General features: G+C 37.5%; 28 protein-coding genes and 5 long non-coding RNA genes across 58 annotated transcripts; 22 read left to right on the top strand and 11 right to left on the bottom strand.

Annotated features, from left to right (window-relative positions):
* Positions 1-10,675: 10,675 nt before the first annotated feature.
* LOC103428886 (transcriptional regulator STERILE APETALA-like) lies at positions 10,676-17,295 on the top strand. Its single transcript, XM_029097520.2, has 2 exons — positions 10,676-10,954; positions 16,177-17,295. Exons 1-2 carry the CDS (start codon positions 10,676-10,678, stop codon positions 17,293-17,295), a joined length of 1,398 nt encoding a protein of 465 aa, XP_028953353.1.
* Positions 17,296-19,505: 2,210 nt separating this feature from the next.
* LOC114822529 (uncharacterized) lies at positions 19,506-20,420 on the top strand. Its single transcript, XR_003770542.2, has 2 exons — positions 19,506-19,930; positions 20,021-20,420. It is a non-coding gene; the product is annotated as an uncharacterized lncRNA (long non-coding RNA).
* A 1,081-nt stretch (positions 20,421-21,501) lies between these two features.
* LOC103428873 (transcriptional adapter ADA2a) lies at positions 21,502-25,871 on the bottom strand. 2 transcript variants are annotated; one of them, XM_008367004.4, is made up of 12 exons: positions 25,652-25,871; positions 25,285-25,537; positions 24,606-24,671; positions 24,354-24,479; positions 24,172-24,247; positions 23,826-23,886; positions 23,677-23,732; positions 23,480-23,569; positions 22,979-23,198; positions 22,471-22,681; positions 21,870-22,142; positions 21,502-21,774 (listed from the first exon to the last, which is right to left on the bottom strand). In XM_008367004.4, exons 1-12 carry the CDS (start codon positions 25,702-25,704, stop codon positions 21,583-21,585), a joined length of 1,677 nt encoding a protein of 558 aa, XP_008365226.3. In that variant the 5' UTR covers positions 25,705-25,871; the 3' UTR covers positions 21,502-21,582. The 2 variants fall into 2 exon arrangements, with proteins under 2 accessions (XP_008365226.3, XP_070672737.1); XM_070816636.1 differs by lacking the exon at positions 24,354-24,479 and having other exon boundaries at positions 25,652-25,863.
* A 369-nt stretch (positions 25,872-26,240) lies between these two features.
* LOC103428874 (uncharacterized) lies at positions 26,241-29,306 on the top strand. 13 transcript variants are annotated; one of them, XM_029096993.2, is made up of 10 exons: positions 26,248-26,453; positions 26,680-26,750; positions 26,932-27,063; positions 27,282-27,422; positions 27,529-27,585; positions 27,674-27,766; positions 28,071-28,149; positions 28,240-28,364; positions 28,662-28,805; positions 28,893-29,306. In XM_029096993.2, the coding sequence occupies exons 4-10, from the start codon at positions 27,297-27,299 to the stop codon at positions 29,130-29,132; spliced, it is 864 nt and encodes a 287-aa protein (XP_028952826.1). In that variant the 5' UTR covers positions 26,248-26,453; positions 26,680-26,750; positions 26,932-27,063; positions 27,282-27,296; the 3' UTR covers positions 29,133-29,306. The 13 variants fall into 13 exon arrangements, with proteins under 13 accessions (XP_008365232.2, XP_070672739.1, XP_028952826.1 ...); XM_070816640.1 differs by having other exon boundaries at positions 26,268-26,453; positions 26,673-26,750; positions 27,295-27,422; XM_070816639.1 differs by having other exon boundaries at positions 26,279-26,453; positions 27,295-27,422.
* A 749-nt stretch (positions 29,307-30,055) lies between these two features.
* LOC103428876 (pentatricopeptide repeat-containing protein At4g26680, mitochondrial) lies at positions 30,056-32,058 on the bottom strand. The gene has a single exon (XM_008367013.4). The coding sequence runs from the start codon at positions 31,789-31,791 to the stop codon at positions 30,175-30,177; it is 1,617 nt and encodes a 538-aa protein (XP_008365235.2). The 5' UTR covers positions 31,792-32,058; the 3' UTR covers positions 30,056-30,174.
* A 30,895-nt stretch (positions 32,059-62,953) lies between these two features.
* LOC103405037 (receptor-like protein 7) lies at positions 62,954-67,265 on the top strand. Its single transcript, XM_017323915.3, has 2 exons — positions 62,954-66,014; positions 67,052-67,265. Exon 1 carries the CDS (start codon positions 63,029-63,031, stop codon positions 65,984-65,986), a length of 2,958 nt encoding a protein of 985 aa, XP_017179404.3. The 5' UTR covers positions 62,954-63,028; the 3' UTR covers positions 65,987-66,014; positions 67,052-67,265.
* A 330-nt stretch (positions 67,266-67,595) lies between these two features.
* Positions 67,596-69,682, bottom strand: LOC103425986 (uncharacterized). Its single transcript, XR_011577713.1, has 4 exons — positions 69,371-69,682; positions 68,974-69,295; positions 68,382-68,550; positions 67,596-68,159 (listed from the first exon to the last, which is right to left on the bottom strand). It is a non-coding gene; the product is annotated as an uncharacterized lncRNA (long non-coding RNA).
* A 6,849-nt stretch (positions 69,683-76,531) lies between these two features.
* On the top strand, positions 76,532-79,616 carry LOC103405036 (receptor-like protein 7). The gene has a single exon (XM_070817131.1). It carries the CDS (start codon positions 76,646-76,648, stop codon positions 79,541-79,543), a length of 2,898 nt encoding a protein of 965 aa, XP_070673232.1. The 5' UTR covers positions 76,532-76,645; the 3' UTR covers positions 79,544-79,616.
* A 9,739-nt stretch (positions 79,617-89,355) lies between these two features.
* LOC103405012 (F-box protein SNE-like) lies at positions 89,356-90,221 on the top strand. Its single transcript, XM_008343983.4, has one exon. It carries the CDS (start codon positions 89,472-89,474, stop codon positions 89,940-89,942), a length of 471 nt encoding a protein of 156 aa, XP_008342205.1. The 5' UTR covers positions 89,356-89,471; the 3' UTR covers positions 89,943-90,221.
* Positions 90,222-95,181: 4,960 nt separating this feature from the next.
* On the top strand, positions 95,182-98,736 carry LOC103405010 (uncharacterized). The gene is made up of 2 exons (XM_008343982.4): positions 95,182-95,561; positions 96,198-98,736. Exon 2 carries the CDS (start codon positions 96,311-96,313, stop codon positions 98,411-98,413), a length of 2,103 nt encoding a protein of 700 aa, XP_008342204.3. The 5' UTR covers positions 95,182-95,561; positions 96,198-96,310; the 3' UTR covers positions 98,414-98,736.
* Positions 98,737-100,735: 1,999 nt separating this feature from the next.
* On the top strand, positions 100,736-102,670 carry LOC103405008 (uncharacterized). The gene is made up of 5 exons (XM_008343979.4): positions 100,736-101,096; positions 101,257-101,327; positions 101,446-101,526; positions 101,719-101,762; positions 102,366-102,670. Exons 1-5 carry the CDS (start codon positions 101,057-101,059, stop codon positions 102,463-102,465), a joined length of 336 nt encoding a protein of 111 aa, XP_008342201.3. The 5' UTR covers positions 100,736-101,056; the 3' UTR covers positions 102,466-102,670.
* A 1,709-nt stretch (positions 102,671-104,379) lies between these two features.
* LOC103405009 (zinc finger CCCH domain-containing protein 18) lies at positions 104,380-109,228 on the bottom strand. 5 transcript variants are annotated; one of them, XM_008343981.4, is made up of 9 exons: positions 108,633-109,228; positions 108,322-108,376; positions 106,533-107,439; positions 106,284-106,451; positions 105,981-106,160; positions 105,567-105,643; positions 105,307-105,477; positions 105,085-105,211; positions 104,380-104,961 (listed from the first exon to the last, which is right to left on the bottom strand). In XM_008343981.4, the coding sequence occupies exons 3-9, from the start codon at positions 107,423-107,425 to the stop codon at positions 104,892-104,894; spliced, it is 1,686 nt and encodes a 561-aa protein (XP_008342203.3). In that variant the 5' UTR covers positions 107,426-107,439; positions 108,322-108,376; positions 108,633-109,228; the 3' UTR covers positions 104,380-104,891. The 5 variants fall into 5 exon arrangements, with proteins under 5 accessions (XP_008342203.3, XP_008342202.3, XP_070673849.1 ...); XM_008343980.4 differs by having other exon boundaries at positions 104,380-104,964; positions 108,633-109,177; XM_017324326.3 differs by having other exon boundaries at positions 104,617-104,853; positions 105,163-105,211; positions 108,633-109,171.
* Positions 109,229-117,049: 7,821 nt separating this feature from the next.
* LOC108169803 (uncharacterized) lies at positions 117,050-118,118 on the bottom strand. The gene is made up of 2 exons (XR_001786170.3): positions 117,942-118,118; positions 117,050-117,757 (listed from the first exon to the last, which is right to left on the bottom strand). It is a non-coding gene; the product is annotated as an uncharacterized lncRNA (long non-coding RNA).
* Positions 118,119-123,600: 5,482 nt separating this feature from the next.
* LOC139193340 (LRR receptor-like serine/threonine-protein kinase ERL2) lies at positions 123,601-124,359 on the top strand. The gene is made up of 3 exons (XM_070816333.1): positions 123,601-123,932; positions 124,026-124,168; positions 124,274-124,359. The coding sequence occupies exons 1-3, from the start codon at positions 123,601-123,603 to the stop codon at positions 124,357-124,359; spliced, it is 561 nt and encodes a 186-aa protein (XP_070672434.1).
* Positions 124,360-138,534: 14,175 nt separating this feature from the next.
* Positions 138,535-142,924, top strand: LOC103425982 (vacuolar protein-sorting-associated protein 11 homolog). Its single transcript, XM_008364077.4, has 5 exons — positions 138,535-139,042; positions 139,238-139,417; positions 139,508-139,837; positions 139,919-141,691; positions 142,324-142,924. The coding sequence occupies exons 1-5, from the start codon at positions 138,821-138,823 to the stop codon at positions 142,678-142,680; spliced, it is 2,862 nt and encodes a 953-aa protein (XP_008362299.3). The 5' UTR covers positions 138,535-138,820; the 3' UTR covers positions 142,681-142,924.
* A 6,769-nt stretch (positions 142,925-149,693) lies between these two features.
* Positions 149,694-152,196, bottom strand: LOC103405007 (uncharacterized). The gene is made up of 4 exons (XM_008343978.4): positions 152,058-152,196; positions 151,748-151,830; positions 150,411-150,603; positions 149,694-149,981 (listed from the first exon to the last, which is right to left on the bottom strand). Exons 2-4 carry the CDS (start codon positions 151,811-151,813, stop codon positions 149,851-149,853), a joined length of 390 nt encoding a protein of 129 aa, XP_008342200.1. The 5' UTR covers positions 151,814-151,830; positions 152,058-152,196; the 3' UTR covers positions 149,694-149,850.
* A 5,892-nt stretch (positions 152,197-158,088) lies between these two features.
* Positions 158,089-164,965, top strand: LOC103405006 (nuclear pore complex protein NUP133). Its single transcript, XM_008343977.4, has 8 exons — positions 158,089-158,359; positions 158,516-158,631; positions 158,734-160,539; positions 160,973-161,694; positions 161,787-161,939; positions 162,324-162,660; positions 163,124-163,191; positions 164,200-164,965. The coding sequence occupies exons 1-8, from the start codon at positions 158,190-158,192 to the stop codon at positions 164,740-164,742; spliced, it is 3,915 nt and encodes a 1,304-aa protein (XP_008342199.3). The 5' UTR covers positions 158,089-158,189; the 3' UTR covers positions 164,743-164,965.
* A 6,431-nt stretch (positions 164,966-171,396) lies between these two features.
* On the top strand, positions 171,397-174,985 carry LOC103405034 (calcium-transporting ATPase 12, plasma membrane-type-like). The gene is made up of 2 exons (XM_029097622.2): positions 171,397-172,033; positions 172,133-174,985. Exons 1-2 carry the CDS (start codon positions 171,512-171,514, stop codon positions 174,866-174,868), a joined length of 3,258 nt encoding a protein of 1,085 aa, XP_028953455.2. The 5' UTR covers positions 171,397-171,511; the 3' UTR covers positions 174,869-174,985.
* A 398-nt stretch (positions 174,986-175,383) lies between these two features.
* LOC103405001 (chlorophyll a-b binding protein 151, chloroplastic) lies at positions 175,384-176,764 on the top strand. The gene is made up of 2 exons (XM_008343971.4): positions 175,384-175,772; positions 176,014-176,764. Exons 1-2 carry the CDS (start codon positions 175,627-175,629, stop codon positions 176,663-176,665), a joined length of 798 nt encoding a protein of 265 aa, XP_008342193.1. The 5' UTR covers positions 175,384-175,626; the 3' UTR covers positions 176,666-176,764.
* Positions 176,765-177,451: 687 nt separating this feature from the next.
* Positions 177,452-180,187, bottom strand: LOC103405003 (pentatricopeptide repeat-containing protein At2g29760, chloroplastic-like). The gene has a single exon (XM_070817746.1). It carries the CDS (start codon positions 180,012-180,014, stop codon positions 177,954-177,956), a length of 2,061 nt encoding a protein of 686 aa, XP_070673847.1. The 5' UTR covers positions 180,015-180,187; the 3' UTR covers positions 177,452-177,953.
* A 22,252-nt stretch (positions 180,188-202,439) lies between these two features.
* On the top strand, positions 202,440-202,829 carry LOC139193339 (uncharacterized). The gene has a single exon (XM_070816332.1). The coding sequence runs from the start codon at positions 202,440-202,442 to the stop codon at positions 202,827-202,829; it is 390 nt and encodes a 129-aa protein (XP_070672433.1).
* A 2,601-nt stretch (positions 202,830-205,430) lies between these two features.
* Positions 205,431-211,644, top strand: LOC103405004 (heat shock protein 90-6, mitochondrial-like). The gene is made up of 20 exons (XM_008343973.4): positions 205,431-205,684; positions 206,048-206,233; positions 206,319-206,392; positions 206,715-206,840; positions 206,929-207,022; positions 207,097-207,180; positions 207,376-207,519; positions 207,617-207,730; positions 207,814-207,873; positions 207,989-208,063; positions 208,161-208,265; positions 208,926-209,066; positions 209,163-209,255; positions 209,342-209,419; positions 209,672-209,926; positions 210,030-210,132; positions 210,278-210,452; positions 210,547-210,652; positions 210,744-210,833; positions 211,183-211,644. Exons 1-20 carry the CDS (start codon positions 205,577-205,579, stop codon positions 211,390-211,392), a joined length of 2,421 nt encoding a protein of 806 aa, XP_008342195.1. The 5' UTR covers positions 205,431-205,576; the 3' UTR covers positions 211,393-211,644.
* An 884-nt stretch (positions 211,645-212,528) lies between these two features.
* Positions 212,529-215,876, top strand: LOC103405005 (OBERON-like protein). 4 transcript variants are annotated; one of them, XM_070816694.1, is made up of 3 exons: positions 212,529-212,662; positions 213,713-214,870; positions 215,118-215,876. In XM_070816694.1, the coding sequence occupies exons 2-3, from the start codon at positions 213,736-213,738 to the stop codon at positions 215,708-215,710; spliced, it is 1,728 nt and encodes a 575-aa protein (XP_070672795.1). In that variant the 5' UTR covers positions 212,529-212,662; positions 213,713-213,735; the 3' UTR covers positions 215,711-215,876. The 4 variants fall into 4 exon arrangements, with proteins under 4 accessions (XP_070672795.1, XP_070672797.1, XP_008342198.3 ...); XM_070816696.1 differs by having other exon boundaries at positions 212,651-212,826; XM_008343976.4 differs by lacking the exon at positions 212,529-212,662 and adding an exon at positions 212,667-213,023.
* A 15,616-nt stretch (positions 215,877-231,492) lies between these two features.
* Positions 231,493-239,922, top strand: LOC103405000 (histidine kinase 2). Of its 2 annotated transcripts, XM_029097007.2 has the most exons (15): positions 231,542-232,448; positions 233,221-233,457; positions 233,953-234,441; positions 234,649-234,924; positions 235,302-235,471; positions 235,592-235,804; positions 235,908-236,094; positions 236,257-236,308; positions 236,398-236,627; positions 236,726-236,824; positions 237,091-237,755; positions 238,177-238,677; positions 238,761-239,143; positions 239,261-239,389; positions 239,485-239,922. In XM_029097007.2, the coding sequence occupies exons 1-13, from the start codon at positions 232,137-232,139 to the stop codon at positions 239,008-239,010; spliced, it is 3,681 nt and encodes a 1,226-aa protein (XP_028952840.2). In that variant the 5' UTR covers positions 231,542-232,136; the 3' UTR covers positions 239,011-239,143; positions 239,261-239,389; positions 239,485-239,922. The 2 variants fall into 2 exon arrangements, with proteins under 2 accessions (XP_028952841.2, XP_028952840.2); XM_029097008.2 differs by having other exon boundaries at positions 231,493-232,448; positions 233,977-234,441; positions 239,261-239,922.
* A 1,831-nt stretch (positions 239,923-241,753) lies between these two features.
* LOC139193901 (uncharacterized) lies at positions 241,754-242,712 on the top strand. The gene is made up of 3 exons (XR_011578437.1): positions 241,754-241,879; positions 242,051-242,230; positions 242,321-242,712. It is a non-coding gene; the product is annotated as an uncharacterized lncRNA (long non-coding RNA).
* Positions 242,713-246,162: 3,450 nt separating this feature from the next.
* LOC108169902 (uncharacterized) lies at positions 246,163-247,210 on the bottom strand. Its single transcript, XR_001786218.3, has 2 exons — positions 247,070-247,210; positions 246,163-246,422 (listed from the first exon to the last, which is right to left on the bottom strand). It is a non-coding gene; the product is annotated as an uncharacterized lncRNA (long non-coding RNA).
* A 3,820-nt stretch (positions 247,211-251,030) lies between these two features.
* On the top strand, positions 251,031-255,060 carry SCL5 (scarecrow-like transcription factor PAT1). Of its 3 annotated transcripts, XM_008343958.4 has the most exons (3): positions 251,258-251,375; positions 251,495-251,586; positions 253,003-255,060. In XM_008343958.4, exon 3 carries the CDS (start codon positions 253,117-253,119, stop codon positions 254,770-254,772), a length of 1,656 nt encoding a protein of 551 aa, XP_008342180.1. In that variant the 5' UTR covers positions 251,258-251,375; positions 251,495-251,586; positions 253,003-253,116; the 3' UTR covers positions 254,773-255,060.
* Positions 255,061-255,187: 127 nt separating this feature from the next.
* On the bottom strand, positions 255,188-259,017 carry LOC103404995 (WRKY transcription factor 1-like). Its single transcript, XM_029097659.2, has 5 exons — positions 258,690-259,017; positions 257,280-257,943; positions 257,043-257,193; positions 256,819-256,950; positions 255,188-256,042 (listed from the first exon to the last, which is right to left on the bottom strand). Exons 2-5 carry the CDS (start codon positions 257,875-257,877, stop codon positions 255,508-255,510), a joined length of 1,416 nt encoding a protein of 471 aa, XP_028953492.1. The 5' UTR covers positions 257,878-257,943; positions 258,690-259,017; the 3' UTR covers positions 255,188-255,507.
* Positions 259,018-259,806: 789 nt separating this feature from the next.
* LOC114822563 (uncharacterized) lies at positions 259,807-261,645 on the top strand. Its single transcript, XM_029097129.2, has one exon. It carries the CDS (start codon positions 260,007-260,009, stop codon positions 261,510-261,512), a length of 1,506 nt encoding a protein of 501 aa, XP_028952962.2. The 5' UTR covers positions 259,807-260,006; the 3' UTR covers positions 261,513-261,645.
* Positions 261,646-264,527: 2,882 nt separating this feature from the next.
* On the top strand, positions 264,528-267,182 carry LOC103404998 (probable serine/threonine-protein kinase WNK11). 3 transcript variants are annotated; one of them, XM_029097639.2, is made up of 3 exons: positions 264,528-264,670; positions 265,387-266,026; positions 266,596-267,182. In XM_029097639.2, the coding sequence occupies exons 2-3, from the start codon at positions 265,523-265,525 to the stop codon at positions 266,959-266,961; spliced, it is 870 nt and encodes a 289-aa protein (XP_028953472.2). In that variant the 5' UTR covers positions 264,528-264,670; positions 265,387-265,522; the 3' UTR covers positions 266,962-267,182. The 3 variants fall into 3 exon arrangements, with proteins under 3 accessions (XP_028953472.2, XP_008342188.3, XP_028953473.2); XM_008343966.4 differs by having other exon boundaries at positions 264,534-264,670; positions 265,504-266,026; XM_029097640.2 differs by having other exon boundaries at positions 264,604-264,670; positions 265,390-266,026.
* Positions 267,183-269,529: 2,347 nt separating this feature from the next.
* LOC103404997 (BTB/POZ domain-containing protein At5g48130) lies at positions 269,530-272,352 on the top strand. Its single transcript, XM_029097761.2, has 4 exons — positions 269,530-269,769; positions 269,861-269,930; positions 270,160-271,302; positions 271,506-272,352. Exons 1-4 carry the CDS (start codon positions 269,672-269,674, stop codon positions 272,244-272,246), a joined length of 2,052 nt encoding a protein of 683 aa, XP_028953594.2. The 5' UTR covers positions 269,530-269,671; the 3' UTR covers positions 272,247-272,352.
* Positions 272,353-272,469: 117 nt separating this feature from the next.
* Positions 272,470-274,085, bottom strand: LOC103404996 (thymidine kinase a-like). Its single transcript, XM_008343962.4, has 4 exons — positions 273,809-274,085; positions 273,538-273,682; positions 273,050-273,171; positions 272,470-272,954 (listed from the first exon to the last, which is right to left on the bottom strand). Exons 1-4 carry the CDS (start codon positions 274,024-274,026, stop codon positions 272,675-272,677), a joined length of 765 nt encoding a protein of 254 aa, XP_008342184.3. The 5' UTR covers positions 274,027-274,085; the 3' UTR covers positions 272,470-272,674.
* Positions 274,086-278,089: 4,004 nt separating this feature from the next.
* Positions 278,090-279,301, bottom strand: LOC139193338 (uncharacterized mitochondrial protein AtMg00810-like). The gene has a single exon (XM_070816331.1). The coding sequence runs from the start codon at positions 279,299-279,301 to the stop codon at positions 278,090-278,092; it is 1,212 nt and encodes a 403-aa protein (XP_070672432.1).
* Positions 279,302-284,455: the final 5,154 nt, after the last annotated feature.

The raw sequence follows: 284,455 nt of genomic DNA, 5'->3' as shown, positions 1-284,455 counted from the left end.
GGACCCGCCACCTTTATCCCGAATGCCATTGCAGTAGCACATGTCACGATCAAGAACAACATAACAACTTGAGTTTGAAATTGCATCAAACAGTTTCCATGCATAAAAATCCTCAAGTTCAATTGTTGTAGTATCGAAGAACGAGTGCGTATGGAGTAGATGCGGAACATAGGTCATCGTCTTCGATTCCGGAAGCAAGACTGTAGATGCAGTGGAGTTGTTCGAGTGTGGCTTGACGGCTGAATTTTCCAGTGCTCGCAACATCGGTGAATATGAGAGTAATGGCGGAATGAAATTGGTGTGGATTGTTAGCAAAATTTGCAATGGGTTGCCGTCTCTATTGTGAGGTTTTTGGTGACTGACCTCGATTGATTCAGCTTCCTCGGAACACATCAAGGCTGGATCAGAATCTCCCCCGACGCCGAGAGCCAAGTCACGGTGTAACGGAGCAAGTTCACTGTGGATTTCAGCGAGTACAGGATTCACATCCTTGTGAATGGCGGTGAGTGCAGAATCCATAGCTTCGCGGATTGCATCACGGAGCGCAACACGCAGCGAAGCGTCAAATGAGTCGATTGCAGCGGAGATGCGTGCATCCATGGCAGGAAGACGGGTCGGGTGGGTGTGCATATGAGGGAAACCAGGAGTCGAGAAGGATGATACCATTGATACGACCTAATTCTCAATTCCCTTAATCAACCTGCAAGTAGCACAAGAAAGCTATGGAAGAAGAGGGAATGAGAGATGAAGGAGCAAAGCTCTAAATATTTTTGTATTTAATTTCTTTGTTGTAAATTCTGATCTCTTTACAATACTGAGAGTTAGTTCTCTTATACAAGTTACAACTCATCATGTCAGCTGGCCAATTATAACAAACCACGCAATAACAGGAATAAGTCTAATAATCCTAAGAATTAGAACCTTAATAGTGATTAAGCTAATCACTATTTACAGATCATATCAGTGATGGGAATTGGGGTGTCCAAGGACTGGATGGAAATTTCAGTGGTGGCGAGAAGGGCAGGTTGGTCGGGGGGTTGCGGGTAAGGTGGGGGTGGGGTGGGATGGGGTGGTTTTTTAGATGGGAGGGGAGGGGAGGGGCAGGAGATGGAGGTGATCGGGGGAATGGGTTTTCTGGGTTTTCAAGTGTTTTTTTTTTAAGGGTAAATTATTATAATATTTTTAAAGAGCTGTTATTTCCACCTCAATGTCTTAGGGCTTGTTTAGTATTATACTTGAGTTCCAACTTTTTTAACTTAAAAACACTTTTTAAGTTTTAGATTTTGAATGCTTGTTTGGTAGAACTGTTTTTAAAAATTGGATTCAAAACTAACTTAAAAACACTAAAAGTGAGTTTTTTAGAATTTTTCTACTCTCTCCTCGACATCTTCTTTTGCTCCTTCATAACCCTCTTTTTTTTCTCTCTCAACCCTCTCTTCCTTCTCTCCCCACATCACACCTTGTTTTTTCTCTCTCCTCAGCCTTTGTCTTGTCTCTCTCTCATTACACTCTCTTTCTTCTCACTCCTCATTTCCTCACCGTAATTTTTTGTTCTCCCTATCCTCCTCGTCCTCTCTCTGTCTTTCTCTCCCCTCACCAACAATTTCCTCTCTCTTTTCTCTTTCCCAATTCTTTGTCTCCTCCAATTTTTGTTCAAGGAAGTTTGAATTCAAACTAAAAACATTATTTTTAAAAATTCAACCAAACAGATTTTTGAAATTTTGAGACTTAAAAAGAATAATGTTTTTAAGTGATGTTATTTGAAAATTATTTTTAGGAACAACCAAAGTTTTTTGGTATGATACCAAACAGACCCTTATCTTCCCACCCATTTTTATGAATTTTTTAATTACAAATTTATCCATTTATAAAATGACTAATAAAGACCTTAGTTACCTCCTTTTGCATTACTTATATATAAATATATATATATATATATATATAATAAAAAAGAAAAGTTTGGGTGTGAAATCATTACTAAAGAGAGTTGTATCCCTAGGATTTTGGTTGCCAAATCAAAACCCACCTCTCTGCAACTCCTATCTGCCTTCCCTTGATGAAATTTCAGAAAGCATTCTCCATCATCATCTAGCATAACTTCACATACATGCGTTCCTTGCAACAAAAAAAATCCCCCAGGGGTTAGGGCTTGAGAGATGGTTTAACTTCCTGATTTTTTAGTTAAAGTATTAATTTGAATTCACCGAGGTCATTTCTTTTGTGATTCATTTGACTAGAGAGTTTCGTACTTTTTTTCGTTGTCGAAAAGGAAAGAATGTGGCAGTAGAGAGTGGTTAAAGGGTTAGAGAAGAGAGTTGTCGGGAGAATGGCTAATCTTGTTAATTGGAAGTTTACAGTTGAGATTTGAGATCATTTGGCTTTATAGTTTATTGGATTCCTTGCAGAAGAATAAAACAAAAAAACAAAAAAAAAACCCCAAGGGTTCCGGCTTGAGAGATGGTTTACTTGAGTAAGCTTCTCCATTTTCAATCCCGACCAAACTACATTAGACTGAAGACTAGAAGACCTTGGTTTTTTTTTCCTGCCTTGTAGAAGAGAGTAATATTATTTGTTTATATTCTTTTTTTAAGAGAAAAGTTGATCTCTAATTATATATAAGGGTTATTTTAGGAATAATAGTGGGTGAGAAAATAACATTTTAATTTTTTAACTTTTTATAGTGGGTGTAAATATAATGTGGGCGGGAAATAAGACAACAGGGTGGGTCTAGCAGCTCTCTATTTTTAATGTAAATTTTTTTTATTTGCCACGTGGCATAAATTTGGCAGCCACGTCAGCTCTTAACAAATCAATGGATGGAAAATGTAACGGATGTATTATATTGAAATAAAATAGCACTTGATGTATGAAAATGAAATGTTTTAAAGATGCTGTAAGGAATTGAAATCGACCACAAACCTGAGGTGGTAAAATATAATTTACCCAAAAAAAACAAAGAAAGTTGAGATTCCATACTAACTGGCAATACGAGAATAACTCAAATATTTTTAAGAGCATAAGAGGTATTTTTTTTTTCTTATTCGGAATTCATACTCTCAAATTTTCAAGTGTGAACAATATCAGTAGTCAAGTGATAGAAATATTGAATGTTGTTACATGTTAACGAAATGGAATCGTAGTCACACAAGGTCCTGCAAAATTGTTGGCCCAAATAGTCAAAACCTGAGCCCAAACCTATCTGTTCTTATTCTCAAATCACAACCTAAATAAGATTTGGGGCACAAATAGTGAGAATCTGACTGACTAGGGATTGTCTACCCAACCTCCAGTTTTTTGGTCTGTATCTTCCACTTTTGTTCCTAAAATTCCAAGGACAGGAGTGGAGCTAGCTAGGATTCGTGTTTAAAATAACCATACAAGTAGAAATATTGATATGTTAATTTATAAAAATATACATGGATATCAGTATATATATTATTATCGATGCCCTTGATAGAAATTATGAAAATTTGTGATGGGGTAAAATATCAATTCATTAAGATTTAGTCGAAATAAGAGAAAAAATTTACCAAAAATAATTCAGCAGTTCAAAATTTACAATGGATTTCAACAAAATTTCTATAGTGAACAAGTAGGTATCATCGATATTCATTAATTTTTCTATATTCACCGATATAGGGTAAAATTTGCATTCCACCTCTTCCTATATCGAACATTGATTTTTCGAATATTTCGACAAAAATATCAATAATTTCGTAAATATTTTAAATATTGCCTAGGATTATTTTGTCGGGGCCCAAATTTTAGCCATTGGTTGTAAATGGTTTTGTCATCTTATATACAAGAGAGCCAAACCTAAAGATTATTTGTAAAAATCTCTGGTTATTAACTTATTATTACGTATTTTTTCATATGATAGATGGCGCTGGAGAAGGGGGAGGGGTCAAAGGCCATTTCAGTCCTAACCTCGGCTTTGCCGCCTTTAAGGGCTTGCTCAACTGTATTATCTATTTAAGACCTAGTTTGGGAGTGAGGTGCTTAAAAAAAAAACATCCATGAAAAAATGCTGTGAGGGTTTTAGGTGTTTGGTAAACTGAAAAAAAAAAAGGCTTATTTTGAAAGCTGCTGTGAGAATAAGCTGAAATCAAAGGAAAAAGCTGAAGCTGCTATTTGCAGCTTTGGAAAACTGGCTTTTTTTCAAAGCACACGGAGCTATAGTGCTTCTTTAATGAAAAGACCCACTATTAGACTGCTTTTTTTTTCCAAAAGCACTTTTACAAAAAAGTTTACCAAACATTCTGCTGATTTATTTCACAGCCGCTTATTCTCACAACACAGCCGTTTATTCTCACAACAGTTTTTTTTCAAAGCACAGCAATACCAAACCAGCCCTAAGAATCATGGAAATCCTTTTCGGATCCCTTCCGTAAAATCCTACAAATTAACAAATTCGAATCATTGAAATTTGATCCAACGATTAAAAACATAACGGCCATTTAAAAATTATAATAACTTTAACCGTTAAATCAAATTTCAGGGACCCAAATTTGTTAATTTATAGAATTTGATGGAAGTGATTCGGAGAGAATCCTTTCCAAGAATCATATCTCACGAAGTTCTAGGGTAAAAACTCAAAACAGTTTTAAATAGAAACAACTTACAACAATTCTTCAAGTTTAATCGATTGATTTATGCTGAATTTATACGTGAAGCATTTCATTGAACAACATATGCACAACAATGATGTCGATGCTTGTCAACATATGCACAACAATGATGTTGAGGCCTATCGAGCATCACCTGCTAAAATTTGCCCAGAAAAGATTTTATCTTATATTTGATAAGCACTGAGCTTGGTACCAGACTGCCATTTGATTATTTGAAGAACCTTCATAGTTAGTTGAAAAAGAAAATGATTTCCATCCACTTATTTTTTCATGCACTCTTGTTTACTTCTAAGTTCTCACTTGTTTCTTTATTCTTTTTTGTGTTTTATTTTTATCTTTTAGACTAAACAAGGAATTAACTTAGATGCTCATTGAATGAGGAGGCGGTCCTCTTAATGTTTTATCATCGATTTATAAAATTTTGTGTTTATGTTTATTATCGCTCATATTATAAATCATCATGTAAGAATGGTTTATGTAATAAGTCATTAAAAATAAGATTGTTTAGTCATCGACTTGTATTAAAGAAACTGGTAAGATACAGTAAAATTATTACAAGTCGTCTATCTATTTGCTATAATTAATTGACTAAACAATGTTAATTTTAATTAATTTTTCATATAAATGATATTTACAAAATAATTGATAATACAAACGGTATTGTTTAACAGTAAATATTAAAGAAAAACTCCTACTCAATTTTAAATAGCCAAGCATTCCTCTAAATAAATCTAAACAGAAATGTAAGCATGCATAATTTAAAAGAAGAGTAGAAAAATCATTTTCCATATGAGAATGACTTTGATAGCATTGATAATGAATGAATGATAGGGAGTCTGTTTAACCAAAGAGAAATGATAGCGGTTTCTTCCGAAATAGGATTTTTATAGATTCTTTACTATCTTACAGTTTAACGTCAATTTTTATTTTAATATTATAAAATATTATATAAAAAATATAAAATAGCAAAATTTATAAAATGTTCCGATTTTGCGAGAATCTCTTTAACATTTCTATTAATCAAAATAAAGAATGAAAACAAAAGAAGGCAAGTTGGGCCCCTAACCAAGGAAGGTCCATATTTATGATAGGGTTGACAGAAGGATGAATAAATTTTTCTGAAATTTGAAAGCAGCAGGGCATGCAGAAGGAAGCAGAAGCCAGGCCAGCCAGTGATGGGCTTTATCTCTCTCTCTCTCTACCTGTGGCTGTGTGAGGAGAGAGAGAGAGAGAGAGGGGTGAGGATATATGGTTATGATAGTTACAGACTGACTGTGGCAGGAACCCTACGAACACTAGTATATCTATTACCTGACAATTAATAACAGTAGCTGCCTACTCTCCTACTCTAGCTATTTTCATCCGTATTTTTTATCCAAACCTTTTAGAGAGAGAGAGAGAGAGACACGGACAGAGGAGAGAGAGGTAGGGGAGTTGTACTTTGCTAAAAAAGATCTTTCAGTTATATTCCATCGAGACAGGGCTAGCCGATTAGACATGAGCATGCCATTCTAGTCAAAAAGCACTCTCCTGTCTTTCCTCTGGCCCCATACCCTTTCCTCTTCTTCTTCCCCACGCGCTTATCCTCTGCCTCTTTGCACGCCCGCCCTTTTTGTTCTCTTCTTTTCGATTTCAGATAGATATATGATTTAGGTTTGAGAAAAACTTGTTTTCTCGTTATATTTTTAGGAGTTTTAATGAAACATTTTCGGTACTGTTAATTTTTAATGAAAATTCATATTTTTACATTTTTTTGGTACTATTTTATTGCATCTTAATTTGTCATTTTTAACTAAAACTAAGGTTTTTTTTTTGAATTTTCGTTAGTTTTTCTTATATTTTTTTGTGACTAATTTATAGTATTTCTTTATGCTAATCGTTCATATAATAAATTATTACGTAAAAATTTATTTTATAAAAAAAAATTAAAAATAAAGTTGTTTATCCATTAAACTATGTAAAATCAAATGAACAAATTTATATACGTATTATAATGCGTCTATTTATTTGCTGGAATTGATTGACTAAATAATCGTAGTTTTAATTAATTTTTTGCAGAGATGAATTTAACCGAGTGATTTATAATATGAACTTTCGGTTATAAAGACAAAGTTCTGTAGATAAGCCACAAAATATTTTGAGGATGAACTTTTCCTCAAACTTAAGGAGCCAAACTCTTGTTTTTAGGTTAGGAAACATATGTTTGTTCTTTCTTTTTCACAATACGATATGAATCTAAACATAGTTGTTTGTGAAATTTCGGGAGTCCTGTGCAAAAGTTATAAATAGAACACTTTTGCCCTATCACAATAAATAAGTCCTGATTACATAATCTCACAAAAATATATACTAAAACAGTGGAAAAATTATCATATACTAGTATCATAAATAAACGAAATTATATAACTAAAATATGTGATCGAATCTACAAAATTATGTGGACATGTAAAAGAGTCAGAAAACAAAACAAAATGATGAATAATAAAGTAGAAACTAGAAATACTAATCCAAAGTGGATAAACACAAGACCTAAAGACAGCCTTTAATCTTTAGCAAAAAAATAATGATTTTAAAGCCTTAATATCTTTATCTCTTTCCATTCTCTCTGCCCAAACAAGAAACTAAATAATCAAGAAAATTATAAGGGACTGTATTGGCAAGGTCCAACATTGTACAACTATCCAAAAGAAAAACCATGTGGAAGTCCGAGGACTTTTCAAGCCCTATTCGAGAGTTAACTAATGTAATCATATATTATGACACATAATGTATGTATTTGGAAAATAACCCAGTACACCACATACATTTGTTAAAGATATTCTCTTAAAATATGACTCTTTGTTATCTCATAATTTAATGTTAATTGTTGTAATAACATTATCAAATATTGTTTCAAAAACATAAAATGACAAAGAATCTACAATAAGATCCACTTTTAAGAGAGTTTCTTTAACATCTCTTGAAATATAGGTGAAGAGACTGTCTTTCTACTTTTATTATACAAGTAATGTACTAAAACAGCATGCAATTTGTGCATGGCACATGTATCGTCAATCATCTCCTAATATATAGCTGCGGTGGTCATTGTACAAAGAATGGCGGACACAGTTCCACGCTTCCCTTAATAATGTTTTCGGCACCTACAAAACTTTGTATCAAGTTCCTTGAATCTCTGAAATTTTCAACTCCAACTCGAGTACAGCAGCACATATTGCAAGCAAGCTACTCAATAGATATTAGGAAAACCGCTCAACAATTGGATACAAAGTTTTCTTTGATCTAGAAGAGATGGAATTCGATTACAAAATTGGATATGGATGGGGATCATCCAGAATTAAACGGTTTCACTTTTTTGACTAATCGGATTGTCAAAATATTCATGAACACATAGGATACAATTAAATATGTTTGAGAAGAACATTCAAACTTGAAACATCTTTTAATATTAATAAGAAGAAATATACCACTGCACTACAACGATAGTTTGTTTATCACAAAACTAACCTTCACTCTCACAACTCACAAGTTCATCACATCACATTTTGAGTCCATCGTTAATATTCATAATTTTTTCCCTCTTTCACGTATCTATAAATTCATAACCTCTATTGATTCAAGGGCACTAATTTTTCAACTCCCACAGTTCAGATGTTTAATCATTGTCACCTAATTTTTCTTTTGCTGAGATTTCTTATGTTTCTCTGCTTTTGCCCCTCAAGTTTATTGATGATTTAATTTTGCTTACTAAGTACAATAATGCAAGAGAAGAAATATGTTAGCACAAATAGAACACCATTAAGGATAGAATAGTAATTAAAGTTCAATTTGATGAATCACGAATAATTTATTTATGTATTTTACGCTACGAACTACAAAATAATTTTAATGCATCGGATGAATACAGTGGTTGACGTTTCTGTCCTATTACATGACTTCATACGAATACGAAGTAACAAATTTGAATAATAAAATTCATCGATCATCAAGGACTTGGAACTAACTAGACCTATTAGTTACTAATATGACCAGGGGTCTCCAGTACAGCAACACCAATTGCTACTTACTAGTACTACCGCTGTTCTAAAATCTTCGCCTAGCGCCGTTTAGGCCCCGTCTAGACGTTAGGCTGCTGGTCACTATTCTCATTAACAGTATGCGTTTGAAAATTAAGAAATGACGCATAGACCCTTGCCTAGGCTTAGCCTAGCCACCTGGCCACCCGTCTAGGTTGCGACTCTCATTTAGACAGAAAATCGATAACTTTCATTTTGTATTTTATGTTTTAAATAAAATGTAAGAGACTTGTTGAATATTTGGATGAACACTCATTATATATTCTTATACTTTACAATCTATATGTAATTTTATTTTGCAATTTATGTATCATAATATAATTATGTATTTTTTTTAAATAAACAAACATTTATTTATACGATATATAATTAATTTACTTAAATTTGTCTTATCCACCTAAACGCTAGACTCCGGCCGTCACCCGACTAGCATCTACTTCTTTTAGAACCTTTCTTATTAGTACTCACAACTCCCTAATAAGAATGCTATTTTTTTTTTGTCAATAATAAGAAGGGAACTTTAATAAAAAACTCTCGATAGGGTTCACTTTAACGAAAAATCATATTTTTACACTAAAAAGTCAATTCCGATACTAATCACTTTACATTTTATTTTATCTTTATCGTTAAAACTCAAAATTTTCAAATTATTTTAATTAGTTTTTCTTAATTAGAACCCTATTTAACAGCACTCCTCTCAAAAACATAAACATCCTCGTGAGAGAAAAAAAAAAAAAAAATTTCTTGGTTTCTTTCCGAAAGAGTGAGGTATTTTGTTGCTTTTGTTTTTGAAAAACTGACAATGTCCATTTTCTTGACAAACATCTGCAACTGATACAGATGCAGGGAGACCAAAAGGGACCAAAGAGAGCTAGGGCTACAAATCCCCTGTAAAATCCAGGGTTAACCCATAAACCCAGCGGTTTCAGAAACCCCACCCCTCCCAGCGGCCGTCTTTGCAGGTTGGGAAACTAAATCTGTATTATCTCATAAATTGATTGTCTTGAAATATATTATGTCATAAATTGATTATCTTTACTATCAATTTAGAACTCTGAAGTGAATTTTACGTTTCTATATTATCCCATGCACTTACCCTGGATTGAATATATAAGAAGAATCAATGGATAAAAATAAGAAGATAAGGGCTGAAGATAAAATTATTATTGGTTAGTCTAGCATTAGTTTTTTGTTGTTAAAGAAAATTCACACTCTCAATCAATTAATTTGAACTATAAAATAAATACTTTATGATTTCTATAGCGAATTCACTTTCTCTCTCTTTTTTTTTTATTAAACAATCTTCAACTTGTTTTAATTTTTGGAAAATGATCTTTAAACGTTGATTAAAAAAAATTTTAATTATACCATTTTTAAGATAAAAATATGTTAATCACAAGTTTGTAGACAAAGTTTTGAAAATTAAAGGGTATGGAAGTTGATAATTAATTTGCAAATTTAGTCTTTAGCATTACTCTAATCACAATTAATTGGGAGTAGTATTAAGTAAACTAAATTTATAAATTAAATGGTTTGTCATCAATAAGACGTAAATGAGTTAATAAATACTTAAGTAATAATTAATTTTTATATCATTTAATCTACAAATTTAATTTTCAAATTTTATTCTCCTAACATTACTCATTGATTGAACAAAAAATTAAGTACATCTAAAATGACTTGTATTGCAGCGAGTACATTGACATAATAACGTCTTGTCATAAAAATTGTTCCTCCTCTCAGTAGAGCTTTGTTTATACTTCAAAAAAAAAAAAAAAAACAGAGCATTGTTTATATTTTAGATTATTTGATACAGTGAGAGAGGGGATGCGAGTGTGATATTGCGTATATATATCCAAGAATCACAAAGACCCTCTCTTGGGTCCCTCACTTAAATTGTGTCTTTGTCCAAGATCTTTTTGTCCTTGTGTTCCTTTCTCAAGTGTTCTTCTCCCACCTTTTTCCCCTTCCTTCATGTCTACCTCTTACTCTTCTGCTCCATCATCAACTTCATCATCTTCTTCTTCCCCCACATCCCACGATGGAAATGGAGACGACGGTGCCAATGGAGCTGGCCCTAGCCATGTACAAAGAGGTGGTGATTTCCAAGGGCCATCCTCTTCCAGACGACGTGCCGTAAACGAGGTCTGGCCTGAGCCTTTTGTGGAAGCTCTCGCTTCTCAAGTTGCCACTGAAGCCTCCCGCGCCGTCGGACGACTTGCCGCTGCTCCTGCCCTTGCTAATGTGTTTCAGGTGCGTTTTCTGATAAAATTTAACAGTTATTAACACTCCACCCCTTCTTTTTAGTACATTAACTAATTGCACATGAAGGTTTTTGATTTAGAAATTGTGTAGCAATGCGAAATATGAAAATTTATGCTTTAATTTGATTATTTGGGAAGTTTGGCATGGTAAGCTGCGTTAGAATCCGACTAGGTATACTGAGAGACTGATGGTTTTTATTCCAAAAATGGACAAAATATTAGTCTAGTCAAAGGGCATCATATATGTATTATTACACTAGAAGACCCTGCTGCCAGACCAAATTTAATTCAATTGAGATTCCCCAAAAAACTAAAAATATTAAAAAAACTAAAAATAATTTGGTTTATGGGTATTGTTTTGTTTTGTTTTTTGTTGGTGAAAACACGAGAAAATTTCTGTAATCACCTATAAACGAGTACAACGAGTTCTGGGTTTTGTTCTAGTCCGCCTTACCAAATTCGGATCGGGTTTATTTAAACTACGGAGAGGAAGATTCGAGTTTAGTCGGAGAGATGGACACACTGTTGCATACTTTAGTTTGTTACTTGGTTTAGCTATGAGCATCCGAGAGAAGAAACTGTTTTGCTTCAGAAAGTAACTGCTTTTTTGAAGGGTCATTTTCTCAATCTCTTCTATGCAACAATAATTTAATGTCCCTTTCACAAGCAGGGGGGATTGTGTAAGCTTCTTTGGATTTTCCCACTTCACAAAAATGGGACTAATTTTGCACTACTCTTTTTTTTTCTCCTTTCCCTTTCCAAATCCAACGGAAAAGGGTTCTTTTGGCTTTAATTTTCCTTTCCCTTTATTGGCATGTAACCCTTTTGAGCTCTAGCAATCTCTCTCTCTCTCTCCCTCTGCTTTTTTGACTGAGCTTTTCTACAAATTTTTATTGGGATGCCTTTCTTCTTCTTCTTCTTCTTCTTCTTGTCTCGGATAGGGACCTTTAAAGCTTGGTTTTATCACTTACCATTTGGAATCATATAGCAAAATTTAGGAAGCTGAGTGGCCGAGGCTTGATTGTACAAAAACTGTACGTTTCTATATCTAACTAACGTTTCTCTTTGCAGTTATATTTTCGCTGCGATAGCCATTAATGTCCTCTTTTGTTTTTTTTTTGAGTTTTTCAGTACTATATGCAAGAATATTATAGTGCACTTTATTTCAGACTAAATTGGAATTTAAAGTACAAAATTATTCATGCGAGTAACGTACAAAAATTCATTATCTTGTTTTTTTTTTCTCTAATTTATTGTAAATCTGTTATGCAAGTCGTCAAGAACAAGATTCCAGGAATATATCACCGTTGGATCTGTTTTAGGTTATGTTATGTTTTTGACACTTAAAATATTATGTTTTCAGCATTTAAAAAGTAACAAAACAAAATGCTACTGGATTTAAATAGTATTACAATCGAATATTACTACTAAAGGCTAAACCACCGGTGGAAACTAGACTAAGTGAAAGATGAAAATTTTGAAAATTTGAACTCGGAAGAGATTAAAAAAAAAAAAAAAATCATGTAATCACATAAATTGTATGGATGAAAATAATCTAAAATCGTAGAAAGGAATTTCAAGTCGAAGTTAATGCCCTAGAAAACGTAAACAATTCAAATAAATCGTAAAAAGAAAAAGTCCTTGAGCTTGATGTGAATCCAAACGGCTTCTATATGAGGGAGGTAGATATGCATAGATTGAGGAGAGGGTTGAGATGTAGAGATCTCTGACAGTTGATGGGTGCCATGTCAAAAAACCTTGCATGCAACTGATGCAAGTGGCGTATGCCATACAGCACATGGAACCCGATGCTTTTTTTTTTTTTTTATTGGGTAAACGGAACCCAATGCTTGTTTGGTTTACAAGCTGATGTCTACTTGTCAACTCCAGAAGTGTGCTTGTCTCTTACTAACATGCTATGCAATACCATCCGGTGACTTGTTATTTCTCTGTGTTTGCTTCTTTGTTTTTTTTCCTTTTGTTCGTCTTTTAAGACTTGCTTTGCCCTTTTTTGAATGTTTGAAAACTGTTTGGGAGCCTAGCTAAATTTTGAAAAATTGATAAATTTTTAAAATAATTTCACCCTTCTTTCTAAAAATATTTTTGAAGTATATACTCTTCTAAGATTAAAAAGAAAGTTACAATCATCGTAACAAAGTGTATTCTTTTGTCACACCGCTTAACATGTATGCAGACAATACTTAAATTTGCATAACCATATGAAACCGTGTTCTCTTTTGATCGAATAGATGATATACAAGCCTATTTAGGAGCCTGATCCCGTTTTGTGGTGTCACATAGCGATCGCCAACCTACCTATTTTCTGTTTCTGCAAAACGGAATTTCCCTCGTGAAAATCTTCATATAGATCAGTATGTTTGTGAACATAAAATAATATCATACGTTACACAGTAAGCATGAAACCATTACCCGAGAACACGTACATGATCAAGTCTCCAAAAGCAAGAAAAAAACCAAAAAAGATAAGAAAGGGGAAAGAAGATCCAATTAGAGCAGGAAAACGTGCATGAGTAGTGCACGCACGGGTGGGATTTAGAGGAGTCAAAGAAAGTAGGGGTGGGGAAGAAAAGATTCTCTGCTTTTAACGAGACAGGCTTTGGCTACACCTTTCTTGGAAATGAAAGCCAAATATACGTGGGGAAGTACGCAAAATTTGCAATCCTATGTTTTTATTATGTCAAGATGTATGTGTATGTTTGTTCATAGCTTTATTATCCTTGCTAGCTAGGTACATCTTTCCTCCATGGACCACATGATTAGTTATCTAGATGTTCGATCTTTGTCCCTTTCATGGTCCCTAGCTATGTTTTTTCATGAATATATAATGATATTACAAAGTGTTAAAATCGAAGTCCGATGAACAATTTTTTATGTATTGATATATCTGTATAGAAAGTTCCAGGATAAGTATAATTCGTTAGATTTTGTTCATTGAATTTCTGAACAATAATTTGAGAGGCAAAAACCAATGTATCGATTTTAGTTACTGTTACAAACAATAGTGTGCTCACCTGAAGTTCCAATTTCTTTAATATATCGATTTTAGTTACTGTTACAAACAAACTGTAGAAAATCTCTTATTATCTTGTTGAATGCAAACGAATATAGTCCTGTACTTTGCTTCTTGTAAGGTATACGTTGGATTGAGTAATAATTAATAAAAGCAGAGAGGAAGAGAGAGCAAGAGAGAGAGAGGTGTCAGTCTCCAGTGTCCATGATAGTCGGCTGGATCGATATATCAGTCGATATCAAATAAGGGGTAAGGTCATCTCTTTTTTTTCTCTCACATTTTATTTTTTATTTTATTATCTTTATAAAAAATTTAATATAAAATATTGATGTGATTTAATTGTATCTATTCAAATAAGAATTCAAATAGAAATAAAGAGAAGGGAATAGAGATTAGAATTCTCCTATTTGAATAAATACAGTTAAATTATATTAATATTTTATATTAAATTTTTTATAGAGACAATAAAATATAAAATAAAGTGAGGGAGAAAAAAAGGAGATGAAAATAAGAAGAAAAAAAACCTTACTCCTTATTTGATATCAACTGATATCAAATAGAGATTAGAATTAAAGAGAATCCTTCTCTAACAAATAATGCTCATACAGCACTCAGGCAGCAACATTATGTACAGAAATACGTACAGATACAGAAGGATTTTGGGGTTTGGGGTTTTTGGGGGGGGGGGGGGGGTGGGGGGTTGGTAGGGAAGATGAGAGATTTGCAGAAGTGATGAAATGATAATTATTCATCAGTAACTGTACACTACACAGCTGACACTTTTTCTAGACATCTCTCTGGCTGATGTCTTTTCTTCCTCACTCTTTTTACTGGTTGATTTTTCTTCCTCACTCTTCTCTTACTCTCCCACAGCCCCTATTCTCCTACTACGTACCCTGCTACTCTCCTCCCTATAGTGTTTACTCTTTCTCTGGCTCTGCTGATTGCCAGCTGAGCTGCCTGCCCTCGGGGTCCACCTTCAAGGTCCTCTCTGTCTCTCTAGGGTTTACGCGCATGGCGTCAACTGTCTGCTCCGTGTGTGTCTAGGGTTTTGCATTTGATTCTCTTCCCTGTCCACCCTGTGTTATTTGCCCTAGCTAATATTTGCTAACATCCCAAAAACCATTCAACCCACATAATTAATTAGTAATTAGAAAGGGATCTAGGTCTTTGATAATATTGTTTTATTTTTATATTAGAAGAATTATTTAAGTTGGGGTTCTGCTTGCCTCTTATCTATAATTGGTTAAACAAATTGAATAATATTGCACGTACCAAGTTGATTAATGATTTGAAAGAGATTTTGTCCTTGATGGTGATTGTAATATTGTACTTGTTTCTTTTTGCTTGTATACAATTTGCGGTCAATTTATGGTGGTTAATTAATTACATTGTGCCATTCCATTAACTGCCTTTTAACTGGTTAAAACACATACCCTATCTGACACCGCTATTCGTACCCGTAGATTCTGACCCTCTATTAAATACGGACTTGAATTGTCTGCCCTCCCATTTCGGTGCTCTTCCCGTGCCCTCCTGTTTTGTGTAGTTACGGTTAAGCCACGTTAACATTTTATATTGTTTTCTTATAAAAATAATAAAACAAAAAGAAATAGTAATATAAAACGTTGACGTGGTTTAACCGTGATCACACAAACAGAAGGGCACTGAAATGAGAGGGTAGACAATCCAAGTCCATTAAATACACATATTATCCTTACCTACTCGTGCATGCGTGCCGATCTTTCCACATGTAATTAATTAGATTACAATATATGTTTATATTAAAATTTTTTACGTAGACGGACTGTATGAAATAAAGAAATTAATAAACAAAAAATTAATAAGAATGAAAAATAAAAATAGTTAATCAATAATTAATAAAAAGATTGTTAATTAAATGATGATTAGGATATTCGAGAAGTCTTCTTTTGTCAATTAAAATGATTTAAGTGTTTTAATTAATAAAAAAATTGAAATTAAATGATGTAGCTTGTCCAACTCATTTATCATTTAAGATAGTAAAAAAATGTGATAAAAATAGCATATGAGTAACACTTCCTTATGCTGTGCGTTTTAATTCTCATATTTTCCGTACAATATAACATGCATGCAGTGCATGAACGAGTAACCTACATACTGAAACTCATCTAGTACGTGACATTTTTTCCGATGTGCAGGTTTGTTCCACGTGGCGCGCCGTCTCGCGCTCTAACCTTCTCTGGCATCGCCTTACCCGCCGTATCTGGGGCCGGACAATTCTCATCCGCGACACGTGGCGCGACGAGTACATCTACTGGCATCGGACGGCCACAAACTTCCGGACCCCGAGGTCAGCCCACACGACCCTCCACTTCGACCTATCCGACGTGGAAGACCCTGACGGCCTCACCTGCCGGTGCCTCACTCTCTCCGACGCCCACCTTGCTTGCGGCTTCGCCGACGGCGCCGTCCGCCTCTTCGACCTCGCCACCCGCCTCCACGTCAGCACATTCCGGCCCCACCTCCGCGACCGCCTCGGCCGATTCTCCCGAGCCGTTACCGGCATCGTGATGACAGACTTTACTCTCACCTTTGCCACGCTGGACGGAGACATCCATGTGGCGGTCATAAACGGTCCGCAGGTCACTCGTAGGGCCCACTTGGGTGACGTAGTAAACGACGGTGTTTTGGTTGACTTCACCGGATCCGAAAGATGGTGGGTCGGGCTGTACGCAGGAGTTCCGGGTCGGACGTTTCACATTTGGGATGGTTTGACTGAACAATTGACTTTTGTCGGCGGGACGTTGTCGGATCCGGAGGCCGTGATGGGGTGGCACATGCTGACGGAGATGACCGAGGCCGTGGGGCGAGTCCGAGTCACGAGTCGGGAAACGGCCGTGGCGTGCACGAGCGCGCGTGTGATTGTCTTCGATCTGAGGAATCAGGGAATTGTGTTGAGTGAGGAGTATAGGAGAGGGATAATTGTGGGAGCGGCTGACGTGAGCAGGTCGGCGTACATTATTGTGGGGAGGAGGGGTTTGGCTAGCGTGCGCTGGAGTGACACGCTGGAGGAGGTGTGCAGGTTTAACGTGAGGGGGGCGGCGCAGATGGCGGTGATGGGGTGCATGAACGAAGGGTGCGCGCTAATGTGCGTCGGTGGGGTGGTGAGGGTGTGGGAGGTGGAGAGGGGGGCCTATCTGTACAGTTTCAGGGAGAGGATTGGGGAAGTGAACGCTTTGGTATGCGATGAACGACATGTCGCAGCGTGTTCGGGGGGTACGAGACTGCACCTTTGGGACTTCGGTGCAGCAGATTGAGTAGTGATTTAGTGTAGGAGGTTAAATTTAACTTTGATATAGAGTTATGTTGGATTTATCAGACATTATTGGAGTATCACATGATGTGAAATGTGATAAATGTATTTGATTAAAATTCAATGAAGATATAATCATTGATTGATATGCAGTGTTAACGGATCAATTATCACACTATGCGGTATTCAAATGTATAAGTTGACGCATCGTGAACAAGCTATCAAGCCTATTTTCTTACCAAGTATGTAAGTAAATGTGTATTAATTTCTGCTTCAATGGTTGGAGTTGAAGCTTAAATTTTTAATTAAAAAATTTTAGGTTTTAATATACTTTTTTTGCATTAATGATTCTAGGCTAAAATTTTAACCCCGGATTTATGAAGGAATAAATTTATACAAAATTATATTTTGTTAACATTTTTAAAAATAAGATTTATGTAGCTTATCATAATATATTTTGATTAACATTTTAACTTAAAAATATTTAGATTTCGACAACAATTAGAAATTTACTATACTGGCCTCATGAAAAGTGTATTTTATAGACCTTTTGGGTGAATTTTGATTTAAATAATTTTTGTACTTGTTTGAGTTGTTGGATTCAATTTTGGGCCTTCAAATCTTTATTTATATTATTTAATTTGATGATCATATTCGATTTTAATCTGTTAAATTTTTTTTTTCACCATTGGATTTATTCATATTTTGGGTTAAATTTGCCTAAATTTTAAGTTTTAACCCAAAACTTATTTTAGTTCCAACAATTGGAAAAATGATTGGGTTAGTTTAAAACCTAGATTTCGGTGTGCCAGCCTTTTAACACTGACCTAAATTTTGGGTTAAATTTGTCCAAACATTAAGTTTTAACTCAAAACTTATTTTAGTCTCAACTGTTGGAGAAAGATTAGGTTAAGACTAAAACCTAAATATTAGGTTTTAACTCAAAAGTTGGAGATGGTCTTAGTTAGGTTAATATAAACAAGGGGTGTACTATCCACACATCCCATTTTACTTCTCACACACCCCTTGATAATTTTTATCCGTTGATATTCTTCAATTCATCCGATCCGACAGTCGAAAATTAAAAAAGTGTGTGAGAAGTAAAATGGGATGTGTGGATATCACACACCTATAAACAATCCATCATGTCTCTTTTCCAACCAAATGTGTCATTAAGTAGACGCGTATTAGATCAGGCTGAACGGAACAATCTATCAGCTCCTATTCCGTTACATATGAGCTAGTTCAAATATTTCGATGCACATATACAGAAGTAGTTTATAATAGATCGTCGTTTTTAAAAAGGGAACTTTAACGAAAAGCACCCGGTACTGTTCACTTTAACGAAAAACCACATTTTTACACTAAAAAGTCAATCCTGATACTATTCACTTTACCCTTTATTTTGTCCTTATCATTAAAACTCAAAGTTTTCAAGCCCTTTTCATTAATTTTCCTTTTTAAAAAAGAAACAAAACTTGGTTAAGGGGATTAATGAAAACAAAATAATTAAAATGGGTAAATAGGGTATTGGGAGATGGTGAGAGTGACAAAACAAGGCAGGCAGAGGAGCGAGGGAGGAAAGCAAAATGGAGACTCTGTGGCCTGTGGGTTTATGTACTGTAATGTGATGGAGCAAGGAAACTGACATAAGAAGTGTACTTTTGACTTGGGTGGTGATATCATCAGATATGCTGCAGAATGATTTATGAGAGAGACAGAGATAGAGAGAGAGAGAGAGAGAGAGGCGTTTGACCTGGCACCAGACACAAAAGATGAACTCTTTTTTTACAATTTTTATACAATTTGTTTCTTCTTTCTTTTTTCGTCTAGTTTTGTTCAGGTTCTGGAGCTATAGCCTATGTCTGAGAAGTTGCTTTCTGATTTTTATTGACTTGTATTCCGTAGAGTGAACAGTGAATATATGAGGGCTTCTGTTTTTGTTTCTCTGTCTTTATTGTTGTGGATTCTTCTTCCACATGCATGGGTGAAAGCTAGTACAAGCTGTAAATTCAAAATTCATAAAGTTCCAAAGTCAAGTACAATGACTGAATAATTGTTTGCTGCATGAATCTTTTACCGATGGGAAATGACAAACACATCTTTTTGTGGTGCACTAAAAGGGTAGGCAAACGGATCTTGAACTCGCGGGTCGGGACGGATCCAATATAGTATATACAGAAAACAGGGCGGGAAGGGTCCAATATCTGAGGACACGGACCCTCGACCTGAACCGTATCCATCATCACACTTAATCTCCACCGTGCACCTTTCATTCCCACAAACACACACAACACAACACACAAACCTCACGACTTTATTCGAGCTGAGAGTTTCTCGATCACTCTCCCAATCTAGGTATCACGACTCTCGATGTCAGACCTCACGACTTCATCCATTTTCTATCTGTCGGTTCATCGTTGCTTCTTCCTCGTCTCTATTTGTTCTTCATCGATCGAGGTCCCTCCCACCCACCATTTGACCATTGATTGAGGTCCCTTTCATCTCCATCGATTGCGATCCCTCCCATCATCCAAAAGTTGCAGAGAATCAGAGACGCATGAGCAGCACAAACGGTGACAGGGAAGACGATGCAGTGGTACAAGGGATTTTAGTACGACGGGACCCGATTTAACCTGGTCAGTTTATGTTTTCGGGTTTTGGGATTTTGTGGGTGTTGGGTTTTGTGGTTCTGATTTTGTGTTGGTTGGGTGGGTTTATGGTTCTAGATCGATGAAGATGACGAATAAGGAAGACGACGTTAACGGTCTGAGCTGCATCTGGGTTTTCTAGCGCTATTTGGCCATTGTTGCATCTGGGTTTTCCGGCGCCATCCGATTTGAGCATCTAGGTTGTCACGGAGGAGGCGGTTGCTCGACCACTGAGGTAGACGACTTGAATGACATTGTTATTTTTGTGCTAAAGAAAAAATAAATGTAATAGGAACTATGGATCCGCCCGAACCGGTCCGTTTGAAACGGGCCAGGTTAGGGTCGATTCTAAAACTCAAAATCTCTTCACCCCGGCTCGGCTTGCCCCGTTACAGATTAAAACGGGTAGGGTCTGATATCTCTAAATTTGAGCCCAGCTCGGTCCGTGCCCATCCTTATACATTACTTATTTGATACTGTTCATTGTTTACTGATTTATTTAATCTCATGACTTGAAATACAAAGACGTATGAAAGGTCAAAAATAGTGATAATAAGCCCCCTTTGCTAATTTATTATGCGTTCCCAACTGATGTACCGATTACACCCAAATTAACATAAAAGACAAGCTAAGAAGATTATTAAATTGTCGACTCTTTATTACTTTACAGTTTAACATTAATTTTCGTGTTAACATTATACAATATTGTGCAAAAACCATAAGATGACAGAGAATCCATGGAAAGTCTTACTTTTGAGTCCTTTTGTTGGGTTTTGCGTCTCGAAATTAGGTACATGTTAGCTATTTCGTTTTAGTGTCCTATTTGGGTTTGAATTTTGACTTCTTAGTTGGTTACCTTTTCTTGGTGGAGAGAATTTGTTTATTGCCTATTTGATTAGGATTTGGATTTTCTTCCTATTAGGATTCTTATGTAAACCTCAGTCTTATGCTCTATAAATAGGAGATTAGGGTTAGTTTATTTAGTGTGGCTTATTCATGTGGTAATTTGGTGAGAGTCAATTTGTAAGTTTGTGAGTTAGAGAGTAGTTTGAGGGAATCTTCTCCGTTTGTTTTGGGTTCTCTACTCGTTTGGTTTAGTGGGATTTGGATTGCGAGTATTTAAACTCTTTTGTAATTTCCGTTTGCTTAGTGAAATTCCTCGCCGTGCTTTGCATGTGGACGTAGGCTTTAAGCCTAACCACGTTAAATCTCTTGTGTTCTTATTTTTGAGATTGTTTTCATTTTCGTCTACGACGTTGATATTTGATACTTTTGTAGAATTTCCTTCCATTTGCACATAAATTTACAACTTTTTTAACATTTCTCATTAACATAAACAAGTGCAAAAGTTTGATAACCCGTCCCTATTATCGCTTGTATTAAAGATAAATATGTAAATGAGGGAGGCATTCTTATCTGTTTTATGACTCTCTAAGTTCCTGTATTTGGTTAATCCCTAGTTGCATACGACAGTAGGCACGGAATCATTTTGTTGTGCCACATTCTCAGGAGATGTACTCAAATTAAGATTTTGAAGAATTTTAAAGGACATGCGATGATAAGTGAACGAAATGGGATCTTCCCTTTCAATCAACAAACAGAACTGTACAGGATTACAAGAACCAGGATTGGAGACCTAACTATGCTTGAGCCATTCCCTTTTGCACCAGCATGTCGTAAACCCTATCGACTTTGCTCGGTTCAACCTTAAACAGGCTACGGGCATCCGCTTGCTTTTTAACATTGCCGTTTACAATCTCTATGGAGATGGTCTGCAGCATGTTGAGATAATGTGAAGGTAGAATTCTGATCTCACTGCAAAGTCTTCGTTCCTGCATGTATTATGCCCCACATCGACTATCATAAAACATAATTTCGCGCATAAAAGGAAAAAAAAAAAAAAGCACGTTGAGATTGGCGTTCTTACGGCTTCGGAGAGTAAATCAGCCCCGGCTAGCCCAGTGACATCCCAATAATCCAAGGAGCTTGAAATAGCTTGCGTAGTTAAATATGAGTCCTTGCTGAAGGGATGCAGAACTGTGGATCCCTTGAAAGATCCCCGAGGGCTGATCTGCAAGCCTTTACCAGCCTGTGAGCTTTCCTTAATCCTTAGGGCACTTTCTTCAGCTTCCTTCTTCCTCTTCTCTTCAAGGTATCTACTGGCGTCAGAAGCTGTCCTACAGCCAGCAGTTCGAGCTTCCTGCATAGTTAATGCAAAAAAAATTTGAGAAGACGCTATGCAACATGGTCGTTTTTTATTATACGGTCCGAGAGAACTAACAAAATGAGTTCACGTGGTGATGGGAAGTTAAAAGGTAACTGAGTTTGAGTGGTTTATTATGGGGTAATTTGAACTAGTCACATTAACCGTGGGAAGCCACGGTACCTTTGACTTCGAATCATGTAAAAGAATGTGACAAACATAATGTAGTCATGTTCCCATTGTTTACTCAACGAGAGCAACCCACAGTATAGAGGGGGAAATAAGGTAATAGAAATACAAGTCAAGTGTGAGGCATGCATCAGACCTGAAGATCCTGTATTCTTTTGACAATCTGTTGTTCCTCAATGATATTCTTAAGCAATTCCTTGTGGTCTTCACTTGAGTGGAACCGCATGAAAACTTTGAAGCGCTTGTATATTTCTCTTTCTTCAGGTGCGAGGCCCTTCTCAAAAGGGTCGGGGTAAAGCAGATTTCTTTCAAGTATGAACTTCTTCCTACGTTTCCTCTCATCAAGCCTGCCAAATTCCCACATATAATTGAGTATAACAAGGGGAAAAAAGGGGAAAATCAGACAGCAAGGCTAACTTGTTACGTGGTGAGATACAGTATCACTTGTATGAGATAATGTGTGACATGCTGCCTAGCATTTGCAATAATTATGACAGAAATAGAATTCTGTATAAATTTTCTGAACGTAACGAAAATAATCACTTCATCTTGTTAAAACTTTAGATTGTTCCCTTCCTTAAAATTGCTTTGAACTTGAAAATAGACCTATCAGCCTTAATCTATCAAAGTTGCCATATAAATACCTTTTTGCGTAGACATGCAGAACTCGTAGTTTCAATTCACGGTCAGCATTAGTGTCAGTATCCTTGAATTCCATATCGGCCAGAATCTGCTCAGCATCGTTATCATATTCAGTTTCAAACTCTTCCCTCTTGAAATTATAGCCACTGAATTCTGTAATAGGTCCCTCTTCCCCTAAACTCCTCAGTTTTTTTTCTCCAACGCTCCGGTCAACTTGAGTTTCTGTTAATAATACATAAAACTGAGCTTTAAACCAAATACATGACAAATCCATAATATATAAATATGTATCAAGTATAACATGAATATTTAAGTGACAACAACTATTCTGTGGGGGAAATAACTTCTGGGCAATAAAGTTTTGTGGATATACATAACTAATGCTTCTTACAATTAAGAAAAAAGTCAGTTAGTGAAATTCTAAAGACATGTAAAAGTAGATATGTGTATGATGCAGTACATGTACAATAATTGTGATACAGGAAGTAACCATAAAACCATACCTTCCACTTTACTGACTTTAGTCTCGTCCTTAATCTGCTTTTTGTTGGATGCCTTCTTTACAGCACCTGGGACCAACCCTTTGGCAACATCTGATGCAAAACAGAAAATCAGACATTTCCAGGCATGCTTAACTGGTAACCACACATGACAAAAATGAGATTGCTAAAAACTGCCTCAAATATGTTGGCTGGTGTACCAGCAGTTGAGTTGGACGACGATTGGGAAGCTGGATTGTTTTTTGATTCTTCACATCTGATCAATAAAATTAAGAAACAAATTAAAAAGAAGATATGGAACAAGTGCTTGAACCTAAAGTAGGAACTAAATATAATAAAAATACCATACTTGACTTCTGCAGAAAAGGGAGACACTTCTTTCAGTGTAATCTCCACAAGCATGGGAACTTCTGCAGAGAAAAACGAAACAGACGAGCCAGACATTCTAATTAATCCAAAGGATTGTCAGTATCTATGACAAACAAATAACACATAGCATTGGAAAACAATTCGCGGATCCTTTGAATACAAATTGCAGAATAGAAGATCACCATTCACCACATTCAACAAGCATGCATCACTTAAGCCACTGAACGGTTCCATATTAACCAATTGAAGCATCTTAAATCATGAATCACACACCAAAACACAGCTGCTTTCAGGCATCAGCTAATAAGAAATCATCGCAAACTAACCTTTCTTGATTTCATCAGACCCCTTAGCCAAAGCAAGAAGCTCCTCTCTGCTCTTTCCCATAACATGAGACATGTCCTAAGGGATATCATGAAGACTATTAGTAATAATTTCTGCGTTTTATAAATTTATGTGTGTATATCATGTGTGTGGGGACATGCATTAATTAGAACACTGGTCTTACTGGGAGAGGAAAGAACGGAGAGTTCATATAAATAGCTTTATAATGGTCAATACAGTGTTGTCTGGTTTTTGTTCCAACATGTTCAGAAACTTCGGTCCAATTCCCAAATCCATACATTTCAATACCCTAAGCAGCATGATCAAAGAACAAGTGATACACGACACAAATTTATTAGTTTCACCGGAAAAATAAAAGATACAGGTTTATCATAAGAATTGAAAAAAAAAAAAAAAAAATCAGTATATTCAATACCTCGAGCAGTAGCATCTCTTCATCCACATTCCAGTCTGGACAGATAAGTGGAAAAGCCAAATTGTCCTGTTTAAAAACCAAAAAGTTTGCATATATTATAGGGAACTTTAATGAAAAGCACCCGGTACTGTTCACTTTAACGAAAAACCACATTTTTACACTAAAAAGTCAATCCTGGTACTATTCACTTTACCCTTTATTTTGTCCTTATCATTAAAACTCAAAGTTTTCAAGCCCTTTTCATTAGTTTTCCTATATATGCATGCTTGATTAATAGTCCATGTCATATTGAAAGCATCTCCTATTTTTGACAAGAAAGTACAAGCTCGAAAAATACTCTATATACAAATAAAAATAATTACTCATAGATGCTTACACAGATTTGAGGTGAATCTAAATGGGGCTGTTGCTTGCATTCTATGATTCTAAGGAAAACATTCTTATTTGTAGGCAGTATAAGTATATAGAGCTTCAATTCGGGTCAGAAAACCGATTCAATCTTTTCCCAATTAATGCATTTTACACCAAGGTCATCCCAGTCTCGCTTTTTTCCATTTCCAAATTCTAAAATTGGCTCTAGCCATACTCAAAGCTTAAAAATTCAAAATTTCTTCAAGCAATTTCAACTAGTCTAATGTACCAGAAAGAAATCAACTTTGAAAATGTAAAGGGGACTGACCATAACCCTGTAAGGGTGGTTGCATCTGTGAGGTGTAAGCTCAGCTCCAACAGAGAAGCACTCAATGCAAAGGTCAAAATCTGGACAAACCACGCACTTTATCCGAATTTTCCCAGAAATATCCTTGTTGCAGTAATTGCAATGGTAGAAAGCTCCTTTCGGTTCGCTGATTTCTTGGGCCACAGATTTCTGAGCTGTGCCGCTGTTTTCCGCCGCCTCCGCCCCCGAAGCCGTTCTCTTTCTTTTGCCCCTACTGAAAATTACACAAAAAGTAAACAATTTCTGTTAGACGAAATTGGGAAATTAAATTGCTTATCGTCTGATAAAGCTTGAAAATTTGCAGCGAATTGGTAAAAATTGCACTGACCTCTGATTGTGGTTGTCGACAGCCGCCTGCGAAACCGCGCGGGAACGACCCATCGGATCAGTTAAATTTTCCGGGAGACGAACCGAATACAAAACCCTAGAAAATGAAAAACCCTAATTTTTCACAGGTGGAAGATTTGGGAATTTTCGGTTAGGTTCGAGTTTCATGGCCTCACCGGCGATGTGCACGCGCCGTGTCATCGTATACTAATCTGACGGTTGAAAAAGATATAAGCAACACGTGTCGATTATATAGAGCGTCTCCCGAGGGGGAAATTTACCAGCAAAACGTTGTCGTTTTTAGAAGAAGCTGTTCCTGCTAAAAGAAAAAAAACAGAAAAATAAAAAGCGGATACCCTAATGGCAATCGATGAGGAATTGGATTGAGGAGGAATTGAAATGAAATGGAATCAGAATCAGATTCTTGTTGAAGTTGTTTACTAAAACTTTCTGAAATCGGAGTAGGAATGATGTTGAGTCCATATAAGTTGTTTACTTATTCAGTTGAATCGGAATGAAAACTAAATTGATTACTATATTACCCTTACATAAATAAATTATGTTCATATAAAGTTATTGGATGTGCCTATGTTGTATACTTGCCTCAACACGACGCAAATTTAAAAGTGTGCTACATAGTATTGAAAAATAGGAAAACAGAAAAAGAAAAAGGAGAGTAAGAGAGAGACAGAAGAAAGGGCGACTTGGAGACTGAGAGGAAGAAGAGGTCTTTGTTTCTTGCGTCCTCGATTCCATTCGATCTTCCTCAATCCGACTGCTACCCTCGATTTTTTTTGATTGAGGTACGTGCTTCTCTCATCTGATCATCCATCATTGGAATTATCCAAGTACATGGGTTTCCTCGAATTTTGATGCCAGCTTCCGAATCAATTTCCCATTTTTTTCGTTTAGAATACTTTCATGTTGAGTGAGTTCCTCTCAATCCTTTTCATTTGTATGAGCTGTCGATTCTGTTCAGATTTTTCTTTAAATTGGTTTTGGGTTTGCTGTTGTTTGGTGAGGGAGAAGGAGAGGGATAACACTGGGGACGAGAGCTTGGGTTTATTTGGAATTTCAACTTTTATGCGAGGGCACAATGGGTAAGAAAAATGGATTCCTCACCCCCTCAATCCTCCGGAATCCAAATACCATCTAATTGTTAGGAGTCTAATTCCTCCAAATTTCGGAATTGGATTCTAAAATTTGCGTGGGACCCACTAAACTTTGATTCCCTTAAATTTGGTAACACCGGATTCCGTAATCGGAATTCCCTAATTTCAGATGTTGAAATCCCTAAACCCTAAGCCCTACAGCCTTTCCTCTGCATCTTCTCTCAGCCGCAGCAACGCCGCCACAGCCACGGCCACCGCCTTCTGTCACTGATTAGGGCTTCGTCAGCATTGTCTCTGCTCGGTAATTATTCCTCTTTGCTTGTTAATATTCGTTGAAAAGTTGACAATTTTTCATTCCAAGTTGCTGCCTTTACTTAGACCTAGTTGTTGACGTTGATTGAGAAAACTGTAGATTTTCTCTTTGACATACGAGCACTCAGGATTGGTGCCCTTTTTTAGTTATTTATAGACGTAATATATTGCTGCAGTAATTCATTTTTTTTCTTGATATTTATGAAGTTAATTATATCAGAAATGGTGGGACTATCCATAGGAGAAAAGCATTTTATACAGGGCGGTATTGCACAGGACATTCGTTCTGATGGTCGAAAAAGATTGACGCCTCGGCCCATCAATGTCAAAACTGGAGTAATTTCCCAGGTTAATATCTGTCATATTTTCACTAAAAGTAGTGCATTTTTTCTTTGTGCAACATGAAATTTTACTTATTTAGTTATAATTGCCGTTCTTTGTGGCCGTTGCGCAGGCAAATGGTTCGGCAAGGGTCAGGATGGGGGCTACGGATGTCATTGCTAGTGTGAAGGTATCGTTACGGTGTTGATCTTAAGCTCATACTTTTACATGCTGTTGTTTGTAATATCATATTTGCTGGTAATTTTGACCGAGTGCAGGCTGAACTTGGAAGGCCAACTGCACTGCAACCCGACAAAGGAAAGGTCTTTATAAACGTCGATTGCAGTCCAACCGCAGCACCAATGTTTGAGGTTAACGCTTTGATCATCTTTTTTCTTCTAATGTTTTACTCTGTGAATTAAGGTTTTCTAGACATCTTGGTTTCTTCATGAGCCTGTAGACAGTCTACTATGTTTTTATTTTGAATTCACGCACTGATAAAATATGAAGGAACTATCTCTCAGTTTATGTTCATTGTTCATTAGGCAATCTGAAGTTCTCCGTTTGGTGTATGAATTACTGGTCCATTGCAGAGGATGAATATCTATTTTGCCTTTGTATGACCAATGCATTTATACTTATTGCCAAGCTGTTGTTTTTTTAACATGTCTGCAGGGTAGAGGGGGTGAGGAGCTGTCAGCAGAACTCTCAGTGGCTCTTCGACATTGCCTCTTGGGTGGTAAAAGTGGATCTGGTCTGTCTTCACTTTTGGCAATAGTTTCTCAGTGGAACGTATTTGAATCCAACTGCAGAGTTAAAATATGGGTGCCTTTGTTTGTCTCAGGTGCTGGAATTGAACTCTCCTCTCTAGTAGTTGTGGAAGGAAAGATCTGTTGGGATCTTTACATTGACGGCCTTGTTGTCAGTTCAGATGGGAATCTTCTAGATGCCCTAGGTGCTGCTATAAAGGTACTTGATAATTGTTTACACATTACTTATATAATCATTGAGCATAAATAAATTAGTAAATATAATTCTATCCCGATATTTCCTAGTTCGAGCTTAGTGCTCTTGCAAGCCGGTCTTTACAACAATTCGTATCTTGTAATGGCAGCAGGTATATTTGACACTGAGTCTCTAAAGTGTTTGCACATCAAAATTTAGTGGCTAGCAAAAGAATTAAGAGTTACACTTGATGTTGTTTCTGTTTCCAAATAAAGTGAAAAAAAAAAAAAACGAAAGATAACGAAACTTATGTTCCCAAAGGCTGCTTTGAGCAATACAGGCATCCCAAGAGTAAATGTTGCAGCTGGTGCATCTGGGGATGAGCAACCGGAGGTTGATGTAAGCGACGAGGAGTTTCTGCAATTTGACACATCTAAGGTCCCTGTCATAGTTACATTAACAAAGGTGACAAAATTTAACCGTCTCCTCTGTCCTTTAGCAAATTGCAAATGCTTTATGCCCTGTACTGAATCATCTGCATATATTTTTCAGGTAGGTAAGCACTATATTGTGGATGCCACTTCAGAAGAGGAATCACAAATGAGCTCGGCTGTTTCAATTTCCGTCAATAGGCAAGGGCACATCTGCGGGTTGACCAAACGGGGTGGTGCAGGCCTTGATCCAAGCATCATTCTCGACATGGTATCCGTGGCAAAAACAGTTAGTGAGCAGCTGATAAACACGTTGGATTCTCAGATAGCTGCCGCTGAAGCTGGTGAAGATGAATCGTAACGTAGTTAGAATCTCTGATATATCTAAGTAGGTGGTTCGAGCAGGTCCTCGCTATATGAAATTTGTAATTCCGATACTTACACAGAGCTGATGAAAACATTTGATTTGTTGTACGCACATTTGGCACCTTACGCTGTTAGAGAGTTAAGAGTTGTTGCTTTGAGAGCTTTTGCATTCTGGGTCTCGATTGGATGATATTATATATTTTCATAGATACAGCATACTGGGTATATGCAAGTGTTCGACTTGCAGTTACACAAACGTTGTGCCACCTGAAGCACAAACTCGAGAATCGGGTCCAATCGGAAGAGTTTGGCCCAGATTTTCGAGGCAGCAACACAAGAATGAATGGTTTCGGAACACCACAAGAAGGAATTATCTGAACTTAATTGCCCTTCCTTATTTCCTTTTGCAGCAGGACGTAACGAATGAGATTGGAAGTGATGGAACTCAAGTAACTCTCCAACATTAGTATTGTATCTCAATTCTCAAGGGTGTGTTTGGTACGCAGACGGGACGGAACGGGACGGGACGGAACGAAGGTGTAATTTTTGAAAAAGACATGGGGTATATTTGTCTTAAAATGGTAAAACATTGTGTTCCACAGACGTGGAACAAACCCGTTCCAGGGGGTGGAGGTGGGACGCAAAAACATCCAAAATCTGTCCCGTGGAACAGCCCGTTCCACCCATTTTTGGCGCACCAAACGCGGGACGGAACGCCTCGTCCCGTTCCGTCCCGTCCCGTCCCACGTACCAAACGCACCCCAAGTGTGGTTTGAAAACCCGAATGATATTTGGCGACTCGAAAAAACTCCAGGGGAAAAACTATTGCTGGGACACAGTCATGTACGGTTGCTCATCAATCGCACTTTTGACAAGAGTTTCGGACGGATGGAAGGAAAAAGAGCGAAGAACAGAGAGTAGTTTAAAAACTTACATGTTTAATCGAAAACACTGCTGAACCTTTTCTTTCAAAGTTACAAACAGAACACGAATCTACATGTTATCGAAAAACTTAAATGTTCAGTTCTAGCCGACATTCACCTCTCCCAGACCCTGCGTAAAGCGGGAACCTTGTGCACTGGGTACGACCTTTTATCAAAACCTTGAGGCATGAGTCGTCTAGCTTCCAACTTACCGCATAATGACTTTACCAATTCTTCTTTCCCACATCGGTGAAGTCCTAGACATAAATCAGATAAGATACCTGAATCAAGAGCAATAGATCTCTCTACCATTTCTTCCAAGACTTGGACTGCTCCATCAAAATCTCTGTTATCGCAGAAGCTTGATAAAAGCGTCTTCAAAGTTTGCTCATCAGGATGATGACCACTTCTTATCATGCTTTGGCATAACTGAAAGGCACGATCAGCATTCTTTCGGACACACTGTCCTACAATAAGGGCAGAAAAGGTTGAGGCATTCGGGACAAAGTGCTTTGCATCAAGTTCTTTAACCAGATACGCAGCTTTCTTTGTTTTACCCTCCTTGCAGAGTCCCAATATCAGTGCATTATAAGTCAGTATATCAGCATTTACTCGGTTCTTTGACATCTCCTCGAAAAGCCTAGTGCCCATCTCACTATTACCTGCCTGGCTGTACACGTTTATCAAACTATTGTAAGTTACTGTATTAGTAGCCACATTTGCGGCCTTCATCTCGCTAAAAACTCTATTTGCTTCTTGTAGTTTTCCTGCCTTGCAAAAGCCGTCAATAAGCGTGTTAAAAGTTACCACAGTAGGGTGCAATCCATTCTTCGCCATCAAGTTTTTGAACTTCAAAGCCGAACTCATAAGACCCTTATCACAGTGTCCCGCAATCAGTGTATTATACGACACCACACTAGGACTACAACCCATGCTCTCCATCTCCTCGAGCACCTCAACAGCGCTCTCTAATTTTCCCGATTTGCAGTAAGCAGCCATAACCATATTAAGAGTATAGACATTGGGCGAAATCCTACAACGCCGCATTTCTCTATAGAACGCCAAAGCAACGTCCGCTCTATGCAAATCAAGCAATGAGCTCAAATACGCATTGCAAGACTCAACCGTTGGGAAGAAACCGTACTCCTTCATCTGACAAAACATGTTTGTGGCATTCCTAAACTTCTTCAAATGCGCGAAAGTCTTGAACAGCGAATCAAAGACACGAGGAGATGAGTCACACAACCGGTACGAATACAGAATCGCCTCAAACAACTTGGAAGGCAAATCAATTGAGCCCGAAACAAGAATCTTCTTCGAAATAGACTCCGCGGATTTGAACTTCCGGTACTTGGTGAGAATGTGGAGAATCATGGAATGTGTTTCGAGGGTATGTGCATTCGGGTTTCGAGCAGCAACCCAATTGAAAAACTCAAGGGAAAGAACATAATCCTTCTGAATTTTCAGCAATATATGTTTAACTCTAAAAGCAGTTAGACCGGTCGATAAGGGATTAAGCTTAGCCCAATCCGAGTGAATCAGATGGCTGTTTACAACATTGACAAAATCAAGGTCCTGCCCTTTGGGTTCAGGAATCGTTCTGTGGGGTATAGGAATCGGATTCCGATTCATTTTCCCAAAACTCCCAGAAATTGTGGGGTTTGTAAAGGTGGGTTCTTTTGGAATCGAATTGGGCAAACCCGAAAACTGACGAATTGGGAATTTGTTCATCGAATGAGTTTAAGTTGTTGGATCGATTCGAGAGTTCAAATCAACTTCTGACCTACTAACCTTGATGCAGGGGCAGAGGATGAAGAAGGTGGCGGGCAATGAGCTCTAGCTCTCTGATTCACTGAAGAACTGCGGCAATTACAATCGTCGAGCAACAAGCGAGCACGGTCGTGCATTGATTCCCATGTCGAGCAGAAGCTACAGGAAGAAAGAACAGAAAACTGGTGTTTTGAGATTTTATTAATTTTGCTGGAGTAATGAATAATTTTGGGTTGCTTTGAAGTTTTTTTCCTTTCTTTTAACAACGCGACTACTGCTGTCAAGTCACAGTTATCCATTTCTTTTGGGGTTGAAAAGACTCACAGAGATATTTCAGTATCTCCTGACCAAGGTCTTAAATGCCGATATTATCGGTTTTTCGTGGTAACGATATTTTAATAGGTATCCAATTGGTTTTCGTCAAAATATCGCGATAATATCGCCAAATTTTAGATATGTGCAAATCGGAGAAGAACGCCGGAGTTTATAGGGCTCCGGCCGACTATAAAAGAGCACCCTAGACTCCGATCTAGGTATCAAAATGAAATAGAAGACGAGATAAATGTTTTTATAACTTCCATTTGTTGTGAAACGGTCGGAGGTGTTCGGAAAGTTCGTCGACACCCACGGCCTCGCCGGAGATGGGTGTGCCTATTCCCGAGCCGATTTCGTCCCAAAAACCTTGCAAAAACACGAGATAGAACTTAAATTTCACATCTGAGCTTCAATCTAGAACAGAAAGAGGTAAACCCGAAGCTTACCTAACCAGAGAAATTCAAGAAACTCACCGGAGGGTTCCTTCGTTCGCCGAGTTGCAGAGACGAGAAGGAGAGGGAGAAAGACGAGGTGGGTGTCTTCCTGAAGCAGGTGCGATGGTGTGCGTGTGTGTATGTGGGTCTCGGTGCAGAGAGAAAGGAGAGAGATGAGAGTTTCGACTCGAGACGGTGCTGACGAGGCGGAAGATGCGGACAAGGAGGAAGGCGAGGGAGGAGTAGAAGGCCATGTGGGAGAATGATCGAGAGATTAAGGTCTCTGTGCGTGTGTGTGGGAGAAGGGAGAAGAGAGATCGAGAGATCTCTGTGTGTGTGTGTGGGAGAATAGAGAAGGGAGAGAAGAGAGAAGGATCGAGAGAGAGAGACTGAGGTCTCTGTGTGTCTGCGTGTGTGGTGGCATGTCTGTGTGTGTGTGTGTGTGTGGTTCCTGTCAGGACTCAAGACTCAGGACTCAGGAACTTACTGACAACTTTTAGAATTACTTGTACAATTTTACAATTATAACTTGTACAATTTCAGACCATGGATGGTGGTTTCATTTAAAACCGTGTGCCACTGTGATATTCTTTCACATTATCAGAGCCTCTGTATCAGATCATCACTTATTTTTTGACCCTTTGAAAATTAAAACCCCTATTACACCTTTTCGTTTCTTCTTCTTCCCTTACCTCTTTCAGAGTCATTCCAGATCCATTCCAAAGGTTCAACACAAAGGGTTCCATATTTAAGGTAAGTTTACAAACTTATATTTATATTATTGTAATTTATACAACAAAAAAATTTGTGTGGACTCGTATGTTAATTTTTTTAAGTAATTAAGTAATGTTAACAATTACATGTTAATTTTTTTAAGTAATTAAGTAATGTTGTGTAATTATTCCCTAGGATAATTTTAATATGTTTAATGTTATTTATTATTTTATTAATATTAAGTTTTATTATCAAATTGGATTATTATTCATTAATATTAGGTTTTTTTTATTATCAAATTGGATTATTATTCATTAAATTGGATTATTATCAAATTGGATTATTCATTAAATTGGATTATTATTAAATTGGATTATTATTCATTAGAATCATTACTATGTTTAATATTAGGATTATTTTTTTATCAAATTGGATTATTATTCATTACTATTAGGTTTTTTTTTATTATCAAATTGGATTATTCATTAAATTGGATTATTATTCATTAGAATCAATACTATGTTTAATATTAGGATTTTTTTTTTATCATATTGGATTATTATTCATTAATATTAGGTTTTATTATTCCATATTATTTTTATAATTACTTAAATTTTTACAATCATTTTCTTTACTTCGTATTTAATTCTTCTGTATAATAATTTTATTATTTAGGTTCTCTTATATAACCGTCATCACTAGTACTATATTTTTTGCAAAAAAAAATTGTCTAATTTTCATGAAAAATAAATATAGATATGTTTAAGATGTCCAGTGGAGTTACTAAACGTGATCCAGCTTGGGAACATGGAGACCCAATAGACGGAAACAAACATGGCACAATTTGCAAATATTGTGGTCGGGTAATGAAGAGTGGTGGAGTGACACGACTTAAATACCATCTTAGTGGATTAGATCCAGCAAAAAATGTCCAACGATGCGATAATGTCCCCCCATAAGTGAAGGCATTCATCACCACATTATTAAAAAAATAAAAAACAGCAGAAGGAAAAGATAACACATGGAATGGAAAATATTCGAGCTCGGCTACGAGGAGAAGTCATTGGCGAAGCGGTTGACAGTGATGATGATGACGATGAGGACAAATGTGGTGATGACATGAGACCTGAAGAACGACGCAGTTTGAAACAAGCATTACGTGCCTCCAAACAGTCAGCATGGGAAAGAGAACACCTTCATAAAATTCCTAATAGAGCACAAGGTTCCGGGACAAGTGGTGGTGCACAAATGAGACGGGGAGGCAGTGTTAGAGAATAACAACCAACACCACCAATAGCCCTAAGTTTATATAAGTCATCTAAAGCACATCAAAAGAATGTTTGGAGTTATTTCACTGGAGGTAATGTGAAGGAGGGAATGAGGCGTCTAATTAGCAAGTTCTTTATCTATGAAAATGTCCCTGCTGAGAAGGCATCATCACATCATTTCAAAAATATGGTAGTGGGATGTCAACAGGCCGGTGTTAGAGTACAACCTCCCACTCCCTATAAGGTAAGAAACAAATATTTGGATATGGAATATAAAGACATTTGCGAGTATGTTAAAAGTTGAGGTCAAAGTGGGAAACTAATGGTTGCACAATCATGTGTGACGGATGGACTGGCCCGACTAGATTGTCTATCATAAGCTTCATGGTATACTCCAAGGTAAAGACAATTTTTTTGAAGTTTGTTGATGCTTCAGACCATATAAAGAACTACAAGTATATTTACAAATTATTGAGGGATGTAATCATGGAGGTGGAAGAGCATAATGTTGTCCAAGTTGTGATCGACAACGGTTCTGCATTTGTCAAAGCTAGAAAAAAGTTAATGAAACATCATAATGTGTTTTGGACATCATGTGCAGCACATTGTATTGATCTCATGTTTGAGGCAATGGGGAAGAGAGAGAATGTTGCTACTGTGGTAAAAAGAGCTAGAACGATCACAAATTATATTTACAATCACGGTTGGTTGTTGACAAAGATGCGTGAATTTTGCAAAGGAAAAATTATTCGTCCAGCAACCACTCGATTCGCCACCAACTATATTGCATTAGATAGCCTACTTAAGAAGAAAGCAGGGTTGAAGCAACTATTCACTAGTGACGATTGGGCCAACCACAATTTGAGCCGCTCAAATGCAGGTCGTATGGTGGAAAGTATAGTGCTTGATCATGCTTTTTGGACTTAATCAGAACATGTGTGCCAAGTGTTTGAACCTCTTTACAAAGTTTTACGGATCGTTGACACAAAAGTGTATCCTACTATGGAGGCAATATATGAGTTGATGCGTGTAGTGAAAGATGAATTGGAAAGCAAACATGGTGCAAGGTGGGTCATAAAGATAATTGAAGACCGAAGGTATAAAACATTATACCACGATTTGCATGTAGCAGGTATAAATTATGTCATAATTTTCAATTCATTTCTTTAGTTGCATAAGTATTATTTCTCTTATTAGAGTATATGTTTCTTTGAACAGCATATTATTTGAATCCTTGATACCAATACAGACTCGGTATTGGAGATGATGGTACCCTTACACGTGCTGTACATAATGTATACTCTAAATTAGACCCTGCATCACCAACAGTTGTCCAATTTGGAAATGAGGTACACAATTACTTAAATTATAATAATTACTTTGTTGGATTAAGCTAACACGATTTATTGAATTCAGCTAACATGGTTTAAAGATGCAAGAAGAACTTTTGGATAACCAACATCAGTTGCTGCTCGAACAAAAATGTCTCCTAGTGAGTGTAAACATATTTCACTATCAGTTTAGAAGAGAATTTGTTGGAGTTATTAGGCTTATCAACATTGTTTTTCATTGTAGCTGAATGGTGGATCATGTATGGGACTGATGCACCAACTGCGAGAAAGTTAGCAATCAAAGTATTATCACAAACAACTTCCTCATCTGCTTGTGAAAGAAATTGGAGCACATTTGCACTCATACACACAAAGCAAAGAAATAGGTTGGCTCATAGTAGGTTGGAAAAATTAGTTTATTGCTACTACAACATGAAGCTTCAAATTCGAGATAAGGAAGCAGAAATAAATCAAGTCGACCGTGGTGACCCACTAGATGTGTTTGATATTGTTGTTGAAGATGATGATACAGAGGGTAACCAATTTTATCAATGGATTAGACCTCTTCATTTAGATGATGATGAAGGCAACCCAGCTCCCAGAGTTGCTGAAGAAGCACGTAATGAAGGCATAAATGTAGAAAGAGTATTAGAGGAGGATGTGGGATCTAGCAGCGCTGACTCTTTGGAAGAACTTTTGCGCCCAAGACCAAGAAACACTGGAATTTCACCTTCTTCCAATCCTACATAACCACAACATCGTGCTGATACTGATGATAACTCTAGTACATGATCAGGAGACTCACCTACCACCGGAGGTAAGAATGATGCAGGATATAGTGGAGCTGGATGTAGTGGTGGTGGATATGGAAACTATGTTGGACCACCTCCCGGATTTATGAGCCCCTTCACTGGTGAGGCAAACTTCACGCATGCAACATAAGATGAGGACCATGGCAGTAGGCGGGCAGGACCAGGAATTGGTGCCATAGGGAAGGACTATACTCGTAGAGAAAGAGGCAAGGGGATTTTGTCAAGTCAAGAAGATGACTTGTTATCTATAACTTCGGACTCTGTTAGAGTGAGAAGTAGTAACTGTGGTTATACTCATAACTAACCATTTCCCTACCCTTCATATCCCATTCCTGTTGGGATGGAATCGAGCGACTCATGGAAACAATCCGAGACTCAATCTTCAAATGATTTTACTTATGGACAACGTCAACCAATCTCAGATCCATATGGGTGACATGTTAACAATTACATGCAAAACTATTTTGGGGATTTATCATTTAATGACTACTCTTCACAATACACTCACTCTACACATAGAGATGATGAAGATAGTGAAAAATTTAAACCTCATAGGAACTCTATGTGGTACTAAGTCACTCATGTATCTTACATGCAATGTATAAAGTGTAAAATATTATACTAATTCATTATATATAAATGATTATGGTATGTTTAAACTTCTTTCATTAATTACTACATATTTTCTACACTCACAATGTTTGCCAGCTCACTATATAATCAACTTAAATCAATTAAATCCATCATGCAATGCATTTCCTTCCAATTTTTTGTGATAAACTAATAGATAATTGACTAAATAAACATCTTGCAAAGTTTCAATAAAAATTTCCAAGTTTTTCTTACAATTTCCGTGGTTTCCATATTATTTTTATCGATATCGATAATATCTCGATATTTCCATCGATATTTCCGTATTTTTAGACTACCGATATTTCCGATATCATCGATATTTAATACCTTGCTCCTGACCACAAGTTTGGCTTCGACACCAGTAACAGGTTTCGAACTTGAGACCTTCAGTTTTTAGTTTTAAGAAAGCCTCGTAATCAGTCATTTACCATTCGATCACCAGCTCATTGTTAGTTTCTTTGAAGTTTGGGGTAGAGTTGGATTTTTTGCTGGAGTAAATGAATAATGTTGTTTGACCAAAAAAAAGAAGGAATGATGCTGATTAATTTTTGCTGGAGATATTTTTTTAATGTTCTTATTCTAAATAAGAACTTTGTTTAAGCCACATAATTCACAACAAATTACATAAATCAGGTTCATCACTACTCGACATCATAATTTAATAATATAATATCATGTGTTGAAAACCTTACACGTAACACATGCTATTGTTTTATTGTTTGGATAATATAGCTCTTTGTTTTCTCTTTTTAAAAATTATTCTATCACAATATCATATCTCATAACCTCAGCTTAGATCCCAATTGCTGAGGGATAAGACAGAAGATGATCTAGGTATGAGTAAATGATCATCTCCGACAAGTTGGACACAAATTTTTTTCCTTTGTTCACTGCTTGTAGCAGTTGGCGCATGCATGGTTTGGGCGATTTAGTTTCGGAAGATGTACGGGTCAAGTAGAGCAACTCAAATTGTACTTTATGCTTGAAGCACCGTAAAGGCGGAGTGATTTTAATTAATTATTTATGTTAATGATATGATTGCTACTTGCAATGATGATGAAGAAATATAAAAATTGAAGGAATACCAGAAAAATGAGTTTGATACGAAAGACTTTGGGGGGACTCAAGTATTTTTTTTAGTTTTGGAATAGCTCGATCTAAGCCAGGGTTTATTTCAATTCCAAGGGAAATATCTGTTAGACTCATGGAAGAAACAAAAATGCTCGACTTTGGGGGGTTAATTTACTATAGTTTGGAAGGTTAATTTACTTTGTTACACATATGACAATCAATATCAGCAATGCAGTCATCCAATGATAAACCTAATCTGAGTCATAGAGGTAAACTATATATTTTAAAACAATTATGAAAATATGAATTAATGAATTTTCAATCTAAATTAAGACGCTTTTTTTTTACCAATCAATCAATAGTTGGTATTTGTAGTTAGGGAAATTTTATTTAAACCCATGCAACATTTTTCTACACCCAACTTAAGGTAGCCTCACAATAGACTAGCAATAATGTGGTTCAAATTCGTCTTAAGTAAGAATCGAACATAAGACTCAATATCTTTTTAAACCCAAATTACCCTTACAAACCCAATTCAATATATAAATTTATCTTTACATCCATTTTAAAAAGATAAAAATTAAAATCAAAGCATACATTTTCTTCTTTGACGTTCTCTCCTTTCATCAAGTGATCTGACGGCTATGGTGTGTATGGTTTGCATGGTTTTTGCGGTTGACTCTCCCATACCAGATCACCATTGTATGTGTGGATGGCTCCGAAGAGAGAGAGCTGGGAGTTTTCTGGAAAAGCCCAAGGAGGGATGTTCTGGGTTCTTCAGATTCACGGTGGAGGTGAAAAAATGAAAAAGAACTGACATAACTTTTCGTATCGTTTCCCACAGATGGCGCAAAATGTTGATGCATAAAACTGGAGGTCTTGAAACAACGTAAATCCGACAGTGAATCTGCAAGAAAGTAAAGAACACAATATGTATCGTGGTTCATCCCAATGTTTGGGCTACGTCCACACTGATGTTGATTGTATTTCTCTCTAACTGTATGTATGGATTACAAGGGTGAGGGGGAGTCCCCCAGAGAAAGAGAGAGTTTGAGAGTGTGAGGGGGTTGCTGGATATGAGCCTCTCTTTGGGGATCTGAGGCTTGAGGATTGTGAGGGTGAGGAGTCCCTTTTATAGACTAAGGGCTCCTCATTTATTACATATTTGCCCCTTCATTTATTACATAATTACATTTGAGTCCCCTGAGTATTTATACAAAATCTAAATATGGAGGCCCTAAGTATGGTACAAACAGAAATTAATTTAATTGATATAATATTAAAAATAAACCAACATTCCCCCCACTCATTTTGAATATTAATTATGAAGAAAAGAAAGAAAATAATACTGGCCAAAGATGGATCATTATGCATCATGAAGGTGTAACTCTGCATTGAACCTCCATTAGTGAAAATTCCAAAGTTAATAGTTGTCTCATACTTGAACTACAACTGTTTAAGGGAAAATAAGAATTACTGCTCACACATAATAATCCAAGTGTTAATTTGAGTTTTAATAGATAGCACGTTACGGCCTTGTGCTAATCCCGGTTTATAGATAGCACGTTATGAACTTGTGCTAATCCCGGTTTTATTGAGTGTGTTTGAGAACAAGCCCAATTCTCATAGAAAGCGGCCCCACTTTTACACTCATATAGATAAAACCTATCAAGGATGCTCCTGTAATTATAACATCCCACTCAAAACGAGTTACAGATTTTATTAAGAGTTTAAATAAACTTAACCTCTAAAAACATTACAAGAAAAATGCACTTACACTATAGGGATGAGTACAAATAATAGTGCATCTCTTACGACCATCATATGATTCAATTTTCCCATTGAACCCAATTATTAGGATCTCTAATTACAGGATTGGGTGTCCTTATATATGGCTCATGATTTTACGAGCTTTAATCTCATCCCCTTTGATGTTCTCCATACTTTTTCTCTTGCCAATGCCTTGGTTAATGGATCTGCAAGATTATCATCAGATTTAATATAATTCTTAGTGATGGTACCACTGCTCAAATGAGATCTCATAACACTATGTTTTCTTCTTATCGGTTTAGATTTACCGTTATAATAATGGTTTTTCATCATGCCGATTGCAGTAGTGTTTTCACAATGAGTTACAATAGATGGTATTGGTTTTTCCCAAAGTGGAATGTCATATAAAAAATCTCTCAACCATTCTTCTTCTTGAGTGGTTGATGTCAAAGTAATAAGCTCAGCCTCCATGGTTGAATTGGCAATAATAGTTTGTTTCTTTGATTTCCAACAAAAAGCTGTAAAAATATAACCAGTAGTAGAAAGAGAATCACATGACATAATGTTCTAGTCAGCATCACTAAAACCTTCAAGTACTGCAGGATATTTTTTTTTATAAAATAAACCATAATTCTTATTGCCAAGTAAATATTTCGTTACTCTTTCCATGGCATGTCAATGCTCTTTACCTGGCTTACTGGTGAACCTGTTAAGCACTCCAACTGCATATGCAATGTCAGGCTCAAACTAACAATTATGCTAGCATATTTCTTTTGATTAATCACATCATTTTCCTTTTCAACTGGAATTTAGTGAACATTTGAGGAGTGGAAACATGCTTGCAATCAATAAAATTATATTTTCTCAAAAGTTTCTCAATACAATGCGACTGATCAAGAATAATACCATCACATGTTTTTGTAATTTTCATGCCTAAAGAAAAATTAGCCTAACCAAGATCTTTCATGTCAAAATCGCTCTTAAGCATATTTTTTGTTTCATTAATCACAATTCATTTGAGCAAAAAATTAACAAATCATCAACATAGAGGTTAATAATAACATGTGAGTCATTCCATGATTTATAATATGCGCACTTATCACTCTCATTAGTTTTATAACCATTCTTAACCATGCAGGAATCAAAATTTTCATGTCACTGTTTAGGTGCTTGCTTTAAAACATGAAGAGATTTAGTCAACTTATGTAACACTCTTGTCCAGGTTCAACAAAACCTTTGGGTTGGTCCGTATAGATTTCTTCATCTAAATCTCCATTCAGAAAAGTTGTTTTCACATCCATTTGATGAATAATCAAATCATGAATAAAAGCAATAGTAGTCAACAATCTAATGGATGTTACTCTAGTAACAAGAGAAAAAGTATCTAGATTGTATGCGTATACTTATAAAAAGAAATGACACACTCACATTTACTTGTGATACCACATTCATTCGAGCTAGGAAGTCGGAGCCTTCAATAATAATTACAAATGTACAATTAATAAAACTCCACTCAAACGATTGAATTTAGGAAAATGGACGTCAAAATCAGGTTCAGGACATCGAAATTAGCCTAGGAAGGTCCAAGATAAAAACCCGAAAAAATCAACAAAAGTCAACGTTGACCTGTCAAGGGTCAAAGTCAACGGTCAGCATTGACCAGATCAACATTCGGGTCAAACTGGGCCTAAAGGGTTTGGGGTTTAATGGGTATTGGGCTTGAAAGCCCGACGCAATGCCTTTGGGTTTTTTAAAAGGAAAGAAAGAAATAAATAAAAATAATTGGGTTGGGTTTGGGTAATCTGGCCCAAGGCCTAGACTTAAAAGGATTTGGGTTTGGGGTAATTGGGCTGGGTCTCAGCCTAAATGGGTTTGGATTTCAGGACAAACGGGTCGGGTTGATCCATTTTCAGGCCAAGTTTTTGATCGGTTTCTTGGTTGATTTTCCAAGGCTCATAACTTTTTCGTTACTCAACCAAATCAAGTGATCTAAACATGAAAGTTGTAGTACTCGATGGCAGGAATAGGTTAGTACCTTGCATAACAGCTAACTCGCCATGGTTTGGCCGAAAAATGCCTCGAAAGAGATGGTGCTCGCTAGAAAGTTTGGAAAAGCTACTCCGAGCTATTTTTTGCGATTCACACTATACACAACTTAAAACAAGCTTCGATCTAACCCTAATACACAACCTAAGGGTTTTTATAAGCTTACCAATGTCGGAAAAACAAGAAACTCGTTGGGGAAGACGATGAATAGTGTCGACCGAGGGTAAGGGAAAGGTTTGGGGTGTTTTTTGGGGTTCACCTAATGGGGAGAGGATGGTGGTGGAGGGTTGTTGTAGTTGTTTGTTGTGGAAGGCCCTTGGAAGGGCTGTTTCAAAGAGAGCCGAGAGGAAGAAACTGTCGTTCTTTAGTACAATACTATAATATAATAGTTTTCGCAAAAACAAAACGTTGAAAATATTTATATGTACTAACGTCCCGTCGAAAATACATATATATAACAACATAAGGTTTAGAGTAGTTGTACTAATAGTAAAACTAAACATAGGATTTTTCTACTAAGATCCCGAGTGTCGCGCACTCTAAAAGTAAGTACATAATATCCTTGGGTCGAGCCCAAGTAATAAATAGGTAAAATACAGCAAACACATAAGTAAGTACTAACGTAAAAGAATTTACCTATGTATTTGCTTAACGAATCCAACGAATAAGTCATTGATATTATGGTCTGCAACTCACGATATCGACAACTCACTGTTGTCATGATAAGCAAGTAAATAACTCCCAAGGGTGCAATATTACCATCATGCCCCATTGGGAATTACACAAACAACATCTAGTCAAGTCTCTACTGTGCTCACACACTACCCCCCCTTGGGCAACAACAACCATAAAATAAAATCTCTACATTGTGAACTCTCACAATTGAACACTTGTTTGTAAAACTCCTTTATCAAACAAGTGTTAAGCAAAGAATCTCCAAACTACGTCTTCAACTTGTCAACCAAGACCAAAAATAGTAACCGTAGTTACAAGCAGTTCTAACAGAAATAAGCTTCTAATAAGATAATGCTACCACTAAAGAGCAGATAAACACAACATGCCACAAAGATCCATGTAGTTCACTCAGACTGGCCGTTAGTTTGAAGAAGAAATGTAGTCGATGACAAAACTTACTACATGTGGCCTTCAAGAAGGCTTCCCAAAAACTTAGAAATAAAACACACATCCCAATGAGATACCACAGTGACATACCTGCCACGTAATCTAACCATGTAGTCCGCAACTCCTTAGCGAGCAACTTCATAGTGAAATTTCTCCCGAATTTAGTGAAAAAGTATGTCGAGAAAGCTATAAGAATACTTGAGAACTTGAGGATCAAAGCAAGTCCCTTAAATCTAAAGTATGAGATAACTGGATCGAAAACGTAGCATCAAACTACAACAGTAGCTTCCGAAGTATTCAAATCACCACGGTAAGATTCGTTCAACTGAGTATTTCCTGGGTGATTGAGAAATTAATAGTCATGACTTCACTTTTAACGTCAATGGTTCTTCTAGACAGTGTTTTCGCTTCAAGGTAATACGAAGTGCACATGTACCCAAGGTTAACTGGAATACCTTCCAGCACCAAGAGGTGAAAAATGTTGTCCTTTTGAACCTTCGGAAAATGAATTGACTTGTCAAGTCAATTGATAATCACCGTATCTCACCAAAATATCTACATGTACAAGAAACTTGCACTAGGAGTGTATGGCGATATTTTCCTATCCCTACTCAGACATACGAGGTGATTATAAAGACTTGAACAATTCTTGATCACTTGTGAGTATTGTCAAATTGTAGCTTATGAATCCCGAATAGGATAGGATAAGACAAGCTAAAGAAGTTCAAGGGTAGATGCATCTTTTGTTGCTATAGCAGTAAATATGTTTGCACAACCAGGATAATACATGATAGTGCAATAGTAGATGTTGATTTAGTTCTTCCATCGTCCCTGTCAGAAATTTGGCTCTTTCCTAGTAAAAATGTGCTCCACAAATTTGTGAGGTTGGTGTAGACTTTGAACACATTTATCCACAAAGAAGTGTCATCTAGCTTTTGAATAAAGATGACGACTGTTGACTTAAGGTCATAGATAAGATGGTTTGTTTTGAATGGTTTTAACCATTGGAAAATAAAGGCCATACTCCGTTATGCTGTCTCTGCACAGCCGAAACATTCGAAGAACACGTCAAACTGGATTTTGAAATGATCGGAGTAAAAAAAAAGGTGTAAAACAGAGGTAAGACGAGACAACACTTTAGTTGTCAGAAACTTTACTCATGTTTAACAACCCTAAACTAAACTAACTTTCCTTGGTCGATAAGTGAGGAAAACACCATAGCCGAAAGATCGCTAACAAATTGTCGAATAAAATCGACAAAACCAAAGGTATCTTGAAATTCACAATACTTTGTGAGAATTTCCACTTGCTTCCACTACAATCTTTATGGAAAAAGAAAATAATATCGTCTGCGGAGATCACGTCTCCCAAGAAAGTACCAATTTAATCAAAGTTAACAGTTGAGGAATTTGATATAAAGCTGACTGTTGATGTTTAAAGATTAGATTCGTCACTAGAGTAAGTAAGTCGTCGACGAAGCTACTAAAATTCATCAGGTTATGGAAGAAAACTCGAGTTACAAAGGTTGGTCGGCTAGACCATCAACTTAAAGTAGGGGATAATGATTTTTAATCGCCACCCGAGGAAGTTGCTAAAATCTAGGTATGACCCTAAGGTTTGACCTTTCCCATTCGCGGATAGGTTTGAGGTTCCCTAGATAAGGGGTTTGGTTGAATAATTTCCTAATCAGTAAGCTTAAGTAACTAAGTTCTCTGAATGAAGTAGGACTTGTTCGAAAAGTCATAAGGAAAACTGATATAGGAGTTGTTCTATAAGAAATAAGGGGAATAAATGTGGTGTTAACAAGGTGGATCAATGGTGCATTCTAATTCTCGCATTTGATGTCATCCCAAGTAGAATTTTGAGAAATGACGTCAAAGGTATACATCTTCGAAATGTACTATACCACAATTTTCTCGACACTCAAAACAGTCTAACAGTGAGATATCATTTCGTATTTCGATCCTACTGTCTACCTATGGAAGTGATCGAGAGGTGGCTAGTCGAAGAAGTTTTGAATACCTAAATAGGTAATATGGTTAACATAACCGTGAGTTTACTGTCTTAATACAAGGTCAGCTCTTAAGTGTCCATGATTTAGTTTCTTCGGCTCAAGTAGTCACTGTTAATCAGTCTAACAGTCGCACCGCTAATTAATGCATATACGATATTTTGATATTGTTCGCTACCCTGAAACTGTAAATCGGCGTCCTAGCATAAGGGTATCACTCCTTGATACTAGTATGTCTCTGGTATCAGAAATCATACCGCCTAAATACTGGTTGACACTTCTTGGATATCGAACAGTATCGTCAATTAATAGTGCCACCATAGGTTGATTACAGGTTAGAGCCTGCTTGGATAGTTGGTTTTGGATGATTGGTAAGGAACTGGTCCGGTAAGGTTGTTTCATTAATTCTAGAGAAAATACTTATTACTTCAGGGATTTCTACTAATTGTAGGTATAAAAACTCATACACCGGTGTCTATGCTCATCGAAATAACGAGTACATCACCAAAAGAAAACTCGGGAACTAGCATTGGCTGGAACGTCCTAAAGCCGGAAAAAGAATTTTCTAATAATCTACTTTAGGATGGACTTAAACGGAAGTCGATCTTCCTCCTGAAGATCTGGAAAGATCATTAGTGCATTTGGAAAGATTAGTGCTATCAGGGACCAAAAGTGATTGTCCCCCCTGATGTTCTTAAGTTGATCTACCCTTTTAGCACCACATTGTCACTAAAGACATTTCTGGAAATTTTGACGAAAGTACAACTTCGTGGGAATTCTGATAGAAGGTATACTAACGGATACTACCAAGGAATCAAAACTATTCTTAGCTTCCATTCTCAAAAGGGTTGGTAGAAATGACTAGATGGTAGTGCAATTGGTAGGTAATTCTCAAGTGATGCACAACTGTTGATATAGTAGCCTTGCTTCAGGGCCAACAACTTATCTCAAATCTACATTTTCCTTAGCAGGGAAATTCTTCACTTATAATTTAGAGGAGTTCGCCAAAATGATTTTCTAAAAGGTCAATAAGTGGACTAAGTCACTCAAGACTTAGAAAAAACTAATACATTTTTCGTGTTGGACGAGGTGGCAAGATTAAAAAATTAGGCTCAACAACCTAGAATGCTTACATCACACGTGTGATGCATGTAATACTGCCCAACTTATACTCAGATACCAAATTGACATGCCCTGACCGGAATGTCCACTTGAACTCCGAATTGAGTTGTGTTGGCTGACACCTGGAAGGTGACGAAGCCATAAAGTGTGGTGTAGTGGAAAATGTGAATAAATTTAAACCCTAAAAATGCCTAATTAAGGGAGTATGCAGGTGAGCGGGATTGAACCTATTTCACATGTGATGGCAGAGCATAAGAACAATACAATAATTAGGATGAGGGTTATACCATTGAAGATAACTATCTACAAAGATTTGCCAGAGTCCTCGTTTACACGCAAGCACAGCTACTAAACTTGGAGGGGTGAAAAACAAAGTTGAGTGGGTCAGAAAATAATGTTTTGTAAAAACCTTTTCAAAAATGTTATAACCCCTCGCCGTAAAATCAAGTATAGTTTCCGAAAATGTACGTACTACGTATAATAAGAAAATACTTACCGTAGCCTGCAAAGTCTCAAGAAATCAATAAAGTACAGTTATCAAGGTAAGCACAAGGTGACCATAATCACATAATCTCGAAATAGTAAACATATCATAACGAATTCTCATTAACCTATGCTGACACATGAGTTTTTACATATAATTTCTGACACGAATAAGACTGGGTGTAATCAATGCGCTCTAGTACTACGATCATGTGAAGGTTGGCGTCGAAGCGCGGTCACATATGAGTCGGAATTGCCTAGTGCAATCTGTACGACAGGACCGACACCTACTTGGATCCAAGGTGAGTGAATGATACGGATGTGAACATACACGTAAAGGAATGGCCCTAGCCCTGGGGCGAGTATTAACACCGGGTTGCAACAATGATGAGCAGATAACATAAATATAATCATGCCATAACAAATCAATAATTCTAATCAACAAGTTACTTACTTGCGCATCCCGTAGGATTATTTAGCATTTCACAATAGCACAACAGTTCTAGTAACATTAATTAATTATAGCTGTAAGTCTAATCATGGTATGCATATCTGTGAACCTATAGGGTTCAAAATAATTCCCTAGGTTCAATCATTTCACTACTTCAGGTAATTTTAGTCTAAGCAAGGCATACATAGTAAATTCTTTTCAAAGTATAACTGGAAACTAGCAAGTATGCGTATACTTATAAAAAGAAATGACCTACTCACATTTACTTGTGATGCCACATTCATTCGAGCTAGGAAGTTTGAGCCTCCAATAATATTTGCACCTAAGCACATAAAAGGTACAATTAATCAAACTCACTTAAACGATTGAATTTGGGAAAACGGACGTCAAAATCAGGTTCAGGACATCGAAATTAGCCTAGGAAGGTCCCGGACAAAGACCCAAAAAAGTCAGCTTTGACCAGGTCAACGTTCGGGTCAAACCGTTCCGAGTCAAACCGGGCCTAAAGGGTTTTAGGGTTTAATGGGTATTAGGCTTGAAAGCCCGGCCTAATGCATTTGGGTTTTTTAAAAGGAAAGAAAGAAATAAATAAAAATAATTAGGTTGGGCTTGGGTAATCCGGCCCAAGGCCTAGACTTAAAAGGATTTGGGTTTGGGGTAATTGGGTTGGGTCTCAGCCTAAATGGGTTTGTTTTTTTAGGCCAAACGGGTCGGGTTGACCTGTTTTCAGGCCAAGTTTTTAACCTGTTTCTAGGTTGATTTTCCAAGGCTCATAACTTCTTCGTTACTTTACCAAATCAAGTGATCCAAACATGAAAGTTGTAGTACACGATGAGAAGAAGAGATTGGTACTTTGCACGACGGCTAACTCGTAGAGGTTTGGCTGAAAAACGCCTTGAAAGAGGAGGTGCTCGTTGGAAAGTTTGGAAAAGCTACTCCGAGCTATTTTATGCAATTCACACGTATACACAACTTAAAACAAGCTTTGATCTAACCCTAAAACACAACACAAGGGTTTTTATAAGCTTACTAACGTCGGAAGAATAAGAAACTCGTCGGGGAAGACGATGAATAATGTCGGCCAAGGGTGAGGGAAAAGTTTGGGGTGTTTTTTGGGTTCACCTATAGGGGACAGGATGGTGATGGAGGGTTGTTGTTGTTTGTTGTGGAAGTGCTATTTTCAGAGAAAGCCGATAGGAAGAGAATGTTGTGAGAGGGAGAGTGAGAAAGATCACGAAAACGAGAAGAGAAAGAGAAGAGAGTGGGATGGGGGACCAAATCAGGGGTGGGCCCCACCTTGGGCACACCATTTCAGGCATAAAACAAAGTTTAAAACAAATAAAACCCAACCAAAGTGAAAATACGAAAATACCCCTTTCGTTTCACAAAATTTAGGACGGATCGTTACACAAAGTTTATAAAGTCTCTAGAAAATATATAACATAAACTCATATTTTAGTTAGCCAAAAATATCGGAATGTCATATCAACGATCCGAACCGTTCTTTATGCATCCTTTAAGAGATCATGTTTTCAAAAAAGAAAATCCGAAAAAACAAAATTTAGTGAGAAGAATGGAGCGTAAATATAAACGGCAATCAACGGTTAAATTTAGATCTATAATTTATGGATTATGGAAAATCTTAGTGAAAACATCGTCAATCTAACTCTTGAAAATAATATATCAAGCCAAAGTTGAATACCATTTCCCTTGGTGATTGATGAAAATTAAAGGGTTTTATTGTAAAAAACGTGCAAGGTTCCTCAACCTTGAAATGCAACTCTCTTCATTTTGCATATCTTTGAACATTTGTATTTTGAAGTATGCACTAATGTTTTTTATATTAAGCTCTTATTTTGGGGTATGTAAACTTGAAAGACAAATGTTTTTTTAAAAAAATATTTTTGAAGTAATATTTATGTGACAATGGAGTATGAATATACTAATTTAGTATTACGTTTTACATTTTATTGAGTCAGATTACGTTTTTCATTTTCATTATTTATTGATTTAAGTATATTTTTCTTAAAGGGTAATGGTTCAGGTCATATTATCTGATAATATTAACGAGTCGATTTCGAGTTGGGTCATATTACCCGTTTATTTTAACGGGTGTTTCACGACACGACTTATTAAGCTATCGGATATGACACAAAAACGACACGAATACGAGAAACACGACATGAATGCTAAGTCTACCAAAGACCCATTTGCACCCTAAAGTTTTACAACTTGGTGGTCAATCTACCAATTTTCGTATTATTAGAAATTAGTGTTTCTATTTCGTCATTTACAACTTCTTTCCAAAAAAATAGCATCAGGTGAGGAAATATAAAGCACCTTTCGAAATAAGTGAATTTTCCTCAACACTATAAACAAAATAATCTAGGTCAAAATCTTTTTAAATTCTAGCTCTTTTACCACTTTTTGGTTCAATCTCAATATTTTCTGCATCTTGAAAGTTAGGAATAAAAGAAGAAGGTTCATATGAATTATTTTGTTGACCCCCATTATTTTTAGGTTTAAAAAGGAATTTTTTCTTCATGATAGGCCTGGCAAACGGGTCGTGTCAATCGTGTTCGTGTCGTTTTCGTGTAACACCTGTTATCTTAACGGATCGTGTCGTGTCACACCTGTTATCTTAACAGGTCGGGTCACTTTACCCAACGGGTAAAGTGACCCGACCCGTTATGACCCGTTAAGAAAAATATTTTTTTTTTTCTTAAATTTGCACATACCACACATTGTCACATAAATATTACTTCAAAACATTAAAACACATTTGTCATTTAAGTACTACATCTACACTCGAAAATAAGAGCCTCATAAAAAATACATCTATACACTACTAATCTATTACAAATATTAAATGTGCAAGGATATGCAAAATGAAAGAGTTTTTGTTTTCAAGGTTGTGAAATCTTTCTCAAAAGTTTAAACCTTGCCAATGGAACTCAAAGCTTAATGAAAGTGACCCACTAGAGTGTTTATTCGTACTTTCATTAAATATAACATAAGATTTTGTGGTATCCACTAGTGTAAATATTTTAAATTGAAGATCGAATTCATTCATTGTATTCATATAGGGTCAAGGAGTGTAGTTGTAAAAAATCATCAAAATCGGAGTTAAAATAACCGTTAAATTGTGATTTTTCGTCTTTAACCGTCGAAAAGTTTTATCCCATTACTTAATCTTTAAATGTTTGTTTTTTGCAATTTTTGGCGTATGCGATCTCGAAGCATATACAAACAAGTATGACGGTTAGACCGTTGAAACTAGTTTCGTAGAATGCGTATCTCATCAAAACTAGGGGTGGGCACAGTTTGGTTTGGTGCGGTTTTGAGTGAAACCAAAACTGAAACCAAATTTTTTTGCGGTTTGGTTCGGTGCGGGTTTGAAGCCAAAACCGAAATAAAACCAAACCGTTTGGTTCGGTTCGGTACGGTGTGGTGCGGTTTCAAACGGTTTCGATTTGGTTTTTAAGAAAAAAATGTACAATTTGCAATTTAACATATTAATAAGCATTTCCCAGTAGCAATAGAAAAAAGACATTTGTTATGTAAACAATTAGCATGTTGCATGCAATTGTGATGTTAAAACATGTTTGTGCAACAAAAAGGTGTCTCGTACAAGGTATAACATAAAACAAGTTGAATAACTTTGAATTCATTAAACATGAGGGAAACTTTCATACTAGAATATGTGATATTATGCTTCAAATGAGTGGACTTCTTAGATTATTGTTCGACTCTTGATAACAAGATTAGTCCACCCTTGTACATATATGTGTGTGTGGTGTGATGGTATAAAATAACAAAGGTCCTTCAAGTTAATGAACGAAAGAAAGTGATGAATGATGATATTCTAGTATGGTTGAGTCCATACTAATTGTATGGATTCTAACAAACAACCAATTAAAACATAAAATCTAATATGGACATTTAATTAAATGTTTATTAATATTTACGGTGCGGTTCGGTTTCGGTGCGGTTTTCAAAAGCCAAAACCGAAACCAAATCGTTTTCTATGTTGCGGTTCGGTTTCAAAACCACAAAACCAAACCGTTCGGTGCGGTTCAATTTGGTTTGTATTTCGGTTTCGGTTTTCGATTCTAAGTGCCCACCCCTAATCAAAACAATAGATTCACTAACACTTAAGAATATATTCTTACTTTCATTAAGTATAACATAAGATTTTGTGGTATCCACTAGTGTAAATATTTTAAATTGAAGATCGAATTCATTCATTATATTCATATAGGGTCAAGGAGTGTAGCTGTAAAAAATCATCAAAATCAGAGTTAAAATAACCATTAAATCGTGATTTTTTGTTTATAACCGTCGAAAGGTTTTGTCTCGTTACTTGATCTTTGAATGTTTGTTTTTTGCAATTTTTGGCATATGCAATATCGAAGTATATACAAACATGTTTGACGGTTGAATCGTTGAAACTAGTTTCGTAGAATGCGTATCTCATCAAAACAATAGATTCACTAACACTTAAAGATTTTATTCATACTTTCATCAAGTATAACATAAGATTTTGTGGTATCCACTAGTGTAAATATTTTAAATTGAAGATCGAATTCATTCATTGTATTCATATAGGGTCAAGGAGTGTAACTGTAAAAAATCATCAAAATTGGAGTTAAAATAACCGTTAAATCGTGATTTTTCATTTATAACCGTTGAAAAGTTTTGTCCCGTTACTTGATATCTGAATGTTTGTTTTTTGCAATTTTTGGCATATGCGATCTCGAAACATATACAAACAAGTTTGACGGTTGGATCGTTGAAACTAGTTTCGCAAAATGCGCATCTCATCAAAACAATATATTCACTAACACTTAAAGAGTTTATTCATATTTTCATTAAGTATAACATAAGATTTTGTGGTATCCACTAGTGTAAATATTTTAAATTGATGATCGAATTCATTCATTATATTCATATAGGGTCAAGGAGTGTAGCTGTAAAAAATTATCAAAATTGGAGTTAAAATAACCGTTAAATCGTGATTTTTCGTTTATAACCGTCGAAAGGTTTTGTCTCGTTACTTGATCTCTGAATGTTTGTTTTTTTCAATTTTTGGTGTATGCGATCCCAAAATATATACAAACATGTTTGACGGTTGGATCGTTGAAATTAGTTTCGTAGAATGCGTATCCCATCAAAACAATAGATTCACTAACACTTAAGAGTTTATTCATACTTTCATCAAGCATAACATAAGATTTTGTGGTATCCCCTAGTGTAAATATTTTAATTTGAAGATCGAATTCATTCATTGTATTCATATAGGGTCAAGGAGTGTAGCTGTAAAAAATCATCAAAATCGGAGTTAAAATAACCGTTAAATCGTGATTTTTCGTTTATAACCGTCGAAAAGTTTTGTCCCGTTACTTGATCTGTAAATGTTTGTTTTTTGTAATTTTTTGATGATGTGATCTCGAGGCATATACAAACAAGTTTGACGGTTGGATCGTTGAAATTAGTTTCGTATAATTCGTATCTCATGAAGTTCAATGGTGTGTGTGAGTATATATATATATATATATATATATATATATATATATTTATTTATTTATTAAGTAGATTTAAATCTATTTATTTTGTATGTATAATTATTATAATTTTTAGGGGTATAAAATTTAATTTAAAATTTAATATATATATATATATATATATAACTATTATTGTTAATATTTTGGGGGTATAATTATTATAGTATATATAATTATTATAATTATTATAGTTAATTTAATATATATATATATATATATATATATATATATAATTATTATAGTTTTTAGGGGTATAAAATTGTTAAATTAATATATATAATTATTATAGTATTTTTTTAGGGTTATAAAATTATTAAATTAATATTCTGCTTATCGTGTATCGTGTTACCCACGTGTATACCCGAACCAACCCGTTATCTTAACAGGTGCTTATCGGGTTACCCGATAACGACCCGTTTCGTTATCGTGTGGACCTAAACACCTGTTAATTTCGTGTCGTGTCGTGTCAGGAATTGCCAGGCCAAATGACAGATAACATCATCTAATTCTATAATAACATTATTTTCAATATCAAGAAATCTATAAGCTGTACTATTTAGGGCATATCCAAGAAAAACACAAGTAGTAGCTTTGACACCCAATTTAGGCATTTTTGACCTTTCCATACCTTACATAGGCTAAATAACCCCACACTTTTAAATATCCCAAATTTGGTTTATGACCTTTCCATACCTCAAAAGGTATAATTTTTGGTTTCTTGTGTGATACCCTATTCAATATGTAACAAGCGGTTAAAATAGCTTCACCCCAAAGATTAGAAGGAGCATTTGAATCAATTAGCATAACATTTGTCAAATAAATCAAAGTTCTATTTTTTTAATTTCCGCTACGCCATAAAGCAGGAGATTATGGTAGTGTAATTTCATGTATTATTCCTAAAGGTTATACATAGGAATTAAACTCAGAAGACTCATATTCTCTCCCTCTACCACTTCGAAGTTTTTTTAATTTTTCTTCTTAGTTGATTTTCAACTTCAAGGAGGAACTCTTTAAATTTATTAAAAGCATCACTGTTATTTTTCATCAAATAAACATAAATATATTTGGAATAATCATCAATAAAAGCAATAAAATATCTATTTCCCACATGAGTTAAAATTCCTTCAAATTCACAAATGTCACTATAAATTAATTCCAAAAATTCAGAATTTCTTTCAACATTTTTATGAGGCTTTTTAATGATTTTAGCTTTACTGCAACTTTCACATATTTCAAAGTCTTTTTTTCACTATTGGAATTAAATTCAAACTGCTCATGATTCTTACATATTTGCTATTTATATGACATAAACGTGCGTACCAAAAATTTAAAGAAGATAGCATATAAATTGAATAGAAGCTTTATTACCATTCTCAAAATTCATCTTAAACATGCCATCACAAGCATAACCCTTGCCATCAAATACACAATTTTTTGTGATTACATATTGATCAGATTCCATGGTTTGTTTAAAACCAGCCTTTTTATGAAGATCACTCGACATAAGATTTTTCCTCATAGAAGGAGCATGAAGTACATCTTTCAAAATTAAAGTCTTTCCCCAGAGGTATATTTGAGATCAACCTCACTACTTCCAAGCACTTGAGTTGTATGTGAGTCACCAAGCATAATTGTCTTCGGCTCGTTATAAGGAGTATATTTTCTTAACCAACCTTTGTTAAAGCAAATATGCCTATTGGCTCCAGAATCTGCCCACCATCCTTCATCACTTGTAACCATGTTCACATCAGTAATCATTGCAACAAATGGTTCTTGATAACATGAGCTTGATGATTAGGCTCACGTTTTCAGTATCTGCAAAATTGAGGAATATGGCTACTTTTGCCACAAACATAACAAGATGAAGGAGATTTGGTTCTTACTTACATTGACAGACCCCAATCCGGAATGTCCACTAGGACTCCGAATCGAATTGTGCTGGCCGTCACCTAGAAGGTGACGAAGCCATAAAGTGTAATGATGTGTAAAATGTGAATAATTTTAAACCTAAAAGTGTCTAAAGGCAAGAGTGCGCGGTGAGCGGGTATGGACCAATTTCACGCGTGATTATAGAGCATAAGTAAAGTACAGTAAGGTAAGATAAGGATTATACCAACATAGGAAGCCACCTGTACTGGAATATGCCAAGAATCCTCGTTGATACAGAAACTTTGCTACTAGAACCTAGAGGGGCGCAAAACAAGAAAACGTGAGTGGGCAAAAACAAAGCTTTTCAAAAACCATTTCTCTTTTCAAAAATAATAACTCATCACCGTAAAACCTGTATAAGTTCCCAGAAAATAATACTACAGTATGTATATAAGAACCATGCTCGAGAATAATAAAACCAAATGTATGCCATGTCAGTTATCTCAACAATGAAATAAGTAAGCCATGTGAAATAAATCAATATAAAATGATATGTCAGCCGGAGTCACCTAACGTGACCTGTATGGCAGAATATATAACTCATAAATCTATTCCTGCATATTAGTCGGAACCACCTAATGTGGTATGTACGACAGGCTAGGTGTAGATAGATACGCTCAAGTGCTACGATCACGTAAAGGCTGTGCGAAGTATCGCAAGTCACCTACGAGTTGAAACCACCTAATGTGGTCTGTATGACAGGTCGGCACCTGCCTTGGATCCAACGTGAGCGTACGGTGCGGGAGGTGAACGATCACGTGAAGGCTAGGCCTTGGCCTCGAGCAGAGCACTAACACCGGGGTGCATGATAATGAGCGCTAAATGCATCTACACATAACCATACACAATGCAACCACTATCATCATAATGTACTCACTTGAAGCTTACATTGGCCTCCGCAACATCATTCCATATTATGCAAAACTATACTAATGCAAATACTAAGATATAATGCATCCTTGACATGGCATTTAATTCGTAAATTCATTTAAAAACAGTTTCTTGAAATCGTAAAGCATATATACGTATATATATGGAAAACAAAAGGCCACTCACCTGACGTCCGTGCTACAACTCCCTAGCACAAACATCAAGGCGTCACGGATGATCGACGCCTAGAACAATTTTCAACACATATCTTAGAATTCTTGTCAATAAAACACTTAATTTACATATCCTATTCGGGAAGATCTGTATTTCGGATTCTCGATCCGTAAGTTTCTAAAATCCTTAAATATTATGTACTACAATGTATCAAAGTTTAGTGATGATCCAATGGTCGGATCGTTAACTACTATAATAATTGGGTGGCGGACCTTAATGAAACTAGGTTCAAATGACGGAATTCGTTAATCGAACCTCACAAATGGTATCAAGGTATTTAAACTTAACCTAGGAAGGTCATGAGACACCTCGGCCCACGCGCCGCCGCAAGTGGCGGTCAGCCACCCCGACTTGCCGGAAAATCAACTATTTTTAAAAATTCTCAAAAATTAAGATCCCAGTGAGTGGAGCAAATTTTATACATGTGACTAAGGCCAATTTGGCCTGCAAAAGCCCCAATTTCACGAAAATCTATTGACAACCCTATAAAGGGTGAACATCGATTCATCCATTCCGTCGCTCCGCCGCCCCAAATGTTGATTGGGCCTTGTTCCTGACCTCAAAGGGAGTCTAATAATGATGGTGATCGAGGGAATTCGTTGTAGGAATGGTGGATTCGCCACCGTTCACCCTTGGAACCATCGGTTCTGTTCTTCGCGATACGGGGCCAAAAAAACAATCTTGGATGTAAGATGAAGAGGGGATGATGGTGATTGATTTCTAGGTGGTGGTGAACCTTAGATCGTCGGGAAAATGCCAAAAAAACAACGGGAAAGTCGTCGGGTCTCACGGGTCTAGTGGTGTGTACAGGTCAGCCAGTGTCCTACTCTTTCATTTTCTTCTCCTTTCCCCTCCTTTCTCTCCTCTCCCATTAGTCACTCTCTCTTCCCTTTTCCTTGATTGGGCAACGCCCACCTCCTTTCTCTCCTTTATCTTCTCTCTCAACCGTCCGATTCTTCCTTTATTCAATCTGGGCCACACACGTGGCTTTCCAGATTTGGCTCCAGAAATCTAGAGTTTTCTAGAAAATATTAATTTACAATTTTACCCTCGACTTTAAACGTTAATATCTCCTTTGTTATAACCCCAAGTCGTGTTCCGTTTGCGCCCACGCGTTCATAGCGACGAGTACTACGAGGATACGCCAAGAAAATGAACCTTACGTGACACTACACGACAATTAACAAAAGTCAACACTTTGCCTCAAAGGGCATTTTTGTAAACTCACTTATTAAAATTATAAAAATCATAATTTTTAAGGACGGGTAGTTACACACATAGCTTGGGTTTCCTTTATATTGTTGGTAAGGTTTTCCAAGTTTCTTCATATTTTTCTTCTTAGGCTGAAACTGATCATTTTTAGGAAAATTATTTTGGACATGCTATTGTTTGATGAGATTAGATTTACCTTGGTAGAATTACCATTATCCTCTTGCATAAGAAAATCTTGTCCTCTTACCTCTTCCTCTACACGGATGCATGTAATCAAGGTCTCCAAGTAAATCTCCCTTTGCTTGTGACACATTGTTTTTTGGAACTCTCTCCAGGAGGGTGGTAATTTTTCTATGATACTAGCTACAATGAGATTGTCACCAATCTTGACACCTTTGGATGTGACTTTTGCTACAATCATTTGAAAATCTTGGACTTGCTCCGCAACTGATTTCCCATCCACCATTTGGTAACGAAAATAACGGCTTGCTGCATATTTCTTTGCAGCTGCCTTCTTGGTGTCATATTTACTCTACAAAGCTTTCCATATCTTCTTTACAGAAGAATAAGTGGTATCATAATAATAAAGATGATCAACAGGGCAATTCAAGAGATAAAAATGACACTTGTACTGATCTTTTTCATATGGAAAAATTAGTATCCGGTCCTTAGTTGCTAATGTTCTTTGATTGAAATCTTATTAGTTTTAAGATTTTGATCAAGGTCCCAAGCAATAATACAATAATGAATTTACATATCAGTTACATAAGATTTAAAATAAAAATTAATAATTGATTTAGGATTTTAATACTCACACCTTTATTAAACTCCTAAATAATTTTCAATTCAAAACATTTCCAAAGTAAAAATAAAAATAAAAATTGGAAAAAGTTTGTACCCCTTAATTTTTTTATAAAAAGATTTCTAATTTTTTAATCTTATATGTATTTATTCATGTAATTTTTCAATTTTTTAATCTTAAAATGTACCCATTCTTAAATATACCAATTTGTCGTGTAAAATGTACCCTTTTTTTTATATATAAAATCTATTCAATTTTTTTTCTAATCCATTTTTAAACTTATATGGGTACATTCTTTTTCTTGATTTGAGAATGTATTCGTGAGTTTTAACGAAACATTCCTGGTACTGTTCACTTTTAACGAAAATGACATTTTTACTATAAACATGTATTCGTGAGTTTTAACGAAACACTCCTAGTACTATTCTCTTACAACACATTTTTGTCATTTTGATTAAAACTCAAAGTTTTTAAGTTTTCCTTTTGAAGAATGTACCTATATCTTGGTGCAACAATTTTTTTGTTAACTTTGATGAATGTACCCATGTTTAATACATACATACATCTATATATATATACATACATACATCTATATATATATATATATATATATATATCTACACACACAATATATTGGAGAGTATAATTTATATTTTAATAATTTTAATCCACAAATTATAGGTTTTTTTATTTAAAATCTCATTAATACAAACAACTATAAATTTCAATTTTAATTTAAAAAAATATAGTAACCTACATATAAATACATTATCACATTAATTTCAAGGACTTTGATCAAAAATTGAAAACCAACAAGATTTTAATCAAATAATATTGATAGTTAGGGACCACATCCAAAATGTCTCTTTTCATATTTTGGACTTTATCTTCATGGCCATAGAGCTCATCTCATTCATGTTCTTCGTACTTTCTTTGTTTGGATTTTTATCGGTCATAATGTAGGCAACTTTGAGAAGATTGAGATAGAAAAGGACTTTCCTCTTCCACCTTTTGAAGTGAGCTCTCTTGAAACAGAATGGCTTGTTAAGATCCCAACATTGTCGAACGACTTCTCAGGTACATGTTCTATGATTGAATTTTGTCAAAATTGTAGGGAAAATTACAAGAAAATTGTAATATCCTTCTAAGAAGCATGTAGACAATTAGGCTGAGGCACGGATATCTCACTATCTTTAAGGAGATTTAAGTCCACTGCGGTTTGACAAAAGTTCATAAACCTGCAACAGTATATCTCTTGATTTGTCCCCTCCATAATACAACAACCCAACTAAATTGTGTTTGGCTCAAACTTTTTTGCACAAAAGAGAGAATAGTCCAAAGCTCTATCACAAGAACACATTTCTTTGGCCAATAAATAAAAGATAGAAAGTATGGAGGAATAAAGATTGTAGTTGTGAGGAAATTGGTAGTAGGATCATAGATAAAAAGATAATGGTAAAAATGCAAATAATTATATGTTTATTATCACCCTTAATGAATAAGGTAATAAACACAAATTAACAAAGAACAAAGGTTACAAGAGATACAAAAGATGAAAAGTTAAAGACTCCATCTTAATTTCCCACTAACCACAAATAATGACAAATATACTTACTTTCCCACTAACAACCGAATAATAACAAATATAATTAATTAATTTCATTTAATTTAAAAATAAACCAACATATATATTTCATCCTAGTGAGAAGAATGTACACAGAACAATTAAATCTTAATTTTTTTGCAACAATTTTATCTTACAGAACCGACTGCGAGTCAGGAGGGAGGAGGGGTCAAGTTTGAACTGTGGAGAAAGAATGGAGGAATAAAGATTGTAGTTCCTAAGGAAATTGGTAGTGGGATCATAAATGAAAATATAATGGGAAAATGCTAATAATTATATGTTTATTATCACCCTTAGTGAATAGGGTAATAAATACAAATTAATAAAGAAAAAAAAAAGTTACAAGATGTACAAAAGATGAAAGGCTAAAGACTCCATCTTTTTCCCACAAACCACAAATAATGACAAATAAACTCACTTTCCCACTAACAACCAAATTATGACAATTATAATTAATTTAATTTAAAAATAAACCAACATATATATTTCGTCCTAGCGAGAAGAATGTACACAGAACAATTAAATCCTAATTTTTTTGCAACAATTTTATCTTACAGAACCGACTGCGAGTAGGAGGTTGGAGGTCTGTGGAGATATGGCAACCATGACTAGGACTCTTGGAAGAAGGTTTGTGATTACAAGACGTGAGGAGGATGAGGGAGTAACCAAAACTGAAGCGAAAATAAAATAATCATTAAAGTTGGGGAAAGATATGGTAGTCTTATCTGACATCCATATGTTCGTTGGATAGTTGAATCCGTTAGATCAAATAAATGGTTATGATTTTGTTAAATGCGGATAAATGCATTGATGTTAAATGTAGAGACTCGGAATCCAACTCGAACTATGTGTGATTGACTTGTGGTTTTAATGTGTAACTAGCTTAGAACATCGGCGAAATTTCCCTTGTAGAGAAATACGTTGTAAGAGCACTTCCAGTGTTGGAAGGCCCCCCAAAGCAACTGCCTAGTAAATCCCCTACAATGAATAGTAACTGTCTTTAATAAACAATAATTGCATTTTTCATCTCTACCCCTAAACTGAATAGCCATGACAATAGAAAATAAAATATTAATATTTTTTGCTTTATAAAATAATAAAAAATATTTTTATTTGTAATTTCAAATATGATTTTTAATCGGTCTCGTTGCCCCATGTGTCATTAAATAAAAAATTACAACCCAAAGTGTTTGAGAAAATTTAAAATTGTGGTGTAAGGTGAAGTTAATAATAAGATATTTATAGAAAAATTAAATCATTTTTTTTTAATTTTTAATTTTTTTTTTCTGATTTTTTATCAATTTTATAAGCTGGTTGAAGTCATCCTAACGTCAATTTTATATCAGCGCGCTCTCAGGCGCTCGGGCTTTGGATTCGTGCCTCTCCTCTCACACGGCCCCTCCTTAGCCTAATTGCCCGCATGGGCTGAAGCACGAAGGGAAGGGGATTGGGTTGAATTGGTCCCCTATCCACAGGGCTATCAGCTCCGCTGGAGCTGCTCTAAAGCCAACAACAGCTTAACTTTCTTGGCTAAAGCAAAGTCTTATCTAAACAGCGCTAATTAAACCCCGACAACTACTAACTTTGCTTTTCAAAGTCATAAAAAAGGCTGGATGCTAATTATGAAGTACCAACAACGACTCAAAGCAATATTTTGGTCCTATTTTCTATGCTCTTACACTTTATTTATACAACTCACCCCCTCAGCTTATTGAAAGAAGGAATGATGAGTTGTGTAGTATCCATTTCTATTTCTATAAGAACTCAGAGGTTGGCTTCCTCGTGGGAAGATCCTAACTTTTTTTTCTTTTCAACATGTTTGTGGGATAACTCTCTCTTGCTCTTGGCTAAGAAAATGGAAAAGCTATTCTCTCTCTCGGTGTTAATTAATCAAGGCACAATCCCTATTTTCTGCTTGCCCTCACTCTCGGTGACAAGCTCTTGGCTTGCACACCTTTCCTTTTCAGCTCAGTCTCATGTATCTAGAGAGCATATGGTCGAAAATATCTCTAACCACCCAAGCTTGACTATCTCACACAATTATCTCTAACCATTCAACTTCTTTGTGTGGTGTGGAAGCTTGACCGTCTCACACAATTATTGTCTTCTCCCATCAACTTTATTAAAGGTGAGACTTTTCCAACTCATACACACGATAAAGGAAACCAGAGTGTTATGTCACTTCTGTAAAAGCTTCTTTTTATTGAATATGATTAATTTAGTACAACTAATTAGATTATCTTCAAATAAGACATCAAATTTTAAATTTAAAAGTTTATGTGATAATTTGGCATCTTTTAAAATTTTAATCTTCATCTCATATGTTAAATTGAACTATTATTTTATCACATTATTTTCTTTTTATAATTTTTATTTTATATTTATATTTTACAAATCCCACCCCACCTCTTCGAAGGTAAGAATTTTTCCAAAAAAACAAAGGAAACAACCCAGATAAGAATTATCGGTTTTCCTCTTCAAAGGTTCAATTTTTCATTTGCTGCAGAAGCACTAACCAATATGGAATTCAGAAACCCAGTATTTAAAAATAAAAACCCAAAAAGCTAAGCAAAAGATTAATATAAAATTAAAATACAAAATCAAATCCCCAATCGGATGAACAGATATGAAACCCTAGAAAAACCAGAGGAGGATTAGGGGATTGGTAAAATAAAAGATGGGATTTTGGTAAGCCTAGAGGTACTGAGGAAACCAACTATTGGGTAGTATCGGCGAATCAGAAAATAGGGGAAGAAGTAGGAGCTCGGCGAAGAAGAATATTGTATCGGCAAATCAGAAAATGGGAGAAGAAGTAGGAGCTATGCGAAAAAGAATATTTGACGTTGCTGACAAATTTGACAGTAAGGATGTGGGCCGCTATTCCATATCATGCCACATCAGATTTAGCTTCTCGGTTGGAAAATTTTATTGCTGCTTTTTATGACTGTAGAAGCTAATTTGGACATTTTGACAGTTTTTGAAAAATGCTCTTACATACAGTACCACTCCTAACTACATACAGTTAAAAAAAAAAAAAAAAAAACTATTTGCAGTTACGATTTGGCATCCTCCTTAATACACGATTAGTTTTCTAGGCTGTCACACGCATGTTTTCTTTGAAGGTAATGTTGGGAAGACTAAATTTATATACTAAATTTTAAAAATTAAAGGATAGAGAAATTGATAACTGATTTATTACTTAAACGTTGATAAACGTGCTTATTTCTATTAATGATACATTATTTAGTCTAAAAATTTAATTTCCTTAACATTAGTCTTTCTTTAAACATCTTTGGCTTCATCATTCACGCATACAACTTGAACATTATATTTCAACATTCAGTTCCTCCATCAATTGTGTGAGTTGTGTCTAAACAGACATGGGAACGGGATTGGGGTCTTCATGGTTTAGCTTGATTTTTATAGGTTGTATTATTTTGCTTTTGCTCAATGCTACTCACTGTGTTTCGTTTGTGCAAACAATTTCGCATTTCGCTGAGTGCTCTGCCTTGTTTCAATTCAAGGAAAGCCTTACGATTAATATGTCTGCTTCTGATGATCCATCTGCTTATCCGAAGGTTGCATCTTGGTCGCAGGAAGATCAAGTTGATCGGAATCGGAGTAACTGTTGTTCGTGGGATGGTGTTGAGTGCTATGAGGAGTCTGGCCATGTCATTGGCCTTGACCTCGCCAGCAGCTGTCTATATGGTTCTATCACTTCCAACAGCAGCCTCTTCCGACTTGTTCACTTGCAGAGGCTCGACCTCTCAGATAATCACTTCAACTTCTCTCCAATACCGTCAAGATTAAGCCATGATCTTACGAGCCTAACATATCTCAACCTTTCCCAGTCGTGTTTTTTTGGCCAAATTCCATCTGAAATTTCCAAGTTGTCCAAACTGTCTACCCTGGATCTGTCTTACAATGAAAAACATGGTCGTGGTCGTGCAAATCATTTCCATTTAAAACTGACAAAGGCCAACCTGAGAAGCCTAGTCCAAAACTTGACCAACATAAAACAGCTTCACCTTAGCTGGGTAGAAATATACTCCACTGTGCCTGATATCTTGGTCAATGCATCTTCTCTCACATCTCTCAAACTTGAAGACTGTGGTTTGTATGGGGAATTCCCTGTTGGCCTTTTTCACCTACCTAACTTAGAGGTTCTTTATGCGTACAGGAACTTGGACCTAACAGGTTATTTTCCAAACTTTAACAGGACCAATTCCTTGAAGAAGTTGGACGTTGGGTATTCAAGCTTCTCCGGTCAACTGCCTGCCTCTCTCGGAAACCTTCATTCCTTAAATCTATTGGGCATCTGTTTCTGTAACTTTTATCCCCATGTTCCATCTTCACTCAGGAACCTTACCAAGCTCAGGTATCTTGACATTTCTTCATTTTATGATTCCATGTATTTTCCTGGCAAAAGTTCTTTCGCAACAACAAACCAATCTCTGGTTTCCGAATCCTTGTCTTGGCTTGGAAAGCTAACCAAACTTTATCACTTGGGCCTTTCGCATACCAACCTAAGGGGAAAATTCCCATGTTTTGTGTCCAACCTGACCAACATTCAATATCTAGATTTGGGCGGTAATGAAATAACTGGTCAAATCCCATCTTGGGTTACAATGAATTTGACCCAGTTAACTGTTCTAGATCTTTCCTTTAATAACTTGAGGGGATCAGTTGAGTTTGATCAATTTTCCAACCTCAAGAAGTTAGAGGATCTTCGGTTATCAGACAACGAGTTATCTCTACGGATCAAATCCAATTTGAGTGCTACTCTTCCTATGTTCCAAATTCTGTGGCTGTCTCGGTGCAACTTAACAGTGTTTCCTGAATTTTTAAGTAATCAAAAGGAATTGTACGACCTACACCTTTCTGATAACAACATGCATGGCCAAATACCAAAATGGTTCTGGAATGCAACTACAGATACGTTGTTGAATGTTGACTTCTCTAGAAACTTGTTAACCGGTTTTGACCAAAATCCACTCATTCTTCCATGGAAAAATATGTTGTATTTTGGTATATCGTCCAACAGGTTACAAGGATCACTGCCAGTTCCGCCACAATCAATCACAGCTTATGATGTCGCAAACAATGATTATAGTGGAGAAATTTCACCTTTGTTTTGCTACTTGGATAATCTACAACTTCTTGACTTGTCCAACAACAACTTGAGTGGCATGCTTCCGCAATGTTTGGGGAACTCCTCTACATTGGAAATACTGTACCTAAGGAACAATTCTTTCCATGGCAATATTCCTCAAATGTGTGCAAACAAAAATAGTTTGAAAATGGTTGATTTAAGTTTCAATCAGTTGCAAGGAAAGCTGCCAAGAACAGTGGCCCATTGCACTCAGTTAGAGTTTCTCAATCTTGGAAACAATCGCATTAGCGACAGCTTCCCATCTTGTTTAGGGGCACTTCCAGTATTAAGGGCTCTCGTTTTGCGGCATAATGGATTTCATGGCATAATTGGGAAGCCTGCAACCAACCACGAGTTCCCCAACTTGTGCATCATTGATCTATCTAACAATGATTTTTCCGGTATGTTGCCCTCAAATTACCTACAGAACTGGAATTTCATGAAATTTGTTGGTGAAACCAATCAAACTTATTTTAAAGTCTCTGCAACCGGCAACCCAGATAAAATCTGGTATGAGTATCCATACACCATCACGATTGTTGCAAAAGGTGTTGAGTTGAAATATTTGGAGACACCTTATCTTTTGAGACTCATTGATCTCTCAAGTAATAGATTTGAAGGTGAGATTCCGGCAGGTATAATTGGGAATCTAAGAGGCCTTCATTTTCTAAGCCTTTCCAACAACTCTCTCACGGGTCCCATCCCCTTATCTCTAGGGAACTTGACAGCTCTTGAATCATTGGATCTCTCTGAAAACCAGCTCTCAGGAAGGATCCCTAGCAATTTGGTACAACTCAATTTTCTTGCATATTTCAACGTATCCCACAACCGTCTTTGGGGGCCTATACCACTTGGTCAACAGTTTGATACATTCCTAGAAGATTCATACCAAGAAAACCCGGGTTTGTGTGGAAAGCCTTTGTCAAAGAAATGCAAGGATTCTGGGAGCACAAAGCTACCACCACCATCAATCTTTGAAGAAGGTGAAGATTCGGGATTTCGATTTGAGTTTGATTGGTACGTGGTTCTGCCCGGAGTCATTAGTGGACTAATAGTTGGAGTGATTTCTGGGAACACTTTGGCAAACAACAAGCATGAATGGTTTGTGGATACATTTAGCAGGAAGAGGCAGCCAAGAGGCACAAAGGGAAAGGGACGCCGGACTTGGTCATTATTTTATCCATGAAATGTTTGGCTCTTCAAGGCCAATTCAGGTACTTGCTTTTTATTCAATAAGATTTCTCTCGCATTGTCATCGAGGGTTTCCTTAAAAATATTAATTCTAACTTGTGATGCATGCTAGGTTTTAATAAGTGTAACATTTATAACATTTATTTGTGAGAGTTGTATTATATTTCTAAGTGGTGAGTATCTAAAATTATATTTCTAACTGAGTAGTGAGTACCCAAAATTTTACTGCATGCACCTTCTTGCATTGCTGGCTTAGGGGTGGTTTGGGAGTGAGGTGCTTAAAAAAAAGCACCTATGAAAAAAAGCTATGAGGGTTTTAGGTGTTTGGTAAACTGAAAAAAAAGGGCTTATTTTGGAAGCTGCTGTGAGAATAAGCTGAAATCAAATGAAAAAGCTGAAGCTGCTATTTGCAGCTTTGGAAAACTGGCTTTTTTTTCAAAGCACACGGAGCTATAGTGCTCCTTTAATGAAAAGACCCACTATCAAACTACTTTTTTTTTCAAAAGCACTTTTACAAAAAAATTTACCAAACACTCTGCTGATTTATTTCACAGCCGCATATTCTCATAGCACAACCGCTTATTCTCACAGCAGTTTTTTTTCAAAGCACAGCAATACCAAACCAGCCCTTAGTTTGCCACCAAAAAGGTTTTTGGCAACCTTAATCAGGAAGTTGCCTGTCCGAAAGTAACTTAGAATAAATTAAAACATGACAACTGAATCTAAACTAACATGCTTGCATATACAGTCACTAGGAATGCCTTTATGTTTTTCTTTTCTTTTGAGAAAAATGGGATTCATTTTAAATGAATTATTGGTCACATGATTATGGAGTACGTACTTACACAAACTACAGCATAGCTGGCAGCTTGCTTTTTTTATCAATTGCTAGAAGAATAGTTGAAGCTGATGAATTTATGAGGGCTAGCTTATATGATGGATGGCTTCCTAATTTGTATCACTACCATATTCGATTCTTCGTTAATCCATTCATGATATATAAATTATAAATTTCATTCATCTCTTATAATCTATTGATTTGTCCATTTTATTATTGCAGGTTTGTCGAAAACTTGCTTAAAGAGTAGACTGTCGATGTGATTGAAGTTGGTCGTATTAGTTTTGCATAATGTTATTTTCCTGGTTACATTTGTTCAATCTTAAGCTTGGTTCATTTGATTATGGTTGCATCATGATGTATAAAACATGTAATATATGTAAATAGCATTGTAAAAATTATCATCTCTCTATAAATAACACTATAAATAGTATCATCTCTCTGTCTGTAATCATATTATATATGTACAATAGTATCACCTTAAATGGTTTTAAACCCCGCAGCACCGCCTAAAATTTTCATCTATAAATTAGTATATAGAATAAAATCATAAAAAATTTATAACATATTTTCATTTGGCTAAAGTTGTTGAAACCATGTGTTCGGTGTGTGTTATGGTTTGATTATGCCATGCGATTCCAAAACCCAATTTCAAGGTTTGGGGCAATTTTGATTGAATTTTTTAGGGTTTTAGAGTGGTAGACAAAGGCATGTGATTCCAAACCCCTTTTCCCAATACCCGCATAAATTAATCACAACCAACCTGTTCGATCCAAGGCAAGAACATTCCCTTAAACTAGCTAGTGAAGCAGAATAGCAATTTACAAGCCAAAACTTTCTTTCTTGTGACATGAACTAGGGGTGGGCACGGGCCGGGTCGGGCCCAATTTTGAAGGGACCAGACCGGACCTGGGTTTAAAGTAGACGGGCCGGGGATAACATTTTTTAAGATAGGAACCAGACCTTACCCGGCCCGGTTGAAACGGGCTGGGTCCACGGGTCTTTTTTTTTTATTTTTTTTGGATACAATTCAATCAATTTAATCCAAATACAATGTCCACATAAACAAAATAATGGACTTCATGAGTAACCTAAAAGCCCAAACAGACACCTAACCCTAAAGCTAAAGGTTTTCTTCCAGCATATTCTTCGATATCACCGCAGGTCTTTCGACGATCTTGAAACACCACCACCGTTGCTCGACATCTCTGCCTCCCTCTGCCAAGGCCATGCCGTCGCCGTCCTCTCCTTCGACCCTGAATCCCTCAAGCCCCTGGAGTCCCAATCTTAGGAATCCTGACCCCTAAACTCCTCCAGCCTGTGCCCAGCCCTATTTCAAACGTAGACTAGTGAATAACATAAATCCATGATAAACAAAGCAGAAAACTTATGAACCTAAATTCAAGAACAAAACATGAGCGCTAATACCACCAGAAAACTCATGACCTTACCCACCAATTAAAGCCAAAGAGAAGAGTATATAAACTTAACCTTCAGTCAATCATAACACTAGGTAATCAATAAAATCAGAGAAGAAGATTAAGAAACTTACGACATCCAAAGGGGAAAGATTTTAACGAAGCTACTCCAAAAGGGTTGCAAGACATATTTGGCAGTGTAAGAGTGATCCACGCCACTGTACTTGTATTTATGCAAAATCCAAATCAAGCTTCGATTTTGCGTTTCGAAACAAAATGCAAATAAGCCTCAGTATAACCAACCTGCTACCAAAACGAACTGAAATAACTCAATCCACGCATCTGAACAAACCCATCACTGAATACAATCATACATGCTTGTACACTTGCCCCCCCTAGATAATTGGATCAACATAAAAATCCAAATTCAAATTTTTGTGATTCAACACATTAATCATCTCATCTGGGTAATGCCCAGAATGCAGAAACAATGAAAGAATACAACCCAGTAGATATTTTCTCCAAAACAGAAAGAAAACATCCAAAGATCTAAACTTTGTGAATAAAATTAAGTACCCAAAGAAAATGGGTGGATGGGATCGTAGATATATATGATGCATGGATCTAAATTCACAAAATAAATTGCAAATCAGACAGATGAAGCAGATCAGAGAAATGCGAGAAGAACAAACAAAATCTAAATTTAAATTAAAAAAAAACGTTTACCTGTTTGAGACTTGAGATTATTGGTTCAACAGAGAAAGGGGGTTCTTCTGCAAATGAGCGGCTGGCCGAAAACAATAAAGAAAACATCAACCCACTCACACTCTACTTTTACCTAGTCTTCTCTCTGACTGCCTCCCTCCCACACACAGACGCTGAGTTGAAAATTCAGTTGCCGAAAATCAAAAACCAGCCGCGGAGCAACGAAACCCGATCTCTCCGCTCACCCGGACCAGATCGCAGGGAGGTGAGAAACGGAAACCCGACCCAGATCCTCCGCTCATTCCACCGTGTCCAAAACCTCTTGATCGAGCTCCCGTCGGAGCTGCACAGATCAGAGACAAAGGCGTTTGGAGAGAGTGAGAGTTAATCGATAAACCCTAAAAATTTAAATAGTTACCTGAAATTATTGACAGCTCAAGCGCGGGATTGTAGGAAAGAGAGAAGGGCGTGGACGGCGGCTTTTGGCGCAGCTAGTGATGCTTTGTGGACGGCGGCTTGTGGCGCAGATGGTTTACTGCGGGTGAGCTGGGTATATGCCTGGTTATTCTTTGTGAAGGTTTAGGGTAGGTGAGATAGGAGAGAGAGAGAAAAAGAGAGACTGTGGGAGAGAGAGATCGAGAATAAGGAGATCGAGAGGGATGAGATCGAGAGAGATCGATGGAGGAGACAATAGAGGGTGAGGATCGAATTAGGTCTGAGAATAAAAGAGACGGTAATAGATAATAGAGGGTAATCACAGTAGGCTATGAACGGTCCGGGCCAGGGGCCCGTTTCCTCCAATCTTTAGAACCAGCCCGCCCCGTTATTTATCTAGAACCGGCCCGCCTCGCCCCGCCCCGTTTTGTATTTGTAATTCTTGGACCTAACCTGTAGGTCCAGGACCCGTTTGCCCACCCCTAACATGAACCTCAAGACTGCCGGACATTTATAGGCCATAGTCAAAACACAGATATCTTAAGATATTAGTATAATTTGATGTCCTATCTTGGTAATGATACACACTAGATCTCCTTGTCGCAGATAAGTTGAAAAGTGATTGTTATACCTGTGGTTGGATTTTTTATTCTGAGCAGACTGAATCAAGCCAGACATCAGATCATCGACATAGATTAAAAAATCATCCCCTAGGAGCCTACAGAGTTTCGCCAACGCCTTGTAAATGGGATTTGAGAAATTGGGTTGCTTGTTGAATATTGTTGTACCCTGCCATCGCCTCTTTCGCAAAATCCCATTTGGGGGTTAGGGTTCTTTGAGCTGAGGGTTGGGCGAGAGAGATTTTCAAAGAAATATGCTAGAGGCATTTTTGCATCACGGTCCAGAGGCATTTTTGCATCATGGTCCAAAGACATTTTTGCATCATGGTCCAGAGACATTTTTGCATCACGGCCGCTACGCACCCTAAAAATGGTCCAAAGACATTTCTTAAGTGATTACTAAAAATAAATCCAATCCCATTGCCAAAGGAGTTGGCCTCGTCCAACTATTTAGGCAAAAACTTAAAATGTAATTGAAATAGAGAGACTCTCTCAAAATGGGGATTAGATGCCCCCTAAATCGCAATTGAAAATTTACATGTCCTATCCTAGAATGCCATAAATTAGACGAATCAACAATATATACAAAATCATTATTTATTTCATTCATAGCATTAGCAAGTACATTTAGTTTGAATAATCCATCAGCAAGGTAACCCTTCCCTACAAACATTCCCCCTTTAGTTAATACAAACTTATTGGACTAAAAAACTAGTTAGAATCCCATGTTACTAAGGATAGGACCATAAACAAGATTCTTCCTTATATCAGGGACATGCAGCACATCAAGGAGGGTTAATTCCTTTCCAGAAGTGAATTTAAGAACACATTTCCCTATTCCAGCCACAGATGCAGATGCATTTCCCATAAACAACTGCTCGTTCCCCTCGACTTTCTAGTACGAAGAGAACATATTTCTGTCACCACATACATGGTGAGTCGCGCCAGTATCTATCTACCAATCATGTTTGGGCGGTTGTTGTTGCTTTGATTTCCAGGACCTTGATCCCTTCGATAGCGACATTCTTGAGCCCTATGTCATTGCTTTCCTCAAACCCAGCAACTTCCCTTAATTTTCTTGAACTCCTTGCCTTTCACCCCAGGGGCATAGTTCTTTTCCTTCTTCTTAGTTTTCTGGAATTTCGGTATTTACTTTGATGAACTTCCTTCAACAACATTCGTCTTGGCTTCCATACTCGAAACCAAACCTTTCTCATTCTTTATGTTATCTTCCTCAATTCTCAGCCTTATGATGAGATCCTCAAGAGTCATCTCTTTATGTTTGTGCTTGAGATAATTCTTGAACTCTTTTCAAGAAGGTGGCAGTTTTTTTATAAAAGACGCCACTTGAAAGGACTCATTGATCACCATCCCTTCTACATGAATGTTGTTGGTACCATATATTGGGCATCGTCTTTAGACCTCATCCATAAGCCCATGATTTATGTAAAAGGGGAGGGAACCCTTATTCTATAAAAAAAACTCTCCCTCACCCTCATAAATGGAACCTGACCTTCACAGAATGACAGATAGTCTCACACTCAACCCTCACAACAATAGAGGGCAATACCTTATCAGCCAAACAGAAAGCAAAATGGCAAGGGCTGCATCCACATAGAGCTCCCTTGCTGATCTATTGTAATCCATACATTCATATAGTGAATCAGAATCAACATCAGTGTAGACGTAGCCCAAACATTGGGGTGAACCACGATACATCTTTGTGTTCTTGTGCGTTTGTGTGATTAGATCTGCCAGATTTTGTGCATCAACATTTGGCGCCGTCTATGGGAAACGACACAAAAAACTATGTCGGTTCTCTTTCATTTTTTTTCATCTCACCATAATATCCACTATGAATCTACAGAAACCCAATAACCAAACACCTGCAGTCACCACAAAACCCATCTTTCAAAAATGCAAAAACGAAAACTCCTAAACTCAACCACAGTTTCTTCTCTCTCATCTCTCTGTCTTGTAGTCCCTCTCTAGTTTCTTTTTCCCCCTAAATCCTCCCAGATGAGCCTCTTATGGCTGTAGCTCAAGGTTTTATTGTTAGGTGAAATCTCTCCAGCAGAAGAAGCAAAGATGATGAACAGGTGCGGTTTCGAGCATAGTTTTATGGTAAGCTGTGAGATGATGGATTCAGTTGGTGCCCAAAACCACGTCGTTTGAGCCTTCTAACTTCTTCCTTGGACGACAACATCAGACCCTTCAGATACTTCAATCACAACCAATCGGAGATTGGAAATTCTGAAGCTGGGTCTGAGATCAGAGTTTTTGACCCCTACCTGTTCTTCTGTCACAATCCCATCGTCGCATGCGTTGAGCTCTACGACGCCATCACCGTCATCGACCAGCTGATCCAATGCTACATCTCTGGTGCTCTTTTCGGATCTCAGCTCGCCAACCTTAACCATCATGCTGGCTTTTTGAACTTCGCTCCTGGCTCTGATCTTTCCCGCACTGTCCTCATCTTCCCTTGTTTTCCGAACGCCAGCGACGGCGAGATAAATGTGGCGAATATCATGATTCATCTTCCTTACATGATCTCTGAATTGGAGACTCTACTTCCAATTCCACTCAAGCTCATCTGGGGATGCAAGGGAAATAGATATGTATTCGCCCTGAAGAACGACGGATGCACTTCCACTTTGCGTCGTCTGATTGGACCTGATTTTTTGTGTTCACTGCAACTCTGGGCTTTTCTGGCTCACCGGCCTTCGACGGCTAAGGCTCCGCCGCCGCCCCTGGTCCCTAATGCAGTCAAGAAGGAAACTTCTAGCCCTGATACGCCGCTGTGCTTCGAGCCCAGTGAATCTGATGAGAAGCAGCCTGACCACTTGAGTAGTTAAACTCTTTAGTAAAAAAAAGTAAGAGAAATGACTGGATTACTATTGTTTGTACCATACTTGACCAATCCTGAAACTACCAAGCACCAGTCAACTTTATACCGTCAAGGACCCAGAAGAGTTTCCCTCTAACCAGGAGGCCAATCATAGCGCAACACGTGTCAACACTAAGAGGCCAATCACAGGGTGACACGTGTCAACATCAAAGGCCAATCACAGTATGACACGTGTCAAGGCCAGAATAAAGTTAGAAACTCTCTTCTATAAAATGAGATCATTCTCTTCTATAAAAGGAGATCATTCTCCCACAATAATCTCTAATGTCATTTGTACTAAATCATTCACTAATACTCACTAAATCAGAGCTTGAACCTATGTACTTGTGTAAACCCTTCACAATTAATGAGAACTTCTCTACTCCGTGGACGTAACCAATATGGGTGAACCACGTACATCTTGTGTTTGCTTCCATGTCCCTATCCATTTACATTCTTATCCACACTAGTGATCGGAGCAATCTAGCGAATGTCACAAACTTAACACTTTCTGTTGTACCAAAGTCCTCACTGATTTTGTGCATCAACAACTATCGTGGACAAAAGTAACGATTTCAAAGATGTTGGCCACAGTTCCACTGCTAGAGCAATGATGGACGAACAGAGAAGATAAGAACTTTATTATCATAACCTGCAACTGTCGACCACCAACATGGAAAAAGATAAGCACTTTATCTTTAGGCTGATTTGTTTAAAATTATCATTTTATTATTTAATAGTTTATTATTATCTTGTGTTGATGGATGCTTTACAATGTGCATATGCTTTACAAAATGCTTGTCTGCAATCTTTCTTACAATTATTTTATTAATTAATATTTTATTATTGCATCTTTAATCATTTATGACTTCATTATTTAAAGTGGTAAGGTAAAACTTTATTATACAATATTATTGGCCTAGAGTATTGTGACTGCCATTAAACTATGTCACTTATACACCATGTAATTTACCACACGACTGAATAAATTATTTATTTATAGAAGGCACATAGTACAATATTTTGCCTTGACAAACTTTGTCAATTTGACTTATTCATTATACGGTCATACTTATATTGTCATTTATTGTCAGGAATTATTGAGCAACTAGATCCACTGATCGACATTGTTGCTGATTAAATAAGCCTACCGACACTATTGATCAGCCTATGGATCACTGAGCCATATACTTATAGCGACAAATATTTAGTCCGAACAATGATCTCTTGTCTAACCCGACAAGCGGACCCGAGTCATGTCGAGAATCAACTCATACTGAGTGCATGTCAACATAAAGTAGATACTTGCAATGAGGAATACCACGAGCCGAGCCGCCTCGCATTGAGCATAGCCTCTAGCCGAGCAGCCTCACAACGAGCATCGCTTCCATCCGAGCAACCGCCTCATCGCGAGCATAGCCTCTAGCATAGTAGCCTCGCAACGAGCATCGCCTTCAGCCGAGCAGTCTCGTAACTTGTGATACCTCTAGCTGAGTATTGCTTTATATTGAGCATTGCCTTGTATTGAGTACTAGTTCTAGACGACATCTAGTCACTTCGGCCCCGTACATGGATTGGATTTGAAGTCTCCAGCCAAAAGACTCTCTTGACTGAAGACTTGGGGGACTCCTGTTGGTATCATATATTGGGTCTCGTCTTTGGGCCTTATCCCTAAGCCCATGATTTATGTAAAAGGGGAAGGAGCTCTTATTCTATAAAAGGGACTCTCCCTCACCCTCATAAACGGAACCTGACCTTCACAGAAGGACAGAGAGTCTCACACTCAACCTTCACAACAATAGAGGGAAATACCCTCTCAGCCAAACAAAGAGCAAAATGGCAAGGGCTGCATCCACAAAGAGCTCCCTTGCCAATCTATTGTAATTTATACATTCATTGAGTGAATCAAAATTAACATCATTGTGGATGTAGCCCAAACATTGGGGTGAACCACGATACATCTTTGTGTTCTTGTGTGTTTGTGTGATTCATGGCCGGATTTACGTTGGTCCAAGATTCTCCAGATTTTGTGCATCAACGAATGTCATGGATGATTTTCTGGATATCTTCAGTTTGAGAGACAACGGACTTGGAATCCACCATTTTGTAGTCCAAAAATGTGCCCACGACAAATTTCTTTGAACCAGCATACTCTATTTTTTTTCTCAAGTGATTCCCAAAGTTCCTTAGCTGTTTTGCATACCATATAGACATCATACAACGAATCATCTAATGCATTGAGAATATAGTTTCCGTAGAGGAAATCATTATGATTCCAGGCATCTATGGCCGTCAAAGTTTCTGCAGAAAAAATATTTTCTCCATCTGCAGTAGGCACAGTCTTGAACAGAACATTAGTCAAACTCAGTGTTGTCAAATAAAACAACATCTTCTGCTGCCATCTTTTGAAATCTCCGCCCTTAAATTTCTCAGGCTTCTCAGAATGAGGTTTAGTTCTTGATTGTTCCATACTGTTCGAAGATTGTTGGAGAACAATTCAGAAATAAATAAAAATAATAGAAATAACAGAACTTGAAATTCTTATACTTTATTAACTAAAAATACTTGCTATACAGAATGAAATTACAGGAAAAAAATACAAGAATTAAAATGGTACTAACTTGATTACAACAGGTAGAGGCTAGCGCAAAAGCTATATCCTTTGAACAGTATCAGGATACAGCTACCTAATTCTACAACCCACACTAGATTATAGAATTCTAGCAAATTGCTTTGTGTGTTTACTCTCTTAAATGTTTGTACGGAAGGGAAGGAAGAAGGAAAGATAATTTATGATGGAACTGAGGATTCCAGTTATATAGGTTCTTTCATACCTCTTCAAATACCTTTTGGATGTATCTGAAGCTATACAACTCTTTCCAAAGAGTTGTGTCTATTAATCAAAACATTTTTAATTAATTTTAATTCTTAGGCCCCAAGTGCCCCAATGCCTTGTCTTGATTAATTAATATTAATTAATATTAATATTATGGTATAATCATCAAGCCTAATCTACACAATTAGTGGCCCAAATCTCAATCTCTATTCCAAATGGTCCAACACATAATCACTAATAAACGAGACTAAAGTAATATAAGGACCTCAAGTTCCCTTGAGTTCCCCAATGTGGAACTTGAAGAAGCTCAAAACTCCAACACACTTTGGCAAGCAACAAGCATGAATGGTTTGTGGAGACATTTTTCAGTACAGCTGATTTAAAATTCATCTCGTAATGAAGTAATTGCTTGACAAAAACCAACACTAATTATATAATATTTCGATAGCATCACCCACTAATTAAACTACAACGCACTACCGGCATTACCCCATGATGGAATCGTGTTCAATATAACGAATTCTGCCAAGTTAATGATGATTTTGTTAAAAAAGAAAAAAAGAAAAAAGAAATTAAAGAGACTTTAGACTTTTCGTTTAGCGTGAATAGCATGACAGACGAGACAAAACTTAATCAGGAAAAGCGCTCACTTGACTTCAAGTCTTCTACGTTGATGTTTTACCGCTGCTCTGGACGACAATTCTAAATGTGTTTCCGCAGTGTCATTATCAGATACACTAATCCTGGCCGTTTTTGTTCTTTCTTTTTCTATTCGTTCACATTAGTTATTAATTATATCGTTGAAAAAAATAAGCAAAAAGACACGACATTGTAATTTGTGTATTTAAGTTTGCTATGGGAGACGCATATTTGACATACAATAAACCCAGAAAATAACAATTACATAGTCAGGATATGGGACTGCGATCGTCTTGGCGGTTTAATGTTTTCTCATTTCAATGTTTTATTTTTATGTTGCTCAATATTACCCAGTACTGTTTCTGTTTCTTACTTGTGCAGACACAAACCATAGCCCATGATGATGAGTGCTCTGCCTTGCTGCAATTCAAGGGTAGCTTTACGATCAGAAAATCTGCTTCTGATGAGCTTTTTGCATATCCAAAGACTGGATCTTGGATGCGAGAAGGAGATCAAAATCGGAGCAACTGTTGTTTGTGGGATGGTGTTGAGTGCCATGAGGAGTCTCGCCATGTCATTGGCCTTGACCTCAGGAGCAGCTTTCTTTATGGTTCTATCAATTCCAACAGCAGCCTCTTTCAACTCGTTCACTTACAGAGGCTTGACCTCGCAGATAATGACTTCAATTTCTCTCCAATACCATCACGTTTAGGTCATCATCTTACATGTTTGACGTACCTAAACCTCTCATATTCCGTATTTTCTGGCCAAATTCCAATCGAAATTTCAAAGCTATCAAAGTTGTCAACCCTTGATCTGTCTTCTAATAATGATTTGGAGCTTAAGAGAACCAACCTGAGAAGCCTAATCCAAAACTTCACCAGCATAAAAGAACTTGATCTCAGCGACGTGGGCATACATTCCACCGTTCCTGATATCCTGAGGAATGCAACTTCTCTCACAGTTCTCTCACTTAGGACATGTCAGTTGTATGGGGAATTCCCAATAGGTATTTTCCAGCCACCAAACTTAGAGGTACTTGATTTGTATGAAAACTTCAACCTAGCCGGTTATATTCCTACCTTTAACAAGACCAATTCCTTCAAGGTATTGGATGTTGCCGAGACGAGTTTCTATGGTCAGTTGCCTAATTCTATCGGAAACCTTCATTCCTTAAACACTTTGAGCATCTCATTTTGCAATTTTTATCCCCGTGTTCCATCTTCCCTCAGAAACCTTACACAGCTCACTTACCTTGACATTTCTTCATTCTACGACATTGACCATACTTATTCCAACAAAACAAGCCAATTAGTTCCGGATTCCTGGTCTTGGATCGGAAAGCTAATGAAACTTCATGTCTTGGGGCTTGCATATTCCAACTTATGGGGAAATTTTCCATACTTCGTGGCTAACCTAACGCAACTTGCATATCTAGACTTGAGCTTTAATGATATAAGTGGTGAAATCCCATCTTGTATTATGAATTTAACCCAATTGACTTATCTTGCCCTTTCCTCCAATAAGTTGAATGGAATAGTTGAGTTTGATCAGTTTTCTAAGCTCCGAAGCTTAGCTTCACTTCGATTATCAGGCAACCAGTTATCTCTGCTGATAAAACCCGATTTGAATGCTACTCTTCCAATGTTTAAACTTCTGTGGTTGGATTCCTGCAACTTAACAGAGTTTCCTGAGTTTTTAAAGAATCAGCACGAATTGTTTGATCTACACCTTTCTGCTAACAAAATTCATGGCCAAATACCAAAATGGTTCTGGAATGCAACTAGAGAAAATTTGGTGAATCTCGACCTCTCCTATAACTTCCTAACAGGATTTGACCAAAACTCGCTCAATATTCTTCCATGGAAAAATATGAAGTACTTTAATATTGAATATAACAGGTTACAAGGATCACTGCCAGTTCTACCACAATCAATCGTAAGTTTTGAAGCTGGAAACAATAATTATACTGGAGAAATTTCACCGTTGTTCTGCAACTTGAATTATCTCCAGCTTCTTGGTTTGTCCAACAACAACCTGAAAGGCATACTTCCACAATGTTTGGGGAACTCCAGTGCTATGGAAATATTGCACCTGCCCAACAACTCTTTTCACGGCAATATTCCTCAAATATGTGCAAACAGAAATAGTTTGAGAAAGGTTGATTTGAGTTACAACAAGTTGCAAGGGAAGCTGCCAAGATCAATGGCCAATTGCATTCAGTTAGAGTTTCTCAACCTTGGAAATAATCACATTAACGACATCTTCCCATCCTGGTTAGGGTCACTTCCAGTATTAAGGGCTCTTCTTTTGCGGTCTAATAGATTTCATGGAGAGATTGGGAAGCCTCCGACAAACCATGAGTTCCCAAACTTGTGCATCATTGATCTATCAAACAATGGTTTTTTCGGTATGTTGCCCTCTATTTACTTACAGAACTGGAATTTCATGAAGCTTGTTAACGAGACCAATCAAACTTATTTTGAAGTCTCTTCAACCCGAGGCTCAAGTGATATCTATTATATATTACCGTACTCGATGACGATTAATGCAAAAGGTGTTGAGTTAAAATATTTGGAGACACCTTATCTTTTGAGACTCATAGATCTTTCAAGTAATAGATTTGAAGGTGAGATTCCTGGTGTCATTGGGAATCTAACAGGGCTTCATTTGCTGAACCTCTCCAACAACATTCTCACTGGTCTCATTCCCTCATCTCTAGGGAACTTGACATCTCTTGAATCATTGGATCTCTCTGAAAACCAGCTCTCAGGAAGGATCCCCAGCAATTTGGTACGACTCAATTTTCTTGCATATTTCAACGTATCCCACAACCGGCTATGGGGGCCTATACCACTCGACCAACAATTTGGTACATTCCTAGAAGATTCATACCAAGAAAACTTGGGCTTGTGTGGAAAGCCCTTGTCAAATAAATGCAAGGATTCGAAGAGCACAAAGCTACCACCATCATCAATCTTTGAAGGAGAAGATTCGGGATTTCGATTTGAGTTTGATTGGTACGTGGTTCTGCCCGGAGTCATTAGTGGACTAATAGTTGGAGTGATTTCTGGGAACACTTTGGCAAACAAGAAGCATGAATGGTTTGTGCAGACATTTAGCAGGAAGAGACAGCTAAGAGGCAGAAAGGGAAGGAATGGACGTCAGGCTTAAGTCATTATTTTATCCATGAAATGTTTGGTTCTTCAAAACCCATTCAGCTTTCAGTGTAACTTTTTTTGTTCAATAAAATTTCCCTCATACTATGAAGTTTCCTTAAAAATGTCATTCTAACTTGTGATGCATGCTTGCTGTTTATTAGTGTAAAACATATATTTCTGAGAGTTGTATTATCTTTCTAACTGAGTAGTGAATGCCCTAAATTTTATTGCTTGCATCCTCTTGCATTGCTGCCTTAGTTTACCACCATAAGGTTTTTAGCAACCTTAATGAGGAAGTTTCCTTTCTAAAAGTGCCTTTAATCCCACCCTAGACCTGAAATATAAAAAATTAAAATAATTTTCATAAATTAAATTTCAATTGTTGAAATGATCAAACATTAAATTTTAACGACATTCCCATTAAGTATTGATGATACAACGATTGAAGATTCATGACATAACAATCAGGTGACAAGTATATTGAAAACTAATCATAATTGAGATTTGAGAAATGATTATTATGGTAATTTGCCAAAACAAAAATTGAATGGCAAGGAAAACCTTAATCCCATGGCAAGAACAAGACCAGAGAAAACCTACAATCAGACCACAGATTCCATAATGGTTCACTTCTAGCTAAGAGAGCAGTTGGCCAAGTATTGATAACAATATTGAGTGAGGGGAATCAATGAACACCATTGATGAACACAGAGAAAGGATTGATGAAGAATTCAGAGAAAGAGATAGAAAACGCTAGAGAGAAGTTAGAGAGAGAACAACAAAATTGAATGGTTTTTACATTAATTGCACATAGTGCTAAAACAACGGTACATATAGAACAATCCTAACTAACTTGCCTATGTGGCTTATCCAATACAACCATTTCTACTGTAATAACTTATCTCTCCATATACACCAATAGACTGTTGACACCTGTTATTACTCCCTCTCAATCTCAGCCGGGATTCCCTAATCTAAGATTGTGACAGTGCTTAATGAATAGAGGACTATGCAATCCCTTAGTAAGTATATCAGCAACTTGAGACTCTGTTGGAACATAATCCACTGTTATATATCTCTTTTGAACCCTTTCCCTGACAAAGTGATAGTCAGTGCCAAGGTGTTTAATGCAAGAGTGAAAAACTGGATTGGAGGATAGTGCCAAGGTAGACAAATTATCACAATGCAAGGCTGGAGGACAAGTCAGTACATGGTGCAAGTCTTTTAGAATTGATATGATCCAACAAACATCAGCAGTGCAATGAGCCAAAACCTTATACTCAGCTTCAGTTGAGCCTCTCGAAGCTGAAGCTTGTTTCTTCAATTACCATGAAATGGGATTGCTGCCAACATGTACTACATACCCTGAAATAGATCTCCTTGTATTAATATCTGCAGCCTAATCTGTCACATCCCGGCCCAGGTCCCTACCACATCCCAGGCTCAATTCCACTATAGCACAATATTGTCTGCTTTGGGCCCCGACCACGCCCTCACGGTTTTGTTTCAGGGAACTCACACGAGAACTTCCCAATGGGTCATCCATTATGGGATTGCTCTCGCGTGAACTTGCTTAACTTCGGAGTTCCGATGGAACCTGAAGCCAGTGAGCTCCCAAAAGGCCTCGTGCTAGGTAGAGATAGGAATATACATATAAAGCTTACAGGATCCACTCCCCTAGGCAATATGGGATGTTACATTCCACCCCCCCTTAAGGGCCCGACGTCTTCATCGGCACACTTCCGGCCAGGGATTGGTTCTAATACCAAATTGTCACATCTCGGCCCAAGCCCCTACCACCTCCCAAGCTCAACTCCACTGTAGCACGATATTATCTGCTTTTGGCCTCAACCACGCCCTCACGATTTTGTTTTTAGGAACTCACACGAGAACTTCTCAGTGGGTCACCCATCATGGGATTGCTCTCATGCGAACTCGCTTAACTTTGGAGTTCCGATGGAACCCAAAGTTAGTGAGCTCCCAAAAGGCCTCGTGCTGGGTAGAGATGGAAATATACATATAAGGCTTACAGGATCCACTCCCCTGGGCAATGTGGGATGTTACACAATCAGTATCAGAGAATGCTGAAATATTGATGTCTTGAGATGGTATGTAGGTGATTCCACAATCTAGTGTACCCTGCAAATATCGAAGGATTCTTTTTACCAAAAAGAAATGTGCATTAGTTGGCTCAGTCATATACTGACATACAACATTCACATCATATGATATATCGAGCCTGGTAAATGTCAAATATTGTAGTGTTCCTACTATACTTCTGTATAAAGTTAGATCCTCGATATGTGTTTCTTCTATGACAAGTAATTGGGTATGAGGCCTTGATGGTGTTGGGGTGGTTTACATTAGCTCAATCCTGCCTTATCAATCAATTCCCTGGCATACTTTGACTGATTTATAAACAAACTACCATCTAATTTATATTGAATGTGGAGTCCTAGAAAATATGTCAATATCCCTATGTCTTTTAGATCAAACAGTTCTTCAAGCTGAGTAATGATTGACTGCACATTTGCTTTATTTGAACCAGTTAGAATTATATCATCTACATGCAGTAGTAAGATGATAATATCCTCACCATCATGCTTAATGAACAAGCTTGTATCAAATTGGGACATGGTAAAACCAACAGATGGCAAAACTCTAGTAAATTTTGCATTTCAGGCCCTTGGAGCTTGTTTAAGCCCATAAAACGACTTAACCAACTTGCAAACATGATTAGGATACTTTGAATCGATAAAACCATGTGGTTGCTTCATATAAATCTTTTCTTGAAGTTCTCCGTGTAGAAAAAGCATTCTTTATATCCAGTTGTCTTAGATCCCATTTGTGATAGGTTGTCAAAGCCAATATCAATCTAATTGTGGTATGGAGAACTACTGGACTAAATGTTTCTGAGTAATCAATACCATGCTCTTGAGTGAATCCCTGAGCTACCAATCTTGCCTTATATCGTGCTACACTTCCATCAGGACTCCTCTTTATCTTATACACCCACTTGTTGCCAATTATGGATCGATTGGATGGTGGAGGGACAAGGTTTCAAGTCCCTTGATTTTTTAATGCATCAAACTCTTCTTGCATTGCCTATTGCCATTTAGAATTGGATGTCATAGCTCGAAATGTTTTTGGTTCATCACAATCATGAATATCAGCAATGAATGAAAATCCAACAAAATCATTATCACAAGTATCCTCAATGTGTAATCATTGAAGTTCTGAAATGGAAGCAAGATAAGCAGCATAATTTTTTCTTTCAATAAACCCTGTCTTTAACCTTGTTTGCATAAGGTGTGAATTAATTCATTTTGGTTCTTGAATAAAATCAGAGACTAAAGAAGCACTAGAAGTGAATGGAATGATTGCCTGTAGCTGGTCAGGATTGAAGACATGCAACAAAGGTTGAATTTGATCTTGACCTTGAGAAGGAGCCTGAGAATTCGAGGTTTCAGATCCCTGTGAATGTTCTGTCACTTGTTGATTTGGTGTAGCACCATTACCATTCTCAGAAGAATTATACATTGGAGCTTGTGTAAACCGTCTACATGAAGAACTGGAAGTTGAGCCTGAACCACTCTGAGATTCATGTACTGAAATAGGAATGTGACTTATAGACTGTGTTTCAGTTGGCAAGGTTTGATGTGTTCTGGAAACATAAGTAACATTGACTACAATTAGAGAGTTGGGCACTGTTGATACTTTACTTATCCCTTATGTGATCTTATAGCTACCAATTTTGGCTGGAAAAATAGATGCATCATGTAAAACATGTTTGGAAATTACCAACCTTTTTTATTCCAAATTGTAACAAATAACATCCTTATAACCAGAGGCATAACCAAGAAATAAACTCACAGATGTTCTAGGTTGAAGTTTGGAATCATTGTAATGCCTCAAATATAGATAGACTGCTGACCTAAAGATCTTGAGATCATGCAACTGTGGTGGTTTATTAAACAATGCATAATAAGGGGAAAATATTTGCAAAGTTCTAGTTGGCATTCTATTGATCAAATACATTGCATGAGCACAAGCATAGTACCAAAATTCTTGAGGTAACCCAACAGCATTCATTAAGGTTATAGCAGTTTCAATTATATGGCTATACTTCCTCTCAACTAAACCATTTTGTTGAGGTGTGTAGGGATAAGAAATTCTGTGAACCATTCCTTTTGAAGCAACAAATTCCTTAAACACTTTACTGATAAACTCACCACCCCCATCAAATTGCATACTTTTGATCTTAATACCAAATTGTATCTCAACAAAATTATAAAAGTTGGAAAAACTTCAGATTTATTAAATAGTGAAAAAATCTATACATGTTGAGTACAATCATCCACAAAGGTAACATAAACCTATATCCCTTAATTGATCTAATAGATGTTGGCCCTTAAACATCCATATGAACTCTATCAAAAGGAACAATACATCTCATAGAGTCATTAGAAAAAGGTTTCTTAGCTATTTTCCCACGAATACAAGCAATACACATCCTATGCACATCATTTATAACATGAGATATTTGTGACTTAGCTAACATAACAGATAATACTTCATTTGTTGGATGCCCTAATTTGTGATGTCACACTGAATATTTCACCAACTGTCCAATAAAAGTTGTTGAAGATGAAAAAGTTGATGCATGGATCTGAAATAATTCTCCAGGCTTAATTCTTCCTTGGTACAAGATTTGCTTTGTTGCCCTGTCCTGGACAAAGAACATTGTGTCATCACAAATAAACCAACATTTATTATCTTTACATAGTTGAGTAACTGATAAAAGATTAATTGCTATTGAATGAACATGTAACACTTGTTTCAGTATTAAAGAACTGAATGGGGTTTTTATCATAGTATTGCCAATGTTATTAATCAACAATCCTTGACCATTCCCAATTTTATTGTTTCTGCACCTTCAAAGGGAATAACATTGTTCAAATGTGCAATGTCAGAGGTCATATGATGGGATGCTCCAGTATCAAGAATCCATGTTTGAGAATTCTGTGAAGAGACATTAGTGGGATTGTTTTGAGTAGTCATATAAGAACCTTGATGAGAAGCTTGACCATGATCATATGTACTTGAATATGTTGTAAACATTGCAGAGCCTGGAACTTGATAAGAATAATGTTCCATGAAAGGAGCAGATGCAAAAGAACTACCTTGTTGCTGAGGAATTGGACCAAAAGAAATTGAAGGCATAGATGAGGATGTAGTGAATGTTAGTCCTTGGGAAATAAGTGGTCCAGTAGGTTGATATGCATAATTTCCCCTATGATAACACTCAAGGGCAGTGTGCCCACGTTTTCCACATATCTGACACTCAGTGAAGAATCCAGTATTAGGTGTTTGAGAAGCTCAGAAGAAACAATTTGAAGCTGCATGACCTCTTCTTTGACATATTTGACACTCAGGATGCAAAGTTATCATTGACTTGGTATTTCCAGACCATTTGTTGTTTTGCCTGTATCCATTAGATCCTCAACCTCTGTAATTTGATCTATATCCTCCATTATTCCTCTATTGACCTCCATTGTATGGCCTTTGTTGTTGTTGTTGTCCACCAGATAATTGATTATATGCTAGTTCAGTGTTATTACTTCTAACAAAACCAGTTCCACAGCCAAAATTAGAAACAGGGAAATAAGGAACAATTCCAGGTGGCTGAGAAGTAAAACCAAGTGGCTGAGAAGGAAAATTAGGTGGCTGAGAAGCAAAACCAGGTGGCTGAAAACCATATGGAACCTGAGGCACAACTATAATCCTACCTCCAGTACTAGATTCCACATCAGATAAGTTAGAACTTGAAGCACCATTACTAAACTGAGAACTACCAGAAGAACTAGATGATGCACCATTCATATACAATGCTGACATGCCATGAGATAAGGTATTAATACTGACTTCATTTTCTCTTTTAGCACCGAGTAGTAAAGCCCAAAACTCTTTCATCAAAATAGCAGTATCCCTTGCTGATATCACAATCCTTATAGTCGCATATTCATTTGGCAAACCAGCTATAATGGCATCATTATCTGTAAGAAACTCTCATGCTGCAATCAATTGATCTCTAATACACTTCAACCTTAAAAGATACTTATCCATTAAATCTCCACCCTTCTGAATTGTATGTAACTCAGTTTTTTAGATGATTAACACCAGTTTTGGACATAGAAGCAAATCTTTCCTCAAGATTAGACCAAGCATCTATAGTAGTTCTACAACCAATAACACGTTTAATTGCATCATCACAGAGAGTAGCAATCAATAGACTTAACAAAGCCAAATCCAAAGATTCCCACTCTTGATAATCTTTAGAAACATCTTTAGTCACTCCATTTTCAGCACTGACAGTAAATTTAGGTGGACAATCCACAGATCCATCAAAATGGCCAAACAATTTGTAGCCTTTCAAGACAGACTTAAACTGAAAATCCCACTTAATATAATTGCTATCACTCAGCTTTATAGTGAGCATGCCCAACAAACCTTCAATTTTCACAATAGACGAAACCATGATATCAATCTTAGCAAGAAAACTAAATGTTCAAATGTTTCACAAGAAACATAGGCTAATCTTCAAATTTCAACTAATCACAACATAAATGGCAACATAAATGGGTAGCATCGGCTTTCCACACCCTTAGAAATCAGAATCTTGACTAAGCACAAAAAGCAATTTGCATCGGCCTTGTTGAAATTCAGAGAAAGAGAAAGAGAGAAAACGCTAGAGAGAATAACAAAACTGAATGGTTTTTTCATTAATTGCACATAGTGCTAAACCAACGGTACATATAGAACAATCCTAACTAACTTGCCTATGTGGCTTATCCAATACAACCATTTCTACTGTAACAACCTTATCTCTTCATATATACCAATAGACTGTTGACACCTGTTATTAAGTATGTCATCTAATGCACTGATTTTAGAACCATGGCATCATTGGCTGTAAATTCATTGTTTGTTTTCCAAGACTTTTTCTGTTTACCTTTTCTCTGTTGGTTGTTGTTTGGATCGATTGTTTCCAAGTTTTTATCACTATGTGTTTGGGCAAAGAAACGTTTAGTTTATTCTTCTTGACTTTATTCTTAACCCCAAGCAATTATATCACATAAAAAGAGAGATTGTTGTTATATTAAAAACAAATGGATACTCCTACGAATTTGATCCTAAAATTCATATATTAATGACGTACAAATGTAAAGCCATTTCCAATATAGAACTCATACTCCACACAGTATATTTTTACATATGGAACAAAAAGTTATTGGGTTTTCATCTTTTCTCTCCCAAATATGCACATACTCAAGTTAAAACTCAAATTTGGATTTGAAGTTTAAATATTATATTTAGAGAAGGAAAAATTTATAATTTGTATCACATTGGCGCAGCAACCAGGGCGACTGCCCAGAGTCCCAAAACGTCGAGGGTACAAAGATAAATTGGGAAAACTTGGAGGAGCTTACCGATGGATGGTTTGGATAAGTGTTTTTGTATAAAACTTAGTCATGCGGATATTTTTTTTCTCTTTTACTGTCCTTTTACAAATATGTGGCTTCATAAGAAATGTCATATTTTTGTATCTCTAACAATGAATGGACTTTAAAATATTCAGAAAGAACTGGATACCACATATATTTTTTTCACCACATATATGTTAATGTAGTTACTCATTTTTTTCTTGTGTAAGAAAGAAACTTACCCTAAATCCTTAACATTGAAACATAACATCTTAGTGGAGTTATACTATGACACTTCCTTTAGCGTTGCCATGGGCTTCAAAGAGCTGGTTTATAATCTCAATAGAATCATCACGTGACATGCATGCATTTGTTATTTTTAATAACACCCAAAAAAATGGAAGATGAGAGGGAAGGACATATTCTAGTTGAGAAGGATTTTCACAACCTTAATTTTTTACATACACACCTACATCTATTTTTAGTCTTTGAATTGAATAAATTAAAGAGAATTAAAGAACAAAAACTAACATAAACGTGAAAAGAAAAAAAATTGGGGTGTAGATTTCATTTTCATTCCAATTAAGTTTCCAACTACGATATGATCAACTTGTTCATAGAGCTGAGTGCCAATGCATGATTTGATCAAATGGTAGGATGAAACCTATCTTCTAATAATAGTATACATGTTGACCTATTTATGTGGCACATACTTTACAAACAACATAGTACAAATGACAGTGTTCAGGGGAGTGAGTGAAAACTGTGAAAATTTTCATGTGCTTTACAGGTTTGATCTGCTTGTAGTTTTGCAATTATGTATCAAATTCTTTCTTCACTGCAAAAGAATAGAAAACAGTGCTCTCTCTTTCAAGTGAGTCCAGCAAACAAGTCCAACACAATACAAAACAACTCCCCATGACACACACTCACTCACACTCAGCTCTCTAAATTGCAGGAAATTGTGTGGGGTTATAAAATCTAATGTCAAATCTCAAAGCCTTTTATTTTATAGATTTTTTTTCTGTAATTTGTTATATGCTTTTTGTCTACGAGGACTTGGGTGTTTCCTTTCTGAGCCAAATTCCAAGCTCATGAGGACAAGCAGATAGTTGCTACCTCGTCATCATCTAAAAAGTCTTCTATTGCTGTGGTTGGTATCCAACGCCCTCGTCTCAATTATTTTCTTGCAGAGGAAATTAACTTGTAAACACATCCTCCTATGTGATATAATATCACTTTCTGTGTTCCTTGGAACAAGAAGAAGAAGAAACCCATCATCTGAATCTGATGCAGCATGCCGTTCCTATTTACCTTTCCAATTGGCCTCCACCACTTAATAAGTAAATCACAATTTAGTGAGAGTAGATTATTATTATTATTTTTTTATTTTACAACTACGAAACATATACATCTTGTTAAGATAATGTTACCATCAGTCGTATGTCGTTGCGTTTATTTTGACGAATACTACAAAGTATATATCGTTTCAGATAATGACATAGGCAATCGTATGTGAGTGGGCTAGGAAATTAAAATTAGGGTTCTCACACCATCTACAAAACCCTAGCCACTACCCTACTTACTCTATGGTCCGCAAGCTAGGTTAAAGTAGACGAACACACACAGCGAAGCAATAACCATAGACTTACACTGCTGCACACACAATAACAAATATAAAATCAACAAAAACAACAAACAACAAATCTAGGTACTTAACCCCAAAAAACAATATTCAGCATTGTTTCCAGTTATTTGTGCCTTGGAACTTTTCCTTTGGCCTTTTCGCTCTTCCCTCGATACCCACACTAGACATTTACACTACGTACCCCAACCTTCCCACTCCAGCCCAAAGCTTCAACTCCTTTTCTTAATTAATTAAACTTAATTTTTTTTATTTAATTAATTAAAGTTTCTCGTCAACCAAAAAATATAGCCAAGAGTACTATTAGGGAGGGACGGACACCAAACACATTCACCCAATTTATATGTGCATTGTGATTAGTAAGTAAACTATCAACATGTATACTGATAGATTATTTAGTTAACATATTTGATGACTCAAAATATTATTGCTTAGCTAAATTTTTTTTTTTTTACATGCTATCGATAGTATTAATTTACAATATCTCATGCATGGATATTGACCAGTATTGACGATAAGTTGATCAAACAACCTCAACCCTAAAAACCAAAAGAAAACTATCTCTCTCTCTCTCTCTCTCTCTCTCTCTCTCTCTCTCTCTCTCTCTCTCTCTCATGCGCAATGCAAAACCCCTTAACGGCTACAAACTACACCCATTTCATGCACAGGCCTATATAAATATATAAACCCTTTAGTCTCTCATCACTTATTCTCCTCTCTCTCTCATCACTCTCTCTATCTCTCTCTGGTGCAAGTGTAGTTTGCATCACCTAGCTAGTTAGCGCCACTATATAACACCACCAAAAACCACCATGGATCAAAACCAAAACACATCATCACGAGAAAGTAAAGAGAAAAGATCCAAGTTCTTCATCAACGACCACATTGACATCCTCGTCGAAATCCTCAAACGCCTCGATGGCCCCTCCCTTGGCGTCGCCGCCTGCGTCTGCCGCCTCTGGTCCACCGTCGCCCGCAACGACTCCCTCTGGGAGCATCTATGCTTCCGCCACGTCTCATCTCCCCCTTCTTCCTCCGTGAAACCCGTCGTCGTTGCCCTCGGCGGCTACAAGAGGCTCTACAGGGTCTGCGTCCGCCCTGTTCTGAGTCGACTCAGCGACTCGGACATGGTCAGAAGAGTCTGGACTCGGGACGAGGTTCAGCTCTCTCTGTCTCTGTTCTGCGTTGATTACTACGAGAGAAGCGGGAGGCTCAGCGGCGGAGGTGGCGGGGATGCGTCCGCATCTTCTCTCATGTTCCTCTGCAACACCGTGAATGTGTGATTCGTTGACTTTAGAGCACTTTTGACTGTAGTGGGTCCCGGTGAGAGTAACAATAGTATACATATCGATTTTATTTATAAAAAAAATGATGATTTTTTATATTTTTACTACTAGGGTTACTAAATAATTGTGACGATTTATTATTTTGGAAGGGAAAAAGGTAAGAAGGTAGAACCAACTTATTTAGTTTATTTTATTTTTTAATTCTTAATTTTTGGCATCGGTAGTACCTAATTCCTATGTTTAATAATAAGTTTCTTGTAATTTTATTATAACAAATTGGTATATTTGCTTCTGATTTATTTTTAAATAAATTGGGACTCAGAATCTTTGGGAGGCTAAGCACGTCTAGACAAAAAAAAGTGGGTAGTGCCAAAATTTAGTGGATCCTCTTTTCCTTTTGTTTCTACTGGCAAGGAGATTCCCAATCAAATGCACTCCAAATGAAAACGATTGTTCTTTATTTTATTTTAGTTAAGGAAAACTAATGAAAATAATTTGAAAATTTTGAGTTTTAACGATAATGATAAAATAAAGGGTAAAATAAATAGTATCATTATTAACCTTTTAGTATAAAAATATGTTTTTTTTTGTTAAAATAAATATTACCATAAACTTTTTGTTAAAATTTCTTTTTATTTATGATACTTTATCAAATATTAAGTCACTGGAGTCAGCACAATAGTAAGAGTAAGTAGAGCGATAAGTAAGAATAGATATTTATAGTTCGAAACCGTCCAATACAATCGCAAAAACCCTAGTTGTGCAACGGCATGCTAGAAAGTGCTGAAGCCCCTTTGACTTGAAAAGACAAGCTTGTGAGAAAACGTTATGTTTGGCATGGTAGGCCACAAAGAACCAATTCTTCTCCCAATAGCAAATTAGCAATTTAGCGATCAATTGTTTTAGAGTCTGTGTCCGTTGTAAAGTGAGATATGGGCCACAAAACCGGTGATTGAGACTGAACAAACCTAATCTACTGGGTGGTCCAACAAATATGTGATCATTGACTCATGATGTTTCATTTTCCTTACTTTAACACCCTTCTCACTCCAATTTCCGACCAGCCCTCCTTTACCTCATTTCCAAATCCCTAGATGGCTTAATGCATTTAAATCTGCTAGTCATGGGCGAGTCATGTGGGGTTTGTAGTAGTGTGATCGTAACACTGTCATGTTTGTAGAGAAAGACGTAGGTTATAAATCGAATGACCAGCAAGTTAATCAGTAAAATGATATTAGATTTTTTATTGTGTAAACTTCTAGTAATTAATAAACATATAATCACATGATAATCTCAAAGTAGTTTGGAATTCTCAACTCGAGTTTGAATTCCACGAACGCATTTTTCGGAGATATTGGTTTTGCTTTGGTGTACTATTTGACCTGAATGGCCAAAAGTATGCTACCTCTGCATGTGCGATTGGAGCTACATAAGAAAATAGATTAATCTACTATCAGTATATCATAGAACACCTCTTATAGGAACGGCACATCGTTAAACTGTTGATATGCTTCTCAATATTATATATATTTTTTGATATTAAATAGTCGAACTGGCCAGCTACTTGGTCTAAACCAAATTTGTCTCAATGTTGTGTTACTAATGTTGTACCCATCTAATGAAAGAATAGGGCCTTTGGTATGGTTAATGAGCTATATAATGATCATCCATGGAAAGTAAAAATCCAAAAAAATTAAACCTCTTTTTTTTGGTGGGGTGGGGGGTAGGCTTCGGATCTCTTCCTCCAAAGCTTACAGATCAATTTATTCGGGCCCTTGAAATTTGATCCAAAGGCCAAACACAGAGAAGTTAGTAAAAACTTTTAAAAGTTATAATAATTTTTTGTCGTTAGATCAAATTTTAAGGACCCGGATCATTTGATGGGAAAGAGATCTTCTCCGGATCCCTTCCACAAAGTCCACCAAAGCAACAAATCTGAGCATTTGAAATTTGATCTAATGGCTAAAGTTATTATCACTTTTAAAGTGGGCTCCTGTTTGTAGCCGTTTGATCAAATTTCAAAAGTCCAGATTTGTGGTCTTGGTGGATTTAATAAAAAGGGATCTGTTACGGTGTTTTTTTTTTTTTGGGGGGGGGGGGGGGTGGTGGTGGTGGTAAGAAGATAGTATATCATTTTACAAGGTTGGGTATCTGTTCAATTTAATACCAGACAAAATTTATGGGGCAAAAGAAGAAGAATAAATATCAATTGAAAAAAAAAAAGAAAAAAGAAAAAAGCACCAGACAAACTGTGGTGTGGTGTGGTCCCATCCGTAGTATAAATAAATTTTGCTTTAGGATATTTTTTTTTTCAAATGTTAAGATTTTATTAGATTAGGTATTAGATTATTAGCCATTAACGGTGTTAGAAATTATGTCATTATGTAAGAGCTCAATACTTTTTTATCACTGTGATAAAAAGTCACTTGTAATTTTGATCTAGAATATTGATAACTACTATTGTGGAATTACAGTCAAGACCTCTACTCAATTCATGCATATTAACTCATTTTCAATAATTCACTATTGAATTTTTACATTTTTACTATCTTAAGATAACTCCAGAGAGAGAGAGAGAGAGTCAAAATTACTGTTATTTGTAGTAGAATTCCAATTTTGACCCAACATGTAAGGTAAAGGTGGTGATGTTGAAGTAGTATATGTCACATCCACAAAAGGGTTCAGCACATATGAATTAGTTACATTATTCTTGAAAACAATCTTGCTCAAATAGGAGATCAAATTTTCCGCACTCAAAATGAGTGTAGTTTTTATGTTGTTCCAATTAATAACTGATACGTGTTTATAAATTTAATTTTTCTTAACTTTATTATCATAAATTTAATATGTACCAAATATCAATTGGTGCTACAACTATGTCACACCAATTTTGGATGCAAAAATTTTGATCTCACCAAAGAGCCAAGTAAAAAAAGAATCATATATGAATTGTTACGTCAACGTTACAAAGAGTTACTTGATATGCTAACTAACATGATATGTGTTAGCTAGTCTAAAAAAAAAAAAAAAAAACATGATATGTGATAGGTGTGGATGCTATCAATAACTAATGAAACTCCAACAATGGAAGGTGGTTAGGCATTTCTCCTTTTCAATACACCAAAAGTAATTACAATAAACTAAGGGGTGTGCTATCCACACACCCATTTTTACTTCTCCTACACCCCTTGTTAATTTTTGTCCTTTGATATTCTTTAATTCATCCGATCCGACAGTCGAAAATTAAAAGGGTGTGAGAGAAGTAAAAAAGGGTGTGTGGATATCACACCCCTAAACTAAATGTCGTTAGGGTCCAAAAAATATTTCGCTTAGAAGCCCAATTAGCTCAATCATTATATATTCATAGCAAACGAAGCTAAATTCATGCGTAGAGTGAAAAATAAATAAATCAACCAAAATTGTCCTTGGGATTATTATAACTCTTTTTTGGTCCCTGAGATTTGAAATCAATAGAAGTGGTCTTTGAGTTTGTTCACCATCAATTATTTTGGTTCTCAATGAAAAATCTCAATTAAAGAAGGATAAAATAACAAAAATTTCCGAAATTTTTTATCAAATTATTTTGGCCCATTGTTTACTAAATTTGGGGTATTTTTACCATTTTAGTCCTTACTTAACACAATTTTTCACAAATGACCAAAATGATTGATGGTGAACAAACTCATAGACTACTTCTAGGGGGAGGGGAGTTCGGCTATGCCACACAATGGGCTTGGTATTGAGTTTGCTATCTACAAGATTCGAACATAAGACATCTCACTCACAAGTGAAAGAATAATATCACTATACCGTAGTACTGAGTAGCAAGAGAAGGGAAGACTTTAACAAAACAAGAAGAAGAGAGAAAACCAAGGTATTGTCCAATTAGGATTTTGAGGAATTCCCCCGTTGATAAATTGAAGCCTTCTACACGCTTAAATGGGAGATGAACCAAGTAGAGCAAGCAATCTTAAAGTGCTGGAAAACCCTAAATCATGAGATTTAGCATTTCTTTCGTTCTGACCTTTGTCATAAGCCTCCCTTACCCTTTAACATTACCCTTCATTAGAAACCCTAATTAGCCACTTCAAAACCAGCAACCATCAACAATATCTCTCTCACATCAATTTAGTGGGCTTTCAGCTCTCACACCACGCATCATTCAAGTAAATTATAATTTGTTGTTATAATTATTCAATTATTGTTAATAAGAGTTGTTGAATTATCTGGAATATCTCCTGAGACACACTTTTCTTTCAAGGTATCTCAAGGCCTGATGCCGGAAACGAACTAGGGGAGTTAAGCGTCTTAAAGCCCAAGTTCTACTTGATCAAAAGGTCCCCAACAAATACTCATGGCTTTTTTATTTTTGTGGAATTAGGGAAGTCATGAATCAGGAAGAGAGAAAACGAATGGTTAAGAATTGTTAAGTATTTGATAACAGATTTTACTGTGTAACACACATTTGTTTAAAATGCAAGGAAATCAAGAACCAGAATAATCCAAATATCTCATTCCATGTAAGTAAACAATGTTGTTAGCGTCATAAACAATAATTGGTATTCTATGATTAAGGTTAAGGTAATTTTGACAAAAACCACCAAGGCGAAGCTAAACAACATACGCCAACCGAATATTTGATCTACATCACCACCGACTATGGATTGAAGCATCAATTAGAGAATGGGGTTAAATTGTTAGTTGTTAGGAGGCAGATAGATAGAAGTCGAACCTGCCCCAAGGTGCATAGGCATTATTATTTTTTGTCATTGCGGTGAAGTATATATACGTTCTAATAGTTGATTAACATAGTAATTAGAATTCAAATTTTGAGATTTTTTTTGTTATTTAGTACTACGCATATAATGACGAATATCAACAACTTTACACAATTTTCATAGGAATAATGTTATTTACACATTTATTTTTACTTCCTACACATCCTTATTAATTTTTAACCGTTGACTTTCTTCAATCATAATCCAACGACCGAAAATTGAGATGGGTTTGCGGAAAATAAAACTGCGTGTGTGGAAAAATTATTCTTGTCATTCAAAGGGATTTTAATCAAATGAAGCCATTACCAAATCTCAGCCAAATAAGTTGATTAAACAATTAGCTTAATCCAAAGTCCACTTCTTCTGCCCACTACCAAACACTCCTCAAATCCAAACGGAAAAAAGTAACGCCCATAACGCACGGCAGCGGAAAATAGCAAACCCCACCATTAAATACTATTAACACACTGTTTATTCTCACTCGAAATAAAAAAAATTCAAACCATTTTATTACCAAAAATAAATCCTGTCCAAATCTCCGACACCTATATCGACGGAATCGCCAATCCCCCGCCGTCGATCGCCGCATTCAGCCATCCCAGCCCCAAATCCGCCGACCCAAACACCCGATTTCGCATCACAAACCCTAAAAAATAGAAACTTTACTGTTTGGTAAACTTTCTTTGCACTTTGGGGTTATTAAAAATGAGTTTCTCTAGTGATTTGTGCTTTCGATACGGTGAGATTTGCAATTAGCTGAGCTTTCTTGATTTTGCTCGAGCTCCCAAGTACACGTGGCGATCTGGGTTTTCTTCACCTTCATTCAGCTCAAATTTCAGTGAGTCAAATTTTTTTTACCGTTTACTTTGATTTTGTGCTGAATTTTTAATCTGGGTTAATAATATACTGGATTTTGGATTTCGATAGCTGTGCATGTTTGAAAAGCTATGTAATTTATGGAATTTGTGGAATTTGGGGCTGGATTTGGAAAATTGAGCTTATGTGCATGCTTGTTAGTGGGTTTGAAGTGCTAGATTCTTCTGTTTTGGTACCTGGTTTAAGGGTGTTTGGCTTCCGAGAAAAAACTGAGGCAAATGAAGGAAAATTTAATCTTGATTTTATTGCATTTATGTTACATGGATCGTCATTTTTTTGTTTGTGAAAAAAGGTCAAATCTTGACAATTATAAGCCGTTTTGGTAATTGGGTTAGTATTGAATTGATTGGCATTGCTTCTTGGTTGATATTTTATATTTGAGACCAAAACAGTAGCTTTATTTTGGTTGAGATTTGAACTTGAATTTTGTTTTAGTTTGGTAAATGATTTCTGCATTTATTTTTTCCTAAATGATTCTGCATTTATGGTTATTAATAAGTCTTAATTAGAGAAATTTGAATGGCTTAGCCAGTCACAGTGCTGATAGAAAAAATATTGACGTTTGATACTCATAAACATTCTTACTTTATCTTTGCAGGAATGAAAATGTGGTTACATATGAGAATTCAGCTATTTCTACAGTTAAGCATATTGTGTTGGTCGTAGATTCTGTTTCGAGATTTTTGGTTTTTAAGTGATCTCTATTCCTCCATGGAAGTTAACATAGAGGAGGCTCTCAAAGCGAAAGAGACCGCTGAGAAGCGATTTTTTGAGAAAGATTTTACAGGTGCTCTCACTTATGCAGTAAAAGCTAAGTCACTGTACCCTGAACTTGAGGGCATATCTCATATGCTAGCCACGTTTGACGTTTATGTTGCTTCTGAGGCAAAATATTATGGTGAAATGGATCATTATAAAATTCTTGGACTGAAGCCTTCTGCAAGTAAAGATGCAGTGAAGAAGCAGTACAAAAAGATGGCTGTGTTGCTCCACCCTGATAAGAACAAATGCGTGGGAGCTGATGGGGCTTTCAAACTTGTTTCTGAAGCAGTTACTGTGTTGTCCGACACTGCCAAGAGAAGGTTGTATGATCTTCAGAGAAACAAACAATTAGCAGCTACAGGTAATCAGCCCAATTTGTCTTCAGTTCACGCTGGTGGGGTTCAAGGTTTCAACAATTGTTCCAGTTCATCAGTATCTCATGGTAGACTTGACACTTTCTGGACCGTTTGCACTTCTTGCAAGGTTCAGTATGAGTATCTCCGCAAGTATGTGAACAAAAGACTTTCATGTAAAAACTGCCGAGGCATTTTCATTGCTGTGGAATCTGGGGCAGCCCCAGCAAATGGTTCTTTTCCTTATACTCCTTGTCCTTGGCCGTATGTGCCTAGTAATGGGTATGGGAATCATGGATTTGATGGGGTTACATATGTTCCAAGCAATGGTACCTTTTTCCCAGGAAATGGGATCTCAGGTTTTCATTCTGGACATGGGTATGAATATACTTCAAATATGTCGTTTCAGTGGAACTCATATTCTGGAACCTCAGCTGGTGTTGCAGCTCTTCATGGGTCATCGGCTATATCCCCTGATGCTGTTTATCAGTCAAATGGAAATGTTAAGAAAGCTAGAGAGAAGGTGAAATCAAGAGTGAATGGAAAACGTTCTGTTACAAATGTTGTGGCTAAAGTGGATCTGACCGTGCCTGCTAGCTGTAATCAGCCACCTGAATCTAAGAGCAATGGACGGGATAAGAGAAGGAAACTTACTGTGGGAGCGAGTTTTAGAAATGGGCTTGATGAAAAAGTATCAAAATCTGCTTTAGAAGCAAAACTAGCCAATGGAAATGGGAGTATTGGAAGTGATCAGAAAATTCTTAGTTCAAGGGAACTTCCAACTAGACGTTGCTCCATGGCACCGGCTTTTGATACGAAGAAGTTGTTGCTTGAAAAGGCAAGAACTGAAATTTTGAAGAAATTGGCTGAGTTTAAGTTGGCATCAGAAGCAGCAGCTGCTGTAAAGAACACAGAAAGAGAGGCTGAAGTGCGTCAACCAGAAGTTGCACAAGCACAGAAATTAGAGATAAAGAATACTGAGCCCCTCTGCATAACTGTCCCTGACCCCGACTTCCATGATTTTGATAAAGATAGGTCAGAGGAATCTTTCAAGCCAAAGCAAATTTGGGCTTTGTATGATGAAGAAGATGGTATGCCTCGCCTGTACTGTCTGATTCGTGAAGTGGTTTCGCTAAAACCATTCAAGTTAGTCATCACTTACTTGGGCTCTAAAACTGATAGTGAATTCGGGTCCGTGAACTGGCTAGATTGTGGGTTTACCAAATCCTGTGGAAATTTTAGGGCACGGAATCTTGATGTCATTGAGCATGTTAACATTTTCTCTCATGCTTTGAGCCGGGAGAAAGCAGGCAGAGGAGGCTGTGTTCGGATATACCCCAGAAGCGGGGACATTTGGGCTATGTATCGAAACTGGTCAAATAATTGGGACAGATCGACTCCAGCTGAAGTGAGGCACCAGTACATAATGGTGGAAGTTCTTGATGATTACTCCGAAGATCTTGGTGTCTGCGTATCCCCCCTTGTGAAACTGGCTGGATTCAAGACAGTATACCAAAGCAATACGGACAAAGCGGCCATCCAATGGATTCCAAAAAGAGAGATGCTACGCTTCTCGCACCAGGTGCCATCGTGGTTACTCAAGGGAGAAGAGAGTAACCTGCCCGGTAAGTGCTGGGATCTTGATCCAGCTGCAACTCCCGACGAGCTTCTTCACGCCGCGGTGGAAACCGAAGCTTAAGCAAAACATGCTAAAACCGGGAAAGCAAGAGTTACTCGGGAGTTGTTCGGTGTAGCATTCTTCAGACAAAATGTAGGTTTTAACTGTACAAATATGTCACCCTTTGGCAAGAGGCCAGAGCAACATAAACCTCAAATGATTTTAGGGGGTGCTATGTTTACCCGGTAAAAACTTGTGACAACAGTTTCAGAGTCTAATGACTGATTTGTTTTACATGATTACGCTCATAGTTGTCCTGTGACTTGTCCAGGAGAGTTGTAACACCTTATTCAGGACAGATTGGGAAATCAACAGTTATTTAATTGGGCAATTTTTACTTTTAATCTGAATTCTTGCTAACTGAGATCACCTCTTCCTCTTCTCTCGCCTTCATTATATTTGCATCTCCACCATTTTCAGCTTTTTAGCCTTGGACTCTTAAGTTTGAGTGAATTATATACAAGTTCAAGTTGGCTCTGCTTCTTCTGGAGTTCCAATGCTTACAACCCACATCGTGTTCATGGCAGAGACGCACTAAGGTTTTGGTGATCAATTAGGTAAGTTTGCTTTCCATTTGCTCACTCCAAACAGTGAATAAAGCAATCCTAACCCTCCCACACCCTCCCCAGATGAGATCTCACCTTCTTTCTCTATTTCACCATCACTTAATGATTTATAACCACTGAATCATCCACCACGAATTTTGCACACCACCGACTCCTCTTCCCATGGCAATCTTGCAAAAATTCAAGCTCTTGCAACTCAATGCTCAATCGCAGAATCCCTACACAGAGCCCGTCGGCCAGCCTAGTCATTCACCTCCTCCGCCGCAAGACCCCCTCACCCGCCGAACGGTGGATGATTCAGTGGTTAGATGCCCGAGATCAAATAATCTCAATCGTTCACATAAAATCATGGGGCTGATATCACTCTTCTTCTTATCTCTCATTTTCACGTCTTTCATCTCCACCATTTTCTCATAGTCCACCCTACTCTACCATTTTCACAGCCACGATTGTCGTCGTCGATGGGGGAGACTATGAGAAATTGGTCTAGCGAGATAAACGACGACGATCCATGCAGGTGAAAATAAGGTAGCTTGAATTTTTGTAGGATCGCCATGGGATGAGTCGGTGGTTTGCAAAATTTGTAGTGGTGATTCAATGGTTAGGAATCATTAAGTGGGGGTGGAGTGGATAGAGAATGTGAGATCTGATCTGGGAACGTGGAAGGATTATGATTGTTTTATTCGTTAGCAAATAGAAAACAAACTTACCAAATTGTTTACCAAGGCCGTAACACTTCATCTCCGCCATGAACTCGATCTGGGTTATAAGCATTGTAACCCCATAAGATTTGGGTTATAAGCATTGTCAGTCGGTCTCAGACTTAGACGCCATAGCCAAAAAGCTAAAACTGGTAGAGATGCATATGTAATGAAGGAGGGACAAGAGGAACAGTGATCTTAGCCGCATTTATTTTACGTGAACGACTGAGATTATTTGATCTAAATGGTCTGCATGAAGAGAATTTGGACAAGATCTTGATCCCAATTTCACAACTATCAAAAGAAAAAAGAAAAGAGAAAAAAAAAATTTGAAAACAACTATGTTTTGGGACATAGATTCTAGGGTTGGTTCGGGTTAGGATCCTGAACCGAAACCCAAACCAATCATCCTCACCACTAGAATCAATGCTCAATTCAAAATCAATGGCAAGGAAGATGTGGGACTTGATGAGGGACAACACCGAAGCTTCAAATTGCGTCATATCGCGCAAAGCGCTACCCTGATGTTCTTGATTTTGCACGCCGCCAACCGCGCGACACCCAACCCATCCTTGTCCCTCAAGAGCTTGTTGCGGAAGTTTAGGGTCTGAACCGAATCTAGAATCAGGAACCTCCAAGGGACGATTTGGTGAGAAGTAAGCAACTTGGCCACAGCGCAACATCTCTCGACGACGATTGGGCACTAGAAGGAGACGAGGAGGGTTGGGGGTTTAGGGTTTTGGGGGTTTTGGAGGGAGTAGAGATTGTTGGACTTGTCTTCAAAGGTTGAGAGAGAGCTGAGAGTATGAGGGGGTCTGTGAGGAAGTGAGGTACGAACGATTGAGATTTTTTTTTAATTGAAAAAAATGGACAATTAGTGGCAAGCCACGATTATCCACCCTTTCAAAGTACAAAGATGCTATATGGAATTTCATCCTACCTGTGGCCACAATCAAGTAAACTCACCAACTCGAAGCATCGAACCTGAGACCTCCCGTATTTTTTTATTTATTGGAGAGTCGCAATCTGCTTCTTTACTACTAGGCCACTTGTTGTGATTACGAACGTTGAGATTCAATCTCAACCTAGTCTAATAGCTATTGTTAATTCAGCTATATATAAAATCATATTAAAATATTTATCAGTTCGGTTCGGGATTACCAAACAAAAGGATATGGGATCCCAAATCCTGTACCGAACCTTTTGAAATCAGGCATCGAATGGTTCGGGTCATTTTTGGTTCGGCTTCAGGATATTTTCGGTTCGGGTCGGAAACTTCCGTATTCTATTCCATTCCTTTAGACTAACAAGTCCGCCTCTTTCCACAACCACCGCCTGAAAGTGAGTGAGAGGCACTGAAAGAGAAGCCAGCAACAGAAGAAGAATCGAACCCAACAATGGATCCACAACTGTGGCACAAAGTAGCCGCCCTCTCTGGTATCTACCCTTAAATTTTTTTTCTGGAATTACGGTCACTGTGAAATCACGTATGTAACTGCATGTATATATGTATGTATAAATTTGTATCAGATCAATCTCCTTTTATCAAATTATTCAAACCTGATAAAACCCAATTCGTGAATTTGATTGAAAACAGGAATGGCAGCTCTTGGGTTGGGTACATATGGCGCCCATGGTTTCAAACCCAAAAACCCAACTTACAAAGAGGTTCATCATCTGTTTTAATTTTTAATCTTTGCCCATTTGATTTTATCTCATGTTTTTCATGTTTTATCTGAAAGTTTTAAGTTTTCTGGGATTTAATTATGTTGCAAATTATGGGTAGGTTTGGCACACAGCTTCTCTCTACCATTTGGTTCACACAGCAGCTCTTCTTGCTGCCCCTATCACCAAGAACCCCACCATTGTGAGTTAAAATGTTTAGACCTTTATGAATTTACTTTGAGTTGAATTCAAACCGTGATCTGAAGGTCTGAATCGTGACATTTGAGCATGTGTGATGCTTGCTCAACTTCGTGTTATGTGATGTTTGTTAATCAGTTACTCGTCCGCAAATTCGTATGTGAGTACATACGCTAATTTCATCTTTTTTTTGCAGTTTGGAGGCCTTTTGACTGCTGGAATACTCGCATTCTCCGGGACGTAAGTGTCATTCTTCTGCACCTTTTTTTTTTTTTTTTTTATCAATTACCTGGTTTAATTTGTTTTCGTGTTAAAAGATCCATTCACGATTTGAGTTTCTTTGCAAAATGAAGCTAGTTGAATCTGAATTTTTTAGTAAGAGCACTTACATTGTTATTTGTTAGGATGCAATTGAGATCACAGAACTTAATATCACTTCCAATGAAGTTGCCCTTTTTGTATGATTTATGCAAGAGTTCGAATCATTTTAGTTTGTCGGTATGGCATAATCCTATACCCTATGAGTTACAGGGGTTCTAGACGGATAAATGTATTAAACTGTTAATTGGCACAGTTACAGTACATGCATATTGCAATTCTAACAATCTGTAGGGTGTCGATATCTCGCTTCTGGACTCCACAAATCCTTGTTTGCTAGGTTCTCAAGGCTTTGCATTTGGAAAACTGCACATTGAGGCTATTGCCTTGAGTACGGAGTCTATGCATCATTCTGGGGGACATTTTCCGGCTGTTTTCTCTGAGGAAACAATATTCATGGAAGTTCTTACACTGTATTCACATTCTTAGAGGTTAATGCTGATTGAAATAATGTGATTTTTGCAGGTGTTATACTGTGGCATTACTCGAGGATAGAAAGTACTCTACGTTGGCTCCTTTCGGTGGCTTTGCTTTCATCGCTGCTTGGGGCAGCTTGCTATTTTAAGAACTCCAACTTCTATGGATCCCTGTACAACTTATGTTGTTGGATTCACAATCTATGATGGTCCTGCACATAGATCCGAATGCACCTTCCTTGAATTTCAAAGTTGCCCTAGAAGGCTAGGACTAAGTAATTGCCTAATGATGTATCATGTATATCAATGTACTGATTGTGCTACTCGGTGGTATTTTATGTTCCTTTGCATGTACGTGTATAATTCTTTCCATTTATTGGTCTATACAAATTAGATAATACGTAGGTATTAAGCTTAAAAATCCACGCAAAATGGTATCGTGACAGCATCTCAGGTCAATCACGCTCTGTCATGCATTATAATTTTCAAACAGTGGCACTTCTGTTGCATGAAAGTACCTAAAAGAAAACCCCTTGCTAGTTTCTTTCGTGTGGTTTCTACTCTACAGTAATTTTCTAGCTTTCATCATGCAGATTAACAAATTTTATATCCATGGATATGTTCAAACATGCAAAAAAAAAAAAATCGATATTAAAAGATATCTTAAATTCGAATCATTCATCCTGTTGAGGAAAAAAAAATGATAAAGCACCTTATGTTTTGTAACGTCGGGCCATTGGTGTGCACAATTATCTGTTCCATTTTCCCAATTTACAGAAAGCTGTGGAAGAACAAAGTAGAAGATGAGAAGAAGAGCAGAAAGTTGAGGGTAGACGAAGTGCCGTGACTGCTTTCTTGTTCACTAACAAATTCTCTGATTTCCCCAATCTGGTAGTTTCATTCAATGTCATTGTTTCCCCATAAGCAGGCACAATCATGTGACAAAATAATCAGTGCCACCCAAAATACTTAATTTGTCTTGGCTTACCTTATGGACCACCTTTGGAATTTAATGTGCCAAGTCACGAACATCCTTGTTGTCGTGAGAAGGGAGATTCGAGCACATAACATCAAGTGTAACGGTGAACACTCAATTTGAGTTACAGGCAACTTTTTGAGGAAAAGTCAATTTTGGAAGTTACCCGTTCTAGGGTGCTCCGGTGTATGAAATACACCAAGTTATGAACTGTTAGATATTGATTTTTGTGTTTTGACCAAATTTCTAACGATTAAAAAGTCCGATATATCTCATACTCTAGAGCACCATATATAAAAAATCCCCTCATTTTCATTGTGAAGAGGAGGTGATATGCTGTCACTTGCAAGTTGCTGCTACACATCTTTTAACATGCTTGAAATTTTGTTTCACTAGGGATTTATAAGCACTTTTGGAGTTTAGAGATTTATGAATATTAGCTGTATATTACATGAAAATATCAAATTTACAGCTCAATATCTTTTGGTGCCCTAGCTCAACAATGAAGGGTCATATAACTATAGGGTCCTACAAATCTCAAACAAATCAAAACCAGGTCCCATTTCTGTCTTCAAGCCAGAAAGAAAGAGAAAGGCCACATTCCTTCACTTTTAGGACATGCAATTTTAAAACCCTAATCTCTCATTAAAAAGCTTAATGATCATTAACAAAAGCTTAATTTCCCAATAAACTCCATTGCTTTACAACAACTGCACAAAGACAGAGATGTTTCTTCTGAAGAAAATGGTTATACTAATTGCAGGAAAAACAAAATGATGCAAGAACCATTAAGCTCAAAAATACCATAATATATAATTAATTATGCCACCTTTTGATTCCCCTAATTATGGGTATAAACATGGCCTACCCTTCACCCCAAACAAAATTAAAATTATGAACAATTTTTTTAATATATATCGTACTTCTACAGTGCGGTTAACCTTCCTATAAGGTCAAAGTATTAACAATATCAACATCGACTACATATCTGCATTTTAAAAATGTGTGATTAAACCGCACTGTAGAAACATTCTACATGTATAAATCTTATCATCCATATAGTGCATGGAATTTTGAAACATATGCAGCGAGGTAAATAGAAACTTTGTATAAATTATTAGAATTTGTTTATGCTGCAGAGATCTCCACACCTTTCCTTCTTTACTCTGCATACATGCATATCTTTACTACTACTTTCTTCTTCTTCAAGTAAACCAACCTATATCTCAGTCACTTCTAAAAACCCACCTCTTCCTTGCTGCATCCTCTGTGATTATACTAAAACAAAAAAGGAAAAAGCTTAAAAAACCTGTCACAAATTAGCTTTTCTGTCTTTTCTTCTTTGCAATCTCCTTCGCCCAGTGTAACATTGGGGAAGAACATAACTTGTCTACTGTGTCTCTCCCTTCTTCTTCAGTTGGTATGAACTCACTCTCTCTCTCTCTCTCTCTACTTAGCTGACAGACCAATGAAGTTGAGGTAAAAATGAAATGAAAATAGAAGAAGGTGAAGGTCTCTCCTGCTGTATCGAAACCAATTAGACTTAGTCTATGAATCCAGTCCTCTACCTCTCTATAATTTACTGTTTGTTTGAATCCCCTATGAAACTGTTGATATGCCACTCGCCATTTGAGTCGCGAATGGGCTCTCTGGAAGGTTAATTCCTTGACTGCTGCATGGTATATGAAACCAAGTATAAACGGGAAAGAGAATGTTCAGAAAATAATCGAGATGAAAAAGAAATTGGTAAAAGTACAATGAGTTCAATGTGAACGAGCAACGGTGTGTGTACCTATCTTGATCATTGTAATTAGTGTTAATGTGACTGATTTTGTCATCACTGGTGGAACCATTATTCAAAACATCCAGAAAATAGTCAAATTCCTCGGTGGATGGGAACTCAGCTTGCTCTACATGGGCTATAGTGCCGAATGGAAGAAAGAAAAAAAATATTAGCTCGAAAATGTGCAAAAGGAAACAAGAAATAAGCTCTGCGAAGTTGCATTTGACATACCTTCTGGATGCTTGAAGTCATCTATCGAGTAGCCATGATAGAAATGATGGGACAACGGCTTAACTGCTAAATTCATCTCCGAGAGACGCCTTCTCTCAAGTTCGAGTGCTTGCTCATTTTCCTCTATGAACTGCTTCCTTAGAAATCTTGCGCTATCGCAAACTCTGGGCACTGTTGTAAACGCCAACTCGATTATATTAGTTAATGGGTTATTTCATTAAAATAGATAGTTCTTGCATTTATTTGAAGAATTTGCTTACTTGCTTGAAGCTCCGAATCTCCATCCATTAAATGTGAATGGTAGCACATGGAATGCTGCATCGTATCCGAATGCTTCCTGTGCGATGACATAAATTTCAAAAGTTTAAATACTAGCAGAAAACCATAGAGGAGACGACATGGAACACATAAGCGGATAATTTAGATATTAACATAACCACTTCCAAAATATTTGCGAGCAGGAAGCTAGGCTGCATATGAAGAAGAGTCTTATACAATACAATGCATCAGTCACACTATAACGCAAAAAAAGAATAAAATCAGAGGCTAAGTTCAATGGAGACCACGACAACGTCAAGACTTACGTAACTGTAACCACGAGTAGATATAAAGATCAGAGATGTTCATTGGTTTGGAAGTACAGACGATAATTTGAACAAATAAAAATGTTTTACCAGTCAACAAGCCTAGACTTTTCCCTGTAAGGTTTCACTAGCACACGAGCCCCGCATACAAAATGAGGATTCCCTTTTGACAAAATCTGCCTCACCGTCTCTGCATAAACAAAGGTGACAAAACCAAACATCCTCTTTTGTTGACATGGGATGCGTACATCTTGAACTAGCCCATATTTGCTACAAAATACAGATAAAATTAAAAATCAATCAAATGTTTGTACACCAATATCCAAACTATAAGTGAATTCAAATGAACAGTTCCTTAAGAAAGTGAAAGGGAGAATTTCTTGGTCGCCTTACTTGAAGTAGTTGGAAACATCTTGCTCCGTGAAATTACTCTCGGCTGGAAAGGTAAGATATATCTGTCGAGAACCAGCAATACTGCCACCAGGTTCAGTTTTCTCACCAGTATACTCTAAATATTTTGGGATATCTTCTGCCAATATAACTGAGTGCTGTCCGTGAGGCCTGCAGAACCACTCGAGTCAAGCACTTCTAGCAAGCAAAAAATGATGTAAAAAAAAACTTTAGCAATTAACAAATAGTTACCTGTCAATAAGGCGAATGCTGTTCTTCAATCGAGCAAGAAGCTTGGTCAGGCTGTAGCCAGCTTTACCATGTCTCTGGCTCTCTGTGAGGTATCCCTCAGCTTGAAGAGTCCTCCCATATTTCTCATAGTACGTCATCGGCAAAGAGGCAATTGATATCGGGAACCCTCTCCTAGATTTCAAAAGCTCAATTATTTCCATCTTTAGCTTTTCAAGGGAGCCAGGGGAGACAACGTGATCATCATTTGAAAGCTCATTCGAGTTTTGGCTGAAAAACTGAGAAAAGCTTTCTGGCATGGGATGCCCATGGAAGTACCGGCAGTTGCTTCCATGCTTACAGAACCCCTTATTGAAGTAATGGCAAACCTTAACAGGAAATACAGGCAAGCTTGGAGACCTTCGAGTGGTACTCATACTCAATGCAGGTTCATGATAACAGTAATTGCTTGAAAACTCAGGCAGAAACTGCATTCGATTTTGGAGTCGATAATTTTCAATCACTGAATCTGAGTACCCTGATGAAGCAAACTCTACGGCTTGCAGTGGTTGCTGATCATCAGACAGTTCCCTATATGGATTTGCTGCCCCAATGGTCACGGGAGATGAAACAGGTCGTGGACTGTATGGGGTGAATTGTAAAGGCAGGTCGGAAACAGGACCCTGGTTCATCTGAGGTGAGATTGAAGGAGACACTGCCAGTTTGCATAACCCGAGCTCAGCTTTCGCTTTGTTAATCAGAGACTGGATCAAATTATCAGGGCTGAAAGCTAGTCGGATCATGTCACGCTCGCCATGGTCTTGCAACAGAAGATAACCGATAATCTTGGACACATTTTCAGGCTCTATCTTCTGGATCCTATTGTACACAACTTTTGTGGACTCAGAAAAATCCATCTCAGATTGCAACACTGCACAAGACAAGTAAAATACAAGTCCACATTGTTAAAAAGGCCGAAAATGCGCAAACAGATAGGAATAACAGCTCAGATTAACGCATATAGAAAATTAGTCATTAATCCAAATATGCCCCAAAAATAATTCATGCATGGATGAAAGAAGATATCTGATTCTTCGTCACCATACACCATAAAATGATGCAAATCTAGTGAAACAAAGAACCGAGTCCATGAGTAGATTCATGTAATCTCCAAGCAGCATTCCAAAACGCTATTTCAGGTAAGAAACCTCTTATTAAGTGAGACCAATACAAAGGTAATCTAGCTGGTTCAAGTCAGCCATAAGCAACTTCTATATCTGTTAGTCACCGTATTCAGTCACCAAAAATTGCCCCCGCCATCCATTTATACCAACAAAACACAAAAATATCAACCTCAAATTTGAAAAGAGGACATGTTGCAGGAAACATTTCAACAGAAAATGAGGATGGTGAATTGAACCCAAGAAAATCAGTACCAAACAGAAACGTTTATTTCTCCAATTAGCAGCAGACGTAATATTATTATTGTTATTATTAACCACGAAGTCTGGATTTAAAAAAGGTAGTAAATTCTTTTCCTGACCAATTCTAATATTTTCCTTCAATTTTTTCTCTTAAAAAACATAAAGGAGAAGAAAGTGAAGGTTTTAACTTTTGGAAGAACAAAGCTGCAGTGCTCGTGACTTTTGTTCAGATATGCTTTCCAGCCAGAAGAGAACCCAACCATTTCAATTTTATTCTAAAAATAAATAATAATACAAAAATAGGTTTTTCATTTCCAAGCAAAAATTATAAAACTCAAGTAAAACCCAAAATATTTAAAATAAAATAAAAAACACAACCATTTACTCACATCATTTCCTGAACAAAGAAATGTCCCCAGACTAATATTTTACCACACCCCTTGCCTGCATCAAAATTTTCAGAAACCATAAAAGAAGTTGAAGCAACACAGAAATAAATAATAATAAAAATTACAGGATTTAAGTTGATAGCAATTTTTTTTTCATTTTTTTTTTTTTTTGATAGGCAGTTATAGAAAAACCCAAGTCAAAAGGCCAAAACTTTGGCAATGATTAAGCATAAAAATGGAGCAAAAACAGCAAGAAATGGTAAGTATGCAGCCATTAATGAGCAAAAAAAAATCTAAACAAACAAACCTACCAAATCTTTAGAGAAGAAGATGAAACCACCAAAGTCAAAGGAACCACCACCAATAATCCACCTCCTCCTCCATAGCAGCCGTAGATTAATTGATTCTTCTGCACACTCCCTCCTCCTACTCCTCCTCCTCCTCCTCTCTTTCTTTCTCTAGGTGGAGTTTTTTTTTTTGCTATTTTATCTTCTTCTTCTTCTTCTGCTATTATATTCCAATTCTTCTCTGAAACAGAAAGGACACATTCTGAAGAAAAGCAAAATGACAGAAAGGATAGAAGAGAGAGCTTTTAGAGAGAGAGAGAGAGAGAGAGAGAGAGAGAGAGAGAGAGTGAGAGAGAGCGCCTTGTCCTTAGTTCAAAATCAACACACTATGTAAATAGATGCACAAAACAGCAAAACAAATAAACAATCTTCAAAAAAACACATGAAAAACTACAATTTCATTTTTTGAAATCCGTATAAAAAAAAAAAAACTAAAAACTGGGTTTAATTCAATCGAGTTGAATAATAATATTTTCAAATGTTTAAATTATTTAAGCACCACCCAGTCCACTCTACTCTCTCTCTCTCTTACTGCTTCTCACTCTTATCTAAATTCTCAGTGGTGTCTTCTTCTCTGTTCTGCTGAATTATTTTATAAAAAATATATATTTAATTTTAAAAAAATTACAGGGTGTAGTGTAACTTGTCGTTACAGAAATTTGCGGAAATTTATAGAAAATGAGCCTGGATTTTCGAAACAGCATCCACCTGAAATCCCAAAATTCTCCTCCATTACATATTGAAATGGTCCATTCAGTTTTTTTTTTTTAAATTTTGCTTCCTCAACAAATTTTTAAGAAAATATAAATACTAATTTTCGGAAAACCGATGTGGATGTGCCAGTAGACCCACGTACGACCCCCTACGTTTCTGTTTTGTCTTCTTGTCCTGTCTCCAGAGTGGCAGGTGGCAGCGAGTTACAGTTTGTCTTTTTCCAGGCCTTTGTGTTTGTGTGAAATCGTATCCGCAGGACAGGACCGAGTGCAGTGCACTTTAGATAATTCATTTTCCGTGGGACCTACGCATCAAGGGTGCACAAATCCTATGTGGCGAAACGTGGGTCCCGCTTTGAAGACTCAGTTCACTTCTTCGTGATTGGTGGTTGAGTTTTTGCTCTTTTTTAAGATTTTTTTTTTTTAAATAATGAATTTGTAATGTACTTTGTATTGTATTTTTTTTTTTGATCTGAATAGTAAATTTCATTCCCAAAAAAGGTTACAGGCCAACATAGAGGAAGGTAAAATAATCCAAATACATTGGGGGAAACTAAAAACATAAAAGCCCAGCCCAATTAAATAAGCAAAGACAAAAACATAAATCTCTAATCTCTGATCGCAGAAAGCAGTGTCTGTCGTCGTTACCATCACAAAGGTCATGCTAGCAGCTGCCAAAGTTGCAATACTAAAGGAAACGACTAAGTGGTAAAACCGACCAAGATATCACCGCACAAAAGAACCAAACCCACAACCAAAAGCACACCACATTCAGATTTCTTCACCAAAGACGCAGAATCAAGAGATAGTCATAGGATCTAAAACCCATTCACCATGCCCTACAAATATATACAAACAAAGTAACGCATGGATAAAAGGTGAGGCTAAGAGGGTATGTAAAATACCCTTACTTTGGTCGTAGCCACATAACACTTGGACTTGAGGGAAATCCGGCGTGCCGGTTATGGGAGGGAAAGGGAGGAAAATAAATTTGGCAACCATATCTGGCTTGATGTCCGCATATCAGAGCAAGGGACGAGGTGGGGATGGATTATGAGGAAAGAAGGTAGAGGGAAAAGGTGAGGGGAGGTAGAGTTTTGGGTTTGGAAAGTAACAACTAGAGGAGAGAGAAGGGAGGAGAAGAGGGATATGAAGCCCAAAGGTGAGACAAACTCACAGGAAAATTGGAGACAAATGTCACGGAAGCTGAGAAAAATCTCAAGGGAAAATTGGAAAAGAGAAAAGGGAAACAAGAGAATGAGGGAAAGAGGAAGGAGATTGGACAAGGTAGCCACGGGTACCCAAGCCAAAGGCTAGGGCCGATGACATTTATCGAGCACAAAACTCAATTTCTATTAATCCTTATCACTTAGTACTACAGTCTAGTGGTATTCCTTTCACTTGTAAGGTTTTATTATGTTCGATTCTCGCTAAATGAGAATTTGAACTACATTATTGCTAGTCCATTGTGAGGCTAAGCCAACCCCCTTCCCTTAATGTAGATAATTTAGTTTGTTCAAAAAAAAAAAAAAAGAACAATACTTGGCTACTTTCAAATATGAGTATGAACTCCTACTCATAATTCTTAGTGTTTGAATCACAAAGCTTTGTGATTATGAACAAAATCGGCCATACTATGAATCACATTGTAAAGTTCATCTTTACAAAAAAATGAATTAAAACTAAGGTCGTTTAGTCAATCTATTCTAGCAAATACATAGACGGTTTGTAATGCTTTTACTAATTTCGTTCACTTGTTTTTATACAATTTGATGACTAAACGATCTTAGTTTTAATTGATTTTTTGCAGAGACAATCTTTATAAGGTGATTTATAATATGAACTGTTTTGATTATAAACATGAAGTTCTATAAATTGCAATGAACAATTTTGAGTAATCCTATGAGTAGCCAAGTATTGTTCTTAACCCAATTTATGATGTTTTGACTTCAATAATAAAATTTTAATAGCCTAATATGTAACAAAGAAGAATATGTGAACGACAGAGAGCAACCAACATAATACAACTATACAATTATAATAGAGTTGTTAATGATACAATGTTAAGTGAAGGAAAAATTATTCACAAGACGTTAAGTCCATTTTTTTTTCTTTTTTAAAAGGGGGACAACTGGTGGTAAGCCATAATTATCCACTTCTTCCAAGGGTCGGGAAGACTCACAGAAGCATTTCAGCCTCCCCCTGACTACAAGTCTGGCTTCCACACCAGCAGCGGATTTTGAACCCGATACCTACAATTTTTTAGTTTGAAGGAAGCCTCACAATCCACCATTTACCACTGGGTCACCAACTCGTGGTTGTTAAGTCTAAAAAACGATTTTCTTGGGGTTAAGTATAAGGGAATTGTTATTAGCACTCCATAAATCTTATTTAGCACTCCAAACTTTCTATAATTGGAAAGAAAAATATACTTGTGAAGAGTGTAGAATGAAATTTTTGGAGTGTTCATAAAAATTCCCAAGTATAATACTAAAAAACCACTTCCAATTTGAAATTAAAATGATATAAGAAAAGGGTTTTGTGACAGAAAGTAATTTCACCTATTCAAAGGGAGGATACACAAAATATTGTTAGCATGAAAAATAAAACAAAATATGATACTATGAATCTAATCTAGATTCACAAATAGAGAAATTTTTGGAAGGTTACTTTTCTCCGTTGGAATTGATACTTTCTGTTAACTAGGTCGCCTAATAAGTTTTTAGTTATTACAATTATCGTTCTTTTATTTCAAAATACTAATTACAATTATTGAACAAAAGTACTATTTATATATATGTTGTAGTACATTCCAAGTATGATGTCGTGACTACGAAGGGCAAGTGTTAAGCACAATATACAAGTGTGCATGAGGTGATTTTCATCGTAGATGCCAGTGCTGAAGCCACATAGGAGCAAGCAAGGAGGTGCGGTCGCAACTCCGATCGTTGGAAACTTGATCCTAAAAGCAAGAATATGACCTTCTAATTCCTTTCAATTTGTACGCAATGGATTTGTAATCATGTCATTAAAATGATTAGCTTGATGTTTTAGGATTTGGTGGTCTACATTTTGTGGGACTTTGACCCTTTTAAATTCCCGGACCACCCCCCCCCCCCCCCCAACCCCCTATCCCCCTGCGGCACAATTTCTGGCTTTGTTACTAGTAGATGCCTTGTGAAATTTTTAGAGTTATTATATACATGTATAATATGGGAAAGTTATATTACTAGAGTAGTGTTGAGGTCGGTCGCATACTAGCGCATGTTGATGTTAATACATAGAAATTAACTCATAAAAGTAAGTGGTTGATCGTAACATTTCTTTTTGCCATTAAGTTGATGATATGTTTTTACACCAATCTTTTAAGTTTTGAGAATTTCAAATATACACATAGAAAACCTCTTCACTTAGTATATATTTTGGTGAAGCTTATAGCCTACATATTTGACTTATCAATAACACAGATTAGTACTAGCTAATATGTTAACTTATCAAAGGGAATATGATAAGTACATGGTTACCCCTAATATGATTGAGGAATGTGATATCATCGACGCCCTAGTCATTATCAATATCAGCCAACATAATTAAATTGAACGAAACCAATGTCCTTCTGGCTTTTATTTCTGCACTTGCTTGTTCTAATATAATAATCCCATTAAAATAATTTTAAAATCATGGTTATCGTTAGTTCAATAGCTAACTTGGTTCGAGGAATCCCCGATTAATCACAGATCTTATTCTTGAGATACATCTTGTAATTTTTTGTTGGGGGATGCTCATTCTCTTTCAACTAGGTTGAAATTTCAAATAAAGTTTATAAATGCACTATATCCTCTTATATATATACTTTTTTTTTATATCAATATTAATCACATAGGTTTGTTCATTCAAGATTTAAATCTCAGTTGGTACACAAACTTCATTTGATCATTTATGCTTGTGTTATTATCACTAACAATATAATTTGAGGGAACCACAAGGTATCATTTGTATATTAACCACAGTTTACCACCCCTTTGTTAACATCGAGTGCCCCTTTTCAGTGTGAGGATGTGAAGAATTATCTACGTCGGAAAGTTCGAAAACTTTGCAAGCTCTTATAAAGAGTTGAGCCACATTTCTATTACTGATTAGTTTTTAGGTCGAAATTTAACTTTTTTCTCAACATCAAAGTATGTTCACTCATATGTCAGGCTTGAAATATTATCACACATAAAACAGTGTGTGGAAATGTGAAGAATAATCCCATTTTCAAAAGTTATGAAATCTTGCAAAAGTTTTGATTTTGGAGTCCAACCTCAAATTTCTTCGCAAAACCATTTTCCACCGCCAAAACAGCCTATAGAGTATAGATATAGAGAGATGCATCGTCGTCTTAGATACAGCTTACAATTACATGCATGCTGTCCAAAAACATAAGACTTGTCAAAGTCGTCAGGTGTCCAAAAATTCATCATTGTCTTATTTCTTTCCCCACTAATTTTGGTAGGTAATTTTCCAACTTGTAAACAAGTCTTAGTTTATAGGCAACTCAACTCAAAGGCACGTTCCATCTTTTTCTAGTACGAAAAAATGGCTTTATTCATAATTCATAACATCACTAAGTAATGCATGCCGTGCTTAAATTGTGCAGTGAATTAATTGAAATAATGCATGGGATACATTTGCAGATGTTGCGATAGAAAGATACAAATGCATATGAACAACAATATCCAGTCTTCACCACCAATAATTTGCAGGTATATCATATGGTTATCTTCCCAATGCAATCATAGGCCCAACTCAACCAGCAAAATACTCGGCATATCATTGTTAAGGTAACCAAGTCAATCACACATTATCATGTGTTTTATTTTTCTATATATATAATAGTATTTTAAGGATTTGGAATTTCACTACAATGGCATCTCAAGTGTAAGTAAACTTTAGGCACTACAATAGAGTTGGTCTTTTACGACGCACAAAGGCATCGTAAACAATTATTTACAGTGTGGGAGCCCTGAAGCAGTAAAAGCCTCTGTCGTAAAAAAATGTTTTGTCAAATACGACGTACACTATTAGTCGTGAACAATTTTAGTAAAACACGATGTAAATGCTCTTCAAGGTGTGCCTTGCATGCCTTAATTAGTATTAGATACGGCGTTAATGGAGTGTCGTAATACTGCAAAAACAATTATGGCTGCCATAATACATATTTGATATTGCATTTGTTGAGTAGTGTCGTAATAAAGTGAACAAAAAGTAAATTAAAATTGGACGCAATGCAATTAGCGAATTTTTTCAATGGGATTACCAGCAACTTTCTCACTTTTACTCATACCACATGTATTTTCACTTGCACAAAAAATTATAAATGCAATTACTTTTTTGTTTGGAAACTATTCTTGGCAATCCAAAATTTTAATTATGCCTTTCTCATAAAAGTATTTTTTTTTCCTTCTAAATATAAAAAATTTTGAGTGCACAATTAGATTTTTGGAGACAATAACAATTCTATTTAGGTTGACAAACTAAAATTTTAATTACACTAACAAAGAAGAAGAATATTGGAATTTTAATATAACTAAAACTTTAATTTTTTTTTCTTTTTTGAGTACAACAATATATTTTGAGGTGTGATATCCACACACCCCATTTTACTTCTCACACACATTTTTAATTTTCGATCGTCGGATAAGATGAATTGAAGAAGATCAACGGACATAAATTATCAAGGAGTGTGTGAGAAGTAACATGGGGTGTGTAGATAGCACACCCCTATATTTTACACTAATGGGGAGAGGGAGGTTGGCTAAGCCATACAATAGGCAACCTAATTTGGTATCGAATTCGATATCTACGAGATTCGAACCTAAGGCATCTCACTTTAATTTTGAGTGCTAGTGGAGTAAACATGACAAGAAGAGAAGAGAGAAGGAAAGTGAGGAAAGTTCTTAGCATTTCTCTTTCTTTATATGACTAATATGTGAAAATTTTGCGATGCAATTACCTCTATAAATGATCACCGCTTGATAGAAATAATTGGCTTGCTATTTACTATACTAAAGGGATTTTAAAGGAAAAAATGAATAACAAATTCCTTATTTTGTCAAAGTTGAAGGTTACATATAAAGAATAGTTGTCTCTTTTAATCCAACCATTTGTATAAGGATTAGTAGGGATATCTTTTATTTATGAGTAACTTTTAACATGAACAAAATAAGAAATTTGTCACTCATTTCTTCCTTAAAATGACTTCAATATAATGAATAGTCATTCACAAGCTAATCCTCTCTATCAAATGAGGCCTTTGGGTTTTAGGAGGTGTGGAAAAGGGTGCACTTTTTTTTTTACTGACATTAAAAGCTAGGGTGCATTTTTTATTTAGAGTTTATGTGGTTGTGAACATTACACTGTAGTTGAATAAGTGCGACTTAATTTATATATGTTTGTTTGAGTCTGAATAGAGAATTAAATAGTAATAATAGTTAATGTGTTGGTAATGTTCACTAATACAACTTAAAAATGGTGAGCAAAAATGCTCTCGAAAAGATACAGTAAACCTTTTTTATTAGTTCGGACAAAGGTTCTCTTCTAGAATACAACCAACAACTAGCAATCCATGCATAAAATGAAAGTAGTACTTCAGGTGGGGTTTTTTAATGCATGTCTGAAAACTAAAGAATCTGATCAAGCAAGAGAGCCGCCCTATAGCTTGTTCGTTTGCAAGTCCAGTACGTTCCCTTTACTCTTCTTTATAAACGAACTAATTAAGGCCCCACCTTCCATTGATCTCTAAACAGATCCGGAAGAAAAGCCAATCTTCAGCCGCCGGCCCTAGGCCTTTGGCTTTGGGGTCCGGTGGCAGCCCCTTGTTTTCGCTTGCTTTAGTATATCATTTCTTCTCTATTTCCTTCTCTATGTTCTCTTCTGAGCTTTGCCTCAGATTTCTTCCTACTTCTCACTCAGAAGCTGCTCACTGCCTGCCCCTTTTCCCCTCACCTTCACACCCATTTTTCTGTCCTTCCTCTTGCTCCCACTCTTATTTTCCAACTCAGAATCATGATTTAGATCTTGGAGTATTGGACTCTATTTTGACAGAATACCCAATCCTCCCAGCCCACTGCCGAACCGGCTTGCTGGAAAATTTGGACAATGTGTGGAACGATTCACATAAGAACAAGGGTGTTTTACACACCCCCTTTGCCCCTCCCCCTCCTCCTGTTACGTTATGTGACCTTCCTTGCAGGTGTGGATGTGGAGACTTTGTTAATGTGTGGATGGATTTTGCGCAATACTTTCATATCTAATTTATGGTTCAGAGGTACTCTTTTTCTTTTGGGGCGACTGCTTTTTTCGCGGTGGAAGCGGCAGTGGCAACGGCAGTCATTTGGATGCTGAAGATTAGGGTTTTTGTTGTTTTTTTGTTATTGCTGCCTATGGGTCTACAAATGTACGGGCCTCCCTGTGTGTTTTGGGTTATAGCTCTACTTTGCTTGGGTCTGTTTTATCTTTTATGTCTTACTTTGTTTTATGTAAGGCTTTGTGTTTTGTTTAGACCTAGGCTCATCTTTTACAAATTGTCCCTTACATTAATGGAGTGCTATTTCGACCAAAAAAAAAAAACTTACCTTCCATTCGTATTTAGACTTGATCGTTTGCTCACCAAGTAAAGATAGAAAATAAGACATAATTAATAATTTGATTGTCGGTAGTTTTTACATATAAGCAACTTTGCTGTCCAATTATCCTACATCAGGCATCACATAAAGATTGGCTGCAAGACGGAAGCCTACAAGACAATGGTGAATCTATGACTTTAAGGGCATCGACTCCTGTATAAATACCATGTGCAATATCACTAAGTTGTGCAACTTCCTAAAACTTTACTTGCTCGGAATTAAGCTTAGCAGCTGAGAGAGACTGCACAATTTTTGGTGCCGTCTTTGTCTCCCCCTTCAAACTTAATACAGAAACATGGATACAAAAGTCCTCTCCCTCCGGAGTCACATACTCCCACTTGCCGGAAAGCTATGTCAGACCAGAATCCTACCGGCATCGCTTGTCCAAAGTCTCCGAGTACGAGAACATTCCCGTTATTGACCTGGCTTCTCCCAACAGAGCCCAAACTGTGCAGCAAATTGGTGATGCCGGCAAAAATTATGGGTTTTTTTAATGTAAAGAAAGAGAAGGTTCATAAGGCGGAGGTAAACTCTCCAGTTATGAGCCTTCTCTTTCTACACATTAAAACTTGTAGAAAGTCTCATAGTTTTTTAGGGGTCATCTGAGTACACAGCTTCAGCTTTTCCTCCACAGGAAGGTTGAAAAACTCATTGGCCACCCCTATCATTTTTTTTACACTCCTTCCGTTGACACCCCATGGTTAATAACCTAGCACCGAAATCACCCGAATATCAACAAATATGTACACACACATGTGTACATGTACGTGTAATGATGAGTTTGTGAAAAATGCAATTATTGAGTTTTGCAATATCTTATATCTTAACTAGAGTGAGATAGGGATCGATCCATATATATAAGTTGCTAATTAATGATATAGGGAGGAGGGTACCTTAAAAAAAAACCCTTATTTTTGCAGGCATCACCAATTTGCTGCACAGTTTGAGCTCTGTTGGGAGAAGCCAGTTCAACAACGGGAATGTTTTTGCATTCGGAGTCTTTGGACAAGCGAGGCCGGTCGAATTCTGGTCTGACATAGCTTTCCGGCAAGTGGGAGTATATGACTCCGTACTCCCGGAGGGAGATGATTTTTGTACCCATGTTTCTGTATTAAGTTTGAAGGGGAGAAAGACAGCAATAAAAATGTGCAGTCTCTCTCAAGCTGCTAAGCTTAATTTAGAGCAAGTGAAGTTTTAGGAAGTTGCACAACTTCGTGATATTGCACATGGTATTTATACAGGAGTTGATGCCCTTAAAGTCAAGAGATTTTTTAGTGTGACAGAAACACGGGATAGTACATTACGTGTTATTATACAAATGATAGGATATATCTGTTAAAAAGATAATAAGTTAACAAATAAACTTGCAGGCTTGGTCTCGCAGCCAATCTTTACGTGACACGATGTGGGGTGATTGGACAGCAAAGTTGCTTATATGTGAAAACTACAGACCATCAAATTATTAAGGAGGCAGATTGTCTGCCCTCTTGTTATGGTGCCCTTCTCATCTTCTTCTATTTGTACGGTCACAGTTAAGCCATATCAATATTTTATATTCATATTGTTTTTTATCTTATTATTTCTATAAAAAAAAAAAATCAATATAAAATGTTGACGTTGCTTAACTGTAATCGTACAAATAGGAGGGGATGGGAATGGCACCATAACAGGAGGGTAGACAATCTACCTCCAATTATTAATTGTCTTATTTTCTATCTTTATTTGGCGAGCAAACGATCAAAGTCTTATTAGAAGAATCCGGATCCTCGCTGGATCTTCTTGGTGAGGATCTCGAGAATCCGTCAATTTTGTTTGTTCATCATATATCGTACGGTCATAAATTATTTTAAATATTTTTATTTAAAATTAAACACAAACAGTACTTAACAAAAACTGATCACACAATATACAATGAACGGATACGATTCACAGATCCTTAGAATGTTTACCAAAAGAATCGGGAGAGGATACTGTTGGTTATTAGAAAATACAAATGGAAGGTGGGGCCTTACTTAGGTCGTTTATAAAGAAGAGTAAAGGGAAAGTACTCGAACTGCAAATGAACGCCTCTCTTCCCTTATCGGATTCTTTTGTTTCTAGACATGCGTTAAAGGGCCTATGAGCCTATGAGCCTATGAGTTAGGCCTAATGATTTTTTTGTAATTTCAATTATTGTTCTTTTACTTCCATATACTAATTACAATTATTGAACAAAAGTGCTATTTACATATGTTGTTGAACATTCCAAATATGCACTTAGAAAACCACTTCACGTAGTATATATTTTGGTGATGCTTAAAGCCTATATATTTGACTTATCAATAGTACAAATTAGGACTAGTTAATATGTTAACTCATCGAAGGGATTTTTTTTTTCTTTTAGAAAACCTTGACAGTACGAGGAAATTTTATTGATATCGAAAAAAAGATACACCTAATCAGGAGGACAGAAACCTAATCTCTCATAATACAAGAAAAAAGAATAAAAAAATACATGAAAAGAAAGGGGACATAAACCTTTACCCTTTTAAAAATAAAAACAACAAAGATAAGGTCATCTCTAACCGAAGGGTCTAGAAGGCCAGATGGTCGAAAATAGCCCAAAAACCGTCTCCAACCGAGGACCGGGCCAAAGGGTTGGTAGGCCTCACGGGACAAAAAAAAGACCAAAGGATCAACTGGCTAGCCCAACCCAGCCAACTAGCCAGTCCCGGGCTGGGCCACGGATTCAAATGCAATGGCTAGTTGCTGACGTCAGCTAGTCGTTATGTTTTTTTTTTCTTTAACAAAATTTTTTAAATTTTTTTTTAAATTCTATTTTTTTTCCTATAACTTCCTAAGCCATTAAACAACATTAAATTAGATTAAGTAACATAAAACAACATTTGTAACAACTTGGCTCGAAATTGCTGGAACGAAAGGGCATTTTCATCTTTCCGCTTTGGGTTGTAAGATATTTTTGAAAGGGTTACTATTTGAGTCTTAAATGGTGTGCCAAGTGGGGCCCATTTCCCCCTTTCCCCCTCACACAACTTATGGACCTCTTTCTTCCTTGTCCCTCTCTCTCTCTCTCTCTCTCTCTCTCTCTCTCTCTCTCTCTCTCTCTCTCTCATAGTGGTATTATGTGTGTGTGTGAAGAATAGATAGGGCTTAGCTCATCCACCCTTTTCTGGTTTTAGCATTTTACTCTCGTTCTCTCTTTCTTCTCACTACTAGAAATTTCGACTTTTTTGACAAATTAGTTTGTTGGCAAAAATCAAATTTTGTCTGCGAAGAGTCTTTCTCAACGAAGGTCATTTCAAATTTTCCCGATGATTTTTGATATTTCCTCAACTCAGTTTTAAGACAACAAATCTCAACCGTCTAACTATCCCATCGTCACGATAACTTTGCGACAAAATAATTTGTTGGCAAAGTATTTGTCGGTTGCGACAAAAAATTTCATTAGCAAAGGGTGTTTCAAGCCTACAAAATGCATCTTTTAGCCAACAAGAGATGTCGTCGGCAAATATATTTCGTCGGCACAGTCTTGCACCAACGACAAAATTAATTTCATCGGCTGAGACTTTTAATCTATTAAAAAAAAAAAATTGAAAAATACAAAAATTGTTCAAAGATAATGCTTCATTGATAGGTAATACAAAATGTATAAGTACAGTGGTTATACAAAAGTATTCTATTATACAATAAAACTATCCTATCCTACTCTCATTCCTCCCTCACCATCAACTTAGCGATATCCTACAAAAATAATACAAGTGGCAATTATTATATATGACAACATAAGAAAAAGCATCCTCAGCAAGCATGAAGAAAACACATTCAATAGAAGTCACTTTGAAAGCTTAACCAATTTGTCAACAATACACCATGAACGTTGCAATAGTAAACTGAACCGCTCTTGAGAACAGGATTACTTGTGCAACACAAAACACATAGTTACAGCTCTCCCAACATTGTACATGTTACCACATCTACATATGAGTTGAGTAACAACTACATATGCTGGATTATTCAAAAGATTTGCAAACAACATGGAGTTTAGAATGGTTTAGAGAGATCCTGGCAAATAGCTAACATTGTACACGTTACCTATCAATTTGAAGAAGGCATCACTTGCATAAACTATAGGCATGTCTGGTAAGTGCGGATCAGCTGGATCTCTTCCCACAAACTAATATGGCCGTTCACTCCAGACAAGATGTTATTAATCGCAGTTACAACTCTCGTTTTCTCTACATCACTTGCCTCGCACGATTCTTCGATGTCGGATCCTGCGTGTTACATAGTAAACTAAGACTCAACCACAACACAAATTTGGTCACAATAAAAAACCAGAAACCGCGATCAACATAGATAGAACACCAAAAGGAATGTAATTTAACATTAACATCACAACCAATCATAGATACCAGGAAACCACAATTGAAAAAGTAATATATTACAACATTACTTGGAACAAAAAATTAAGATGTGGCATTACACGAACCTCTACTATCAGCATCATCTAGTGCAGATTCCAAAACCTTCGCCCTGTTCCTCAATCCCTTCCACAAAACATTCGCCGCTCTGTGTTCGATTTAGTCCCAAATAACATGTGGGGATTAGGAAATGGATCAGCAATCAAAATTAACGACCCTAATTGTCGTATACACCAAGTCCTGCAACTTAAAAAGTTAAATTAAATTTTCCAACTTAAAACCCTAAATTAAATCCTACAAATTGAACTGGCAGACGTAGTAGAATTAGAGAGGAGAAGGAAGATAATCACTTAAAGATATCACTGACCTTCGAGTTCTTGGCAGCTTTGATGGGTTTTTTTTTTCATCCACCCTTATAAACATAACACACAATAGGCTTGCAACCTAATACAAATTCAAGCCCACAAATTCCATTTCAATTTTGACAAAACAAATCGAAAAACAAAATTGAAAACCCCAAATGAATTACAGAGACAACTGATGGGTTTATGCATCAGAACTTGAATTGAAGAGGACAATTAGAAGGGAAAAAAAAAAACCCTTTTTGAGTGCTTTGAATTTGACAACAGTTTTGATCTCCAGCGGAATGAGGCAGTCGGTCTACCTGTGTATTTGTAGCGACGAGGGAAAGGGAGAGGGACTAGGTTTGGCATTGAAGTGCTTTTGAAAAAAGTGGGTGTCAAGAAAAGCCGTGAGCTTTTTTATGTTTCGTAAACATTCAACTTCAGCTTTTTTCGCAGTTTTGAGTGAAAAAAAAGTCAAAAACACAAAGCCGCAAAACCCAGCTTTGAAAAACCAACTTTTTTTGCTTGCCCAGCTTTTGTGCAAACCGATTTCGCAAGAGATGCTAAGGCCTTTAATGAAATTTTCCAATACACAAAATGGCCTTTAGCAACTAAATACATTATACATTATACCCGTCAACTTCGTTGCCAACCCCGCCACATCTCTCTTTGGTCCTCTCTTACTCTGAACTTCTTCGGATTTCTGGGATAGGAGCGGCGAGAGGTTGAGAGAGACAAAGAGAGAAAGATGAGAGACGGAGTGGGCGGCGGAAGAGGAAAGAAAATACAAGTTTTGCAAAATAGGAGAACCGAACCTTGGAGAAGAAAATAGAATAAAAACTTATGATTCCATAATAAAAGAAAAGATAAAGAGTAATAGTTGTATAGTAAATAGATATTATAAATGTTGGATTATATGTTGAACGTTGGATTATGATTTCTTGCTAAACCTTGGATTATGATTTTATGTTAAACGTTGAATTATATGTTTAAGATAAAGTTTATAAATATTTTTCTTTTAAAAATAAAGTATATTTAGTAATTCATCTTTATTTCTTAAGAAAATTAATTTAATGGCACATCTAGTATTAAACCCTTTTTTGTCATTTCACACAGTCATAGCTGTTTTACATAAAAGTTTACCAAACACTACAATACTGCCTTTTTTTTCCAAAAACACTTTTACAAAAAAGTTTACCAAACACTCAGCTGCTTTATTTCACAACTGCTTATTCTCACAGCACAGCAGAAGCAGTTTTTTTTCAAAACACATCAGTACCAAACCCGCCCGGAGAGGGAGAGGGAGTGGGACGGAGAGAAACAATCGCTTCATGTTTGACTAAAGTGCTTAATTCTTTTCCTTTTTTATTCTAACTTTGAGCTTCTAATTTGAAACCGCGTTTTTATTTCGTGCCTCATTGTTGGTTAATAGTTTTTTCCCTCAGCCGAAGAAATACTTTTTGTTGCCCTGAAATCGTCATCTAGCATTCTAAGACAGCAGAAAAGGACAGTTTACCCATCATAATTAAATTCGTTGGGACATTGCATTTATGCCGACAAAATGATTGTCTGTTAACATTCAAATTTTCTAGCTAAAATTGATGCTATAAATTGATTTTGGCTTGCATATTTAGCCGATAAATTAAAATTTTAGTCTGTAAAGGACTCTTGTGCGAACAAAATTTTGCTTTGTCGACTTAGAATTTGTCGGCAAAATAATATTTTCTAGTAGTGTCTTCTCCAACGTCTCTTTCTGCAACTTGGGTTCTACGAAATTGCGAAGCTTTATGCAGATTAATGGAGAGAAGGGTTTTGTGGAGGAAGAAGACGGAGCTCGTCTTCTGCTTTGGATTAGCTTTAATGGTGGTTCTCTTTCCTCCCAGCTCCCTACTCAACAGCGAAGGAAAGGCTTGATGTCAATTAAGGCGTCCTTCAGCAACATCGCTAACGTGTTGCTCAACTGGAATGATGTCTATGACAACGATTTCTGCTCTTGGGGTGGGGTTTTCTGCAACAATGTCAGCCTCTTTGTGGCCTCCTTGAATCTGTCTAATCTGAACCTCGACGGAGAGATTTTACCAACCATCGGAGACTTGGGGAACTTGGAATACATAGACTTGTAAAGGAAAAAGCTGATCGGTCAAATCCCCGACGAGATTAGCAACTATGCTTCTCTCATACATCTGGATTTGTCTGACAATCTTTTGTATAGAGACATACCATTCTCCGTGTCGAAGCCTAAGAAGCTGGAACTTTTAAATTTGAAGAACAATCAGCTAACTGGTCTTATCCCTACGACTCTCACGCAAATTCTGAACCTTAAAGCTCTTGATCTTGCTCAGAATAAGCTTACTGGTGAGATTCCAAGGCTAATATATTAGAATGAAGTATTGCAGTACCTTGGATTGCGCGGAAACTCATTAACTGGATCACTGTCACCTGATATGTGTCAATTAACAGGCTTGTGGTACTTGGACGTTAGAGGCAATAATCTGACTGGCACAATCTCATACAACATTGGAAATTGCACAGCTTTGAGATCCTAGATATATCGTATAATCAGATTACATGGGAAATTCCATACAATATTGGGTTTTTGCAAGTGTCTACTCTGTGCAATTGTTTATGGCATTTCCATCTTCGCTAGTTTGCAAGGCTATTCGACAACGGAGTAAGGTGAGTGGACCCCTTCCAAAATGTATGTTTTTATTATTAGAAATGCATATATGAAAAGCATGATTTTGTGAATACGTTTTATGAAACGTTTATGAGTAAATTAGTTTCACGCTTTATGAATTATCATGCTTTATCGACTTTACGTTCTTTGTGGTATATATGATTAATGACTATATACCTACTTGTGAACATGGTTTTACGATATGACGTTTTAGTTACTGAGCTACGTTTAAGATAGATAGATATATATATATTAGAAATATTATGTTTATGTTTATGTACTTATTTAGTAATTATTCGAACGATACTACATACGAACGAATGATACTGCCTACGGGCGAATGATATCTCTATATGGCTTTGGTCGGGGGATGTAGGGGCCTACAAGTCGAATGATATCTATATATGGCTTCAGTCGGGTGATGTAGGGGCCTACAGGTCGAATGATACTTATATTAGCTTCGGTCGGGCGTAGGTTAGTGGCTTCGGCCGGGAGATATATGATATAGCTTCAGCCGGGCGTAGGTTGGTGGCTTCGGCCGAGAGATATATGATATGGCTTCGGCTGGGCGTTTGGTTGGTGCTTACAGGTGGGAGATATATGTTCTGCCTACGAGTGTATAATCTGCCTACGGGTGAATAACCTGCCTACAAGCGCATGATGTAAAACCTTCGGATGAATGAAGAAGTGTTCTATATGCCTTCGGGTGAATGAAATATTATATATACATATATGCCTTATATATATATATATATATATATACCACTATGTAGCACATTATATACGAGATATGTTTTATGAAAGGTTTTATGGCATGTTAGGGTTTTCGGAAAACCTATTACATATTATACTACTGAGTTTTCATAAACTTTGGGGGTTTGTACGTTGATGAATAATTGTTTTAGTATTACTTATATATAACTTGGTCCACTCATGTTTTGTTTTGCGCCCCCTCAGGAATTAGAATCGAGGCGTACAATCCAGACATCAAGGCACTCCTGCATCGGCATTTTCAAGTCCTCTCAATATAGGACCCATTTATTTGCTTATTTAATTTTATATTATTCCTTTTTAGTGTCTAAGATTAGTTGTATGCTCTGAACACATTCCACAATTGCATATTCATTATAATTAAATTTACAAGTTTTTTTATGTTGGTTAATTGTTTCTAGTTCTCATGCATCCTAATATGGTTTCATCATCTTTGGGTGTCGGTCAGCATGTGCATACCTTGGTGTTTGGTGAATATCAGGGTCGGGCGTGTCAATTTGGTATCAGAGCGTGGTTTTTTCAAAGCATACTTAGGATCTTCTGTTACGGTAGTAGTGTGTTGGCCATGACATCATTTGGTGGATGTCACGATTTCCAGATTTGTTGTCTTTCAGCACGGTCATGCAACCCTCATTCTACGTGAATAATCACATCCTATTGAAGAATAAGAAATTTTGTGTCGGGATTGTGCCTCAACAGTGACCAAATGGATCGTTAGACGACTTTTAACATCGGACCAATACTCTGCAACATGAGTTCCTTAGGAATTGTGGGCAGAGTCAAATCTACATATAAGTGTTTGGAAACAGAAAGTTTTTATTGGTATGAGTTGGTTATGACCAACTGGAGAACCGAAACGGTGATGCTACTCTGCAACATGCGTTCCTTAGGAATTGCAAGCAGAGTTGTATCTACCCAAGAGTGTGGTGAAACGAATGGTTTGAATTTGGAAGACCTGAATTGGTGATGTCAATCTGCAACATGCGTTCCTTATGAATGGCGAGCAGAGTCATGTCTATATGAAAAATATTCGAAGCATTCGAAGTGTGTGTTGGAGAAGGCGAGTAAGCACTAGGTATTTCGAAGTTTAGTAAGTGTTAGTTGGTGGGATCAAATCAGTGTCCTCAGACTCGTTCTCGCTGAAGAAATGGTGTGGATCCTTAGAACAATTCTTGGCGATTGTTCTATCGATAACCTTCTTGCTTACTCCAACCACGAAGTTAGATTCGTTAAATATCGATTGTTAGTTGTACGTCAAATTCTTCGAACGTTGTTTTTGTCTAGAGTAGATACTTTTCTTGGGAGTTTCTTTGGTAGCAGAAGTTATTTTTACCAAAACCAAGGTTATGACAGTTGGAAATCGAGAATCTTCTCGAGTGTCGTGAATTATGAAATATCATTGGTCTTGTTGATTTCTATCAACAATTACCAACGATTCTTTGACCAAAACCCAAACCCTCATCTTTGACTAGGGAATAAATTAGTTTCGTTCGAGATGTTGTCTCACCCTACCATTGTTTAAATACTCTTCGATGACACCAATAAATTTCAAATTTATCGATGATATTTTATTGAAGGTGTCGTTGTACACTGAGGCAGCATATTGGGTGATGCTTTTACTTTTCGACGGTTGGGACCACCTGATGCGAACCGTCTTATTTCCAACCTAGGGTTTACAGTTATTGTCCTGACTTGAAAATTTAATAACATCCTCACTGTGGTAAAACGCGTAAGATCTTTATCAACCTCGCAAAACTTCGTACTTAGACTCTCAATCAAAATGAGCTAAGTGTCTGGCAACGGTGATTGATAAAGCATATAAATATCTACGACTGCACCATCATGTACCACCCCGATTAAGCAAGCGTAATTGTTGAACACCTCAATAGAAAGACACATCGATACCCGAATATTCTTCAATCAGTTATATTTCCCCTTGTAAAAAACTCTTGGATACTTTGCGACATGACTATGGATCATCAAGAAATCAAGTTAGCTAATTTCCAAGTTCAACCATTTTGAGTTGTTACTACCCAATCAAGCTAGGTACTTGTATGAACTCAAGCATCAGAGTTGTATATTTAAATCCAGATACCTTGTACTCTAGATTTAATGGACTTGTTTTGACCCTCAAATCCTAGAGTGTTCTTTTAGCCTTCTCGACGTGGTTTCTTGCTTAATTAGTGAGGAATTCACGATAGATCGACTCGGCGGATGCGTGCGCCAAGTTTCATATCGATGCTAGTAGGAATATTTGGAGCATAACCTTCTAGCCAACCTACCAGACTTATCAAGAAGAGTTTCATGTGGCCTTGAGGTTTGAGCCATCTTTTAGTAAGGGATTAGGGAAGGTAGTAATATAGGTGGTCAACAAATTGCATCATCAATCACTATCTTCACGTAGGAATGAATAGCCACCTCATATTATCTTGCTACAATTCATAGGCATCATATTGTACTCTAGTAGTTCTTTTCCAACGAAGTAGTCCGAGTGATGCGATGACCACGGTCAGCCACGAAAGACATGTTTACGATATGTGTTCGCCTCTATGCATCTTTCGACTACTTCACTCCAGGACCTTATTGTTCGTGATGCGTGTTTCACCTCTAAGTTTTGTGAAGTTTGCATAAAGATCTTGAGTACTAAGTTATTGATTTGTTCGCATTTTTATTTGCAGGCTGTTGGACAATCTTGAACGAACTATCTAGATCTTGAAAGACGTGTTGCGTTCTTTTGATTTGTGGTTTCTGAATGATTATAGTTTGCACCAATCTCTTTTGGAGTAATTATGACGATAGTTTTATTTTCAATTTGTGTATGGCACTATTTAAGACTTGGTTTGATAGATTTTATTAGCAACACTGGTTGGACAGTGGAATTCTGCGAATTGGTTTTCGGATATTTGATTTTATGATTTGAGAAACTGTGTGCTTGTGTTGTTGTTGACTTCGGGTTGGAAAAATTGGTATGTTTGCACCCTTAGGAAATTACTACTTGCTTATCGAGACAACCATGTGTTGTCGATATTGTGGGCGGCCGATTGTAATATCGATGGCATATTCATTGGGTTTGTTAAGCAAGTGGGTAGGTAGACCCGTTTACGATAGTTGTTACTATTTAGTTATTGTTGGGGCTCAACCCAAAGACACACACCTGTTTTCGGAGTACATGACGTTATGAATGCTTAGGCGAGACCCACTTTCATTTTTGGTTTTGGTTTTCAATACAAGTATTTTAACTTGCCTTATTTTAGTTAGATATTTGTATTTTGACGTTATCCTACTATACGTACATATTTTTGACCTTATGTCATTATAAATTTTTTACTTTATATCGTTATAAAGTATGTTTTCTATTTTTATACTGATGGGAAAAGAAAGTAGGAGCTTGGAGGCATGAAAGAGGATTTTGCAACCCACTCGCGACGGTGTGGCATTTTCCCTTTTATGCAACCGCTATGACTTGATTTCTTCCTTATATATATTTTTTTCTTCCTACCTTCGAGTTTTTACCTTTGTAAGTAATTTCAAATTTCGGGATGAAATTTTCTTTAACGGGAGTAGATTGTAAAAACCCGTCCCGAAATTAAAGGAATGGAAGGGCATTTTCATCTTTCCACTTTGGGTTGTAAGATATTTTTGAAAAGGTTACTATTTGAGTCTTAAATGGTGTGCCAAGTGGGGCCCACTTTCCTCTTTTATCCCCCTTCCAATGCCTTTCCTTTCCACCTTAAACAACTCACGGACCTCTCTTTTCCTTGTCTCTCACCTCTATTCTCTACAACTCTATCTTTGTCTTTGTCTCTCTTTCTGATAGTGGTATTATGTGTGAGTGTGAAGAACATAGAGGGCTTAGCTCATCCACCCTCTTTTGGTTTTAGCATTTTATTTTCGTTCTCCTCTTCTTTCTTCTTCAACGTCTCTTTCTGCGACTTGGGTTCTGTGAAATTGCAAAGCTTTGTGGAGATTAATGGAGATAAGGGTTTTATGGAAGAAGAAGACGGAGCTCGTCTCCTACTTTGGGTTAGCTTTAATGGCGGTTCTCTTTCCTCTCGGTTCCCTACTCAACGACGAAGGAAATGCATTGATGTCAATTAAGGCGTCGTTCAGCAACATCGCTAACATGTTGCTCGACTGGAACGATGCCCATGACGATAATTTCTATTCTTGGCATGGGGTTTTCTGCGACAATGTCAGCCTCTCTGTGCCCTCCTTGAATCTGTCTAATCTAAACCTCGGTGGAGAGATTTTGCCAGCCATCAGAGACTTGGGGAACTTGGAATACATAGACTTGTAAGGGAATAAGCTGACCGGTCAAATCCCCGATGAGATTTGCAACTATGCTTCTCTCATACATTTGAAGTTGTCTAACAATCTTTTGTATAAAGACATACCATTCTCTATGTCGAAGCTTAAGAAGCTGGAGCTTTTAAATTTAAAGAACAATCAGTTGACTGGTCATATCCCTACAACTCTCACGCAAATTCTGAACCTTAAAACTCTTGATCTTGCTCAGATTAAGCTTACTAGTGAGATTCCAAGGCTAATATATTGGAATGAAGTATTGCAGTACCTTGGATTGCGCATAAACTCATTAACCGGATCACTGTCATCTGATATGTGTCAATTAACAAGCTTGTGGTACTTTGACGTTAGAGGCAATAATCTGACTGGCACGATCCCAGACAACATTGGAAATTGCACAAGCTATGAGATCCTGGATATATTGTCAGTGTTCTAAAAAACGGCCTAAGCGCTAAGCGAAGGGTGGCCGAGGTGTTTTCTTGCAAAACGGTGGGAAAAAACGGATGGGCTCTAGGCGAAGCTAGGAGGTTTTTCTTTTTTTTTTTTTTTTTTTTTTTTGAAATTGAAAGAAAATAAAAATCCTATCTTTATTCTAACTTTCTAAGTTCTTGTTCCCTACATGCACCTATGTTTATACCTTGAAATTTTGTTGATTTATAGAATAGGTGTGTATCAACTTAAATTCCGGGATGTTAAGGACAATTACTATATTTCCTTATTTTCCTCCTATTTTGCATTTTATGTGGTTTTAAATTGTGAACTTGTTGTGCATGTGTTATCCTACAATACTCTTCACTATGGTTATATGATATGTATGCTTAATATGTTTTTAAATTTTGGACTTGTTGGATACTCTTTTTGCATTTATTGTTCTTTTATTATTTTATCCTTAGATTTCATAAGTATAATTTTTTGTAACTGTCAATATACACTTATTTACAAGAAATTTACCTAAATCCGCCTACGCGCTAACCCGCCGCCCGACTAGCGCCTAACGTTTTTTAGAACCTTGTATATCGTATAATCATATCACATGGGAAATTCCATACAATATTGGGTTTTTGCAAGTGGCTACGGCATTTCCGTCTTCGCTAGTTTGCACGGCTTTTCGACGATGGAGTAATGTGAGTAGACCCCTTCCAAAATGCATGTTTTTATTATTAGAAATGCATACATGAAAAACATGATTTTGTGACTACGTTTTATGAAACGTTTATGAGTAAATTAGTTTCACGCTTTATGAGTTATCATGCTTTATCGACTTTATGTTCTTTGTGGTATATATGATTGATGACTATATACGTACTTGTGAACGTGGTTTTACGATATAACGTTTTAGTTATTGAGCTACGTTTGAGATATATATATATATATATATATATATATATATTATGTTTATGTTTATGTACTTATTTAGTAATTATTCGAACGATACTGTGTATGGGCGAATGATACTACCTACGGGCAAATGATATCTCTATATGGCTTCGGTCAAGTGATGTAGAGGCCTACGGGTCGAATGATATATATATATATATATGGCTTCGATTGGGTGATGTAGGGGCCTACGGGTCAAATGATACTTATATTGGCTTCGGCCGAGTGTTTGGTTGGTGCTTACGGGCAGGAGATATATGTTCTACCTACGAGCGTATGTTCTGCCTACGGGCGTATGATCTGCCTACAAACACGTGATGTAGAACCTTCGGATGAATGAATAGGTGTTCTATATGCCTTCAGGCGAATGAAATATTATATATACGTATATGCCTTATATATATACCATTATTTAGCACATTATATACGATGTATGTTTAATGAAAGGTTTTATGGCATGTTTGGGGTTTCGGAAAACCTATCACATATTATACTATTGAGTTTTCATAAACTTTGGGGGTTAGTACGTTGATGAATAACTGTTTCAGTATTACTTATATATAATTTAGTCTACTCATGTTTTATTTTGTGCCCCCTCAAGACTTAGAATCCAGGCGTACAATCCCAGCATCAAGGCACTCCCGCATCGACATCTTCGAGTCCTCTTAGTGTAGGACCCATCTCTTTGCTTATTCAATTTTATATTATTCCTTTTTAGTGTCTATGATTAGTTGTATGCTCTGAACACGTTCCACAATTGCATATTCATTAGGGTTCTTTAGATATAAGTCCATGCAATACTTATTTTCTTGACAAAAACCCATCTCATTTTAAACATCCAAATAAAACCCAAATTTGAAATAAACTGCCATGTAAACAAATAAATACCTATTATTTTCAAAATATTTACAATTGTGCCACAACACCCTAATTATGTTGATGAATTTAATTATCCACCATAATTATGGCAAATAAGTGCTTTATTATTACAAAAGTATCTATTTTATACTTATTTTGCATGTATACATTAGGCACATTTTGTTATTATTATATCTGTGTGAAATAAATTACTTATATTTTTAAGTAGAATATAGGTAATTAATTAACTTTGAATCAATTGGCTGAAAACATCCTTTTATTTTGTAGGTAAATAATTTTGCATGTATTATTACATATATTAGGCACATTTGTTATTATTATGTGTTGTTTGCAATCAATCAACATTCATTTATTATGTAGGTAAATTACAAAAGTATCTACTTTATACTTGTCTTACCATCATGTGTTCCATTTCATATATATTTGTTTGACAATCATTGTAGGTAAATTATTTTGCATGTATACATTATGCACTTTTTGTTATATATTATTATGTGTTGTTTGCAATCAATCAACATTTTTATTTATCTTGTAGGTAAATTATTTTGCATGTATTATTACATATGTTAATTATTATTATTATTATTATATGTGTGTGTGTATGCAAATAACTTAAACTTTTGAATGAAACAATATTTATTTATTTTGTAGGTAAATTATTTTGTATGTATTATTTTACCTGGAACTTATATTGTTATTTTATATATGTAAAATATCGGTAATTTTGAATAAAAAAACATTTGTATATTTATGAAAAATACTAATTTACCTGTTACAATTATTTGAAAAGGATAAAAAAAATGCTCATTTTTACATAAATGTGAAAACAACTATATAAGGAATCAAAACTCTAATATCATGTAATTTTTGTTATTGATATGCATTGAAATCATAACACTAAAATTTTTCTTTTCCAAATCTGCATAAACATTTCAAAAAGTTTAATTGAATGAAATAATATAAAATAAATGTAGATAACAAGTAATAGACCCAAAGTCAATGATATTAGAGGTAATTTAGACATCCAAAAATACCAATTTTGCCAAGTCATACTTAATTATGGATATTGCTTAGTTGGAGCCTAGTCATTGGGTTTTTATTAGAAAATTTTACAATTGTGGGTTTTAGTTAATGAAAATTGAATTCCAATGGGTATTCTCATATTTTCAGTATTCATTATAATTAAATTTGCAAGTTTTTTTTATGTCGGTTAATTATTTCTAGTTCTCTTGCATCCTAATATGGCTTCCTCACCTTCGGGTGTCAGTCAACACGTGTCTACCATGGTGTTTAGTGAATATCAAGGTTGGGTGTGTCAACATTAAACAATATTAAACAACATTAAATAACATTAAACAACATGAAAATTATACAACATAAAAAAATACATTTAACAACATGAAACTTAAACAACATTTTTAAAAACATTGAACAACATAAAACTTAAATGCCTACTCCATGTTGACGTCAGCTAGTTGTTGGATTTGAATCTAAATTTTTTTTTTGGCCAAATTTTTTTAAAAAATATTAAAAAATTCTCATTTTTTTCCTATAAATTTAAGTTGTAGTTTTTAAAAGTTTTTAAATATAAGTTGTAGTTTTTAAATTTAAGTTGTTGTTTTTAAATTTAAATAATAAATTATGTTTGGCCCTATGTGTTACATCCTGGCCCGGGCCCCACCACATCCCGGGCTCAACTCCACTGTAGCACAATATTGTCCACTTTGGGCCCCGACCACGCCCTTACAGTTTTGTTTCTGGGAACTCACACGAGAACTTCCCAGTGGGTCACCCATCTTGGGATTGTTCTCGCATGAACTCACTTAACTTCAGAGTTCCGATAGAACCCGAAGCCAGTGAGCTCCCAGAATGCCTCATGCTAGGTAAAGATGAGAATATACATATAAGGCTTACATGATCCACTCCCCTGGGTTATGTGGGATGTTACACTATGGCCCTTTGACCCTCGGTTGGAGATGGTTTTTTGTGACAAGGCTAAAACAAGCCTTATAACCATTTGGCCCTCGGTTGGAGATTGGAAGAAATATGGTCATGCACTGTTCATTAAAATATTAATTTCTTGGAGGGCCAGAGGGGCTAAAACGAGCCCTCTGACCCTCCTTCGGTTGGAGATGGCCTAAGAAAAAGAAGAGGATATGAAACCTAATTCCTCTAAAGTCGAACCTAAAAGTCTTAGCTTGAAAAACAGAACAAGCAAACATAAGGAGAATATGATAAGTACATGGTACCCCTAATATGATTGAGGAATGTGATATTGACATCCTAGTCATTATCAATATCAGCAAACATAATTAAATTGAACAAACCGATGGAAGAAGATTCTCTTCGGATCCACTTTGTGGGGATCTTAAGGATCTCCACATTCTAACCGTTCATTGTACATCGTGCGGCCAATTTTTTTCATATACTATTTTAAATAAAAAAGCAAATGATTTCTAATTGTATAATGCACGATGAATGACTAAGATATGAGGATTCCTATGATCCCCACAATTTGGATCCGGATGGGATCCAAATCCCAAACGGATGTCCAACTTTATTTGGCACTTGCTTGTTCTAATACAATAATCTCATTAAAATAATTATAAAATCATGGCTATCATTAGATCAACAGCTAATTTGGTTCGATAAATCTCTGGATATAATCACAAATCTTATTCTTACGGATAGTACAATCTTGTAAATTTTTAGAGGATTGTGGGACGCTCTTTCCTCTTTAACAGGGTTGAAATTCCTGATAATGTTTTACTAGGGCCCAAAATAAATCCACCATATCCTCCCATATATATTTATTCTTTTTTTTATATCAATAAATATCGTATCTTTCTAAAAATAAAGCATGGCTATCATGATTATTTAAAGTAAACAACATGCTTATTAGTCTTAATGTCACACTTACATCAATAATTATACCAACACAACACCATTACCAACTTACACAACACTTAAATAGTTTCATCGTGATATAAACTTGTTTTCTTTTGATTGAGAAATTAGAAAATAAAGATTTGAGCATCATAGACATGAGGTGTATTCTCAATCACTCAAGTTATAATAGACATGAGGTGTGCTCTCAATCACTCAAGTTATAAAGTCAACGACCAGGTTTAAAACTATAAAACAAGTCTACGATTATTTTTCCGCCTGCGATCTTCTAGAATTGTTTGGGATACCATAATATTTAAACAAAAAGAAGATGAAAACTCAGAAAAATAATAATCTTTTCACATGCGTTCAACTAATCGTCTCGAGCTTTCTTTTTTCTTGTTTTTCTTTTCCAGGCAACATGTGGTGCATGACCACAGAAGAACAGCACAGAGGCAAAAGGGATGTGAAACTATGAAGAAAGCAGAAATATTTTGGCCCACTTTTGATCAGATCACAACAACTGTCATATCTATCTATATCTTCCATTCAACTTGATCGATCAGCCCTTGAATTATTTACTGTACATATTATATATGTATGTATCGTACTTTACATATTATAAATGTATATATTGTAGACATTGATATTTCGGCGATCAACTAATTAAAATTTGAACGTTTGATTAGTGAAAGCTCATTGGTCCAATTCAAGATCAAACATCAACGGTCTTAGAATAAATCTTAAGTCTGATTCAAGATTGTTCATTACCCTTAGGTCAAATTCTACTTTGGAGATCGAATTAGAGGAATATTCTTATAAAATAATAAGCCACAGAGATTGTAACCTTAACCACTGCACTAACATAAAAAATTATTTTATACACGCGTTCTCATTTTATTATTTTCGCCTTTAGATATATATGTGTTTGTATATATGAGCTTGACTTTGAAGCTTTTTGTAACATCGAGTAATTGAGTGGCAGTCTAACTGTCTAAGGCAACCTTATCAGGATGGTACTGGCTGAAACATGACTGCAGGTTTCCAGGTTACAATCTGAGCTAGCTGCAAAAACCTACAGATCGATAGAATCCACTTGTAATGCATGTTGCAATCCGATCTGGATATGGTTTCTGTGATTTTGTTGTAAGGTATTTGGTTGCGGTGGTATCTATAGTGTGGCACTTTTTGACGTGATACGAGATCAGGTTTTGGTGTTAACCCTAGACCTTTTTTTCTTTTTTTTTTTTTTTGCAAAACCCTAGACCATATATAACTTGTATTGTTATAGTAGCGGAGGCATGAAAATGTGGTAACGAGGGAATGATAAAGAGGTTCCTATGCAACGATGAACTTTTCATCAAACATTTTGCCTTTTACTTAAGAGTAATGTTATAGAGACCAATTTTTTTAAACCAAATGATATTTCACCAATAAAAAATAAACACGTTATATCACATCCCAGTCTCGACTCCGCTATAGCACGATATTGTCCGCTTTGGGTTTATTATTCCTTCACAGATTTGTTTTTGAGAAATCAGACGAAAAATTCCCAGTGGGTCACCCATCCTATGATTGCTCTCAACCGAACTCGCTTAACTTCGGAGTTCCGATGGAATATAAAGCCAGTGAGTTCCAAAAGGTCTCTTGCTATAGGGAGGGGAGCATGTACATATAAGGCACATCACCCCCTCTCCGTTGGTCAATGTGAGATGTTACATGTTAATCGACACTTAATTAATAATCCAAATCATCTACAACCACATCATTTGATTTGTAAATTTAGTTTAAAAAATTTGATTTCCCTAGCATTACTCTTTACTTAAAGAAAAACCCAAAAGTTAGAGTTAACTAACTCCAATAATCTCATTATAACTCCACCACACTATTGGTTTTTGTGATTTTGTTGTAATGTAATTGGCTGCGGTGATGCACGTTACAACTTTTTATATGATTTGAGATCAGGGTTTGCTGTACCTAGACCATATGTAAGATCTGGTTGGAAAGTAAGAAGTCCCTTTTGACATTTCTTCATTTGCAAAGAATTTTTTGTAGTAGTGGAGGTGTAAATTTATGATAACGAGGCCATTTAAAGAGGCTTTTATACAACAATGAATTTTATAAGGCATTTCATCAAACATTTTTCCTTTTACTTTAAAGAAGAACTTTAGAATTAACTAGCTCCGATAATCACACTAAAACTCTGCCGCTGTCGGGTTGTCAAGTTTGTTAGTACGAAACGAGTACGCGAGTCGTAATTTGAAAGCTCTAACAACAGCTTGGAGTGTTTTCAATGGCTCTTCATCCGTTGCAAAGCAACGAATCGATGTGGTAGGACAATCACTAGAAGGCCACCCGTCATGTTTATGTGATGCTGGGGTCACAGACACAATCATTTCCCATGCGAGGCCTCATTAATTGGATTTGGATCCCATTCAGATTCAAATTGTAGGATCTTAGGAATCCTCACATCTTAGTTATTCATCGTGCATCGTACGGTTAAAAATTATTTGATTTTTTTTTATCTCAAATTAAACACAAATAGTACCTGACGAAAACTGACCGCACGATATATGATGAACAATTAAGATGTGAGAATCCTTAGAATCCCCACAAAGTGAATCCAGAGACGATCCTCTTCCTCATTAATTTTCTTAAGTTTCCATTGGCCAATTATCCTACATTTTATTTATTTTTTATGGAAAATTATAATTTTTTTGTCAAATAAAAAAAGTTATTATTAACACTCTAAAATTATATACCAAATACTTTATAAAATTTGGTATTAGGGTTATTCAGTGCGCTCACTTTTGGGCCTCTTCGGGTGGGCTTTGGCTTTTGGGCCGAGCCGCATCATTTGTAAACTTTGTATATTTAGGTATAAATGGGAACCTTTACTCATGTGCTGAATGCATAAGTAGCGTCTTATTTTTACCTACCCCATTTATGGGGCTGCTATCTTTGTATTGTGTATGTTTGGACTTTGTTATAAAATTCCTCCTTGACCGAAAAAAAAAAAAAAAACTTTGTAAAATGATTATTTAGTAAAATAATATTAAGATAGTAATAACAGCTTTTCTTTAATAATTAGAATTTCGTATATAAGCTCTTAAGTTTTGCTTGGTGCAAAAGAGAGGAAATGTAAATTAGGACTAAATATCATTTGTTTAGTGACACTGAGTTTCTATTTAGTAACAGAAAATACTAAATTTAAATCTCATAACTGACAAGTATTAGTGGGAAAAAATTCAAAATTAATTTATATAAATTATACGTCACCTAATTTTTCTCGTTTTTCATAATTCTATTTTAGGAAATTGTTTTGAAATGTCACATGAACTTGTTTATATTTTTCAATTTGTCATATAAACTAACATTTAAAGCACTTTGTCATACCAACTTTACAAAATCATTAATTTGTCATCTCACCCTAACTTCGTTAAGTTTTTCATCTAATATAAGTCATGTGCCTTGTACATGACTTATCTTTAGGGTTATTTAGGTCATTTTAACATCTTTTTGCAAGTTTTTCACTTTTCTTTGGTACAAAAAATGCGTACAAGTTCATATGACATTTCAAAAAGAATCCCTTCTATTCATTTTTGTTCTTTAATTTTTAATTAATTATTTTACTTCAAAAAAATCGATTATTTTAAAATTATAAATCAAGTCAATTATATACCGTGAGAGAAAACTGAAGTGCGAAAATCACTTTAAACTCGGTTTTATTATGGGCCTCACTTCTCAGCCGACTGAAGAAAACTGGGCTTCAATTGCCCAATAAGAAAGCTGATCAATAGATGCCGAAATAGAAAGTTTACTGAACGCCTTAACGCATACGGCGTCGTTTCGAGGCTTTCTTGCTGATCCAAACTACCGTTTTGGCAGGTAATCATTCTTCTGGAACGGCCATGGAACCCGACCCGATTTCCAGAGAGAACGAGGAAGACGAATTTCAGAGTTAGAGAGAGAGAGAGAAAGGTATTGTCTTTCTGAGTTTTTGGCACCAAGTATTCGGCTTTTTGGCCGCCGATCTCAGCTCGTGAAAGCAGAGCCGTCCGATCCGGCGAACTCGTCAAATTTGCTGAAAAAACCGAAAATAGCTTCTCGCAATGTACCAGTGGAGGAAATTCGAGTTCTTCGAGGAGAAATTGGCGGGAAAGTGCGCGATTCCCGAGGAAGTGGAAGGGAAGATCGAGTGTTGCTCGAGCGGCAGAGGGAAGGTGGTGATCGGCTGCGATGACGGCACAGTCAGCTTCCTCGACCGCGGCCTCAACTACAGCTACGGATTCCAAGCTCACTCCTCCTCCGCGCTGTTCCTTCAGCAGCTCAAGGTCAGCCTCCTCTCGCAACATTTTGTCTTGACTTGGTCATTTTCTTTTTGTTTCTCGGGAAAATGTGAGAAACGGAAAAAGGAAAAAGAAATTTGAGCTTTGATGTTTTGATATTGGGATTAGTTTTTAATTTGTTTAGTGAGTGATTAGGAGGTGAAAAATGTGTTAATTTTGCTCCTGTTATTGTCAAATCAGCAACGCAACTATTTGGTGACAATTGGAGAAGATGAACAAATTACTCCGCAGCAATCGGCAATATGCCTCAAGGTTTTCGACCTGGATAGGATGCAGTCCGAGGGCTCGAGCTCAAGCACAACGAGCCCTGATTGCATTGGAATCTTGAGGATATTCACTAACCAATTTCCTGAAGCAAAGGTAGTGTCTTTGCCAAATGATTGAATTTGTGAACCCCATTTTCGAGAGAAACGATAGGGTTTTGAATCAAGTCGTTGTTTATTACTGCAGATTACATCGTTTTTAGTACTAGAGGAAGCACCTCCGATATTGCTTATAGCTATTGGATTAGATAATGGCTCAATTTACTGCATTAAAGGGGATATTGCACGAGAGCGAATCACCCGGTTCAAGCTTCAGGTGGAAAACCTTTCTGACAAGAGCCAGTCCTCAGTTACAGGACTGGGGTTCAGAGTGGACGGTCAAGCGCTTCAGTTGTTTGCTGTGACTCCGTCTTCTGTGAGCTTGTTCATCTTGCAGAATCAACCCTCAAACACAAGGAGGCAGACCCTAGATCAGATTGGAAGTAATGTGAACAGTGTTGCGATGAGTGATCGCTTGGTATACAATTCTACCTCCTTTTTTCCATTGGTGTATGTTTATGTATGCCTTAGCATCTTATTTCTTTACTTACTTTGACAGGAGTTGATAATTGGTCGACCTGAGGCGGTTTACTTTTATGAAGTTGATGGGCGTGGACCATGTTGGGCTTTTGAAGGAGAAAAGAAATTTTTAGGGTGGTTTCGTGGATACCTTCTTTGTGTTATTGCAGATCAAAGAAATAGCAGCAACACTTTCAACATTTATGACCTGAAGAACCGTTTAATTGCTCACAGCCTAGTGGTTAAAGAGGTTTCTCACATGCTTTGTGAATGGGGTAACATAATACTTATCATGGCTGACAAGTCAGCTTTGTGCATTGGGGAGAAGGATATGGAGAGCAAGTTAGATATGCTTTTTAAGAAGAATCTTTACACTGTTGCCATCAACCTTGTTCAAAGTCAGCAAGCAGATGCTGCCGCAACTGCAGAAGTGCTGAGGAAGTATGGGGATCATCTATATAGCAAGCAAGATTATGATGAGGCAATGGCCCAGTATATCCATACCATTGGTCACCTTGAGCCTTCTTATGTGATACAGAAGTTTCTAGATGCACAACGAATCTACAACCTGACAAATTACTTGGAAAAATTGCATGAGAAGGGGCTTGCTTCCAAAGATCATACCACTCTTCTACTGAATTGCTACACCAAATTGAAAGATGTTGACAAGCTAAATGTGTTCATTAAAAGTGAGGATGGTATTGGGGAACACAAATTTGATGTGGAGACTGCAATAAGAGTCTGCCGTGCTACCAATTACCATGAACATGCAATGTATGTTGCTAAAAAGGCTGGGAAGCACGAATGGTATTTAAAGATCTTACTTGAAGATCTTGGCCGATATGAGGAAGCCTTGCAATATATTTCAAGCCTTGAACCAAGCCAAGCTGGAGCGACAGTGGAAGAGTATGGTAAGATTCTTATAGAGCACAAGCCTGTGGAAACAATTGAGATACTCATGAGGCTGTGCACTGAGGATGGCGAATCATCCAAGAGAGGAGCTGCTAATGGTGCGTACTTGACAATGCTGCCATCTCCAGTTGATTTTCTCAACATCTTCATCCATCATCTTCCCTGGCTTATGGATTTTCTTGAAAAATATACCAACAAGGTCAAGGACTCTCCTGCTCAAGTAGAAATCCATAACACACTCTTGGAGTTGTACTTGTCCAATGACTTGAGCTTCACATCATTATCACAAGCTAGCAATGGCGAAGATCTGAATCTCAGGGCTAGATCAGGTGCAGCTGCAACATCAAGAAGCCAGTCCAATGGGAAATTGTTTGCTGATACCAAAGATTCAAACAAGGATAAGGACCGTTTGGAAAAGCAAGAGAAAGGGGTACAACTTCTTAAGAGCGCATGGCCATCTGACCAGGAACATCCGCTTTATGATGTTGACCTTGCCATAATTCTTTGTGAAATGAATGCATTTAAGGAAGGTCTTCTATATCTCTATGAAAAATTGAAACTCTATAAAGAGGTGATTGCTTGCTACATGCAAGCTCATGACCATGAGGGTTTGATTGCATGCTGCAAACGACTAGGGGATTCAGGTAAGGGCGGGGACCCAACTCTTTGGGCAGATCTGCTAAAATATTTTGGTGAACTTGGAGAAGATTGCTCCAAAGAAGTGAAGGAAGTTTTGACATATATAGAAAGGGATGACATATTGCCTCCTATCATTGTTCTTCAAACACTATCCAGAAATCCATGTCTCACACTCTCTGTCATTAAGGATTACATTGCTAGAAAGCTTGAACAAGAATCAAAATTGATAGAAGAGGACCGTCGAGCAATTGAGAAGTATCAGGTTAGTCCTTACTGCAGCTGTCATTGTGAATTTATTTATTGTACCTCTTTGTTCATTTCACCTGCCTCCAGTATAAGTTGGTTAACATTTTATGTTTCTTATTTATGCATTCCTTGGAAACTTTTGTAATGAGATGAATGTAATCTTGTCAAAGCAATGTATCAAATATGGTTGCATGGGATTCTAGTTAGGTCTGAAACTGCACAGAAAGAACGAAAAAAATGCTGTAGTATTTTAAATAGATATGACAGTTGCATCACATATATAGCAATAATTTGTTCTTCAGGGCCCTTGGACAGGGTTACATTGAACTGAAATATGCTGATTTGATATAAGACGTTCAACGGAATATCTAAACTGGTAGGAATTGATATGTATGATACCCCAGTAGGTTAAGCTGAATCGTTGTCATGAAAGAAACATTCAGATAAAGTAAACGATATAGGCCAGGCATGATGGTGCTCTCCATGATCTCTAGTAAGAATATAACTTTGTGTGTGGGTTTGTGTATTGTCGACAAATAAAATTTGCAGAACCAAAATACACTTCACGCCCTTTTAGGTTTCAATTCAAATTGTTGTGTTGTTGTGTGTGTCTGATAGAGGTTACTAATGAAGCCTTTAATTGTTCAGGAAACCACATCGGCAATGAGAAACGAAATTCAGGATCTTAGGACAAATGCCAGAATCTTTCAGCTCAGCAAGTGCACTGCATGCACTTTCACCCTCGATCTCCCAGCTGTACATTTTATGTGTATCCACTCGTTCCATCAGCGTTGCCTCGGCGATAATGAGAAGGAATGTCCTGTGTGTGCTCCTGAATACAAATCTGTTCTCGAAACAAAAAGAAGTCTAGAGCAGAACTCAAAAGATCAGGATCGGTTCTTCCAGCAAGTTAAAAGTTCAAAGGACGGTTTTTCTGTGATCGCCGAGTATTTTGGGAAGGGGGTGATCAGCAAAACCACTAATGGAACCACAGGTGCTCCTTGATCTCCAGCAGTTCTTCCAGCTGTGACTTATGACGACTTGTAACTATAGAAACATGCGATGGAGCTGAGCAACTTTGGATTTCCTTCCTTCACTTGGCTTTTTTTTTTCTTTTTTTTTTCGTTTCCCAAGTTTGGAGGTAAGTGATATGTTTTGCAGATCAAAATGGTACATCCTGAAACAATTTTGTAATCAACTGCTGGCATTGTTCTTTGAATTTTTTTTTTCTTTTAAAAGTTGAGCTCAATATTGTGTTTGGTAACTCAGCAACAAAGCACTTATTTTCAAAATTGCTGCGAGAAACAGCTGAAAAGTGAAAGCAGCTATTTACTGCTTTCAAAAACCAGCTTTTTATCTTACAAACACGGGTGAACAGTAATGTTTAATGAAAGTTTCCAAATGCAGATCCTACCCTCACCTCTCGCGTCGTCCTCTTCCTTGCTCTGCCATCTCACTGGTTCTCTCCCTCCCGTCTCACTCGTTCGCTCCCAACTTGTCGCCCCAAACCCAATCCCCAACCTGAAACTTCATTCCCAGCTCAAGCATCCACCTCCTGCCACATCAAAACTCCTATATAATTTTATTCCAACCCCTTTTTGAACCCCCACCACAGCTTCCAATCCCAATCGACGTTCTGAACTTTCGAGATTTGAATTGGCTTCATCTGGGTAGCCAAGCTTCGATTCCACTACAGCAAAGATTCAATATTTTGTCAATTTCGACAGAAGCAAGCTGGTGTCTTTTTTTACCGGAGGCAGCAGCTTGAGCTGGAGGATTTGATGTGGGCGTTGGCGGAGATATCGGGGAAAGAGAGCCTGGGGGCGGTGTACGAGGCGGTGCTGAATGACGGGAGCAACATGGCGGTGAAGCGGCTCAAGGATGCTGTAGTGGTGGTGATGGCTGTGTGATGGCCGATGATGGCGACGAAGATGACGCCTGGGCAATGATCTCTCTCGTAATGGAGTCGAATGGAGATAGAAATGCAGAATTGCAGATGCACATCGAAGGGGTGGGCCCATTTAACATAAAAAAATAACATTTTTTTTCATATTGATTTGTTTTATAATTTTTTTTTTATCTATGTGAAAGGTTTAATTGACACGTCATCAATTAATTGTAAATTTCACATAATTTTTAATGGAAGTATGAAATTGTAATGAAAATGTATGAGATTGCAATATTTTAAAGATGTTGTATGAGGTTGCAATTGCACTCAAACTTAAGGGTGGAAAATGTAATTTACCCATAAAAAAGTGCAAATTGTAATTTACCAATAAAAAATTGTGATATTGTTGTAGGTATAATTTAATGAACAATTATGGATGCCTTTTAAAGAGAGGGACGAGGCAATAGTAGAGAGAAAGAGATATGTATAATTGTAAGGTGTTGTGCCTTTATTTATAGTAGTTGGATAGGTAAAATTCTTACCCTTTTAGGATTACAACTTTTAATAGTTAATAAACTCCTAATAGGAATATAAGAGATATTTCTAGATCTACTAGGATTTACACAATCACATTCCTAATCTAATAGGACTGCAACACTCTTCCTTGAGTGTATAAACATTTCAATTGAAGTAGTTTGTCATACTAATTAATATTTATGATAAAGTTTATAAATATTTTTCTTTTAAAAATAAAGTATATTTAGCAATTCACCTTTATTTGTTAAGAAAATTAAATTAATTGCATATCTAGTATTATACCATTTTTGTCATTTCACATAATCACAACTGTTTTACATAAAAGTTTACCAAACACTATAATACTGCTTTTTTTTCCAAAAGCACTTTTACAAAAAAAAAGTTTACCAAACACTTTGCTGCTTTATTTCATAGCTGCTTATTCTCACTGTAAAAACAATTTTTTTTTTCAAAACACAGCAATACCAAACCAGCCCTTCTTCCATTCACCATATGTAGTAGAGCTTTTGCTCTCCTGCGCATCAAAGGATAAAAGAGAATGGCCAACCGTTCACTCATGGGGGAAAATCTCAGTATGTTGTAATGCGGGCACACACACGCACGTATATATTCATTGTATACATGCATACACGTGCAAAAAATGAGTTTAGTGGAGATGAGATTATGTCGTTGGGAACATACAAATTGCAGACCTACAGATGCTCCGTTTAGAATATGCTATTACGAATATGCTATTACGAGAGAGAGGCTCAACTCAATAGGATAGACAAAGACCTAAGAAGACTTCGAAAGAGATTTTAAGAAAAAACATGACGCAAAACTGAGTGCAATGGCGGAATGCATACAGCCAGTCCCAGTAAAATTGGTGGTGGTTGTATATATGCATACATGCATGCCAGCGGGGAATTGAGATTACAGTATTCTCAAATCCCAGTCAACCAAGTCTCAGGATGCCAAGGACAAAATTGATGGATGGTATCAAACGTGAAGGGTGACACTGGTCGAGGATATCCAAACTAAAATCCATAAAAAAAAGGTAACTAAATAATAGAGGAACTAGAATGCAAAATGAACAGTCAGTCGTCAATCGTCATCACTCTCCTGATCCCATGGAGAAGGAGAGGGAGGAGGAGCACCGATGAACAAAGTATCAAGAGGATCCCCCCTCGGCTCCGGAGCATCTAACAGTGCACGTATTAGTCCGGGGCCTATCGGCAGATATCCCGGCAAGATAAATAGCGGACCACCCCCGCGTACCGCTGATGAGGCTATTTCACCCTTCTGTTTCAGTCTCAACTCTGAGTCCTCATCTATGAATTCACAAACACACAATTTCTTGAAAAAACAAGTAAGATATAGTCCCGTCACAATCGGCTTTGTAGGCTCTAGCTCTGGATTCAGGTAGTATTCCCGAATTTTAAAACACGTCTCAGACGCTGCCCTCATCGGCCTCTTAAGGTCCCTTCCGTAATACCTCCATGTCCTTGCATTACCAACATGACAGACAGTCGCAACACCGTCACCGGACATTTGAATGTGCACTTGTTCGTTACTAAGCAGCTTCCAGTACCCATTAGAAGTTGGCCTTGTTGTTTTAACATCACCAAGAACTGCCTCGGCACATATATAGAAATATGCTGATCGGTTTTCATCCCCATGACAGAAAAGACCTAGAAACAAAATAAAATTAAACAACCAACCCTAAATATATTCAAATCTCGGCTAATAAGATAATCCTTTTTTAGTATGCCTTGACATCTCTGAGATATTTGATTGATACGTCGTGGTTATTTACTTTGATTGGGAGGGTTAATCTTACTTTGAGGAACTTGATTAGCATCTGGAGGCATGCCCTTCTGCAAGTCAATATGTCTGATCACATCTTCCACAGGCGTTGCCCGTCCTGCCAACTTGTTAAACAAATACTTGATCAAGATCGTTTCTGGATTCGGGTTGAACGATTCACCTCGCTCATCGAGATCGGCCTCCGTACAAGACTCAGTGACTGTGGAAGCAGCAATAATGTCAAAAGAGAGATTAGTGTCGCACATTTTTTTCCTCCCTGAAACACAAATTTTAAAGCCCTCCTGCAAACCCTAATCCTACTGGCTTTTATGTATATGGACTGGCGTCTGGAGAGGTAGACTCCTGAGCCATCACCTATTGCGTTGAGAGCCAATAGTGTCAAGCCACCTAAGCGTTCGGTTCTATAAATTAGCAGAGAGCTCTCCACGTAATTAAGAAGGTAATTAAGAGAAGTTAGTAGTTTCAGTTTACTGACTTCCTCCAATATCCAACACTCTAAATTTTCTCTTCTCCATCTACCTGAAATGCATAGCATGTGACCTCACTTTAGTATTACACCCTAACATAAGCATACGTACACTAGTGAGATAGAGTTTATCTTTACCCGACAGTTCCAGGACCTATGTATTTATCAATCAACATATACATTTACACCTATGTACTCTATGAAGCAAAATTTTCTAGTGTGCACTGGTGTATACATTGAGATTTTTCACGGTTAAGTTATTATTCATTGAATCTTCGACTGCATACACATCCAACCATTCATATATATGAACGTGTCTACGTACCTTCAACCCCTCAGCAACATGCATGCATACAGTATATTGTCGTCTAAACCTAAATGTTATTAGCAACCACCTTTGAGGCACTTCACAGTGATGGCTCTACTCAACTAAACGTCCAGATATTCTGGCCTAATAAAGTTACTGGTGCAGTGAGTGTTGCATTGCATCGAGGGAGTGATGTTCTTCTATTTTTGTTGCACATTATATCCTGAAACAAGTTTGTGGATAAAAAAATAACCGAAATTTGTGAGTAAATAGCATTGTTGTTATTTTATTTTATCAGGAGTAGTTGACATTGTTGCATAACTTACTGTTCCCATTTCTCATATTTTCTACTGGGCATGGAAAACACCATTATCATATCAGCTGCATACACACTGTTATTGGGTTGTTTAGATTTTACTAACTTCAACTTGAGGTGTCACTAGTCAAAATTAGCATTGTGATTACCCTTCTACACTCCCCTTCGATCACATCATCTGTAAGACTCTTTCCACAAAACATGGAGCCTCCTGCATTCGGGGCCTTTGGCCTCGCAAGGTTGATCACACACGATGCGAAAATTGTCTGTATGACAATCCGATCAAAATTTCTCTCTAAAGATGAGTGCCAAAATCACTATCTTTGTGGAACGACCGGATTAATCAAGAATGAGAGGTGCTTTACACTATTATCAGCTGACCTAGATGGTACTATTGTAGCCAACATCTAATTAATAATACATAACCCAAAGTATACATGAATGATATATTTCAAAGGAAAGGGATCCTCCCAGGATCCCTTCCTCCTAATCCACCAAGTTCAGAGATTCGAACTATTGAAATTTGATATAACGGCTACAAATAAGGATTCACTTTAAAAGTTAAGTAACTTTAGCCATTAGATCAAATTTCAATAGTCCGGATCCCTAGACTTAATGGATTAGGAGAAAGGGATCTGATCCCTTTCCTATTTCAAACTGTTTGACTGGAAGAATTGGCCAGGTAGGAACCACTTTTTCTAATTTGGAATTAGTTGGTGACTGGATTCTTTCCAAAAGGGTACCCTAGGCTCTCCCTCTTCCAGTTCTAGCTATGGTTTATAACTTTGGAACTAGATCGCCACCTGAGCATAGGGTGGGAATCCTCCTGACCGAATCATCTGGACCATTGAAATTTGATCCAACGGCTACAATAATTATAACTTTTAGAGGGTCCCCCTGTTTGTAGTCGTTGGATCAAATTTCAATGGTCCAGATGGCTTGGTCAGGAGGATCCCCACCCTATGCTCAGGAGGGGATCCGGTTCCTATAACTTTAACCTACTTCTTACATTGTGGTTCTTGTGCACATATTATTTAAGGGAAAAGGATCCTCGCCGGATTCTTTTCCTAAGGATCCTAGGGATCCCGTGATCAAGATCGTCCATCGTACATCGTGCAATCAGTTTTCATTATATACTATTTATACTAAATTTTAAATTTTAAAATGATTTTTGACCGTACGATGAATGGTCCCGATCACGGAATTCCTAGGATTTCCAAGAAAAAGGATCCTTTTCCTTATTTGAGAATCTAGATCTAAAAAAATAGTTGACCCTAACCACTTCCATAAAAGATGATTGTAATCCAAATAATTAGCCAATTGAAGAATGTTAGATACGTCGTTTGCGCAAGCTGTAACTTTCTTAGCCACTAATGTTTACGGGCCTTTCAATGTAATCTACATATATTTGTGGTTAGAAATCAATTACGTACGTTTACGCATAACTAGAAAAAGTGAGATATGCTTTTAATTTTAATGATTTACATGAAAATAGATATTTAATTGTTTGGTACCGTTTTAATTGAGGTGTGCTCCCCATAAAAAGAGTTGAGAAGTCCCCACACTATTATTCATCTGTCCAAAAAAGGTGACATATTTCAGGTTGGATAGCGGATCATGTTTTGCCATTATCCTATCGTCATTAGTAGTCCATGACGGGATTCTATCCTCTCCCTTTTTCCCTCCCATCCTTCCTCTCCTTTTGCAGTATTTTTTTCTTCTCTCTACCAAGATAAAATCCTGAGTGTTCAAATAGAGGGGAGGAAGGGGAATGGAAAAAAATGAAAGGAGAATCGGTTCCTATGGTAGACCGTCACTAAGTTCAAAATCATTAAGCACGATATCAGTAACTAGATTAACAATTTAACAACATAACCTACCAAATTGTTTAGTAACAGTATATTTCTATATTGTCATTTTTTTTAGCCGAAGATGATAAACCATACTTCTCCACGAAACGAAATAATTTACAACTTTGACAAAAACAAACACAAGTGAATCGTAGCAGACCATTTCCATGCTCGCCCAAGTAGGAGAAAAACTCGCGGGTGTCTGCTACTTTTCTCCTCGGGTATACTGTATACACCACGTTACATGCAAGTTCTCCGTACGTAGACATAATCCCTTCAGCAATGTGTTGACGATGTGAGTCCACATCCAACTCAGCATTCGAGCAAATCTCTCAACATCCCCTTTTTGGGTAATGCAGAGACAGCGGAATCAAACCATGTTGTCTTTGTCTTCCGTGTCTCTTATGATCTTATTTGCTAGAGACTTCGGTTTCTGAGTGAATCCAGATGCTCAATCAGCACATACTCTGAACCTAATCGACCCCAACTTCCAAGATCTTAAAAGAGGTAAACTTCTGGTCTTGGAGGAGGAATTCTTGTATACGCCCGCCACTGGGGCAGCCCTCTAATGGTAGGGGAGCTCCGCACACGAGTCCCCAAGTTAGAGGGCAGTCATATGCAGATATACAAGAACCTCTCGGTAATGAAGTTGAGTTGACTATATAAATTTCCAATCGAATTAAGATGGCCTAAATCACTACTAAGAACAAATTTTTCAGAGTAAAATTCCACTTTCTATTTCATTACTTTTGTGGGACGCAGCAGCATTAGGATAATCTTCAACAAGAACTTGAATGCCTAATGGTTTTCAAAGAAAAACAATCATAGAATGATCGAAAGACCAGCGATAGATACATAAAAAGATATATTAACCACGGTTCTCCAGAGAAGAACAGGTAACGTGACAGATTCAAGAAAAAGGGAAAAAAAAAAAGTACTTTCCTACTTCTCTGTTCTCTAAGGAAAAACGAAAATTTAAGTAGGTACATATACGAAGATCTTTCTTTACGGTTCCAGCTTCAAGGAAACAACTCGTGATTGTCTGTTACGCTTGGCCACCTTGACGAATACTACTGAGAGGCAAGACGGAGCCCACCATGGTCTGCGGACCTTTTGCTCCCCTTTTAGGCAAGCCACTAGACATAAAATTGGTTTCAGTGCACACACAGATGGAATCTAGGTGCAATTCAAATTTAAGAGGAAAAAGGAATACAAATGTAGCTCAAGGGGATGATATTCCAGATAGGTTCAAGTCTGAACTTGCTAGGATAAAGATATCAAGAGTGAGTTTGGCAATGCTATTGAATGAGGCATGCAATACCACGTTTGTAATGTTATGGTGTTATGCGTAGACCAATTGAATGCATGAGATGAATGAAGCATGCATAGTTAACCGATCCCCCCAATCAAAATAAATACATGCTTTTCTGTTTTACTTTGAACAACTCTATTTTGCATGAATCAGATGTCATCTGTGTTTGCGCATAAAAAAAATATGGCAGAGATGATCCTAAATCTTGTCAAGATTAGGCAAAAAATAAATGGAAGGGAGAGCAAGTACAGACCTTTAATTCGCCTTAGTTCCTTACACAGCGTGATAAAGTCTCCCCATTTCATGTGGCAACGTCTTATAAACCGAAGAATCTGCTCAGTAGTAAACATTGACATGCCTTCCAGGTATTCTCCATTGACACCATTTTCCTTAAAAGTTTGCCGGTAACTGCCCAGTTTTATTTCTTCCAACCACAAACCAACATCCTGTACACAATGGGGAAAAAACATGAGAATGCATGTGACTCGGCCATATACATCTTATTTATCGACGGCAAAGAAGGATGAATATATTATAAGGCATTGATCACAGAGTTTAGAGCAACTGAACTCTTATTTTTCTCTTTTCAATTTATCGGACTTGATCAATATCAGCGGACACTGCTTCACATAGTACAGCGCAAAGGGAAACATAACAATGCTAACTTAGCTGTGTTTCATCAGAATAATTGCTTTCTACTCAATAACCCTCTTTTGTCACCAAATATGCTCATCAAGAGGTAGTGTGTTTATCTCACGATTTCACTGTAACATATTTATTGGTAACTTCTAATTGTTAGGTATGGCAATCTGTTGCACAAGTTCAAAGTCAGAGACCAAATTTAAGCTTTATGTCATCGTTTTTGTTTTCTTGAGCAGAATAACAAAGAAACATAATCCATCATTATACAACCAAGAAAAAAAAACAATTTTCAAACCCCCGATACGAGGAGGGTACTGAGCTACTGACTAAGTGAACAGAAAAGGATAATAAGGTCTTGTACCAGCAACCGAATTTTGTTCTGTATCACTTTTGGGATTGTTGCATACAAATTTGTAAGCTTACAAAGGAGGCAAACGTTTGACACCTCAAAGAACCATATACCGAAAAAAGAAAATCGTGTGTATCCTAAAGCATCGTAGTAGCTGGAGAAGGATGAACTGATGAGTGAAGGAAGGTGTTATTCCCAGTAGTAACAACATGAGATGAACTCCAACGAAATCGATGAATTTCTAAGGTCACTGCTTGCTGGTAAATCATTCTATTACATAACTAACCCAAAATTATTTCCTAGTTTTTTAGAGTATTAAAGATGATTAGCAGATTAAATCAAAGTCTTCTCTAATTTGATTAGCAGATTAAATAGGTTCTATTCCACAATCATCCAAAACCAAAACCTACCACTTTACAATTGTCCATTGTAATTCAACAGTACCCCACCAAAATGTATGAACAAACAACAAAATTAAACAACAATTGTCCAATACCCACATAACAAGATCTACACAATTCCATAAAATATATCCAAATTCAAAAATAGGCCACCAGAAAAAGAAAAAAAAGGGGGAAAAAGTTCGGAAATTGGTTTACCTCAACAGTCCAAATGAAGAAATCAAGAGGCTCAGGTGGCTGCTCTTTGCTCATCTCCCTAATCATTACTCCCTTTTTAACACCTTCAATCATCCACAAAAGCACACAGATTATACAAAAAGGCAAGAACTTTAACTAATTTTTCACAAAAACATAAACAAAAAATTAAAATAAAATAAATATACAGTTTGTTGGGTAAGACTAGCGACAGTTAGTAAGATCCAATATTTGTTGACTTTGGTTTTGTGGGTATTTTCTGGGAGACCAAACAGAAAGTAAGAGTGAAAGCTGGATTGGATTGGGGACTTACCGTGCGGAAGATGAGTGAGAATTTTGAGGCGTATAAATTCTTCTCTGCATTTGTTTCAGAGCTGCTTGGAGAAAAAAAGGAGAGAGAGAGAGAGTCTGAAAGCTTATGACTCATTTACTTTTATTTCTTTCTTGTCCACACTTTTTATTTTTCTCTCTCTTAATGGATTTGATGGGTCATCATCCACATCCTCTAATTTTATTTATTTTTTTATTTTATTCTTTCTTAATTATAATTTGCTAATTTTCATTAAAAAAATGAAGAACAAAATAAATAAATTTTTATCCAAGTAGTTTTATCTAATTTCACTTTAATCCCTTTTGGTCCTGATTATTGTGAATGAGGTTGGAGTGGAAAAGGAGGTGGGATTGAATTGGAGAGAAAAACATTATTCAAATATTGTGTTTGGTGCCACGAAGACTTCAGAGTTGACTCAATTGACGTATGCTTATATGAGCTTAATTGTCAAGGTCAGGTTAAGGCTACAAAGTTTTCTGACCAACTCTCATGTTGAGTGACTTAAGCTAGGTCCTGAGTTTTGGAATCATCATTTAGGGTTCCATGACCTGCACTTTAAACTACGAGCTCAAATTAGTTAGATTAAAATAAAATAACTTTGTTGGAAGGGCTCTGTCATCATTTGTTATTAAGAAGAATATCTTAATTTTATTTTTTTAGCATAAAAAATCCTAATTTAGCTAAAGAAAAAACATTCTAATTACAAATTACTCGTTTTATTCAGTTTGGTAAATATTTAATATTCTAATTTAATTCACTTCATGCTCAAATGATAGAGTAATTGCTCACCGACGTTACAACAAATTAATAATAACTTTGTCTTAAATTATTTGGGGACTATTGTGAAATAATTACTAAATCAATTTCAGTTAATTAGCTTTTCTGGGCCCCACGTGGTGTGTCATGTATTGATTTGTTTAAGTTCTAAAAGGTGCCAAATACATTTTGTAAGGAAATAATTGTGTACTTTTGACATCAAATAAACTTTTTGATTAAGGTTGAAGACTACGAAGGCGATAAGTTGGACCGACGAATCGAAACAGTCCGGGCCGTCGATGAATTTGGCAGTCATCAGATTGGACGGTGATGAGGGGAGTTTTCACGGTGCCACAAGGCGAACACCTACATGTGCAGCACGTGTCAGCACCGTCGCTTACGTTGCGCTATCATTGTCTCTGGACAGACACACGAAATAATTCCTTCGAAATACGATAATGTTAGGTCACTTATTATTTTATGTGTTTATATTGCCAGTTGTCGCCCTTTGATCTTACCACCCACTTTCTACTGATTTTTTATTACTAATTTATTATATTACTTTAGAATATAATATTATGAAATTAATTTTTCTTACGTTTTGTTTTTTTCCTCTTCCGACGAGCATTTAACACATGAGAAAATATAAGGTGAATTGTTAGTGGACAAGGATTGTCTGCCCTCCTAGTTGTGGTGTCCTTTCATGTCCTTCTATTTTGTGCGGTCACGGTTAAGCCACTTCAACATTTTATATTAATTTTTTAATGAGATAATAAGACAAAAAACAATAAAAATATAAAATATTAACGTGGCTTAACCGTGACCGTACAAAATAGGAGGGCATGAAGGGCACCACAACTAGGAGGGCAGACAATCCTTGTCCATTGTTAGTGTTGGCCAATGGTGCTATATGGGATTCTGGTTCGTTTGGGGTTAGACACTTAGGCCTCGTTTAGCAGCTCGAATTGTAGTGATTATTTCAATTTGATATGTTAAATAGTCATTAGATAATACTGATTAAATTAATTAAGTGTTTGGTGCAAATTAGACTAATGACCGTATTATTTATACTGTTTTTAGCACTGAACTGAATTTGAAAAAGAAAAAATAAGTTCCCATAGCCTCTTTGCTTCCATCTTGATATGAAGCTAATCCTATCTTCACGATAGAAAGCAAATGAAAAGCCCCCAAATTAGAACAAAACCTAATTTTTTTAAAAAGGTTAAATTAAGTTTTTTTTTTTTGGCAGCGCAGTGGTCTGCAATGGTTCAAAGTAATCAGGTCTGGTACGATGTGGGGGTGACACAATGGATTTTCTACTTTTTGGTTTTGGGTTCGTGCAATGGTAAGGCGACAACAGTTCGTAATCATAGAATCTCGTTTCAAGATACAATAGCAATGGCAAACTCGTGTGCAAGATGATGGTGCGAGCAGTTATAGAGAAGCAGTGGGTCATTGGCGGCAACGATGCGGGTTCTTATAACAAGTTGATTTAGGTGGTGAAGACGGCTCTTGAGCGATGCAGCTCTCCAGTTCTAGTTCGATCGGGCACCATGAATGTCTAAATAAGGATAACATAGCCTGGGTTTGCCACCTCTGATTTTTTGTTTGTATGATGTTGATCGGAGGTGGGGAGGGAGAAAGAAATAAGGAATACTTGGATGAGGTTTCGCGATGCGAGTAGAGAGGTTGAATTTGTGAACCGACTAAATTATACGGAGGTTTTGGGGAGTATAACTTAGCGGGTACGTGTGATGTGTATTAAAATGGTGGGACCGGTTTAATTTATTCAGTGCTTAATTAGTACATATGAGCACCAAACAACTTCTACCGTATTATTTATACTATCTGATTCTTTATACGGCATGCCAAACTTAACTTCGGACTCATTTGAAAGTGCTTTTAAAATGACTGAAAATGCTTTTAGAGAAAATATTGTGGGTTTTAAAAACACTTTAAGTGCTTTCAGCAAGAAGCACTAATTATATGTTTTCTCCAGAAAGCACTTTAAGTACTTTTTTAGGATTTACTTACATTTTTATTAAAAATTGATTCAAAAAATATTTTCACCAAAAACACATTCAGGCATTTTAAATGCATTTACAAATGAGCTCTTAATAATTTTGCAGTAAACAAAGTATTCAAGCCTTGGTCTGGAGACGGACTCGACTATACTGGTTAATTTAGCTGACACTATAATTGATAACGATTTTCACCTTTTTGCCAATATGCATAGCAAATTACGAGTTGGTTCATATATATCCGGAGAAGAACGTTGTGCCGGATGACCTTGCCAAATTCAGTTATAATATGAATCTTGTGTACAATTATTTTGAAAATACAGCTAAATGGATTGGAACTTATTTATTTGATGATATGATTGGAGTATCTAGGACTCGAATTGTTTGTAATACTTTATTGAGTTAGTTTTGGCCTTTGGGGTGTTCTACATATTACCCACAAAAAAAAAAAAAAAAAAAAAAAAAAAAAAAAACTCGGGTTGACATTGTTAAAAGAATTTAAAATCCATTGCCATCCAAACCAAGGGACAAATCAAACTGACCTAAATTATTTTTAGGCGAGTTGGGTTGGGCGGTTCCACAGATTGGGTCTAATTGCATATTTTTTTTATTTCTCAAATCTAGTGCAATTATGAGTGAAAATTCAAGGTTCATTTTGTATTAGACTTAAATTATATGAATTTGGTGTTGAAGAACCATAATATTTTACTTCATGTTAAATTTTAATTCTTTCAAATGAAGTATAAATACACACGTGTTTAAGAATTATTAAATTATACGTACTTATCCAATATACATGTATGTATAAGAATTTTTTAGGAGTGGGTTCAGTTTCATCTGGTTTGGTTTTTTACCAAAATAAAAAATCAAACCAAAATTGCTATTTAGTTTGGTTTTTGCAATTTGTATTTAGGTTCGGTTTCATTTTTTTTTTTTAACATAGAAATTGGAGAGGAAATGAAGACAAAAAATCTAGGGAATAAGGTCTTCAACTTATTTGGGCCTGGGTTTACGTAACCTTGAATTGAAGTTGAGTAATAGTTGACTTGCAATTGGGTTTCGAAAATGAATACCCAACCTATATAAATAAAAAATATTAATTTATATCTCATTTGGTTTGGTTCGTTTTTAAACCATCAAAGTCAAAACCGAACCACTAGTTATTGGTTCAGTTTTTTCGTTCAATTTTTCGGTTTGCAACTTTTCGAGCCCACCCCTACAATTTTGTACTTGTGGATGGTGAGTTTTAGTCAAATTAATAATATTTCAATCCAATTCAACCCATCTACTAAACACACTGATAGAGTTCTATCATAAAATTAGTTTTAAAATTGGGTAAATTACATTTTCATACCTCAGGTTTGGGATCTATTTCAATTTCTTACAACTTCTTTAAAACATTTCACTTTTATACCTTAAGTACTATTTTATTTCCAAATTATACCTCCGTTACATTTTCCATCCATTGATCTGTTAAATGCTGACGTGACTACCACATACATACCACGTGGCTGCCAAATGTCTGCCACATGGCAAATAAAATATATATATATTTTTTTTAAACCTGAATTTTCTCAACCAATTTTTTTTTTGAAACCCACATTTGCAAGAAGAAGAAGAAAAAAAAAAAAATTGTCCCTCCCCGCTCCCCTAGCGACCCAGAAGAAGAAGAAGAGGGAGGAAGAAAAGAAAAAAAAAATTGTCCCTCCACACCCCCCACCCCCCCCCCCCCCCCCCCCCCACGCGACCCATAAGAAGAAGAAGAAGAAAAGGGAGGAAGAAAGAAAAAAAAAATTGTCCCTCCTCCCCCCAGCGACCCAGAAGAAGATGAAGAAGATGAGGAAGAAGAAGACCCCCCCCCCGCGACCCTCCCCCTCACCCCGACCCAGCTCCCTTCCTCCCTCTTCTTCTTCTTCTTCTTGCAGATGTGAGTTTCAATTTTTTTTTTTTGAAAAAATTCAGGTTTTTTTTATAATTATTTTATTTGCCACGTGGCAGACATTTGGCAGTCATGTCAGCATTTAACAGATCAATGGATGAAAAATGTAACGGAGATATTATTTTGAAATAAAATAGTACTTAAGGTATGAAAGTGAAATGTTTTAAATATGTTGTAAGAAATTGAAATAAACCCCAAACCTAAGGTACGAAAATGTAATTTACTTTTTAAAATTTATAACCCATCGCAACCCATTTCGTACGTAATTCAATGAACCCAACCCATTTCCCCGACATGATTGGGTGGCTTGAACAATTGTACTAAGGTCCCTTGTACTAATCAAATGTGGACAAACAATAAGCGCTATTCAAAAAGGAATTCTAGCGACTTTCATTTTGTCTTCTCACATTTGGTCTTTTGCCGTATGGTTTGAACATAATAACCGTTTATTGTTTCTCATTAAATAAATAACTAGTAATATGATTTAGTAGTATTATTATTTATTTATAAATGAAATGTTCTTTTTTCGACTCTTATGGATGCCAATGTCATTTTATATTGGCATTGAGTTCAATATCTAGTTAGTTGACCCATTTTGTTGCTGTCTCACTATATGGCCTAACCAATCCTCCTCCCTATCATCAATCATGCTCGCTTAAGGTTCTTATTTTTAGGATTTGTAATGACGAAATGCATATTAATCACAAGATTATATTAGTTTACAACTCAACAAAGCAAAACCAACTTAAAATCCATGAACCAGTAGATAATTGATTTTCTTGTTTTGTTTTATTAAGTTGTCAAATATTTTAAGCCTTTAGATCAAAACTATATAATCTTCTGTTTAGTCCTCACAAGTACTCAAAACGAGGATCTTAAGAGAGCAGGACTCCCCTGTCATTGCGTTGTTGTTTGCGACACTCTAGAAAAATTTATTATACACTCCAAAGTTTTTATTTAGAAACAAAGTGCAAAATAACTTCCTACTTAGTATTACGATCTAGTTGTATTCTTCTTCACTTCTAAGTGAGAGGTTTTATGTTCGATTCTCGCTAAAGACGAATTTGAACCACATTATTATGACTAGTCCATTGCAAAACTTAGCCTACTCTCCACTTCATTAATGTAGATAATATCGTTTGTTCAAAAAGAATGTAAAATAACTTTTTTGAGAGTATCAAAAACATTTCTTACCCTTGTATAAAATGAACGGTTGTAATTCCTCTTAAATCGTGAGCTCGACCGCAGGTGATGAGCCCACCATCAAATTTCTGCTCACTTAAGAGTGAAGACACGCACTCTTCATTTCCATTTTTTGAGTTCAGAGTGTATCCCTAAAACCCCCAAATTTTCCCTCGCTTTTTTATTCTTCTTCTTCGCCGAGCAAAAACCAAACCGATGTTCTCTCCCGGAACCAAGCGACCCAATGCGAACCCTCGCCGGGATCTAGGATCTCCGGCCACGCCCCTCACCGAGAACCTCGGGCCCGGCTCGGACAACTCTTTCCCGAATCGGCCCAGCACCGGCACCCCGGCTCCCTGGGCTCCTCGCTTATCTGTTCTCGCCAGGTAACTCATCTTATCATGTGTTGGTTCATTGGATTTCTGAAATTGGTTTGTCGATAATACGTTGTGGGATTGATTGTTGGCTTCAATTGGATGTGGTGATTTCGGAGTCATGTTTGTGGATGTAATCGTTGATTTTCAACGTTTGGATTTGGTTAGGGTTTTACCGGCGAACCAAAATGAAAAGGGGGATGAAACTAAGCCCGTCTTTGTCGGAGAGTTTCCGCAAGTTGTTCGTGATGGACAGGCCAATATGCTGCAGAAGCATGCTCATGGTTAGTAGGGTTTACTCAATGAGCTTGGTTATTGAATGAAATGATTAATTTGAGGGGGGTATATGATATTCACACACTTGCTCGGTTTTCGTCTTCTTTCAGGTGATGCATATGTATCCGGTGGAATGGAGAGGGGAACGTCCCTGGCATGGATTATATGTGGAAACAGACTCTTTGTGTGGAGTTATCTGTCTCCTGCAGTGTCGACGAATTGCAATGTTCTTGAAATTCCTCTGAATGTCTTTGAAGGTGGGGATGTTGGCAGGAGTGGTGGGAACTGTTGGTTGCTTTGTGTTGTGAATGGGGATAGTGCGTCCACGAGAACAAAGAAAGTTGTAAAACATTGTAGCTCCGCTGGTATTGTATTGTGTCACAAGAAAACTCGAGCTGTTGTGTACTGGCCTGAAATTTATGCTGAAGAGAGAACTGACCCCATTGTTAGTGTTGCATCTGCTGATGAATTGGAGGTGAATTCTTCACCTATTGATAGGAAGACCACACCAAAACGGCAACAACTGATCAGCAGGCAGAGGGGTAGTTTGACTGGGTTTTGTACATTTAACTCTTTGATTGCTTCTGCAGTCCCTGATTCCCAGGATGTGTGCGTTGCACTTGCCTGTAGTTCTGATGGCCAGCTATGGCAGTTTCATTGCAGCCCCTCTGGTGTTAGCCGCAAGAAAGTATATCTGGACGATCAAACTCTTCCCTCCCTAGGGGGTGACAATGTTCAAATTTTAGGAAGTGAGGGCTATCCAAGGTCACTGACCTGGTGTTTCCCAAATCTTCAAATTCAGGACTCTAACCGGCAGTTTTTTCTTCTGACAGATCGTGAGATTCAATGCCTTAGTATTGAACTTGGTGCTGATTTCATTGTGTCAAAGCTCTGGTCTCATGAAATTATTGGCTCAGATGGTGATTCGGGAATAAAGAAAGATTTGGCCGGGCAGAAGCGAATCTGGCCGCTTGATATGCAGGTAGACTATCACGGTAAAGTGACTACCATTCTAGTTGCCACCTTCTGCCTGGACCGGGGTAGTAGTTCCAGCTACACACAGTACTCTCTTTTGACCATGCAATACAAATCTGGAATTAGTTTAGAGAAAAAAGCTCCTGTCCAAGTGATAATCCCAAAAGGAAGAGTAGAAGAGGAAGACTTCTTATTCTCCATGAAACTGCGAGTAGGAGGTAAGCCTCAAGGATCAGCAATCATACTTTCTGGTGATGGGACGGCAACAGTATCCCATTACTTTAGAAATTCTACACGGCTCTATAAATTTGACCTACCTTATGATGCTGGAAAGGTTCTAGATGCTTCAATTCTTCCATCTACAGATGATGGTGAAGAAGGGCCATGGGTTGTGCTTACTGAGAAGGCAGGGATATGGGCAATACCCGAGAAGGCTGTTATACTTGGTGGGGTTGAACCTCCTCAACGAAGTTTGTCACGTAAAGGTAGCTCAAATGAAGGATCTGCACAAGAAGAGAGAAAGAACCTCTCATTTTTGGGCAATATTGCGCCTAGAAGGGCTACTTCTGAAGCATGGGATGCTGGAGATAGACAAGGGGCTGTGACTGTAACTGCACGTCAAACTGCTCAAGATGAAGAATCAGAAACTTTACTTAGCCAGCTGTTCCAAGATTATCATTTATCTGGGCAAGTTGATGCCTCATTTGAAAAGCTAAAAAGATCTGGGGCATTCGAAAGGGATAGAGAGACGAATGTTTTTGCACGAATGAGCAAATCAATTGTTGACACTTTAGCTAAGCACTGGACAACAACTAGAGGAGCTGAGATTTTGGCAATGGCTGTTGTATCCTCCCAACTCATGGATAAGCAACAGAAGCATACAAAGTTTCTCCAGTTTCTTGCTTTATCCAAATGTCATGAGGAGCTGTGTTCAAGACAGAGTATGTTCTTGTGCCTTTTATAGTGACTATGTATAATGTTTTTATGTCAAATCCATCTCCAGTTGACATGGCACATATTGAAACTTGAAAGTTCATGCATTAACGATATACGTAAACCCACATTTACTTGCGTGTGTGCTTACAGCACTCAATTAACATGTTTTAGGCTGTCAAATGTCCAGTTAAATTTTATTACAAGGGCATCTCTTTATCCAATTTTTTATTGCCTGGGAAATTTTTCGGTGTTTTGCTAAACTGCTAATTTTTCATCAGTATATCTACTGGACATAGTGTATATTAATTAGTTTGTAGATGACCATATTTCCTAAAGCATGGAGGTCGAAGACTCATTGAGGAGTATATCGATTGGCAGTTCAGTGGGGTGCTGTCGACCAGCCTAGATTCTGTTTTATTTATTTGTTTTTTCTGGCAGGACATTCTTTGCAAATTATCTTGGAACATGGTGAGAAGCTTGCTGGAATGATTCAACTAAGGGAATTGCAGAACATTATCAGCCATAACCGCTCCCGTGGACGTAGCCCATCCCGTTCTAGTCCAGAAAATCAAATATCAGGAGCTCTCTGGGATCTTATCCAGTTAGTTGGTGAGCGAGCCCGCCGGAATACTGTTCTTCTGATGGACAGGGACAATGCTGAAGTATTTTACAGTAAAGTTTCAAATCTTGAACAAGTTTTCGATTGCTTAGACAAACAGCTAGAGTATGTAATAAGTGCAGAGCAGCCATTTGAGATTCAGGTTCAGAGAGCTTGTGAACTGTCAAATGCATGTGTTACTATAGTTCGTACAGCCATGCAATACAGAAGTGAGCATCACTTATGGTATCCGCCACCTGAGAGCTTGACACCTTGGTATTCTCAAGCTGTGGTACGCAATGGGATGTGGCACCTCGCTTCCCTCATGCTGCAGCTGTTAAAGGAGGCATCTCAACTTGACGCGTCTGCCAAATTAGATTTATATACTCATCTGGAAGCGCTGGCTGAAGTTTTGCTGGAGGCATATGCTGGTGCTGTCACAGCTAAAGTTGAACAAGGAGGTGAACACAAAGGCTTATTGGATGAGTATTGGAACAGGAGGGATGCACTTCTGGACACCCTTTATCAAGAAGTCAAGGAATCTGTGGAAGCTGGGAATCAGGTCTTCAATTTTTTTCTTATTTTTTACTCAATAACATCATTATGGTCTTGATGCTGGATAAATATTTATCCTTGAATTTATTTTCTTTGCAGAATTTAAATGAAGGAACTGAGGATCTAAAAGAAGAAATTCTTGCTAGGCTTTCGTCATGTTTGTTGCCCATGGCAAAACGGCATGAATGCTACAGTACATTATGGAAAATATGCTGTGATCTAAATGATTCTGGACTACTAAGAAATCTGATGGTAGGGCTGTTACAATTTCTTTGCCATGTTATTTATTTTCTCTGTTTAAACAGTAATTCTGTGCTTGTGCACTGGATCATTTCAGTAGACTTTTGATTATCCATTGAAAACTTTTCCTTTACCTGTTAATGGTGCCACAATTTTGAACATTTACTTTGAAATTATCTTATACTGGAGACTAATCATGTTTTCTTTTGCAACTTGTTTAATCTTTTTTAATGTTTAGTCCTACTTAAAACATCTTTTAAGTTTTTGTTTTTCACTATTATATTTAGTTTTAAACTTAAAAACATAGGTTTCCTTGCTTTGAAGATATTGCTTGATATGATTATTTTCTTGTCTTATTTGTTGTCTGTCCTTTTTCCGGAAAATGATTTTATATAGCACGACAGCATGGGGCCTAATGGAGGGTTCAGTTACTATGTGTTCAAACAACTCTATCTGAGGAGGCAATATTCCAAACTTCTAAGGCTTGGGGAAGAGTTTCATGAAGAGCTATCCATATTCTTAAAGTATCATCAAGACCTTCTGTGGCTTCATGAAGTTTACCTTCATCAATTTTCCCCAGCTTCGGAAACTCTTCATGAATTAGCTCTTTCTCAAGCCGAAAACTCAATTTCCGAGGCTGAAGAGGGGACTGGTCCTACGTATCTGACTATGTTACCAAAACTGGCAGACAGAAAGCGTCTTTTGAATCTCTCAAAAATAGCTGCAATAGCAGGTGTGTTTTGTTCATCGGTCTTCCCTAAATAGTTTCTCTATAGAATTTCTATCTTCAGAATTTTGTGTTTTTCTTTACACTGCATACTCCATAATTTCTTATTCTTTTAAAAAAGTTTTATTTTGTCGCAAAATCAAGTTGATATTAGTAATTTATACAAATTATCAAGTCAAGCCGCTTGAGTGACTTTAAGCTCACTGTGGCTCTTCTTGTATGCTTCCCTTTCAATTAGAAGATTACGAAATGCCTCTTTATTATGTATAAACTTCTGCGCATTAAGAATTGCTACATGGGTCGCTGTTCGGGTGTTGGAGATGCTTGATCAAAATATTATTTGGGCACGGGGAGATATAAGAACAGTACTTGCTATTGTTGTTTGTTTTATCTTAGTCTGTAAGATGTCTGTTATAGCTAGAGAATTTATACAGGTAAACTTTTATATAATTATTTGCTTCACGTGTAGGTAAAGATGCTAATTGTGAGACCAAAGTGAAGCGCATTGAGGCTGATTTGAAGATTCTAAAGTTGCAGGTCTGTTGAGTTTTAAAGATAAATTTTGTTGTTAACTTTTTTAGTTGAAGCGTCTTCCTGATTTTTCCTTTCTTTTAAGTGCTTTTGTTATCCGAGTATCAGAATTAGTAAATTAATCTTGAATTATCACACCTTAGTTAAAAAGAAAAATTAAAAGAGTAGGGATTCTACCTTTATGATTGGAATTAGGTTAACAGGAACAAATCATGTGCCGTGTCTCTTCCCCCATCCACCCTTTGTATTGTACGGTTGGTGGCAGTTCCATAAATTTCCTTTTAGTCATGGCACCTCTGCCAGATTCCCAAATGGTGATGTTACATATTTTGTCATTTGGATAATTGCGTGGGCAGTTAACTCAAGCTTAGTAAGTTGAGAAGGTTTTGTCTTGTTCTTTGTATGTCCTTATTGAACAAAATTCCTTTTCTGGCGAGGACACAATTTCACATTACTTCAAAGGTCTATACACTCAGCATTATTAGAAGGAACACGTGTCAATGATTGTTAGCTTTTTCTGAGTGATGTATTTCCCAACAAATATGTAACTATTAGGTTACCTATAATATAACAGAGTTTTCCACGTCTCCCTCTCTACTTATTAAAGGGGATAACCTTTTCTTAAGATGGGGCTATGGGAAATCAGAAGTGGTGACCAAGAATGTAAAAATCAAGGCAGTTCTTGCCCAAAAGTCTGGGAGGGAAACACCAGGAAAGTTTATTGGTGACCGCCAATTGATTTGTTTATCTCCATTTTATTGAATTCCAAGGCTCTCGTGTCGGAACTCCTGTGCTTGGGCAACCAAACCCAAATGGTCTCGGTGGAATCATTCATTACATGTAGTGTTTTGTAGGTTGTTTGTCCTCTTTTATAAAGATCAAAGAAAAGTTTGTGAATTGCATTCTGCAATCTCGTATGCTTCGTTATTCAATAACTATTAACTGTTGAATGTGAATCCCTTTCGATTCTGTTCATCCACCGTCGGTCTTCACCTGATGCATCATCTCTTGCAGGAAGAAATACTAAACCTCCTTCCTGATGATGAAACAAAGCAAAGCCTTGACACAAAGCTACTTCATCCAGAAGATCTTATCAAGCAGTGCCTTGAAGGTGAAAGCGCAGAGCTCTCATTGCGGGCTTTTGATGTTTTTGCATGGACCAGCTCCTCTTTCCGTCAGACCCACGCAAACCTTTTGGAGCATTGCTGGAGAAACGCTGCTGATCAAGATGATTGGAGTCAACTCTATCAAGCATCAGTATCCGAAGGGTGGGGTGATGAAGAAACCTTGCAAAACCTGAAAGACACCGTGCTCTTCCAGGCTTCAAACAGATGCTATGGACCCGAAGCTGAAACTTTTGGAGAAGGGTTTGAGGAAGTGTTGCCGCTGAGACAAGAAATTGCAGAGCCTACAGTCATGAAAGATACAGTTTCTTCTGTGGAAGCCGTACTCATGCAACACAAAGATTACTCCGAGGCAGGCAAGCTAATGCTGACTGCAATCATGTTGGGTAGCTTACAGGATGATACCGAAGAAGGTCCTGTGCCTATGGAGTAACACAGTTGATTAGCATGAATCACGGTGAGGAGTTTTCGGAGGTCTCCCGTACCTCTAAATTCGTAGGTTACTAGTCCATATGGTTTAAAACTTCGCTTTCTTTTTACCCTTGCGAAATTCTCCAACGAAGTTATAGGAATATTTGTCGATATACTATCTGATGCTATACCGGTTTTCTGGTAGGAAAAATATATTTGAAGAACGTTAGTGAGTTTTCTTTCAATATATTTGTCGATTTACTATCTGATGCCATTTTAACTAATTTTTTTTAATTAAGCTGTTAAGTTGACCATGTTTGAACTAAAAAGGCAAAAGATGAATTAGTTATAAGGAGTTGATATCCTAAATTTTTTAGGGGATTTGAGATTTTCCTTTGTGACTTAGAAACCGACGTCCATTTCGTGGTGTTGATGGTGTTTTATCTCGCTTAGAGGTTGTAGTATTTTTAACTAATTTTTCTTATTAAATTTGTGAATAGGACACGCTTAGTTCCTAACATTCGATTAGATTAGATAACTCATTGAATTCAATGTGTATTGAATAAAGAAATGAAGATTAGCTTCCAAATTTAATGAAGTTAGAAGGTGGAAGATGAATTAGTTATGAAGTGTGATTATTTAACATTATATAGGGGATTGAATAATGATAAGTTTACGTATCATGGTGAGAGTTGTCGAGCAATCATACATTTTGCATTGTGCATTTTGGAGCGTAATACTATTTTCTTCCCTTGTATAGAAAGAAAGAACAATTAGTTAATCTATTGAGAGTTTGAACTCACGTCGGGGAATTAAAGACTTGCATAATAGTTTAAATGATTTTGAGCCTTTCCGCTTTTACGTAGTTTTGAGGTTTGAACTTCAACTTTCTTTGTAATATTACAGGCTTACAACGTGTGTGAAATCCTATCCCCAGATTTCACTATTTAAAATTACATATTTTTTCGTATTATTAATTTCAACGCGTATATTTGTGGCGTCTATTTTTTTTTCGATAAGTAAAAGGATGAAAACACCCTTAATGAACTAAACGGAATTCTACGTGGTCGTATTTTATTCTTACATATTTTTGTAGATTTCTTTACATGTTTGGATGGTACATGTCGATACGAATGCGTGAGCGCGAATGGAATGGAATTTGGAGTTATAACGAAATAGTTATAAATGAACGAAGGTAGGGGCAAAATAGTCATTTTGCTATGAATATGGAAGGCTCCAAATTTGTGGGAGCCTTGTCTTGGTGAAAGGAGGGAAAAAAAAGGAGAAGGGGGATAGACCAACCAGAGAAGGGGGGAGAGACCAACCGGAGAAGGGGAAAAAAAAAAGGAAGAAAAATGAGTGACCAATGGGCGGGGGAAGAGAATAATGGAGGGGAAGGGATAGAAGAATGAGGCACTGGATCATGGATCCCTCACCCAAATCGTGCGACCCGACCCATTATTCCGGCGACTTTCTGTCGTTTTTCCGCCATTTTTTTAGACGAATTGGACCAATCCATTACTCCCAATCATCATCTAGCCCTTCCCTCTTCCATTTCCACCTAAAATTAGAAGGAATTTGGTTTTATTTTGGTGGAAAACACCTCGACGGGATTCACGGGTGTCAGCGGTAATTCCGCCGTTTTTACATGTGCTACCGTCGACCACCACCCTTGTTCAACTCTCCTTGAGGCCTAGATTAAAGCCCAAACAAGTTTGGGGGCGGCGGAGCTACAATTTCGACGAATTGAGAAACACCCATTTTTAGGGTTCCCGACGAATCGAGGTGTTTTTTGACCACTTCTCGGCCGAATTGGACTTCGGCCCAGGTATGAAAATTATTCCCCTTGACTTGCTCTACATTTTTGGAAATTTGGTAATTTTTTGAGTTCGTCGGAAAATTAAGTTTCCATTAGCTGGAAACCGCCGCATGCGGCGACGCATGACCAGTGAGCCAACTCTGTCTTTCTAGGCTAAATTTGATACCCCGAATCCATATGTGACATCCGATTGATGAAATTCTGTTGTTTGAACTTAATTCCATTAAGGTCCTCCACTTGAATTATGTAGTAAACGACGATCCGACCATTAGATCGTTACCAAAATTTAATATGTTGTTATACGTAATATTTTATGGCATTAGGAACTAACATATCGGGAAATTGACTTGCGGATCTTCCCGAATTGGATTTCTAAGTTTGTAAAATTAAACGTTGACCGCCACTTGAATTTGCGATTAGCGGAGATCCAACCGTTTGATCGTAATGAAGTTTTAGTATGTTGTTCTAGAAGCATATGTGGACTTTGGGAAGTTACAGATCAGAAATTTGATAAGCTGATCTTTCGGTTTAGATTTCTAGGGTTGTGGACCTTATTCTCGACATTGATCGACGGTTGGCTTTTTAGTCAACTAGCCCGAGTTCTTCTAGCATGTTGCTGATCTTAGAGTGTTGTTGAGATTCCATGGAGCTTATTGGGCTCATCATGATGACGTGTCTTCTTCGATTGACGTACTCGATTTATGTATTGATGGCATCACATTGTGATATGCTTGTTCATTTTATGTGATTTGACTTGTGTATTGAACTTGTAGTGGAGTGTGGCTAATTTGTATGTTTGGGTTGATGTGATGAAATGTGAAGTCTAGGATTGGACCATGAACCCATTGTCATAGGGTTTGTTGCTTCGAGACTTGTTTCACATATCGTATCATTATTCCATTTCTTGTTTCGTTGAGCTTTTGTATTTTGAGTACTTGTTTCATGTCTTCTTCTTCTTCGAGCATCGCTATATTTCTTGGACTTTTGCTCAGTTCCGTTGAGTGATTCGGAACTGGGTTTTCGCTGGGGTTTCGTTGAGTGGTCTGGTTCCCTGCTCCGTCTGGATTCCATTGAGAGGTCCGGAATCCCTTGTGATCCGCGATTCCGTTAAGTGGTCCGGAATCGTATCTAGCTTGAATTTCATTGAGTGGATCAATATACATTGTACTTCGCGATTCCGTTGAGTGGTCTGGAATTGTATCCTCGGTTTCCGTTGAGTGGTCTAGAATCCCACTTGGTGTTTTGGTTTCGTTGAGTGGTCTGGAACCCGATGTTGATGGATTTCGTTGAGTGGTCCGAAATCGCATCATTTGACTTGTTGGTTCCTTGGATTTGATTTCAGCTTCAGAGATGTAGGCTTCGGCTGAACTGTGTCGCTCTAGCCCTACATTTCAGTGTATGGTATGTGTTATTGATTGATGTGATTGTGGAATGATGTTGGTTGTGATTGTTGTCATTATGATTAGACTCATTGACCAATGTGGCTAGAGATTTAAGTTGCGCTTCATCAAATGTTCCTTGGGATGTTGCACACCTGTTGTGTGGTATTATGTTGAGACATAGTGATTTATGTGATGATTGTTCGAGTGTAGTGAAGGTGAACTACGAATGGCTTGATCCCTTTATAGGGTACGTAGGCAATCTAACAAGGAGGTTAGATGCAGCCATAAAGCATGTGAAAAATTACTATGCAATTCGATTCTTGAGTTGTGCTTTGCTAATATCCTGGAGGCGGAGTATGTTAGATACAATTTTTTTGTGATGTCACGTGTTGATCCTAGACGTATGTCGAAATCGGGGCGTAACAACGTTTTTGTCATTTATTTTACTTTTACAGAGTATAGAATATGGATATTTGTTATTTACTTGACGACACAAAAATAAAAAATAAAAAATTGTGTTTGATTAGTGGTTAATGAGAAAAATGAGGTAACATAATGTATTGTTGAATGTTTCTTTTTTCCTTTTTTCTAACACACAATATTATTTATACAAAAGGGAAGATGGTGAGATTAATCTCATAATGGGCTAACAATAATGTGATTCAAATTTACTTTTGACAAAAATCAAATCTAAGACATCTTATTTACAAGTGAAGAAAAATACTACTTACATAATGTACCGTTGAATGCTTTAATACAACTAAAACATGGCCGTTTCAAAGATTCTTAGTCCACCTCAGTCCACCTCTCTCTCTCTTCCGAGTCTTCTCCGTTCACCTCTCTCTTGTCTCCCACTCTCTTCCTCCACCCGGCCCCACCTCCTCTCTCCCTCCCATCCACTTCTCATCTCTCTCCCAACTCTCATCTTGCACCTGGTCCCTTCCTCTCTCTTTCCTTCTTTATATATTTAAAGAGTAAATTTCAATAAGAAAAACAGTAACTACTGACATTGTTTTCCATAGCCACCGCGTTCCAAGCACGTCCTCAACCTCAAGGGGCGAACCACCACTTTCTCTCATCACAATGTTTTACTTTTACACAAAACATAGAGAAATAGGCATCTCCATATGTGATGCCAGCTTTTAAATAAAAGACTTCTGGTACATAATAAACACTCTTAGCTACTTGTGTTATAAAATTTTAACGTATGTAGCGTGAATAGGAACAGTGACGGTGTTCGGATTTTCAAATAATGGAGTCATGATTTTGACCAAAAAAAATTTCATTGGGTCATCTCGTCAAGCACCTAACCTAACAAGAACTTGTCAATTCTTGCCAACATACGACGAAGGCTTATACAAACATTTGCCAACCACTTCAATGATCTGTAGAGACTTGTCGAGGGTGGTTATAGGAAACTGTGGAGGAATGTTGAAGACTGCTAAGACTTGTCAACTAAGGCATTTCATTGAACATTTGGTGTGCATAATAGAGTTGCACACAAGAGGAGAGAAAGGAAAGACAAGGATGGTAGGAAAATAAAATAGAAGAGGAATAAGTAGGAGGAGAATGTTATAATTTAGTTTCCCCTACATGTTACATCTCGAATTTTTAAGTTGTGGTCATGAACAATCAATAACTATACTGGCTTCGCCTCTAAATAAGATGAAAAAAGAAAAGAAAAAAAGACGTACATAAGCCTCCTACCAGACATCAAATTAAGTTTATAAAAATCAAGGAGATTAATTTCTAGGTAATTAACAGTGTGTAGTTTCTTGGTTGCTTCCCATGGTCCATAGATAAGACTGAAACCCCTTCCAATTCTCTCACATTCACACCGGCCCAAGTCCTCACCCGTTTTTTTTTTCTTCACTAGCTGACTTTGCATTGCAGCCAGTCATTGTAGCTCAAGTTTGAGTTATTAAGAGCATTTACCCTTGCATTTGAGATTCTGTTTCTGAAATTCGCTCTTACTATTTTATATTTAAAAAAAAGTTAATTTCAATAAGAAAAACAGTAACCGCTAACATTATATTGTTTTTAAAATTTTAATTCTTCCAACAAAAAGAAATTCAGGTCTCTTTTTAGAACACATAATTGTCTTTGATCTCTTCCTAACCTCCTCTTAGTTTTTATTTTATTTTTTAAATATAATATCAAAGCCATATCAAAGCAAAAACAACATTAACACTATGTTTGGATGAAAGAAATAAACTTAGAATTTGAATAAAAGTCAGAATTCATAAATTAACATGCACTAATTCCCTTGTTTGACTCCATAAACATAGAAATTTAAAATTTTTGCGTAGAAAAAAACTTGAAATTTGGACCTTCAATTTCTAAATTTAAATTCCATGTAAATAAGTGTCATTTCTCAATCTATGATTGAGAGTTTAAATACAACAAATTCCGTATTCAATTTTATTCTTCTTTTTGGTTAACCAAACATGAAAATTTACATATTCTATAATATAAATCTCGTCATTTCAGTTTCCGTTATTTTAAAATTCTTAAATTTCTTCATCCAAACAGAGTGTAAAATCTTAGCAAAACCCCTCAACAATGTAGCAAAAATTGTCAACACTCATTTGTATTTCTTCTCTCCTTTTTAGGGCAAGAAAAAAGTAAAAAAACAACTAGACATTGTATTTTTCTCTCTTGAGCGCAGGGAACGGTCTCCACTTTTGCCAATATTCCACAGCCACCGCGTCCTCAACCTCAAGGGCCAACCGCCACTACTCCCATCACAATGTTTTACTTTTAAACAAAACGCAGAGAAATAGGCATATGATATCCATATGCGATGTCAGTTTTTCAATACCCGACTTCCGGTACGTTCATAACTATTTGAGTTACACGTTCTTTATGTATATAGTGTGAATATGAACAATGACAGAGCCCGGATTTTCAAATAATGCATATCATGATTTTGACTAAAAAAAACTTCATTGAGCCATCTCGTCAAACACCTAGCAGGAACTTGTCGATTATTGCCAACATATGCCACAACTTCAATGATCTGTAAGAGATTTGTTAGGGTGACTATAGGAAACTATGAAGGAATGTTAAAAACTGTCAAGGTTTGTCAACTAAGATATTTCATTAAGCAATGACCTCATATTAGGTCCGACACTAAAAAAAAGAAGACGTACATAAGCCTCCTACTCGACATCAAAGTTTTTTGTCGTACCCAGTGCACAAGGCTCCCGCTTTACGCAGGGTCTGGGAGAGGCGAATGTCGGCTAGCCTTACCCCCATTTATGGAGAGGCTGCTCCCAACTACTCGACATCAAAGTAAGTCTACAAAATTGAGGGAGATTAATTTTCCAGGCAATTTACAACGTGTAGTTTCCTGGTTGCTTCCCTCGGACCATGGCCTATATAAAGACTTAAACCCTTCCAATTCTCTTCACATTCAGACTGTACCTATAGTAAATTACCAGGAAAATTTGTCTCACCGGTTTGATAGGAAAAGTTTCCTGGTAATTGACTATGTGTAGTTTCCTGGTTGTTTTCCATGCAAGAGGGGTATACTTTTCATTTCACTCGGAGCCATGGCCTATATATATGTGGTTTACCGCTAACTAGCTATGCACATTACTCACAACCAGTTTAGGAGGAGTCTAATTGCATACATTCTCATCTTACCAATCTTGTTTTATACCTCTCATTTGCTGCAAATCCGCTGCAAGAGATCAAATTTTCTCGATTTCTTGTCTGATCATCTCTCTAATTTCCTTGTGGCGCAAGGAAATATGGCCGTTGAGCCAAATACAGAGTATCAAGCTACTGAAGGTGCCTCCTCTCTTACTGCTGGCTTGCTTATACAGACCATCGAGCACCGGGGAACCTCGCTTAGACGTATTGTTCTAGGCATTTTGTTTTCATCACGCATTAGGAAAACCACACGTCTGCGCAAAGCCTCTAGTTATGAACCTTTAGCAACAGCACCAACGGCACCTAATGCTGCCTCTGACCATGTGATTAACATCCCTCTCCAGGAAAGGTTTTCGAACAAGGTTGCCAGAATTGTGAGGGAGAAGGACTTGAAGTCATTCCGCAGACTTGGTGGTGTTGACGGCATCTTGCCACTTCTTAGGTCTCAATTTGAGGTAGCAAGCAACCCTGTAGAAAATAACTATTTCTATAATCTTGTACTTGATACATAATGATTCTACTTCAGTTTATTATAATCAAGTACTTGTTTGCAGGATGGTGCCGTTGATGGTGGTCAAAATCCACAAGGATGGCACGTTACCAAGTCCCCAGTTGATGCAAAAGGTTTCTTGTACTTTTTGTTTGAGGCGTGCAATCAGTACACGATTTTTTTCCTCTTGCTCTCAGCTGGGCTTTCATTCGCCATCGAATTCATGACGCAAGGAGTCAAGTATGGCTGGCATGATGGTGTTGGCATACTAATTGCAGCGCTCTTACTTATTGCTTTCCCTTCTGTGGGGAACTACCGCTATCAGAGAAAGCTGGCGCGGAAACACTTGCTGGATAGGAGCAAACTGATGGTGAATGTTGAACGAAGTAGCACACCAATTACCATATCTGGCATTGTGGTGGGTGATATAGTTCATTTGCAGGAAGGAGACCGTGTTCCTGCTGACGGTTTGTTCATAGATCATGATGAGGAACTGGTGCTGGATGAGGTATTGAGACCGAAAATTGATCGTGAAAATAATCCATTTGTTTTTTCGGGTTCAATGGTTGTGAAGGGCCGCGGCCGCATGGTTGTTACATCCATTAGTGCTAATACAACTTTTGCTGAGATGCTGAGCTTGGTGGCTGATCATAATCCAAAGGAGAAGACACTGCTACAAGCTTTGATGGACAAACCGAATGCATGTATGGATTATCTTGCATGTTGTGTCTCGATACTGATTGCGCTTGTGATGTTGATACGCCTACTATTCTTCAGGAAGCACGAAAACTACAATGAGAGGCCAGAGCTGAAAGGGGAAGTTTCAATGAATCTTATTATGAGGACCTTTGAGAAGATCTTCTTGAAACCTCAAGGAAAGATTTCCATTTTAGCAAGTGTTCTAGCAACCGCAGTAATAGGGATACAACATGGGATGCATTTTGTGATTGCAGTTGCCCTTTCTCAATGGAGCGAGAAGGCGGCCAAAAATCAGGCAGTACCACGAAATCTATCAGCTTGTGTAACCATAGGACTCATAAATGTCATCTGCATCGAAACAACTGCAGAGTTAATGTGCAACCCGACGGAGGTCAAGGAATTTTGGATTGGTGAAAAGGATTTAAGCATTGGTGAAGTGGACTCGGAAACTGACCAAGTTCTTGAGGTACTGCATCAGGGGATTTCAGCTACCGCAGCTACATCGTCACCAACAAATGATCTGCTCATTTCTTGGCTGAACACCAGATGGGGTAGTAATGTGGCATTATTGGATCGAAGATTTGAAACCGTTGAAGAAAGACAATTGAGCTCTAACAAGAAATGTAGAGGAATCTTGGTGAGGAAAATCGAGAATGAGCAGATTATGCAACTTCACTGCGACGGAGATGCATCAACAATATTAGGCATGTGTTCACATTACTATGATAACAGAGGGGAAAGTCACAATATCGGAAACCAGAAGAGAAAACTTGAGCAGGTGATCAAGAAGATGGAGGAGGAGGGTCTGAGACCGATTGCATACGCGTACAAGAAAACAGAAGAATTTGCAGAAGATGGGTTGATTTTGTTGGCATTTGTCGGTCTTAGATGTCCATATCAAGAAGAGCTTAAAGTGGCAGTGGAAGCTCTTAGAGAAGCTGGAGTAAGCATCAAACTGGTGTCAGAGGATGAGCTCTCAATAGTGAGAGATACAGCTTCGGAACTTGGGATCTCCCCTGCTTCAGATGACAAGGAAATTGAAGGTCAAGCTTTCCGAAGACTCAATTCCATGGAAAGGCCGGATGCGGTGGATTTGATCTCTGTGATGGGAAGTTCCATCCCCAAGGACAAGTTTCTCATGGTGGAGGGGCTAAGGAAAAAAGGTCGCATAGTTGCATTCTGTGGAGGTTTGACCGTACGCGACACTCTGACCTTAAAAGAAGCTGATGTAGGAATCGTGCACGATATCTGGAGAACCGGGATGGCCAGAGAGAATGCCGATCTTATAATCAGCAGCGGCTGTTTTTTAAGCAAGATTATCAAGTCTGGTGCTTGTGCCTACCACAACATTCAGCAGTTCTCTCAACTTCAGCTCACCGCTTCCATATCCGGTTTACTTGTAACCCTAGTCGCCACAATGCATTCGGGAGAGTCCCCTCTAACAGCAGTTCATTTGATTTGGGTGAACTTGATCATGTGCCTTCTTGGTGGCCTCATGATGGTGATGGAGCTACAAGGCAGCTTAGAACACATTCAAAGACCTGAGGGGAGGACCGTGTCGCTTATAACCAAAGTCATCTGGAGAAACATAGCAGTCCAAGTTTCATATCAGGTTTCCGTCTTGCTGATCTTACATTTCATGCCGAGCATGAATGAAGGCGTCCGGAATACCATGATTTTCAGTACCTTCACCTTATGCCAGGTCCTTAATCTGTTCAGTGCCATGGACTTGGTGAAAAAGGAAGTGCTGGTTGTAGTCCTCCACAGCCATTGGTTTCTGATGGCGTTGGGGGCTGTGTTGACAATGCAGGTCATCGTTGTTGAGTTCGGAAAAGGACTAGCTAGCTGTGTGAAGTTGAATGCACTGCAGTGGCTAATCTGTTTCACTCTGGCTGCTCTTTCGTGGGGTTCTGATCGGGCCATCAAATTCCTTTCAGCTCACATCCAAAGAGCAACTTCGGCACTGATGGTGAGCTCACACGTTGAATTCTCACATCGGCACCGCAGATTATACATTCTTATTTGGTTGTTCCTCATCTTCTCTGTATCATCATACTGTTTCCACCCAGAAAATCATCTACTCTCGCTGTCTATCCGCTGAGACCCAGCCGTAGAGTCCCGGTCCGCCGGGAAGGGATTTTTTTCTATTGATTTTTTACTGTAAATATAGTAAATAAACCACGTCAAGTAAATTTGAATGCTCTTCGTCCACTGCAAACTACTCCTTGCCTGCTATTGTTTGTTACTGTTTTGTCAAAAACTACTGCAGCCAACGAATAATTCGAACAGTGATACACTTTGTCTTCTAAGTGAATTGCATCCACCCGTTAAATTCCATCTGTTAGAATTGGTGATTACGAATTTACGTGAGGCTCAGAGCCAAAAGGGATAAAAGAAGATTTAGGAAAATTTGGAATGAGACTCTAAAAAAAGATTTGGATTACTTGGATTTAATGGATGACATGAGACAAAACCGAGCGTAGTAGCATTATAGGATTCATATAAACAACTCTACTTAGTGAGATAATGCTTTGATGTTGTTGTACCCATGGACCTGTCAAATATTTGTCTTTTGGTCAACTTGTGGCCTGTATTCACCAACTACAACCATTGCAGCAATTGCCTGCCACGTGGCAAGAGATAACCCCCTCTCTGTGCAACAATCAGATTAGAAATCCAAATCCATTTGAGAACGAATAGGATGCTGCTGACGTGTAGATATCCTAATCCACATCATCTTCAAGTTCCCGTTATAACATCCCTGCCCTCTCCCAAGTTCAAAGCATCTCAGCGGGCTTGCTCAACGCCACCAATACTTCAAACAGAAAAAGGAAAAAAAAAAAAAAAAAGCAGCAAGCCATGGCAACCTCTGCTATCCAACGATCAGCATTTGCTGGCCAGACTGTTTTGAAGCAGTCGAATGAGCTCGTCCGGAAGATCGGCGGCCTTGGTGGCGGCCGCTTCTCCATGCGGCGCACAGTCAAAAGTGCTCCCCAGAGCATATGGTAAGCACCTTGGCTTTACCCTCGTCAGCACAACCTTTCTTTCCAAGCAACTCTACAAAAATTTCCATGTGTGAATATAAGCGTTTACAATGTCAGAATGTTTACAATTCACTTTAGCTCAATGTATAACTATAAAGATACATTGTTGCAAGAACATCGTGATCATGTAGCACTGAGAAGATTACATCATAGCTGATCATACCCCTTGAGCTAACACTTTCAACGGTCACTGACAAAACAGGTACGGCCCAGACCGGCCGAAGTACTTGGGACCGTTCTCCGAGCAAACTCCATCATACTTGACCGGTGAATTCCCCGGTGACTACGGATGGGACACTGCTGGACTATCTGCAGACCCCGAGACATTTGCCAAGAACCGTGAGCTTGAGGTGATCCACTCCAGATGGGCCATGCTTGGTGCACTGGGATGCGTCTTCCCAGAAATCTTGTCAAAGAATGGGGTCAAGTTCGGCGAGGCAGTTTGGTTCAAGGCTGGATCTCAAATCTTCTCCGAGGGCGGCCTTGACTACCTTGGCAACCCAAACCTTATCCATGCTCAGAGCATCTTGGCTATCTGGGCTGTCCAGGTTGTGCTCATGGGATTCATTGAGGGATACAGAGTTGGTGGAGGACCACTCGGCGAAGGACTTGACCCACTTTACCCAGGAGGTGCCTTTGATCCACTCGGACTTGCTGATGATCCTGAAGCTTTTGCTGAACTGAAGGTGAAGGAACTTAAGAACGGGCGTCTGGCTATGACCTCGATGTTTGGATTCTTTGTTCAGGCTATTGTCACAGGAAAGGGCCCAGTAGAGAACCTCTTTGACCACATTGCTGATCCAGTGGCCAACAACGCATGGGCTTTCGCCACCAACTTTGTCCCTGGAAAGTGAAGAAACCTAAATCCATGGCTGTTTCCGATTTAATTTTACTAGAAACTGCTTGTATTGAAATCGATGTACCCAGTAAAACCACCGAGCTCCTTTGTTTAATTTGTCTAATTGTGCTGCACATTCAAGCATTCCTGTCAATAGATGCATGCTTTGCAGTAATAGAGTATATCTAAACCAGGAAACAAATGGAGGACGCTTCCAACTAGCAATACACAAGAGAAAAACAACATTGAAACATTAAGTTCATAGATTGATCTTAGATTTCTTCATCTATCACCATTAGGCAAATGAAGTTTTTAATTAAGGCATAAACTTTTGGCAATGATGATTGCCTACACTATATGGACACCAGGTATACGAATTCTGCCAACGTAGGGTGAAAGAAATGATGGGAAGAGCGATCATCTTTCACTATTATCTCAGTATCATGAAGATTGCATAATGAGAATGGCTATTACCTCTCAATATAACCGCAGCATAACTTAGCATGCCCATATAGCCAAGGGCAGTGCACAAGTCTCTCGCCAATTTAGAATGTTAGGGACCGTGTAGTTGCATTATAAATTTGAGAGCTTCGGCATGCGGACAGGTCATAGGTGCATCAGGACGGCCTGTACTGCTATATATAACATAAACACACAATAAGTTCCCACAATCAAAAGAACTGATACCAATTGCTATTCCAATTTAAGAGTGCAGACACATGTTTCTTCATTTTAGGTCGGGGGAATTAGAAAAAAAAATTGAGTTCAATCAAAGCACAAAGAGAACGTATGAAACAGTCCATTTGGGAAAAATATGAATTTTTGACATTATCTCTCAATATAAGTTGTATAGCATACATTTACTACAGGGGAACCAGTATACAATGAAGATTGCCTCTAATACTAAGGGCACATAGCATACAACCTTCCTTCGATGAAGGGTGAGAGAAGTGATGGGAACAACTATTATCCCTCACTATAAACTCATACTCTGTATAACAAAGATTCTTATCTTGCTAGTGCACGAGTCTCTGGCCAATGCAGAATCTTGAGAAAGCAAGACATATTAGTTATCCCTGTTACAAGAGGGGCGGTTTTTGCAAGGGACAAGTCACATAATTACATCAAGACACACTTTCAAGACTGCCTACAATGCTAAATACATCAAAAGGAACATGTAAAGAAATGCCTGAATCAGATGAAATGATACCGATGGCTGCTCCAAATTTAAAAGAGCGCAAGCATAATGCTTCTTGCTTTGAGCAGATGAACACAGCTGTCAATGCAGCAGACAAACAGGCCAGTCACCAAAAATCTTTGCAAGAACATGAGCCATTTCTGAAATGATGGAAACGACTATTATCTCTCACAATAATCTCACGATTATAGATACTGGATAGATGTTTAGTGACAGAGTGGCAATCGCTACAGACGCGAAGATTCTTTATAATGCGAATAGGACTCCCAGCTTCTGAATTAATGAGACCAAACGCAATAGCCAATCTCTCACTATGGTTTTCCAGTTCGGCTTCCTTCTCTTTTTCCTCTTCAAGACACAACAGAACTTGGCTTGTGTCAGGAACATGTCCTACGGATTTCAGTTTCTCTCTTATCTCACTCAACTTCAAATATATCTCTTCTGTCCGAGGATGTGATTTATCACCCACAATAAACTCATGAAGCACACCTCTGTGCTCTATCGAACTGCATCCTGGGTCCTTTTTGACTCCTTTCTTTCTCATCATTTCTCTTACCTGTGAAACTTTCTCCCACTGATCAGCTGCAGCATACAGGTTAGAAAGAACAACATAGCATCCAATAGTGTCTGGAGAAAATTCAATCAGATGATGAGCTGCAAAATCACCAAGTTTAACATTTCTATGATTCCGAGCACCACTAAGCAAACTCATCCAGATTACTTTGTTTGGTTTCATGGGCATATTTTCAATGACATTCTTTGCCTCCTCTAGACAACCAGCCCGACATAAAATGTCTACAAAGCAACCATAGTGTTCAAATGTGGGTTCAATTCCATAATCATTTGTCATCAGATTAAAATAGTAACGGCCAAGATCGACCAATCCCGAATGACTACATGCATTCAAGACTCCAATAAAAGTTATAGCATGAGGCTGAATTCCATTCTTCCGCATCTCGAGAAATAGCTCAAGAACTTGGTCAGCCATACCATGCATTCCTAAACCAACAATTATAGAAGTCCAATGCCCCAATTTCTTCCTGTGTATAGCTCGAAACACGGCCACAGCATTCTCAATGCTCCCACACTTGGAATACATATCTATCAACGATGTACCAAGCACACCATCTAACTCAAATCCATTTTTTACCATGAAAGAATGAATCCATCTCCCCTTACTCAGGATAGCTAATCCTGAAACAGCAGAGAGAGCACTGACTAATGTAGCATGACTAGGCATAATATCTTCTTTCAAAATTTCTTGAAACAACTCCAATGCTTCCATAAACCTCCCATTAAATTCATAACCTGCAATCATCGAATTCCAAGTTATCACGTCTTTTGCCGGCATCCCACTGAATAATTGACGTGCCATCTCAAAGTCTCCAGCTTTCATGTACCCATTAATCATGGCATTCCAAGAAACCAAATTTCTATTCGGCATCCTATCAAACACCTCCCTAGCCATCTCCACCTTCCCGCACTTCGACAACCCATCAACCAAAACAGTCCACGAAAACAAATCCCTCTCCTGCATTTGATCAAACAACTCCATTGCAACTTCAACTTCTCCACACCTCGCATACCCATCAACCAACGAATTCCAAGTCACCAAATCTCTGTCACGCATTTGATCAAACACCTTCCGGGCCAAACCAATCTCACCACATTTCGAGTATAAATTCACCAAACTGCTCTGCACAAACTTATCCAGCCCAAGCCCAATTTTCAGCACCAACCCATGAATCTGCTTCCCTTCCTCAATCGCATTCAACCGCGCACAACCCTTAATCACGCACGGCACAGTGAAATTATCCGGAACAAGTTCATGAACCAATTCATAGAACAAAACAATGGCATCATGCGACCGCTGGTTTCCGACGTAGCCTTTGATGAGAATGTTCCAGGACACCAACGTGGGTTGGTCGATTTGGTCGAAGACGGAGCGAGCGTATTCTAGGTTGTTGATTTTGGGGTCGGCGTAGAGAGAAAGGAAGTGGGAGGCAACGGAAGGGTGGCTGAAAGTTCCGGTCTTGAGGAACAGAGCGTGGTGCTGCTCTGCTTCTTGTAGGGTTTTGCAGGTTTGGAGAAGCGAAAAGGGGTTTAGGGTTTGAGGAGAGAGAAATGGTTGATGGAGGAGAGAGAGAGATGGTGTGAGCTGAAGCATTCCTGCAGCCTGCAATGGCGTTGGTGGATCAGATGACGAAAGGGGTCTGAAGACTCTGAACCACACTAAATTGCAATAATAGCTCCGTAGTTTATCTCGGTTTTAATTTTTGTATTTGTAGCTTTTTTGCTTACATATTCATCCTCTGTTATTTCATTAAGTTAACACCGTTGGTCAAATCCGTCAAATGTCTATTGTTTTTTTTCTTTTTCTTTTGTTAATTGTTACCTACTCATGATGGACAAAGTGTTCGTGGGTTTATGGAGAAAAAAATTAAGGAACATGGGAGCAAATTTACTCCTCAACGAAACAAAGCCGCTTGCACTCTATATGGGGAAGTGGACCTACAATAAAGTAAGCAACTTGTTATATAATTGCAAAGAAAATTAAGGAAGATAATACTTTGAGCTCAAGACTTTGAACACACCACTAACTTGAGTGCTTGAGTGCTTGAGTGTCTGTTGCGGTTCACCCATCTGGTTTCTTTATTGGTGGCAAGCGAGGATGGTGTCTAGAGCTTCTTTATATGATTACAAGATTACTTGTTGGAGAATTATAGGAGTATGATTTTTCCACTTCAAAAATTCTTTTTCTCATTAATGTTTTTATTTTGTTTTAGTATTCAAGAAAAAATGTTATTGCGATAATCGCTTGTAATAGGTGACGATATGTTACATTTTTATGTTTGTCTTCAACTTTAATGTGATTGTACACTAGAATGAAGATTGTCAAACGATAAAATAGCCTTGAGTTGTGTTTTCCAAAGTAAGGTTACAAAAGATATGCTACATTTTTATGTTTGTCTTCAGCTTTTCGAGCCCACGGACCGTTGGAGGATTTTTGATGATCAAAGCTTGTAGGAAGGAGGAAGAGCTCAAATGGGTAATTGAGTATTTGAATGAAATGAATGGACTTGGTTTTCAGTTTACATTGTTTACTTTTAATACGCTTTTGATACAAATGGGAAAGTTTGAGATGGTTAGTGTAACTCGAAATGGTTGTCCTCAGATGCTAAATAGTGGGATTGGACCAAGCTTGCTGACATTCAATACAACGATCAATATATTGTGTAAGAAAGGCAGGGGAAGTAGAGGTGATTTTGAGCTAGATTTTTCAATTCGACATTTACTGAGTTTGTTATTCTTTATACATAAATTGACAAGTCACTTTTAGAAGGTAATTGTCTTCCGATGCAGATTTGACATCAATAACAAGAAGATTGCTTCAAGTGCCTACTGTAAAAGGTCTTCTTCTTCCCCTTAACGCTTTCAGAAGTCCTTATTGAACTAACATAACACGCATCTTCAATTGCCAAATACCAAAGTCATTCATCCCGTCGAATTCTTAAAATATCAAATTTCGCCAACGACACAGAAAGTTTCATCATGAATGACAAATAAAGCCCAAGTCGAAGCCTAGGGCTCTGATACCACTTGTGTAGTGCAAGCATAAGCGAATTCTAACAAAACACCAAATATCAACGTCATAGGTGAAAGCATATAAACAAACAATCTCACAATAAGAACACAAGATATTAACAATAAGAACACAAAATATTAACGTGGCTTAGCAAAGCCTATGTCCACAAGCGAAGCATGGAGAGGAATTTCACCAAACAAACGGAGACAACAAAAGAGTGTAATCTTCCAACCCAAATCCCACAGATTACAAACTGTAAATCAAACAAGTAGAGAATCCAAAACAAATGGCGAGGAATTCTGTGAAAGAATTTATACCCGGGTTTGAAACATTGATTGCATAAGCACAACTCAGTTAATGATGAATGAGGTATGGACTTCATTATATAAAGATTACAAGATAAGGTTACAGTATAAACAGATCACGTAATCATATTTGAAATTCAAAACTAAGTTACACAGAAGTTTTAGATGAGGAAGGATTGTGATTCCTTTCTATCTGTTGAAGAGTTTGAAGATTATCCAACTTGTTCAGTTGACTTGATAAGCGTGAGTTGATTAATTCGAAATACTGGAGTTGAGATTACTGACTTGGAGAGTCATTTGCCATGGATGGCTGACGTGGAGAAATTTCTTGAATATTTGGTTTATCATTCTGGTTTGCATGAAGATTGTTTGTACCATACTTGACCAATCCCGAAACTACTCAACATTGGTCAACGTTATACCATCAAGGATCCACAAGAGTTTCCCTCTAACCAAGAGGTCAATCACAATGCAACATATGTCAATGTCAGAGGCCAATCACAGTGCGATACGTGTCAACATTAGAGGTCAATCACATCACGATATGTGTCAAAGTTGAAATAAAGCTAGAAACTCTCTTTTATAAAAGGAGATCATTCTCCCACAATAATCCCTAATATCATTTGTACTAAATCATTCACTAGAACTCATTAAAGAAGAGCTTGAACCTATGTATTTGTGTAAACCCTTCACAATTAATGAGAACTCCTCTACACTGTGGACGTAGCCAATCTAGGTGAACCACATACATCTTGTGTTTGCTTCCCTGTCTCTATCAATTTACATACTTATCCACCCTAGTGACCAGAGCAATCTAGCAAAGGTCACAAACTTAACACTTTCTGTTGTACCAAAGTCCTCACTGATTTTGTGCATCAACATTTGGCACCTTCTGTGGGAAACACACTTATTCATACTTTCCCCAGCTTTGTCAAGCTAGTTTCCACTATTCGTACACTCTCTTTTGACCAAGCATCCCTCTTCAACATGGGGAGCGAAGTAAGCCACAACATATAGAACGACACCCCAATCGCACTTAGTGGGAGGCAATGAAAGAAGTTTGCTCTTCAGGCTAAAGTCGATAAGCTGGAGGCTCAGAACAACAAGATAGCGATGAAGAATGAAATCATCTAAGAGCAGTATGAGAAGTTCTTCGGAATGCTCCACGAGGCCAGACATACTCAAACACACAAACTCGTCATGCCTGTGGACACGGGAGGTCACCTGCCTTCAAGATGGATATTCTTGATGAGGAGCGAGCTACTCATCAAAATGTCGATCAACATGAAACTTCTCTCAACCCAGCTGCTTCAACCCGAAGTAGGAGAAGTGGAGGAATGCACCTCCTTGCAGAGGAGTGGAAGGATCGAAAGCTATTTATCACGACTGCCGGGACTTCCTGAGGCAACGTCGAGAGAACCCTATCTACATAAGCTCAAAGATCAATGATCCAAGGGTTTCCGAAAAACTCAGTCCCCTACCAAGGCCTATGCTAGCTACCAATCTAGGGAAGGAGCAACATGTCCTAGAAGAACATGAAGGTATAGGGGACTCGAAGGTATTCCAATAAGCATACCCTAGAAGCTAGTATGGTGAGTTCAAGGAAAAACCACATGCCCTCGATCAAACTTCCCTACTTCCAAGAGATGACGGAAACTTAAGGAAGAAGGCTTCAATGGTACATGACTCCATTCAGGACCCCCTTATCCTACAACTTATTAAGGAAGTAAACAAGTTGAAGGTCGAACGTTAGGCTGAGATACTTGACTATAACCAACCCAGGTATGGTTTTCTTACAAGGAGGATCATCGACACCCTATCCAAGCGAAAACAAAGCAGAAGCTCGGCTTACAACTTTATACTAGAAAGGAGTACCCAATGAACACCTTGACCTCTTTAAGTCCACCATGGCATACCAAATACCCACTAACAAAGAGCGATGCCTTCTCTTCCCCTCCACCTTCTCTAGCGAAACTCTAAACTGGTATTGTCATCTTCCATCTGAGACGGTAGACTCATTTGAGGAATTAAGGAAACTGTTTGTCTCTCAACACATCTTCCAGACTAATCGCTTACATTCTGCAGATGACTTGTACATTATTCGCAAGAAGTCGGACGAATCACTACGAAAGTATGTCGGCTACTTCAGCCATGAGTATTCTCGTTGCACTAAGGTAGATGACAAGACCGCCTTCAAGGCCTACATGACTGTTTCTTTAAGTACATGATCAATGCCAACACTTGGAAGACTTACTCTAAGGTGATGGTACAAACTTACAACCATGCATCCGCCGAGTCAATAACATATCAAGGGAAACCCCCTACAGCCGTCTCTTATCAGCAAGTGGGGAGTGGAAGCCAGATCCAACCAAATGAGAAAACCTCAACCTTCTAAACGGCAACAGTGTTTCCCCCTGCATTACCTAATGCTTCGCCAAGTCAACAGACGTATCAATCTCAAGGCAAGGGGAAAAATTTCCATCTTCACCAGTCTCATTTTAGTAAAAAGAGTAAGGGGCAATAACCAAGGGTATCGCCATGGTAATGCCAACCCCTAGGCAGTCAACGCAGTGGGCCAAGCACGTGTCAAGACAGGCCATACCTTGAGGTATGAGACATACACGCATTTGAACGCCACATGCGCAACCATTTACCCCAGTATAGCTCACCTGATACCGAAGCCAAAGCCGAAGCAGCCAGATTACAAGTCCATGAAGAACACGGGCATGTTTTGCTGCGACCACGAGTATAACAGCCATGACGACAAAAATTGTATCACCCTCTGTAACCTTATTGAAACTTTGGCACGTGAAGGAAAAATTGATCAATTTCTCATTCACCCTCCAAGGGATACCATAGCCAACGCTAAGTGAATGTGATATATTCCATAAGCGGTGGCACACCCATATCTGAATCTTCCAACAGGGCCATGAAAAACAATGAACGAACTTTGAGGCTTTGCCACCAAGTGTTTCACGTGGAAGACATCAGGGGAGGCAAGTATCAAAAGCCTAATTGAGATCCAATATGTTTCTACCTTGAGGAAGAAAGATGTATCATTTACCCTTACAACAACCCACTGATCGTGGAAGCTCACATAGCCAACTTTGATGTACGACGAATCTTAGTGGACACGGGGGCTTAGGTCAATATAATGTTCGCTGAAGCTTTCAGAGCACTTAATGTAGTTGAACACTTGCTCGATCACTCGATTTCTCATCTGATAAGCTTCTCCGGTGATATCGTGCAACCTTTAGGGAGCATACACTCACCCTTCATCATTGGTACAAGCCCTTACACAGCTACCATTACCACTAACTTCCTGGTGGTTGACTGTCCAACGACATACAATGTCATCTTTGGGAGCACATGCATCAATGATCTCAAGGCCATGGTATCCACACATATGTTGCAGATGAAATTTCCAACCCCTTCTGGCAATGGTTACATAAGAGGAGATTAACCCAATGCATAATCATGTTACAACACTTCAGTCAAGCAACAACACCTGCCTAAGCCCAAGGAAACCTTTTTTATACATGACTAAGTCATAAAGACCAACCCAGACAAATCCAACTTGGATCTTCATGGTGGCAACAATCAACCCGACGATCCTCGAGATGACTTTTTCACCCAGCAAGCACAACATGCTGAAGAGTTAGAGAAGGTCTCTATCTCAAAAGATTATCCAGATCGCATAGTGAAGATTGGCACCACCTTGTCACCACCCCTGTAGTTGGCATTGATCTCTTTTTTGCAAAAGAACATTGAGGTCTTTGCCTAGTCATACGAGGACATGCCAGGTATCTCTCCCGATATCATCCGTCATCGCTTGAGTATTGACCCCAAGACCAAGCCGGTGAGACAGAAGTGAATATCTTATGAGGTTGAACGATATGAGGTAAAAAATGTAGAACTTGAAAAACTCAAATGCATAGGCTTCGTCTGTGAAGTCAATTATCCAACGTGGGTAGCAAATGTGGTATTTGTTAAGAAAAATCCGACCAAGGAAAGTCTCTTGCTTCAAAAGATCTTATGGAGAATGTATGTCGACTACATCGACCTAAACAAAGGATACCTGAAGGATAACTTTCCCTTTGATAGACTTATAGACTCTACGGCAAGGTGTGAACTCTTGAGCTTCATAGATGCTTAATCAGGGTACTACCAAATCCTCATGAACCCTTCGAACAAAGAACACACGGCCTTCACTACTGACAGAGGACTATATTGCTATAAAGTCATGCCATTCAGCCTAAAGAATACAGGAGCGACTTATCAGAAACTAGTCGATTCAATGTTCGCTGAACAGATTGGGAAGATCATGGAAGTTTATGTTGATGATATACTAGTCAAGAGCAAACATGCTGACCAACACATCACCAACATGTTTGAAACCTTCACCATCCTGAAGAGGTATCGAATGAGGTTGAACCCCAACAAATGTATCTTCGGCGTGGGCTATGGAAAATTATTGGGCTTCATGATTAGCCAACGAGGCATTGAAGCTAACCCCGAGAAGATCAAAGTAATCATTGACATGAAAGAACTAGTAACTTCAAAAGACATCCACAACCTTACTTGCAAGGTGGCAGCCTTGACCAGGTTCATCTCTAAAGCCACAGACAAATGCATTCATTTTTTCAAAGCACTTAAGGGAAGTAAGAAGTACATTACGTGGACTGATGAATGTGCCGAAACATTCAAGAAACTCAAATAGTACATGAGTAAAGCCCATATGCTCTCCAAACCTGAAGTTGGTGACACCCTCATTGTCTATCTATCTGTTTTGGCCTCAGCAGTCAGTTCTATTCTCATTCGAATTGATGGTAGTGTCGAACGGCCTGTCAAGGCTCTACAAGATGCGGAGACATGATACTCTAACATTGAGAAATTAGCTCTAGTATTAGTCATGTCTGCTCGGAAACTTCACCCCTACTTCCAAGCACACTCCATCATCGTACTTACCAATCACCCCCTTCGACAGATACTTCAGAGTCCTGACACTTCGGGGCGAATGATCAAATGGGCGATAGCACTGAGTAAGTTTGACATCTCCTACCAACCAAAGTCATCTTAGAATGGCCAAGCAATTGCATATTTCATTGCAGAATTCACTTATCCTGTTGACATTGCTTCTACACCTAAAGCAGCGGCTTCATTACCCTTCCCCCCTCGAAAGCTCGAAAGGTAGAACCAACATTCCCAGTATGGACTCTATATGTTGATGGCTTATTCAACCAACATGGTTGTGAAGCAAGACTAGTCCTGACTACCTCGACAAGGTGGCGATGGAGTATGCTATTCGTTTCAAATTCAAGGCATCAAACAATGAGGCCGAGTATGAAGCCCTTCCGAGTATGAAACCCTTCTAACAGGCTTACGTTTGGCTAAACACATTGGAGTTAAACAAATTGATATCTTCAGTGACTCCCAATTGGTGGTTAATCAGGTCACGAACAACTTTGATGCTAAGGATAGCTTCACGGTAGCATATCTTATGCAAACATAACTTTTACTCAAGCACTTCTACTACCAGATCACCCAAGTCCCGCAAGCGGCAAACAGTCATGCAGACACCTTGGCTCGCCTCACCTCAGCAGTGGAAGACAAGATTGGGAGAAAAATTCATGTCGAATTGTTGGTAGCACCAAGCACCATGGTCGTGGAAGTGTCCAACTTACAACAAAGGGATAATTAGATCACCCCAATTAATAAATTCCTTGCTCATGGCACTTTCCCAAATGATAAAGTCCAAGCTAAGTAGATTCAATACAAGTCTACTCGCTACTTGATCATTAATGACCTACTTTACAAGCGAGGTTTTAACCTGCCATACTTAAGATCCCTTACACATGTAGAGGCGGAAATTGTCCTTCGGGAAATACATGAAAGAGTTTGCGAAGATCATGCTAGATCTCAGTCCTTAGAACAAAAGGCTTTTCACCAAGGATATTACTGGCCAACACTCCACCAAGATGTCATCAGAATGTCCCGCTCATGTGTATTCCTCACTCCCTTCCCTAGCCTCTCATGCATATGATCAGCCTTAGCCCTTCGCTTAGTGGGGACTTGATTTGATCGGCCCAATGCATGCAGGGAAGGGCAAGGTCCATTATGCAATCGTTGCAGTTGACTACTTCACAAAGTGGGCCGAAGTAGAACCCTTGGCAACCATTACTAAGACAAAAATAGAAGACTTCGTATGGAAGAACATCCTTTGTAGATTCAGCAAGCCCAATTCGATAGTCACTGATAATGGGCGACAGTTCGACAACAAGAAGTTCAGGATGTTCTACTCTAAGTTCAATGTCAACTTATGTTTCGCCTCCCCAGCTCATCCCTAGTCTAACGGACAAGTTGAGGTCATCAACAAAATAATCAGGCCCACTTTGAAAACCAGTTTAAACAAGGCTAAGGGCTGTTGGCCAGAATTTGTACCCAAAGTTCTTTGGTCGTACTACACTTCATATCAAACTTCAACAAAAGAAACTCTATTCTCACTTGCCTTTATTACAGAGGCAGTTGTCCCAGTTGAGCTTTAGCAAGCAACATTCCGAGTCCAAAACTACATGCAAAGTGAAAATGACAAACAACTCACCCTCAACTTGGATTTAGTCGAGGAACATAGAAATCAGGCTCACTTGAGGAATGTCGCCTACAAGCAGCGCATCTCCAACTACTACGACTCAAGGGTTAAACCTCGCTCTTTCAAAATGGGGGACTAGGTATTGAAGAAAAGATTACTCTGCAATAGAGTCCCGAGTGAAGGCACACTTAGTCCAAACTGGGATGGACCGTTTGAAGTTGTTGGCATCAGTCACCCTGGCTCCTACAAGCTCAGAAGCTCTGATGGCAAGACCTTTGGCCATCCATGGAATGCTGATCACTTGAAGTACTATTAAAAGTAGACTCACATAGTATAAGTGTTAAGCTACAGATGTTCGGCATCCTATGTAACAAAGACCATTTGGCATGAATTCAATAAAGAGGTGATTTAGACAACTCGGTCCTAACTCTTTTACATTCCTAGCAATGAAACACTCGGGTTTGAAGCTTTAACATGAATGATTCCAACATGAAATAAAGTCTAAGTATTTGTCATCAAGACTACACAAATAAACGAACTGCTTCACAGTATATTCATTCAATCATACCCAAGTTATGGCTGATATCCAAAAAAAGGATTTATTCAAACATAGCCAAACATTCATCAATGATAGTGCAAACACTTGGCAATTAACATCTGATTATACAGTGCAAAGTCATAAACATCCATAAACAAAAAGCTCTCAGGCTTATAACATGGCAAATGACATACAAACAACAAACTAGTACACCCATAGTACATGGCATATGTCATACAAACAACAAACTAGTATATCCAGAGTATATGTAGAAAATGAAAGCACTACTAGTCATCCTCATCTGAGGTTGAACCCCTAACAATATTACTACGCGTCCCACCACCATTCTCTGCATCTCCAAGATCATCCTCACCATGCTGAGTCTGCTCATCAGCACTAGCCTCATCGTCAAACTCCTCTTCACTACTAGGATCGACTGCAAAGATGAAGATTTCACCCTTTTGTCGATACTCATCTATCTCCTCACAATACTTTCGAATAATGCTTCCATCATCATAACACTCAAGGACGGCCATTCATTTCCTTTTCTCAAAGTGAACTTCCCGGGTGTAATGAGGTCTAATGGCATGGTGAAAAGCCTGGGAACCTAAGAACTCATGCACAACAACCTCCATCTCAGTTGGGATACTCCTCTTCAGCTCAGAAACCTCAACCAAGGCATCATCCAACTCCTCCCTGACCTTGGATGCCTCAAAGGTAGCCGCCTCCAAATGTATCTTAATCGCCTCAAACAGTTTCTTGAGTCTTACATTCTCACAATTTCTCCTCGTCAACCTCTCCATGGTTTGGTCCTTGAGCTGGACGACCTCAATCAAAATTTTATTATTCTTCCTAGCGTCATCCACAAGCTACTTATTCTCTTTAAATTTGGCCTTATACTGCTCAGCCTCTCGCAGTCTGTCTTCGTACTCAGTCATGACCTGCATGAAAATATGATCATTACTACCAAAAAATAATAAATAAGAGAAAGTAAGGAAATGACAAAGCAACACTCGCATAAGAAGATAGCTTCAACATCCGGTCGCGATCTGATTCATTCTTATCTAATGGCTCTCCGAGCTCATCAAAAGTGAATCGATGCCCTGCCAGGCAATTGTTGACATACCCAAAACTCTTTGGCTGAATAGCAACCTTCAAGTCCTTCTAAGGGACGTTGTCAGCCTTTTCTTTGTCATTCCTCTTGCGGCTGGAAACATGATCACTTTCTTGGCCAGTATGCTCCATAACTGGAGGAAAGATGAGATCAATAGTAGGAAGATGAGGCAACAGTCACGTCTCTTCCCCTGCAACTATGGCAGCAACACATCTGATGGCCTCAGATTCAGCTTTCCTCGAGGTAGCAATCTTGAGGACCTCATCTTGAGACTTAAGTCTAATGGCTGGTCTCACCTGGTGCTTGTGAGCTTCCTTGTGAAACAGAATGTCTTCTAAGGGAACTAACATGGGTGTTTTCATTTTCTTAGTGCTAGTCTCCCCTTTCTTGCTCACCTTCTCCATTTAACAAGGAAAATCAAAGTAAGGAATACAACTTTACAAAAAAAAAAAAAAAAAAAAAAAAGGAAGAACAAAGGTCAAGTGAAGGATACAACTTACTCACTTGTCTTTGCCACTCGGAAACTAGGGGTTGGAAACTGTACTTTCGAAATAAGGGTCGTAGCTTGCCCCAAGTGTCTATCCTCTTTGGGCACCCTCAACACCTTTTCTACATCAGCTAGCTCCCGTCCGGACAGCTTGATGATACATCGCGCCACTGCATGAAGAAAAATGTTAGAAGAAATCACAGCAAATAGCAAATAATGCGAACAATGGGTACATTACAACCTACAGTCTGGAAGTGAGTAAGAACACGTCGCTCAGGTGTGACACCCCTAGCATGCTCCTAATCATTATAAACAAAGCACCAATGATTTTTCCAAGTGTAGTACGCCATTTTCTTACCAAAGACAACACGCTATCTCTCGCTTCGACATATACACTTGGCATAACCAGTGCATGACTTCACCAGGCGCATCTTATAGCAGTAGCGCCACTAATGGAAGGAAGGCTTACCTAATCCACACTTCATCCAAATAATATAAAACCCGATCAAAGTATCTCAGCAACCAGGGTTGAGTTGCCCAGGCGCATATCCAATAAAAGATAGCATCTGCTGCAACCACATGTGCAAAGGTAGCTTCACTCCTAAGGTCACTAGTACCTGGGTGTAGAACATAACATGACCCTTAGGCGGCTCAGTGAGCAATTCTTCACAATGCACCAAGCGCATTCCTACACTACGGGGGATACTATATGACTGCCTTAAGGCCTCAAGCTGATATTCGTTATCTAACAAGTTATTCTCTAAAAGCAAAATATAGGCATAACGTCAAAAATAACCCCCTCAACCGCTGACATGAAAGAGGAAGAACCAATATTGGCTAAGGTTTGACAATTATGAAGATCATTCAACGTTTCTTTTGTACAAGACTCTAACAAAGGCCCTGAAGACTCCAACATTGCAGGCTCAAACCTAGAGCTAGAGCTAGGAGGCCTTCATCACTAGGACTTCCAGGATCTGACATCTACAACAAACAAAAACAAACTCTATCACTACATGAATGATCGAAACCTAAGAAGTTCCTATGCATGAGGAAACGCTCAACTAGTTCATCATGTTCTTAATCAAATACATGAATACAACAATAACAACAACAAAGCCTTTTCCCACTAAGTGGGGTCGGCTATATGAATCCTAGAATGCCATTGCGCTCGGTTCTGTGTCATGTCTTCCGTTAGATCCAAGTACTCTAAGTCTTTTCTTAGAGTCTCTTCCAAAGTTTTCCTAGGTCTTCCTCTACCTATTCGGCCTTGGACCTCTGTCTCGTAGTCATATCTTCTAACCGGAGTGTTAGTAGGCCTTCTTTGCACATGTCCATACCACCATAACCGATTTTCTCTCATCTTTCCTTCAATTTCAGCTACTCCTACTTTACCTCGTATATCCTCATTCCTAATCTTATTCTTTCTCTTGTGCCCACACATCCAACGAAGCATCCTTATCTCCACTACACCCATTTTATGTACATGTTGATGTTTTACTGCCCAACATTTTGTGCCATACAGCATCTCTGGCCTTATTGTTGTCCTATAAAATTTTCCCTTGAGCTTCAGTGACATACGGTGGTCACACAACACCACAGATGCACTATTCCACTTCATCTATCCAGCTTGTATTATATGGTTGAGGTCTCCATCTAATTCTCTGTTCTTTTGCAAGATAGATCCTAGGTAGCGAAAGCGGTCACTCTTTGGTACTTCCTGATCTCCGATCCTCACCCCTAACTCATTTTGGCCTCCATTTACACTGAACTTGCACTCCATATATTCTATCTTTTATCGGATTAGGTGAAGACCTTTAGATCCCAACACTTCTTTCCAAAGGTTAAGCTTCGCATTTACACCTTCTTGAGTTTCATCTATCAATACTCAAACAATTCAACAAGAAGGAAAGCATTTGATATGGTGGAGAAGATTACCAACTTGAAGGTGGTGCAAAGCAATGCTGGAATCCCTCTCAACTAGAGAGCACTCTATCTTCAAAAATCACTACAAAATGAGCAAGTGGAGGCAATTTAAAGAGTGGAAACTTATCCTTCTTATATATTTCAACATGACCAAAGAAATTCAAAATTCAAATTCAAACTATAAAGTCTTCAAACTTCCACACAAGCTAAGGAGTTTCAAATTTCAAATTTTTAGTTCCACCCCACCCCTTCCAAAAAAAATGAAGGGGGAACACAACAACTTCATCAATGAGGGACAACTACAATTCTCAAAAGCTTCACACACTCTTGATCAAGATAGTGTGAAGAAAAACCAATTTATGGTGCCAACAAAGCCTCATCAATGGAGGACAACTACAAATCTCAAAAGCTTCACACACTCTTGATCAAGATAGTGTGAAGCAAAACCAATTTATGGTGCCACTCATCAATGAAGAGCAACTACAATTCTCAAAAGCGTCACACACTCTTGATCAAGATAGTGTGAAGCAAACCAATTTATGGTGACCAACAAAAAGCTTCACCTACAAAGCTTTACCAACAAAAAGCTTCACCTACAAAGCTTCACCTACAAAGCTTCAACCACAAAACTTCACCTACAAAGCTTCAACCACAAAGCTTCACCTACAAAGCTTCAACCACTAAGATTCACCTACAATGCTTCACTAAAAAAGCTTCACCTACAAAGCTTCACCTACAAAGTTTCACCTACAAAACCTCACCTCCAAAGCTTCACTACAAAACTTCAACACTTAAACATGTAAAAGCTTCACACACTCTTGATCAAAATAGTGTGAAGCTAAATCAAGTTTTGTGTCCTAAAAATAGCTTCAACTATTCAAGCTATATACCCAAACAAAAACCTACAATCAATAAACCGTACCTATTAAACTATTTTCCAAACACAAAACCTTATTGCAAATAAACAAATTTTGTTCACAAAACCCAAGATTTTTGGCAATTTGTGCAACAACAATTGGGTGAACAAAAACTTTAAACACAAATTTCCTTATCCTTCGTCTCCATTCACAAGGTCCCTGTTACGTATTATATAATTATTTGTGTACAACTTCAGTCATAAACAAAAGCACAATTAAATATTCAAATGGAGGAGTGTTGAACCTCTTAAGCTTGCAGACCCACAAGTTACCCAGATTCTCTGCAACCTTCAATCCAGCTAAAAGTCACAGTTGTTGTCTTGAAAATCAAAGCACCCACCCACGGTTACACCTTCTGCAATTCCACTTATTTTGCTTTAGCATAAAGAAAATAAGAAAATGTGTAGTCCACATGACTTTGCCAGGAAAGTGGGGTTTCCACTTATTTTGCCTTAAAAAAATTAAAAAAAAATTTTTTAAAAAAAAAGAAGAAAAGGTGAAGTCCACGTGACTTTGCAAAAAAGTGGGGTTTCCACTCATTTTGCTTTAGCATTAAAAAATAATAAAAATAAATAAATAAAGCAAGGAGTAGCAGAAAAGAGGAGAACATGAACAAGCTGTGCAAAAATGAGAAAAGTAAGGGGAAATAGGGAAGAAGACACGGGCAAAGGGATGAGGCCTTGGGCCTTATTTTTATTTTATTATTTCCCTACTTCTCAACATGAAGCAAGAGAGAATTAGGCTGTTAAAATATAAAAGTGTTGGGCCTTGGTGAGGTTCAAACTAGTTTGAAATAAACGTATATGCAGATATGTGATATCAGAAACAAAGCTTCGCTATTTTGACAACTTGGCTACTAGCAAGACACCACATTCGACAACTCTCCTCGACCAGAGACTTGTGGGACTCCTACCATATGCTACTACACCTCAGTACTCGGAAGTTTCGCGACTACTTAGTGACTTGGATCTTTCAAGTCCCCAATCGAGAAGTTTCCCCACTCAGGAAATTAAGGGAGCACTATTTCAACATACAGGATCCACCCACAAAGTTTCAACATACAAGCTTCAACAAAAGAAAAAATTCAAAGAACTTAGTGAATGATGCCTTAGTGTATTTAACACAATACACTGAATGAAAAATAGCTTATTTATTGATATCTCCGACAAATTACAGATATGTGCATACACATGAATCAAAACAAACAAACAGGAGGGAGCCTTCACAAAGGTTGCTCATGAAAAGCCTCAGTACTGGGCAGAACCCCAGAAAGAGGAGGCACCAGAGGTTCATCATTTAAAGCTTCAGTACGTGGTACAGCCCTAGAAGATGAAGGCAATAAATGCCTTTCGAACAAACCCACAAACCTCTGATGATCACTTAAAATCTGACCCTCGGATTCCTGCAGCCAGTCAAGTTTTCTCTTCATGCTCGTAGAGTAGTTATATGCAAGCATGTGCAACTGTCTATTCTCATGCTTGAGCTCTCTAATCTCCTGTCTGAGACTTGCCACTTCAACCGCTAATGATTCAACTTGGCAGGTTCGAGCAAATAGGCGTTGGCCCATATTAGACACATAACCCGCACACTTAACACTAAAAGCTGGAGAATCCTTAACAGCTAACTCATCGGACCGTTTAGAAAGTTATCTGTTATCTTTGGGAGTGAGAAGATTTTTTGCCACTACTGCAGCGGTCATGTCATTCTTCGTCATAGAGTCCCCAACAGTAAGAAGACTGGTAGGGGATAAGAAGGATGGGCGCCATATGTTGTCTTGAGGAAAGATGGCTACCTCTTCCATAACATTCAAGTCAAAACAACCGTCGGATGGGCTAGACATTTTCAGAAACAATGAAGGAAAAATGAGATCCAATAAATCTCAGAAGTACAAAAATAGGGGAAATTTCTACAAGCAGTAATTCTTTGAACGTACTTCCTGAACATAAATGGTGCCCCTATAAAAGAAAGGGCAACAGAGCCGTCTATTCAAAAAACGAAGAGGCACCACTCTCCGAATTTCAAGAAGCAGATTTTCCTGGGTAAAATTTGTTAGCAATCTTCACACGCAACATCAGCTCCTCGAATACCATGGAACACTTTATAAAAAATATAAAAAATCTTTGACAAAGTTAAAACGCGTAGATTCTGCAGCTTCCACTACATCGATATCACCAAGAAGAGTAAAAGAATAACACCGCTACCTACTATTGGGGAAATCCTTATATATGTCGACCTTCATCCTCCATGGCCAGGCAAACCTCTTAAAATGCCCAACCTTTCCTCACATCCGATAGAGCACTCCCAACGAATCCTCTCGAAATACTCAGCTTTCTTTCCCCCCGATAATACCTCTGCAAACAAGTCACGTCAGAGCAAAAGTATCTCATATCATCAAGGTCAAAAGCAAGAGTATCCCATATCATGCTTTTTTCCTGTCGTTTCCTTTGCCCTTGCTCTTACTTGCAAGACAATGAGAAAGAAAGTAATTAGTCGGAACCTGAAATCAAACTTCCGATCTGGAACTGATTGCCCGAAACCTTTGTCTGGTTGCTTACCTAGCATTGCTCTCGAGTAGTCATCCTCAACTGTTGTCAAGGGTAGCAAATACCTCATAACAGTTTATACGATATTGGCTCTTTACACTGAATTTGCCAAGCATGGATGAGTCGCTGAGAAGTAATGTTCTGAATGACCATTTAAATGCAAAGGTTGCACACCACTTCTGTTATGCAAAAGATTGAAGTAGAAGGTTCAATGATGAGCCGGAACAGGTCACTACAACACGACGCCCTTCCTGCAGAACCACATAATCCAGACATATGAGTCTAAGTCAAATCCAAGCTCGATATCACTGCCCTATCTGAAGAGCTCAAGAAGCTTCAACAACCTTTTGCTGGCACCATCACTGAAGAGCAAAGCCTCGCCATACCATATCCACTTCTTTGTTAACAGCAAAAGTATCTCATATCATCAAGGTCGAACGTACTCTAGATTTGATAGACTTGTTTTGACCCTTAAATTCTTGAGTCGACTCGCTCCTTTAGAGGAAACCAGAAAACCCTCTAACCCAGTTCAAGAATAAGCCTGTGGAAAGTCAACAAGTATAACAAAACACGTGTCAGTTCATCCATTACTTCTTCAAAAGAAAAAGTATCTCATATCATCTCTTTTCCATGTCATTTTCTTTGTCCTTGTTGCTGTCTGCAAGACAATGAGAAGGAGAACAATTAGCAGAAACCCGAAATCAAACTTCCGATCTAAGACTGATTGCTTGGAACTCTGATTGCTTACCTTGTCTGTCACCTCTTTCGGCAGATCTCCTAACTCTGCGACTTGGGGGACTCCTAATATATGGTTTGTACAACACTTGACCAAACCTGAAACTATAAGTAAGCTTCAAGTGAAAATGATACATTACATTGTGCGTCAACATCAGCTAAAGATACCACTCCTTAATGGAGGACAAATACTTCCAGAGAAGATGCCACATCTGCCTATGGGATAGAGGTAAGTGAAAACTATACCATACTTTAGTACTTAGAAGTTTCATGATTACTCAGTGGCTTGGATCTTGCAAGTCCCCAACCGAGGAGGACTCATAAGAGTTTCCCTCTAACCAAGATGCCAATCACAGCGCAACACATGTCAATGTCAGAGGCCAATCACAGCGCGACACGTGTCAACATCAAAGGCCAATCACAGCACGACACGTGTCAAAGTCGGAATAAAGCTAGAAACTCTCTTCTATAAAAGGAGATAATTCTCCCACAATAATCCCTAATATCATTTGTACTAAATCATTCACTAAAACTCATTAAAGGAGAGCTTGAACCTATGTATTTGTGTAAACCCTTCACAATTAATGAGAACTCCTCTACACCGTGGACGTAGCCAATCTGGGTGAACCACATACATCTTGTGTTTGCTTCCCTGTCTCTGTCCATTTACATACTTATCCACCCTAGTGACCGGAGCAATCTAGCGAAGGTCACAAACTTGACACCTTCTGTTGTTCCAAAGTCCTCACTGATTTTGTGCATCAACAAAGATATTTACCATTTATTTTGATTGCTCTTTTTGTGTGGATAGATGGTTGGTGCACCACCGTGTGTGTATATATTCTGGTAGTTGATAAGCTTAGGGTATTTCCGCCTAGCAGGCTTCTTAATGATATGGATTGTCTTGATATTCTTATGGTGCTCATTTGATTGGGTTGACATGCCTAGACCATATTTATGTTGTCACAGTATTAGTGTTTATAAAAGAATTCAGAGCTAGACATTCTTGGCATTATATACTTGCAGTTGCAGGTGATGCAGCTTCGAGGTTCCGTAGCGGAAAGTTTCCTCTTTCCTCATAAACTTAAGGCAATAAGATGTTAAGGAGCACCTTGTTTGATACCAAGAGAGTAAAGTGTATATGGTTTTGCTTCTGCAAGAGAGAATTGTGGTGAGAACTGAAAATTTCTGAAGGTGATTTTGGAAGAGGCCTGCCCGGCAGTTTCGTGAGATTGTTTGTTTGCATTTCATAGTTACCTTGAGGATCGGTATTTCATAGTACTGTTAATAAACAACTTCTTGTAGTTACATCATTTTATATGGTGGAAGAATTTGCTCCTACCTCCCTACTGCTTGTGGCTGTAGTGGACAAAAGGCTCGAATGCTAACGGATGTAATTCCGGTACTATCTTATGTTTGATGCAAGGTGGGAAGGTTTTGCAGCTGCTGGGTCTCCCCATCTCTCCTAAACTTCCTCCAATCTTGGGCACCAGCTATATGAGGCAGAAACTCGTTCCACTTCTACGGAATGGCTCGGAGGCTGCGCTTTTGAAATTGCTAATTGTATTTTCGGCCCTGTGGGCTACTTTGGCTCCCAAAGAGTAGGAATATCGTTTTATTTAAAAAAATGAGTTAATTTAGATTTTAAGGTAGATAGTTGAAGTCCATGGATGGATCAGTTTTTAACTTTTTGGTAAATAATGGATATATTGCACCATAAAGGAACTAGAAGGAGAGGAAAATAACTCAAAACAAGAAGAAGAAACCAGGGTGGTTGAAATTATTGGATGGCAGCCCATATCAAGAAGAAACCATTATATATTTAGTTGCATTTGTAATGAAGAGATTTGAGTTTCTAGATATTTATTTGAAATACAGCAAGTCATGAATTGGAGAAGTTAAGTTGTAAATAAATAATATATGTTGTTACTTGTATTATTTTTTTCAATAAAAGGAAGAATAAAAGGGCAATTAGTTGTAATAATTTGTTTTTTATGTTTGGCTGCATAAATGATCAGGTTTTACCATTTCGTCATTATATCATCTTTATGTAGTTATTATGTTATCGTTGTGTCATCAATATATGATCAATATGTCGTCGTTACTAAAAACTAATTATTTATGTAATCAAATGTCAAAAACTAATTACCCTGCTCCCAATGATGATTGGTTTTTGGGTTCTAAGTGCTTGGTTGTTTTCAAGGGAAGAAAACAAAGAAGGCCATCCACTCTTCATGGGAAAAGTTTATTCTTCACAGAATTCGTGGGGTTTGCATTGGATTTGGACCCCCACATGCCCTCCATTATATGACTTGATCTTTTGCTTATACATGCATGGAATCACTCAGTACCGTTCTGTTGTTATTCAATCTCAATTATTCCATACATACATACATACCAAACCTTCAATCCCAAGCAACATAAGCATTTCTCAACCTTGTTCTTTTCTTTTGAAACAGCACAATCAAAACTACTACAATCTGTGCAAGTTTGAGCAGGGTCATCTCTGAAATTTCGAAAGTTTTGTGCGAAATTCATAAAAGGGGTCCTTCTTATAAGCCATCTTTTATATCTCAAATAAGATCACAATAAAATTATAGTAAGTATGAACAATGAAACTTAATAGTCCGTAATGCATGTGTGTCTAGCGATTTTTTGTGACTCCTTTTCTCTTGATTTTGCCCTGAAAAGTGAAAAATAACAAAAATCATTATAGATGAGAAATACCCAAATCTTCAAATTTCAAGTCAATATACTTAAATTAGTAAATATCTTACTTTGATCAAAGTCTACATCACTCTGATTAGTTGAATTATCTTCATGATTCGGAAGTTTCTCTTCAATTTCATAAATTTATAAATTAGGGTTTAATAATTTGTGGGATATATAACAATGGGACGAAGAGAGAATGGGAAGTAGACTGGGACACTGGCGACAACGTCTGGAATTTTGACTTCTGGTGCTCTAGTAGTCTGGTGTGAAAGAAGAAAAAAAAATGGGAAGCACCAATTAGACTTTGGCGTGAGAGAAAAAATCTAGGTCTCTGAATTGTTTGCCTCGGTCAGTGGAGTCCTCCACTTTTAATTGATTAGCTTTGCCCCTTTTTTTGCTAGATTAGCTTTCCCCTTTGTTAATTATTATTTTATATAATTTGCGTACAGATTTTAGGTAGTAGTCTGATGGCTTTTGGGGCCCATCGGATATATATATATATATATATATATATATATATATATATATATATATATATATTATTTGATTAGTATTTCTAAATATTATTTTTATATATTATTATATTTAATAAAAAAATATTTTTGGGGGCTCTCAAAATTTTGAGGCCCTGTGCAATAGAACCGGTTGCACTCCCCAAAAGTTGGCTCTGAGTTTGAGCCTATCAAAGTTAGCTAAAACAATGCGTTCTTTTTACCATATTCAAGTTCAAATCTTTTTCCTCATAATTTAATTTAAGCTAGGGAAATGATAACCACACACTGATTAATTAAATAAATCAAATAGAAACAACGAACAAAATTAAACAAAGAAGCATATGGAGTTTTAAAAAAAAAAAGTGTGTGGTTTTTATTTTCTTATATTAAATTAAAATATCCCTCGATTAAAAATGTATTTTTTTCGCAATAATAGAAGTCTTGTTCCACTTGTTTGGTTAGTTTTGGTGCTGGACCAAATGGCATTTTTAGCACCTGTTCTCTCGGTCACATGCCAACTACCAGTGTTTTAACGGACATGGATCCTCTTCAAAACCAATTGTCCTAATTTTAGGGATCCATTAATTCGGACCTTTGAAATTTGATCAAACGGTTAAATTTATTATAACTTTTAAAGTGAGTCTCTGTTTAGTCGTTTGATCAAATTTCAACGGTCCGGATTGATGTATCCCTAAGATTAGGACAATGAGATCCGGAGAGGATCCATGTCCTGTTTTAACAATACAAATTCTCCAGATTTCTCCAAATATAGCATCTGCATAGATTATCCGCTTCATTCCCCATTTCCCTGCTGACAAGTCCACTGACTTCAAGAAGCCTAGTAAGTGAAGATTTCCTGATTTCCACTCTTCATACATATATCTATCATATCTCGAGGATTCTTGGGTGTCATCAGTTATATACAATTATGTGTCTGTATATAGGGTTTTAGTTTAAACATACTCTTCATTATGTGATTAGTCACCTGATAAGAGAAATAAACACAACCAATTACGTGTTGAGAGAGATTAACAAATGATTGTATAAATCCGAACCCATAACTTATATGGTCTCATAGACCCTAGCAAGAAGCAAGAATATGATAAATAGCATCACACTGAATTACTTCTCTCCATTTTGGCGAAATATTTGACCATAAATGTAAAAGACAAACAGAAATGTAAACCTTGATTTAGAACTTTGTTATTTATATAGTGAATGCCAGCCCTCTTCATATACACAAATGAAATGGGCACAGCAATGAAGGATTCCTCCCAATTTTTGGCATGTGCAAATGTTCCCTTAGAAAACACCATATAACTCCAAATACATATTCCTTCTAATCCTTGTCTCTTCTATACATCCCCATCTTCAATTCATGAACTTCATTTTCAAAACTCTTCCAAAGAACAATTTTTTACGCAACGATATTCTTCTTTAAGGGTGAAGATTCAAAAGACAACACTGAAACAGCCAAATTAAGTAGGTATCAAATTCGTTATTCAAGTGAGTCGAACTTAAGATCTTCTACTTATAGATAGAGTGAAATACCACTAGATTGTAGTACTAGTATAATTAGGTATCAAACTTTAGGGGTGAAGATTCGGAGGATACCCCACACAATGATTCCATAATAATTAAGCATCACACTCTTCATTAAAGTGAATCGAACTTAAGATCTTTTAATTACAACTTAAGAGAAATACTATTAAATTGTAGTATTAGTAGCAAACCCTAATAAAATTTGAGAATGCTGATTTTTAAAACAAGCAGGTGAAAGAAAAAAAAAAAAGCTCCTCAATATCACTTGTCTGTAGAACGAATGAAATCGTATACATGCATACACACACAAAGAAAAACAAATTGAAATTTAGTCTGAAAATTTTAGATTCAACTGTTTCTCTGAATCTTGGGAGAAAATAGGGAAGGGGAGCTGATGGGGTGCAGCAGGTGTTGGTTGTGGCCGGTGTAATGTGGGTTTGGGAGGTGCGACGCCGACGATGGGGGGTTGGGAGGTGCGACGGCCGACAACGGGTGGTGAAGGTAATTTATTTTTGTTTATTTTTTAATTGGTAATTAACTATCTTACTATTATTTTAACAAAAAACTGAACGGAAATGACTAAGATTGCAAACTTTGCAAAACACAGTGATCAAAAAGATTTTTAACCAAAAAAGAATCCATTTTTCCCCAAATGCAACCCAAAGATAAAATCAGAGTCATCGATGCCAACAGTGTCTTAAACAACAAGAGGACACAAGGCATGACCTAACAGTTGATTCTCCAAAACTCCATTCCAAATGCTCGCTTCCATTTCATTTTGGACATTTTTTCTTGCACTCTAGCTTTTTCCAAAAGTGCTTTTGCCTACCCATCCACCAACCCAGCCTTCTCTAGGCTAGCCCCTTGAACCTTTGCCATTGGATTTTTGCAGCACAGCAGCCGATTCTTATTTATATTACATCATCCAAAGTCCATAAAGAATATATTATAATATTCTTGGTAAAATGCAAAACAGGAAACAACCCATCTGCTATATATACACACTCATTTCGTTTTGGCCCTTCAGCACCAATTATAGCCAAAACAAAAAATAAAAAATAAAAAAATAACCCACCAAACCCTACAAAGCTCAAAAGCTGCTTTTCAATGGGCAGCCAAATTGATTCTGATCCAACCGTGGCTTCACTTTCCTCCATTGCTCTGTTGCAAGAGAGGTTCAGGCAGCTTGAGAAAGTGAAGGAGAGGAGGGAGGAGCAGCAGCTTCTGCAGAAGTTATCTGAGACTGATCATCAAAGGGTTGTTTGCACAACAAGGCATTTTGATCATCAGCCTGCAAAGTTCTCATTCGATTCCGATATAGTCGTTCCGGTTTGTCCAAGTGCTCCTGCAGATCATTCACTCTCTCTAGGGCTTAATCTGCAGCCATCTTCCACACACTCATGGCCTAACAACACAAAAGCAGCTGCTGCCGCAGCAAGCGCTTCTGCAAAAAGTTTTGACAACTCAGAGCTTATTGACACCTCTCTTCATCTGTAGACAAATTCCTACTGCCTTCAGTTTGTTTGTGTAATATTTTGTTTGTGTAATATTTTAAGAGTATGTAACTAATTATATGACGGAATTAATGTTTATATTCATCTAAATAATGAAATAAATTAAAAGAAGGAATGGAGGAGCAACATGCTAGCTGCTCTTCTCTTTCATTTTTCCCCTTTATTTGCTGGTTTTTGGTTCACAAAATTAGCATGTCAACACATATGTTTTTCAGATCTTTATTTTGAGTTTATAATGATTGGTGATGAGTACAAAAAATTCATCAAGGCCTAAAAATCACATAATTGAGAATAATTAAAGAGTAATAAACAGAAATCTCTACATAATCAATCTTTGTGATGAAGCTTAATTTTGATGGATATTTTAAATATGGATTAAAGTTTATTGCTGCCTTTGACAGAAGATTAGAATAAGTTATTCTTTAGGAATTCGAAAACTCAAAAACAAACCTATAAAAGGCCGTTTAATAACTATTTCAGGGAACATACAATGAATGATGATGGATGAATGAGGACTAAGGAAGGAGCGTAGAATGGTGCACAAATAAAAATTGAAAACTAAAAAACAATTTTAGTAAGTTTTTGTTTCTAGCTTTTGTTGGATTAAGGAAGGAGCGTAGAATGGTACACAAATAAAAATTGAAAAACTAAAAAACAATTTTAGTAAGTTTTGTTTCTAGCTTTTGTTGGACTAAGCGTAGAATGGTACACAAATAAAAATTGAAAAACTAAAAAACAATTTTAGTATGTTTTTGTTGCTAGCTTTTGTTTCATACTTTCCTTCGTTTCTCCCTCCTCTAGTCCACCACCGTCCTTCACACCACCCTCCCTCCACTTTTCTTCATTCCTCATTTCCCCAATCTCTAACGAGAAAAGGTAAAAACTAAAAAAGGAAAACCAGACATTGTTAGTTGGGACACTTTAGATGCGATCCCTAATTACCAATGTTCTTTGACTGAAATCTTTGTGATTTTAGTTTTTTATCAAAGTCTCTGACATTAATATAATAATGTATTTCTATGTAGGCTATTATATTTTTAACTTAAAAATGAAATTTGTAGTTATTTATATTAATGAGATTTAAAATAAAACCCCCTAAAATATTAAAGATAAAGTATACTCTCCAATATATTGTGTGTGTATATATACACACATGGGCATGTTCATAAAAAAACTAACCAAAAAATCATTGTACCAAAACATGGGTACATTAAAAAAAAAGATATTAGGCTTAATAACATTATTATATTTCTTCTATTAAACTTGACATAAATACATTCTCAAATCAACGAAATAAAATGTATCCATATAAATTTAAAAATGGATTAGAGAAAAGATTGAATGAATTTTATATATAAAAAAATGGGTACATTTTATATTAAAAAATGGGTACATTTTCATATGACAAATTGGTATATTAAAAAAAATGGGTACATATCAATTTTTTATAAAAATTTAATGGGTACAAACTTATTCTGATTTTATTTTTATATTTTAGAAATGTTTGAATTGAAAATTAATTAGGAGTTTAATAAGGGTATGAGTATTAAAATTCTAAATCAATTACTAATTTTTATTATAAAAATTGTAATTCATTAATATATTAATGATAGGGACTTTGATCAAAATCTAGAAACTAATAAGGTCTTAATCAATGAATATTAGAAACTAAGTACCATATACTAATTTTTCCTTGTTAGTTATATAAAACATTGTACAATGTCTTGTTGGCCAAACTTGAACCTCTAACTATCATTTTTAAGCTACTAATAGGTAACACAACCCAATTTCACATCGATCCCTCACATTGCCGTCAAATAAATTAATTACCATGAGAGGAAACGAGGGGAGGATTGAATACAACATGTATATACAAGAATTTCTCGTCCTCCACACCGTTATTGCTTACTCAAACGAGGGACAAAAGTATGAGTGCCTGTAAGCGTGAGTGAATTGAACCACTCATCGAGAGGATTTTGGGATAAATTCATACAATCAGTCTGACTATTAAAAAAAAGTTAATTAATAGATTTGGTTTGGTTCGATTTGAACCGGTTTTTTATACGCCAAAATTGTGAATGAAGCAATTGAGTCGGTTCGGGTTTGACCAGTTTTGGTCCACTCGATTTGGTCTGATTTTTCGATTTTTTTGTCCATCCCTAATAGGTAGGTATCAAACTCGAACTTATAGGAATGAATCCTAGAACTTTCATTGAACTTTAATACTAGTAACATGAGACTTTCTTGTGTGCTATGGAGTACCGAGTACTCTGAACGTTTTAACCATTAATCTTTTTTTAAATATAAAGTTTAAGATTTAGTAGTTAAAACATCCAAAGTACCGAGAACTCTAAGGCACCCAAGAATTTTTGCTTGTGACACAACGAAACATTCTTAAAAGCAACGATCTGCAAACCCAAGTACCTAAAAACACGATGATTTGCGTACTCGAAGGTTTTTATTTTCCTTTTGTTTATAACGGGAAAATCTTGGACCACAAATGATCGGCCCAAACTGATCTGCAAACCCAAGTACACCTACTCAAAGTTACCAAAATACCCCTTTCATCTCCAGAAGCTTCCCAAACCCCTAACTCCATCAGAAACCCCTACTAAAACCCTAACTCCTCTCTCCACTCTCCAGCCCTCTCTCACTCACTCACAATCATCACACACACACTCTCTCTCTCTCTCTCGATCTCTTGGCCTTCATCCCTCCATCTCAATCAATATGCACAGGCTCCCACGACGCTCCGTCTCCGCCATCCTGCGCCACGGCGGCGCACGGTACCGGAACTCAGCGGCTCCTATCTCCTGCGCTTCTACCCACTGCAGTTCGGTGCGTTCTTCCTAACTCCACGGATTAGTTCTCGCAATTTGAGAAAATTATTAATAAATTCTGAATTTGTATGAGTGATTGTGATCGAAAATGTTGCTTCTATAACTGGGTTATCTTTAATTTTGAACTTTAATTATAATATAGTTCTCAGTGAACCCTCAGTTGTTGTATTGATAATTTTAGTTTGAAGGTGCCTTTTTTTCTTCCTTTTTTTTTGTTCTGCTGCTGCCAATTTAATTGTGTTCAATCCAAAGGTTTGGCGATTCGATAAAAACAATTTCTTGTTAAGGTTTTGAAGTATTTCAATTAAAGTTTTCAAATTTTGGATGTGTTAGCTTACGTCGATATATAAAATTTGAGCAGGTGGGAGGGACTGATAGGCAAGTCAGATGGCACTCAGTGTTGGTCCCTGGGAAGTGTAACACTACCAATTCCTCAACTTTTAACTTGAAAAATGGCCTGTATTTCGGCAATCGGTATGAGTCCACTGCTGCAGCCTCTTGCGCATCGGCCGCACCTCCCGCTGAGACGTACGAGTATCAAGCTGAGGTACTGGCATGTGACCTTCGGGGATTTTTGAACTTTATTGTGAGGATTAATAGGTATTAAGTTTTGTTTTTCTTCATGGTGCCAGGTCAGTCGCCTCATGGACCTCATCGTTAACAGCTTGTACAGTAACAAGGAAGTTTTTCTTCGAGAGCTTATTAGGTATGCTTTTGCTAATTTGATGTTATGTAATATTTATCAATGGATATGCTTGTGTGTTGCTAATATTGCCACTTGTTTTCATTTGTGTTACAACAACAACAACAAAGCCTTATCTCACTAAGTGGGGTCGGCTATATGAATCCTAGAACACTATTGCGCATTGTTTTGTGCCATTTCTTCTATTAGATCCAAGTAGTCAAAATCAAGACATTTAAGCTAACCCTAAAATGCCTTGGCATTCAAGAAATAGTTTTATGTTTGATTCTGGGTGGTCATAAGTTGTTTAGCCTATGTTATGCTGACAATATGTTCCTTTTTGCAGCAATGCAAGTGATGCATTGGACAAACTTCGTTTCCTCAGTGTCACACAGCCTGATCTTTTGAAGGGTGGAGGTGATCTAGATATCCGTATCCAGACTGATAAAGACAATGGGATCATCAATATCATGTAAGCCATCTGCTTGTTTCTGTCTTTGCCTGTGCTTAATGATTCTTGTTCATCGTATCAACAGTGTGGTCTTTTCTTTTGTGTGCAGTGATTCTGGAATTGGTATGACTCGGGAAGAGCTTATTGACTGTCTGGGAACAATTGCACAAAGTGGAACATCAAAATTCTTGAAAGCATTGAAGGTATACTAAGTCTTATTTGAATTTAAGATCCTGCGATTGAATTATTTTATATACTTACAAGTTTGTTTTATCAGGATAGTAAAGATGCTGGCAGTGATAACAATCTGATTGGTCAGTTTGGTGTTGGCTTTTATTCAGCATTCCTTGTTGCAGATCGGGTAAGTTCTTGACCAGAAAAACAACTTTTAGTTTGGTATTGGCTATAACGATGGGATAGTACTCCCATTCCCCAAGTTCCTCCTATGCTTTGTGGCTTCAACTTCCGTTTGGCTTTTTTTTATTATTATTATTATAACTTTGCATATTGAAAATTTTCTACTGTGTGATTGTTATGTATTTCCTATCGGTTGCAGATTGTTGTCTCCACAAAGAGCCCAAAGTCCGACAAACAATATGTATGGCAAGGAGAGGTAAATGCTAGCTCTTATACAATTCAGGAGGAGACTGATCCCGAGAAGCTTATTCCCAGAGGAACCCGCATCACCTTGTATCTCAAGGTCAGTTAATAAAATTTTGCTTGCTTTGTGATTTCTTAAACCTTTTTGTACTAGACTGATCTCGAAGCTAATTCTTCGTCCGTCTACATACTTTCAGTGCGATGACAAAGGTTTTGCTCATCCAGAACGAATTGAAAAGCTTGTGAAAAACTATTCACAATTTGTTTCCTTTCCTATATACACTTGGAAGGAAAAAGGATTCACTAAAGAGGTAAGGGTTCTTCTCTATTGTACTTTTGTCATGGGTTTTGTTAAGTGATATTCTCTGGGAAACTATTGAGACTTTCAATTCAGGTTGAGGTAGATGAAGATCCAGCTGAATCCAAAACGGATGAACAAGATGAGAAAACCGAGGTATCTCACTCATCCAGTATCTTGATCAATCTTGGACTAATGTATTCTGCATAGTAGGAGATTCAGTGAAAATTCCTATTCGTGACTAATGCAATGAATGAATTAACTTTCACAGAAAAAGAAGAAAACGAAGACTGTTGTTGAGAAATATTGGGATTGGGATCTCACTAATGAGACACAACCAATATGGGTGAGCCTCATCAGTTTCCTTTTCAGATGTTTACTTTGCCTTTTGTGGTAGCAACTTATCAGGAAAACTCATACGTCATCTTATTTGATGTGTACAGCTTCGCAATCCTAAGGAAGTCAATACAGAGGATTACAATGAGTTCTACAAGAAAACTTTCAATGAATACTTGGATCCACTAGCATCTTCGCACTTCACAACTGAGGTATTTGTTGAGAATGAGTTCCACATTGATGGAAGGAGGGATCTTGCATGGGCTTATAAGAGGTTGGGCTACTCACCATGTAGCCAATTGGTTTTATGGTGGAACCTCAACTTTTTTCATGGTGTCAGAGCCAGGTTGTCCCACGTGTGAGGCCAAATGGCCACACGCGCTCCACGTCACCCTGTTATGTTGTCCACATGTTAGGCTTGAAAATTCGCCACACATGAGGGGGCGTGTTGAGAATGAGTTCCACATTGATGGGAAGAGGGACCTTGCATGGACGCAGAAGAGGTTGGGCTACTCCCCATATGGCCAATTGGTTTTATGGTGGAACCTCAACTTTCTTCAGTAGTAACGACTATTACTCCCTCATTAAAAAAAAAAAGTTTATCAACAAATAGCCGACCCCACTTAGTGGGAAAAGGCTTTGTTGTTGTTGTTTTGAAGTAAATGCTGCATATTTCTGTATCATCACATGATTTGTGCTTCTTGAGTTGGGTAAAAGTTATGTAGAATTGACGATTAAAGAAGTTCCTTAATAATGGCTATTTTGACAGCACTAGTTCCCTGAAGTTAGGATAAAATGTCTAATTGTTTGATTATGTACTCTTAATCTCATTTTTCTTTTGCTTTTAAGCTGAAAGAGGTTGCTATTTGCAGGGTGAAGTAGAGTTCAGGTCTATTCTCTATGTCCCAGCTGTTCCTCCCATGGGAAAGGATGACATAGTCAATCCCAAGACGAAAAATATAAGGCTTTATGTGAAACGGGTGTTCATTTCAGATGACTTTGATGGAGAACTGGTAAACAACACAAAAGATGTTTTTTCAACATAGTAATGCATCGTTCTCTTAAATGTTGCTTATTGGTTCTAATTGTTTTTACATTGGCCTGAGCAGTTCCCACGATATTTAAGCTTCATCAAAGGTGTTGTGGACTCGAATGATCTTCCACTCAATGTCTCACGTGAAATACTTCAGGAGAGTCGTATTGTGAGTACATCCACCTCACTCTCTTTTTAACCTTTAGGTCTAGTTAGTTTGTTAAACAAACTATTGTTTCTGTGATGTACTTGAAGGTACGGATTATGAGGAAGCGCTTGGTTCGTAAGGCCTTTGACATGATCCTTGGAATATCCATGAGCGAGAACAGAGAAGTATGTTTTTTGTTGCGTTTTCTTATCATTATTTTGTTTTTTTTTTTACATTCTTATAGAAATATGATTCAAATTTCAGCATCTTGGCAATTATCACTTCTTGCATGTCTCCTTTTTCGTTCCTTAGCTGTAGATATGAGTCATATGACTGAATCCTGATCGTTGCCAGGCCATCTGCTCTTGCTACTAGGGCGTAGAGAATGGTATCTTTGCTTAATGTTCTTTAAACACACCTATTTTTGTTTGTTGCAGGATTATGAAAAGTTCTGGGAAAATTTTGGCAAACACTTGAAACTGGGTTGCATTGAAGATCGTGAAAATCATAAGCGTATTGCTCCGTTGCTTAGATTTTTCTCTTCCCAGAGTGAGGATGTGATGATCAGCTTGGATGAATATCTTGAAAACATGAAACTTGAGCAGAAGGATATCTATTACATTGCTTCAGACAGTGTGACAAGTGCCAGGAATACACCATTCCTGGAGAAACTTCTTGAGAAGGACTTCGAAGTATGTATTGTCTCTCAATTAACTTGACGCTAATATATGATTATGTTCATTTTCATTCTGTTTTATGTATCCATGCATGATTTATGTTGTTCTATTGCTGTAGGTGTTGTACTTAGTTGATCCCATTGATGAGGTTGCCATCCAGAACCTTAAATCATACAAGGAGAAGAATTTCATTGATATTAGCAAGGAAGAACTGGATCTAGGTTGGTTCATTGGAGCCTTTTAAGTTGAACATTTCTATTCCGCTATGGATGGGTGGTTACTAATGTTCTTGCTTCTTTGATTTTATGCGTCCTTTGCTAGGGACGTAGCTGACAAATCTGATTTGTGTAATTGACATTTTTGCAGGGGATAGGAATGAGGAAAAAGAAAAGGAGATTAAGCAGGAATATGGCCAAACATGTGATTGGATTAAGAAGCGTTTGGGCGACAAGGTTGCCAGTGTTCAAATTTCAAACCGTCTTAGCTCGTCACCTTGTGTTCTTGTCTCAGGGAAGTTTGGCTGGTCTGCCAACATGGAGAGGTAAGAGGCTTCTGAATTGCTATTTATAACTTTTAGATATTAATGTGTTAGACCCTGAATGTTATCCTCTAAACTTTTGATTGGACCTTTCCAGGTTGATGAAGGCACAAACTGTTGGTGATACCTCTAGCCTGGAGTATATGAGAGGCAGGAGGGTGTTTGAGATTAATCCCGAGCACCCGATCATTAAAAACTTAAATGTATGTTTGCACAAAGAAAGTGCCAGTTCCCATCATTTGAATACTTGACGGTTTTAGCAAGTTTGACAACACTTTTAACCCTGGTTTGTAGGCTGCAAGCAAGATCAACCCGGATGATGAGGATGCTATTAGAGCTATTGAACTTCTGTACGATACAGCATTGGTGTCAAGCGGTTTTACTGTGAGTATTCGTACTTGCTCTCTTTTTATAATTGCTCTCCAATATTTGTTGGGTTGAAACACAAAAATGCTACGCAAGACTATTACCCTCTAGGATTTTTTGCAGCCAATACTCGAAGATGTTTGACTTGCATGCTTGTTTGATGATGTTTGTGAGCGCCTAATGCGTTCACCTTGTAGGAATTATAAAGGGTCCAATATTTGTTGGGTTAAGACACAAAAATGCTACACACAACTATTACCCTCTAGGAATTTATTGTTGCCAACACCCAAAAATGTTGATTTACATGCTTGTTTGATGATGTCTGTGGGCGTCTAACGCGTTCACCTTACACGTCTTGTGAATGCAGCCTGATAATCCAGCAGAGCTGGGTGGAAAGATATACAAGATGATGAGTCTGGCGCTCTCTGGGAAATGGTCCACACCTGCTGCCGAAATTCAGCAGCCCGAACCCCAACAACACAACCCCGAGATACTCGAGGCCGAGGTTCGGTACAACCACCCCGAGACGCTAGAGGCCGAGGTGGTTGAGCCTGTTGAAGCCGGCAGTCAGAAATGAGGGGCACAAAGCAATTTTCCCTTTGCTCTCTTTTTTCTCAAAATTCATTGGTGTAGGGACTCATAAAAGGCAGGACATAACTGTTAGGATATAACATTTGATGGAGCTATTGGCAAGAAATAAGGGAGCATAAAGCAATTTTCTATTTTTCTTACAAATATCAGTTGTAGGCTTCGGTGGCAGTGTTGATATATGGACGTAGGCTGTTTGCCTCAACTCTTAACTATGGGATTATTAATGCTTTTGTGATTATTCCTTTTTTTGTTCATCTTTATTTTTTAAGCATAATCAAATCGGATGGAGTTGTTATTTGCATTTTGAAAAGTTATTCTGCATTTCTTCTTTTAGAAACGCAAACGAGAATTTGTACATGACGGAGTGCGATTGTTATCATTTGTCGAAATAAAATCACCTCTCAAAAATAGGTTCAATACAAAGTAAATAATTGGCAAGAGATCATGTGTTTTAAATTGAGTTTGTAGTTTGTAACAATTAGAAGCATTTTAGAGTATCTTTACCAGTTAGTGGAAGGCAAGGGCAAATGCAACAATATTGCCCTCAAGTTCAAACAAACACACCTCTAAAATTCCAAATAAGCAAGGGCAAGTGGTGGGCCAACCACTGCCAACCCAAGCGCGCAGCCATCTCAAGCTACGCTTATTGCCTTAGGGCAAGTTGACGTCAGTGCCCATTTTATTTTTTTCTATCAAGCACATGTAACGCACGCCCGACTGAGGGAGAGTGGCCAACAAGGCTGCTGCGATGGACTTTGCTACTGCAGTTCAATCAGATCTATCCAACGGTAGGTACACGTGGTGCCATTTAAAGCCGTTGAGTTTCCAATTGCCAGATGATCTAGATTGTATAAACTTTACTAATTAACGTTGAAGTAGAAGTGATTTCGTAGTTAGATTGACTAAGATGTGGAAAAGGAAAAGCTTCTACAGCACGTTACATTTATTTATTTTTGTCAAAAATCTATATTTTATTCTGCATAGGCTATGTACAAAAGTCAAGTGGCCTAACTTTATAAAATGACCATTTTAACCTCACTATTACACGTGGCGTGAGGCAAGCAATTCCAACCCTAACGTTTGAAACTTGAAAGTCTTGACGTCCGGGTATAAAACTGCATTGCCCGTGCCAAGGGCAAAATGGGAAAACAATCCCTTAGTGGTAGAGAGACGAATAAAACTTCCCCAAATCTGTCTCTCCACGTCCGGTCTCTTTTGACTCCTGAGCAGCTGAATCTTCTCTCGGCCTTCTTCTGGTAAGCGTTCTCTCTCTCTCTCTCTCTCTCTCTCTCTCTCTCTCTCTCCTCTTTCTTCTGTTTGGTCGCCGAGAAAATACGGTGGAAAATGAAGGGAAATTCTTTTAGTTTCATTTGCTGCTCTTGATCTAGTAATTTAGAAAAACCCCCAGCACTGAAACAGGGCAAGTACTCGACTTGGGGTCGGTTCAGTGACCTTTGAAATTTACTATTTGTTACTGTAATTCTCTCTCTGTGCTGTGTGAGTCGTGGATTTGTGTCAAATTAATCACCAGGAGAAGCAGATTCAATGGAAGAGGAGGTTTTTTTTTTCTTCTGTGGAAAGTAAATAAATTTGGGGCTTTCTACTGTGTGGAAATTGGTAAAGGTCTGCCTTTTTGGTTGTGTGTTTGTGAAATGTTCTTGTGGATTGAACATTATTTCGTTTCGAAAAATTGGGAATTGGAGACTTGTTGACAGTTTAAATTAGTTTAAGATTGTTAATGTTATGGACAGAGGAAAGCTTGATTGGCAGTATTACTATGTTCAATTTCAGTAAAAATTAGTTCTTTTTGACGAATACTTCATCAGAATCATTTGTTGTGAATTTTCTTTGCCTCGATACTAGCTGAATAAGAATAGTAATTGTAATTATAATCTCTTGTGAGAATTTTTTATTATTAGTATCAGCATTCAATCGATGCCGTAGAAACTAGATGATATGCTTCTCATAGCATCTTGCCTAATCACAATAAGCCAATTGAGTTTCATGTAATTGAAAACGCTCCTAATCTTCTTACCGATATTTGCAATTGTTTATGTGTGCATCCACTTGTTTTCTTTTGGCGGTGGTGAATGGGTGTTGTTTCTACTCAACAAGAAGAAATCGTCTTGTAACAAGTTCGTTTTGAAGAAATTTAACCTCACTATTTGGTTGTTATGGAGGATACTTCTTTGTTCCTGCACATTACTCTTGTCAGATATCAGAATATGCGTTCGTCATTATAGCTTTCAAAAGATTTCAAGTTTTATGGTACTGAATACTGATAGGTGATACTTCCTTTGCCACAGTTGCAAATAAAGGGAACTGGTGGATGGGTACATCATCTGGTTCCAATATTCACCAACAGCCTTCATCAAGAATGCTTCCTCCACGTCAGCAACCACGAGCGGGGGGATTACAAACCTCACTGTCCCTTGTCTCTTCAGATCCTCGGCTGTCCCCAGAAGAACCCAGATCAAATTCTGATCACAGACGCGAGTCCCCTACCGAGAGTGCCAGTTCTCGAGAAACCTGGCCTACTGCTGATGTCATAATGGCAAAGAAGATGGAGAATGGGAAAGCAGAAAATGATTGCCCTGAACAATCAGTCATTCGCCGTCTTTCCAGTGCTGATAAGATATCTCTTAGAGAAATAGCTGGAGAGCGAGTTGATATAATCGCTGAAAAGATGCATCACCTACCCGACGAGTTTCAAGAAGAATTGAAGAACAACCTCCGAGTCATCCTCGATGGGAATGGAGGTTCACAGCAGCGAGAGGAAATTTTTATTTTGCAGAAGCTTGTTCAAAGTAGAGCGGACTTAACAGCTAAGACATTGATTAGAGCACACAGAGTGCAGCTTGAAATCCTCGTTGCAATAAATACCGGGATTCTGGCATTTTTGCATCCAAATATCAGTCTTTCTCAAACTTCCTTAATTGAAGTTTTCGTGTACAAGAGATGCAGGAATATAGCATGCCAAAACCAGATTCCTGCTGATGATTGTACCTGTGAGATATGCACGAAAAGGAATGGTTTCTGCAATCTTTGCATGTGTGTAATCTGTAACAAGTTCGACTTTGAAGTTAACACTTGCCGCTGGGTTGGTTGTGATTTGTGTTCGCATTGGACTCACACTGACTGTGCAATTCGTGATGGACTAATAAGCATGGGACCCTCCGGTAAGAGTGGAGCAGGGCCATCCGAAATGCTTTTCAGGTGTCGAGCTTGCAATCGAACATCTGAGCTATTGGGCTGGGTCAAAGATGTTTTTCAACACTGCGCTCCTGCCTGGGACCGGGAATCTCTGACAAGGGAGCTTGACTTTGTTAGTAGGATTTTTCATGGAAGTGAAGACCCCCGAGGGCAAAAACTCTTTTGGAAGTGTGAGGATCTCAAAGAAAAAATAGAAAGTGGACTTGCAGAGTCGACAGCAGCCTGCAGAGCAATATTGATGTTTTTCCAAGGTACGTAATTTTTTTAAGCGTTTTATTTTGCTTTCTGCGTGGTGTCAGATTCAGTTTGCTTCTTAGGGAAGAAGATGTATTATGGTACTGTCAAGTCTTATGGAATAGGATTCCACTCCAACTATAGGACAATTTTTTTTTGAATTGTGGGTTTTGTTGCAGTGTTTGCATACTGTAGTATGTTGTCGTACTTTTATTTCTATCTTTAATCTATTTTGTCCTGATTTGAAGTATTTTCTTGATGAAGAGCTCGAGGGAGATTCTCCAAAGAGTCTGGAAAACGGGGAAAGTGGACGGCTAATAGCACCACAGGAGGCTTGTAATCGAATCGCTGAAGTGGTGCAGGAGGCCATAAGGAAGATGGAAATGGTTGCTGATGAGAAGATGAGAATGTATAAGAAATCCCGAATGGCTGTTGATGCTTGTGACAGAGAACTCCAGGACAAAGCCAGGGAAGTCCAAGAGCTAAAGCTTGAGAGGCAAAAAAAGAAGAATCAAATTGAAGAGCTGGAGAAAATTGTGAGGCTCAAACATGCAGAGGCTGATATGTTCCAACTCAAGGCCAATGAGGCAAAACGAGAGGCTGACAGGCTCCAGAGGATCGCTCTTGCCAAGTCAGATAAATCAGAGGAAGAATATGCCAACAGTTACTTAAAACAACGGTTGAGTGAAGCCGAGGCAGAAAAGCAGTACCTTTTTGAGAAGATTAAACTGCAAGAGAGTTCGCGAGCATCCCAGAACGGTGGTGGCGGCAGTGGTGACCCTTCGCAGTTGCTTATGTACTCGAAAATGCATGATATGATGCCAAACGAACGCCATCCTTTCAGAAAAAATCCCTGAGGAACGATTTCTTGTATGTACTGTATTATTTTAACTTCAACAGTAGTAATTTACTTTCTTTCGTGAACTAGTTTGAACGCGGTGACGCTCTGTTTAATTTGACATGTGTGCCCTGCGGGCATTTTTACTGCATCTATATATTTATGAAGGTTGATGGTTAAAGCAATTTGTTATATACTTGCATGTCTCAGTGGTTGTTTTGGAGCTGATTTATTTGATGCATATCTTTCTGTTAGAGAAAATCAGGCAGTAAACAGAATGAGGTCCCTTATTGTTTTCTTCGTTGCATTGTTTACCTCATGAAGTGGACAGAAGTTAAAACTCCGTCGACCATTTATCCGAACATAACTGAACTTGCTACAAGTGTACTCGTAGATGAGTGCGGTGACTCTTCTTTAGGTTGGTGGCCGGAGAGGCGTTATTTTCTTTCGGTAAACCATGAAACCGGGAGCATGGAGATTGATGTGCAGGGTTACCGGAATGACCATGAAAGTTGTGGAACGCCATAGCCGTGGTAATACCATGACACCTACTTGTAGAGCTTACAGAGACATTTGGAGTGACAATATTGGCATTGTTTAAGAAGAGAGGCCTGATCTTCTGGACTTGGTGATGCTGATGATCTTGCTGGGGCTGTTTGAGGGAACCAGAGTTCCATTCGGAAAATGCAGCAGATGCCTGATTTATGATTATGCGGTCAGTATTAAATGGCTGAGGATGAACTCTAGACGCAGCAGTTGCTTTTATTTACGATCTTAAGGAGGATAACAAATTCATGGTAAGACCGAGTTGTCCTCCATGGCGCCTGCAGATCGGTTTGGTTGATCGGATTTGCAGGCTTAGAACCTCCAACTGCAAATAGTAGAAAGATGCAGAACCAGAAAGCCATTAGTACAACTTTGAGTGTGTTTTAAGCTGCTGAAGTACAGGGATGGTATTATTTGTTTATATTTATTTTGGATAGAAGATAAATGAGATAAGGAAATCGAACTCGAGACCTCGAGTGCAGTGATGATGTTTCTTTAGGCTGCTGATGCAGAGGGCTGGTATTAAATTTATAGTTTGGTTTGCATTTCATGCTTTCTGAACCAGCAACCAAAGATGGATTGGTGAAATGTTTGGGTACATGCTTTTTGTTTTGGGGTTTTAGTTGGAAGGTATTTTATGCATGGGCGTGTAGTATATCTCCATTTTTTTCTTTTCCTTACATTGTTTTTCACTATTTTCTCTCCATTTATTGTGCCCAACTGCTTTCGAAAATGTTTGTATTATTAATTATATGGTGAGTACCGCCTAAAAATGTTGCACAAATACCTGTCCAATCTTTAATTACAGGGAATAACTTAATTGCAAAGATGTGTATTTTTTGTTCTATGATTGATTGATACGTTTACTTACAAGGAATGAGACTATAAAGTACAAATTCTCTATTTACACACGCAACAAATAAAGGAAAATATCCCAAAATGGAACAATTTCTTAATCTTGTGACAGAAATAGGACAAACCAGTCATGCACAAGCCATGCACACCATGCACAAAACTGAAATGACTAAAATACTCACATATAAATGAGTTATTCCTCACTTTCTCTCCCCCATTTTCTAATTTCTCTCTCTTCCTTCCTCTCTCTCTCTCTTCTCTTACTTTCTCTCTCTCTACTCTCTCTCCCTTTCTAAAATCTCTGAGCTCTGATTTCGAAGAAATGGAAGTCCAAAGAGAGGCGAGAAGAGTGAGTTGGATTTTTAGTTCACCTCATACCTCTAGTTTCGAACAAAGAGATGCGAGAGAGAGGTGAGAAGAGTGAGTTAGGTTTTGTACCATATTTTCTATTTTGGTCGATAAGTTCCATTTTTTCTTGCAACTGAAGCTTCGTCAGGCATAGTAAGGTAGGGTGTTTAGTTCCAAGTTTCTTCATCAATGATTTATGGAATAAATGGGTTGTTTGTAAGATGAATTAATACTTAGAAGTTAAATTAAGGCTTGTGTTTCATGTTGGGGCATAAGGGTTGCGGAATAAATTTCAAGTTTTGACATGGTACAAGCGTACAAGATTGGGATGGAACAATTTCTGATTCAACTGTTTAATTGCATAAATTTGTGAAAAATTTTCTGTATTGTGCATGTGGTGTGCGTATGGTGTGCATGACTACATCTTAATATGAGAAGCAGAAATGTTCACTAGTTATGATGCACGTATGTTCTGCCTCATAATTTAGCAAGTATGACCACAACCTAGTTGGTCTCAGCAAAAAACAAAATTAAGAAAAAACGTAGATGACATTAAGGGTCATGCGTGTCTGTGAAATAAAGACAACGAGTATCATATTTTCCACATGCATGGTTAAGAGGTGGTTGATATACGTAACAAAACTTTTCAAACTGTCACTGTAACCTTATATACATAATAATTATGTTTTAAGTGTATCCACTATACCAATATGTTGCAGTTAAAGTTTCTCTCATTCTGTGCATATCATGTGCATATACGGTACATATTATGTGCATGTGATGTGCATATAGTTTATTATGTGTAGATGGTGCGTATTTACATTTTTGATACTTTTCCCATTAATGTAGTTTACTACTTTTTCCTTTGATTCAGAAGCAGACCCTGCAAATACAAAAAAAGTGAACGAGTTCATGAAACAATTTCCTTTGATTCAATTGGTTTCTTTTGTGCCCATTCAAACTGCAATTTTTTCAAATCCTTGAAATATTTGAACCAAATTCAAATTAATAAATCTTCAATTCTTCATATAAAGTCTAGGGTCATTTATCTGATTGCGGCTTTTTTCTTACTTCGAAGAGAGAGCTATGAGCTATGGGTTTTTTTGGTTGAGCTCAAATATGTGAGCATAACATGTGCATGTCGTGTACATACAATGTATGAGCGGGATTAAACGAAGAAAGTGAACGAGTACGGGAAATAATTTCGTCCATATCATTCTCACTTCCTCCTTTCCACTCTGATTTCTCTCTTTTCCCTCAAATTTATCTCTTCTCCAAAAGGCAACTGACATTTAATACATTTTTTCATTTAATTGTAGCAAAATCAAAATTGAAGGATTTGGATCTCCTCCAAGAAACACCAAACCGATCACTTAAACTTCAAGAATCCATCAATCAAAAAGCAAAATTAAGCAAAACCAGTTCACAAAACCTACAAATGAAAAGGTAAAAATCGAAGAAGATTAGTGGGTTAGAGATAGAGCTCTTGTGCATATTCGAAATGTAGAGAGAGGAGAGAGAGAAAATGAGAAAGCTTGGATGAAGATGATGGGTGGGTTAGAGAGAGCTCTTGGATGAAGAAGATGGGTGGGTTAGAATTCTTTGAACTAGAATTTCTCCCTCCTCTATGTTTCTACCTCTACAAAATGAGAAATGAGAGCTGAAATTTATGGATAACCTATTTATATGAAAGGACAATTTGGTCATTTCAAAGTGTAGGAAAAATCATATTTATGTCCGATTGTTATGCATGACGTGAGCATGCTGTGTGCATATTTAAAATGTCCTATTTCTATCTCAAAATTAAAAAAATTATCCCATTTCTATTTCTAAGTATTTCCCAAAATTAAATAAATAAGTGGTGTCTGGTGTTAAAAATGTGTTCCATTCCCAATTTAACGAAGTATTGTCACCAAAAAGCGATATGTTATCCAATACTTGAACAATTGATGAATAAATAATGTGGGGGACTGATGGCCAAATGGGCCGGAATAAAAATCAAGCATAGCCCTATTTTTGGGCTATGGGCCTCCCAGTCTTAGGACCGGGATTTATCTAGCCCGATTTAAAATGGGTTTGTTTTAGAGGTTTGGACCTTGCATTTTAAGCCCTGAGTCGAGTTTAGGTCTGGTCTTAAGCCCAGTTCTTAGGCCCGGCTTGATATCACTTAATGTAATTTAAAATACTTTTGAATTTTCTTTAATATAATTAACTTTTTTTCAATACTTATATAAACTATCGAAGACTCGAGCTGACGAAACCATTCAACTGGATAAGAAGGGGGCTAAAAAAGAGAAAAAAATGATATTTGTTAATTGATTATATTAACCATAGAAATACCTTAATTGGTATGGTCATTGATAACTAATATAATTAAGACGTCCTAAATTTAATTCTTATCAATATTACAAAAAAATATTTAAATGAAAATGATTAAAGAGCTAAACATTGGTGCGGGCTGGGAGGCCCGCTCGTAGGCCCAAATTTCTGGACTAGTGGACTAGCCTACGCCTTACTTCTTTGTCAAAGGCCCGATTTAGGCCGACCTAACTTTTCCCTAGGGCCCAAAATTTTAAGGTCGGGTAGGGATTGGGCCTTGACTTCTTAGAACCGGGTCAAACCGGCTCAACCCATCTTACATGTCTAATTAGGATATTTCTCTTCAACTCATTGTATCTCAGATAACAAACTCTTATGTTCTACTTAGTGTAGCTTAAATAATAATATTACTTATAATAATTAAAAAATAAAATCGTGAGTATCATCTTCATCATAAGAAAATGCCAAGCTTTAAGCTTCAATTTGGCTGCATGACAAGGATTGAGTTTGAAGCTAAATTTTGACCAAAGAAATATATAGGTCCATCTACGGCCCGAGTCGACAACAAATGGTTACCCACCCACAGGGCTTTACATTTCGTTCGGATTATGATGTTGTATTGAGCTCCAACCCTTTCTTTCCTTCTCTCTCTATCTCGGTCTCGATTTAGCATCATATATCAATTTAGAGAACATTTGTATTGGTTGTAGTGCAGATTAAGGAGCCGCTCCCCCATGCTGCGACTGCGGAGGTGGGGGCTGCCGCCTCCCTTGGTTTTTTGGGGGAAGTATCCCAATTCTTTTTTACATATGATCCAAATAGTTGAGGTCAGAATTTGAGAATGTAATTTACAACCTGGATAAGAACAAAAATGACCCAAATAGACAAGTCGACTTTCAACATTAACATATTGAAAGACTTCATAAGGTTATTATGGTACAGTAGCATTTGTGGATTTAAGTTTCTATTTCTTTGTCTTTGGATTGATTAAATTTGTCACTTTGATTTGATCCTTCGTATTAAGCGAGTGCAATAGAGTTGTCAATTCTTCTAATGTATTTGCATGACTAAAGAAAACTTCAATAAGATCATCATACCACGTCATCATGTTGATGGATGATGATATGATTAATCGTTTGGATAGCTTTGTTATTATAAATAGTAAATTTAATTTAAGTATTAATACACCGTGTTCCTTGAGTCATACAACTTCAACATGGGTACATAGGTTTCATTTGGGCGTTAAGATTATATTGGAATGGCATTGGGATTATATTGAAATGGATAACCGTCTGAATTCAAGGCATATTAAGGATAAATGAAAATGATTTTTCATTTTTGCCGGGATTCGAAAGGGATTAGACATTAAAGAAACTTGTCTCTAACTTGATCAAAAGAAAAGAGTATCACGAACCAACAAAATTACAAACGAAAAAGGTATCCTCCTATAAAATTGTATTCTAAAAGTTGTTCTTGTCAATAAAAGAATTGTTTCAAATTTAATAAATAAATGGAGTATGCATTATTTTTAATAGCTTTAATTAATTAATACTTAGTATGAAATAATGAAAGATAGATTGGCTCTGGCTGGCTGTAACGTGAAATTTAGAACAATATTACTCATTACCTGAAAAAGCTATTCGGACATTCTTTTGTCCATGGAAATCCCTCTATTTATCTGAAAATTAATTAATTTCTTCAAATGAAAGTCACTTCAAATTAATAAAAAATTATTGCAAGAACACATCATAAAATTACATGGATTGGCGGATGTTGTAACCTTAATATTTTATTTATGAGTAAATTACATATTAACCTCTCAGGTTTGAGGTCTATTACAACCCCATACAATATTTTTAAAACATTTCACTTTCATACCTCAAGTACTATTTTATTTCAATATAATGCATCCGTTAGATTTTCCATCCATTAATCCGTTAAATGCTGACGTGACTGACACATTTGTGCCACGTGGTTGCCAAATGTCTGCCACGTGGCAAAAAATAATTTTTTATTTTTTTAAAACCTGAATCTTCAACACAAAAAAAAAAAAAAAGCCAAAACCCAGTTCATCTTCCCCACCCGAGCACACCCCCAACCCAGAATCCCATTCCCCCACCCTCCCCCGCTGTCTTCACCTCCCTTCCCATCCAAAAAACCCAGTTCGTCTTCCCCACCCGAGCACACCCCGTATTTCAATTTCATATAGCTGCGTCAGATTCACCAACAAAAAATTGGCGGAAGGGAAAATTCTTCAGGGGAACAAGTTGAGTAGCTTTCTCTCCGGTCCAACGGCGTAAGACTACGGATGTTGATCTTTGAACCCATTCTCGAAGCACGTGGTGACGCCGGACTCATCCGAGTTCATGGATGGGGTTCCCAGTCGTCGGGTCTTCGGTTTGGGCTTGGGTTTGAAAGACAGGGTCAGGGTCAATTGGAGATCCATATCTACGTGTTGCTGGAGCTGAAGTAACTTGGTGGAGGACTCGTCGGCTGCAGCGGATCGTTTGCATTTTGGCGATGAGGCCCTAGCAGACCAAGAACTGGTGAATTGAGAAGAGGAACTGGAGTTGTGACTTGGATCTCGAAGCCTCCACATGTCCATAGAGATAGTGATGCTGCCAACATCAGCCTTGGATGCCTCGTCAGGAGTGGACGCTCCGCTGAGGAGCTTGGGAATCGGCCGGATCATATCGCCGCATAGGATGGTCTCAACAACAGCCAGGTTTGAAAGACTTTTTTTTTTTAAATTGGGATTCTGGGTTGTGTTTGGTTGCTGAGAAAATGATAGAGGGTAAGGGGAAAATTTTGGATATTTTAGTTTTGTTGGGTTTTTGAGGATTTGAAATTGAATGGGTAGGCTTTGCATATTCTTTCGAAAGACGTGTGTTTGGTTAGAGGGAAATTGAGAGAAAATGGGTAGAAATGTTTGGATTTCTTTGTGTTCTGTTGAGTGGGAAAATTTGGAACTTTTCCAATTTTTGGCTTCTGGGATGGAGATTGACGGATTTGGAGCAAGATGGAGATTGAAGGTTGCGGGGTAGGCTTGGGTGATGGGGGATGTGAGAAGGGGGTGGGTGTTGAGGGGATGGGCTCTGGTGGGGCGAAGGGGACTTTTGGGTTTTTTATTTTTTATTTTTTATTTTTATTATTATTTTTTAAAATTTTATATTTTTCTTTAATTAATTATTCTAATATTTTAAAATTTTATTAAGTGTTTATCCACGTGGCATAAATGTGTCAGCCACATCAGCACAAATAGGGAACTCATATTTGTCACGTCATCACTTAACGGTTAACTTAACAGAATTTTTAACGGTTGTATGAAATTGAAATAAAATAGTACTTGAGGTATGAAAGTGAAATGTTTTAAAGATGTTGTATAAGATTGTAATAGACCTCAAACCTGAGGGGCTACTATGTAATTTACCATTTATTTATTTATTTGTTATTTGTTTTTAAAGGGACTAGCTAGTGGTTGGTGGCTTTGTCACAGTAATTCATCTTTTCAGGGATTAGAAAGACTCACATAGACAATTCAGTTTTTACCTAACCACCAACTATTGTGTGATTCACCAATGCCATAAGTTAAACTCAGAATGTGTCACGTAAAATACTGGTCTTGAATTTATCCTCAACCACTCCACCATTCCATGGTGGTTTAAAAACAATTCGGACATGACATCAACTGGGAAAGAGGCCATTTTTAAAACAATATATGTATATATGTATATTAAAATCAGTTGGGAAAAAACCAACTATGAATTTCTATAGATTATAACCATAGGGTGACATTTATATTTGATATGGGTAGGCAGGTAGCATGAAATTTTAATTTATAGTTTGAGTTGTTGGAAGAGTTTGAATAGTTTGAATAGTTTTGGAGACAACTAAAATTAATCATTGATAAATGACTGAGTAAACAACCAATGCACATAAAAAGGTGATGGGTGTATGAATATATAAGTTGAGAAAATAAATAGTACTGGTGAGGAATAAATATAGGGAACTTTAATAAAAAGCTTTTCGTATTATTTATTTTAACAAAAAACTACATTTTTATAGTAAAAAATCAATCATGGTACTATTCAATTTACCCTTTACTTTGTTCTTATCTTAAAACTCAAAGTTTTCAAGCCATTTTCATTAGTTTTCCTATAAATTATAAGGTGAGGTTTGTAACATCAAATTATACTTTCTTTTTTTAGTACATCAATATTTTTACATTAGGGGAGTTCGGCACCACACAATGGGTAACCTAATTTGGTATCGAATTTTCCATTCACGAGATTCGAACCTAAGACCTTTTATTTCTAAGTGAATAGGAATACCACCAGACTGTAGTACTAAGTGGCAATAACAAATTATACTTATATTTCATAGTTCAACTATTTAAATTCAATGTTACAAGGTATAACCAATTCATTCAAAGTGCTACATACGTATATATAGTCAGGTTGCAAAAGTTTTAGCTGGGTTTTAGAATCAGTTTGGGACTGCTTTTAAAGTAACAACCAAAAACACATCTCTGACTATATTTTTGAAAAACTTAAAAAATACATTAGGCTAATGGAAACACTTTCTGGAGACACTGTTTTTTTTTTTTTTTCATGAAGCACTTCAAAATGTTTTTTTTTTTAAGAAACACTTAGATTTTTAATAAAGACTTTAGCGTGCTCCTAATAAAAACACTTCTAACAGAAACGCTTATAAACACACTTCTTTTTTCTTCGAAAGCAATCTTAGACCTGTTATAAGCGTTTCTGCTAGTCGGCGGGAAAACTAGAAAACTGGTCGGAAACTGGGTAAACTTTAAACGTTCATAACTTCTTCAATACTTAACGAAATCAAGTGATTAAAAAATGAAAATCATACTTCTCGATGAGACGAAGAGAATGACATTTGACTACTAACTCCCCGTGGTTTGGGCGGAAAACTACTTGAAAGTGGCTAACTCGAAGATGGTTAACCACTTTCGAGACATTTTCTGACCAAACCATGGCTAGTTAGTCTTTAGTTAGCCACTTTCGAGTAGTTTTCCAGCCAAACCATGGGGAGTTAGCATTCAATAAAGATGTCATTCTCTTCGTCTCGTCGAGAAGTATGATTTTCGTTTTTGAATCACTCGATTTCGTTGAGTATTGAAGAAGTTATAAACGTTTAAAGTTTATCCAGTTTCAGGTGAGTTTTCCAGTTTTCCCCCGGACCAATCACCTTTCAGGCTATTTTTCGGCCATCTCCGGCAACCATTGAGCTTCCAAATAGGTATAATCTTATTTTACACTTTCCTATCTTCATTTTGATATATTATGGGTCGAATTTGGTTAAGAAACGATTGAGTTACAAAGTTTAAAAAATTGCCCAAAGAGTTTTTAACGGAATGACCAAAATTAGATGGTGGACAATCTCAGGAACAATTTCTATTGATTTTCAATCTTAGGAACCATTTCTGTTGATCGTTTAAATCTCATGGACTATTTTGTATAATAACCATTTTTTTATCTTCCAACTTTACTTTGTGTGAGTGTCATTTCGTTAAATTTGTCTTATTTTTTTCATCAAATTTGAGAGTATAGTGGTCTATTCATACAAAAAGAAATCTTATTTATTTTAAAAAGCAAAGAGCTTTGCTCCTTAATGTTAAGGAGGAGTTTCTTCTCAAAATACTTCATGGCATAGTCAAAGAATTTCTTACTTATAATAAGAACCACTCATAGTATAAATCACTATGTAAATATCAACTATGCAATAAATCAATTAAAACTAAAATCGTTTAGTCAATCATCAAAAAGTTCCGATTATCCACACGAAATTATGTCAATAAGTGACAAAGTATTTTAAAGAAAAATTCCTCCTTAATCCTTGAAAAGCCAAGTCATTTTCTTAAAAAAAATTCATTTTCTTATATTTTGGGTGAAACTCTTATTTTATCTCTCAACTTAATGAAAAAGTTGTCGAAGTATACGAAAATGACTACTGGTGCAACAAATAACATTATTTGAGGACAAAAGAAGCTATTAATAGAGCTCATAGACGAAAATAAATTTGTCATATAAACCAAGGACCTTTGCTACAATTTAACCTTGTTTCTTTATGTCAATATTTATACTCTTTTCATATTATAACTCGTAAAATGATAATATTTTACGTTGCGGCATTTACAACATGGCCATAGAATTCTTAATTATAAAAACCAAGTTAAAGCATCTTACCTCATTATTCTAAATTGGCAAAAAAACTTTATAAACTAAAAGTCAACATCACCTTCCGTTCGTATTTGTTTCTAGCGCAACACACACGGGTATTGCCACTCAAACACTCATAACACGAAATTACACAATTATCCTCAAACTTACACTAAAATAGCAAACGTTTTGGCCCAAGAAAAGTAGACTAGGAAGGCTTCCTTGGTAATTTCATCGGATAAAAAAAAAACCAGAAACGTGCTGTACATTTTGTCAGGTAGTAAATTGGGTTTGTCTGTCGGGTCAGCCTTAAGTCATACCAAACAGAAACGTTTGTGGGACCCGCTTACGACGTTAATGACGTGTCGAGCCGAGATTCTTTCCCGGGTTTTTCTTTGGGGGGGTTTTGATAGGGTGCGGGCAAAAGTTGGGGTTTTGTCAGAAGCAGCTGTCGTGGCCCCCACCTAATTCGTCACGACACTCGATGATCTAGCTCAAAATCGGTGCCGAGGATTTGGAGTTTGTCGCCTAGTACGCCGCTAAGGCCACGTTTGGTTGAGTAACCAAGTAAATAAAATAACCCCCTAGGATATATTTTATATTTTTTCTCATGTTTTTGGTGAACCATATAAAAGTTGAAAAAAAAAGATAACTAGAAGTGTAATTGTTAGTAATTTTTTTAATAGTTTGGATTACTCAGTAATATGTTAGAATTGCAATCTAATAGATATAAAGTCGGACAATCCAGTAATTTGGATGTTGAAGACTTAACCTTGTTATATTTTTTTATAAGACAATATTATAAACTACTCTACCTTATAAAAAGATCAGAATTTGTTGCAAAGAGATGAATATCTTGTCCTAACCAACTAGGTTAAGTCACGTCCGCATTATCATTCATATTTTAATAATCACTTTTCCCATATAGATAATACAATCTAGAAATCCACATAATAAAGAGAGAAATAATACAATCTAGAACAAAATATGAAATTGTATAATAATATATAAATTTATATTCTTTTGCTAATGCTTCATGTAGTGTATGATGATGATGTTTATTGTTCTATTTATTATTGTTGTGAGCTTAAATTTGGAAACTTGTATAGTAGTGGATAGATACAAATATTCAAATTTAAACTCATCTAATGGTAATAAGTACTGTGGTGAACCTTGCTATCATTTGAGGGTGATGATTAGAAATTGTTATACATACATACATACATACATACATACATATATATATATATATACATACATACATATATATATATATATATATATATAACACGAGAAATGTTAAGGCGGCCCTTTGAATGTGTGACCCCGTTAGTGTAAATAATATTGTTTGTTAAAAAATAGAAAAAATACAAAAAGAATAAAAGAAAAACTCTAGTTAAGTTTTCACATTAAATGTTACTTTTTCAAATTAAAAAAAAAATTCAAAGTTAGGTGAAATGACACATAACAGATGATTAAGTGTATGATAAGCATACACCATAAATTATAAAGGCTTTTTATCCAAAATGGTATTTGAAATTTGCATAACTTCTCACTTTGGTCCCTGAGATGTTAAATCAATATAAGTGATCTCTAAGATTGTTCACCATCAACTATTTTGGTCATTCCGTAAAAATTATGTTAAATAAGGATCAAAATAATAAAAATACCCTCAATTGAACAAACAATTGGCCAAAATAATTTGACAAAAAATAGAGGGTATTTTTGTCATTTACTCTTGTTTAATGGAAAATTTTCATGGAATGACCAAAATGATTGTTGATGGACAATCTCAGGGACCACTTTTATTGATTTCAAATTTCATGGAACAAAGTGAATAGTTATACAAATCTCAAATATCATTTTAACTAAAAAACCAATTATAAATTATGGTGGTGGGAAAAATGCTCCCTTAAAAAAGAGTCCAATATGTCTCATAAGTTTAGGTTACCTAGGGAAAAAGAAAGGTGAGAAATGAGTAGGTTAAAATGATTAAGAAGAATGCCCATCAAAGTAAATCCTCTTTGGGAGAAGAAGAATACATTAGACATGGACTCATAGCGGTGGTGGGTCTAAAGTCCAAGTTGAATATCTCAAGTAATAATTGAGACTTTAAAATGTGTTGCCTATATATATATATATATATAATGTTGTGGCCCATAGAAAGAGGCATTTCTTAGATATGTACTTTGTGGTTTTCTGTCACTATAACTATAAGCTAAAAGAAAAGTGAAACAAGATAAAAACAGTCAAGCACTTGATGCCATTGTGTCAAAGTGGCTTCAAGAATCTTTCTTCTTCTTCCTTTTTTTATATTTAATTATATTTTAATCCTCATAAGGACGTTTGGACTTAAATATAACTCTCATACACAAACTCTCAGCCGCTCACTTGTGAAAAAATAATGTGCAGACAAGAATTTCTATACCTAGCTTACATCCCATGCTGTTTGAACTAGGTATTGTAGCAAAATAATATTTTTAATAAATATATTGCTAATTGTGAGATTGAATAAATCACGAAGAAAAATGATAATCACACATTTTTTATTCTCTTGGGCTCTTACACATTTGTTTTTATTTATAGCTATCAAATTGAATAAATAAAATAGAATTAAACAACAAACATGATTGAACATGAATATATGCGGAAAACCAAAGTACATGTGGTTATCATTTCTCAATCATAAAATAAAGGACAGCATGAGCCAGCTTTTGATATTTGTAATCTATGCACAAAATATATGCAAAAATTGTTGATATTACACAAACGAGCATACCTTTTGTTGAACAATTGATATCAAACGGGGAGCAATTGATGCATGACCTTAGATGGATCGGTAAATGTTTTTTTATCACTTGAGTTAAAAGACCTAAATTTCAAAACAAACGAAGCCAAAGAAAGAGGTAAAAAAAAAAAAAAAAAACAATGGTGCCGGAGAAGAGAAATAAAAACTGAGGTGAAAAGAAGGTAAAATAAAATGGACAAAGTCAATGCCTAAAAAAATATCTTATGTTGTTCACTTCCATAGATAAAATTAAAACCCATGATGTCTGGCTGTTTACTCTAAAATATATACTACCGCAACAATCCAAAGCCAAAAAAGTGGGGGAAAGAGTTGTACAATAAAATATGGAAGAGTTTGATGACTTTGGGCTCGTTTAGAAGTACTTTTAGAATGACTGAAAGCGTCTTTTGTGAAATCAATTTTGAGTTCTAAAAGTACTTTAAGTGTTTCTTGAAAGAAACACTAAATACGTGCTTCTTGCAGTCAATACTTAAAAGTACTTTTTCGAAATCCACTTGAATTTTTACTAAGAATTTGATTTAAAACAACATTTCATTTTTAGTTATTTTAAAAGTATTTTTAAACGGGTTTTTTTTTCTCTGTTAATTTGTTGAGTCCCGACTTTGTCACATGATTATATAGACCCTATCAATACTTAAGTAAAATAAGGTAGCTTCTAAAGATGGTCAAACTAATTAAGGTTTTAATTTAATTGATAACTTTAACTCTAAATATAAACTAGTACAATCTAATCGATAAATTTAAGACAATGTTTTTTGTTTTAATCAAATTGGTTCCATTAGGGTGCGTTTGGTACGCAGACGGGACGGGACGGGACGGGACGGGACGGGACGGGACGGAACGGGACGGGACGAGACGGGACGGGACGAGACGGGACGGGACGAGACGGGACGGGACGGAACGAAGGTGTAATTTTTGAAAAAGACATGGGGTATATTTGTCTTAAAATGGTAAAACATTGTGTTCCACAGACGTGGAACAAACCCGTTCCAGGGGGGGAGGTGGAACGCAAAAACACCCAAAATCTGTCCCGTGGAACAGCCCGTTCCACCCATTTTTGACGCACCAAACGCGGGACGGAACGCCTCGTCCCGTTCCGTCCCGTCCCGTCCCACGTACCAAACGCACCCTTAGGTACCGTTTGGTACGCAGACGGGACGAAACAAGATGGAACAGATGATGTAAATATTGAAAAAGATAAGGAGAAATTTTGTCATAAAATGTTATAAATTTGTGTTCCACGGATGTGGAACGGATCGTTCCAGGAAGTAGAGGTGGAACGAAAAATAAGCTAAATTTCGTCCCATGAAACAACCCGTTCCACAGCTTTTAGACGCATCAAATGTGGGACGGAACAATTCATCCCGTTTCGTCCCGTTCCGTCCCACGTACCAAAGGGTACCTTATATAACATTGGCGGGTAAGGTATATAGCCGACATACATTTTCATGTAGATGCCCACCTCATTAAAATATATAATTAATTTAATTGAGAATCTTCACACACATGGTGTACCCATTACCTCATTCCCCGAGTAATTGCCCTTTTTTTTTCTTTCTAAAATACTAGCGTCACACAATTTATTTATTTATTTTTGTATTTTCTGTGACTAAATAATGTGGACGGTAAAATAAACAATATTAGATCTTAAATTTCTAAATTTGTTTTCTTGTCTGTCATATTATTTCAGAGAAAAAAAAAGAACAGAAAATGAAAGAAGAAACTGGAAGTCTGAGTGGAAGCCTCTCTCTCTCTCTCTCTCTCTCTCTAATATATTGTAAGTCCGTATATCTGCATTTGCAGCAGTGAGCAGATCTCTTTAAACACTGAATGGTGGAGTCACTTTCAACTCTTACAAAAAAATTTAAAAAAAATATTAGAGTGATCAAAATTTTAGACCATTTTTTATTTTATTTTATAAATTACATGATATAAGAGTTAAGGTTTTAGAAAACTCTAGACGTTAGTCGGGCTACAGTCTTGGCGGCATTAGGCAGTGATAATGAGAACAATTGGCAGATGATTGGGCACTTTTTTTAATGATTTAAAGAAAAAATTCACCTATTAATCATCAAATCATGTAGTTTATAAAATATTATCTAAAAATTTGACGTCTTTAGCATCACTCAAAAGAAAAATAGAGTCCCCAAAACAGAAAAATAAAGGGGTATTGGAAAGGCTGTGTTATTATTACGGAATTGTTTATATTTTGGGTAATTTTGATGTTGGGCGTTTGTTTGCTTTTGCTTAACCTTCCCCCCACTGGATGATGAGATAATGATGTCTCCAAACCTCAATTCAAAATGCTGGACACCAGGCTTAATAGAGAGAATAAGAGAGTGAGTGTGGGTCCATATTCGTGCGTTTTTCAAGTTGTGTAATATGTCGTGTTCGAAATTAGTTAAACATTGTGATAATTGGTGCTATTTAAATTTTATAGATATCATGCGAGTTTTGAGTCATAGAACATGTTCAAAATCGTCACTCATTGTGAGTTAAAAAAGAAAGTAAGCAATTTCTTTTATTAACTCGTTAGAGGTTTCAGTTGGAATTTTATAGATATTCATACTTGTTTCGAGTCATTTAATGTGTTACATGTCAAATTGTCATCAACCCTGTAGGTTAAAAAGATGTGCAAAAAATAAAAACAAGTGTATAGATAATACTATTTTAACTAGAATTATATATGCATTCGTGCCGATTTCGAATCATATAATATGTAACGGCCACCCAATATGTGGGGTTTAGAAAAGAGAAAAGAAGCCATATTTTTCTCACTCTGATAATTGGTTCCAGTTGGAATTCTATAGAAACCAACTCCAGTCCAATCAATTTTTCCTTTTCCCTTTTGTTTTTAATTTTTAATTTTTAATTTTTTTTATGGGTGTAGGGTTTTTGTCTATGAAAATAGAAAATGCATCACTATTGATGCTCCTTTTGGGTTCACAGAAGTGTGGGTGGTGGAAAGAGCCCTGATTCAGAAAAAGGCCAATTCTTTCCCTCTTATCTCCTTAATGATTTCTGCACCGGTTGCCCAAATAATAACACTGCTCTGGCTCATCAGCTTCTTGGTTTGGCATGATTGGTAGCCCCCTTCCAGGAAAAAAAGGTGTAAATTTGATGGGTTTTTCAAGCTTCCCAGATGTAAAGATTTGAACTTGAAAGTGAAAAAAGCAGTGGAATTTGGAGCTGGGTTCCTGAAAGCTGAAGTGGGTTCCATGCAATTTCACATCTTTATTTAGAATTTTCACTAAGCATTGTTCTTGATGTGTTTTCTGAGCTGGGTTTGCTGAATATTTTGCTGGGTTTTCAGCTTTTGGTGGTCAGATTTTGATGACTAGTTGTGCTGAGGCTTCCAGAAATTTCTGTGGAGTTACATTAGCATGTATCTGAATTGTAGGGTATTCTCTGGTTTTAATGGCAGATTGCCCTTCAATCTTGACTTGAATAAGGCAATGGAGGCTTTGTATGGGACTAGCTCTACTAGAAGATGGAGAGGAAAGGTTCTAATTCTGGGGCTTGTGGGTTTTGTTACAATCATTTGGGGTTTCATGAGTTTCAATGATGGAAGTTTGGGGATGAGAGAGAAAGCCCCAGATATGGGTGGAGAGAAAGCTTGGATCCTGCAGCAGCATTTCAATATCAGCAAGTCCCAGGTTCTCGCTTTCGCTTCGTTGTTCTCCGAATCAGATCAGGTACTGTGCTCATGGCTTTTCTTAAACTTGCATCTATAAGCACTTGCTTTTCTCATTTAGTCTATTTGGTTTTGCAGCTTCTAATTGTTGAGAAAGTGCTTTACTTTAGAAATTTCTTATTTTGGTTTATGAATTGGAGTGGACAAACCGCTTTGAATTCGAAGCGGAAACATGTTAACTGAATTCAAGAAATTGTTTTCTCTTCTGGTTTTTGGATATCCAGAAGTTGAATTGAAATCAATTTTGTTAATCTTCTACTAGACATAATTTGGTGTCTTAGTTTTGTGTATTTGTTTTAGCAAAATCGATTAATTAGCTTTGTGTATTTGTTTTAGCGTAATCGATTAACCCCTTTAATAAAAGTAGTTTCGAGCAGTATCCACATACTTCAGTGTTCTTCTTCTTCCGAAGTCAGATTTACGATGAATTAATGCTTTTCGATAACTGTCAGCTGATATAATATGATGAATCTAATGTGGTTCGATACTCCAAAAAAATTGTGTATCAACTAACCCTTATAGTGTTATGTTATGATGCTTTAGCTCTACTTTTCTAGCATCGATAGGTAGCAATTGAATAGTGAACTTTTGAGCAATTGATTTCACCACTTATTTTTTCAGTCGGATGACAAGATGACACTTTAAGCCTTCATATGTAAGGTGCTTGAGACTGTTTCTGTGTATCAAGAGGGGAAAACAGCGTGGTTATGAGAAAAAGCTTTTACGTGTCCCCTTTTTTTTTACTTCTTCTCACTAGTCTCCGTGCATTGCAGATAACATCCCTTGAATGTACCAAAGAACCAGGACCACGAATGATGTTAAGTAATGTCATTTCCTGTTCTCTGAAGGTGCTATGTTCAGATGAGGAGGCAGAAAATGAAGAAGCCAAGAACCAATGCCTGGTTCAAGATGAGAGCATGCCCAAGAAGCGTGATGTATCATTGCTTGAGGACAAATCCATATCATGCACCACGCAATCTACAGTTTCAGCAAATAGGATTTTTGGAAAGGTATAACTTTGATGCTTAGACTGAATTATGGTTGTGTCGAATTGTCAATGTTACAATTTAGGTTCCATTATTGCCATTGATGTTATGGGTACTGATACTTAACGTGACGTGAGTCACGTCAACCCCTCTCCTAATACATTTAATGGGGGAAAAAATAAAATGTTAACCAGGTTCAACACTGGAAAAGCTCAAATGAAGAAATATATTCTATGACGATTTCCTGTAGGAACTTCCTGTCACAATTGCATATATCTTTTTCCCTATTTGAGTTGGTGCCGTGATGCCATGCCAGGACCATGCATATAATACGCATACTAAAACCCTAATTTGTGTTTTCAGTGTGTGAAGAGGTGTAAAGGTGATAACTTTTCTGTGCAAAAATCTAACTTTTTAATGTAAATAATTTGTTTCCATATTACTACTCTGGAAAGAACAAATGCTAAACTCTTCGGTGATGGTTCAAAATATCTAAATGGTTTTTTGTTCTTTGATTAGAACAATTTGGGTTCTGTGGCACAGGAGTGTGCAAAAGAGGACTCGCAGTTGCTTTGTACATTGGTAATCCGATGGTGGTGGGTTTTTGTTGGAATGATCATGTGCTACAAACTGTCTGGTTTTTCTATGAAATTGTGGAGGAATAAAAAACAGAAGGTGGGTCAAAAGGTTCAAGAGCAGCCATTGCCTCGGAGGAAGCAGCCAGAGAAACTGCAACAGCACGCCCAAAAGCCTCCTAAGGTTGCTGGCACGTGGAGGACGAATCTACTTATAGTATTTATCATATTTGGCTGCATTACATCATTGTGGTTACTGTGTCACTTATGTGCAAGAGATCATTTGTGGAGGAAAGAAACACTTTCCAACATGTGCGACGAACGAGCCCGGATGTTGCAGGATCAGTTTAATGTGAGCCTGAATCATGTTCATGCTTTAGCTATTCTTGTATCCACCTTTCACCATGGGAAACAACCTACGGCAATTGATCAGGTAATTTTCGTATCTACCTTTAGGTAAGTAATTTGTCCCCTTAGATACGCCAGCTTAGTAGGCACTTTGAGCAGGCAATTCAAGGATTTTATAATTTATACACCACTGAAAAGTAAGGAAAGGAAAAACTAATCAGTAACTTTACCGTTATCCAACTCTATTGGGTTATTAAGTGGTTTAACCTTGTACATTTCTTTCTTTCCACAGAAAACATTTGGTGAATATACAGAGAGAACATCTTTTGAGAGACCCCTTACGAGTGGTGTTGCTTATGCTTTGAAAGTTACTCATGCTGAGAGGGAACATTTTGAGAAGGAACATGGATGGACAATAAAAAAAATGGAAACTGAGGACCAGACTCTAGTCCAAGATTTTATTACAGAAAGCTTGGCCTCTGCGCCTATTCAAGATGAATATGCGCCTGTGATATTTTCTCAAGAAACTGTCTCCCACATTGTCTCTATTGACATGATGTCCGGAAAGGTTCGATTTGTTAGCTTTTGACTTCAAGATTTGCTCTCCCTCTCTCCTTTCTCTCCTCTCTGCTTTTGTTAACATTTTATTTATGAGCCTCTTTATCTGTGCCACATGCCTCAGACTAACCATTACTACCGTCACCTCCCTTGGTCTTGTGTACCCTTCATGCCAAATTAAACCTGTACAAGAAGGAAGAGATAGTACATTGATAATTTCACGACAATGCTGATCATTGATGTCACTAGACCATAATTCAACCTGCACAATTCAAAACCTATCAGCTGCTTCAAAAATTTACATCTACAAGCCATTCTTGCAAAAGCATATTATGTTGTCCAGTAACATTCTTATAATGCTAATGTGAAATATTGCTAATTATATAGGACGACCGTGAGAACATCTTGCGAGCAAGGGCAACTGGAAAGGGAGTACTGACCTCCCCGTTTAAGCTATTGAAATCCAATCACCTGGGAGTTGTACTCACATTCGCAGTCTATAATGCTGATTTGCCTCCAGATGCCACATCAGAGCAACGTATTCAAGCTACTGTGGGGTAAATTTGTGGAGTTTTCTGGATTTCTATAACATGGCTTTGACTTAAGTTTTTTGAATTATTTTGCGTCTAATATCTACAAGCTGAAATTGATTCATATACTGGTGCTTTCATAAATAGGTATCTAGGTGCATCTTATGATGTTCCATCGCTGGTGGAGAAGCTCTTGCACCAACTTGCCAGCAAGCAAACAATTGTTGTGAATGTTTATGATACAACTAATGCATCTGCTCCGATCAACATGTATGGTACTGATGTTATTGATACTGGCCTGTTGCACATTAGCAACCTTGATTTTGGGGATCCACAACGCAAACATGAAATGCACTGCAGGTTAGATTTCATACAACGTTAATTATTTATATCAGCCCAAATATGTGGAATTACTCCTCTTTTTCTTTTCCTCCAATCCAATACAGTTCTCTTTCGGTTGCAGGTTTAAGCACAAACCTCCGTTTCCTTTGACAGCAGCAAGTGCATCAATAGGAGTCCTAGTCATTACCTTGCTAGTTAGTCATATTTTTTATGCGGCCATAAGCCGAATAGCGAAAGTGGAGGCAGACTATCGTAAGATGATGGAACTCAAAGTTCGTGCAGAAGCTGCTGATGTGGCCAAATCTCAGGTTTTTTTTTTCATTAACTATAATAATTTCCTACGATTGGAAGGTTGTCTCATAAAATTGTCTCTGTCCCTGGTCTAAAAAAATGTCCCAATTGTTTACTTATTTGTCTATTATATAATGCTTCTTTATCAACCCGTGGCTGAACATCTCTCTCTTTTGCAGTTCCTTGCAACTGTTTCCCATGAGATCAGGACACCAATGAATGGTGTTTTAGGTAACATAGAAGTTCTTCAGTGAAACATTCCATATCGTGCAAAACTTTCAAGGTTACATAATCTGATGATATTTTCAATCAAAATCCAGGCATGCTGCAAATGCTGATGGACACCGATCTAGGTCCAAACCAACAGGACTATGCTGAGACTGCTCATGCTAGCGGGAGAGAATTGATATCGCTGATAAATGAGGTTCTTGATCAGGCAAAAATTGAATCAGGCAGGCTGGAACTTGAAACCGTACCTTTTGATTTGCGTTCAGTGCTTGATAATGTTCTATCACTTAACTCAGGAAAATCTAATGAGAAAGGAATTGAGGTAAAAACAACTTTTAACCTTTTTGTTTGGTGTATTCTTCTTTGGTTGTTACTGATATCAGTTCTTGTGGTTCGGGTTTTGTTTTGGGTGATAAAAAGTTGGCTGCTTATGTTTCCAATATGGTACCTGAAGTTGTCATTGGTGATCCTGGACGCTTCCGGCAAATAATTACAAATCTTGTTGGAAATTCAATTAAGGTTAGATATTTTCTTACTACTGGTTTGGTGATAACGACTTCCCTTTTTTCTATCTTATATTGAAATGAAAGGCTACCAGGTGCTAATAGAAATATAGTTGAACTTGTACATGTTTAGATCCTCAGTCTCCATGAATTATGCTAAAAGGCAGATTAATCAGATGATTATGCTTAGAACTATCTGTAATGTTGTTTCACTTAATACTGTTTACTGGTTTCATTACGTACTCATTATGCTAATTGTCTGCTAATTTGTTTAAACTGTAGTTCACCCATGACAAAGGACACATATTTGTCTCAGTGCATCTGGTGGATGAAGTGAGGGCCCCACCTGATCTTATGGATGACGTTCTAAGACAAGGCTTGAACTTAGTTGGAGACGTCTCAAATAAAACTTATAATACCTTGAGTGGCTTTCCTGTTGTCAACAGATGGAAAAGCTGGGAAGATTTTAAGTCAATATGCAGCACAACTCCGGAGGAATCTGATATGATCAAATTACTAGTAACAGTTGAGGATACAGGTGTAGGAATCCCGTTAGAAGCTCAAAGTCGCATTTTCACACCTTTTATGCAGGCTGATAGCTCCACGTCTAGAACTTATGGCGGTACTGGAATAGGATTGAGCATTAGTAAACGTCTGGTAGATCTCATGAGCGGGGAGATAGGGTTTGTAAGCGAACCTGGCACTGGCAGTACCTTTTCATTTACGGGATCTTTTGGGAAGGGAGAAGTAAGTTCCCTAGAGACAAAGTGGCACCAGTATGAACCAGCTGTCTCAGAGTTTCAAGGACTGAGAGCATTGGTAATAGATAATAAAACCATCCGAACTGAGGTCACGAAATACCATATTCAGAGATTGGGAATATCTGTGGATACAGCATCCTGTCTGGAATCAGCGTGCGTTTATCTATCTAGTGCCGGCAACACCAGGTGAATTTTACCTTTTCAATATGGTTTATATTGTAGTTGGTTTTATGTCCTGAAACAAATCATTGAAGACTCGAGGTCTTAACATTTTTCTGTTGCATTTAATTACCATGAACATGATAAAAAGATTTTCCTACTACGATTAGAATTCACATCATCAACCACTTCACAGCTTTACAATTTTCTTCACTCTCTTTCACTTCTCTAAGAAAGTGATTTTGGTACGTGCAGTACATTAAACAACTTTTCTTTAAAGTGATTTGGGACAAGAAAAACTAGATACTTATTGTCCATACAACTATACGACTTTACTTAAATTATACAAGGAAAAAGGTAAGTGGTACTAATAAGATAAAGTTTGACTAATAACAGTAGAACTTGGATTTGATGTTTCTAATGCATTGTTAACTGTCTCTTCGTGCAGTCTTTCCACAGAGTTGGCCATGGTTGTTATTGACAAAGATGTTTGGGATAAAGAAGCTGGTATTATATTACATCATTCAATTAAAGAGCACAGGAAAAACAATGTGGAATCCCTCATAAACCTTCCGAAGATACTTCTCTTGGCTAACTCCATCACCCCTGTTGAACGCAATGTAGTAACATCTTTGGGTCTTGTAGATAAAGTATTGACAAAGCCACTTCGGTTAAGTGTCTTAATCGCTTGCTTTCAAGAAGCCCTTGGAAGTCGTAAGAAGAGGCTTCTAAATGCAAACAAACCAACTCTTGGAAAGTTACTGAGAGAGAGGAGAATTTTGGTGGTGGATGACAATGTAGTAAACAGAAGAGTGGCAGAAGGTGCTTTAAAGAAGTATGGAGCAATTGTCACCTGTGTGGAGAGTGGAAGGGCTGCTTTGTTGAAGCTTAAGCCACCCCACAACTTTGATGCTTGCTTTATGGATCTCCAGATGCCAGAAATGGACGGGTAATCAATCTGCCCGCTCTTCACTCTCTAATCAAAGGGCTCTTTAGCTTGGATTGCATTTTTAACCGTCTATAATCGTGCAGGTTTGAAGCGACTCGGCTCATCCGTGGTATGGAGAGTGAGGTAAATGAGAAAATTGCAGCTGGGGAAGCATCAGTTGAGATATTTGGCAATGTCGAAAATTGGCACACGCCAATATTGGCTATGACGGCTGATGTGATTCAGGCTTCAAATGAAGAGTGCATGAAATGTGGGATGGATGATTATGTGTCAAAGCCATTTGAAGAAGAACAACTGTATTCAGCAGTGGCACGTTTCTTTGAGTCTGGTTAATCAAGAGGGACTCCTATTGATGTGGTTTTTCGTGGATTGATGCCATAGTGTCGTGGGCTCTCCAGTTAACACTGAGCTGCCTGGGCCCTGCCATGACCTGGTTGAGAGACTAATTTCCTAACTTCCAACCATGGTAATTTTCTAGCATTTCTCTTCTGCACATGTCAAAATATGTCATTACGCCTGCACCCCGCTGTTTTCAGTTGTTTCAGAAATGGTTTAATCACAACTCGTTTTGCTTTTCTTTCAGGAATACTGCGCATTGGGCCATGGAGAATGTATTCGTGTATGTGTGTATACTGGGAAACTGGCAGCCATCACTCGTCAGATCAAATACTATATGATCATCTGCCAAGCAAAATAAGAGAAATGGCCTTAGGTACATACCCTCTGCTCTTGTTTGTAGATTAGTGTCTGCCTTCCGCTTCCACCCAAAAATTTTCCCCTCCATTATTTGTATATTCTCCATTGTAGTATGTAGGTCGGGAGTAAGAACAATGTAGTGCCAAAATCATCCATTTTTTGAACTCTGATGAGATGAATGAATCTGTCATCTTCTCGGTGTTAGTAGAAGGTTGCAAGCTAACAAACCCGACCCCGTGAAGGATGAAAGGTTATTTGTTCATTTTATGTTAGTCGATGATGGCTGCTTTGACATTCTACGCGTTGAGGGAGATCGAAGAAAATACGAAAGACTGTTGATAATGGGAGATAGAGAGCGTGTGCACTTAAGAGTTAGGTCTGGTAGCATTGTTTTTCTTGAATTTTTTTGTAGAGGTATATAATTGTATATCATGTTGTAGGGGCATCTTCAGAGTACCACTGAGTGTAAAATAGATGCGTTTCCTGTAATGCGTACTTGCTTTCTCCATTGATATTGCCAAAAACTGATATGCAGGGTTCGTTTGATAACTATTTTTTGTTTTTAGTTTTCAGTTGTTTTGCTTGAGATGTGGAAAAGTATATAAAAGAACGAGGGAAGAAGACGGGTGCTGAGAGAGGGAGAGAAAAGAACGTAAAGAATGAATTAACATAGTAATCACGCAACCATAAACATCATCAAAGTTTCAGTATCCGTACGTAGCTACTTTTTATGATGCTCACTAAAACTATAAGAGCAAGAACTCAAAGAAGCTAAACTAAAGCAGACAAAAACCGCACAAACAACTAAAATTCCCGCACGACCACAATCAAACATAATCTGTATCCGAGCCCATTATTTGGGTACTACTTGAACGTAATACAACATAAAACTGAATTAAGATTAACATTTTGCAGAAGAAAGAGGGGAAAAAAAAAGGTTAAAATCTCTCTGTCTAAAGGTGGCCCTCGCCAGTCGCCATTGCCGCCACTTCTTCCTTATTTTCTCATCACAGTTACAGGCCTTACATGGGCACCTGCGTCCTAGCATTTTCTTAAAACAGCCATAACATTGATACTTGATCTCTCGAGAATCCATTCGTAACGCAAGAGAGAGATGGAGAACGAATGCGGTTGCGGTTGCTTGAGCTTCAAGTAACATGAACGGCTTTAAGAGTAATCAACAATTTGACAACCACATACTGAGCTAAACTGGTTATATGCCGGTAAGCATATTTATTCTATCTGAAATAAGAACCCTAATTGCAAAAGGAAATATAACGCCACAAAAGGAAAATATAAAGCTCCCTGAACGGGCTTTGTTGTGTTTGACGTTGGTGGATATATGTTGAATTGTTTACCCACTTAGGCGTGACTTTGCTTCCCAAATGTGGACAAGTCTTGTTGGTCTGGGTAGGGTGGCCCGTAGTTGAAAGTATGAATCTCACATGTCTGCTTATAACGTTTCGGTTGGAAGAAATGTTGCTGTTTTTTTGTCCCACATGGCATTCCATATCACATTTGACACGTTTGTTGGAGATGTTCTTAAGCCACCAAAGCATATTCAGTAACAATGACCAAGTCTCCACCCAGTCACCTAATTAAAACACCACTTACAAGACACCAAAATGCTACAAAATATTAAACTTCACAGCAAAATTCATATTGAATTCTGTTAAAATTCACGCACTCTGTGAATCCATTAAAATCCGCATACTCCATTTATTAGAATCCTTATTGAATACACCCCCTAAAACATAACCTCAGATGCATAAATATTCAATTTAATTATTGCTGAAATGGTCAAACACCAAAATACTAAAAGCCTTGTTGAATAAGGAGGCAGATTCTCTGCCCTCCCACTTCCCTTGCCCTCTCATGCCCTCTCGTGCCCTTCTATTTGTCTGGTCACGGTTAAGTCACGTCAACATTTTATATTACTATTCCTTTTTGTCTTATTATCTCTATAAAAAAAATATATAAAATGTTGACGTGGCTTAACCGTGACCACACAAAACAGGAGGGCAAATGGGAGGGCAGAGAATCTGCCTCCTTTGAATAAACCCCCTTATGCACTGTATCAGTTTTTATGTTTACCCGAAATCAATTTTTTGTCTTCATAACACGGCAAGGTGTCCTCCTCTTGCATATGCTAAATTGTCAAAGTTTTACCCTAACACATAATGAGAAATATAAGAGACTTTCTTAAAGTGAGATTCACCTCACAGTTTAATGTTAATTTCTGTGCCAGCATTATAAGACATTATGTAAAAAATAAGAAATGACAAAGAGTTCATAAAGAATAGAGATCTCACTTTTAAGAGAGTCTCGTTACATTTATCAACACATAACATATATGGAGGTGGATCTGGTCCTGACCACTGAGACTTTCATTTGGATAGGTTCTCTCTCTCTGTCTCTCTCTCTCTCTCTCCCTCTCAAATGTCGAATTTTCTTATGAGGGTAATAACTGCACTGCTCGTTCTCTAAGTTGCTCCACTCAAATCAGGTAACCTAATCACACAACTTTTGAGCTTCACGTCCATTTATGATGCATATAAATTCAGTCTCCATAGAACCCTAAAAAATACTTCATGAAAAGGTGGAACTAGTTAATATGTATAAATTGTATTCTACTACCATTGTCACTTAATGCGTGTGTGTGAGCGCACAATACTAGATTTTTCAGCTGCGGAGTTCGAGCAATGGTGCATCACCGACGAGCAGACGCCGGACGACGAGTTGCAGGCGGCAATGGATTGGGCTTGTGGGGGAGGAGGAGGTGCAGATTGTAGCAAGATTCGGGTGAACCAAGCTTCCTATGCATTCAACAGCTACTTCCAAAGATTCAAACACAAAGGTGGGGATCTTGCTACTTCAAGGGTGCTGCTCTAATTGCAGAACTTGATCCCAGTAAGTACTTGATTATCTTTTTTCTTTCTGTTTTCAGCATAAACCCACAAAGAGTGAAGAAAGGAGCATGTGACATGTCCATACAAATGTTAGTGGTTGGCCATGTGATGTGAAAGATTTGGTTGCCAAACGTGATTAGTTGTTTCATAAGAGAAAAACTTGGTAGGGGCACCTGATCGGGTCATTCGTAAGACCCCTCATAAATATATAAGATTATGTATTTTGATCTCATACAGTGAGAGAGATGTCTTAGCCGTGCAACCCCACCGAATATCTTCTCGTTTCTTAAGAGTCTTAGACACCATTAAGCATTGTATTTTGTTTTGTTAAATTTTCGACGTCGGATTCTTACAGTTTTCAACAGAAACATCAAAGAATATCTCATATTCTGTAATTTCTCAATGAAAAATGAATTCAATTCATGGTAAACTCAATGTGCCAAGACCTCTTATGTTTGAATTCAAAATTCAAAGCACTACTGCAGGTGCAAGACTCCAAGTAGCTCCTTCGTCATAAGAAGTTGAGCTTCTGTGAAATTGGGCCTTTGGGCTCCAACATTTGAGGGCTTTGGTTCCTGGTTATGCTCTCACTAACTAACACAGTGCATTGCTTTTGTGTTTTGTGTCCTTCGACTGACCTTTTATACAAGCAATGACATGGAAAGGAGATTGAACACAAAACTTCAAATGCAGTAGTGAATGCTCTTTTGACGGCTCGTGCTTCAATATTAATACACATGCAAATTTTAGGTTCATTACTTTTTTCATGGACATGTTGTTTTTACCTTGTCCCTTATATTAATCAAATAGATAAAGATCTCAAGCGACATCGAGTAAGATAATCCAACAACCAGGTCCAAAAATTTAGACAAAAATCAAGTTCTTGTGTTAGGAAATCGAAAAGGGTAGATGGAGGGGACCTACATGTGACCTAAAATGCAAAACAAAATTGGGGTTTGGACCAGTTTTAAGTTTGAAGGGTCTGCAAAGGCAAAGGCAAAGCCTGCAACTTTGGGGGAAGATGAGAAGATGAGGACAAAAATTGAAAAATACAAAGCATGCAAAGGCAGAACATTAAACAATTGGTGCTGTCAATCTCCCAAAAGCAGTGACATGGTCGGCGTGATGACAGGGAATGAACATACAACAAAGTCAAGGTTTCATTATGCTTTTGCTGGTCACTCACTTACCTTTGGGGATGGGCATATGGGTCTTTGGACTTGTGAATTCGGATAGTATTATTCGGCCCGATGTAAAACTACCTGTTTCTTGTTTAATTTTTAACTGTCTAAGTTGGACTCGGTTTGTGTAAAACTGAGTCCAAAGCTGAGTCCATATTTCTTATGTGTGTGTAACTCGGTCCTGGCCGTTTAAGGATTTGTCTTAACACTTGTCATTTTATAAGTGGTTCACAATGAAACACATGAACCATAATTTTATATATGTCCAACCCTAAGAAGTAAAACAACAATCAAACTTCTTCAAACAAAGAGTCTTAAGAATCTTTTTATAACATTTGTTGGTATTGGTTTTGTTAGAAGTAATTCTTTCGTAATAGAAACACATAGAAATTGTTTTATATTGTTGTTTTGTTTTACAACATATGATTGAAAACGGTTCCATTCGATCCGTAGGTACTAGACCATATCAAACGGATCCAAAGGAGCCGGTTCTACTAATAAAATATATAAACCCGAACTGGCTCGGGACTTGTTAAAAAAAAAGTCGAATCCGGATCTACAAAAAATAGACCCGACTCGACCTGTGCCCACCCTGACTTAGCTTCATGGAAAGTAGCGAAACGATTGATGCTACAACCAATTCTTTGTGCTCTCATGAGCGATTATTAATCGTTAATATGTTGTAATACTAGTTTATATCAACGACATATAGTCATTCAAATGTAGACGATGGATAAATGTACTTTGTCCAAGGAGATATGAAATATCGTAGATAGACTTCCTCCTCAATGGGACCAAATTGTATGAGGTTTTTTAGGTACAATCCTAGGGACGTTTTAGGATACAACTTAGGCAAATAATTGCACCCTTAAATTTGTTAAGTTTTGTTTAACTTAACATAGTCCAAAATCAACTGTTTTTATTGAAAGCTTTGGTTAATTAGAAGACAATATTAATTTTAAACTCCAATACTGTAGGAACTCCCAACTACCACCTACAATAAGCTAGCTGCTAGCTAGGTCTAGTATTGGGGTCCACAAAAATCATTACTTCAAACAAATGTTGAATAGTTTTGCTTATGTGCGATTTGTATCTATATGTTATGGATGCTGGACTGCGTGTACACTTTATAGAAAATGAACTGTTTTGATTATTAAATGCGGTTTCGAGACAAGATGTTTGTGAATATTCTCTCTCAAAAGCACTGTTGTAAAAATTCTCGTTTAACGCTGACTAGACCTCGTTTAGGTGCTAGGCAGCTGGTCACCGTCTTAATTAATGCTTAGACGTTTCAAATTTAAGAAATGACACCTAGACCTACTGAGGCGCCCGCCTAGGTTGCGACTCACTTAAATAGAAAATAGATAACTTTTTGCATTTTTTTTTTCAATAAATTGTAAGAGACTTATTGAATACTTAAATGAACACACATTATATGCTTGTTTTTCATGTTTCATTATGTTCCAATATCTTATAATATATATGTTATTTTATTTTGTAGTTTATGATAAAATTATATATATTTTTAGTATAAATAGACATTTATTTACACGAAATATAATAGATTTTATTAAATTTGCCTAGTCCGCCAAGACTCCTGCCTAGACCCCGCCTAGCCGCTTAAGCGCTAGGTCCCAGCCTATTGCCTAACTAAAGCCTAACGTCTTTTAAAACTTTGCTCAAAAATGTTATGGATGTTGGAGTACGTTTGCTTTCTATTAAAAATGAAATATTTTAATTATTAAATGAGGCTTCGAGACATGATGCTCATATAAATTTTGATTTGCGAACATCGTCGCTCGAAAGTGATATCCTATATGTAGATGCATGTATCAATGTTTGATTAGTCAATTTATTGGATGCAAACGATGAAAGCACAAAAATAAAACCACTTGAGAAGATTAGAGGTCCTTTTCCCTTGAGCCATGAGCTAATGCTTATACTTACTTGAAGCAAAATAATACCCATCTCTCTCTCTCTCTCTCTCTCTCTAAACAAATACAAAATGCCAAATGGGGGAATGAAGAAAGGGTGACTGAAGATAAGAGTTGGTGGGGCCATTAGAGGGAACAAGGAAGCAACAAGATTCCCTTTTTGCTCAACTTCTTTTGCAAATTTGATTCTGCAGATTTACATAAATCTTAAATCATATGTAGGGATGAGAATCACTTGCAGGAAGGATAAACATTGATTGATTCAATGTCTAAAAGTCTTTCGGGGTTTATCTCTTTTTTTAATGAGGAAGGTGAAGGATTAGGCAAGTCAAACTATTCATAAAACTTAATCATAAAACTACAAATGGAGTCCTACTTTCTAACACGCGCAAAGCTGTCATAAAGAACCAAGACCTGAGTTTTAGCCGTCAACTACAAAGTAGACTACTTCTTTTCTCTCGTGTATATATATATCAATAAAATCTTTACTAATTAGTCATAAATCAATAATCAATTTTCTTTTAGGACATAATCAATCAAATATTTATAATAATTATTCATATGTCAATGAAGCATGTCACATGGGTTTAAGCGAGTTAGAAAATAACTATTATACCCTTATACCCTTCTCTCTTGACTTTATTTCTTTTTTTATGTTCTTCCCTCTCTAATTCTTATCTACTTCCTATCAAAACTCGTTGCCCAGCTCCAAATCTTATCAGCTCCTCAAGGTAGAACCTGATAAGGGTTCGTAACCACAAAAAGTAAGGTTGACCCCATGGAAATCTTTTTCATATTAATTAGAACCATATATATGGCCAGTAGAGATATATATGGCTTATAAAATATAGATCACAAAACGGCCTAACTAGAACCAAATTTTCCATGAGAGGCTACATAAAACTAACAACACTTTCCATTGTGAAAATCAGTAATATCCTCCCGAGTGCAAATCAATAATATCCATCATTTTCTCTTTCACTTGTTTATGTATCCCTTTAACTTTTTTTTGGGACATGTTTCAACTGTAAAAGAAAAAAATATAAAAAGTTTGTGTTAGCGATATTAATATTGTATGTCTAAATCCATCAACGTAAAAGCACAGAACATGACATAGACACTGCAATGAAGTGTCTGAATTCATAGATCAAGAAACAAACACTGCAACAAATCCACAAACCTATTTGAAAACGAATGCAGAATCCCAGAACAGGAAACAGATACAGCAACAAAGTGTTTGAATCCACAAAATAGGAAATAGGCACTGCGTCGTAGTGTCTGATTCCACAAACCTATTTGAATATCAATGCACAATCATAGAATAGGAAACAGGCACTGCAACAAAGTGTCTGAATCCACAGAATAAGACTGCGTTGCAGTAACTGAATCCACAAACCTATTTGAATCTAAATGTAAAATTACAGAACACGGGAGGCGACGATTAAACTAAATGACATAACCACCATGAATAAACATACACAGAGCCAACAAATATGCCGAAACAGACTAAAATTGTTATATGCCCAAACCAATTTTAACATCCAAACAAGCTCAAATTCAAAACCAAAAGGTATATTGTGCAAAATTACTCCAAATCTCTCAAAAACACAACTCAAATAACCTAAAACGTAAAAATTGAAGAACAAGAATAAAATAGGAAGAAACAAATTACCTTGATCGTGATTTTTTAGTCGCAAATGCGAATTGTTCGTCGGAATCGTTACTCGGATGATGAAGGTGGTGGAAGGTGATGGAGGTTGAAGGTGGGAGGTGAGGAGGTTGAAGTCTGAGACTGCTTTATGGCTGCTGCGCAATTTACAATTAGGGAGATGGAAAAGTTTGGTGTTTTAATTGATAATGACATCATTTGTAATTTTAATTAGATTGAGGTGTTTTAATGTATCTTAAAGTCTCATTGACCTATTTATAATTCCAATAAATTTGATTGACGTATTGTTAATGGACTAGGATTCTCTCCCCTCATCTTTCCATCATTTTCCACCCCCTCATCTCACATTCTCTTATTTTGTCTTTCTCTTGCCATAAAAAATTAATATAAGATGTTGACGTGGTTTAACCATGACCGTTCAAATAGGAGGGAAGGGAAGGGAAGGGGAGGGAAAAAAAGAGGGGAGATAATCCTACTCCATTGTTAATAAGGAAAACTAATGAAAAGGGCTTGAAAACTTTGAGTTTTAATGATAAGGACAAAATAAAGGGTAAAGTGAATAGTATTAGGATTGACTTTTTAGTGTAAAAATGTGGTTTTTCGTTAAAGTGAACAGTATTAGGTGCTTTCCGTTAAAGTTCCCTTGTTAATATCATAACTTTTAATTGATATATATATATATATATATATATATATATATATATATAATGGGAATTAGTTGTGGGGTCCACACTATATCGAATTTTAATGATCCTTGCAAAATATTAGTCAAATCGGAAATATTTAAGACATCTAATTGGATTCAAAGAAATTAACGAATACTTTGTTATATAAGAAACAATGAAATTTGATCTTGATAATTAAATAGGCAAATAATTTCGGATTGAATTGAATTTTTACAAGGATGATCTATGAATCGAGACTAACAAAGTAGACAGTTCGAATCGTTGAAATTCAATGTGGAGTGAGCTCTACACCTAATCCTCATTTTTTGAAATTGTGATTTCTGCAGTCATAATCTTCCAACTTTCAAATAAATATTGTATTTTATGTATTAGCATGCGCATAAAGTGCTTGACCAAAAATAAGTACTTCGAATACCTAAGTCCCAGCAACGAGTAAGGAATTTTAGGGTTTGAATAACATAGTTTTTTTTTTTCATTTGATAAGTGTTGGATGACTAACAATTTCAAAGTTAGTTGATTTGAAGTAGAATTGATGTTTAAATGATAACCCAGAAAATAAACATTTCAAAACCCTCAAACTTTTAACGTTTTAGTCGCTTTGGTTGGTTCATCCAAACTTAAAGTTGAAAATTCAATTAAGTATGAAAAAGTGCATTGCACTTTGCACCTTCAATTTGAAATGAAATAGGAGAACACCCATATTGTTTATATTTTTTCACAAAAAAGCGAGATACATAATAATATTAACATATTATTTATATTTTTCACAAAAAAATTATATATATATATTTACATCATTAATAAATCAAAATCACATCATTTTTTAGAAAAAGTAAACCAGAGAACTCCGATCAAAAGTAGTTATGTTTGCAATTTAAAAGAGCAACGTGGGATTAAAAATATCAGCATAAAATATAATAAATTAGATTGCAGATACAGATTATGCAGGGACGGGCATCATTTTTTACAGATAGGACGAATGAAACTAATTAGGGGATTTAAATCACTTCCGGAACTCACACTCCAAAGTTCACTGACCAAATAAATTAGATTGCAGATACAAATTCTGCAGGGACGGGCATCATTTTTTATAGATAGGATGAATGAAACTAATTAGGGGATTTAAATCACTTCTGGATCTCACACTCCAAAGTTCACTGACCAAAAAATTCATACTGTTTATGAGAGAGAGAGAGAGAGATTGTATGTAAGGCGCCAATAGATTAAGCTAATGAAAATTGAATAATTTAAACTGAGTGATTTGAATTCATTTGTTTGTGAACTCTGGAGTGTGAGATCCGAAGAGAATCTCAATCTCTATTTAGGAAAGACAAAGAGAAGGTCAAGTGGAGGCACTACTTTGAACTTTCCTACGTCATCTTAATTTATCACTTTAATTACCATAATAAGGTTCTCTCCATGCTCAACCGTGTGTGTCACTTTCTAATATATATAATATAACGTGTGTATCACTTTCTCATATATATAACTTGGTAATTAGGACCCACTAAACCCTGAACCTTACCATGCTACCCTTCCGCTTACACCAAAATTAGTCCACTACTTCGAGATTAAATTGAATTTAGCTTGTGAATAATGCTAATAGCAATCTTACGTTAGTTGGACATATGCTCGTGGACTCATTCAGACCGTTAACACGACACATGAATAGGGATGATATTAACTTGTGAATAACGCTATAAATAGTAGTCTTATGTTCGTTGGACATATGATGGTGGACTTATTTAGACCGTTAACATGACACGGGAATGGGGTTGATTTTGGAGTCGGGATCATAGTCATTGTTCTAAAAATCCTTACCTAGCACTGCCTACGTCGCTGGCTACTGCCTCGATTAGTCCTTAAGCGTTTGAAAATTAAGAAAGTGCGTGAGACCAGTTTAACCCGCCTAGCTCGCCTAAACCCTCCTAGGCACTCGCCTAGGTTGCAACCTCACTTAGATAGAAAAATCAATAACTTTTATTTTGCATTTTATACAATATATAATAAATTTATTTAAATCCGTCTAGGCCTCTTCTAGGTCCCGTCTAACCGCTTAGGCACTAGACCCCAGCCTACTGTGGCCATCCCTAGGGTCTTGTAAAACCTTGACCATAATATTTAGATTAAGCTTGTGTGTGTCACTTTAATATAACGTGTGTATCACTTTCTCATATATATAACTTGGTAATTAGGACCCACTAAACCCTGAACCTTACCATGCTACCCTTCCGCTAACACCAAAATTAGTCCACTACTTCTAGATTAAATTGAATTTAGCTTGTGAATAATGCTAATTGCAATCTTATGTTAGTTGGACATATGCTCGTGGACTCATTCAGACCGTTAACACGACACATGAATAGGGATGATATTAGCTTGTGAATAACGCTATAAATAGTAGTCTTATGTTCGTTGGACATATGCTGGTGGACTTATTTAGACCGTTAACACGACACGGGAATGAGGTTGATTTTGGAGTTGGGATCATAGTCATTGTTCTAAAAATCCTTGCCTAGCATTGCCTACGCCGCTGGCCACTGCCTCGATTAGTCCCTAAGCGTTTGAAAATTAAGAAAGTGCGTGAGACCCGTTTAACCCGCCTAGCTCGCCTAAACCTACCTAAACCCTCCTAGGCACCCGCCTAGGTTGCAACCTCACTTAGATAGAAAAATCAATAACTTTTATTTTGCATTTTATACAATATATAATAAATTTACTTAAATCCGTCCAGGCCTCTTATAGGTCCCGTCTAACCGCTTAGGCACTAGACCCCAGCCTACCGTGGCCGTCCCTAGGGTCTTGTAAAACCTTGACCATAATATTTAGATAAACCAACCAACATATTCTGTATATAGAAGGAATTTGCAAGTGAGGAGCATGGCTGGCTTGCTTGACGAAGATCCAAGAACCAGTAACAAAACTGAAATAGTCCGTTGGATTAGTTGATGTCATGCTGACTTGCTCCATGTGCATGTGAGAGGGAAAATAAACCAGCTCATCTAAAAGACTAAAATGATCAATTCAAGTACAAGCAAGCAACACATGGCTTAGTTATACTAATCAAAAGGGTATATTGGTAAAATCAATTTCGAGCAAACTTAAATATGCGCTTAGATATTGTAAGTGATAGAATAACTTTATTATTACGGCCCACTAAAATTCTGATATTCGTTACTTCGACTGATCATGAAAAAGAGTATGCTGGTCTCATTATTAGTATCTTATTTTATACAATCGTAAGCCAAATTAAATCATAGGATTTGCCAAAGAAAATTAAATCATAGGAAGCAGAATTTGAACAAAATTGCATATCAAGAGCACATTCGCACATCCGTTCTAATTAATATGATCGCATTTCTGGTTTTCAGGTGTTAGGTTGGACATTGACCATATGGTTGTTGCAGTAAAGGGTTATACAACTTGCTGACAAACAAATCCCACTGGTAGTAATGTAATTTCACAATATTTAAAGGGCTTTTTCCAAGTCAGAATTTTTTATATTCCACAGGTGGGTTCTCTTCTTCTTCTTCTTCTCTCTCTCTCTCTCGCCGAGTCACTCCCACTGTCAGAAAAAGACTGGTCTTGGGTGGAATTTCAAGCTTCAAATTCCTTCAAACAAGGTATTCCTATTCCTTTCAACCAAAGACTTGGTATTGTCAAATTGGAAGTCATCATTTACTAATTTTTCCATTCAAATCCTCTGTTTTAAATTGGCAATTCTGGTGGTGTTGCAAACCAGTCATTTCCTTTTTGGGAATGTTTTGAGCTCTGAGTTGTGTTTTCATGGAGGATTCTCTGTTACTTGAAATGGGTTGGTGATGTTGCTTTAAGGTATATTATATACAAACTTTGCTCTCCTTTTGGTGGATTTCATGGCGCTCTGTTTTCGATATCTGTGTTTTTTCTCTTTCTGGAAAGACTGAAGCTTCAAGTATGAAACTCTTGTTTTTGTTGAGATTTGGTGTCCCTTTTGCTTTATGAACTATACATTTGATTGTTTGTGGAAAGTTTCAAACTTTATCATTGGCTTAAAACCAATGGGGTTTCTCAAAAATCGAAAATTTGGGTTCGAATTCAATGGTGTTGGAGCCAAAAATTAAGGACTCATTTGGAAGCGTTTTTAAAATGACTGAAAGCGCTTTTAGTGAAAATATTTTTGGGTTTCAAAAGCACTAGTTATGTGCTTCTTGTAAGAAGCACTTCAAGTGCGTTTTCAGGATTCACTTGCATTTTTCCTAAGGATTGGTTCCAAACATATTTTTAACAAAAGCGCTTTTAGTCATTTTAGAAGGACTTCCAAACGAGCACTAAGCTGTTTCTGTTTTCCTGAGTGCTTTGGGATGATGATTTGGTGGTGAAATGGTCATTATCTGTTTAACTTCCTGATTTTATAGTTAAAGTATTAATTTGAATTCACCGCGGTTATTTCTTTTGTGATTCATTTGGCTGGAGAGTTTCGTACTTTTTTTGGTTGTCGAAATGGAAAGAATGTGGCAGTAGAGAGTGGTTAAAGGGTTAGAGAAGAGAGTTGTTGGGAGAATGGCTAATCTTGTTAATTGGAAGTTTACCGTTGAGATTTGAGATCATTTGGTTTTATAGTTTACTAGAAATTAGGCTAATATTGCACCAGTAATTGTATGATCAATGTCAATTTATGTTTTTTTGAAACTTTTTAATCTCTTTTAATTGCATAATCATATTGATGGATTGGATGGATTGGTTCTCTACCGGTTTTCAAGTGTCATGTTCGTCATTTTAGATTATTTTCGTATGCTTATCTGGTCGTGTTGGCCTCGAATTGCGGTTGCATTCTTGCTATACTTGATTATTGGTGAATAAACTCCAGGTTGGAAACACCAAGGAATTAAAACAACAGGTTTTGTACTTGCTTTCTTAACTGCTGAGATCAATAAGTTTGATGTTGAAGTTGTGAAATTGTTCTCAAAAGATTTACCTGTATTTTGCTAATGCGAATTTCTTTAGTTGTTCTACAACTAAAATTGTTAGTGAACTATTAGGCTATCATGCACCGTCTTTTCCATTTACGAGAACTCCACTTCAGCCTCTCCTAACTCCGAATTGCATAATGACTAAATCTTATCATTTTTCCTCATGCTTTTCACTTATCTTTGTGGTATTGCACAGATCTCGTTTTTTTTTTTTCTGCAGATTATGCTGGTTCTGTGTTATGTCGTGCCCTCTTTGTTCCATATATCTGTGTAACCGAGGTCTCTTATTGTCATACAGATAATGCTTCTGGCAAGCGAATTCGAAGGTTCCTTTATAGCTCTGACGAAGTTTGGATAACACAAATAGAAAGACACTTTTTGGCAACAGAGTCAACAAGGAGACTACTCTTCAATGCAAGCATCGAAGCAGCAGAGAAGTTCAGGGATGTCAAACCGGTTGCATTATCAGCCAATCCAAGAAGTAGAAGCCTACTGCTTGCCTCGGTTCCAAACTTTGGACCCCCAGCTACATTACAACGAGAGCAGCCAAAGTACCCACCTCCCAATGCAGAGTTTCCACTACTGCACTTTGGAGTCTTCCTGGTCTAATGGTAGCTACACCATTTATAACTCCCCATCAAATGTCAGCTTCTCACCTAGTGGAAGCCCGATGTCACAGCAAGACTCTCATTCATATCCGTCTGAGCGGTATCATTCCCCTGACCAGACCTACAGCTCTCCGATAAGCGGATCCTGCATAACTGATGATGCACCTGACTTCAAGTACAAGCTGAAACAATTAGAAACTGTAATGCTGGGTCCTGATTCCAACATTCTTGATAACTATTGCATTAATTTCCCGAATGGAGCGAGCAATACCCTGCCAGACACAGACAGCTTGGGACAGATTATGGAATCAATCTCTAAAAAGGATTTGAAGCAAGTCCTCATCTTCTTCGCAAAAGCAGTAGCTGATAATGATCTGTTAATGGCACAATGGATGAAGGATGAGTTACGCCAGATGGTATCGGTTTCAGGTGAACCGATTCAGAGGTTGGGGGCATACTTGCTGGAAGGACTAGTTGCACGGAAGGCATCCTCGGGGAGTAACATTTACAAAGCACTGAGATGCAAAGAACCAGCGAGGTCCGAACTCCTCTCTTACATGCACATTCTTTATGAGGTTTGTCCCTACTTCAAGTTTGGGTACATGTCTGCAAATGGAGCCATTGCAGAAGCCATGAAGGACGAGAACCGAGTTCACATCATTGATTTCCAAATCGGTCAGGGGAGTCAGTGGATCACTCTAATCCAGGCTTTTGCATCCAGACCTGGTGGACCACCCCATATACGTATAACAGGTATTGACGACTCCATGTCAGCTTATGCCCGTGGGGGAGGACTAAATATTGTGGGAAAGGCGCTGTCTAAACTTGCTGAGTCGTTTAAGGTGCCGTTTGAGTTTCATGCTGCAGCCATGTCTGGCTGCGACGTTCAGCTGGGGCATCTTGGTGTTCGACCTGGGGAGGCTTTGGCTGTGAACTTTGCTTTCATGCTGCACCACATGCCAGATGAGAGTGTCAGCACTCAGAACCATCGGGATAGGCTGTTGAGGTTGGTTAAGAGCTTGTCTCCGAAAGTGGTGACCCTCGTTGAGCAAGAATCTAACACAAACACTGCTGCATTTTATCCACGCTTTGTAGAAACACTAAATTACTACACAGCTATGTTTGAGTCAATTGATGTTACTCTTCCGAGGGATCACAAGGAGCGGATCAATGTGGAGCAACACTGCTTGGCTAGGGAGGTTGTTAACATAATAGCATGTGAGGGCATTGAAAGGGTGGAAAGACACGAACTTCTTGGGAAATGGAGGTTGCGCTTCGCAATGGCTGGATTTACACCATACCCTCTAAGCTCATTGGTAAATGCCACCATCAAGACGCTGCTAGAGAACTACTCTGACAAATATCGACTTGAAGAGCGGGATGGAGCACTCTATCTTGGCTGGAAGAACAGAGATTTGGTTGCTTCTTGTGCATGGAGGTGCAAACCGAGCACGAATTGATGCTTTTTTTCCGGAATGGAGGTGAGGCAAGCTTAGAGAACAGAACATGTTTTTTCATGTGTTCAAACCCTTGTAAGCCGCCAACTGTTACAAGGAGGCATTTCATGGTTGTCTCAGTAACTGAGAGAGAGAGAGAGAGAGAGAGAGAGAGAGAGAGAGCTTGGATTGGCCCAAATGTTTTTTTTTTCTTCCTTTTTTGAGGAAGTTTAAGTCTAAATACCATCAAATAAAGAGAACTGAAGGAAAGAGATTGGGAGATTTCTTTTCCCCATGTTCATCATACACTAATTACTTGGGTTTTAAGGTAGATTAATTTAGGTCAGATTATGAATTTTGTCCATTCGAGGAGGGTTAGTGCCATTGTCCTTGAATCGCAACAATTAGTAAACTATGGCGTTTAAATCGCAACAATCGATACCACAAGCCCAGAATTATTCAAGTAAACTATGCGATACAACCTTCATATATAAGTACTAACATGACATGAGTCCTCCTTCCTTAGTCTAATCCCTACATCTCCGAGGTCATTCAATCTATATAAATAATTTACACAACTTTTGTTAATTTTCCAATCCGCTGTTGATCATTATTGGCATTCCACCAGAGCATCCTCTCCTGAAACGAAAACAAGAGGAACAATGAATAAGATAAACCCTAGCACCGGGCCTGTCCTGATGCATTGATGCATTGATACATTATTTAGGGCGTCGATGAATCTAGATCCAGCATTGCAGGTTAACTATCAACGGGTTCTGCTTTCGGCTTTTCTTGCTCCAATGGATTACTTTCTGGACGCAGATTGTCGCAAACAACCATATCATCGCCTTCTGATTTAATTCCCAACTCAAGAGTTTTCATTTGATCTGCTCTACAAACAATCATGTAAGGGGGTTCGCTTTCTTTTGTGGTACATGCTTTTGCAACCAACTTCTCATGTAGTGTTCTTTCAGGGCTCAGATCAGAATCTACGACCACATCAGAGCCAGCAACATCACGTGATTTAGTTTTCCGTTGCTTGCTTGGTTTAACTTCATGTTCTGGGCTAGTATCGCGGCATACAGCATTCCCCTTGGGTACAGCACCAGACTCACTAATGCGGGCCGTCGTAAACACGTTTGATGCTGCTGTATTATGGGTGACAGTCCTTGTCGGGGGCATATCATGATCATGTTGCCCCTCATATGTGGCTATAACCACTTTCGAATCATGAGACGCCCTCTCTACATGTTTCCTAACGGGGCATCCAGGATTTGAGCATCTGTAGTAACTCCTACATAATGCAAGTGCAGAAGCAGAGCAGAGTCAGCAACACAGTATACCAAAAGAAACTAAGACAAATAAAAAAATGCCAAAGAGATTAACTGAAAACTTTGAAACACAAATTGATTCCGTTCACATCATTATATGACATTGACACTAAACAAGACCAAACTAAATAAAACAAGAAGCAGGGCACGTTTGAACAAAGCTGATAGATACAGTCACTATTGTCTCAGAAGTAATAACATCTAATTCTTCCAGTTTATCCCAAGAGCAAGATACAAGACTAGAGATGCATACGCAAATTACACGAAGGAAAAGAATGTCCAATGTGATCAACGCAATTACTGCGCATGCAAGTCTCAGACTGCACAAGTTTTCGATGAAATTGTAAAAAAGGCACTATGACAGACATTGGATTGCACCATTAGCCTCTAACGTCAATTTTGATCATAGTCCAGAATCAGATCATGGGTGGAATGTACCGTGTAAAATACTTTCACATCATATTACATTTGCAGTTTAATGATAGCAGTTGCAAACTTGCAATGATGAGTTAAAATTTTTCTTTACCAGATCGAGCACAAAGATTAGGGTTAAATTTCATATCAGCTGATAAAATCAGCTCTCAGGCCAAAGTTCGTAATGAAATTTAGTCTGTATAAGCAGTGAAACTATCAGACGTGATCAGTGCATTTCTGTATTTCCAAACCAATGAGCAGAGTGGAAATTTGGTGCACACCTCATATAAATCGTCAATACATGGAAGCATCAAACTGATTATACCTTGGATTTGGATTGCCTTTCACTAATTTCTGCCCATATTTGCGCCATCTGTACCCATCACTCACTATATCAACCTCACTCAAAGTCTGAACAACCACGGGTAATGAGTTGCCTTTATGTTTTGCCTTCTTCCTGATATTTTTTTTTTCAATAACAGTTAAACAAAGGTAAGTGTTATATACCAGTGCACAGGAAAATTCAAAATAGCTATTGCAAGAACATACTGTCTTTTAGGGTCAGGATCGCCATCTCTTGTTCTATTTGACTGAGCGAGCACACCCTGCACGGCTTCAGTAACTGCAACGCTTGAAAGCTGTGGGGGATCTACTGGCTCAATCTGGTTAGATGCGTGGCCATGCGCATTCGACGATTTATCTTCAAATACAAGGTCATCAAATAAATTAAACAGGATTTGGCATTGTAAGAACCATAATCAGATAACAACTAAGATTCATTCTCACCTTCACCATCAGTTTCCAAAACCACTTCTGGTCTTCCGTCATCAACAATGGATACAACAAAACTAACAGCTGCTGGGACACTTTGGACTTTAGAATGCTCATGCTCACCAAAGTATATGGTATCTGTTATCTGGCCACTATGTTTACGTTCCACTTGCCTCTTGACTTCACATTTTGGATGCGTACATCTGTAGTAACTTCTTACATATGAATTTCCCTTGACAGATTTCTGGCCATATTTTCTCCAGTGATAACCATCGTCTAACACTCTCTCAAGTGTAGTAGATGGAGTGGTTCCTTCTTGACCAGATCGCAAGGCAAGTGCAGTGGTTTCAGGGGTTTGAGGGGTTTTCTCAGATGTTAAAGAGGAAGCACTTCCTTCTTGATTTGGTTGTGATGCACTAACAACTCCATCAGGCACCTGCGACGCTTTCTCAGGTGTTAGAAATTGAGCAGTTCCTTTATGATCTGACTGCAATGGATAGATCCCTTTATTAGGAGTTTGATGTGGCACATTAATTTCACTATCAGAACTCTCTTTCTTTTGTAATACATCAGAAGCAACTTTATCTGTCCCATCTTCCCCTCGAGAAATCATGTGAACTTGATTCTTTATCACACCCTACAACTCAGCTCAGGATGACACATCACAGTTGATCTCGGCCTTGAAAAAAATGCCAGAGCAGTCATAAGGTAATGTCCCAATATAGTTAAACGAAGATCACAAACACCACAATTGCCGTTTTATAAAGAAATGAAAGACGACACTCCTCCTAGTCCTCGGTTATTAATGTGAATGGGTGAGTTTTATATGTGTGCGCACGCGTGTATATGAATTAATCCGTAGTGTTTTAATTTGGTTAAGCATATTACTTGAGCAGGTCAATCAGTTTTGCCACTAATATTTCAAATTTTGCTACGGTTTTAGGATGTTCGTGCTCACCAAATTTTTCAATACTGCTGTTTGTCCATATTTTACAAGGGAGAAAAAAAAAATTTAGAAAAATACCACCCAAAATTTACCTACAAATATAAATTTTAGCTCGAAAAAACACAAGTTCATAACTTTAAACAAATTAACTATTGAGTCAAATGATTAGCTCAGCTCAGTTCAGTGAGGTTCCAGGAAAATGAAAATAAAGCAATGGAAAATTATGGACTCAATTACGCAATTTTCTCGCACTTTCTCAGCAACCAAACAGAGCATATGCTAATCAAGTGCTACAACTACAACAAATAATTAAAAAATCACAACAAATAAAAAAAGTCAAAGCACATGATTTGAGGTCGATTAGATTTAAAAAAAAATAAACAGTAGAATTATAAAAAAATAAAAAACTAATCTCAAAAGCATCAATTTTGGAACTCGTACAAACCCTATACACAGTACCAAGAGAGAAAACTACAAACCCTATAAATTTCGCGATCAGTTGCTCCAATTCCGCAGGAAGCCAGCGCCCGGAGATTACATCAGAGCTGTAGATCACGTCGGCGGTGGTGATTGAGCTGGCGGGAGGCAGGGAGGAGCTGGGCGGCAGTGAGAGAAACGAGTCGAAGCTCTCTGAGTCTTTGCCAAAAGTCTAATCCGATGGGGGGGGGGGGGGGGGGGGGGGAGAGAAAGAGGGGGAGGAGAGATATTTGTTACCTGTGATTTGGTGCACGGAAGAATCTTTGTTCCTTGGGCTGTCCCGCGGTTTGATTGGTTATAAGCCGTACGAATCTTGGGCATGTGGGCCATATGCTTTTTCTTGGAGTTTGGACCTATAACGCCATTTCCCGGGTGTTGTAATTAGGCCGTGCAGCGGGGCCCATTTTAAAATCATTTTTTAATTGAATTACCAAATATTTTACTAAAAAAACAAATATAAAATAAAAATCATTTTTAAGGTAGAAAAATTTATATTTTCTTTTTCCTATCTCATGCTTCCAGAATACAAAATGACATTAATTTGAATTTGGTTTTTAAATTGATGGAGAGGAGATATTGAGCTTGAGACACGTTTAAATATTGGGAATAGAATATCACTAAGAAGTAAAAAGTTGGATTAAGTTCTCTCTATATGAAATAAAAATAACAAATTCAAACTCAATAGGGGGAATATCACGTTTTTCTTGTAGCTGCGGGCACTTTTGCTCTGTTTTTTATTCATATGGCAGTTACATTTAATTAAAGAGTTAAGATAATATACTCGATACAATTTAAAGCAATTTCCAAAAAAATATAATTATAGTTTCTTATAGTTGTATAACACATAAACGAAAGGTGAATTTTAGAGTAAATAATTTTTTTGTTGAAATTTCTCGATATTTATAGCTAAAATTTTAGAAATTGTGTGTTTAAAGATATATTGAAGCAACTTTTTTATTTAACAATTATTATTTATGAAATTTGAACTTATATATCTTCTTCTTTCAAATAAAGTGAAATTTGAGTATAATTAGACCAAAATATTAAAACTTATGTTCATTTTGTTAAAATAAATAATAAATAATAAAGCAAATAAAAACATATAAGACAACAGTTGCCAGGAGATACGCCGCCACGCACAAGCGCACGCGTTTCGTCTCCTTTCCTAAATCAGCCCCAATTCCAATCCAATCCACACACGAACCTCAAACCCTAATTCCCAAAATTCGTCCTCTAATTCTTGCCAAAACGCTCAATTTCTCCCCTTTCCAATCCCACCATCTCCTCGTCCCAAACCCCAATCCTAATCCAGAAGCAGAATGCTTCTCACTCCGGGTCACTCTCCTCGCCACCTCTCATCCCCTTCGCCCTCTGCAAATTCCGATGCTTCCGTCCAAAACCCTACGAATTCCACCCAAATCACTCCCAAGAACCCTAAAGGCCATCCCAAGGTCCTCGACGAGGACACCTATGTCGCCGCGATCGAGAAGATCATCGAAAGGGACTTCTTTCCCGACATTTCGAAACTCCGGGACCGGCTCGACTGGCTTGAAGCGATAAAGACCCGCGACCCGGTTCAGATCCGAGATGCCCAGTTGAAGATCATCGAGCGCCGCGGAAAGAAGGTAACTCATAATCCTGACCCTGATGGTAGAACCCCAGGTTCGACTTTTATGCGTAGTTATACCCCTGCCGATGAATTTGATGGTAAAACCCCGGGTGCTTCGAATGTGGGATTGTCTGGTGAGGTAGGGTCTAGCGGCGGTGATGATAGCGTGGAGGGATCATTGTCGCTTGATCAGTTTTTAAGGCGGTATACGAGTGAGGACAATTATAGTTTTTCGAATATTTTGGAGAAGGTGAATAGGAAGAGGAAGGAGAGATATGAGTATTTGACGGAAGGCGAAAAGGAGGAGGTTAAATCAATTGAGGATGTGAAGAGGGATAGGATTACAGATGGGTATGGGACGTCGGATCAGCCGCCTAGTACATTGGATGGGTGGAAGTATACGGCAAAGAATTTGCTGATGTACCATCCAGCTGATCGGGGTGAGGCTCCCTTGACAGAGGAGGAACGTGCGAATAGGATGAAGAGTTTGGAGAAGGAAATTAATCGACCCAACACGCGATTTAATGGGAAGACGATGGATTCCAGGCCAAAGGAGGATGCTATGGCTGAGTTTCTTTATACCACAGTTGCAGGTGCAACCCCAGTTATTATGGATAGAGATGGGGACAAATTGAAGAAGTATGATTTGGATGATTTGAGAAAGACTCCCAATCCGTTTTATGTGGAATCGGAGAAGAAAGCGGATAATGGTTATCGTTTTGTGAAGACACCCTCGCCTGCACCGGGTGTTGATGAATCACCGTTTATTACATGGGGTGAAATTGAAGGGACACCTCTGAGGTTGGATCTTGAGGACAATCCAGTGGATATTGGTGGCGGTGAAGGGCCTCAATATAGGATCCCATGCCCGCCTGTAAGAGACGAAAAGGCTCACTCGCTGTCAAGGGAAGCTGCACGCAAATTGAGGGAAAGGTCAAAATTGTTTCACAAGCCACCTCTGCCGTCGCCTTCTAGAGGTGGCAGTGCCAGTCCAAGTGTGCGGACACTCTCCCCTGCTGCTCAGAAGTTTGTTAGAAATGCAATGGGCAAGTCCTCATCTTCTATTGATGAAACTCTTCGTGCCAGTTACCGAGGTTCAAGTCCAGGGTTTACTACTCCTAAAGGTGGAAGGAGTGTGTCAAGGCTTGGAAGCCATGCTAGTATCGTATCGAGATCACCTTCTGCTGCAAGGGAGGGCACTAATCCTCATTGGTAATTTGGAGTTTTCTTTGTTATGATGTTCCATTGTAGTAATCAATGCTTTGTTTGGCACTGGATAATCCTTCTGTTTTCAACTATATATGTAAAATTTCTCTGCTGGTTTATCAATGTCAGTTTGGATGCTGTTACATATTTGAGTACTAGAGTAATTTGGCACCACGTTCTTTTGTTTGAATTGCCGTCAGAATTTCAGTTTAGATTGGGATATGTATCGTTTGACATTTTGCTGCTTCATAGAGAGGGATGTCCAAATGGGCTTTTGTATAATCAACAATCCTGCTGCATTTTCTGTTTCGTTTTTCGGATTGCATAGTAATGCAGAGTATATCATGTTGTTGAAGATACGAGCTTTTTCGGCATAGTAATGCATGCTACTCAATGTCATTAGAAACAACCTGTAAATCTTTTCTTTCTGCCTAAATCTACCTCAACATTCTGAACGTTTACAAATCGGTCATTAAAGTTGAGATAGATTTGCTTGCCTGAACCGGGAACTGAGTCTGAATCCGGTATCCGTGCCTCTGAATCTCTTAAAGGCCAGTCAAGTACTAATTCACATGTTTTCTCACTAGCTTCGATACACTCTGATATTGTACCTCATGGGAAATGTGATCTCTAGTAAAATTGTTTGGCATAGGCGATGAACTCAGTTCCCTGTTCTGGGGAGAAAAAAAGTGTTTCTGGTTTGAGAAATATTTGGAAATGTTGGATTCAGGCACGGGTGCTGTGTAAACTTTATTCTGATTGACCATCCAGATACATCTTTGGCTCTTGATAGGCAACCAGTTTTGACATTTTTGGTCACAAGTCAATACTTTCACGAGCTTCACATGCCGAGTTGTTGAACTTTGATTGAATTTTGTTTTCGGTTCAGCCCTACGATATTCTAAACGACGACGGTGAACAATCAAGCTTTGCATTCATGGGCCGGACGTAATGTGCTGACCAACTAACTTAACCCACATGTGCGATAACACGTTTATTATTAAGTTTACATCACATGGAAATGGATTAGTATTTTGCTTGCATTTACTAACACTTTGACTTGTATACCGAAATAACTACAACTAATTTATATATTTTCACATGAATTTATATTATCTATTAACAAATTCTCTTTATCAACTAAAAGAGAGTGAAAAGATGATTTAGGCCTCTATTCACAAGTCAATATAGATATTAGAAAATAAAATATTATCGGTATTCAACCAATTACGCACAAAAAGAATTTTATTGTTTTTTTGTTTCATTCATCCACATGTTATTAGAGCATCATACCTTATTTCTATCTCTACTAGGGTGGGTTCTGTTTCATTTAGGTTTTTTTCTTTTCCAAATCAAAAACTATACTAAAATTACTATTTGGTTCGGTTTTTACAATTTGTCTTCAGTTCGGTTTTAGTTTTTACTTTTTAACCTAGAAATTGGAAAGAAAATGAAGAAAAAAAAAATTTGGGGAATAAGGCTTTCAACATATATGGGCTTAAAGTTAGATTTACGTAATCTTGGATTAAAATTAGGCTAATAGTTCACTTGGAATCAAACTTGGGAAATAAACACCCAACATAACTAAATAAATAAAATATTAATTTATATTCATTCAATTCAGCTTTTTAACCACCAAACCGAAACTGAACCAATAATTTTCGATCCTATTTAATTTTCAATCATTTCAGTACTAGGTGTATAAACATAATTATTTTTTTTCTATTGCGGTAAAAACGCCGTCTATGTTTACTTGTTTTTTTCTTATGACAAAAAAAGGGGAAAAGGGCAACCTCGCACGTGTTTCCAAAACAGGATTATGTTCGAGTCTTTAACGGCGTTTTATCTTTTTTTTTTTGGTAAATTACACAGTAGCCTCTCAGGTTTTGAGGTCAATTACAATCTCATACAACAACTTTAAAATATTTCACTTTCATACATCCAGTACCATTTTATTTCAAAATAACACATTCGTTAGATTTTTCATCCATTAGTCTGTTAAATGTTGATGTGTCTGCCACATGGCAAAAAAATAATTAAATTTTAAAAAAAAAAAAAAATCTAATCTTCTAAATATTAAAAAAAAAAAAAAAAAAACCTGAAAGCTTTACCCGCAACCCCCAAAACCAGAAACCAATTAATCCCAAACCCACCTCCCCATTAATCCCCCTAGAAACCCAGCGCAGCAACCTCCTCCTCCTCCCCCCCCCCACCCCCAACGACCCATTCCCGTCAAATCCCCCTTCCCCCGACGACCCACTCCCGTCAAATCCCACCCCCCCCCCCCCCCCCGACGACCCACTCCCGTTAAATCCCCCTCCCCTACGAGATGGGTTTTTTTTCTCCTTTTCTTTTCAGGGTTGCAGATACTGGGTGCGGAGGAGGAGGTGGAGGATGGGTGCACGGTGTGTTTGGGGAAGACGTGAGGGAGGAGAAAGGGGTGGGTTGCAGGGAAGATGAAGATGGGGGGTTTTTTTTTTCTCTCTTTTTTCTTTCTAGGTTGCAGGTTGGGCTCGGGTGGGGGTGGGGGAGATGGGAAGATGGGTGCGCGAAGGAGGTGGAGGATGGGTGGGAGTGGCTTTGGATTTGGGTTACAGGGAGGGAGGACGGATGGGAAGATGAAGGAGATGGGGTTTCGGCGGGGTATAGGTTGGGGGAATATGGGAGCGGGGAAGAAGAAGGTTGAGAGTTTTTTTTTTTTATTTTATTTTATTTTTTTTAATAGTGTTATATTATAATATTTTTAATATATAAAAAAAAAATTTTTTACCACATGGCAGCCACATAAGCACAAATGTGGAAGCCACGTCAGCATTTAACAGACAAGTGGATGAAAAATCTAACAGAGGTGTTATTTTGAAATAAAATGGTACTTGATGTATGAAAGTGAAATGTTTTAAAGTTGTTGTATGGGATTGTAATAAACCTCAAACCTGATAGGTTATTATGTAATTTACCCTTTTTTTTTTTTTTTTGGATACGGAAACAGATGAAAAAGCAAAGTTTGCGTCGTTATTATTACATCGCCATACGACGTCGTCGTAGCCAGTGCTCCCCGCTTCCCGGCGGTTATAAAAACCGCCTTCCCTTTGAACAGTCACAATTTCCAATTCTTCTTCTCTCTCTCTGCGTCCAAGAGCTTCACTGCGTTTGCCCAAGAATCTCAAGGTACTCTCTCTCTCTAGAACTCTCTCTCTCTAGAATTGCATGCTATAAGAAATGGAGTCCTGTAATCCTTGCTCGAATCAACATTAATTACTTGTTTACTTGATTAATCCTGATGTAATTAGCACTAGTCTTGATTAATCCTGATGTAATTAGCACTAGTCTTGATTACTCTTGATGTATTTAGCGGTCTCTTACGATCTTTCTTACTGTTGTTGGCTTCAAATTCATATAATTAAGCATGATTAGCGCTTCAATAAATAATTTTTCCAACTTGTTCTTGGTTTTGTTGTTTGCTTGAATTGTGTTTCTTTGTGTTCTTCATGCATCATTGTGTATTGAGATACATTTACGCAATTGAAACCGAGTTCTGTAGTTGAAAACTTCAAATGAATCGAGATTTGTAGCCGGAAAAAAAATGTATGAATCGGCGTTGGAGCTAATCTTTCTGTACCTTACAATTTTGATTCTCGAAGTTTCTAATTTATTTTGCTCTTTTCCTTTTGGTTAGTTATTAGATTGCCTGTTGATGATTTTGCAGTATCGCCGTATGAATGTGTCTACATGTTTAGACAGTGATAGTAAAAAAATCCCATTTCCAATTTTGTTACTATCGTATGACATCTGCATTTCTTCATTCAGATCTTTACTTGTTCTAGTTTTAAGTTTGTTATTAATTGCTGGTAAAAATAGAGTAAATCAATACTAATGCATCGCAGAAGTAGGGGTAGCGGTTCTGTTCTGTTGGGCTCGTTAGGGTCAATCGTCTCATGACTTGAAGTCCCTTGTGAAGGGCGCAGTTGTTTCTAGCTTTAACTGGTTTTATTCCACATCAGATCAGAGTGATCTTTGAAGATGCCAGTTGGGAATTCGAATGCATCTGATCGGGATGCTGAACCATTTGTGGAGGTTGATCCAACTGGACGGTATGGGCGGTATGCTGATCTCCTTGGTCATGGTGCTGTGAAGAAGGTTTATAGGGCTTTTGATCAGGAGGATGGTATAGAGGTGGCCTGGAATAAGGTCCGGTTGTGCAATTTCAGTGACGATCCAACACTCATTAATCGGCTTTACTCTGAGGTTAAGCTGTTGAGGCAATTGAAGAACAAGTATATCATTGTTTGTCACAGTGTTTGGAAGGAAGAGGCGCATAACACTTTGAATTTTATCACTGAGGTGTGTAATTCTGGAAACCTGAGGAAGTACAGGGAGAAGCATCCCCGTGTGTCGCTTAAGGCTCTGAAGAAGTGGTCGAGACAGGTGCTTGAGGGATTGGAATACCTCCATACGCATGAGCCGTGCATCATTCACAGAGATCTTAATTGCAGCAACATCTTCATCAACGGGAATACTGGCCAGGTAATTATAACTCATCACTTGTGTCAACTTGTTTCTCCTGATTTTTGTGACCATAGATTTGATTACCTGTAGGCAGCATTTTTTCAGCAGAGTTGGTTTGTATTGCTAGCAATAGAACGTAATTTCTTCTCAAAACCCTTATCTGTGACAGTGTTCTTAATCTTGTGATCGCTTTTTTAACACACTTTGATGGAAAATGAAACTTGGTAGCTCATGCCACTAGACGAGGTTCAATTTCTTTGTGTTTTCAGTGAGCACACTTTTCCATCCTATCCTTTTTTTAAGAATGTTCCATTTCCATATCTATATTCTGCACTGCATCACCATAAGGTCATAGTAATTCACTGAATCCCGATATCCGTTGCTACATCTAGTTCACTGAACCCCGAAAGAGCATTACGTATGTGATTGAAGAGTTGAACAAAACTCAGAAATGATACGCCTACTTCCCTGTCTAATTACCTAATATTATATGAATACAAATACGAAGTCCTAAGTCGTTATGGCCTTTTTTCATGGAACATTTCATGAAGACTATGACCCTTAACCATTATGCTTTTCATTTATAGGTGAAAATTGGTGATCTGGGGTTTGCAGCAATAGTGGGAAAGAACCACTTAGCACATTCGATTATAGGTACACCCGAGTACATGGCGCCCGAGCTGTATGAAGAGGATTACACAGAGATGGTGGACATATACTCGTTCGGGCTGTGCTTGCTGGAGATGGTGACAATGGAGATACCATACAGCGAGTGCGACTCTGTTGCTAAGATATACAAGAAGGTGACAACAGGTATGAAGCCTTTAGCATTGAACAAGGTGAACGATCCAGAGGTGAAGGCGTTCATTGAGAAAGCCATAGCCCAGCCGAGGGCAAGACCTACAGCCTCTGATCTTCTCAGGGATCCCTTCTTGTCTGAAGTCAATCAGTAAGAGCCTGACCCAAGCTTGTGGGTTTCTGTTCAAGTATATGCCTATTCTCTCTCTCTCTCTCTCTCTCTGTGTAGTGATGATAATTCTCTGTGTATTCCCTCGTAGTTCTTGACCTGTGCAGTTGGGTTTGTACTAAAAATGAATGCTGGTACTCTATACTCCATAGTGATCTTGCTTTTAGAGGTCTTCGAAAATATTATGGGAAAGTTTTAGTTTGTTTTTGCACAAGTGTCCATCAAGCAAAAAACTGCCCAAATGGTTCATTCGTTCAACTTTGAGCGCATACTGAACCGCACTTATTAACAACGACTAAGCTACTGTTATATTATGTGTTACATCAGTTGGGAAAATAGTCGGTGCTCTCAGTACTATGTTTAATCAAGTGTTTTATTATTTAGCCAATTCAAAGCTTAAGATAGAAGAATTAAGAGTCAGATTAGCAATATTTTATCTCCTTCTTTGTGGGGTGCCCCTCGTATATATATATATATATGTATATATTTCCCACTTGGAAATATTGCCAGCGATTAATTGACTGATTAAAATTATTGTGTCCTTGCAAATTTGAAGGAATGTGTTGCTTGATCCAAAAGGATCATAGCTGTACTTCAAAGTCCCTGAGATTTTGCTGTAACCCACAATACAATACAGCTCAGCTCATACGCACAAGGATAGTACGTATCTGTAATCGTACAAGTTGCTCCCCCTCAGAGCCGGTACTGGATTTTACTTATTCAATAGTTTGTTTAATTATTTTGGAACAAACATTTCCAAGACATGTTACGTATTTAGTACATGGACATATATCTATATATATATGTATATAAAGATTGTTTAAGGGGAGGGATCTCCATTTTTTCAAAAAAAATGGGGACACGCTCCCCACTGTTAGATTGATTTTAATGAAATTGTGTGGTTGAGATTAAAACACAGGTCACACAATCTCAAACACACAATTTCATTAAAGTTAAATCCAATGGTGGGGAGCGTGTCCTCATTTTTTTAGAAAAATGGGGATCCTTCCCCTTAAGCAATCTGTATGTGTGTGTGTGTATATATATATATATGTACATGTATACGTATATGTATATATATGTATGTGCATATATATGTATAAGTATATATATATATATATGGAAAGGGATTCTCTCCGGATCCCTTTCCACCCAATCCACTTAGTCCGGGATCTAGGTCTTTGAAATTTAATCAAACGGCTACAAATAGAATGCCCTTTTAAAAGTGATAATAATTGTAGTCATTTGATCAAATTCCAACCGCCCGAATCCCGAACTAGGTGGATTAGGTGGAAATGGATCTGGAGAGGATCCCTTTCCTATATATATCTATATATAGTACATACATCAATATATATATAATTATATAATTATATATAAAAATATAAAAAGGAAGTATAAATTAGTACCATGGACATGCAAAGAAAAAGTCGTTTTGGGGATTGGGAGTTGGTAGGAGAAAGCAAAGCAAAAGCCCTTCATCCGAAGCACCAAAGAAATATTGAGAAGCCGTGCCGTTTTGGGTGTCTGCTAGATACTTCATATCACATTCACAAAGCTTGACCTGCTTTACCCGCACTCCATCATCTTTCCCTTTTATCATTATTTTAATCATCATTTCCTCAAAACTCTCGTTTTACTAGTTTATTCACGCATATACCTCATTCTTCCTTTTCTTCTTCCCCCAACACATCCTTTGCAATTCTCCTTGACCAATTCACCATCTCCCACCTCCCTTTCTGTAGACTTTTCATGGCTGCATGCATGCATGGCATTTGCATATCCTCTCTCATGTCCCCAAACTACCCTCAATTGTCGTGAGGTAATTTTTTTGTTCTTTTATCGTCCGTGAAATTTGAACTAAGAACTGCAACATAATAAAGACCAATGTCGCTAAATGAAATGGTCATAGAAATTTGACGTTAGTAATTATCAAATTAGCTTTTAACATAATAGAGACTAGTGCCTCTAAATGAAATAGTTAAAGAAATTCGATGTCAGTAATTATCAAGCAGCTAGGCTTTCAATAAGTTTATTATCAAGTAGCTAGGCTTTTCAAGAACTTTATCAAAGTTCTTATAAATACTAAGAACCTTACATGTGCTTATAAATACTAATCGGATGGCTAAGAATTTCATTTAAATTGATGATGTTCTAGTTTGGGGAGTCACATACATGCATGGACACGAAACTTGTGATGCAAGCAAACAACATGGAAAGGAGTGGAAATTAACCATATTCTGCTGACTTGTTTGCACCAAGAATTCAACTACTCACCACTCGAGAACGTTTTTGAAGCCTCAAAATTTGGACATTCAGAGTGTTTCAACTTTCACTCGTGTGCATTTGACTTTGACTACACAAAAACAATTTTGCACGAATGTGTCTGCGTGGACACATTTTCTAATTTAACATATTAATCAATTAATTAATTAAACCATCTCTTTAATTTCAAATCATTCTTGCACTTAATTCCACTTGTTTTGCCAATTCCACAAGTTATTATGAATAATTTTCTTCGATTAGTGAGACAAATCCCGAGGATTTTATGGCAATTGGGCAGCCAAAATATGCTTATATTTATAAACCACATGCTTATGCTTAAGCGTAGAATGCACTTCCATAAGCCATTGCCTTGTCAAAGTTTCAGCTTCACTAAATCTCCAGTCTCTCAGAGCTTTTTATGAGCTCTTCCAATGGAAGTTGCAAGCCCTTTGAAAGACAGCTCCGTGGCGTCGAGTCCCTTCTCTTCTCCGAACGTCTCCGCCTTACTCAAGATCAAGATTTTATCATGGTAAGATTGTTGGAATATGTTAGCAACTTTGTAGCATTGAATTTGAGCACTTTTTTGTTGAGTTTTTCATGTGTGGTGAATCTTGTCTCAGGACACAAGAAACCGGTTTGCCTGTTTCTGTTAGCGTTCGTGTTGGCGGAAAGATCTTCAATCTCCACAAGGTAAGAAATCGAAAGTAGAATTATACGACTCAGTTTGGTTATTCGTGGAATTTGAGCTAGGGAGCTAAGTTAAATTCTTCTGTCGGTTGTTCGTGATTGTTTACTTTTGTGTTCTCGATCGCGTTTATATCATTTTGCACTTGTTCTCTGTAGGAGATCACGGCTCTCGATTTCTTAACAAAATTGTTAAAGTTTGGTCTAATATTTTGAGTTTGTGATTTTTGTTCAGTTCCCACTTTTTTCGAAGAGTGGATATTTCAACAAGAGATTGAACGAATCAAATGAGATTGAGCTGCCACCGGGGTTCCCTGGCGGGCCAGAGACTTTCGAGATGATTGCACTCTTCATCTATGGCTCCTCCACCTTGATTGATCCATTCAATGTGGTAGCCCTCAGATGTGCAGCAGAGTTTCTTGAGATGACAGAAGACTACTCCTCCGGGAACCTCTGCGAGCGCTTTGATCTCTACTTAAACCAAGTGGTCATGCAGAGCTGGGATGACACCCTGATAGTACTTCAAAAGTGCCAAGCTTTACTTCCGTGGTCTGAAGACCTGCTCATCGTGAGCCGGTGCATAGAGTGCCTCGCCTTCATGGCCTGCATGGAGATCCTTGACCCAGAGAGAAGGCGTGACACGCCTGTGCTCACGTTGGAAGCATTGAGCACGCGAAATTGGAGCTGTGAAATGGGGAGGGAGATTCTGAGTCAAGACCTTTGGATCAAGGATCTCATTGCGCTGCCGTTTGGATTTTTTAAGAGGATTATAGGATCTTTGAGAAGGCAAGGCATGAAGGAAAAGTACTTGAGCCCCATCATTGTTTTCTATGCTAACAAGTGGGTGCTTTCGACGAAAACCCTCCAATTCTGGGAGAATTCTGGTCAGAGAAGTGGGGATGATCACAAAGTTTCAGTCGTTTTACAAGGTGTTCTTGATTTGCTGCCGATGGGGGACAAGGCTAGTCGATCCATCCCAGTCGGGTTTTACTTCGCAATTCTTTCTAGATCCCTGGAAGTAGGTATGAGGATCGATAGTAGGGTGAAGCTGGAAGGGCAGATTGTATCTCTGCTGCACTTTGCTCAGCTGGAAGACTTCTTGTTTCCGAAAAGTGGGAGTGAGTCAATTTCTTCCAGCACGGAGCTTGCAACAATGGAGAGCATAATTTCAGCATATGTATCATCTACCATGGAGTCGGACAACAATCCTTCAGCAGGAAACACAATTGTTGCAGAATTGTGGGATGGATATCTGTCCCACATAGCTCCTGATCCAAACATGGAGCCTAAAAGGTTCATGGAACTCATTCAACGAGTCCCGATTTCATACAGACACTGCCATGATAAACTCTACAGGGCAATGAACGTCTTCTTAAAGGTAAACACTTCGTCATCAACTCTACCGTTTTATATAGGTCGTTATGAGCTTTCTTGTATTTTTGTGGAGTTCGGTTCCTTGTCTGGTAACTTGGCCCTCATGTGTGTAGTTCTTCTCGCCTAATCCTCTATTGCCCTCACTATTGTCGTTACTGAAAAAGCTCTACACTCTAACTAAACTCATGCGTAATTTCTGATCTTCAGGCGCACCCGAATACATCCCAGGAAGAGAAGTGGGCAGTCTGCAAGTACCTTAACTGCCAAAAACTGTCACAAGAGGCATGCATTGAGGCTGTTCAAAATGAATTGATGCCGCTGCGTTTGATTGTCCAGGCGCTTTTTGTCCAGCAGCTCAGCACACACCAAGCTTTCAAAGAATGCTCGGATTCATTCAGATATGCACATTGTCCAGAGTTTTCAGGGAGCCTTGAAAGCTCCAGGTGTCCAAACTCAAAAAGCCAGAATCTCGGAGATAGTCCATATGTGGACGGAGCAGAGTCCGGAAGCAGACCCTTGAGCTTCTTGCTGCAGAAGGACAATGTAAATCAGAGGCCTGAGTTATCGAGGAAGGAATATGAGTCGACAAGCTTCAGAATTCAGAACCTTGAACAAGAGCTCATGTCCTTGAAGCGGAGCCTTCAATGGCAGAGCATTTCAAAGAAAGAGCCGATCTCGACCACAGAACCTAGCATGAAATTGTACGGCAAAGAAGGTAGATCAACAAGCAAAAGAAGTAACCCACTCGGACAAGTGACAAGTTGCATTGGCTCTGTGAATTTTGCCTCACAGAGAAAGTATGCCAGTAGACTGCTGAAGGTCCTTCGGCGGATCTCCTTGTTTGGAGGTAAAAAGCCAAAGAGAAAGCCAGCTGCCTCCTCTCCATGGCCTAAGCCAATGCAGCAGAATACTCGTCAGAATAAAATGTGCGAAAATCAGAACCACTGATGATTGTTAACAAGGCATGAATAACTGCTCATGTACAATTTTATTGGAAAATGTAGTTTTGCTCATTCACTTGCAACCAGGGCATCAATATGAGGATAGTTATCTATTTTTGTGCAATGTTGTATCCAAGAGTACATAGAATTACATGTTCATACATCCAACATGTAATAATCGAAAAACGCAAGGATGCTAACAAATTGATCCCACACGAAAGAGATTGAAATTTGTAATAAGCAACACAACTAGCTAAAGATTAGATTGATAAGTAAAAGTACAACTGCAGAAGTGGTGCATTAAAGCAAACTTCGGTCTATTAACATAACGAGAAGAGATAGATACATCGAACTGCATTCCAACAAAACCATGTTAGGGTCCAAACTCCATATGGTTAGACTACAACCGCAGGCGATAAACGACTGGAGTTGCCACTAAACGACTGGAGTTGCTTCAGCAAATGTGTCACTGACACACTTAAATTTATGGGACTCCACTACACTTCTTGCAGTTTTAATGAGAAGTTGTCCGTTGACATAATGTTGGCGACACACAGGCATGTAGACATCAGCACCGCCAATCAGTTCTGTCCTAGTCTCCTCCGTCTTCCTCAGGGTAAAGAAAGCTCGTTTGCCACACATTTCACATCGAGCCGTCAACTTGGTCACAGAATCAGCAAGTGGTATTATGTCAAGCACCGAGCCAAAGCTCCTCCTGCCAACAATAACAACGCACCCATGCACTAAATACCAACTAAAGAAACTAAACACACAAGCAAAACAGAAAGGGGGATTTAATTTGAAAAGCACCTCAAGTAATCACCATCCAAGCCTGCAACAATTACAGTTTTTCCATCGTGATCAGCAGCCGTGCAGCAGAAATCGTACAGATCTTCAAAAAACTGAGCCTCATCGATACCAATAACATCAAGCTGTCAACATATCCCAAAAGGGATTAGACAATTAGAACATATCATATGCATCAAATTCAAATTAGAGACACTAAACAAGACCTATGCTGAACATCAAACCATTGCAACCATCAAAGCGAAAAAATTGCCTTTCCGCATCGCGGGAACATAACCAGTACAAATGCACCTCATCCGGCTACACCATCAAATTGTTTTACAATGCCATAACATATTTTGCAAAAATCAAAGGCCAAGATCCAATAGTAAAGCCCCAGTCCAGTCAAACAATAACCAAAATAATTATTAATAATAAATATAACTTGATAAAATCTAAACAGAACTTACAAACCAAAAAACAATTTACACATTTCCCAGCGCCGGAATTACCTTGTCATAAGCTTCTCCACCAAAATTCTGCCGAAACGACGACAGATTAGGCAGTGCCCAGCACGGAAACTTCACCCCATCATGAGTCACAACCGAATCGATGGCGTATCTCGTATCCTTACTCGATTTTATCATCGCCACATTCCTACACATTAAAAAAATGAAACTTCGGTGCCATTTAGCATCGATCAAATCTAACAAAAAGCTTCAATCTTTAATAGAAATCTTCACAACTCGAACTTGGGTTTGATAAAAAAAATTCCAAATTTACCTGCCGCTGTTTCCCTCCGACTTGATCCGGCGGAGTAGTGCGGTGGTTTTGCCGGCGAACATGGGACCCATGATGACGTGGACCTCGCCGGAGGTAGAAGAGTCGCTGGTGGGAGGAATGGAGGGCTTGAAGGAGGCCATGGATTTTGGGCTGCAGAAAGAGAAGGGGTTGAAGATTTGGGGAAGGAAGAAGAGAGATGGGAAGTCGAAAGTTTTCATGATCTGACTAAATAGGGGGAGAGGGAGAGAGAGAAACAGAGTGGGTGGGAGCGGAGAGAAATGGAGCTGCATTTGATTTGACTTGTTAAAATATTTGGAGGGAAAATTTTAAAAAAAAAATGTTTTGGAGGTAAATTAAGTTTAGATGGAAATTGGGAATTTAGGAAATTATGATTTTTTTTGGGATCCAAATGAAAACAAAATTGCGGGTTTTGACCGGAAAAGTATACAAAAAGAGGAATTAATTGAATTAATTTTTTTTTTGGTCCAACAAGAGGTTTTTCAATGTGTACGGGACACGGACATATGTTATTTATCATTGTACAAGTAGAGGATACTAAAATAATTTTTCTTCACTTATATAACAATACCTATTTAAAAGTTTCAAACTTAAAAACTCCCTCTCTTTTTCTCTCATTTCTCCAACTAAAGCGTATGATTAAAGTGCGGATTACTTTTTCTCAAAAAAAAAATGTTATTAGATTAACCATCGACGATGTTCAAATTCAAACCATCATGCAAGGGCTCAATTTTTTTCCACCGTCATAGTAAAGGACCACTTGCTTTTCATATTTCATGCTCAATTTCATCTAGTTGTAAAAAAAATTACCCTTGCTATATTTGTTTTTACCCTCGAAATGTGTAGTTCAAATTCATTTAAAAAGGATTTTTATCACTAATAGTCTTTGAAATTGACCAAAATCATCGTTTTGGTACTTTAATTTCAAAATCGATCAATTTCATCCCTAAATTGGCCACCACACATCCATTTAGTCATTCCGTATAAATTATGTCAAGTTTGTATAAATGTGACAACATATTATTGGACTTATCGACCCTTTATGTGTGCCTAGTCAGCATATTAACATAACACTTGACAAAATTTAAACGGAATGACTAAATTGAAGTGCGGTGATCCATTTAGAGGGGACAACGTTGATTGGTTTTAAAACTGAGAGACTAAAATAATGGCTTTGGTCAATTTCATAAACTATTACCAATGAAAACCCTATTAAATATTTTTCTTTTTCGCTACGCATATATTCAATCTCCATGAAGTTGAATGATTCAAAATTTTTCATTTCACAAACTTTTACGTAACATAAGGACATGCTAATTAAGACAAAATAATAGTTTGATAACTTTACTCAATCGCATTATTCATATCTTGACCATTACCCATTAAAACCATTAAATTCCAATGCTTATGCAGATAGGGAGGCCGGGGTGCTATATCTTATCTACAATGTGAAGAGACAGATGACAGATGAAAAATGTGTAGTTTCACAAACTTTTACACAAAGTAATTTTTTTTCTTTCTTTTTTGTCAAATTTACACGAAGTAATTGGAACTACGAACTTTGGCAAAACAATAGTCTACTTTCCACTTCGATATTTGACACTTTTTCGCGACAAAATAATGTTTTGTACTTATTAAGGTTGCTCCGCAAAGACAACTTCTTGTGTTTTTAACTGTAAGAATATTTTTAATATTCTAAATTGGTCCATATGATACGGTTCATATGATATGTATGTTTAACATATATTATTATCTGTAAACAATCTTATTGGTCAAATTATGAGAATAGTTTCTTATTATCGTGATGGGTGGTAATTGATTATGGGTTTTAAAGGAAAAATGGGTCGTCTCATATCAAACTTCAACGATTCGAACGTCTATTTTGTAAGTTTCGATTCATAGATCATCTTTGCATAAATCCAATTCAATCTGAAACCATTTTCTTATTTAATTATCAAGATAAAGTTTTATTGTTTCTTATATAACAAAGTATTCTTTAATTTTTTTTAACACAATTAGATGTCTTAAATATTTCCAATTTGGCTAATATTGTGTAAGGGTCATCTATGAGATGCAACTTGAAAAATAGACGGTTCGGATCGTTAAAGTTCAATGTGGTGTGGACCTCACAACTAATCCCTCTTTTTATAAAAAAAAAAAAAAATCCCTTAAAAGCTTTATATATATATAAGAGCAACTCTAACGTTGCTGGTTGCTCGGAGGACAGGCAATGAGAAAGGGCCCGACGGCCGGGGGATGGGGATCCAGCGTTGCTAGTTGCTCGGGGGACAGGCGAGGAGAAAGGGCCCGAGCGACAGGCCCGGCAGGGATTGCCAGCCCGAGAGCCCGAGGGCTGTGTGACGTATGGCTAATGTGCGGCATCGGTGCATGCGCTCAGTGTTCTCTGCGTCCTCCTTCCTCCTTCCTCCTCGTCCTCCTTCCCCTCCTCGCCCTCCTTCCTCCTCGGTGTTCCATGGCTGCTGAGAGAGAGAGAGAGAGAGAGAGAGAGAGAGAAATGACCGGTCCTCCTTCCTCCTCGTCCTCCTTCCTCCTCGGTGTTCCATGGTTGTTGCTGTGAGAGAGAGAGAGAGTACCGGTCAAAATTAGGAAAAAATAATAATATTTTATGGATTGGGTGAGAAAAAAATATTAATATTTTATTACTAATTGCCAGGGGGAAGGGTTCCAAGGGTGGAGATGCAAATGACAATTACTATTTATTAAGGGCAGTTACTGTTCACTAGATGGATTGAATAGTGGATTGCCAGGGGGGAGGGCTCCAAGGGTGGAGTTGCTCTAATGCAAATACCCATCTAATATGCACTTTTGACATAAAACACGATTATAATTTTTATGTGTTGGTTGTTTATTGTATTTCCGCATCTATATGCATACTCGAAAATCTTAGCTTAATTTAATTTATAATTTACATTAACGTCGTGACAAAAAATGAAAAATCATACCAAATTTCTACACAAGTGAGTTTCTTAATTAATCAAGTCAGGCAGTAGGTGTCAAGAAGTCAAAAACAAGAAAACGTTAATTAGAGATAACCATTTCACCCATTTACACACGCAAGATTTGTGAATATGGACGTTTTAAAAATAAATTATTGGATTAAATCTTGTTAAAAGTTAATATAAAAAACTATTAATTCATAGATTTTCTCCGTGATGTTGCGGGAGTGCTTTTTCTGGAACAAGTTTTCATAGGTTTAATTATCTTGTTTTTAGTCTCACAAACTTGCATGCCTACCACTTTTCCTTTGGAAATTGTGGGAACGTTTTCTTGGTTGCTAATTCTTAAAATAGATTTGATATTGATGGGTTGTATGGTGATTTTATTTCCAGATAATCCCTTCTTTTTCAAACATATTTCACTTATTTTTCTCCACAGTTTAACTTCCAACGATGTTTAGCATGTAACATTTTTCTAGTATAAATAATAGTTTACCGAGGTTCTAGTTTAAACTGATTTAAACTGCAAGGACGGAGATTCGAACTCAGGTGCATGAGGAAAACATATCTACTCTAACCAATGTAGTTACACTCACGTCACCAACTAACTAATTTAAACTGCAAGGACAGAGATTCGAACTCAAGTGCATAAGGAGAATATATATGCTCCAACCAATGTAGTTACACCCATTTCACCAACAAGTTTTATTTAAAGTATTGTTTGATGTGTTTTAGGGTTAAACTTTTGTTCCATCATTGAGTTTCAATTTTCAAACATACATTGTTAATCTTACCATGTATGTCATCTATCTCTATGAAAATTTAAGGAAAGGGAAACCTAAAAAGTAGTAAGAGGATGACTAGATGATTAGAACGAAGGGAACAAGGCAAGCATCGATTCCTCTTTTGAACTACAGAAAGAAACCCTAGTAAATAAATAATATTAAACGTTGCATGTGATTGCATGTAGAAAAACTTAATGTATATTTCATGTCTAAAACAGTTACAAGTGCATACATAAATAGAAGAAGAAACGGGAAAGAGAGTGGAGAACAAAAGATAGGGGACAATGGCAGCTAAGCAAGTATGATGATGACCTCCACTCTCTTGTCTTTACAGCCACTAACAAGCTTTATAATGATGAGGGAATAACAAACAGCTAATACTAGCACTAAGACTAGCTGAATGCAAGTTGAGCTGTTATCCATCAAAGCTAGATAAAGCTTGCATTATTCTTCCAACTGTATTAGGGTTTAAAGACTGATATTGTATTAGGGTTTAAAGACTGATACTTCAATACTCCCCCTCAAGCTGGATCGAGAGATTTTCTGGATCCAAGTTTGAAGAGAAGACGATCAAGTTGTGCAGAAGGAAAAGGCTTGGTGAACACGTCGGCAAGTTGTTCACTGGAGCGAACAAATACAGTTTGTAACAGCTTGGACTGGACTTGGTTGCGGACGAAATGACAGTCAACCTCGATATGCTTTGTGCGTTCATGGAAGACGGGGTTGGCAACAATATGCATCGCTGCTTGATTGTCACAGTGAAGGAGAATTGGCTTGGAGGAGATGATTTCAAGATCACGTAGCAAACTCTTTAGCCAAATTAGTTCGCATGCAGTAGATGCCATTGCACGGTATTCAGCTTCTGCGCTTGACCGAGCTACAAGGAATTGCTTTTTGCTCTTCCACGTGACGAGGTTACCACCAACAAGAGTGCAGTAACCAATTGTGGACTTGCGATCAAGGATATTGCCTGCCCAATTAGAGTCTGTGTATCCTTCAATGGTGAAGTGTCCGTTGTTTTGCATGAAAATCCCGGTAGACACTAAGCTTTTCAAGTACCGAATGATCCTTTTAACTAGTTGCAGATGATGACATGAGGGAGAATGCATGAACTGGCTGACAAAGCTAACAGCATAAGCAATGTCAGGTCGGGTTATAGTCAAATAGATGAGTTTTCCTACCAACATTTGATATTCCGATGCATTTTCAAGCTGGATGCCTGAGGTTTCATCCTTGAAATTTGTTGGTAGTGGTGTTTTGGCAGGCTTGCAATGCATCATATTTGCTTCTTCTAAAAGATCGAGAACGTACTTTTGTTGATTTAGAAACAGACCAGTTGGAGATTGATCCATTTCGATTCTAAGAAAGTATCGGAGTCTGCTAAGATCTTTGATTGAGAAGATTGAATATAAGGTGGCTTTGAGAGCAGTTATTTCTTCTGGATTATCTCCTGTGACAATAAGATCATCAATATAAACAAGTACCACCAATCTTCCATGCGTACCAATCCTAGTGAACATTGAAGAATCCACATTGCTTCGTTTAAAACCGGATGACATAAGGACAGAGCTCAGTTTTAAGTACCAAGCCCTTGGAGATTGCTTGAGACCGTAAATGGCTTTGTGAAGCTTGCAGACTATTCCTTGTTCCTTCTCTCGTTCATGACCAGGTGGTAGGTGCATGAACACCTCTTCTTCTAACTCCTCATGTAGGAAAGCATTTTTTACATCCATTTGATGTAGAGACCAGTGTGAATTGATAGCCACCGAAAGAAGCACTCTAACTGTGTGAATTGATAGCCACCGAAAGAAGCACTCTAACTGTGTTCATCTTTGCCACCGGGGCAAAGGTTTCTTTGTAATCTACCCCGAAGGTTTGCGTGAAGCCCCTTGCAACTAACCTTGCCTTGTGCCGCTATATGGTTCCATCTGAGTGAAATTTGGTCTTGTAAATCCATCTTGCCCCAACCACACGTTGATCTTTTGGCAGAGAAACAATGCTCTAAGTTTGATTTTCATCAAGTGCCTTCAGTTCTTCAAGCATGGCACGCCTTCATACAGGAGATTGGTTTGCCTCTTCGAAGGATCGAGGCTCAGAGTTTCGAGATAACTCAGTAACAAAGGCCGCATGAGATGGGGAAACCTTGCTATGGTAAACCATTTGTCCAATAGGATATCTAGGCGTGTAGATTTCAAAATCATCAAGCCTGGCTGGAGGTTGTTTGTTTCGAGAAGGATTCCTTCGTGGATGAGGAGGTTGTTCAAGTTGGGGCTCTCTCATTTCGTGAAGAACTTCTTCATCATCTGCTTCCATATTTTCAAGAGCTGGCTCTATCTCAACAGCTTCATTGTGCGGTGTTGACAGCCTTGGATAATCAAGGAAGATAGAAGTGGGAAACACTTCATATGAGAGCTCCCCCTGAGGTTCATCATCATGCTTCTGAAAGAAGAAGTGCGTCTCATCAAAACGTACATCCCTGGATACAAACACCTTTCTGGTTTTAGAATCATAGCATTTGTATCCCTTTTGGGAAGTTGAGTAGCCTACGAATTGATAAGCTCATATTTATATATATTTTACATCAAATTCACTTGTATTTTCTTAGTTAGTTCCTTATATTTTTGAGCTATTTACTTTGTTTTTGTGTTTTGTAGGATTTGTCAAGCAAATAAAAGAAAAATAGCACAAGTGGGATTTTAAGTAACAAATTTGTCAAAACTGCCTGTGCAGGTCAGCTGACTTTGGAAGCAAGTTGCGAACAGCTCAGAATGAATTAGAGAATGAGCCTTATATTCTTGGAAAGCTACGGATGTCTATTTTCTGGAGCATTTCTCGGATTGTTAATATCTTTTTTCTAGAAGAAGTTATGGCCGTTTTAACACTAAAAGGTTTCCAAAACGCTGAGCAGTTTGTAACTGCATTGAAGGCAATAAATCCAATAAAACTAGCAGCCAAAACTGATGCAGCCACAAGCCAGCTGACACCTTTTCAAATATCAGATGAAATGGAATTAAAGATGAGGATTAAGTGGGAGTAATTGGCATAAAGGTTGCCCAAAAGTTACAATTGTTTTACCATTTCCTCTCACTTATTGTCATCACTAAATGGCTGTTAGTGGGGTGAGTTATGGAGCAGAAATGGGACATCAAGCATGGGCATAAAGGCTGCAGGTTGCAGCAGCAAAACAGAGTTCTTTAGAGGAAAAAAAATAGAAAAAAAGGAAGGAAAGGAAGGAGGAAATCTTGGCATTCTCTTCTCTCGGTTTTATCTTCTCAAACTCATGTCTTTCTTTTGGTTTATTTTGAGAACTATGTGTAACTAATTTTTTAGAAGTTAGGGGCTGTTTTGAAGCCCCGAATAGGATTGCAATTTTGTTATGACATTTCGTTGAATTACTTTTATGAATGGATGAAACTTGGTTCACTACTTGTCTCATTGATGAATTCTTTATTTGTTTTCTATGGATGCATACGTAGTAAGCATATCTAGGATTCTAATGCTATGAATATGTGTGTGCCTGCCCTTGTCGAATGAGGACCTACATATGTTCTAAAGTAGTACTTGTTAATTGCGATTAACATGTGAACCAATTTCTAGGATAAGTAAGACAACGCCAGTACTTACGATGCCTTGTGATGACTCAAACTCTTTTCGTTCTTAATGATTCTACTTGTTAAATCTATAAACACGTCATTCTAGATTGCATGCTAGGGACTAAGTTAAGTTGAAAACGCCATTCTCTTAACATACTACGTAAGAAAGAGTAATAGGTTGAGTTCTAACATTGAGCCAACTTGAGCATCTTCATCCGGAAATAAAAGAAATTTGAATGAAACATAACATGTTTGCATGATTATTTGGTGGTGGATAGCAATACCCCTAACTCGTTTTTCTTAATTTGTGAACTACTTAAAATTTGTTTCTATCATGTTTTTGTTCGATTTAATTTAAATAGAAAATCAACTCCAAAAATCCCAAAATTTTGTGTGAGTGTAGCTTTGTGTGTCTAGTATCTGCATATAAAATTTCGTAGACTTTAGATAAGTATAAGTCGGTCTAATAATTATTTTTCGGTGGCTGGTCAGTAGGGACAGCAACCCAGTTTTTGTGACATTTTAGGTAGTTAGACAAAACAATCTTCTGCGGGAAAGACCCTTATTTTCATATGCTACAATTGACAAATCTTAGTGTTAATAAGGAAAATCAATAGGACATTTGTGTGCTACTTTGTGGTGTGCTTTTAATCCTATCACGAATGCACACTTGATAGCCCTTCGATCAAGTTTATCTTTGTGAATAGTTTGAATGTGCACATAGCATACACATCCAAACACACGGAGATGACTTATGTCAATTTCTCTCCCCTTGAGAATTTGGTAAGGAGATTTAAACTTCAAGATTCTGCTAGGAAGGTGATTGATGATGTATGCAGCGGTTTGTATAGCTTAAGACCAGAACTTCTTTGGAAGATTTGCTTGTAACATTAGTGATCGTGTTTTCTCAAGCAAATCTCGGTTCTTTCTTTCCAAAATGCCATTTTGTTGTGGCGTTCCTACACAACTTGTTTGTTGCAAAATTCCATGCTCACTTAAGTAAGTTGTCATGATTTTGGAAGTGTACTCAGACCCATTATCAGACCTTAAGATGCCAATATTAGAGTTAAAATGATTTTGAACTAAGTTACGAAAATTTTTGAAACACAGGAAAGCTTCGTGCTTGAATTTAAGTAAATAAACAAAGGTAGTTCTAGAGAAATCATCAATGAAAGATATATAGAATCTGTAACCATCAAAAGACTCTAAGGTTGCAGGTCCCCAAATGTCGGAATGGACAATTTCAAAAGCTTTGGTAGCTCTAGAGAGAGAATAGGGAAAGGTTAACCTGGTAAACTTAGATTTGTGACAAACTTCACAATCTGGGATTACTTTACAGAAGCTAGGAAAAAGAAAAGACATAACATGTGAAGAAGGGTAAGCTAATCTCATGTGCCACAGCTGCTCCTTGTTTACTGTGTTTGAGGTTACGTAGAAACTCTTTGGAAAGCTTGAAGAGAAGTTGACATAGTACAGGCCATTGAGGAAGAAACCTTCACCAATCGTTTCCTTCGAAACTCGATCCTGGAAAATCACACAGTGAGTGGAAAAAATTGCAAGACAATTGAGCAATTGTGTTATTCTTCCTACTGACAGCAGTTTGAAAGGAAAAGAAGGGACATGCATGACAAGGGATTCTTTTTTACTCGAGAAGATTTTGAGTTTCCCTCTGCCTATTATACGAACTTTGGTGCCATTAGCTACGGAGACAAAAGAAGGAGTGGAGAAGTTTTGAAAATCATTTAGTAAAGATGCATCGTTAGTCATGTGGTCAGAAGCTCCTGAGTCGACTATCCAAAAATCACGACTACTACTAAGATCCAATGCAGTGGAAATAGTTACAACAATACCTGGCACGTCATTTTGTGACACTGAGCTTGATTGTTCGAGGAAGCCAGCAAACTTGCCGAGCATGGCTGAGGGACTTTCATGATTTGTTGTTCCTTGTTTCTGTTGCAAGAAGTTAGCAAATTCATTTATGAGAGTAATGGGACTGGAGGAAGAGTTTATCACATTATTGGAGACATTGTCGCAAACAAAGTTTCCTCTAGGAGTGTATGCAGGCTTCATTTTGTTTCTTGGTGCTCTTCCATCATCGTTGAACTTGGGTTTAAGTTCTGGATGAAGAATCAGCACTTTTATTTTATGTGTCCAACACCTGGATAACCTATCTTCACACAGTGAGAACACTTTAAGTCTGGTCGTTTTCCCTTGTATGGTCTGGAGAAAGTAAAGGCTCCCGCTTCTGATGGCCTAAGATCTGATTCTCCAACAACCACGTCTGCGTTCATGACCTTCTTTCTTACTTCTTCGCGTTGAATAACATTGCAAACCATCTGGAAAGTGGGAAGTTCATGTGTCATCAAGATATGACTTTTAAGGTCTTCATACTCTGGTCCAATGCTGGCAAGCAAGTGGAACACCTTGTCTTCTTCAGTACGCTTTAAAAGAATGGTTGTGTCCGTGGTATAAGGTCTGTAGAGATCCAATTCATTCCATTTGGCCTTCAAGTTGCCAAGATGTTGAACAAAGGAAAGATTTCCCTATTGTAATTCCGCAAGGTCTTTCTTCAGCGGGAAGATTCGCGCAGCATTGTTTAGATCTCCATACATGTCTCGTACAGAATTCCAAAAGTGGTGAGATGACACTGAATAATTGAAAATCTCAGCCATCTTTGGTTCCATAGAGTTTAACAGCCAAGACATGATAAGTTGATCTTGGGACACCCATGCTGCATAATCTGGTGAAGTTGCTTCGGGCATGATGTCATCCTTTTGAATGAACGAGAGCTTTCCACGTCCTCCAAGAGCGAGAGAAATAGCTCGTGACCAGGGCAGATAGTTGAATTCGTTTAGGAGCACAGAGCTCAAACGTTGAATTGGGTTGGTATCCATGGTTTCGTTTTTTGAAATTTTCTCTGCTGGTGTTGCCATAATGGCTTAACTGGTTTGGATTTGGTAAGATTTCGGAAGAACACAGAGGCAGGTCTAAGAGGGATCACTGCTCTGATACCATGTAGAAAAACTTAATGTATATTTCATGTCTAAAACAGTTACAAGTGCATACATAAATAGAAGAAGAAACGGGAAAGAGAGTGGAGAACAAAAGATAGGGGACAATGGCAGCTAAGCAAGTATGATGATGACCTCCACTCTCTTGTCTTTACAGCCACTAACAAGCTTTATAATGATGAGGGGATAACAAACAGCTAATACTAGCACTAAGACTAGCTAAATGCAAGTTGAGCTGTTATCCATCAAAGCTAGATAAAGCTTGCATTATTCTTCCAACTGT

The sequence above is a fragment of the Malus domestica genome, chromosome 17 (assembly GCF_042453785.1).
Source record: "Malus domestica chromosome 17, GDT2T_hap1".
Classification (NCBI taxonomy): Eukaryota; Viridiplantae; Streptophyta; class Magnoliopsida; order Rosales; family Rosaceae; genus Malus; species Malus domestica.
The sequence above is the reverse complement of the archived record's forward strand: the minus strand, read 5'-3'. Positions and strand labels throughout refer to the sequence as shown.

Bases quoted from the DNA above. Each gene is read 5' to 3' on its own strand.
- LOC103428886 (XM_029097520.2), top strand. From the start codon at position 10,676: ATGTCTACCTCTTACTCTTCTGCTCCATCATCAACTTCATCATCTTCT. The intron at 10,955-16,176 runs GTGCGTTTTCTG...TCCGATGTGCAG, and splicing joins CCCTTGCTAATGTGTTTCAG to GTTTGTTCCACGTGGCGCGC.
- LOC103428873 (XM_008367004.4), bottom strand. From the start codon at position 25,704: ATGGGTCGTTCCCGCGCGGTTTCGCAGGCGGCTGTCGACAACCACAAT. The intron at 24,672-25,284 runs GTCAGTCCCCTT...GTTTTTAAACAG, and splicing joins ACCACCCTTACAGGGTTATG to GACAATTTGGCTTTTCCACT. The intron at 23,570-23,676 runs GTACACCAGCCA...GTTTTGCATCAG, and splicing joins GTCGTCCAACTCAACTGCTG to ATGTTGCCAAAGGGTTGGTC.
- LOC103428874 (XM_008367010.4), top strand. From the start codon at position 27,297: ATGGTGGGACTATCCATAGGAGAAAAGCATTTTATACAGGGCGGTATT. The intron at 27,423-27,528 runs GTTAATATCTGT...GCCGTTGCGCAG, and splicing joins AAACTGGAGTAATTTCCCAG to GCAAATGGTTCGGCAAGGGT. The intron at 28,806-28,892 runs GTGACAAAATTT...TATATTTTTCAG, and splicing joins TCATAGTTACATTAACAAAG to GTAGGTAAGCACTATATTGT.
- LOC103428876 (XM_008367013.4), bottom strand. From the start codon at position 31,791: ATGAACAAATTCCCAATTCGTCAGTTTTCGGGTTTGCCCAATTCGATT.
- LOC103405037 (XM_017323915.3), top strand. From the start codon at position 63,029: ATGGGAACGGGATTGGGGTCTTCATGGTTTAGCTTGATTTTTATAGGT.
- LOC103405036 (XM_070817131.1), top strand. From the start codon at position 76,646: ATGGGACTGCGATCGTCTTGGCGGTTTAATGTTTTCTCATTTCAATGT.
- LOC103405012 (XM_008343983.4), top strand. From the start codon at position 89,472: ATGGATCAAAACCAAAACACATCATCACGAGAAAGTAAAGAGAAAAGA.
- LOC103405010 (XM_008343982.4), top strand. From the start codon at position 96,311: ATGGAAGTTAACATAGAGGAGGCTCTCAAAGCGAAAGAGACCGCTGAG.
- LOC103405008 (XM_008343979.4), top strand. From the start codon at position 101,057: ATGGATCCACAACTGTGGCACAAAGTAGCCGCCCTCTCTG. The intron at 101,527-101,718 runs GTGAGTTAAAAT...TTTTTTTTGCAG, and splicing joins TCACCAAGAACCCCACCATT to TTTGGAGGCCTTTTGACTGC. The intron at 101,763-102,365 runs GTAAGTGTCATT...TGATTTTTGCAG, and splicing joins ATACTCGCATTCTCCGGGAC to GTGTTATACTGTGGCATTAC.
- LOC103405009 (XM_008343980.4), bottom strand. From the start codon at position 107,425: ATGGATTTTTCTGAGTCCACAAAAGTTGTGTACAATAGGATCCAGAAG. The intron at 106,452-106,532 runs GTAACTATTTGT...GTGGTTCTGCAG, and splicing joins AGCATTCGCCTTATTGACAG to GCCTCACGGACAGCACTCAG. The intron at 104,965-105,084 runs GTACACACACCG...TATACCATGCAG, and splicing joins AATTACAATGATCAAGATAG to CAGTCAAGGAATTAACCTTC.
- LOC139193340 (XM_070816333.1), top strand. From the start codon at position 123,601: ATGCAGATTAATGGAGAGAAGGGTTTTGTGGAGGAAGAAGACGGAGCT. The intron at 123,933-124,025 runs GTAAAGGAAAAA...TCTTTTGTATAG, and splicing joins AACTTGGAATACATAGACTT to AGACATACCATTCTCCGTGT. The intron at 124,169-124,273 runs GTGAGATTCCAA...GTCAATTAACAG, and splicing joins TGCTCAGAATAAGCTTACTG to GCTTGTGGTACTTGGACGTT.
- LOC103425982 (XM_008364077.4), top strand. From the start codon at position 138,821: ATGTACCAGTGGAGGAAATTCGAGTTCTTCGAGGAGAAATTGGCGGGA. The intron at 139,418-139,507 runs GTAGTGTCTTTG...TTATTACTGCAG, and splicing joins ACCAATTTCCTGAAGCAAAG to ATTACATCGTTTTTAGTACT. The intron at 141,692-142,323 runs GTTAGTCCTTAC...TTAATTGTTCAG, and splicing joins GAGCAATTGAGAAGTATCAG to GAAACCACATCGGCAATGAG.
- LOC103405007 (XM_008343978.4), bottom strand. From the start codon at position 151,813: ATGATTAGGGAGATGAGCAAAGAGCAGCCACCTGAGCCTCTTGATTTC. The intron at 150,604-151,747 runs GTAAACCAATTT...CATTGTGTACAG, and splicing joins TCTTCATTTGGACTGTTGAG to GATGTTGGTTTGTGGTTGGA. The intron at 149,982-150,410 runs GTCTGTACTTGC...TTTTATGTCTAG, and splicing joins GGAACTAAGGCGAATTAAAG to TGGCTTGCCTAAAAGGGGAG.
- LOC103405006 (XM_008343977.4), top strand. From the start codon at position 158,190: ATGTTCTCTCCCGGAACCAAGCGACCCAATGCGAACCCTCGCCGGGAT. The intron at 161,940-162,323 runs GTAGGGCTGTTA...GATTTTATATAG, and splicing joins GACTACTAAGAAATCTGATG to CACGACAGCATGGGGCCTAA. The intron at 162,661-163,123 runs GTGTGTTTTGTT...CTTCACGTGTAG, and splicing joins AAAAATAGCTGCAATAGCAG to GTAAAGATGCTAATTGTGAG.
- LOC103405034 (XM_029097622.2), top strand. From the start codon at position 171,512: ATGCACATTACTCACAACCAGTTTAGGAGGAGTCTAATTGCATACATT. The intron at 172,034-172,132 runs GTAGCAAGCAAC...ACTTGTTTGCAG, and splicing joins TTCTTAGGTCTCAATTTGAG to GATGGTGCCGTTGATGGTGG.
- LOC103405001 (XM_008343971.4), top strand. From the start codon at position 175,627: ATGGCAACCTCTGCTATCCAACGATCAGCATTTGCTGGCCAGACTGTT. The intron at 175,773-176,013 runs GTAAGCACCTTG...CTGACAAAACAG, and splicing joins AGTGCTCCCCAGAGCATATG to GTACGGCCCAGACCGGCCGA.
- LOC103405003 (XM_070817746.1), bottom strand. From the start codon at position 180,014: ATGCTTCAGCTCACACCATCTCTCTCTCTCCTCCATCAACCATTTCTC.
- LOC139193339 (XM_070816332.1), top strand. From the start codon at position 202,440: ATGGGCAGCCAAATTGATTCTGATCCAACCGTGGCTTCACTTTCCTCC.
- LOC103405004 (XM_008343973.4), top strand. From the start codon at position 205,577: ATGCACAGGCTCCCACGACGCTCCGTCTCCGCCATCCTGCGCCACGGC. The intron at 206,234-206,318 runs GTACTGGCATGT...TCATGGTGCCAG, and splicing joins CGTACGAGTATCAAGCTGAG to GTCAGTCGCCTCATGGACCT. The intron at 207,874-207,988 runs GTATCTCACTCA...TAACTTTCACAG, and splicing joins AACAAGATGAGAAAACCGAG to AAAAAGAAGAAAACGAAGAC.
- LOC103405005 (XM_070816694.1), top strand. From the start codon at position 213,736: ATGGGTACATCATCTGGTTCCAATATTCACCAACAGCCTTCATCAAGA. The intron at 214,871-215,117 runs GTACGTAATTTT...TTCTTGATGAAG, and splicing joins AATATTGATGTTTTTCCAAG to AGCTCGAGGGAGATTCTCCA.
- LOC103405000 (XM_029097007.2), top strand. From the start codon at position 232,137: ATGTATCTGAATTGTAGGGTATTCTCTGGTTTTAATGGCAGATTGCCC. The intron at 233,458-233,952 runs GTATAACTTTGA...TTCTTTGATTAG, and splicing joins CAAATAGGATTTTTGGAAAG to AACAATTTGGGTTCTGTGGC. The intron at 236,628-236,725 runs GTAAAAACAACT...GGTGATAAAAAG, and splicing joins CTAATGAGAAAGGAATTGAG to TTGGCTGCTTATGTTTCCAA.
- SCL5 (XM_008343960.4), top strand. From the start codon at position 253,117: ATGCAAGCATCGAAGCAGCAGAGAAGTTCAGGGATGTCAAACCGGTTG.
- LOC103404995 (XM_029097659.2), bottom strand. From the start codon at position 257,877: ATGATTTCTCGAGGGGAAGATGGGACAGATAAAGTTGCTTCTGATGTA. The intron at 256,951-257,042 runs GTATGTTCTTGC...AAAAAATATCAG, and splicing joins GATCCTGACCCTAAAAGACA to GAAGAAGGCAAAACATAAAG. The intron at 256,043-256,818 runs GTATAATCAGTT...TGCATTATGTAG, and splicing joins AAAGGCAATCCAAATCCAAG to GAGTTACTACAGATGCTCAA.
- LOC114822563 (XM_029097129.2), top strand. From the start codon at position 260,007: ATGCTTCTCACTCCGGGTCACTCTCCTCGCCACCTCTCATCCCCTTCG.
- LOC103404998 (XM_029097639.2), top strand. From the start codon at position 265,523: ATGCCAGTTGGGAATTCGAATGCATCTGATCGGGATGCTGAACCATTT. The intron at 266,027-266,595 runs GTAATTATAACT...TTTCATTTATAG, and splicing joins TCAACGGGAATACTGGCCAG to GTGAAAATTGGTGATCTGGG.
- LOC103404997 (XM_029097761.2), top strand. From the start codon at position 269,672: ATGGAAGTTGCAAGCCCTTTGAAAGACAGCTCCGTGGCGTCGAGTCCC. The intron at 269,931-270,159 runs GTAAGAAATCGA...ATTTTTGTTCAG, and splicing joins AGATCTTCAATCTCCACAAG to TTCCCACTTTTTTCGAAGAG. The intron at 271,303-271,505 runs GTAAACACTTCG...TCTGATCTTCAG, and splicing joins CAATGAACGTCTTCTTAAAG to GCGCACCCGAATACATCCCA.
- LOC103404996 (XM_008343962.4), bottom strand. From the start codon at position 274,026: ATGAAAACTTTCGACTTCCCATCTCTCTTCTTCCTTCCCCAAATCTTC. The intron at 273,683-273,808 runs GTAAATTTGGAA...TTTAATGTGTAG, and splicing joins TCGGAGGGAAACAGCGGCAG to GAATGTGGCGATGATAAAAT. The intron at 272,955-273,049 runs GTGCTTTTCAAA...TATTGTTGGCAG, and splicing joins TTGGATGGTGATTACTTGAG to GAGGAGCTTTGGCTCGGTGC.
- LOC139193338 (XM_070816331.1), bottom strand. From the start codon at position 279,301: ATGGATGTAAAAAATGCTTTCCTACATGAGGAGTTAGAAGAAGAGGTG.